The sequence below is a fragment of the Maniola hyperantus genome, chromosome 6 (assembly GCF_902806685.2).
Source record: "Maniola hyperantus chromosome 6, iAphHyp1.2, whole genome shotgun sequence".
Classification (NCBI taxonomy): Eukaryota; Metazoa; Arthropoda; class Insecta; order Lepidoptera; family Nymphalidae; genus Maniola; species Maniola hyperantus.
In genome coordinates, this window is record NC_048541.1 from 486,460 (window position 1) to 743,222 (window position 256,763).

A 256,763-nucleotide genomic window follows, 5' to 3' on the forward strand; every position below is an offset into this window, starting at 1 on the left:
AATAGATTGGGTACATTTAAGCGCTTAAACTATCCGCGGTGATTTCCATTATATATAATATCTCTCACCCGGCTATACTCACATGTTTAGTCGACGTTAGACTAGTTTCGAACACATCCAGGGTCCTTTTTCAAGGGGAATTAGTTCGAGACATATGGGTTCGAAACTAGTCGGGCTAATGTCGACTAAACACGTGAGTATAGCCGGGTGAGAGATATTATAGATTGGGTACAATATGTAAAACCATGATTTAGTAGGTAATAACTTCTTAAAATTTTATTTTGTGCCGTTTCATATTCGGAAGACATCTATTTTATTTTATTCACATAGAAGTTAGCCCTTGACTGCACCTCACCTGGTGGTAAGTGATTTATGCAGTCTAAGATAAAAGCGGGCTAACCTGGAAGGGGTATGGCAGTTTTTTATTAAACCTATGCCCTTTGATTTCTACACAGCACTGTACCGGAACGCTAATTCGCTTGGCATTGCCGGTAGGGTGGTAACTAGCCACGGCCGAAGCCTCCTACCAGACAAGACTTCTAGGTAAACGTGTCCTAACTTAGGTCTCATCATCACTTTCCATCAGATGTGATTGTGGTCAAGCGTTTGCCTATAATGAATTTTAAAAAAAAGACATTTTAAGCAAGGTAGCTAGTATTACAAAATATGAAAAGGCTTTTCAAGTGACTTTTCACAGGCAACTTACGGAATGGTCTATTTCTAGTTTCCAGTTTATGACACTCTGGCTCCAATGGCTGTCACCCTTATGACATCAATTTTTATATAATAACGACTTATTTCGAAGGACCTAAGCAAAATTGAACAAAGACTAATTGTTTAGGTCCTTAGATACAAAGGCTAACAACAAAGTCCAATTTCGCCATGAAATGTCGTGAAAAACAATATGTTGAAATATTTCTAACCGCCGTACTCAGAGTCGCTAATCGTTACTTAAGATTGAGTAAAAACGAGACAGATTCATGTGAGAGATGTAGCTCTGTCTCGTTTAACTCAATCTTAAGTAACGATTAAGCGACTCTGAGTACGGCGGTTAAATTATTATAATTATACAAAAATAATAATTTACGTTATGGTGATTTTATTCATTAGTATGAATATTATCACTGACATAATATTGAAATTCTAATTTGCATATCAGTGAGACTACTTAATGAGATTCTATTTGCAAACATGATTTTCCTTATGTATTAGTTTTTACTATAACAAGTTTATAATATTTTATGAATATGTAAAATGTTAAAGGTCTATGTAACAAATACAATACAAAGTAAATTTCAAGCACTTGTTCTATTAGATATATGTAGTTAATAGGCCACTTTTGACAGTTGCCATCTTATAACAATGACCTGTTCAAATAGCTGTTAATATGAAGAACCTAGTAAGCTGAACTATAAACGAGTAGTTGCTCTTACTAGGTTCAAAAGCTTACTTAGTAAAAGCTGCCTTATATAAATACCTTTTTATGTTCCTACCATATGATAGAGATCGCGACGGCGACACGAGACACTTGGCAGGTAACACTTGCCCAGGGTTTGTATAGAAATGTATGGAGAGTAAATGTATGGTTTGAGCGACCGCGACGCGTGACACTTGACGTACAATAAATAATAATAAATAATAAAATATCTTTATTTAACAAAAACAAGTTATTTTGGCGTCGGTTACTAGTGGTCTCCGCACTAGGTTAAACCTGTGACGTGGAGACCATATATGAGTTCCTAGTGGGTTTTACTGAGGACTAGTGAAAGTTTAGCGGTTAGAATATTTTATAAAACAAGTTATTTTGGCGTCGGTTACTAGTGGTCTCCACACCAGGTTAAACCTGTGACGTGGAGACCATATATGAGTTCCTAGTGGGTTTTACTGAGGACTAGTGAAAGTTTAGCGGTTAGAATATTTTATCAGTCTCAATCTCTGGACACTTAGGTTGACATAATATGGAGCACACTTAGGGTGAGATCTATAGAGCGCACTCTAACTTAGCTTAGGCTTAAGACAGATTTAAAACGAGACAGAGCTATATCTCTCACATAAATCTGTCTCATTTTAAGTCAATCGTAAATCTGAGCAAAGTTTAAAGTGCGCTCTATAGATCTCAGCCTAAGACTTTGCTCTCTCTTTAAAGTCTGAGCAAACTCAAAATGTACTTTATAGATGTCACCTTTTAGTGTCATATTGCCGCGCGTCGCGATCACTTATCGCAGTCTACATTTAGTTAAAAACATAGGTAGGTAACTGATTTGTAAAATAATTTATCCAAGGTTAGGTACTATTCAAGTCATGGTAGGTTGGTGGAAAAACCTTAAAGTATTTAATAGTAAATACCTAATAGAAAGCAAATAATTTTGTATTTTTTTTCCGATGATAATCCTTGACTGCGATCTCACCCAGTAGTAAGTGCAAAAAAATACGTTAAAATAACAAAATTACAATTTTGTAACCACAATTCAGTCTTTGGTGACATTGAGCGAACAAAGCAAAATCTAAATTTATCACCTACACTAAATATAAAATAGCAAAGAAAAATAAACATATTATTAGCAAAATATAATAATTAATATACCTACTTATTTAATATTAAAAATAGAAAAGAGAAATTTTTATGACCAATGTTTTTTAAATTTAAATTTATTCTCTATTAAACATTGGAATTATAATGGATTTATTTAATTTATATTCAACAAAACCTATGTATTTTTTTTAAATATAATTTCAGTTGCTTCAGTACTGAGAGAACATACGTATCACAAATTTCGTCACTGGCGGTAAGCGAAACCGTGGCCGAGTTGGTCAAGGCATCGGGCGGGAACCCAGAAGATGCAGGTTCGATTCCTGCTGGTTACGCAATTTTTGATATGTATTTTAAAAAAACCTATGTATTTTCAACTCCTTACTAATAAATATTGTTAAACAATGCTTTGTCTTCTTTCGAAAGTCAAATTATCGATGTCAAAAAGAGAAATCAGTATATAACTATTTTGTGACTGGCAAAGTGCATTGTGCTGATGTGGCACTGAAAAAAGCCATATTATAATAAGAAAAGAAGAACAAGAACTATTCATTTGCTATGCAATGTTTATTAGTAGGGTTGTTAATATACAAAGCATCATTGGTTCATTTAGCATTGTTTCAAAGTAGGTAATGAAAATTTCAGATTAAAAATATCGACCAATATAATTTCATTTAGCTACTTTTACACTGACTTGAACAATGGTTACTTACAAAATACAAACAAAACTAAAACAAAATCCAAGTTTTTAGATATACAATTTGCAGAATAGAATCATTGTATTGTTCATAACAACTGTTCAAAAGTCAAAACAGGTAATCTGTCTGAGTAAATAAGTGTACTTATCAATAGTTCAGTACAATTTAAGCATTACTAACAATCATAATTTACTATGTCAATATAATTATTACATTATTACAGTCTCGGTGGACAAAATCCATTATCAACACATAATTTAAGTATGAAGGGAAATATTTGCTGGCTATTTATTGGCTCCGATTTTGTCCTTGTTTAAATATCACCACAACATATTATTATGTCATATGTACAAGTCAAAATGAGCAACTTTACAAGAGCAGAAGAACTTGCTGTTTCCATAGAATTTAGCTTGTAATGGATACAGGTGTGCAGTTGCTTTTTATTTCTTCAAGAGTTTCTGTTATCTTGATGATGAGTCTCTCGATTCCCGAACAATTTTTTTTAAAAGAATATTTGCCGTGTTAATTATGACTAATACTCCCCTTCCAACTAAGCGAAAAGCTTGTGCTAGGAGTAGGTATGACAACAGTGCAGCGTGTGGGGTTTGAACCGGCAACCTTTCTGATTTAAGTCCACTCCTTAACCATTTGAGCTAGTGAGGCTCCAAATGGCTTCAAATTATTTAAATTGCCAAAAATGACTTATGTGGTGGTTGGTACTTAAGCAACAATTTGCAATTTTCTCTCAAGCAAATATCATTTCCATACAGACTGACACTTGTTTATTAGCATGTGAGTAAAATGGACTTTGCCCCACACCCAGATGACTACTACGGAACAAGAGGCGGATCGTCCTGTCCGATCATCACATCCTCGTACATGACGTCGTTATTTCGCCTCTGATTAATCTTGTGGCGAACATAATCGATCAAGTTGTATTTCCTTGTGACTAGCACTAGTCCTACTACCACGAGGGCTATAGTGAATATCGACACGACAGCGGCCGTGCCGTCGTTATCCGTATTATACGCTTCTGATTTCGCGATGCAACTGTTCCTATATTGGATATAGTCGTCCAAACAATAGCACTGGAGCGATGTTTCGTTGCAAACATGGTAGTTACCCGGGCAAGAACCCAGCTGGGTCACGTTGCAGGACAGGATATGCTCTGTTAAAAAGAATAAAGCTCTCGAATACCACGTCCTGGACGAATTGATTCAATTAAATAATTGTCTGTTTAGTACTTACCCGTGAACGCGCAATGAACGAAATTCACTATTATCGTTGCAATTATATCGATGATTCTGATTCCCATGGTTTATGCGTGAACCGCTCTCGGAGCCTCACATCACAAATTGTAACGGGTTAAAGGAGTTTTTGTTATTTTCGCTTTCGATTATTATTGCTTTCCTGCGGTCGGTGTCCGTCGCGCAAGCAAAACAAATGTCAACGTCAAAATTCAAATGTCAACTCAATACCATCATTGTCACTTTCAAAACGTTTTGTTTGGTTTTGTTGCTGCTACAAACCACAGATTAGATATAGCTACAAACTAAAGGGCGCTTGTGCACTATGGCATTATATTAGAATCACTTAGAATAATATTGTGCCAAATTAATAAAATTCAAAATCGTTAATTAATAATTTCTTATATAAAATATAATTTCTTAAAAACTACTTATCACAGACTATCAAAAAACTGATAACAAAATGATTGGTTGTATGGGCAGATGATGCGGTGGCTTCGCAGTGACCAATGGATCGATCCGGCTAGTGTGTAGGCCACTTTAATATTTTAAAAAACACTTCGTAACAAACGACGATCAAAAACATTTTGGTCTTCATTTGGTGGAGTTTACTTCTTGTACCTAGTTAGTCTAGCTACTTCATATTTGTTTCCTTTCGTCGTATATTCCCTTGTTGTAAGTGTAGACTCTTATTAGTCTACAGTTAGACCCTAGGGCCAAGGTGGTCTAGGTCAAATACGTAATAGTTTTAAAAATCGTATTCATCTTCTGCGCCGTAGGTGTATTTTTCTGGAAGGATGTAGTCGTTAGGGTCGTGGCCGTGGGCTTCCACTCCTCCGTTGCCGTCAGGAGCGCCCTCTCTGTTCGAACAAAGAGAAATACAATAATTAAAATGAGTAAAATCACCATCATCGTCATCAACCGATAGACGTCCACACTCCACAGATGGACATAGGTTTCTTGTAGAACTTCCACACGCCACGGTCTTGCGCCGTTTGAATCCAGTAGCTCCCTGCGACTCGTTTTATGTCATCTGTCCACCTAATCCTAAAGGGGCCTTCTAACGCTGTGCTTTACGGTGCGAGGTCGCCATTCTGGCGGACTCCAATGTCTAGCGGTTTTTCGAACTATGTGCTCTGCCTATTGCCATTTTGTCGGTTCCTCTGGTTCTCCTACGTAACGGATCTCCTTACTTATGATTTGATCTCGCAGAAAAACTCCAACCATAGCTCTCTGCAGTACCCGACACCCGTTGAGTAGGTACTCTTGAGTTTTTTTGACTTCGTTGAATTCTTTGGGTAACTAAACTAGGTCAAAAGTCATTTCTCATTTCATTGCTACATAAAAATTATGTAGATGTGGCGGTTACCACAATAGAAAACTAGATGGCGCTGTTCAATCGATGACGTAGTCCCGAACAAATATACCGCCGATGGTAATCGCACTAACGGAGTTTTCTGCAATCTGGACTATATATAGAAGTTTCAAGACATAACCGTCGGCCCAGCTGGCGCTACCGAGCACAACCAACCGCTCGGTGGGAGATCTCCCCTTTGGTACGGTCGAGCCTGCACACCGCTCCCGTACATAGGTATAACAATCAAGGGTTTAGGTACTCACTTTAATTCTTCGTGGTCAATCTCATGGCGCTCGTCTTTTAACCGCTCCACATCTTCATCTGCGACCTCATCTGGTTTCTTGTCAGGCTTTTCTGTTATAAGAACATTTCAAATTAACGGCCGAATAAAACGCACGTGAATGTACCTACAATTTTATTTATTCATGAACTTATACCTAACTGATATTAGCCATACCTATGAGCAATAATAAGATTTTCTATTTTTTGGAAGGTAGGTACATAGTTATAAATGCATAAGGAATTGGATAGTAATTTCTGCACTCTGAATTTTACTTTTAAATCTACTTAGATACGAATAATGTCTGTGGCACACTAAAAGATATCAGTCTTCAAATACTTTTTATCAATTTTTTATATAAATCTATCAATACTCTCTAGGAGCTCTCTAAAATATCCATCTAAAAAGCTTTCTGGCAAACTTAAGCGGTCTCCTAAGAAGCGGTCTCGCTCTCAATTCACCTTTTCTCTCATTCCGGTGACTGTGTGCCCCAGCCTGGCCTTTTTCATCTTTGCCATACGAATCCTCGGTTTCTAGCTCGTAGTGGTCGCCAGCCTTCTTGTGGTATGAGTCAAAGTGCTGGTAGCCTTTCTTGCCACCGCCGGACTTCTTACGGGAGTAACCGATTATACCATCACTTTCCTTTTCGTAAGTTTTTTTGAAGTCTTCAGCCTGAAATTTTAATTATAGTAAATCATGTTGTTCTATAAGGATTAAAAGTAATATTTTTTGCAACAATATTAACATCCGACGTATGGACGCTATTTTGGAAATCATCCATATTGGGCAGAGATCGAGATTTTAACTCTGGAATCAAATATCTGCAATTTGATTTCCAAACACAATATTAGGTTTTCGGTATTGGAATATCAACAGATTGAAATCTAGTTTATAAAGACGTTAAATTACAAAACTTTAGTCAAAGATAATAATTATATTCGTTAATTAGTAGATTAGATTATTCCAGGACGATTTTAACCATTTACCATCTCAGAATAACTAAGGATACCTACCCATACAAGCCCCCAAGAGCAAATAAAAGGCTGTTGCAATGCTTCATCAGCTTTTAAAGAAAGCAAAAAATCAATTAATTAAGAAGGCATAAGATTTAAAAATGATGTTACCGGAGCAGCTCTAACTGCTCTGATGTAAGTTCCCAGTGAAGCCGTGTCATCCGCCATTTGCATGTCCTGAAGTGTGTTTGTTGGGTTGGCCACGGCAAGGTGAAGAAGCCCAAGGGCTAGTAACTTTAATTCCATAATGATACTGAAAAAAATACCAAAAACAAAAGTTAAAACCCATAAAATATTAGTACAATAATGTTCCAATGATGTTTCAAATTATATGGTAGAGGATTCTCCAAATAGGAAGTAACTAGGTAGATATAATTTACTAGTTAGGTTTAACTACAATTTTTTCTGTTCCGTATAAAGGCTCAGTAGCTTAGGAGTCTTCTAAATATATAAAAGGAAAAGGTGACTGACTAACTGATCTATCAGGCGACAGCTCAAACTATTGGACTGATTGGGCTGAAATTTGGCATGCAGATAGCTATTATGACGTAGGCATCCGCTAAGAAAGGATTTTTGAAAATTCCAACCCTAAGGGGGTGAAATAGGGGTTTGAAATTTGTGTAGTTCACGCGGAGGAAGTCGCGAGCATACGCCGTTAATAGATAATTGCAGATATCTTACGCAGTACGCTTGATTCCACTATTAGTAGACCATTAAATTATTATTCAACCGCTGTGTATCACAATCAATCACCTCAATTCGTTTCTGGTTCAAGAACTCTGGGCCTAAAAACTAAGTCACGTACCTACCTACTCGTGGTCCGTTATGTTACACAATAATAAGTAACAATCGAGCAAAAACGGCATGCCAACTAACTGTTTGCGTAGAAGATAGTCAGGTTTTTCAGGGACTTTTTAACCTACCACTTATTGAAAAACTGTTCCGTCCGTCCGCGGTGCAGGCTTGACAAACTTCGCGAATGTTTCAAATCTTGTGTTTTATATAACTGTCGATTGCAGCGATTGTTCTTTCCCAACCTCGCGCGACGTCGAGCCAACAGTCCAGGTTCCCAGCGAAATTGCTTCTTAGTTCTTGCATACCATTGTCTACCGTTTTATTCAGATTTTTTTACCTACATTGCATTAGTCTGTCGAGTTTCTTATTAAACGCTAATGAATCGTTTCCGTTTTATTTTAAAGTGTGCTTCGATTGCACATTTGGATTTAGCCCGCGCCTTTTAAAATTCAATTTAACAGTTGAATGGGTCACATATTTGCCATTCAGCATTCGACAAGCTATTAGTTTATTATCAGCTTCAATTGAATTTAATGGCATCCATTTTTTTTGATAAACGGACCTCAATTATTATTATTAGTTGGGAAAGACTTCAGTATAATTATTATTTTACACGGATGTATTTTATTGATAAGATTTGAAAATATCATTATCAGGCATCAGCAGTACCCATTTGGAAACTATGTGCGTAACATAGGCGTAGGTAACTAAAAATATGTTTTCGAGGACACATTTCGATATTGCAGTATGAACTTAATAGACTTTTATAGGTAATCATAATAAGTCTTGCTTGACTACAAGAAAGCTTTGTTGAACATGTTGCAAAAATAATATTATCAATTATGTAGATTTGATATTTTGTGGTTTTCATCAAATAAAATTTATAGGTAGGTACCTATAATAATAACAACGTGCGTTTTCATGGTGTTACGCAGTGATCCATAAAATAATCGCTTTCCTCTCTTGTACGTGTTCTATTTGCTCAATGATTACGTAAATAGGTACGATTAGGTTGATAGGTACTTACAATTAATGGATCAGATCGATGAACTCAGCTTTTTGTCAATTATCAATCAACTAACAAATTTCAAACCCCTGTTTCACCCCCTTAGGGGTTGAATTTTCAAAAATCCTTTCTTAGCGGATGCCTACGTCATAATAGCTATCTGCATGCCAAACTTCAGCCCGATCCGTCCAGTAGTTTGAGCTGTGCGTTGATAGATCAGTCAGTCAGTCAGTCAGTCACCTTTTCCTTTTATATATATAGATTTAGATTTAGATTAGATTAGATAGATAATCAAATTCTAGATCTCTAATGTTCTAGATGCTTATAAATATATAAGCATCTTGAATTTGATTTAGCTAGATAATTTTTAATTTTTAATTATTATCAACATGTTTTTATATGGGTCCCAGACTTAAAATAATTTTTTTTTTTTTTAGCTGTAGGTACAACCTTTGGACACTAGACATAATGAAATACTGGACATTTTGGCACTGGACGTAACAGAACAGTGGGCTCTTTAACAAACCTAATATAATAGATAGACATTCTAAAAGGCTAGACAATTGTCAGGCGGAATGCAATAAAGTACATATTTGGTAGACCCAACGAAAAATAAAACACGGACCCAACTTTTGTAAAACTGATTTAATAACAGTCTTCACCAAGTCCACAAATTATATTGTTTCACCTGATTTTCCTTTTGTTTTGTTTAACTTACATTTTCCAATTTCATTTTTTCAGTTTCATTAATATTTCAGTAACAATCATTTATGGTATTATTGTCTTTTTTCTTCTATTAAGATCCCATTACATTAAGTTCCATGATTCCTTAAATGGTTAGTTTCTGCATCATCATATTAATTTCCATGGTTCTTTAAATAGTATTAGGTTTCTGCATCATATTAAGTTCCATGATTCTTAACATGGTTAGTTTCTGCATCGTATTAAGTTCCATGATTCTTAACATGGTTAGTTTCTGCATCATATTAAGTTCCATGATTCTTAACATGGTTAGTTTCTGCATTGTATTAAGTTCCATGATTCTTTAGATGTTAAGTTTCTTCGTCATATTAAGTTCCATGATTCTTAACATGGTTAGTTTCTTCATCATATTAAGTTCCTTGATCTTCTATTATGTTAAGTTTCTGCATCAGCCATAGGGAATGAGGTGTACACTGTGATCTGTGGTACCTTTCCGGTACTTGTGTCAGTCTCCTTGTTATTGATATCGGCGGTATACAGCTTTATAACGTTGGGTAGTATTTCATAGTTGAATTCGTATTCCTTTTTCAATTGAAGACCTTCCAGTGCTTTTGTTCTGTGGAGTAAATGATAAAGGTGAATCTTTCTGATCTTCTTTAGTGTCAAGATGTTAAGATTCTGTTGACTGACTAGAATGATTAAAATTGGTAAAATTCTGCGACAACTCACATCATCATCATCATCAACCGATAAAAGTCCACTACTGGATATAGGTCTCTTGTAGGGACTTCCACACGCCACGGTCTTGCGCCGCCTGAATCCAGCGGATCCCTGCGACTCATCTGATGTCGTCCGGCCACCTAGTGGGGGGTCATTCCATTCCAGGGAGTAGGCCATTCCAGAACCTTGGGACCCCAACATCTATCGGTTGTACGTACTATGTGCCCTGCCCATTGCCACTTCAGCTTCGTAACCCGTTGAGCTATGTCGGTTACTCTAGTTCTACGGATCTCCTCATTTATGATTTGATCACGTAGAGAAAATCCAAGCATAGCTCTCTCCATCGCCCCCTGAGTGACTTTGAGCTCAAAACAACTCACAACACATCGTAAGAATTTACATAAGAATCACACTGAGGTGCGACGTCGTTCTTGCGAATTGCGATGCGACATCGAACCACAAATATTGTGAAGGAGCTTTAGGTATTATAACACCAGTTATTACCTAAAGGTTTCAAGTAAAAGCAGTATAGAGTTTTACTAACACAGCATCATCTGTAACGTCAAAACGTAGTAAGGAAAACCCCAACTCCCGGCAGCGCTGGATCGAGTGTCGGGCGAGCATCTGAACTATTTCTTCGCACTTTGGATCAGGGGGTACCATTAAAACTACCTGTGACAAAACTTTCTTATGAGGGTCGTTGTCATGGCTGACATAATGAATATTGGTGGTAACAAAGTGGTTATAAGACGTCAGCCTCCTATTTGGTAATTCGGGAGTTGATCCCGGGCACGCACCTCTAACTTTTTGGAGTTACGTGTAATGACGGAAAGCATCGTGTGGAAACCTGCATGCTTGAGATTTCTCCATAATGTTCTCTGCAGTCTGCTACTGCCTCGCTCTAATGCACGTACGTACGTACGTAGCATCCATTTAAGGAAACACATCGTACCTACACCCTGAAGAAGCTACTCTAATTCCAGTCAGGAAAGGGCTGCTGTACCTGGCAACCATAAGTATGTGAAATTTAAGTAGTAGTGTAAGTAGGCGGTCACAATGGATCGGAGACAGTCGAAGTGATAGGTACAGGGAATCCAAGGTTGCACAGCTTCAAAGAAGAAACAAGAAGAAAGTGCAGCTGGCAGTACCTGTAGTATGTTGTGCACTCGGTATTTGTCGTGCAGGTCCGGCGCGCGCAGACAATGTGCCGCGAACAGCAACAGTTTGTGGGCGCGCGTGCATGGCACGCAGCGCGCCCAGGTTTCCAGCAGTGTCGCGTCCCATGGACATACGCATGCGCTCAGCGCCAGCCCGCGGACCTGACACCAGCCTCGCTTCTCCATCTGCTGCTCAGCCAGCATTGTGTGACCTGGATACGGTAGACTATCATTTTTTTATTCAATGACAAGTCAGTTGACTGACATCTGGTACCCACTACCAGACGTCTTTAAAGTTTAAAAGTTTAAGGGTATTTGGCAGGAGTTGCTACGATACTGTGTCTGTCAATGCATGACGGGATTTCTAATACTATTCCGAAGAAAATATAAAAACAATTAGACTTTATAATTTGACGTAAGATTTTTTACATCTTAATTAACTACCTGTTATCTCCCAAAGGGATGTGCTGGAGACGATACGCAGATAAACTTACAGCTTTTATAAAATAACGAAGGTCTGGCACGCGCTGGCTCTTAGTCCAAGAGGAATTATCATCATCATCAATGAATCTCCAGCTCGCTACTGAACACAATCAAAACGAGAAGAGGTTTTTCCACAGTCCGCCACGTTCGCCAAGTGCGGATTGGCAGACTTCACACACCTTTGAGAATATTATGGAGAACTCTCAGGCTCGCAGGCCACCTGCGGCTTGTTGGATGTCGTCTGTCCACCTAGTGGGGGATCTTCCGACGCTGTGCTTTCCGGTGGCAAGACCACCATTCTAAGCACATATTGTGATTCAACTGTTATCATGCCCTTCCCACCCAGTAAAAAATCAAGGAATGTACCTTGAGCTAAAGTTCTGGCAACATAATCAGACAGTATGACTTGGTTCGGCGCGTCGGGGGCGCTGACAAAGCCAGGCCACGCCAGGCGGGCGTTGTCCTTCACGAAGCGAATGACGCTAGGAGCATCAGCGGGGCGCGCTCTCCTCACCCGCACATGAGCCTCGCCCTCTGTTCCGTGAACCTGACCAATACAAAAAGCCTTCATCATCAACTCGGATTGAAGTGGCTCGAAGCACCTTTAGCAAAATGAAAGAAGTACTCTGCAACCACAGTCTTAAGATTTCCTTGCGCACTCGATTACTACGCTATTACATCTGGCCCATACTACTATTAAAGAAGACCATTAAAGAAGACCTCAGGAAACCTATAGAAGTTTTCAAAATGTGGGCATATAGACGTATGCTGGCCATTAGCTGGACTCAAAGTCACGAATGCGGGAATTCTGCGACGCGTCAAATAAAAAACGTGAACTTATGCAAACCATCAAGATGAGGAAAGTCGCATATTTGGGGCACGTGCCCGAGAGTCACTCACCATAACTTGTCTTGTAGGATCTTTTTTGGGAGTGTCAGCAAAATGACGGCGGAATTGATTGCAGGTAGCCGAGGAGAACAGGCCTGGCGGTTCCCTCACCACACACCTAGCTGGCAATAGTTTTAACAAACGGTACAATAACATACTATGTTTTGTTGATAAAATTGAAGTGGGGAATTTAGTGACTGGTCTTATTATTAAGTTTTCAGTCGGTACGGCATGATTATGAATTTCTGTTGGTTGTATTCATTTTAAATATTATCATATTATTTTAAAATATAATTTGTAGACTGGTGACGGCTATGACGGATTTTTGGGACTTTGATTCATGTCAAGAACAAGAAAGTAGTCTATGGATTGAAACCGTAGGTGCAGTTTCTATATCATTTGGACTAAGTAGTTTTGGTTTTACTCTCAGAATAAGGACTGTTAGAAGTAGCCCTATTGTGACACTTACTGTTAAAGCGAGATAGCTAAATGCATTTAAGCTCTTGTTAGAACGTGACATAATGATTATGCTTTATTCTTATCACCGTGGCCACTTTTTTTTGTTTGTCAAAATGTATTTGTACGTGAGTATTTGACAAACAACGTGAAGTGTAGAAGGAATGACATTTCATAAGTAAGAAAATCTGCTTGAGCGAGAGGGACTGAGGGGGGCACGCTAGTTTCAAATCTGGACATATCTGTGGTTTTACACAAGTGTTTATGATTTCTTTGTAAAGTATTTCTGTCAGATCATTAGTGAGTATTTCTGTCTGGATGAAAAACATCCAAGAGAAACAAACAAAATTCCAGTTTTTAGCATAAAATGAGCTAGCTATAACGTTTAACCGTACAATAATCCATAGCCACGATGAATTGCCTTCAAAATCTAAGGAATGGTATTCTACTAGCAGGCAGACCCTTTCAACCTCGCATTGATCACGTTAAAGGTTTCAGGAGGAAACAAACACCATGTGATGTTTGTTACTACCCGCCAGACAAGAAACCGGTATAGTTTTTTTATGCTTCTGCAATTAAAGCAGAAAGTGCCATTTAGCCTCAATAGCTCAACGGGTAAAGGAGTGGACTGAAAACCGAAAGGTCGACGGTTCAAACCCCGCCCGTTGCACTATTGTCGTACCTACTCCTAGCACAAGCTTTACGCTTAGTTGGAGAGGAAAGGGGAATATTAGTCCTTTAACATGGCTAATATTCTTTTTTAGAAAAAAAATACCACTTAATTTTCTACCAAGGTATCACCAGGAACCACTCCTAGATTATCATCATGATCAACTCATCGCCAGCCCACTACTGAGCACGGTCCTCCTCTCGGAATGTGGCGAGTTCTGGCCATAGTTTGTCACGAGGGAACGTCTTGTTGGCCACACAGACTCCAACTAACTTCTTCTCTTTCGTGCATTGGATAAACTCAAAGGCTAGGAGTCTATCACCTGAGAATAATAAATACCCATAGGAACTGGTTAAGCTACGGCCACACCTGCGCGTCATGAACGTGGGATGCGGGATGTGACGCGGGAGTGTCCACGACGCGAATTTAATACATGCTGGTGTAGTGGTCGCGTAGGTAGGTGTCATCATGTTCAAACCATTTCGGGATTCGTGTCAAAATAAGAATGGTCATTAGTCCCCCATGCTAGCTAAGTGCGGATTGGTAGTCATCACACACCTTTGAGAACATTATAGAAAATTCTCAGGCATGCGGCTTTCCTCACGATACGATGTTTTACTTCACCGTCCAAGCAAGTTATAATTTTAATTATTTCAAGCCTTTTAAAGCACACACGCCTAGCTTTAAAAAGATAGAGGTGCGTGCCCGGCATAGAACCCTGTACCCCCAATAGGAAGGAGGCTGACATCTTAACCACTAGGCTATTACCGGTTGACTGAAGCAGATCTTATTGTCTAATGGCATACGTGTAGGTAATATTTTGCTAAAGTTCCGAGACTATTATTTGCAGTGCTTCAACATAAACAACGTGAGCATTGAGCGTGGTAACCAGTGCCACGCGAAGCTGATCCGGTCCTTCCTCTTCACGCACTACTGGCCGCGGGAGCCCAGCGTGGTGGGGCTCTGGATGTGCCTCAACAGCCCCTACCTGGAGACTCTTACTGACAAGTACTCCAATACAGGTACCTATACTTTGATGCAGGCTCCATTTAATTGGATGACCTCCCTGGCACACACACTGGTGCTGAGGTCTCGAGGTCTTTTACAAGTGGCGTGTAATGCTTCAAAATTTATAATTAAGTAATATTGAGCTTGGAAACCAGTGACACGCGAAGATAACGAGCTCCCGAGCTTAGTGGTAAGTGAACATTGGGTCTTAAATGGGAGGTCCCACATTTGGTATTTGAGAGGTTCAATTTAAAAATTCACCATTTTTAAATTGACTTAGACCTGGTCTTTGGCCGTGGCTAGTTAGTTACAGAGCAGCCATTGGAAGCAAAACCAATCCCGGGCACGCATCTTTGACTTTTCGGAACTATGTGCTTTATAAGCGAATAATAAATATCACTAGCTTTAACAATGAAGGAAAACGTCGTGAGGAAACCTGCAAGCCTGAGAGTTCTCCATAATGTTCTCAAAGGTATGTAAGTCTGCCAGTACGCACTTATAGCACAATAGCTAGCATGGGGACTAATGGCCCTTTTCATTTCGACAGGAATCCCGAAATGGGTTGATCATGATGACGATGACACCTACCTACGCGACCACTACACCAGCATGTATAAATTCGCGTCGTAGACGCTCCCGCATTGCATCCCGCATCCCACGTTCATGACGCGCAGATGTGGTCGTAGCTTAAGCCGTTCTTATGGGCATTTATGATTCTCAGGTGATAGACTCCTAGCCTTTGAGTTTATCCAACGCACGAAAGAGAAGAAGTTAATTGGAGTCTGTGTGGCCAACAAGACGTTCCCATGGATGGTTGATGAGTACCAAGACTGGGCGCACTACACCATAAGCAACGCCGAGCGCAACCGCATGTACTTCATAGCGCATTGCTTGCAGAGTCCCAACTTGTTCAAGAAGTATAACGTCAACTATCTTTATGACGTAAGTTTTCTTAAATCTAAATATATAAAGGCAAATGTGACTGACTGACTGACTGATCTATCAACGCACAGCTCGAACTACTGGACGGATCGGGCTGAAATTTGCATGCAGATAGCTATTATGACAATGGAGGGGCAATGCACGCACAACAGGCGGAAACGTTTAAGTGCGGAAACCAGCCCAGTGTCATTACATACCTACTGTCATTTGAGGAAATACTTCAGTTCTCAATACTTCGGTCTCATCTTCCCTTGCTACGGACCGGGCCTCTGCCTGCCGGCTAGGGTTTAAGATAAAGACCTGGAGGAGAGAAACTCCGGCTCGAAATAACCCTTCACTGGGGTCCCGGTATAATCCAAGTATCCATGATTATTAACTCTGTATCTGTGTGAAGTGTGGACAATAAAAGGGGTGTCTATCAGACTTGGTGGTTGTTTCTATGAGCACTAGACACCCCCATCTAACATTGGACCTAACATTGGTCCACAGTGCCACAGTTTGCGTGTACCAGGTCGTGGTTGTTGTTGACAGATTGAGGTTCTGGGAACATGTTCGGAGGTGATGGGGCAGGGCGTCGCCGCACTGCTGCTGCGCACTGCGCTGGAGCACGCTGAGGAGCTGAGACATCCGCTCGCGCATGTCATCTCGGTCAGCCATTACGTGTAAGTGCTCTGTGAAGCCTTGCCATATCCTATATATTGAACCTGTGTAGTAGGTGGGATAGATCAATCTTATTTCATCATCATCATCATGATCAACCCATAGCCGGCTCACTAAAGAGCACGGGACTTCGGGGCTATGTGCGGATTGGTATACACACACCTTTGAGAACATTATGGAGAACTCTCAGGCATGCAGGTTTCCTAACGATGTTTTACTTCACCGTTAAAAAGCCGTTAAAGCAGGCACATTACTCCAAAAAGTTAGAGGTGCGTGCCTGGAATCGAACCCCCGACTTCCGATTAGAAGGCGGTCGTCCTAACCACTAGGCTGTCACAGCTTCTTCATCATATTTGGTGCTAAATAATTCACTAGCTGATGCCCGCGACTTCGTCCGCGTGGATTTAGGTTTTGAAAATACCATGGGAACTCTTTCATTTTCTGAGATAAAAAGTAGCCTATATAAAAAGCGAATCTTTGTCTAAGGAAAAGGTGACTGACTGACTGATCTATCAACGCACAGCTCAAACTATTGGACGGATCGGGCTGAAATTTGGCATGCAGATAAGCATCCGCTAAGAAAGGATTTTTGCAAATTCAACCCCTAAGGGGGTGAAATAAGGGTTTGCAATTAGTGTAGTCCACACGGGCGACGATCATTTTGAATAAGAAGCAAATATTTTTCTTTGTCCACAGTTCAAAAATCTGCGAGAAGTGTGGCATGAAACGTGAATGGTCGATGGCTTACAGCGACTTCACAGACGACTCCGGGCAGCAGGTGTTCTTCCCGCGCCGGCCTCATCTCACCGTTGATGTCTACACCAAGCACTTCGACCCCACGCGCGGCGGCCGCGAGCCTTGCAGACCACTACCTATATAATAATATACCGATAGACGTCCAGTGCTGGACAAAGGTCACTTGTAGGGACTTCCACACGCCACGGTCTTGGGCCCTCCACTGACTCGTTAGATGTCGTCACCTAGTGGGTGGTCTTCCAACACTGCGCTTTCCGATACGAGGTCGCCATTTCTTTGGACCCCATCGTCTATCAGTTTTTCGAACTGTGTGCCCTACCCATTGCCAATTCAGCTTCACAACCCATTGATCTATGTCGGTTACCTACTCTGATGTCCTCCTCTCTAATTTGATCACGTACATTCACGTAATTATAGAAATTATTTAGGATGTACAAAATAAGAGCAATTATGTTAACTTTGAGAATAATAAAGAAATATTTTTGAAACATAGATACGTTTAAATTATTCCTATGATTAATAATAATCTAAGGCATTAGATTGATTGCAATGTATTTAGGTAGGTAGGTACACAAAAAAAGAAATCACAAATATTTACATTATTTTATTAAATATTTTTTTATATAAAAATATAACAAAACCCGTGTTGTAATACCATCAAAGTCTTTTTAAATTTGTATGTTGACATTTTAGCATTTAAGAATGTAAGTAATAAAGGTAGGTACTTACTTAATTTTAGAAATACCTAGTTAACTAAGTTTTTCCAAGGGTACATGCACGTTTCAATCCAAGTTGACATACCTTTGCTACCAAAGCGACTATGAAGCGGGAACGTCAGCCACGCGCGGCGGTCGCCTCTCACGGTATTTGATCGTGCCATGTACACCTACGCGATAGTATAGATTCGCATCGTGAACGCACCCACATCGCGTCCCGCATCCCGCGGTCATGACGCGCAAGTGTGGCTGTAGCTTTAATATCTTGGATTTTACTTTTGTAACTTCTTACAATACAATTCTATTTTTTAGCTGATAAAATTTTTGTGCTTTATTTTAGAGGCACGTAATTACAGACAATATTATGAAAAAAAAACAGACACTGAAAAATTTCACAACAACCTAGATTCTACATAGTTCGAAAAGTAAAGTCTAAAATAATATGACCTTAGAACAGTTACAGCAATCGCCCGATTGGTTCCGTTAACTTGCGCGAATAGGTAACTGCCGTAAAACTTTTTCGTGTCTAAATAACTCACTGTGAAATTAAATTTCCAAACGTTCAACAATACCAAAAAAAAATCGTTATTGACATTATTAAGTATAGTATACATCCAGCATAACTCTATGTATACATCGGAAGATAAACAACATTATACTTAATCAGGCATTTTGATATTAAACTTCCATCCAAATAATGAACAAATACTTAGGTACTTATAAAACCACAAACTAAACACAAAATGGCAGAATTATTAACGAGTACAACATTTGAGTCTTGGTCACATACAACGCATGGTAGAAGCGATTCGAAGCGAAGCGAACCTGGAATACAACGCATTCATTGGCGCTGTTTTGTCACCGTGTGTATTGATGCTTCTCGCTCCGCAAATCGCGGTGCGAATTACGATGTACTTCATAACGTCAGGGGCCCTACCAAAAGCTTTTTTGTTCTTTTGTTAGTGTTATTGTCCAAATTTAATTTTAAGCTCTCTATTTTTTTAAGACTATGGACATTATTAATTTCTACTGTCTTCAATGGAACACAAATTTCAGCTTCTATAAAAGTATGATCTTACTCTCATTGAACTATGTTGGTTATTCTAGGTTGCCCTACCACGGTAATTACAGTGTGACGATCGCAATCACCTGTGATTGGTTGACGTTCGCTTACTATTGGCTACAGTACATTGTTGTACCCAGAATATCATAAATTCAGTCAATCACAAACTTTTACACAAATTTGAGATTGTAATAGTTTCGAAATTGACCAGCCTGATACACTTTTGGATGCATGTTATTTTTATTCTAAGCTTCTGAAGCGACGTTGCTTCGCAACATCCTACCGCACTGCTACGTCAAGCGTCGCTGCCATCACGCGATGTTTATGACCAGTGCTCACAAATTAATATCTAATTTATTATTATCTTTAATAAGCTAAACTGATAATTTTTTTTGCTAAATAGTAATACGATTAAGTAAGCAATTTTAAATAAGTATGTACCACATGGATTTTAAAATTTGTGAAAGGCAAATTTAATTAAAAATAAATAGGATTACACTTATCACGACGTAAAGCAGAACTTTAATGTTTACTTAAAGTTTCTCTGAATGCTATAATTATTTCACTTCGCTTAGACAACCGCGAAATAATATCACGATTTCATCACTCGCCTGACTCCTCTAATTATTATTTAATCTAATCTTAGTAATCCTAGGTAATTATTTTAAATAGATTATAATTAAAACAGCTAATGGTAGTTTCAAAAATGTTTCTAATTCGGTTGATCACGAAAGTTTTAATTAAAATTAAATGATATATTTTCTACCTAAAAGCATAATATTTTTCAAATGTTCAATAATCTCTGCGGAAAATATTTATTCTACGTTGTAACTGACTTACTTACTTTATTTTATTTTATTAACGTTTGCTTTATTTCCGTCCGTATTTACCACCACCACCATCATTTAATTCCCACCAAATATACCAGCTGTTTGGGGCTGTCAAAAATAATTTTAATTACTTAGTAGTGCCAAGGACTAAAACCTTTATTTGTTTACGTACTAATTAAATTATAATAATTAACTTTCTTGAAGAAACAGGCACTGACGCGTATTATGTAGGCACAACGCTAGATATTTTTGGCACAAAAATAACTTATTATGATACAAGAGAAAAATCAAGAAAAAGCAAACTGAAAGTCACGTGTTCAACCGAATTAGAAAGTCAGTCTACACGCTACATGCTTTATGAGTACAGACCCTATTTCTATCAGGTTACAAGCTAGTGTTTCTTGGCGTACCCCCACTGGGAGCCGTCGTTCTTCTTGCCCTTCTTCCCGTGCTCCGCATGGTGCTGGTGGTGCTCCTCGTGGCCGCGGTTGCCGTGGTAGCCCTTGTGGTCTGCGTCTATGTGGCCCTTGTTGCTGGAATTAACAAGATTTATTAAAGCAATGATCTTGAAATTGAAGTTCGTACGACATCGCAGTAAAGTGCAGCGCGTACGAACCCAGTACCTTAGTTTATAAGGTTTATAAGAACTCGCCATGTTGTGTGAGATACCAAAGAAAATGTAAGAAGAAGAACCTGTGACAGAGCCAGGGTCCTCTCACATCGTCCTGCTGGGCGATGGGGAAATTCGTTCTGGGCGGTTCAGTCCCTTGCGAATGATGTCTACTTCGCGTGCCGTAGAGACAGCACGGTCCTTGAGTTTGCCCTTTTTGTGGGTTCTTTTTTTTCCTCTTCGGAAGGTAGAGGGGGAGGGGTGACAGGAGCGGTCCTCACGTCATGTTTAGTCTGCCATGTGAGACTCGCTCGTGGGAGACCCAGCGGGGTCAAGGTGAACCTGTGAGAGAATAACTACCTGTATCCCTTCTTCCCGTGCTCCGTATAGTCGTGCCCGCCGTTGACGTGGTGCAGCTTCTTCTTTCCGCTCTCGTTGCTGGCGTGCTTGGCGTTGAACTTGCCGTAGCGGTGGTGCTCGCCGTCCTTCCAGAGGTCGTCGTAGAACTTGTGCTCCTTCTGGAACTCGTCCTTGTGGTACTTGTTGTGGAAGCCTGCAATACGGTGATAATCTCAGCAGATGCTTTACTAAGATGAACCAACGAATTCCTTGATATTGTTCGGAACTAGCGAGGTTCCGGAAATAAACGTCAAAGAATTTGCGAACCGTAGGTATACATGTACAACCCGTTTACTAAATATTGGACCAATAATAAAAAGATTGGACCTGGCATCGATTAAAAATTATAAAAAATTAAAAACTCAACAAGTGGAGACAAAATTCGTAGTACGTGTATGTTCGCATCTTTGTCACTGATACAACATCTTCGGTAGAACCTATTAGAAAATTGTTTAAGTAATCTAGTTTTTTATCGGTTGCATTCGATGTCTTAGCTGCATTCAGTGATGCAATGTTACTGCACTGCTTTGACCGACATTACGTTGAAAAGGATTTGTTTGCTTATTTTTTATTCGCTAATACTCAAGACTTGGATAAAGATAACGCGTGACGGCAGCGACGCGCGTCCAAATCAGCTGGTGTCGAAAAGTTGTAACACAAGGAATTTTGTTGGCTAATCCGTCATGACGTTGACTAGCCAACAAATCGTAACCCCTCATGTTTGTCCAAGCCTTTACGTCCGTTGTACGTATTGTTCAGAAAAAATGGAATTTTGCGGTCAAGTGATATTAATATACTCGGTAATATAAGTCCCGCAAATTGCCAATGGGCGTGGCCGCCATTTTAGTGACGTCAGCACTAGACTGAAGTTTCGAGCTGATGGTATATTTTTATTTCGGCTGACGTCAAAATGACGTCATTTCGATGATAATGAGACATGGTTCTAGCGCAATAGCAATTTACGGGACTTATAAATTAAATTATTTGACACGCATTTTGAATATTAATTGACTACAGTCAATCACATTCAGTAAAATTATCGATCTGAGGTGATGAGTGTGCCCTGCAGAGTGCAGACCTGCTGCTGCTGTCAGCTGTCACGTCTCTTGTTTGTCCAGACCTTTACGTCCGTCGTCCGCTATTGTTTAGAAAAAATGGAATTTTGCGGTTGAGTGAAAGCAGATCACTTGTTACGTAGTTAAATATTTGTTAGCCATTGATCAATTTGGACTAAGAGCCAGCGCGTGCCACACCTTCGTTATTTTATAACAGCTGAAAGTTTCTTTGCGTATTGTCCCCACCACAGGGAGGAACGATCAGCGACTATGAAGTTTGGATCATGGTGCCTTTGGGAGATAACAGGTAATAAAAGGCGTAAAAAATATTACGTCAAAGTTTAATCTCAAATTTTTATATTTTCTTCGGAATAGTATTAGAAATCACCGTATGCACTGCCAGACACTCCGTCAGAGTCGTGGCAACCCCCTGCCAGGCACCCTTAAACTTTAACTTTACTTCCTCCTCCCTGTTTCTCCGTGTTGGGAACAATACGCAGAGAAACTTTCAGCTTTTATAAAATAACGAAGGTCTGGCACGAGCTGGCTCTCTCTCTATTTGATTTCATCGTAATTTGAATAAATTGTCGTTGTTATGCTCTCTTTTAATCATTTTTGGCTTTCTTTTTTCTGAGTTAATTTAATAGTTACGACATTATCTAGTAATTTGGTGTAATAATTGTGATTATGTTCAGATAATGTAGCGTTACACACTTTTAGTACCTAGGTAAATAATAGGGACCATGAGTTCCGCAAATTGCTATTGCGCTGGAACCATGTCTCATTAACATCGAAATGACGTTATTTTGACGTCAGTTGACGTATATTTAAGTAAAAATATACCGTCAGCTCGAAACTTCAGTCTAGTGCTGACGTCACTAAAATGGCGGCCACGCACGTTAGCAATTTGCGGAATTTATACCACGATTGCGGCTTTGTCCATAGACAATTATTATTTTGTTGTGTTTCTTTAAAAAAAGCAAAATTCTATGTTTTCAAACATGTCACGTTACCTTTGGTCTTATGTCCTTTCTTATGTCCCTTCTTCTCTCCGAAGTGCGCCCCCCTGGAACCGAACGCCTCTTCCTCATGATGACCCTTGTGGCCGGCTTCATCGTGATGCTTCTTCCTCAGCCCTTCCTCGTCCTCGTACTCCTTGCGATGGAGATGGTTGGTCCGGAAGCCCTTTTGGCCTTTGTCTACGTAGTGCTTGGAGTTGCCGCCTTTTGTTGTCTGGAATAAAAAATATATATCATTATAAAATTGTGAATAAATTGTGAATAACTTAATATTTATCTTAATTTTTAGGGTTCCGTACCTCAAAAGGAAAAATGAACCCTTATATATATCAATTCCAAAAATTATATTAAGCGAGTTGCCATGCAATCTTGATATTCGTCGTCGAGTTGAACTTGCGAACGCAATTTTCGCCTTTTTTGTGTGTGTTGTTTCGGATTGACTATGCTGCGTAGGCCCTATTGGCCGCTACAGCGTCACCGGGGGGGTTGGCGAGCGCGAAGCTCCGCCTGGGGGTGAGCCCTAGGGCTCGAAGAAATAATTCGAGAGGTCGGGGGGCAACGTCCTCCTAAGGGCGCCTCCTGTGAGGCTCGGACCTCGGCTTAGGATGACGTTGGGATGGGTGGAGTTGTCGGTTTTGTTGGTTAGTCCGTACGCCCCCGAGGCCGTGGCGTGAGCCCACGTCCGGGTGACGTTAGAAATCGGGGACCTCGTCTTCGCCGGCGAAGACGCTGTGATGAGGTTGAATTGTGTAGCCCTACGAGATAGGGTGCATTGTCGGTCATGATTTGATCGTCGGGGTCATTAAGGACGTGCTTAGGGCGTCTTTTATCTGGGGGGTCGTTTCGGTCAGGGGTGTAAGTCGCTGCCTCAACTATTAGGGGGTTGGGGTGTCTAATGGCTTTCTCAAAATAATTTTTGGAAAGCTGTTTAAAGTAATGAGCTATTGTCGGGAGTTGGAGGTCTCTGTGGAGGTCCACGTTGCGCATGTACCACGGGGAGCCAGTGGCCGTACGCATAAACTTATTCTGTAGGACTTGGAGAGGTTTGAGAGAGGAGGGCGGCAGGTGTGCAAATGCAACACAGGCATAAGACATTATTGGGCGGATGCACGTTTTGTATAGCGTGACTTTGTGTCGAAGTGACATTTTGCTCTTTGCGCAAATCATGGGGTAAAGACGGGAGAGCACATACGCTGCGTTCTTGCGGACTCTACGAATGTGCGCGGCGAAGCTCATCTTGTCATCAAAGGTTACACCCAAGTACTTGGTATTAGTTTGCCAGGGAATGGGGCGGTCGTAAAGAGTTATTTCAGTCTGTCGAAGTTTGTATTGTGATTTCCTTTTGGACTTTTGAAAGAGCACTGCTGCGCTTTTCTCCGGGTTAACCTCTATCCTCCAAAGGCGGAACCAGTGGCCTAGGCTACTGACTGCCTTTTGGAGTCGAGCTTTAACGTTCCGGTAGTTTAAGTCAGAGCTATATAGAGCGGTGTCATCCGCGAACTGGGCTATATGAACATGAGGGGATCTGGGAATGTCGCTGGTGTACAGCGCGTACAAAAGTGGCGAGAGCAGGGAGCCCTGCGGGACTCCTGCTCGGAGAGGTCTTGGGGAGGATAGGGTCCCATCCAGACGGTAGCGAAAAGTTCGATTGGTGAGAAATTCTCGTAGTAAACGTACGAGTCTTTCGGGCACGCCTAGATGGTAAAGCTTGTAGATCAAGCCGGCGTGCCACACCTTGTCGAAGGCTTTGGCTACATCGAAGAAGAGGGCTCCCGTTGGGATACCTCTCGTTTTGAATCGGTTGAAGCCGAGAAGGATGTGCTCCGTGAGGCGGTGCACTTGATGAACACATGAGTGTCTGGTTCGAAAGCCAAATTGCTCGTCGTTGAGGAGGTTTTTCTCCTCTACGACGGACCTAAGTCGATTAAGGATAACTTTCTCATACACCTTGCCAAGGGTGTTGAGCAAACTAATGGGGCGGTAGCTAGTAGGGAGGTTCCTAGGTTTCCCTGGCTTGGGGATGCCTATAACGGTAGCTTCTTTCCACCTGTCGGGGAAGGAGCATCCTGCCATGAGGGTGTTAAAAATTACAACCAGGAGGTTGATTAATACGTCAGGGAGTAACTTTAGAGTTTTGTTATTAATAGAGTCGGGGCCTGGGGCTTTTTTGGCGTGAAATTCTTTGATAATTTGACGAACTTCGCCGCTATTTGTCGGGAGGATTGGATCGCCACCTGGGGCGGAAGAGAAGATAGATGCTAGTTTGTTTTCAACTAGTTCTATGTGGGACTTGTCTACAGAGATGGTGCTCGGGGAGCATTGGGCTTCTAAGCTATCGGCCAAGCATTCGGCCTTATCGACATCTTCAAAGGCGGGCGGTTGATTGGGACGTAAAAGCGGAGGAGTGGCCGAGACAGGGTCGGCTTTGAGAGCTCTCGCCAGGCTGTAGTAGGCTACATGCGATGGCTTGAGCTCACTCAGCTTCCTGTCCCATTGTTCGTCGCGGAGTTCGGCAAGGCGAGCCTTTACCTCCCTCTGGGCTCTCCAGAGTTCTCTCCGGTTGTCGGCGTTAGGACATGCGTCATGGGCTCTACGTTTAGCGTTTTTGATGGTGATGAGCTCTCTGGCGTCGTCCGGCAACTGTCGACGGGTGAAACCGTTCGGCATCTGTCGGGAGCAGGCGCTTAGAGCATCGCGGATATGATTAGTAAGGTGCAGTGAGGCTGCATGCGCTTCATCTAGACTACCTATAATGTCAGGAATTTGAGAGATGTGCACTGAGTCTATAGACTTAAGATGCTCTGAGAGCTTCTTGAAGTCAATGACTGTTTTGGTCGGGGGGGCCGCGGTGGGCGGGGGTCCTAGCCGCATTAGGACGGGACGGTGGTCTGAACCTAGCTCGGACAGCACCTCCAAAGGACTCACCTGAAGGGCGATGTTCTTTAGAAGAGCTATATCGAGTATGTCCGGTCTGTCTGCTGAATTGTCGGTCATTGGATAACGAGTCGGTGTGTCAGGGGCTATAACTATGAAGTTAAGATCGGGGCGGTGCGTCAGTCTTTCGAGTTGGCGTCCTCGTGAGTTCGGGGAGCGGCAATTCCAACTTTGATGTTTGGCGTTAAGGTCTCCGGCCACGATAACGGAGTCTCCTAATGAGAGAAGTGCGCGGATGTCACTTTCTAACAGATCTTTCGAGGGAGAGAGATAGACGGATGCTAGTATGACCGACGGATGGCCAGTCATACTCACCTGACATATGGACGCTTCCATATTGGTTAGTTGTGGAGGATCGAGAGGAGTGCAGTGAAGAGCCCTTCTGTAGTATATAGCAGTGCCACCCTTAGCAGTGGCCCTGTCGTTTCTGACTATATTAAAATTAGCAATTCTGGGATTACTTCTACTAGGTTTCAAGAAGGTCTCTTGCACTAGGAGAATGTCGGTTTGATGTGCACATACAAACTCGCGGACTTCGTCCATTTGGTCGATAAGGCCGTTCGCGTTGTAAAACGCGACCACTAAGGAGTGAGGTTTTAATCTACCTTTGGTTGTACTATCCATTATAGGTTTTTAAGGTTGTTTATGGAGATGAGTAGACCCAAGTGTTGGGTAATGGCTGTTTTGGGATCTTCCCTGAAGGTCCGGGCGAAAATTTCCATCTCCACTATGTCAATAGAGGCGAGGACGGTTTCTATTAATTTGAGATTATCCGCAGCGTTTGCCGCTGCGGATGTATGGAGCGGTTGCTCTGGCTGGGGCTGGGGCTTAGGCGTAGACGCGGAAGCCTTGGCCGGGGCTGGTTGGGCGGGCTTGGCCGGGGCTGGTTGGGCGGGCTTGGCCGGGGGTGCCTGGGTGGGCTTGGGCGCAGGAGAGTTAGTCCTGGGAAGGGGTTTGTCCCATGCGTTGGTGGCCGGAGCCGGCGCAGGGACGAATTTTTGGGTGGGTTGGGGAGCTGCAGTAGGTTTGCGGCCGGCCGGTTTGACCCTTCGGTTTTGCTCCTTGGGGGCTTTAGGGCATCCGCGATAGTTCGCGGTATGCCCTTGAGACCTGCAAAGAACACAGCTCGGGGGCTCCTCGGTTGGTTGCTTCCTGGGGCAGTCGGAGGTGCCGTGGTCCCCTAGGCACTTTACGCACCTAGGGTGGGCGAAACAATTCCTTGCGGAATGGCCGTACATCTGGCAGCGATGGCATTGGCCCATCCTGCCGCGGTTACGGGGGGGCTCTATTTTGAGGCCAGTAAGGCGACACACTGAGGTTATATTATTAACTTTTTTACCCGCGGGGGAAAGTTCTAAAGTTACGAGCACCATCTCGTAAGGGACTTTGGTTCTAGGATGATACATCCTGTGAACCTCCAGGACTGGCAGCTCCTGGGAAAGGAGGTCTGTCTTGATGAGCTCTGTATCGAGCTCCTTCGGAAGGCCGCGAATGACTACGCGTAGAACGCGTTCGTCGGGAAGAGCGTAGGTGTGGAACCCTACATTCTCTTGACGGAGAGTCTTGGTGAGGAGGCGATGGTCGCCTGAAGTCGGACATTGGACTTTGATTCCAATGGCGGTCGAGCGGGCACTCGTGAACGAGATGCCCCGCTGGTCTAACAGTGGCAAGATGCGCTGCCAGCTGAGTTTTTCCCTAATAAAAAGGGGAGGGACCTTTTCCCTTGGCGAATCCTCCATGGGGGAGTCTTCCGACTCCTCCTCGGGGGTTGCCTGGGAGGTTGTGGGTTGAGTACCGGGCCCTGAAGGGGCTGCAACGCCCACCTTTTTAGGTGGGTTTGCGTGGGACTTGGAGGCCTTCAGCTTTCGCTTCTGGGCCTTCGTCTGCACCGTCGTGAATTCCTCTGTTTCAGAGGAGGCTGGGGACGTTTCGGAGTGAGGCTCCTTGGTCGGGATCGGTTTTTGGGCTGAAGGCCCGGCTGGGGTTTTGGAGTGAGGCTCCTTAATGTCGGTCGGTGTCACGGTCGGGGTATCGTCCTCCATGGCCGTGGCCGAGGGAGGAGATGCCGGGGGACAGTCGTAGCGCGTAGGCGTCCGACTCGCATGTACCTTAAATTTCTTAAGGTAGTTGGGGTCTCGGGTCGCGAGGTCGGCGATGAGAGCACTCATGTCGACGTCTTTGTAAAAGGTCTGGGGGAACTCGGAGCCCTGATGGGGCCCAGGAGCGGGTTGATCGGGGTGGTTGGGGCCCATAGTGGACCCGGTGGCGCTAAAGGTCCTCCCTGCCAAGGCAGGGAGGTGGGTACCTACGGTGTGGCCCTAATGTGAGTCCCCGCCCTTGGGTGACGGGGGTGTGAACCTATGCTGCGCTTAGACTAGTGTACTCACGGAACCTGGACCCTAGAACTACACTACACTATACACAACGCAGGAACAATCCGATGACACTGGCGATCCAAGGGCACTTGCACTTGAAACACAGGGGCGAACACGCGCGGGGGGGCTCGAGTCGGAGAGCGCATGTACAGACGTCCGCACGGGGCGGATGCCACACAGATACAGATATCCGCCAATTTTCGCCTGGTCATCGCTGTATTTGTAGCGCAGACGTTACAATGATTGAGCGCAGTGTAAAGTAGTACAGCGCCATCTGTTAGTAGCTTTACTATTTATTATTTACTATTAGACTTTATTATTTATTATTTATTTCGCGACTTCATCCACATGGACTACACGAATTTTTCAAAAATCCTTGCGGGGGCACGTTATTGCATAGTTTTTACAAAAAAATTAATAAATTCTACGCAGAATCTACGACGGCAATTTTTTGAGACGGCGCGGCGCGGCGGCGCGGCGGCGCGGGTGGTTGTTATAAGTAAAACAAGACCGCTGCGATCACTTCGTCTCCATTTTGAGACTGTCTGTTTATTTTGTCGTCACCACAAATTCACGGTTTTCGGATTTTTTCCTTTGCTTGTGCTATAATACCTAGGTACCTATATCTGCCAAATTTATGATTCTAGGTCAACGGGAAGACAGACAGACAACAAAGAGATCCTATAAGGGTTCATTTTTCTTTTTGAGATAGGTACGGAACCCTAAAAACGTGCATGACATGCAGCGTGTGACGTGCCGCGCAAGTGGTACTTCTAAAGAGAGGATCATTTATAAATATTTTGTTGTCCTAATCTGCAGACGAGTAACTACCTATCTGGCTAAGAGCCAGTCTTTTGCCGTTTGAACTATGTATTTACATATATTTACTTATGTGTACATTTCAGTAAGTATTTATAGATTTACGGCCGGTTCACACATGTCTCCGTTTTACTGTTCCGTTTTATCGTGTACGTTTTTTTTTCATCGATGGCGTATGTAGTTGTATAAGCGACTTCACACATAGCACATTACAACTACATACGCCATCGACGCAAAAAAACGTACACGATAAAACGGAACAGTAAAACGGAGACATGTGTGAACCGGCCGTTAGTTGTAGCTTCCGACTTTTTGATGTATTGTCGTTTCAACCGACATACTGTAAGGGTGGTAAATTGGGCGGAATAGAAATATACCCGGATACGGAATAATCTACCACCTTACAAAGATTAGAGGAAAAAAAAAAATAATTTTAATTTACTTTACTTGATCTATCTACCTAGTAAAGAATAGAAGCTAGCCGTCGACTCCCTTGTAATGTATATGAGGTGTTATAAATGAAATTTGCTAGATGTTAGGCAAAATTGTTTTTAATGTAACTTTTACCGGGGTCGCTTAATACATAGGGATGGCTAATAATGCTTAGTTATTCTAGCTTAATGCCAAGACTTAATTTAGATACATTAGAATGCCTTAGGTAGATAGTACATAAAATCTATGTTTTAAATTTAAGATGCCATTGGCATGGAATAGACAATGACACAGTAAAATTCATAAAATTGTTTCAAAATAAAAGCTCAGTAGTAAAGACAGGGTTCTTACTGTACACATACACTAAGAAGGTTCACTAAACTGTTGCAGGATACAAACATTTGCTTACTTGTAGGTGCGAAGACTGCAAGGTAGCTGGACGGCATCGGCCAAGATCCAAAACTCAATTTATTTGATTCTTCACAACCGAAATGTTTCATTACAAAGATTTTCACCAAGTCTTATCCATAGCAATTAAGTTGTCAACGTGAATGTGCAAAAGAAATAAATACGAAAACCGAAAACGCAAACGGAAAACTAAAACGGAAAACTGAAGCTAAACGTAAAACGTAAACGTAAAATTAAAAACGTAAACGTAAACCCTATTGAACTCCTGGCCACCAATGGTTTTCAGAAGTCCACCCACAACCCATTATCCTCATTTATTTGGGAAGTTAAAATAACTGGAACATAACTGATGAAGCATTGAAAATACGTTAGGATGACTAAAATTTATGACTATTGTATTTTTCCAGGCGAAGCCATGGGCGAAAAGAAGTGAGATTTTCCTGGAACGAAAAAAATTCGTCTTCACATGTTGACTCCAGGAAAATTCTAAATCTCACCTATCGGTGTTGCCAGACGCAACCCGAGTGTGGCCGCTCGCAGTTAGTTTGATCATAAAGCCAATTCATTTTTGAATATTTGCGGAACCTAAGGATATATTATAAGAACCGTTTTGTTAATGACTTAACAATAAACAAATGATATTATGGTTTTATTTAATTATTTTTGTTTTATTTTTACGACAATTGACAACGAAGCAAACGCCATCTATTGTGGCTCGAATGAACTCTGAACATCGACCCACGCGTAGTTCTGCACCTTGATGCTAGGTGGCACCAACATACTTTGAACAAAATAGATTTTAATTAAAAGCGAAACGCTAATTAGTAGTTCAAAATTTACAACGTCACAATACTTCCCCTCCTACGAAAAGGTTCAACAGGTTGAACCACGCTGCCCTCAGCGTCATCCAACAACTACTAACAATTTGCCTGAAACAAACAAACAAAAAAAACACAGAAGTTACGCGTGAACGCACATCTACTACTAACAAGGAAAATTGTCTAACAAAATAAATATGCTGAAAACAGTGTAAGGTTTTATACATTATACTTAACTACACAACCCTAACTTCTAAAAAGAATATATACAAAAAAACTTCATGGTGTCTAAGACACTTGAGTGGAAACATCTTGGCATCATTCTTCAGCTGACTGATAGAATGCGTCTAGGCCTACGGTGGTTCACTCTTTTAAACTACCATCGTAATATTTGTTACTCAACAAATACGGAAAATCTGGTTGTGAACGGGTCCATCTGATATGGCAACCGTTCTCTATCCCATTCGGAAAAATAAAACCGAATCAAAATCGGAATATGAGAAAAAAAAAACGAAATAACTCTCCTAGAAAATAGATCTCGGAACAGAATCGGAAAAATAACAGAAATGATCCATTATCTAGAAGGAAAACGAAAACAAAACACAAAACCCCCCCTTTTCGTTATCCCCAAAGTACGATATTTGCATTTTTACTTTCTCAACCGGTTGGTCTACCACAAGCATTCCAATCATCACATATTCATCCCTACATACATCCACTACATTCATCCTCAACTGAACCATGGTAATGTAACTGTTAATTCAGAACATCACTACACTCATACAAATTCCTAATTGAATATTGATAACTTAAATATTCAAACAGTTTAGACCAAGCTAAGTAATGGCAAATATCTACTTCTTAATATCCTTAATATGCCAAGTGCCTATTGGGTGGTTGTCAGCTACTCTAACTAGTTCATAAACCAAAGGTGACAAAACCTTGACAACCCTGCACTTTTCATACTTAGGTGCCAGCTTAGCTGCGAAAAAATTTGTAGCGTCGCTTTGTGGATAGGTCTTTTTCCACACTATGTCCCCAACAGAATAGCTTGCAGACCTACGCCTTAAGTTGTAATGCGTTGCATACTCTGCATGAGCCTGAAACAAATTTCTCCTAACCTGACCAAATATGTCCTCCAAAGTTCCAAACTTTCCTGCGTATTCCTCCCTTGGAATTCCGGCCTCGTACTCCTTATCCGTGTCCTTATAGAAGGAACCATTTAAAACCGGTTCTCTAGCGTGGACAAGGAAGAACGGGGAGAATCCAGTGGATTCATTAACCGCACTGTTTATGGCGAACTGGACCTTGTACAGGTTTTCGTCCCAGGACCTGTGGTTATCTTTCACAAAAGCGGCTACAGCAGTCATAACAACCTTATTGTACCTCTCAACAAGGTTAACTTGCGGAGTGTACAGTGGTGTGTAGTGTAATTTCGGAATATTATAACGCTTAATGAGATTACGGAATTCAGATCCTGTAAATTGGGACCCATTGTCCACAATCACAGTCTCTGGAACACTATGGTTCAAAAATACAAAATTCTCTAGCGCTTTAACAACAGCGGCACCTGTGGCACGCCGTAACGGAAACAACATTGTATATTTCGAAAAACAACACGTCACCACAAAAAGAAATGTAAATCCTGATTTAGACCTAGGCAAAGGTCCGACTAAATCAGCCGAAATGACCTGAAAAGGTCTCTCGCAGACTTTAGGCTTCCCTAGCAGACCTGGAGTGGCTGATGTCGTGTGTTTATACGCAGAGCAAGTATCACAATTCTTAACGTACTCAACCACGTCCTTATACATACCACGCCAAAAATATCTGAGGGATAATCTGCGATGAGTTTTGAACACACCAAAATGACCTGCAGTTGCATCTGCATGGTTTTGTTGCATAATTCTAAGGATGTCGTTCTTGTGGACTACCTCTTTCCAGTCGAACTCACTGAGAAGCTGGTATTTACATTTACTGTAACGATATAGTTTATCGTTCAAAATACAAAAATTCGGAAAATTTGCTGGATTGATTTTACAGCCATTAAATGTTTTGTCATACCAGTCATCTACCAAAACTTGTTGACTAGAGTTATCATTACGATCACCAACTACATCTACGTGTATGAGTCTCGACAAGGTATCCGGAACTACATTATCACAACCCTTCCTATGTTCGATAACAAAATTATACTGTGATAATCTACAACCCCATCTGGCGAGTCGTCCTGAGGGATTTTCTAAATTTAAGAACCACTTTAGGGATGCATGGTCTGTGATAATTGTGACTGGCTTGGAACCAAAATAAGCCTGAAATTTCTCCACTGCAAAAATCACAGCTAGAGCCTCGCGTTCCGTCGCGCTGTAATTCCTTTCGTTTTTATTTAGGCTCCTACTGACATACGCAATGGGATGATCGCAACCATCGGTTTCTTGCGTTAGCATACCGCCAACACCATATGCAGAAGCATCACAATGTATTTTGAATGGTTTTTCAAAATTCGGTACCGCAAGAACAGGTGCGGTTACCAACGCATTCTTCAATGTATTAAATGCTACCTCTGCCTGTTCGCTCCACTCAAATTTAGGTGCGTTCTTTCCTTTACTCGTTAGTCTATTGAGTGGTGCAGCGATGGTTGAAAAATTCCTAATAAAGCGCCTGTACCAAGAACAAGTGCCTAGGAAAATCTTTACCTCCTGTGCAGTTTTTGGGGTCGGAAAGTTCAAAACTGCGGCAACTTTTCCAGGATCTGTGCGTAAACCAAATTCATCCACTATATACCCTAAATATTTCAAAGAGTTTCTAAAAAAATTACATTTATCAAAATTTATGGATAGTTGAGCCATTTTTAGTTTATCCAGAACTCTGTTTAATAAAATTAAATGGGTTTCAAAATCAGCAGAACAAATAACAATATCATCTATATAACAAAATACTATTCCATTTTCAATATCACTACAAAAATTTTGATTAAATAACTGGTCCATTAACCTCTGCTGTCGTGCTGGTGCACCACATAGGCCAAACGGCATGACTTTAAATTTGAATAACCCTCTACCAGGAACTGTAAAACTGGTTTTTTCCTGAGAGTCGTTAGCTAACGGAATTTGCCAGAAACTTGAACTTAAATCAATCGATGATAAAAACCTTGCCTCTTTCAAGCTATCTAGAATTTGTGGAATGTACGGTATTGAGTATGAATCCCCCTTTGTCACTGAATTTAATTTCCTGCAATCTAGGCAAAATCTCCAGTCTCCATTTGCCTTTTTCACTAAAATTGCTGGGTTATTCCAAGGGCTTTCACTCGGAGTAACTACGTCCATTTCCAGCATCCTATCTAACTCTTTACTTAAAGCTTCCTTCTTTTCGGGAGAAAGTGGATATTGTTTTATTTTTATTGGCAAGGCATCACCGGTGTCAATAACATGTTCAATTAATTTTGTTCTACCCAATCCAATTTTCGTTGAAGAAATATCTAAAAATTTATTTACTACAGACTGGGCTAATTCTTTCTGTTGAGATGATAAGTTTTCAAAAGAAGTGATGGTATGAATTTGTTCATTATCAATCGCACAAATATTGTAAAATTGAGAAGGTGCCTTAATTAATTCTAAATTATCAAAAATGCCAGGGGCTAACTGAAATGTTTTCCAAAAGTCACAGCCAAAAATAACATCCGCTATTATAGAGGGTACTACAAAAAATTTTATTATGTGAGTTACGGAATTATAAGTAATCGGAATAAACATATAACCCATGCAATCAAGTTTGTCTCCATTTGCCACTGAAAATGTGGTATCAATACTGCTATGCAATTTATAACCGAATCTCAAAAAAACCTTGTGCGCCTGGTTACCCAAAATTGACGCGCAAGCACCGGAATCTAGTAAACCTGTAATCTCAAAACCGTCAACAAAAACCTTTAAATGTGGCCTAAAGTCTCGTTTATCCACTGAATACAGAACTGTGTCAGGTAAAAGGGATGTTTTGTTGTTAATGACCAAGTTCTTTACTTGTGTCTCTGCACAGTTCTTACTAATTAGTTTTTTGAATTTTTGTCCGGAGCGGGTTTACTAATCGCCTTTTTACTACAACTTGGACATGTCTTTACTGTAAAGTTCTGACGTCCACACGAAAAACATCTAATAAATTTCGGAACTGTCCTGCAAAATTTAAAGGAATGGTTACCCTTGCCGCACTTGTAACATAGTTGTTTATTTGTTTTCGTAAAATCAGTGCCTTTACTTGTATCAACCTTAGGTGCAGGTGTGACTGAAAGTGTGTTTATCTGTTTTGTCACTTGTTTGTAAGCAAACTCTGAACTTAAAGTTGCCTTACTGTTAGTAGGCTCAGAAAATAAGGCGGAACGCTGCCTCGCAGCCTCTAGTTTGCGACACTTTTCCTTCAACATTGCGACAGACTTAATGTCAACAAGAGCTAATTGTTCTGAGTAAAAAGGGCGAATATTATGTAATAAAATTTGTAACTTTTGTTCTTCGGAAAGTGGTGTTGACAACCTTGAAAACATGCAAAACATTATAGCGAAATAGATAGACACAGGTTCTTCAGAGCCTTGTGTTCTTGCTCGAATTTCACCTAGCAACCTGTAGTCATAATCTACTGCATCAAATTCCTCTAAAAATAAAGTTTTCAATTCTGACCAAGACGAAACTTGACATTTGTTGCCTCTGTACCATAACAATGCTCGGCCTGTAAAAAGATGAAATGCAGAAACAAATAATTTTCCATCTGAAACGCCATAAGATCTTTTATATTCCTCAACGCGTTCGATGAAACTGCGCGGATCACCCTGTCCGTTGAAATGTAACTTCCACTTGGCAACATTTTTATCACCAGTGCAGTCAACGGCGGTACTCTCGGAATCCAGTGATTCGTCGTGAGACGACTCATTGTCAGCATCTAATCTGGAAATCAAACTCTGCAACTTTGTATGTAATTCACTCTTCCTACTTATTAAGCTGAGTTCGGAACACTGTATTCTCAAAATTCTAAAGTACAAATGTGAAGCTAAAGCTTTAGACCTACAGAGGGCATGTCTATCTTTAGTGTCAGAACACTTTTTTAATAAATCTTCTAAGTCTTGAAGTTTTTTAGTAATAACCCCTAACTCACTTTCAGAAGTGAAATCCGTCTCTAAAATTGATTCAGAAGGAATTTCCTGAATTAATTGTTTTAACTGTTTCTTTAAACCTAGCACTGTAGGTGCTGGAGTTTCGGAACGAATGGATACCTCATAACACAATTCGTCCTTCAAAAGTGAATGAAACTGGGCAAAAGTCTGTTCCATTGTGTTAAGTCAAAACACATTTAACAAAATATCGAGCTTGTGTAACTGTCTATGTTTAGCCTTATACAAATTGGTTAAACACAAACACAAAAGAAGTTATTTAAACTATTAAATATACACAAGCAAAATACACAACAAAAACAATATTCTTAAGTCTATCCTAACTATTTTATCAATTATGTTCCTATTCCAAAATATTGTTAATAATACAAGCACATATTATTACTAAAGTAAACAAAATATAACAAAATAAAACTTCCCAAAATTGAATAAATGATTGTAAGGTGCAGTATCACCTTTATGAGTACACAGTGTGTTACAACCTTTACAATTACAAAAGTAAACAGGCAACAAAGTTGCAATGAACTCTGACTAGCATATTATCTTTCAAAAAAAAACAAAGAGATTGTGCAATGGTTTGATGACTGTTACTTTACACTTTTAACACATAACCTAAAATACAACAAAATCTGTTTCTAAATGTCACTTTAAACTACCAGCATTCAATTAAACTTAACATGTTTTGTGTGTGAAGTAGCTTTTATCATAACCTTAACACAGCTCTAAACAAAATTTCAACAAAATAATGAAGTATCAAGTCACTGAAAAAAAATTGTTCATAACTTCCTACTTGAACTTAATGTAATCTCTGAATATAGTTTATATATTTAGTTTCACAAGTTGTAACTCTTAGTATTTATAAATGTATGTGTGTAACTAGTTAACGGCACATAGCGTTTCAAAACTTTAATTATACTAAGTTACCGGAATTTTCAAACATAAGATGTACTTACTATTGAAAGCAATACCCAACAACAACTCAGTTAAGCAATGTTTATTACTAAACTGAAGGCAAACATTCACTTATACACCTCCAAGGTAAGTCAAATAACATAATTGAACGGCATAAGCACCATTTATAAAGTGTTAATTAAGTAAGAGAAAACAAATGTTGGACTATACTCAGAAAATTACTTAAACTATCAAACAAAATTTCTAACTATTAGTTATTATTTAGTTAGTTAACCATAAAAACAGCTTAGTGCTCTTTGCAATGTGTCACTACTTAGAAAATTGTACAATCAGCGGAGTACATTTCATAAAATTCACAAAATTTCTCAAAATATACTGAAATAACTATATAAAAAAAACGTTCGGGCGCCATTTGTAAGGGTGGTAAATTGGGCGGAATAGAAATATACCCGGATACGGAATAATCTACCACCTTACAAAGATTAGAGGAAAAAAAAAAAATAATTTTAATTTACTTTACTTGATCTATCTACCTAGTAAAGAATAGAAGCTAGCCGTCGACTCCCTTGTAATGTATATGAGGTGTTATAAATGAAATTTGCTAGATGTTAGGCAAAATTGTTTTTAATGTAACTTTTACCGGGGTCGCTTAATACATAGGGATGGCTAATAATGCTTAGTTATTCTAGCTTAATGCCAAGACTTAATTTAGATACATTAGAATGCCTTAGGTAGATAGTACATAAAATCTATGTTTTAAATTTAAGATGCCATTGGCATGGAATAGACAATGACACAGTAAAATTCATAAAATTGTTTCAAAATAAAAGCTCAGTAGTAAAGACAGGGTTCTTACTGTACACATACACTAAGAAGGTTCACTAAACTGTTGCAGGATACAAACATTTGCTTACTTGTAGGTGCGAAGACTGCAAGGTAGCTGGACGGCATCGGCCAAGATCCAAAACTCAATTTATTTGATTCTTCACAACCGAAATGTTTCATTACAAAGATTTTCACCAAGTCTTATCCATAGCAATTAAGTTGTCAACGTGAATGTGCAAAAGAAATAAATACGAAAACCGAAAACGCAAACGGAAAACTAAAACGGAAAACTGAAGCTAAACGTAAAACGTAAACGTAAAATTAAAAACGTAAACGTAAACCCTATTGAACTCCTGGCCACCAATGGTTTTCAGAAGTCCACCCACAACCCATTATCCTCATTTATTTGGGAAGTTAAAATAACTGGAACATAACTGATGAAGCATTGAAAATACGTTAGGATGACTAAAATTTATGACTATTGTATTTTTCCAGGCGAAGCCATGGGCGAAAAGAAGTGAGATTTTCCTGGAACGAAAAAAATTCGTCTTCACATGTTGACTCCAGGAAAATTCTAAATCTCACCTATCGGTGTTGCCAGACGCAACCCGAGTGTGGCCGCTCGCAGTTAGTTTGATCATAAAGCCAATTCATTTTTGAATATTTGCGGAACCTAAGGATATATTATAAGAACCGTTTTGTTAATGACTTAACAATAAACAAATGATATTATGGTTTTATTTAATTATTTTTGTTTTATTTTTACGACAATTGACAACGAAGCAAACGCCATCTATTGTGGCTCGAATGAACTCTGAACATCGACCCACGCGTAGTTCTGCACCTTGATGCTAGGTGGCACCAACATACTTTGAACAAAATAGATTTTAATTAAAAGCGAAACGCTAATTAGTAGTTCAAAATTTACAACGTCACAATACGTGATACGTCCACTGTTGGGCATAGATCTCTTTCAATAATCGCCACAGAATAGATACAATCTCAGTCAACTTGTGTCCAGGGGCTTGTGCACTCATTCGTGTTCGTAAAAATTTAAGTGGCCGTCATACAGAATGTTGTTTTTGGCTCTTTTGATTCGTATTTTGACGGATTCGTATACTTAAACAATATACATGAATCAAATGAGTGAACAAGCGCACGTATATTTTGTATGACGGCCACTTAGAATCGTATTTTTACGAAAACGAATACGAATCCAATACGAATATTTTTATAATTTTTATGATAGTGTTTTACCTACACTTTAAGGAAATTTCTAAATAATTTTAAATAGGTAGGTACCTACATATCAAAAATTGCAGAACTGGCAGGATTCGAACCTGCGTCTTCTGCGAAACCCAGAAGACGTAGGTTTCGAATCCTGCCGGAAGGCTTAACCACTGGGCGGGCACGGTAGGGTGGTAGATAACTATAGCCACGGCTGAAGCCTCCCACCAGACCAGACCAGAAATTTAGAAATTATAAAATTCCAAACCCCTGCCAGGAATCGAACCCGGGACCTCCCACTAATAAGACCACAGTGCTTACCACTGGGCCAGGGAACTCGTTAATTAATCCACACCGGACGAAATCGCGGGCATCAGCTAGTCTACTTATCTATACCTAAAGATAGAAATCGTTTACTATTAAACCATAACTTTTTAAGAACCTGCCTATTAACTTTAAAATTGCTTCGAATTCTTCGAAATGAAATGATTGCACGGACGATGCTTGGAAGCGGTTTAAACTTTTTATATACCCATATTAAGGCCTCGGACCAATAAATTGGTGTAAGATTACTCAAAGCATCATAAAAACTAACGAGCTTAGCTAATAGTGGCGTAGAAACTTTGCATAATAACCAATCTTCTAAACTAAGATTGTCAGTTTTTTGTATTCCTATTAAAAATCTGATTTGAAAAGTAATTGCCTACCTACCTAGCTTTTTATTATTCATCCATGACTAAAATTTAGTTAGTGTGATTGACTAAAGTCCAGTTGCACGACAGACGATTTACGTTACGTTATGGCTAGCGTTAAACTTTGACCGCCGATAAAATGCAAAGTAATTTGCACGAGTAGTTTACTTTTATGGCATAATATTGTAAGTAGGTATACCAAATCTTTGACAAAAGCAACCGCCGAGTTTCTTACTGGTTCTTCTCGGTAGGAAAGGCATGCCGAACCAGTGGTAAATGCATTTTATGAGTCAAAAGTACTTGTAAAAGTTTAATTTCATAAGAAATATTTTTTATTTATCAACAGTTCCAGTGTTAAAGGTAAAATTTTAGTCCAAAGTTAACGAAGCTTGACTCGTGCAACTTATTTTGCTTTTATTGACGGTTAAAATTAATCCTAACCGCCTGTCATGTAACTGGATCTAAGCATACCTAAGTTATTAGAGAGCGTGGATCACTGTCAAAAGGCACGGGTTACAACTTGCAGTCCTAGTAACTTAGTTTTCTATACTTGTTATAAACTTTGTTTGATATTTTTGATGAAGGACATAAATACCTATAAGTAGGTACCTACTGAATATACCTTCTTAGAAAATCATTGTGTAGATTATCTCGTGTAACGTCTCAAAGAAGCTCTTAAATTCCAAGTTGAATCCTGTTGAATATTATACTTAACTAGCTTATGCTCCCGACTTCGTCCGCGTGGACTACACAAATTTCAAACCCCTATTTCACCCCCTTAGTGGTTGAATTTTCAAAAATCCTTTCTTAGTGGATGCCTACGTCATTACAGCTATATGCATGCTAAATTTCAGCCCGATCCGCCCAGTAGTTTGAGCTATGCTTTGATAGATCAGTCAGTCCTTTTATATATTTAAAGAAAAAGAAAAGAGATCAGCACTGCCTACTATATATCATATCTATCAGAACATTAACTTTTACGGTTACGAAAAAAGTGACCAGCGAAGTTTATTATGAGCTCAGATTAGGGCATGTTTGGGTACAACTCATAGCTTCAATTTTCAAGTTGATGTAGGTAGTTAGGTAAAAAGTTATAATCACCACCTTACAAATTACAATTTGAACTCTTCGAGTAGGCACTAATAACTTATTCGCGACTTCATCCGCGTGGACTACACAAATTTCAAACCCCAATTTCACCCCCTTAGAGGTGAAATTTTCAAAAATCCTTTCTTAGTAGATGCCTACGTCATAATAGCTATCTGCACCAGTAGTTTAAGCAGTGCGTTGATAAATCAGCCAGTCAGTCACATTTTCCTTTTACATATTTAAGAAGACTAAGAAATTCTGAATAAGTAGGTAATATTCTACCTAACATTGGATTCGAAACTACCATACCTACAGACAATTTAATTAAAAACTCACCTTTCCACCATGCTCTGCGTGATGATCGCCATGATGTTCGTCACCGCCACCTTGACTCCACTTGTGGGCATAGGGAGCATGCCCCTTTTCGTGATGATGTCCAGCAGCAGCTGCCAAATCAGCAGTTTGTGGAGCTAATTGAGCTGGCTGGTGAGGGTGGGATACAGAGAAGGACACTGGTGCAGCAACTTTGACAGGTTCAGATGCAGGATGGACTCCGAAAGTAAGCGGACCGGGTTGCACTTCAGGGTTCAAGTTTCGTCCTTTGGGCGGAGCAGCGTATATTTTGTGATAATGCTCAGCACTCGCTACTAACATTTCCTCATATGGCGGTGATGGTAAGGATCCTTCGTCATTATGTTCATGGACCTCATATTGATGTAACTTAGGATCCGCCGCGCGTCGCTCTCGATCCTTTAATTCGTTTGGCTCACGTTTAACTCTTACATGCTCTTCAAAAGGCCCTTCGACATACGCTTCCCGTTTTCTCCTATCATGATTATCTTCTTTATAATCATTGTATTGTTCGTCTAAATCTTCTTCTTCTACCCACGGGTCGCCTAACTCTGCAGCGGCGATAGCCACAAGGGTTAGCACCCAGATCGCTGTTCGCATCTTAAAATGATTGGAAATCTGTAACACAACGTTTTTTATTATATACTTTTGAGACTTAATAACAGCCTTTCACTGTTGGCAAATGTTAACAACGCCAGCAGACGGATGCGGCGCGGTTTTATATCGTAATATCGCGTAAAGCAAACTTGTCAGGTAGTTTATCACGAGTTGTTTAGGTAGGTTTGTTTCGATATTTGCTCAAACGTTCGCGCGGGATAGCAGCGCAAGAGGAACTAAGCATGCTCGCCGGTTATAGAAAGTGTTCATAGCTCGATGCAATTTTTTCCCCTGTTGGTCATTTTCGCGAATTTTCGTTCGAAGTAACAAAATATGGCCGTGAATTTATGACTTTTTGTACTCACTGGTTTTTCGGAAAGTGTGAGGTCACACAAAACTTTTACAAGTTACTAAGAACTGATTATGGTAACCTAGAACTCCTAGAAGTTACCTTTTTTTTGTAGGCTACCCTCGTTACAATAAAGATAAAATTATTGTTGTTGATCGTTGCACATTAATTTATCTACATGTACATATATAAAAGGAAAAGGTGACTGACTGACTGACTGATCTACCAACGCACAGCTCAAACTACTGGACGGATCGGACTGTTTGGCAAGCAGATAGTTATTAAGACGTAGACATCCGCTAAGAAAGGATTTTTGAAAATTTAACCCTTAAGAGGGTGAAATAGGAGGTTGAAATTTGTGTAGTCCACGCGGACGAAGTCACGAGCATAAGCTAGTCCCATTACTAATATTATAAAGATGTAAAGTTTGTAAGGGGTAATCTCTGGAACTACTGAACTGATTTTGAAAATTCTTCTTAGGCTTAGAAAGATGTGCCCAGAGATTCCCTGTAAGTTTAATGTAGACAAGGAATAAGGCCGGATTTCTCAAAATTCCCACGGGATAATGAAGCCGCGGGTGGTCCATCCTACTGTCTTATCATCTTTTTTTGTCGAGATGGTTTTTGTGTATAGGTATTCCAGAAAATATAATAATTATAATTTGATACGTAATGACGATTGTGCAATAATCCTTGACCAAACGAAATCATAATAGGTAAGTAGGTACTCGTAGTTAGTATTAAAATAAATTGTATTATTGTAGGGTCACGGCGATAGAAATCGAATCGGATTGGACACACGTCTGACTTTCCCACGGCTGGAAATAAATCGCTGGGAATTGAACAAATGACAATATATTGCACAACTTGCTTATGCTCGCGACTTCGTCCGCGTGGACTACACAAATTTCAAACGTCTATTTCAACCCTTTAGGGGTTGAATTTTCAAAAATCTCTTCGTTTTTGCTACCGATCTGGTTACACCCTGTACCTGTTGTGTGAAGGTACCTTTATTTATTTTTATGTGACCCAGTGAAATAATTACTAGAGCACAGTTTCGAAAATCTATTAGCGTTCGTTGTGCCGAGCTGATGCCGGATGTTAGGAGCATTAGAAAATAATTGATTTTCACAACTAGTTAAGGTACTTTACCTGGTGTATAATTTATGAAATGCTATCTCAGGTAGGTATTTACTTATTATGTCAATGGCCTAAGAGCCAGTGCGTGCCAGACCTTTCTTAGCTGAAAGCTGAAAGTTTCTCTGCGTATTGTCCCCAATACTGGGAGGACCGTTTGTGTTGATGTTTGTTTGAATTATGATGGCTTTGGGAGATAACAGGTAATATTAAAGAAGTAAAAAATGTTACGTCAAAGTATACAGTCTAATTTTTTTATATTTTCTTCGCAGTGTTATTAGGAACCACGTCATGCATTGCCAGACACTCAGTATAGCCAGACACCTTTAAACGGGGGTTCCCACGACAATAAGCATCTGGCAATGCATGACGTGATTTCTAATACAACTCCGAAGAAAATATTAAAAAAAATAGAGTTTATACTTTGGACGTAGGATTTTTACACCTCTATTACATGTTATCTTCCGAAGCCACCATAATCCAAACAAATGTTCCTCATACGCAGATAAACTTTCAGCTTTTATAAAATAAGGAAGGTCTGGCACGCACTGGCTCTCTTTATTATAAAAGTCAAAGCCATTTAATTAGAACAGGTGCCATTGTACACTCTTTGATTGTCAATTGTTGAATTTGTAAGATACCTACTGATATAAGTCCCGCAAATTGCTAATACGCGTGGTCGCCATTTTAGTGATGTCAGCACTAGACTGAAGTTTCGAGCTGATGGTAGGTATATTTTATTTCGGCTGACGTCAAAATGACGTTATTTCGATGTTAATGAGACACGGTTCCAGCGCAATAGCAATTTGCGGGACTTATAACGTGGTAATTAATTACGCAAACTTAAAACTACGAGGGTAATCCAAAGGCAGGAAAAAGAAAACACCGAGTTTATTTTTTGTACTGTACATTCGTTTATTTCCCGTAAAAGTAGACAAATAATACATTCCTCAGCAACAAGTGCTTACACAATGGACGAGAAGACATCTCGAAGCTTCTTCTTTATCATTTAAGTACATACTTATTAAAAATGTATCATGACATTACGAATGATGGTCGTCCATATCCGCAAAATAAACCAGCTAATTTGTGACTTTTATTTTTTGCGGTTCCAATTCGGATTTAATTTACTTACTATTAACAATTTACACTATGATAATAATTAACACATCATGAACAAATTTATTGGCCTTTTTAGTCAAATTAGTGGCAATGCCATCTCAAATAAGTAGATAATGTTCAAAATTCTACAAAACCTTAGAAATTAGTAAGTCTTGATCAAATGGTCTGTAACATAGGGCAATCCGTCTGGGTCCTTGATTTTCTTCTTTTTGTGGAGAGGACAACTTTTCTTGACCCCAGTTTCGGATTTATTATGAATAGGTTTATACTGAGCGGATATTGATACACTTTTCTTGTACATGTGTTTTTGGCAACTGTGTGTTAGTTTATCTGTATTATCTAAAGGAACACTGGGTGGGAACACTATCGTTCTCGTGTCTTTTTTCACTACATTATTTTTATACTGCGGTGACACTTCTAGCTGACTGTGATGGAGACAGGTGGAAGTCATCTGGAACAAAACGATTCTATAAGTTTTGAGCACACACCTTCGATAACATTATGGACAACACTCAGGTTTGCAGGTTTTCTCACAATGTCTTCCTTCACCGCTAAAGTAAGTGAAAAGTCATGATCATGATCAACCCATCGCCGGTTCACTGCAGAGCACGGGTCTCCTTTCAGAGTGAGAAGGGTTTGGCCATAGTCTACCACGCTGGCCATGTGCGGATTGGTAGACTTCACGCACCTTTGAGAACATTATGGAGAACTCTCAGGCATGCAGGTTTCCTCACTATGTTTTTCTTCACCGTTAAAGCGACTGATATTTAATGAATTAAAACGCACATAACTCTGAAAAGTTAGAGGTGCGTGCGTGGGATCGAACCCCCGACCTCCGATTAGAAGGCGGACGTCCTATCCACTAGACTACACGCACCGCCTCAAATTAATTGCTTAAGCGCACGTAAGTCCGAAAAGTTAGAGGTGCGTGCCCGGAATTGAAACCCGGATCTCCCGAGGGAAAGCTGACGTCTTAATCAATACGCTGCCACCGCTTTTTATGGCATCATACAATATTTATATTAGGTAAGTAGGTATGTCACAAAGTTCCCCCGTGAAAATTACACGGGGACATAATTATGGACACAGACAACGCTCTACGAAACCGCTGTCTCTTTCTAAAGGTCGATGTTCAATATTTCTTGAGTGCCGCCAAGCGATGCCGCGTAGAAACAAAAACCAAAACTGCCACTGCCTTCAAAGTTAGCCCGCATCGTCACTTACCACGAGGTGAGATTGCAGTCAAGGGTTAACTGGTATCTGAATTAAAAAAAAAAATTGCCGCGTAGTTACTGTACCTACGTCGATATTACGTCACAGTCTGTTTCTCCTTTCGAAGTCAGCCGCCATGAGAAATGAGATGAATGACGGATTTGATTAACATTAAGGTGAACGAATTTGATTAATGATTTAACAAAACTTTCTCTTTAGTTCATAATTGTACTAGCTGATGCCCGCGACTTCGTACGCGTGGATTTAAGTTTTTTAAATATCCCGAGGGAACTTTTTGATTTCACGGGATAAAAGTAGCCAGTGGCGTGCACAGGGTTTGAAGCCAGGGTAGGCATTAGTTAGGTAGGAACCTGTTTACTGGCAGGTCATAATGAAAAAATATGGTCATAATGATAAATAGCTTACAACTGGGGTAAGCAGTGCATTTATGCCTCTATGACCTTCACGCTGCTGAAAGTAGCCTATGTCACTCTCCAGGTCTTTGACTATACCCATGCAAAATCACGTCAATCCGTTGCTCCGTTGCGACGTGATTGAAGGACAAATCAACAAACCAATAAACCAACAAACAAACACACTTTCGCATTTATAATAAGGGTACTGATCAGCCAAGTAGTTTAGTAAACTCGTTTGAAAACATTTAATTTAAAATACCCAAAACTCATGAGGTTTTTTTTTTAATCTGACATATTTTGTTAGGGGCTTTCACAGGTGACCTATTTTGCCAGTGCCATCGTTACTAATTAAATTAAAATCAAACTGTAACACACTGAGGATGAAGTTCAACGTTCAACAGGAGGGACAAATTACGAAACGAACTCTTTCTCCAGTTTCCTTGTCGGGACGCCTTCGGAAACGGAGGGGGAGACTGTAACACAAGCGATAACCAGATGGCGCTAGCCAAGGTGTGGATCGCGCTAACTCCCTAGAACTTGCCATGTTGCTACAAGATGGCGTTGGCTGTAGGTTGGCCAAAAACACATTGCGCTAGTGAGATTGACCGGCCTTAGTATAGGATCCCGCCACAGCCAACGGTAGTCAATCCGACTCAATCCTAGAGTTCGCCAGTCTTCGGATTCACCAACGTACAACGTACGAGTACGCTGTGTCGTGCTTCCGACTGCGCTTCCACTGCGTGGGACGTTTGTTCGTGACATGGCTATCGGCTACTCGTACAGTGCAGTCGCGCTTCCGGCATTCGCTTCCACCGCGTGGGACGTGTGCACGGGACACGGCTGTCGCGTCGTACACTACTAGTCGCGCTTCCGACCTCTCGCTTCCACTGCGTGGGACGACGTTGGGACACGACTCTGACTTATAACGCGAAATAAACGTGTTAATGGGGCCGATTCTCTTGTACACAATCTCTAAACTAAACTAAATTAACAGGTCTAAATCTAGTGCTTTCCTTTTCAGCAAGCAACATTATGAAAGGGATATCAATAGATTTAGACGTGCCATTTTAGTTTAGTTTAGAGATTGTGTACAAAGGAATTAGCCCCGTTGTCACGCTACGGTGTTTCTCTTGTGCCATCCGGACCCCGTTAACCAACGTGGAGCAGTCTAGTTATCCAACGTGAGGCAAGATCCACCATCCCAGCTGGAATCCTTTACAGTGTTTATCCAGCGTGGGGCATATCCAGCGTATCCCACGTGGAATCTCTTACAGTAGCGATCCAACGTGGGGCATATCCAGCGTATCCCAGCTGGAATCTTTTACAAAACTAGGTAAGTAGTACATAGTGAAACCAATACTATGTCAATTTCTAAACCCGAATTTTGCGGTTTAAGTGAGCGAGTGAAGTGAGATGAGTGAAGAGAGATAATATTACCAGAGGCGCCCTCGCGTATTTAGCAGCACGGCCCTCGAGCTCACTCCGCAGCCTCCAAGCAGCAGCAGCAGCCCGCCTTCTCTCCGCAGCTGCAGCACCACCGCCCGCGCCTTGCCATCTAAACAAAATTATTATTGCTTTTGGAAAAAACCTGTTTTAGGGTTCCGTAGCTCAAAAGGAAAAACGGAACCCTTATGGGATCACTTTGTGGTCTGTCTGTGTGTCAAGAAACCTACAGGGTATTTCCCGTTGACCTAGAATCATGAAATTTGGCAGGTAGGTAAGTCTTATAGCAGAGATTTGGGGGAAAATCTGAAAACCGTGAATTTGTAGTTATAAAACACACAAAAAATTTAATTGTGGTTATGAAATAATAATTGGTATTTTCAATTTTCGAAGTAAGATTACTATATCAAGTGGGGTATCGTATGAAAGGGCTTTACGTGTACATTCTAAAACAGATTTTCATTCATTTCTATGCATCATAGTTTTTGAATTATCGTGCAAAATGTCGAAAAAATACGACTGTAGTACGGAACCCTCGTTGCGCGAGCCTGACTCGCACTTGGCCGATTTTTTTTCTTAACCCTAGAATGTTATAGATTTGTTATTCGGAATGAAGAATGGTGAAGGAAAAACAAGGTCGTGAAACTTTCAGTTGCCAGTCAATGCAGATTTTCTAGCAAAGCGGTAAATAGTGCAGGTTGTCATTGAGAGATGTGTTCCTACTTCCTACCTTATAAGAAGTTGAAGTAATCTGGAATGTTGTCCCGCACTCCTCAACACCAGGCACGCAGCGCGCAAAGAGGGTAACGCACCCCTTTCCCCCTTGTCGAAGGACAAACGCAAAGCTGTAGAGTAGTAGGCCAGGGACAGAGGCCACAGACCTACAAACCAACAATTAGATATTAGTGAAATCAAGTCATCTATCTAAAATATATAAAAGGAAATGATGACTGACTGACTGATCTATCAACGCACGGCTCAAACTACTGGACGGATCGGGCTGAAATTTGGCATGCAGATAGCTATTATGACGTAGGCATCCGCTAAGAAAGGATTTTTGGAAATTCAACTCCTAAGGGGGTGAAATAGGGGTTTTAAATTTGTGTAGTCCACGCTGATGAAGTCGCGAGCATAAGCTAGTCAATTTGTAAGCGAAAAAATTGCAGACCTCAAAACATTTTGTTTGCACAACAAAACCCGTCTTATCCACGGAGAAAATTTTGTATAATATGGCTTTCTCTGTTACGTCATCATTACCATGATCAACCCATAGCCGGCTCACTACAGAGCACGGGTCTCCACTCAGTATGAGAAGGGCTTGGCCATAGTCCATCACGCCACCCTTGAGAACATTATGGAGAACTTTCAGGCATGCAAGTTTTCTCACTATATTTTCCTTCACCGTTAAAGCGAGTGGTATTTAATTACATAAAACGCACATAGCTCTGAAAAGTTAAAGGTGCGTGCCCGGGATCGAATCCCTGACCTCCCGAATAGGAGGCGGACGTCGTAAATGCTATCGCGGCTCTGTATTACATAATCCCATAGATATGACAAAGACAAAAAACTCAATGGGCAAAATTCTAGGTTAACCCACTTCCATCTTAGACTTACCACCAGATGAGATTGTAGTCAAGGGTTAGCCCAAATTCATGTAAAGGGTTAGCCCTCGACTGCAATCTCAGCTACACAGATATAAGTTAAGTTATTCAGATACGAAATAGCTTGTATTTGAATTTAAAAGATAAAAAAAAGTAAACCATTTTGGGTCACCTACCATCACGTCTATATGTTTTATGTACTATACTATATTATTAGAGAACCTATGTCATTTAACACATTCGGAATTCAATCTGAAAACATAGTTTCATTTGTGATTAATTGGTGCTTCAAAATGGTTAAAAAGTTTTTGTCTTTCTCATTTGTATGGGACTACGTATCAGAGAGAGTCCTATACTAACTTCCCTCCGTGGATAGATAGGGGTTAGCTATATACCTCTTCCTTTCAGCCAGTTCCCATACAAGTGGTAATGTTCCCAGTTCTTCGGCTCCAGTTCCAGGAGCCTGTCCAGAGTGGACCTCTTCTCGAGCTCAGGAGTTACATGCAGCAGCTCCAGGTAGGCCTGGATGAATCTTGGCTCCAGCGACAGGCAACGTTCTAGCATTTTCAGCGATTCTGGTATTCGATTCTTTTTTCTGCAAAGTAGGATAATAATAGATTGGTAGTTCCGACAAGAGGGATATGGGTTTAGTCTATCTAAGTATGTAAAAGGAAAAAGTGACTGACTGACTGTCTGACTGACTGATCTATCAACGTACAGCTCAAACTACTTTAATGCCTTTCCTACCGAGAAGAACCAGCAAGAAACTCGGCGGTTGCTCTTTTCAAATATTTGATATAAGTACCTACAATATTATGCCATGTACAAAAAAGTATTTGCAGTCCTGTGCGTTGCTGGAACGAGCTGCAGGTCAAATCCACGCTCTTTTATCATTTAGATAATCTTCAATTGTGTACTTAATGCCTTTTTCGGGAGCATAGGTACCTACTTTTAATAGATTTTTTAAACTTGTGTAAAGGTAAGTCCAAAATAGTTTGCGGGATTTTATTATAAAAATTTATACAATTTTATTTCACCACTTTGTCGGCGTCATTAATATTTATACCCATGCCAAATTACAGATTTCTAGCACTAATAGTCTCTGAGATTAACCGAGGATGGACGGACGGACAGACGGACAGATGGATGGGCATGGCGAAACTATAAGGGTTCCTTGTTTACTACGGAACCCTAAAAAGCCCTTCCAAGGTAGCCCACTTCCAGGTGAGGTTACATCATCACTTATACGAAATTTCTCATAGTCAATTTGTAGACCCATTGTGTTTAGAACATAGACAATTTCATCACAAAGAGACTTACCACATAGCAAAAGGTGTAAATAGAAGTTAGTAAACCTTTGCTCATGGTCATCTTAAATATATAATAGCCAAAGGTGACTGACTGACTGACTGACTGATCTATCAACGGACAGCTCAAACTACTGGACGGATCGGGCTGAAATTTGGCATGCAGATAGCTATTATGACGTAGGCATCCGCTAAGAAAGGGTTTTTGAAAATTCAACCCCTAAGGGGGTGAAATAGAGGTTTGAAATTTGTGTAGGCCACTCGGACGAAGTCGCGAGCATACTTAAGCTAGTTTAATATTATGTGCTCTAGATCCCGAGATATGACAAACACACAGCTTTAACAAATAAGGCCCTTATCACCACCCTTTTATCGGTCAATTCCTGGCGCTAAAATAAATATTATATTTACTCACTCCGTATGACGTCAATATAAAGTATACGGGATTATTTGTTTTGTTTTGCTAATTCAAATATTATAAGTCCCGCAAATTGGTAATGCGCGTGGCCGCCATTTTAGTGACGTTAGCACTAGACTGAAATTTCGAGCTGATGGTACAGTGCGACAAGGCTCTCTTGGCACTTGAATGACATTGACAGGGGGGCGCTGTTGGAGAACAAAGGCTTAGAATATTCAAACAACAACAAAGGGGACACTTGAAGGCACCGTTAGTTCCGATTTTCGCCACGCGCCAACGTAGCCTTGTCGCACTGTATATTTTTATTTCGGCATAACATTTCGATGTTAATGAGACATGGTTCCAGCGCAATAGCAGTTTACGGGATTTATAAAGTCAAACAAAAACTTGTAATAATTACTAGGTGATGCCAACGACTTCGTTCGCGTGGATTTAGTTTTAAAGGGTTCCGTACCTCAAATGGAAAAAAGTAACCTTTATAGGATCACTTCGTTGTCTGTCTCTCCGCCTGTCGGTCTGTCAAGAAACCTACAGGGACTTCCCGTGACAATATTATGTCTGAAAAACTTTAGTATGCGACTCAGTACTAACGCCGAAAGACGTTGTTTGATGACGAGTTCTTGGAGTATACAGACGTTGGTACGAAATTCGGTCCATGAGACTTCTAGCATTCGCTTCCAGCACCACATCCCCAGAGCATTAATCTTCTTCTTCTCGAGTAGACGCAGTCTGGTATAGATAGTTCAATCCACGAAGACGCGCCCCACTATTTTTTGTGCTGGGAAACTACGGGTACGGGGAATGATCTCTATATAATTTATCTTGTGTGTGTGCCCACATCGTTGATCGGTGCGTTAGATGAACTTGACGACCTCCCTGGCGCAGTGCTGAGCGCTGTGGTCTTAAAAGTGGGAGATCCCGGGTTCGATTCCTGGCAGGGGTTTGAAATTTTATAATTTCTAAATTTCTGGTCTGGTCTGGTGGGAGGCTTCGGCCGTGGCTAGTTACCACCCTACCGGCCAAGCCGTGCCGCCAAGCGATTTAGCGTTCCGGTACGATGCCGTGTAGAAACCAAAGAGGTGTGTGTTTAATAAAAACTGCCATACCCCTTCCAGGTTAGCCCGCTATCATCTTAGACTGCATCATCACTTACCACCAGGTGAGATTGCAGTCAAGGGCCAACTTGTATCTGAATAAAAAAAATAAAAAAAAAGATACTTGCGATAGAGCTCACAGTCTCAGCACATAGCATATTTTGCATTGTTACCGATTGGGACAAAGAGTGGGGCGCGTCATCGTAGATTGAACTATCTATATCTACTGGCAATTTCTTGACAGAAGAATCCCTCTAACTTTTTTCGACAGGTCCCTTGATCTCAGAACAAAAACTGATTTTCCAACCCACCGATATAACTTGGCTAGGTTGTAGTGCGCGTTGACATGATCTCTGTTGTACTTCAGAGCTTGTAGGAAGTGGTGCTCGGCTCGACCTGACGCCAGGACCAGCGTGCCGAGGTTGTTGTGAGCGCTGGCGTAGCTCGGCCATAACCTGGAAAATAAAGACGAAGTCTTATAGGTAGGTCTTATAGCAGACATTCGGGGGAAAATCTAAAAAACGTGAATTTGTGATTACATCACACAAAAAATTTAATTGTGGTCATGAACTAATCATTAGTATTTTCAATTTTCAAAGCAACATAACTATATCAAGTGGGGTATCATATTATAAAAGGGCTTCTCTTGTGCATTCTAAAACAGATTTTTATTTATTTAAATGCATCATAGTTTTTGAATTATAGTGCAAAATGTCGAAAAAACACGACTGTAGTACGGAATCCTCGTTGCGCGAGCCTGACTCGCACTTGGCCGGTTTTTTTAGATTAGAGGAGGATAGAGTCAGGGGTGTACTTATAAAGAAATGACAAAGAAAACATACTTTAAGGCTTCTTTGTAGTGTTTGATAGCATTCTCCTGTTGTTCGATGTCTTTCAGAAAGTTTGCAAAATTGTAGTGAAGTTTTGCGTTGTGTGGTAGAACCGCCAGATCTGCCCTGCAACCGAAAAATATCACATTTTTGCATGTTATAGGATATAGATGATGCCCACGACTTCGTCCGCGTGGATTTAGGTTTTTAAAAATTCCGTGGGAACTCTTGATAAACAGTATGTCACAGATGTCCTTCCCCGGGGTGTAAGCTGACTCTGTACCAAAAGAGATTGCCCATTTTCTTAGGAGCTTTGGGCCCCCCCTAATATAATTGTTATGTCACCATGATTTTAATTTTATTTTGTAGACAAATAATTAACTCTTTATATTCTGCAAACGATTTCTATTTATTCACCCTGGTTATAAAGAAATCTTATTTTTTATATTGCTGATATTGAGGTTATATTTAATTAATACTTCTTCAAAATAGATGCATGTTTACGATTCTAACTGTAATTGTGGATATTTTCAATAATAGAGTGAAAAAAAGTCGTTATAAAAAATAATCGTAAAAAAATATTACATTAAAAAAAATTAATTTAAGTTTTGACACAACCGACGCCACAAAAGAGGGCCTGTTCACGGGCGATCTCCTTTCATCAAAATCGGTTAAACTGCTGGGCCGTGAAAAGCTAGCAGACAGACAGATAGACAGACAGACAGACACACTTTCGCATTTATAATATTAGTATGGATATAGAATTAATTGCAAATGCAACTTAGATAGGTATAGCTATTTTACATGTCAGAAGGTAAATCGATGTTAAATAATTTTAATTAAGAAAAAACATTTTTTACATAGCTAGGTACTTAATTGCCTGCTAAGTATGAATTTTTTTTTAACCCACGTTTTTAAAACGGACTAAAAAGTATAAAATATCCAACGAACGTTTTATATAGGGTGCGTGAATACCCTATCATATAAAACGTTCGTTAGGAAAGCCAGTAGTTTGTACCTTTACCTCAGTAAACTCTCCCTAGTTCTCCAGTCCCTGTTCCTCAAATAAGTCCTGGCGGCTCCGGAGGCGACAAGGATGGCAACACTCATAGCCAGCAGCCGTCTGGTGTTGCCGCCTCGCTTCCACATCAGCTGGACTCCGTATACTGTGATCACTACGGAACCAACGCTGAAAACCGAAAAAATGCCCGTCATTAAAGAAACAAGCAAAGATTTTTTATACCCAAGCTTGTTAGGTTTCGAGAGAAACAATTTTTAATCCTATAAGGGTTCCTTTTTTCCTTTGAGGTACGGAACCCTAAAAATTGGGGCTATAATAACAGAACAGCGTTCTGATCTTATATTTTTATTCCAGGGTTTATCTTAAAAGGATTTTAAAAGCTGGAACCTTGATTTAATTTCAGTCATCAATTTCAACCAAAGCTTCTAGGTTACCTACTTACGTCTACATTCAGCATGAACTATTTTATGTCCGTTTATTATGTCCGTAAGACCCATAATATTTCAATTAAGTAAATAATTAACTAGTAAAACTTTTTATTTTAGCTCCGTTCAATCGAACTCATCCTGTCAATCGCAGATGTTGGTGAAGACTGTTAAGCTCGTGCACGTCACTCTGTTTTGGTCCCGGCAGAATACCAGCGCTCAGGTTTTATTCTTAAAACCTGCAGCATTAATGCTGAGCTGGGGCCATTTCATCTTGTGCCAAGTGGGTGCAAGAACTAATTTTAGATTAAATTAATTATTAAATACTTCTTATTATCTACTAACTACTACCTACTAACCATTAATTTTAAGTTTGTTTGTACCTTAGGCATAAGATGAATAAACTAGTTTTCTTTCTTTCTTTCTTTCTAAAACGACAAAAATTACGATATGGATACTAATCGTACCTGGGAATGTACAAAACTCTCTCTGCCACCACGAAACCGACGGTCACCAGTAAGTTGGACGCAGGTACATAGGGAATGACCAGTAACATCAACCCAACCACGAGAGGTGTATACCGTTGTAACTGCAACCAAAATGAAATACGTAAATTAGGTACCTAGTGTGACGTTGTAAATTTTGAACTACTAACTAGCGTTTCGCTTTTAATAAAAATCAATTTTGTTCAAAGTATGTTGGTGCCACCTAGCATCAAGGTGCAGAACTACGCGTGGGTCGATGTTCAGAGTTCATTCGAGCCACAATAGATGGCGTTTGCTTCGTTGTCAATTGTCGTAAAAATAAAACAAAATAATTAAATAAAACCATAATATCATTTGTTTATTGTTAAGTCATTAACAAAACGGTTCTTATAATATATCCTTAGGTTCCGCAAATATTCAAAAATGAATTGGCTTCATGATCAAACTAAATGAGAGCGGCCACACTCGGGTTGCGTCTGGCAACACCGATTGGTGAGATTTAGAATTTTTCTGGAGTCAACATGTGAAGACGAATTTTTTCGTTCCAGGAAAATCTCACTCCTTTTCGCCCATGGCTTCGCCTGGGAAAATACAATAGTTATAAATTTAGTCATCCTAACGTATTTCAATGTTTCATCAATTATGGTGAGTGAAAAATCAAGTAATGTGGATTCGACAAAATGGCGGTTTGGTTAGAGAAAATCCTAATTTCATGATTTCCCTTTCAGTTCCAGTTATTTTACCTTCCCAAATAAATGAGGATAATGGGTTGTGGGTGGACTCCAGAAAACCATTGGTGGCCAGGAGTTCAATAGGTGAGTTGTGTTTGATCGGGAAAATTCCACGTGTCGAAATTTTCACACAGCACAAATTATAATCTTGTTTTCTTTGTTGCAGGGTTTCCGTTTGCGTTTCCGTTTGCGTTTCCGTTTTTAGTTTTCGGTTTTCCGTTTTTCGCTTTCGTTTTCCGTATTTATTTCTTTTGCACATTCACGTTGGCAACTTAATTCTATGGATAAGACTTGGTGAAAATCTTTGTAATGAAACATTTCGGTTGTGAAGAATCAAGTTAAATCGAGTTTTGGGAGCTTGGCCGATGCCGTCCAGCTACCTTGCAGTCTTCGCACCTACAAGTAAGCAAATGTTTGTATCCTGGAACAGTTTAGTGAACCTTCTTAGTGTATGTGTACAGTAAGAACCCTGTCTTTACTACTGAGCTTTTATTTTGAAACAATTTTATGAATTTTACTGTGTCATTGTCTATTCCATGCCAATGGCATCTTAAATTTAAAACATAGATTTTATGTACTATCTACCTAAGGCATTCTAATGTATCTAAATTAAGTCTTGGCATTAAGCTAGAATAACTAAGCATTATTAGCCATCACTATGTATTAAGCGACCCCGGTAAAAGTTACATCAAAAACAATTTTGCCTAACATCTAGCAAATTTCATTTATAACACCTCATATACATTACAAGGGAGTCGACGGCTAGCTTCTATTCTTTACTAGGTAGATAGATCAAGTAAAGTAAAATTATTTTTTTCCTCTAATCTTTGTAACCAACAAATGGCGCCCGAACGTTTTTTTTATATAGTTATTTCTGTATATTTTGAGAAATTTTGTGAATTTTATGAAATGTACTCCGCTGATTGTACAATTTTCTAAGTAGTGACACATTGCAAAGAGCACTAAGCTGTTTTTATGGTTAACTAACTAAATAATAACTAATAGTTAGAAATTTTGTTTGATAGTTTAAGTAATTTTCTGAGTATAGTCCAACATTGGTTTTTTTTTCTTATTTAATTAACACATTATAAATGGTGCTTATGCCGTTCAATTATGTTATTTGACTTACCTTGGAGGTGTATAAGTGAATGTTTGCCTTCAGTTTAGTAATAAACATTGCTTAACTGAGTTGTTGTTGGGTATTGCTTTCAATAGTAAGTACATCTTATGTTTGAAAATTCCGGTAACTTAGTATAATTAAAGTTTTGAAACGCTATGTGCTGTTAACTAGTTACACACATACATTTATAAATACTAAGAGTTACAACTTGTGAAACTAAATATATAAACTATATTCAGAGATTACATTAAGTTCAAGTATGAAGTTATGAACAATTTTTTTTTCAGTGACTTGATACTTCATTATTTTGTTGAAATTTTGTTTAGAGCTGTGTTAAGGTTATGATAAAAGCTACTTCACACACAAAACATGTTAAGTTTAATTGAATGCTGGTAGTTTAAAGTGACATTTAGAAACAGATTTTGTTGTATTTTAGGTTATGTGTTAAAAGTGTAAAGTAACAGTCATCAAACCATTGCACAATCTCTTTGTTTTTTTTTGAAAGATAATATGCTAGTCAGAGTTCATTGCAACTTTGCTGCCTGTTTACTTTTGTAATTGTAAAGGTTGTAACACACTGTGTACTCATAAAGGTGATACTGCACCTTACAATCATTTATTCAATTTTGGGAAGTTTATTTTGTTATATTTTGTTTACTATAGTAATAATATGTGCTTGTATTATTAACAATATTTTGGAATAGGAACATAATTGATAAAATAGGTTAGGATAGACTTAAGAATATTGTTTTTGTTGTGTATTTTGCTTGTGTATATTTAATAGTTTAAATAACTTCTTTTGTGTTTGTGTTTAACCAATTTGTATAAGGCTAAACATAGACAGTTACACAAGCTCGATATTTTGTTAAATGTGTTTTGACTTAACACAATGGAACAGACTTTTGCCCAGTTTCATTCACTTTTGAAGGACGAATTGTGTTATGAGGTATCCATTCGTTCCGAAACTCCAGCACCTACAGTGCTAGGTTTAAAGAAACAGTTAAAACAATTAATTCAGGAAATTCCTTCTGAATCAATTTTAGAGACGGATTTCACTTCTGAAAGTGAGTTAGGGGTTATTACTAAAAAACTTCAAGACTTAGAAGATTTATTAAAAAAGTGTTCTGACACTAAAGATAGACATGCCCTCTGTAGGTCTAAAGCTTTAGCTTCACATTTGTACTTTAGAATTTTGAGAATACAGTGTTCCGAACTCAGCTTAATAAGTAGGAAGAGTGAATTACATACAAAGTTGCAGAGTTTGATTTCCAGATTAGATGCTGACAATGAGTCGTCTCACGACGAATCACTGGATTCCGAGAGTACCGCCGTTGACTGCACTGGTGATAAAAATGTTGCCAAGTGGAAGTTACATTTCAACGGACAGGGTGATCCGCGCAGTTTCATCGAACGCGTTGAGGAATATAAAAGATCTTATGGCGTTTCAGATGGAAAATTATTTGTTTCTGCATTTCATCTTTTTACAGGCCGAGCATTGTTATGGTACAGAGGCAACAAATGTCAAGTTTCGTCTTGGTCAGAATTGAGAACTTTATTTTTAGAGGAATTTGATGCAGTAGATTATGACTACAGGTTGCTAGGTGAAATTCGAGCAAGAACACAAGGCTCTGAAGAACCTGTGTCTATCTATTTCGCTGTAATGTTTGGCATGTTTTCAAGGTTGTCAACACCACTTTCCGAAGAACAAAAGTTACAAATTTTATTACATAATATTCGCCCTTTTTACTCAGAACAATTAGCTCTTGTTGACATTAAGTCTGTCGCAATGTTGAAGGAAAAGTGTCGCAAACTAGAGGCTGCGAGGCAGCGTTCCGCCTTATTTTCTGAGCCTACTAACAGTAAGGCAACTTTAAGTTCAGAGTTTGCTTACAAACAAGTGACAAAACAGATAAACACACTTTCAGTCACACCTGCACCTAAGGTTGATACAAGTAAAGGCACTAATTTTACGAAAACAAATAAACAACTATGTTACAAGTGCGGCAAGGGTAACCATTCCTTTAAATTTTGCAGGACAGTTCCGAAATTTATTAGATGTTTTTCGTGTGGACGTCAGAACTTTACAGTAAAGACATGTCCAAGTTGTAGTAAAAAGGCGATTAGTAAACCCGCTCCGGACAAAAATTCAAAAAACTAATTAGTAAGAACTGTGCAGAGACACAAGTAAAGAACTTGGTCATTAACAACAAAACATCCCTTTTACCTGACACAGTTCTGTATTCAGTGGATAAACGAGACTTTAGGCCACATTTAAAGGTTTTTGTTGACGGTTTTGAGATTACAGGTTTACTAGATTCCGGTGCTTGCGCGTCAATTTTGGGTAACCAGGCGCACAAGGTTTTTTTGAGATTCGGTTATAAACTGCATAGCAGTATTGATACCACATTTTCAGTGGCAAATGGAGACAAACTTGATTGCATGGGTTATATGTTTATTCCGATTACTTATAATTCCGTAACTCACATAATAAAATTTTTTGTAGTACCCTCTATAATAGCGGATGTTATTTTTGGCTGTGACTTTTGGAAAACATTTCAGTTAGCCCCTGGCATTTTTGATAATTTAGAATTAATTAAGGCACCTTCTCAATTTTACAATATTTGTGCGATTGATAATGAACAAATTCATACCATCACTTCTTTTGAAAACTTATCATCTCAACAGAAAGAATTAGCCCAGTCTGTAGTAAATAAATTTTTAGATATTTCTTCAACGAAAATTGGATTGGGTAGAACAAAATTAATTGAACATGTTATTGACACCGGTGATGCCTTGCCAATAAAAATAAAACAATATCCACTTTCTCCCGAAAAGAAGGAAGCTTTAAGTAAAGAGTTAGATAGGATGCTGGAAATGGACGTAGTTACTCCGAGTGAAAGCCCTTGGAATAACCCAGCAATTTTAGTGAAAAAGGCAAATGGAGACTGGAGATTTTGCCTAGATTGCAGGAAATTAAATTCAGTGACAAAGGGGGATTCATACTCAATACCGTACATTCCACAAATTCTAGATAGCTTGAAAGAGGCAAGGTTTTTATCATCGATTGATTTAAGTTCAAGTTTCTGGCAAATTCCGTTAGCTAACGACTCTCAGGAAAAAACCAGTTTTACAGTTCCTGGTAGAGGGTTATTCAAATTTAAAGTCATGCCGTTTGGCCTATGCGGTGCACCAGCACGACAGCAGAGGTTAATGGACCAGTTATTTAATCAAAATTTTTGTAGTGATATTGAAAATGGAATAGTATTTTGTTATATAGATGATATTGTTATTTGTTCTGCTGATTTTGAAACCCATTTAATTTTATTAAACAGAGTTCTGGATAAACTAAAAATGGCTCAACTATCCATAAATTTTGATAAATGTAATTTTTTTCGAAACTCTTTGAAATATTTAGGGTATATAGTGGATGAATTTGGTTTACGCACAGATCCTGGAAAAGTTGCCGCAGTTTTGAACTTTCCGACCCCAAAAACTGCACAGGAGGTAAAGATTTTCCTAGGCACTTGTTCTTGGTACAGGCGCTTTATTAGGAATTTTTCAACCATCGCTGCACCACTCAATAGACTAACGAGTAAAGGAAAGAACGCACCTAAATTTGAGTGGAGCGAACAGGCAGAGGTAGCATTTAATACATTGAAGAATGCGTTGGTAACCGCACCTGTTCTTGCGGTACCGAATTTTGAAAAACCATTCAAAATACATTGTGATGCTTCTGCATATGGTGTTGGCGGTATGCTAACGCAAGAAACCGATGGTTGCGATCATCCCATTGCGTATGTCAGTAGGAGCCTAAATAAAAACGAAAGGAATTACAGCGCGACGGAACGCGAGGCTCTAGCTGTGATTTTTGCAGTGGAGAAATTTCAGGCTTATTTTGGTTCCAAGCCAGTCACAATTATCACAGACCATGCATCCCTAAAGTGGTTCTTAAATTTAGAAAATCCCTCAGGACGACTCGCCAGATGGGGTTGTAGATTATCACAGTATAATTTTGTTATCGAACATAGGAAGGGTTGTGATAATGTAGTTCCGGATACCTTGTCGAGACTCATACACGTAGATGTAGTTGGTGATCGTAATGATAACTCTAGTCAACAAGTTTTGGTAGATGACTGGTATGACAAAACATTTAATGGCTGTAAAATCAATCCAGCAAATTTTCCGAATTTTAGTATTTTGAACGATAAACTATATCGTTACAGTAAATGTAAATACCAGCTTCTCAGTGAGTTCGACTGGAAAGAGGTAGTCCACAAGAACGACATCCTTAGAATTATGCAACAAAACCATGCAGACGCAACTGCAGGTCATTTTGGTGTGTTCAAAACTCATCGCAGATTATCCCTCAGATATTTTTGGCGTGGTATGTATAAGGACGTGGTTGAGTACGTTAAGAATTGTGATACTTGCTCTGCGTATAAACACACGACATCAGCCACTCCAGGTCTGCTTGGGAAGCCTAAAGTCTGCGAGAGACCTTTTCAGGTCATTTCGGCTGATTTAGTCGGACCTTTGCCTAGGTCTAAATCAGGATTTACATTTCTTTTTGTGGTGACGTGTTGTTTTTCGAAATATACAATGTTGTTTCCGTTACGGCGTGCCACAGGTGCCGCTGTTGTTAAAGCGCTAGAGAATTTTGTATTTTTGAACCATAGTGTTCCAGAGACTGTGATTGTGGACAATGGGTCCCAATTTACAGGATCTGAATTCCGTAATCTCATTAAGCGTTATAATATTCCGAAATTACACTACACACCACTGTACACTCCGCAAGTTAACCTTGTTGAGAGGTACAATAAGGTTGTTATGACTGCTGTAGCCGCTTTTGTGAAAGATAACCACAGGTCCTGGGACGAAAACCTGTACAAGGTCCAGTTCGCCATAAACAGTGCGGTTAATGAATCCACTGGATTCTCCCCGTTCTTCCTTGTCCACGCTAGAGAACCGGTTTTAAATGGTTCCTTCTATAAGGACACGGATAAGGAGTACGAGGCCGGAATTCCAAGGGAGGAATACGCAGGAAAGTTTGGATCTTTGGAGGACATATTTGGTCAGGTTAGGAGAAATTTGTTTCAGGCTCATGCAGAGTATGCAACGCATTACAACTTAAGGCGTAGGTCTGCAAGCTATTCTGTTGGGGATATAGTGTGGAAAAAGACCTATCCACAAAGCGACGCTACAAATTTTTTCGCAGCTAAGCTGGCACCTAAGTATGAAAAGTGCAGGGTTGTCAAGGTTTTGTCACCTTTGGTTTATGAACTAGTTAGAGTAGCTGACAACCACCCAATAGGCACTTGGCATATTAAGGATATTAAGAAGTAGATATTTGCCATTACTTAGTTTGGTCTAAACTGTTTGAATATTTAAGTTATCAATATTCAATTAGGAATTTGTATGAGTGTAGTGATGTTCTGAATTAACAGTTACATTACCATGGTTCAGTTGAGGATGAATGTAGTGGATGTATGTAGGGATGAATATGTGATGATTGGAATGCTTGTGGTAGACCAACCGGTAGAGAAAGTAAAAATGCAAATATCGTACTTTGGGGATAACGAAAAGGGGGGGTTTTGTGTTTTGTTTTCGTTTTCCTTCTAGATAATGGATCATTTCTGTTATTTTTCCGATTCTGTTCCGAGATCTATTTTCTAGGAGAGTTATTTCGTTTTTTTTTTTCTCATATTCCGATTTTGATTCGGTTTTATTTTTCCGAATGGGATAGAGAACGGTTGCCATATCAGATGGACCCGTTCACAACCAGTTTTTCCGTATTTGTTGAGTAACAAATATTAAGATGGTAGTTTAAAAGAGTGAACCACCGTAGGCCTAGACGCATTCTATCAGTCAGCTGAAGAATGATGCCAAGATGTTTCCACTCAAGTGTCTTAGACACCATGAAGTTTTTTTGTATATATTCTTTTTAGAAGTTAGGGTTGTGTAGTTAAGTATAATGTATAAAACCTTACACTGTTTTCAGTATATTTATTTTGTTAGACAATTTTCCTTGTTAGTAGTAGATGTGCGTTCACGCGTAACTTCTGTGTTTTTTTTGTTTGTTTCAGGCAAATTGTTAGTAGTTGTTGGATGACGCTGAGGGCAGCGTGGTTCAACCTGTTGAACCTTTTCGTAGGAGGGGAAGTATTGTGACGTTGTAAATTTTGAACTACTAACTAGCGTTTCGCTTTTAATAAAAATCAATTTTGTTCAAAGTATGTTGGTGCCACCTAGCATCAAGGTGCAGAACTACGCGTGGGTCGATGTTCAGAGTTCATTCGAGCCACAATAGATGGCGTTTGCTTCGTTGTCAATTGTCGTAAAAATAAAACAAAATAATTAAATAAAACCATAATATCATTTGTTTATTGTTAAGTCATTAACAAAACGGTTCTTATAATATATCCTTAGGTTCCGCAAATATTCAAAAATGAATTGGCTTCATGATCAAACTAAATGAGAGCGGCCACACTCGGGTTGCGTCTGGCAACACCGATTGGTGAGATTTAGAATTTTTCTGGAGTCAACATGTGAAGACGAATTTTTTCGTTCCAGGAAAATCTCACTCCTTTTCGCCCATGGCTTCGCCTGGGAAAATACAATAGTTATAAATTTAGTCATCCTAACGTATTTCAATGTTTCATCAATTATGGTGAGTGAAAAATCAAGTAATGTGGATTCGACAAAATGGCGGTTTGGTTAGAGAAAATCCTAATTTCATGATTTCCCTTTCAGTTCCAGTTATTTTACCTTCCCAAATAAATGAGGATAATGGGTTGTGGGTGGACTCCAGAAAACCATTGGTGGCCAGGAGTTCAATAGGTGAGTTGTGTTTGATCGGGAAAATTCCACGTGTCGAAATTTTCACACAGCACAAATTATAATCTTGTTTTCTTTGTTGCAGGGTTTCCGTTTGCGTTTCCGTTTGCGTTTCCGTTTTTAGTTTTCGGTTTTCCGTTTTTCGCTTTCGTTTTCCGTATTTATTTCTTTTGCACATTCACGTTGGCAACTTAATTCTATGGATAAGACTTGGTGAAAATCTTTGTAATGAAACATTTCGGTTGTGAAGAATCAAGTTAAATCGAGTTTTGGGAGCTTGGCCGATGCCGTCCAGCTACCTTGCAGTCTTCGCACCTACAAGTAAGCAAATGTTTGTATCCTGGAACAGTTTAGTGAACCTTCTTAGTGTATGTGTACAGTAAGAACCCTGTCTTTACTACTGAGCTTTTATTTTGAAACAATTTTATGAATTTTACTGTGTCATTGTCTATTCCATGCCAATGGCATCTTAAATTTAAAACATAGATTTTATGTACTATCTACCTAAGGCATTCTAATGTATCTAAATTAAGTCTTGGCATTAAGCTAGAATAACTAAGCATTATTAGCCATCATTATGTATTAAGCGACCCCGGTAAAAGTTACATTAAAAACAATTTTGCCTAACATCTAGCAAATTTCATTTATAACACCTCATATACATTACAAGGGAGTCGACGGCTAGCTTCTATTCTTTACTAGGTAGATAGATCAAGTAAGTAAAATTATTTTTTTTTCCTCTAATCTTTGTAAGGTGGTAGATTATTCCGTATCCGGGTATATTTCTATTCCGCCCAATTTACCACCCTTACACTAGCTGGAGGGGGGGGGGGGGGGGCTTCTAATGGTTAGCTTCTGATGATTACCTACTAAAACAAGTGATAAGGTCGCCCTTTGTTTTTTAAGTGTATCCTGTATTCTTACTCTCTGTAATTTTAGTAACAATAAAGTTGTTTTAAATTAAATTAAATTAAATTAAAACCCTCTTGGTGGCCATTGGAGAGTGTGCCTAACAATTTTGACATGGTTCCTCCTTTTCCTTTCTAGTCTCGTACCGACAAACATTGCTAAGGTCTGCATCCGTACGTAGGCGAAATTCAATAGCTCAACCGGTATAGGAGTGGACTGAAAACCGAAAGGTCGACGGTTCAAACCCCGCCCGTTGCACTATTGTCGTACCTACTCCTAGCACAAGCCTGACGCTTAATTGGAGAGGAAAGGGGAATATTAGTCATTTAACAGGGCTAATATTCTTTATAAAAAAAAAAAAAATGGACACGTACGAAACGATAGGAAACGAAACGCCCTTCCAGCATCAGTTTTCCCTTCCAATTTTAATCGGTACCTTCAAGTCTAGAGTGAATAGGCATCTTCTAGGCAAGCGCGCTCCCTCTTAGGCTGCACTTGCCAGCAGGTCTGATTGCAGCCAGGCATCTAAATATATAAAAGGAAAAGGTGACTGACTTACTGACTGATCTATGAACGCACAGCTGAAACTACTGGACGGATTGGGCTGAAATTTGGAATGCAGATAGCTATGACGTAGGCATCTGCTAAAAAGGGATTTTTGAAAATTCAACCCCTAAGGAAGTGAAATAGGCGGTTGAAAATGTAGTTCACGCGGACGAAGTCGCGAGTATAAGCTAGTTAGTCTATAATTAACCGGGATAACCTAACCAGGTCTAAATGGTAATGTGTGATACAGCTTTAAAAAATAAACGTTTTTCTTTCTTTCTTTCTTTCTATAAATTATAAAAAAACCTCTAAATCCATCAAGCAGCGGTAGGAGAGCGCAAGGAGCGCGATCAACGCGGCGCAAGTGACCAGGTTCCTGGGGTCCCAGCCGCTGGTGATGAGGGGTACGGAGCCCATCTGCCAGTCGTGGCTCAGCGGCCACGGGCACAGCAGCAGCCACCAGTTGAACGCTGCCAGGTAGCAGAACGTCATTATCCTGGAATTCACAAAAATACCAAAAATAACTTCGATAATTTTAATTATCGAAGTTATTTTTGTAATTATTTATTATTTTAACTAGATATTACCCGCGATTTCGTCTGCGTGAATTTAGGTTTTTAAATCCCGTGGGAACTCTTTGATTTTCCGGGGCAAAAATTAGCCTATGTCCTTCCCCGGGATGTAAGCTAACTCTGCACCAAATTTCATCGAAATCAGTTAAACTGTTGGGCTGTGAAAAGCTGGCAGATAGACAAACAGACAGATAGATAGACAGATAGACACACTTTCGCATTTATGATATTAGTATGGATATGGACATGGAAGTATGGATTACCTGATAGCGAATGAAGGATGGAAGGCAGGTGGGTTGTCCTGCGGCGAGAAGGCAGGCAAAGACCCTTGCAACAAGGCCAGTCGGCCTACAGCCAGCAGCATGAGAACTAGCAGGCCTTTGGCGACCCTGCCCCATACACTGTCGCTTTTCCAGCGGCATTTCACTGGAGACCTGGAATTCATACAAAAATTACTGACATAGAATATGGTAACTGCCACATTTGGCACATCTGGTCATATTAGGACGCAACGATAAATCCAAAAAAATACGGTTACACATAACTGCGAAAAGTTACAGGTGCGTGCCCGGAATCAAACCCTGACCTCCTATCAGGAGGTGGACGTCCGTCCTAACAACTAGGCTATCACAGCTTGTGGTAGAATACGGAATCAAAATACCTGTTCATGGAGTTCCAGCTCCTGTAGACGTCAAAGGCCAGGTTGAACAGCAGCGCGGTGAGCCCAGTCTCCTTGGCCAGCATGCTCAGACCTGCCAGCACCACGCTCGACCATACTCGTCTCCTGCCGGATGACCTGGAACCATTACGATTAACACTTTATTACTACAAAACGTTTATTCAAAGTAGGTAAAAACACTACGGTTTTTGACAGTCAGTTTGCATTTGTAAGATGATGATTTATAGTGGTGATAGTTTTTACGCGAACTTAAAACTAAAGCTATAGAAAATAGTTTCATATTTGTGCCTTTTGGGGTGGAGACCATGGGTTCGTGGGGCGAGGATGCTAGATCCTTTTTTAAGGACCTTTCATCCCGTCTCGCGGAATCCACGGGGGACCGGAGGGCTGGCAGTTACCTCGGTCAGCATATCAGTCTGGCCATTCAACGAGGTAACGCTGCCAGCGTTCGCAGCACCCTGCCTCGTTGCGGTGGTTTAGATGATATTTTCGATTTGTAATTTTTATGTTCTAGAATAAGTTTGGTATTTTTATACAATTCAACTTACATTAAATTTAGAATTAAATTTTTTGACACATTTTAAACTAAAGCTACGAAATTTTTTGTGAACACATTTTAATTACAGCGCTATCTATATGTAATTTGATAAATTAATTTTTATTTATCTCAGTTTCAGTTCTTGAGAGAATCCTAGTTTATTTTCGAGGAATCATAAGATCATAATAAGGAGAACAGGGAAATGGATGACATGAGTCTAATGAAAAGACATGTAGAAACAAACACCATGAACGACTATTTCTTCCAATATTTTCTGGGAACAATTTCTTTCAATGCCTACATAACTTTCCCATACAAACTCGGTATATTGCTTGGAATTCGGAAACAAGATAGAAGGCTCGACTTTCTAACACAATTATAGGAAATTCGTAACCTTTCGGCGAGGCGTAATATGCTCCCACAACTTTGGGGCACATTCAACATCCTTAACATTCTTTGCAAAGTTCCGAGTTTGCGAGACAAGGGACGAAGTGTAACAATATTAAGGAAGGAACGGTACAAACTATTTGTACAATAGAAGCCTATGTAAGGCTTCTTCAAGATGTCAAGGGACTAGGTACTTAGCCCACATAGCCTAGTGTGCTGATTGGCAGGTTTATACGAAGGGTTATGTAAATTAGGTTACGACACTCTATTTTATTTAACGGCATTACGAACCAGTGGTAAATTAAACTAGTTGACGATTCAAAAGCACTTGTAAAAGTTTACTTGAATAAAAATCTATTCTATTCTATTTCTTTGAGTAAATATCTTCTTCTAAACATAAATAAGGAAAAGGTGACTGACTGACTGACTAATTGATCTATCAACGCACAGCTCCACTGGACGGATCGGGCGGAAATTTGGCACGCAGATAGCTATTATGACCAGCCCAGAATGAAGAAGAAGAATAGCTATTATGACGTAGACATCCGCTAAGACAGGATTTTTGGAAATTAAACCCCTAAGGGGGTGAAATAGGGGTCTGAAATTAGTGTAGTACACGAGGACGAAGTCGCGAGAATAAGCTAGTTATACCTATATAAAATTCAAAGTCCTGACTGACTGACTGACTGACATATACTTCAACGTACAACCTAAACCACTGGTCTAGAGATATGAAATTTGGAGAGGTGTGTTCGTTGTTAAGAGTAGGTAACAGTGGCGTGCAGCTCATAGAAGCATAAACGCACAGTTTACCCTCATTGTAATAAATTAATTTGCTTATTTTTTATTATAACCTGCCGTAAAATAAGTTCATACCTAAATGCATACCCTGACTTGAACTCTTGTGCACGCCTCTGGTAGGTAACTATCTACTTTTACGAGAACGATGAAAACGTTTTTCTTACACAATCGGGGGGCTGTTGCGTGTGACCGTGGCCATAGTGATAGATGTTACGTTTTAGCGATAGACTTATTTGTCTCAGCTTACCCATGATAAAGAAGCAGTGAAGACAGGAAGAACACGCACGCCAGCACGTCGGCGCGACCCACCACTCCCGCCACCTGCAACAACGGAAACCAACTTAAATTTCTTTTTGTTTCGCCGACTACAAAAACGAGATTTATAACATAAGCTAGCTTATGCTCGCGACTTCGTCCGCGTGGACTACACAAGATTCAAACCCCTATGGTTTGAATCTTATGTGAAAAATGAAAAAATATTTATTTACCATAGATCAATCAATTATAAGTTATAACATTGTGTTATGGTACTCACACTAGGTAGTCCTGTGTCGTGGGTACCTAATAGAATTAACAATAAACAATTTAACCGGTAAATTGACGCTCGGTTTACTAGTCTACGTTCACTTAATTAAGGTAGGTATTATCTAAGATTAAAAATAAGGTTACAGTGCAAGCTATGTTAAGATTAATTATATACATTATTGTGTTAAGTATAGATTATTATCTAAATAGTGTGATTATTACAATATAAATGTACTTAGTCCACGCGGACGAAGTCGCGAGCATAAGCTAGTTTAATAATATGTGGGGTTTAATAGGGGTAAAATAAGGGTTTGGTGTCGGATGAAGTCACGGGCATAAACTAGTTATAAAATAAAGCTGCAGGTAAACTCTTGTTATATAAAATACAAAGTCATAATCCGGCGCGCCGCAGGGCATTGTTATAAACTACATTAGAGCAGTAATTACGCACTAGATGGCGCACTAGTTCAGCCAGACCAACGCAGAATAGCTCGGGTATTGTGCTGAACATTATAATTCTAAAAAAAAAGTTATAAAATAGCTTATTAATAATAGATAATAAGAAAATAAATTTTGCATGCCCACTGTGTGGCGGATAGTAACGGATGGAGGAGGGAGTGGACAGAAACCTAAAACACAATAATCTTGCCCATAAAAAAACAACAATCTGAAAACATGGCGACGCAACAAAAAAGTCTAATTTAAAATTCATTAGCGCGATGTAATGCGCCCGGGCCTGCGGGAGGTTATTTAGAGATGAATTTGGGCAATAAAGGAAATAAGGCTTTATAGCATCGCAGGCAGTGTTTTGTGCAAATAGAAGCCTGCATTGCTAATGGGTTTGCGCAGAAGAACGGCGCTGTTTGAAGCGATTATCTCGATCCTAATGCAGTTAGGCTGTAACTACTCGGCCGGAGCCGACGATGCGGGCTTTTTAAATGTATTATTAGTAGATTGAAGAAAAGTATGGGATAGGAAGAATATAATGTAGGTTCCTCATGATGATTTCATCCATCGTTAAAGCAAGTGATATGAATTGCTTAAATTGCACATAACTCCGTAAAGTTAGAGTTGCTTGCCCGGGATCTAACTCCCGACCTTTTTGTTTACTTTCAGACACAATGTATATTAAAACTAGCTAATTATACATGTTGTATATTCATACACATTGTATATTAAAACTAGTTTATGCGCGCGAGTTGTCCGCGTGAACTACACAACGAACCCCTATTTTACCTCCTTAGGGGTTGAATTTTTAAAAATCGTTTCTTAGCGGATGTCTACGTTATAATAGCTGTCTGCATGCAAAATTTCAGCCTGATCCGTTCAGTAGTTTGAGCTGTGCGTTGATAGATCAGTCAGACAGCTTTTCCCTTTATATACCTACACTACATAATATTATATACCATAGATGAATTGAACTGACTTTAAATACGAAGTCCAAAATATATCTTACAATTATAAATTAGAGGGTAGGTAGGTACAAATTAGCTTTGGTTTATACTATGTTAGCTGAAAGACAGATAATAAATTCTTTCAATATAGTTGGTTGGGCGATGAGTGCCAAATAATGACCACCAAAGCGACAGTTGTCGCGGCGATAAGGTGCACTCGGTGCCATCAATTAGGACATTCGGGCGTTAATTGTCGGAGGCTCGTCACCCGGCCCTTTTGTCGGCGATCAATTATCGTGTTTTAACGAGGCCGGCGAGTGTCGCCTGGAGGCTGAGTGGAGCTGTAATTGCTACAATGACGATAATTACAATCTGTCCAAACCGCCAGGGTGAGTTAAACGTACAAACTTCTTGCCCTATTTATAGACTACAAAACTAGATGGACTTCATCCACATTGATTTAAGTTTTTAAAATTACTAAGGGAAGTCATCGATTTTCCGGGATAAAAAGTAACCTATAGATGCAAAGTTAAACGGATGGGCAGTGAAAAACTAACAGACAGACTGATACACTTTCACATTTATAATGTTATAGTATGGATTTTATATACCTACTCATCTACTTTAAAGTTGTGAATTTTTAGATGAAATAAATTAATCTAATTATATAAAAGGAAAAGGTGACTGACTGACTGACTGACTGAATGACTGACTGACTGACTGACTGATCTATCAACGCACAGCTCAAACTACTGGACGGATCGGGCTGAAATTTGGCATGCAGATAGCTATTATGACGTAGGCATCCGTAAGAAAGGATTTTTGAAAATTCAACTCCTAAGGGGGTGAAATAGGGTTTTGAAATTTTGTAGTCCACGCGGACGAAGTCGCGAGCATAAGCTAGTTATTCATAAGTCCAAATAAAGTTTACAATTTTTTATAACATAAATATCTTTATTTTAGAACTTAGCATTTTTAATTACAGAACACTAATGTATCTTTGGTTTATATTTAGGTGAAAAACTGATACAATAATTTTATTATGACTACGTAGTTGGTTGGGCGAACTGTACGGTGCCCAATAATGACCACCAAAGCGACAGTTGTCGCGGCGATAAGGTGCACTCGGTGCCATCTATTAGGACATTCGGGCGTTAATTTTCAAGACAAAAGTTATTATTACCCCGCGCCTTGCCCGGGTAAGGAGGCTACGCCTCGAGGCCCGTACCCCCGCTTGGCCTCCGGTCAACCGGAGAAGACCCTGTCGTCGTCGTTATTATTATGCTAAGCTCGTCCTTACTGTGTCAATTCATCAGTGTGCTTTTATCAGCCGCAAAACTGCAAAAACCTTTACTGCTCAAGTATTAGAGGCGCCGGGACAACCTAACCCGTAGGTTTATCTGGTAATGCTTTAACAATAAACGTAGGTATTATCTGTCTTTCTTTCTTACAACATTAAATACTCGTGTATGAGTTTCTCAAAATCAGTGACACGCTGTCCTGGGTAGGAAATCAATGCCATTTCTATTACAGTACTTACAACTGTGTGGTACAAGTCAAATGTTATTATTATGTGCCTCTAAGCTCGTATTTATAGTCGCAATTCATCAGTGTGCGAAGTTTATCCTGTGCGAACTGTAAACAAGATTAGGAAGTTCATCGTCGCCCGAACTGTACGTTAATTAACAACGTCTGAACGTTTATTGTTTTTAGCGCTTCGGGTCGCGAGATCAGAGCGCTGTTTTAGGCGCTATCTCCACGAGCGAGAGTATCGCGGCGATAATCTCGCCGTGCCACCAAATTGTCCATGGCTCACTAGAAATTGATGGTCAGAGTTTTCTCGTACGATGCCGTAAGCGATGAATTTTTTGCGTTGCGTCAACGCATCGCATTGCGATACGGCATTGTCATTGCGATGCGATGTCGCACCGCAGTGTTGTGGCCTCGCCCTATGGGCAAACGCGATAGTAGGTATCTCCACAGGGTAACACGACGAGTGGCTGGACGAGTATTATAACGTCACTGGCTCGTCGCGTCTCGCAGCGATACCATTGAGTCTCGCGACGATACTGCCGAGTCTCGCGGCGATACCGCTATGTCACACCACAGTTGAAAGGCTCAACGAGGCGTTGCAGTCACGTCACGCGGCGTACCGTTGCGAGTCGCGACGGCATGCTGGTGGAATTATCATTGTACAAGTCCCGCAAATTGCTATTGTGCTGGAACCATGTCTCATTAACATCGAAATGACATCATTTTGACGTCACCCAAAATAAAAATATAGGTACCATCAGCTCGAAACTTCAGTCTAGTGCTGACGTCACTAAAATGGCGGCCTCGCGCATTAGTAATTTGTGGGACTTATACCGCGGATATTATCCGACGAGTAGGTCGGAATCGTTGCGATTCTCTCATCCGTGGAAATAGCGCCTTAGGGCTCCTCTAGATTAAAATCAAACATGCGGTTTTGAGTTGCTATTTGTGTTGCTGAGTTGTCCCGTTTCGACTTCTGTTGTTTACGTACGGGTATATTCAAACGGCGACTTCGTGTTTAAATTATATTGTGCCAAACAGCAAACCAGAGAGAACCCTTAAAATTTACATATTCATTGAATTTTAATTAATACTGATTTTAAATGTTGTATAAAAGCAGGCGTTACTTTGCGGAAGTCCATGATATACAATGAACCAAAAGCTTAATTTGCTATAATCCGCTGAATCAGATCAAATCTGTATGGTGCAACACCATATAGAGCTTTTGGTACATTGTGTTAGAAATCGTGTTATTATCAGTGCCCTTATTTTAAATGCGAAAGTGTGTTTGTTTGTTGGTTTGATAGTTTGTTGGTTTGTCCTTCAATGACGTCGCAACGGTGCAACGGATTGACGTGAGTTTTTGCATGGGTATAGATAAAGTCCTGGAGAGTGATATAGGCTACTTTTTATCTCGGAAATCAAAGAGTTCCCACGGGATTTTTAAAAAACCTAATTCCACGCGGACGAAGTCGCGGGCATCAGCTAGTTTAGTATAATTTGTATGCGTTGAATACTATACCCATAATTAAAGTGGACGCAATTTAAAAAGTAAAAGATTCTAAATACCGAATTAAAATATGGAAAGGCCAGTTCAATTTTAAGATTATCTTTTCTTTTGAAACGGCAGTAGTTTTGAATTGCAAGACCAAGATAAATAGAGGGTACAAACAGTCAATGTGAACTATTGGAAGGCAATATTCTTAAAGTTTTCCTATTAGCCGTCTGATTGCAGGCTTGTCTGGCTCTCGGTTTAATTTGAAAAGTTGCCACCGTTATGCAATTTATATGGGAACTTGAACGAGTAGTCTTCATTTTTCACTTGATTGCTATCATGGTCTGATAACTATTTATGGTCGGGGTGCAGTAAAATGTTAAACTCCTATGATGCTGAGAAAACGAAAAAATAGAAAAAGAATATAACTTTATTCAAGTAAACTTTTACAAGTGCTTATGAATTGTCAAATAATTTAATAAACCACTGGTTCGGAATGCTGTTCCTACCGAGAAGAACCAGCAAAAAAACTCAGCGGTTGCTCTTTTCAAATGTTCAATTTACAATAATATTATGCCATACTGTACAAGAAATTACAGCCCCGCGCGTTGCTGGAGCGAGTCAAAATTAAGCTTCTCATAGATTTTTTAAACTTGTGTAAAGAAGGGCAAGTCTAAAAATATTATCTGTAAATATTATCTTATCTTGATACGAATAACTACACTTTGCTATTTATTTATGGCACTGTCAAATTGATAACTTTATTACATTTTGCTTTTGATAAATTAATCATAATAATGTGGCTAATTCCGTTGTACACAATCTCTAAACTAAACTAAAATGGCACGTCTAAATCTATTGCTATCCCTTTCATAGTGTTGCTTGCGGAAAAGGATAGCACTAGATTTAGCCCTGTCAATTTAGTTTTGTTTAGAGATTCTGTACAAGAGAATCAGCCCCATTATTATCTTTAATCTTTTACAGAACGATCAACTTTAAGTTTTGATTGATTTTTATTTTATGTCATGGCAATTATCTCACTTACTTCATTCATTAAATCATTTGAATTACAGATCAGAACCTAGAATTTCGATTCAAATAAATTAATTTTGACTACCAAGTACCATAATGCCGCTGCTTTTAAATTATCCACTTAATTGCGATCACGTGGCAGTTCCCTTAACGTTGGTAGGTACATTTAGTTTTACATTCGTAGTGGCTTATTTTATTGGAACCGGTCGTAGACCAACGCAAGCGTCCTGTAAAATGGCACCGGTCTTACCGCAACAATGGTCTTGTAATGGAATAAAAACAATCAATTCTTCTGAGCAAATTGGTCATTTTTAGGGTTCCGTACCTCAAAAGGAAAAAGGGAACCCTTATAGGATCACTTTGTTGTCTGTCTGTCTGTCAGTCAAGAAACCTACAATCCGATCTAGAATCATGAATTTTGGCAGGTAGGTAGGTCTTATAGCTGACATGAGGAGAAAAATCTGAAAACCGTGAATTTGTGGTTACATTACATAAAAAAAAATTAATTGTGGTCATAAACTAATAATTAGTATTTTCGAAGTAAGATAACTCTATTAAGTGGGGTATCATAATATGAACGGTCTTCACCTGTGCATTCTAAAACAGATTTTTATTTATTTTTATGCATCATAGTTTTTGAATTATTGTGCAAAATGTCGAAAAAATACGACTGTAGTACGGAACGGTTGCGCGAGCCTGACTCGCACTTGGCCGGTTTTTTAATCAAAACTTCCACACGCAATACCAGACCTCGCAAACTGATCCAGTGGCTGCCTGCAACTCGTATGACGTTCATCTGTTAACCTAGTGAAAGAGATCTACTCGTACCAAGTTACCAATACTGTTTTTTAAAGCCGTTTCAGTGTCTTGCAAGTTGGAACCTCAAACTCGTTGGATTCTTCGAGCTTCTTTGCGTCGTACCTACCGGTACAATATTTTCTAAAGCTCGCGGGACACTTGAGCGTTTTTCATTTTACGCGCAAAAAAGGCTAATCTGAAATTGCGGTATCACACATGCGTACAAGCGTAGACGCGCTTAGATATAAGCTCTTATGCATGAAATCTGCGAAAGATGCCACTCTATGTTGCTACTCAATGATTGACCTGATAGAAAGATTCGATTTATTGAAGCTAAGTATGAGCACGTATGCCAAAACGAGCGTAAAATGCGATAAAAAGTCAGTAGTGTAACTAAAATGAAAGTCAAAGTCATTTATTCAAAACTGGATGATGCCCGCAACTTCGTCCGCGTGGATTTAGGTTTTTTAATATCCCGTGGGAACTCCTTGATTTTTCGGTATAAAACAAAACAAAAGTAGTAGTCTATGTCCTTCCCCGGGATGCAAGCTTCTCTATACCAAATTTCGTTAAAATCGGTTGAACAGATGGGCCGTGAAAGGCTAGCAGACAGACAGAAAGACTAACAGACGGACACACTATCTCATCATCAATCATCAATCAATACTTATAATAAAACTGTAACAGGTCAAATTCTGTACATTGAAGATATTTTGAAATTTTTTTTTCGAGGGCACTCTATAATCGATACTGAACCCAAAACTGTAATTTTTTTCATTTGTCTGTCTGTCTGTCTGTCTGTCTGTATCACGGCCGCGCATCACGCTGAAACTACTGAATGGATTCCAATGAAACGGTACGATTTGAGGTCATACTATGAGGAAGAATATAGGATACTTTTTATCCCGAAATTCAGCATGGTTCCCGTAAGAGAGGGGACGAAAGTTAAAATGTATACTGTGTTGTAATTCATTAACGCGTCGTCCGATTTCATTCATTCTTTTTTTGTTAGAAAGGGGATATTTTAAAGATTGTTCCGTAAATATTTCAAGGTCATCGGTTTTTAACCGACTGTCAAAAAGGAGGTGGTTCTTTTTTCTACATCGATTTTTTCGAGGTTTCTGGACCGATTTGCAATTTTTTTTTAAATCAACAAAAAAAGTTTACGTCGTGGTCACATAAAAAATTCTGGATTCAACTTCTTAATCCTGATGCTGCAGGGTTACTGCCCGCCTGGGTTATCAAGATTCAGGAAGTGTTCATAGTGAATTCATATTGTAGGTACCAAGCAACGACAACAATCCCGAAAAAATCAAAGAGTTCCCGCGGAATTTTAAAAAACGTAAATCCACGCGGACGAAGTCGCAGGAATCAGCTAGTTTATAATATGAGTATGGATAGGTATCGTATCTAAACTAGCGGCACGCTATGATGGCCGGTTTGACGTTTGTCCGCTCATGAAGTTCCGTATTAATTGATAACGACTTTGAAGGAAATAATTGTATTACTTTATTGACGATAGTGATGTGCAGAGATTCATAAATTTTATCGAATGTAGTTTTAGGTTTAGGACTCAAAATTTATTTATTAAATTGATTTCTTAAATGTATACAAGTGTAGAAAAATCAGTTTGCACCATTTAAGGGGTGAATGTACTTGTGAATATGAACAATTTTCACTATGTGGACAAACCTCTGAAATCGCAAAAAAATATCAATAAATTTTTAAAAATGGAATCTAATACGATCGTCACATAGGATCGCTGGCTAGCACAACTACTACCTCCGGCAAACTCGCGTCAATGCTCAATGCAAAACAAAGCAGTTTCGAATTGACGTTGCTTCGAAAAGTATAAACTGTCAGTGCAATGCGATTGTGATATAGTTTTGACCTGGCTTTGGATTTCAAATATTGATACTGCATTACTGTTGACCCTTGCTCGTTAATTTGGACTCTGTTCAAGCCCTTTGTTGTGGATTTCGTCGATATGACCGAACGTACGCAGAGAACTGTTCTAAATAGTCAGACACGTGAGTTCCTAATACGCCTTCGTAACTATTTCGATCGTGAAGCTCAAAATGGAGGGCCAATTTTACCTATAACGTCAGTGGTTGAACGCGTAGCTGATGCGCTTAATATTGGACAACGAACTGTTAGACGGATAACTAAAAAAAAATATGGCGAGACTGGCACAGAAGAAAATAAACTTCACACACCAAAAAGAGAAAACGAGCAAAACCAGTCGTAGGCATCGATAGCTTTGATGCCGATGCTATCCGAAGACATGTTTACGGCTACTATTTACAGAAGGAGTATCCAACAAGAAAAAAGTTGGTGCATTCACTGAAGGAAGCTGGATTATTCTTCGGTGGGGAAAGTTCTTTAACGAAGATTTTGAAGACCATTGGATTTCGATACAAAAAATGTAACAAACGCAAAATATTGATGGAAAGATTTGATATAGCGATGGCAAGGTATACTTTTTTACGGCAAGTGAAAGAAATCAAAAATTGGCAAAATGTTGTGTTCTTGGATGAAACATGGCTTAATGCTAACCATACTGTAGGCCGTTCTTGGAACGATGACACAGCAGCATCTACTTCCAAAGTTCCTGTAGGAAAAGGATCGCGACTTATAATTTGTCACGCCGGAACCATCAACGGGTTTGTCGAAGGTTCTCTCATGGCTTTTGCGTCAAAAACCACTGGAGACTATCATGAAGACATGAATGGAGAAAAGTTTACTGAATGGTTTACCTCAATGTTGTGTAGCCTCCCTGAACCATCTATTATAATTATGGACAACGCCCCATACCACTCGATGCAAATTGACAAGCCACCTGCCCAATCCCAAAAGAAAGCTGATATCGTCGCATGGCTTCGTAAAAATGGCGTAGATGCAAACATGAATATGTTAAAAGCGGAATTAGTACGTCTTTTAAAAGAAAACAAACCAACCAAGATCCGATACGTCATTGACGAAATAGCATTAGAACATGGGCACAGAGTTATACGGTTACCGCCTTACCATTGTGAGTATAATGCGATTGAGTTGGTGTGGGCTCAAATTAAGGGATATGCTGCAAGACACAATACAGAACCCCCATTTACCACAAAAAAATGCTAAAATTATTAGAAGAAGCTTGTGAACATGTGACTAAAGGAGACTGGGAAAAGGTTGTGAATAGAACTGTTAAATTAATAAGGGAAGATTATGAAAGAGATGTGAAAATAGATAATATTATAGAAAACGAACATATAATTATTAATGTATGTGATGATAGCAGTGACGACAGTGAAAATAGTAGTATGGACGAATCTGATTAATTATGGCCTTTTGTGGCACCTTTTTCGGTATCTTTTGTATTCATATGTTTCTTGTGTGCATATAAAGTATGTATATTCATTTTCGTTCAAATATTCAGTTCGTTCAAATAAATTAAATAAACATATACATTTTTGTTTTATTAAACCTATTTAATCAGGTACAAAAACAAAACTTAATTGTTTTTTGTTCGAGAATAAATTGACATTCCACATCACTATTGTAATGTGTCAAACCGGCCATCATAGCGTGCCGCTAGAATAGTACACTTTTTGATTATCAATAATTTACGTAGAGTTGTTGGAAAATAAAGTTTATTATTTGTCACGAGGCGCGTGGGCTGCATGATGCCTGTAGGTAAGTTGAGCCTCCACTTTGGTACTTAAGGAGCGGCTCACAATGCCGCCCACGACGCATTATCTGGATTGCCTCTACGGTCATTGCGATATTTCATAATGTCCGCCATCAAAACTTTATGTCCTCGGAGGCAGAACGAGGCTCTGCTCTCCGGATAAAGCCCGATACAAATCGTAAACTATTTTATGGGCTTCCTTTATTTATTATTAAGGCAGGATTAGTTGCCTCAGGGGACAATCGGATGCGTGATTTCATCAGATAAAATATCTCCGCGTTTTATTTCTGTACGTGACTGAAATCTGCGGAACGTTTTTGAAGCGAAATTTCACGAAATTCGTTTCGTGAAATTTCGAATGTAGTGTTGAAAGTTGAAACAGGTCTCATTGTTTAGAGGCATGCATTGTTGTTTAGGTATACCATCAATACCTCAATATCTGAAGATGAAAGGCTTTCATCGTCCTATCCTGATGTGTTCCTCTACCGTACAAGCAAGTGATTTTTCTTGCTTACTAGCTTATGCTCGCGACTTTGTCCACGTGGACTACACAAATTTCAAACCCCTATTTTACCCTCTTAGGGGTTGAATTTTCAAAAATCCTCGCTTAGCGGATGCCTAATCTATACGTCATAATAGCTATCTGCATACCAAATTTCAGCCCGATCCGTCCTGTAGTTTGAGCTGTGCGTTGATAGATTAGTCAGTCAGTCAGTCAGTCACCTTTTCCTTTTATATATTTAGAAAACGCACATAGCTCTGAAAAGTTCGGGGTCCAGGATCGAATCTTCGACCTGAATAGGAAGCCGATGGCTTAGCTAATAAGCTATCACCGCTTAATAACTTTAAATACTTAAGTACCTACTTACTAAGTACTTCGCCGCCATTACATAGAAGGATCACATCGTTCTACAGTTGATAATATTATGTGTAATGGCAAAGACTCCATTTAATTTAAGAGCTGCCCTTTTGTCAGCGGAATTCTTTTAAAATGTTAATCCTTGGCCTCTTCTTAGATTCTAGGTATTGACCCTATCTGACCCACTTTTTCACTGTCTTGTAAAATCCAATCAGAGTTAAGTAAAATTTCTTTTGTAATTTGGATAAAATAAAATTTGGATTTGAACAATAAGTGGAACAAGTAAAATAAAATAAAAATATATGAAAAAACTTCAATAACCTCAAACACTAATAAAAAAGGAGTTTCAATCTCCTTCTCATTCTTCAAATCTTCACCAAATCCAAATTCCAAATGGGACTAACCTAATAATATTTCCTTTGAAAAAAAAAGAAAATCACTAAAATCGGTTTAGATTTGGCGGTGTTATTAAAAAAAAAATTCGGTGAGAAAGTCCACTAAGTAAGATCTTTTTTCGACCTTCCATGTAAATTACGCTATGCAAGGTTAAAAACCTACAAACCAACGACCTCCAGAATAGGAGTCCAACGTGTGGACCACTAGCCACTAGACCACAGAATATGTAATAGACGACCTATCACACAATTTCATTGCGCCTACTTACGCCCATCATAGTGGCCACAAAAACCTGTGTAGTATCGTATAATGGCTTAGTCTTAGTTAGACTTTGGTGTTCCCAGACGTATTGATTGGCCCATCAGTAAGCCTGTCAGTTATAAGAACTAAAAGCCCTTTTTTCGACGACCTCCCTGGCGCAGTGCTGAGCGCTGTGGTCTTAATAGTGGGAGGTCCCGGGTTCGATTCCTGGCAGGGGTTTGGAATTTTATAATTTCTAAATTTCTGGTCTGGTCTGGTGGGAGGCTTCGGCCGTGGCTAGTTACCACCCTACCGGCAAAGCCGTGCCGCCAAGCGATTTAGCGTTCCGGTACGATGCCGTGTAGAAACCAAAGGGGTATGGGTTTAATAAAAACTGCCATACCCCTTCCAGGTTAGCCCGCTATCATCTTAGACTGCATCATCACTTACCACCAGGTGAGAGTGCAGTCAAGGGCTAACTTGTATCTGTATTAAAAAAAAAAAACCACCATTCTTAATAGGCAGTAGTATTGTAACTTAAGTGTTACTAATCAATATTGGTCTTTCTAGACACAATTTCGTTCAGGCCGACTATGTCTAGTCTCCTAGAAGGCTCGATATGCTAAAGTGTCCCAGTGTCCTCCTACGTCCAGTCCCACAATGTCCATTATTACATTTTAACGTCCATCACAGTGGCCACAAAAACCTGTGTAGTATCGTATAATAGCTTAGTCAAGTCACTTTGGTGTTCGCAGACGTATTGATTGGGCCATCAGTCAGCCTGTCAGTTATCAGAACAAAAAGCCAGCCAAATGGCCGTTCGATTGTTCCACTGAAGGCGCTAAGCGGAGGAGCGTGCAACTCATCAGTGGGACTCATCACTCACGGGACATGATTGATGCTACTTTTTACAACCGCCATATTGTTATAGTTTCCAACTTAGCTTTACTATCTTTTGATTTACTAACATGTATTGGCAGCGCCGTCTTTAAACATAATTGCTCATTAAACATTACGTCATCGCCCCACCGTTGTTGTGAGAATATAAAATCGAACGAGCTGAGCGGAACAACTCCCCCCCCGATAAAAGACGCCCTAAGCACGTCCTTAACGACCCCGACGATCAAATCATGACCGACAATGCACCCTATCTCGTAGGGCTACACAACACAACCTCATCACAGCGTCTTCGCCGGCGAAGACAAGGTCCCCGATTTCTAACGTCACCCGGACGTGGGCTCACGCCACGGCCTCGGGGGCGTACGGACTAACCAACAAAACCGACAACTCCACCCATCCCAACGTCATCCTAAGCCGTGGTCCGAGCCTCACAGGAGGCGCCCTTAGGAGGACGTTGCCCCCGACCTCTCGAATTATTTCTTAGAGCCCTAGGGCTCACCCCCAGGCGGAGCTTCGCGCTCGCCAACCCCCCCGGTGACGCTGTAGCGGCCAGTAGGGCCTACGCAGCATAGTCAATCCGAAACAACACAAAAAGCGGAACAACTCATTATTGGTCTGGCTCTTGCCAGTGGCACTTCTCAGTTATAGACACGGTAAGTATGTCATACTGTAGGTGGAATAATTGTTGTTGTAACCTATTGGGGTTTCAGTTGGTTTTTTTTAAATAGATATAGCGAGCAAACGAGCAGGCGGGTTACCTGATGTTAAGTGATAACCGCCGCTCATGAACGTTTGTAGCTTCAGAAGAACCGCCGATGCGTTGCCGGCCTTTTCGGAATCTGTTGGTCCGCCCCTTGAATAACCCCATGTTGTAATCTAGTGGGAACACCGCCGATGGGAGTTGATGGGATGGTTGAGTTTATAGTACTAGATTGTGGTGTGCTAGGTTAGCTGATTGGTCTGGGATCGGTATGGGGATGGAGGAGCCGGTCTAGGTAGGGACTTAGGTAGGGTTCGTTAGGGGTTTCTAGTCATAGGAGACGTTGTTATCATGACTCATAAATGAGGGTTGCTATAGTTATAGTTGAGGGTAGTTTGTGTGGTCTCTCGTAGTGCGAGAATATTGTTAGTGCGCCCACGAAGGCTTGGTTGAATCTAAAAGGCTGTAATCCTGACTTATCTGATTAATCATCATCATATTATGAAGGCAGCGGCAGCCTTAGCCTTCATACGCTATACTCTATCCATGAAGAGAACCTAATATAGGGCTCTTTCTGTTACTCGGTTGGCACGACACATTATATACACTGTTGTGTTGTGTGTTGGATAATCAAATGAATTTATTCTATTCTATTCCATATAATTGAGAGGTTGGTGGGGCCATGGGAGGCGGAGGTTCCCCTGAAGACGCTAAGCGAAGGAAAAGCGGACTCATCAGCGAGACCACTCGTATATTTACGTCGACTACGTCGGCCATGATTGATGTTACTGGAACTTTTACAACAAGCGCCATCCATTTTGTTACGCCTCGAGTTTAATCTCTTTATTTACATATTTAAGAGCTATATTAAGATTCATGTTTGGGGAAGTGTCTTTGCAATATTTTAATACTGTTTGAGTTTTTATTTTTGTTATTTCGGTTGTTGGAACAATTTTAAACGGTTTATGGTTCGGACTTGTGAAAAAGTTTTGTTCACGACCGTTTATTATGATTTGTTTGTATATTGTTACATATTTTGTGCTTAATTTTTGATCTCCTTACATAAAAGAAGATGCAGTGTGATAGGCTTATACCTAAATAAACTTATCTATACTTAGCTTATGTGGCTTATGCTCGCGTCTTCGTCCGCGTGGGCTACATCAAACCACCATTTAACCCACTTAGGGGGCGAATTTCATGTAATCCTTTCTTAGTGGATACCTACTCTTTACAAAGAACACACCCTCCAAATCTCATGTCGTTAGGACCAGCGGTTTAGGCTGTGTGTTGATATATAAGTCAGTCAGTCAGGACTTTGAATTTTGTGTAGGTATATAGAGATACTAATATTATAAAGAGGTACAGTTTATAAGTTACAGTAGCCTGTAAAAATTTCTCTAGATGAAGTAAGAGAAGGGACAAAATGTTTACTATACTAAGGGGGCTGCGAACATAAAGGTCAAATACAAACAAATTTAAATGAATATCGCCGGTATCAGATGTAAAGTTTGATTGAACTCGTTAGGACACCCCACTCCGCTCACGAGCGCAGCTGATGGCACTTGGACGACTTCATACGAACTGATAATAACAACTAACTTTGAGGGCCACTTACCTCGACCTATTTGTTTCGTACTTCAGTAATTAATAAATTGATTATGAAATTAATTTTCTGCCATTTAATAACATGGATACACAATAATCAGTAGGAACCCTTATTATAAATGTGAAAGTGTGTTTGTTTGTTGGTTTGTTGGTTTTTCCTTCAATCACGACGCAACGGTGCAACGGAGTGACGTGATTTTTTGCATGGGTATAGATAAAGACCTGGAGAGTGACATAGGCTACTTTTTATCCCAGAAAATCAACGAGTTCCCACGGTATTTTGAAAAAGGTAAATCCACGCGGACGAAGTTGCGGGCATTAGCTAGTGAGTCCATAATGATGGTAAAATACCAAAGAACCTAACAAGACATAAAAAATAAAATAAAATGGAGAATATTTACAGAGGACCTACCTGATGTAGTACTTGGTGAGATTGCAGTCAAGCGCATGCCTATAATCACAAAAAAGATTCGCTATCGAATTTTAAGTAAGTACTTATAGATATTAGAATATTTAAAAGCCGCGCCTTCATCCGCGTGGACTACACAAATTTCGAAAATGTATTTTACCGCATTAATGCAGCCCGCATTAAAAAAAATCCTTGAAATTTTCTACAAAACAAGTGGATGATAGCAATGTTTTCAACGTCAATTCTTTAAAAAAACGGGATAATTTGAACAAATATGATATAAGTCATTATGATCTTCACAAATTGAAGTTTTTAATTACATGTATTTAATAGCTGTTAATGCTTCAGGAAAGAAAATCTTTTTCTTCAAAGTCAAAGCATTTTCGCGATTTGTCACTTGTTATCGCCTTAAGCGGATGTCTACGTCATACTTAATACCTATCTGCATGACAAATTTCAGCCCGATACGTTCAGTGGTTTGAGCTGTGCGTTGATATATCAGTCAGTCAGTCAGCTTTTCCTATTATACAGGGTGTAACCAGAACGCTAGCAAAAACTTAGCGTTATTGTTATACTACCTAAACACAATCCAATACCAATAACCATTTGCCTCATTTTGTAGTTTTAGTGATTTAGTATTTTTCAAACCAGCAATATAGAGCGTGCAAAACTGGGGTCAATGCCACATCCACGACGCGGCATTGACTCTGAGTGGCCTGATTACGTAACGTTATTTGACCTCTGGTGTCAGTCAGATGTTTTATTTGCAATATATTATCGTACCTACACTTTACAAAATTATAGATTTTTTTTAAAAATTTTCTTCGCTTTTTTTTGTGGTATCATATCAGTAATCATCAGTACTATCACCTGTATTCGTTTTTGCCAGCGTTCTGGTGACAGCCTGTATATTTAGATATGCATCATAGATGCATATTTTGATGATTCAAAAGTACTTTGTTAAATAAAATTTTATAAAAAAATTATTAAAAAATAATATTTTAAAATCTATAAAGCAACATCTAGGGGTAGATTATATATTTTCCCAGTAAAGGACATTTACTACACCTCCTATCTCCAGGTAAGCCTGTACCTACTAATTGGCCCGGGCGCAAAACCCCTAATCCTCACAAGTAAATTAATCTCCAAAGCTGCAGTGCTAAGTATCCCTGAAACTAATCTGACATTGCGCTTTTAGCTGAAATTACCTATTTACTTTCTTGCTTCTCGTTCTAAGACTCAAACTCAAAATTATCGTAGTCTATTAAGGTCTTTTAAAGTAGTCACTAATATTTTTGAAGCAAGAAGCTATGATAGCCTAGTGGTTAGGACGTCCGCCTTCTAATCGGAGGTCGGGAATTCCATCCCTGGCACGCACCTCTAACTTTTCGGAGTTATTTGAGTTTTACTTTTGACTGTTGCGTTTTGCGTTAACTGTTGAGCCTCAATAGCTCAACAGTTAAAGATGCGGACTGAAATCCGAAAGGTCGCCGGTTCAAACCCCACCCGTTGCACTATTGTCGTACCTACTCCTAGTACAATTAGAGAGGAAAAGGGGAATATTAGTCATCATGCATCATTCATTAAAAAAAGAGTCGGCTAAAGTCCTCAGACATGTCAGCGATTTTTTTTTTGTTTTTAATTTTGTCAATCTAGATTCTAGGTGCGATTTTAATTTTTTTTTAATATTTCCATTCTTGTTTAGAAGACTTTTTTAAATGTTCTTAGACGCATTATCGCTTACCATCAAGGGCTAAATTGTAACGGAATAAAAAAAGTTGTAAAACTAAGTGTGCATTCCAAAACTTGGACGAAAAACCTGGTATCATTTCATCACTCTACTTAAGTATTTGTTCTCAACTATCAAGGGTAGAGCATTCAGGTAAGCCCCAAAGCTCGGTTGGCGACGCTGCCAAGTGGCGTAATCTCCCGCAGTAAATTAATCTCCGAGCCGAAGTCGCCTCCAGTGTCACCCACACTTTGTAATCTGACGCCACGGGTTTGTCTAGATATTGCTGTAGATCTAGATATTATGTTTTGTAAAAGCTCTGGATTAGTAAATGCAAGTTGGAATTTATTCCATTCCATTTCTGACACGGATACGGCCGTTGTTTTACTGAACGTTGTTTTTAGAACATCATCATCATCATCATCATCATCATCATGATCAACCCATCACCGGCTCACTACAGAGCACGAGTCTCCTCTCATAGTGGGAAGGGTTTTGGCCATAGTCTACCACGCTGGCATGTGCGGATTGGTAGACTTCACACACCTTTGAGAACATAATGGAGAACTCTCAGGCATTCAGGTTTCCTCACGATGTTTGTTGTTTGTTTTAGAACATCTATACAATATATTAGTACTAGATGATGCCCGAGACTTCGTCCGCGGGGATTTATGGTTTTATAAAAACCCCTTGGGAACTCTTTAATTTTCCAAAATAAAAAGTAGCCTATGTCCTTCCCCGGGATGTAAGCTAACTCTGTGCCAATTTCATCAAAATCGGTTAAACTGTTGGGCCGTGGAAAGCTAGCAGACAGACAGATAGGCAGACTGACAGGAAAACAGACAGACAGACTGGCAGATAGACAGACACACTTCACATTTATACTTAATATTAGTATGGATAATGCGCAATGACAAACTAAGTTTATACTTAAGGATTTTTTAAATTTTCTTATAGAAAGTAAATAAGACTTTATTGACCATAAGAAATAAGTAGGAAACTAGCCGATACCCGCGGCTTCATGCGTACCTACAGATTTAGGTTTTTGACATCTTGTGGATCATTCCAAAATAAAATGTTCCGTCACCAGACTCCTTTCACCAAATTTGGTATGAATAGGCAGACAGCTGACAGACGTAAGTACCTTTGTATTTATATCCAGGGAGCCGCTGGATTCAGGCGGCGCAAGACCGTGGCGGTGTGGAAGTCCCTACAAGGGACCTATGTCCAGCAGTGGACGTCTATCGGTTACTGTTGATTATGGTGATGATGATTGACGTATGTGGATGGATGTGGATTTTTATTTTTCATCACGAAATCTAAGTCAGTAGGCATACTTAAAGAAACTTAAGTAAAGCGTATTCCAAGGCAAAAACTTGGTCACTTAATCTAGTATTCAACCCTTAAATGGAAGCCCCGGGGGGGAATGGGTATGAATATTCATTGCGCCGAGGCTGGGGAGTGGAGGGGAGGGGAGGGTTTTATTAGATCAGCATTTCAAGCTCACGGTTCGAGGGGGCCCTTATTGCTTCACGCCTACTTGAGTTGTTTTCATTTTTTTATGAATAACTTAATTTTTTCACTTACATCAACGTTATATTGAGAGCTCTTTAAATATTTACGCGGTAAATATGCAAATTTATTTTTATCGAAGCAACTTTTACTTTGTTTTTTTTTTTTTAATTATTTATTTTATTGAACTATCAACAGAATCATAAAAAATACATTATTCAAATCCTAGGTGCAAATATTTTATATACCTAGGTACCTACTTAATTCTAAGTGTAGGCGGCTACAACATGCAAATTTAGAGGCATGAGTCGTGCGAAAGATCTTAGAATTAACAGCGTACTATGTAAGAAACACAAGGTTAAAAAAAAAGATTAAGGTTAAGAACCAGAACTCCCCCTAAATTCCTTGTGATCCCCCGCAGTCAGTATACCAGGTCACGTCGAGTAGGTACAGTTAGCGTCTCGAGGGGGAGAGGAAGCCGCTAAATGACTCCCACTGTTTCATTGTTTAACGCCGAAAATGAGGAGTGTCGTAAGCTTTGTTGCTAAGGGTACTAACCAATTTTCATAATTTTTCTAGGGGTGTTTTGGGATAATAATGCGTTAGGCACCCAGACCCTTCCGCATAGAATTCGACTAATAGTAGATTGACTGTGTCGTAAAATGCGCTATAAATCTCATTTAAAAAGCAGAAGTTAACCTATTTGAAAGTAAAACTCCCCCTAAATTCCTTGCGATCCCCCGCAGTCAGTATATCCAGGTCACGTCGAGCACAATTAGCGTCTCGAGGGGGAGAGGAAGCCGCTAAATGACTCCCACTGTTTCATTGTTTCATTGTTTAACGTCTCGCCGCTGCTTCACCTTCTATATTCGGCTACAATTGTTTAAACGCCAAAAGGCGACTTGGCACAATGGCTTCAATTCATTTATTCATATGGAATAGTCGTAAAGATTACTTTCTCTGCGTGGTATTCCTTCCTCACTGCTCAACGTTCAAATCAAATCATTATCATCATGATCAACCCATCACCGGCTCATTACAGAGCGCGGGTCTCCTCTCAGAGTGAGAAGGGTTTTGGCCATAGTCTACCACGCTGGCCATGTGCGGATTGGTAGACAAATCAAGAGGTTGTCAAATCAAATGGTTTATTCAAAATAGGTAATAAATTATACTTTTAGATAGTCGGTTGTTGCATTTGTAAAATTATAATTTTACGCGAACTTAACTTAACTACGAGGGTTCCAAACGCGCCCAGGTCTGAGAAGAGCCCACAACAAACTCGGCCGTTTCTGATGCGAACCGCTAAAGTATGGAATGCTCTTCCGGCATTCGCGTTTCCTGCCACTTATGACCTAAATACCTTCAAGGCAAGAATGAATATAGGCATCTTCTAGGCAAGCGCGCTCCATCTTAGACATTATCGTTGCTTTCTTCTAAGCATGATTGTTGTCAAACGCAATCCTATCAAAACCGGCCAAGTGCACGTCAGACGTGCAGTTGTCGACATTATGCACGATAATTCAAAACTATGATGCAGAAAAATAAATAAGAATATGTTTTAGAATGCACAGGTGAAGACCTTTCATATGATACCCCACTTGATATAGTTATCTTACTTCGAAAATTGAAAAAACTATTTATTAGTTCATGACCACAATTTAATTTTTTTATTGTGTGAGAACCACAAATTCACGGTTTTCAGATTTTTCCCCGTAATTCTGCTATATAAGACCTACCTACGTGTCAAATTTCATGATTCTAGGTCAATGGGAAGTAGGTACCCTGTAGGTTTCTTGACAGACCGACAGACAGACAGACAGACAACAAAGTGATCCTATAAGGGTTCCGTTTTTCCTTTTGAGGTACGGAACCGTAAAAAAGGCGACTTGGCAAATAAAGGCATCATACCTATCATCCGAATATTCAAGTTATTCGAATCAAAATACAACACCAACTTTCGGTTCCATTCACGTTGGTAACCAATGTTTCGTAAAAAAAAAATAGCTATCTGCATGCTAAATTTCAGCCCGATCCGTCCAGTAGTTTAAGCTGTGCGTTGATAGATCAGTCAGTTAGTCAGTCTGTTTGTAACTGGTATTTGGTTCCTACTTACGAAACGACGTAATTTTAGTTTTATTCCGTTACGAACCCGGATAAAATATTATAACCAGTTACGAAAAGATGAAGTATAAATCTTATTTCGTAGCTGGTTACGAGACATCGGTTACCGACGTGGACGGAACCCAATTGGGGCCTCGCTCGTAATTACTCAGGATCAAAGTTGAGGGGTTTGATTGTGTTCCGCTGCCTGATTTTGTGCAGATAAATATAATTACCGGTGTTGTGAGGTCGTGCATGTTTGAGCTATTAATTAGCGCTGAAGTCAGCTCGAGCGTGGGCTGGGTTTAATTATAATTGGATTATAATTACAAGACTTGCTGTGTAAACGGTAATTCTGAGCATTCTGTACCGTCAACAGCGAAATTGTTTTCGGGCGCACAGCTCATTAATATAATGACGGTGTTGAAATTCTACAACCATTTTTTCTAATTGGGTATTTGCCTGTGTCAAAAAAAATATTTCTCAGTGATAGAGGGTCTTCTAAAATATGTAAAATCCACGCCCTTCGTTACTTTTAGTTTTAAGTGTATCGATTAAACTAAAAAAGCACGTCAAATGATTGTGACGTCACATTTCAGTATTTCATAGTAGCTTTCATACTAAGCACGCGTTTTGACGTTTAATAAAAAGTTACTGATTTGACTAGTTGTCAATTACTGAACTATGTTTATTATTCTGTTGTCCTATATTAGTTAAGTGGAGAGCAAAGAATAATGTCGATGGAAGTCGCTACAAGAGACCTGTGTCCGGCAGTAGACGTCTATCGGTTGATAGTGATGATAATGATTATTATCAGTGATCAGATATGTGTGGTTAGTGGGATACCTAACGGAAATCCTGAGCTACACATGATTAAAACGTAGGGATTTATACCTAAGGTTAAAGATTTATTTCCAACTAGACTAGATGATGCGTCCGCGTGGATTTATGTTTTGTTTAATCCTGTGGGAACACTGCTTTTCCGGGATAAAATGTCCTTCCCCAGGATGTAATCTAACTCTGTGCCAAATTTCATCAAAATCGGTTAAGCTGTTGAGCCGTGAAAAGCTAGCAGACAGACAAACAATTTCGCATTTATGGTATTAGTATGAATATGGGTAGAACAATTTGTAAGAACAATAAAGGTATTTTATTTCGCGGGTATTCACAGAGAAATCTGTCTCTTAACCGTAAAGCGATAAAATATATGGTAATTGATTGATGTATTTAAGTCGGTCCTGATTCCAGCAAGATTGAACACCGCACCGATATTGGAGATATTGGATCCTGCAGATGTTTAATTCAGTTATTCATGCGCCAACGAAGCGCTGACGTCTCTGTCATGTACTGGCAGATAAGATTCACTACCAAATCTGATAATTTATAATAAATTCGAGGAATTCAAATAGTTTATTTTTTATTTTTTATTCTTTACTAGCTGATACCCGCGACTTCGTACGCGTGGATTTAGGTGTTCAAAAATTCCGTGGGAAGTATTTGATTTTTCCGATAAAAAGTAGCCTATATCCCTTTCCAGGTCTTAAACTATACCCATGCAAAAGATCACGTCGATCCGTTGCTCCGTTGCGACGTGATTGAAGGACAAACCAACAAACAGACACAGCTCTATCGACAAACATACAAGGATCTTCACGATACGATTTCAGTCCTAATCTGGGAGAGCCGTACTTTTATATGAATGATGTAAATGATGAAATTTCCAAATTGACTTATTCGCTACATAATGTCACAAACCAATACGAGCTGTCACAAAAACAGATTGATGAGCAAATACTGGCAGCAGATGAATTGTTAGCATTAAGTAACTATAACATGGCTCGCTTTGAGTCATTAACCAATAAGCATGAATGTTCTCCAAATGTACCTATTGTTCACCAAGATAGTCCTGCACCGCTCCCTGTGAAAACAGATACTTGTCCAGAGCAGTGTAGTATTGATGTTACAGAGGTTCCGTGTAGTATTGATGTTACAGAGGTTCCGTGTAGTATTGATGTTACAGAGGTTCCTTCATCTGTCAATATTAATCCCTCAGCTAAGCCAATAAAACAAACTATAATTATTTCTGACAGCTTAGGTAGAGGTCTGGGCTCCATAATGAGCTGTTGTTTAAAGCATTCAGTGATTAATAGATGTTCTCCTGGAGCTAGCTTTAACTATTTAATTAATAACTTAAATGAAAAATCATTGGATAGTAATACAAATGTTATATTATTGTTTGGGGACAGTTTACAAGTCAAAAAACAACAGATTGTAAAATGCATTCAAAAATTATTGCTCCTACATGAGAAAACAAAATGTAAATTTGTTTTGTGTGCTTTTCCTTATTCTGGTACATTAAACAAACAACAAAATGATAAAATACATACTTTAAATTTGAAAATGTATAATCTCACTAAACATTATAGTGAAGCTATTTTTTATTTTGACATTAATAGTATTAAATTGACTAATAAGTTTAAATTGACCGGAGACAGTATGTATCTGCCGAAGAGATGTAAGATGCATATTGCCTCACTATTAGCACATAATTTAAATGATTCAGTTACAAGTGTTGTAACAAACTCTTTTGACTCTTATACAAATTGTACTTCTAGTACAAATATTTATAATATTGACTCAAGTACTTCTAGTACAAATATTTATAATATTGACTCGAGTACTTCTAGTACTAATTTTTCTATTATTGACTCGAGCAATAGTGTAAGTACTATTAGGAACCCTATTGCTTGTTTAAACTAGACAGTAAGACAACGGAGGAGCCCTGTCACATGAAAAATGTACATCAAAGTATACAGAGCTTCACCGGCAAAGAATTAGAAATTGCAAGTTGTTGCAAAAAATCTAATGTTATCAATCTGGTGCACCAAAATATTCAATGTATCAGAGGGAAAGATCTGGAAATAGAACTTTTTTTGAATAATTTCAATATTGATATTTTATGTATAACTGAGCATTGGTTAAAAAATCATGAGTATACATTCAATTTTGGTAATCACCAGGTTGGTAGTTCGTTCACCAGAACCAATGCGATTCATGGCGGCTCGTTAATTTTGCTTAGCAAACAATTAAAATTCAAGAATCGAAATGACATAGAGAGCCTGTCTGTTGAGCGAACAATAGAACTATCCTCAGTTGAACTTGAGCAATTCATTGTTGTGTCTGTATATAGACCACCCTTGTCTAACTTTGATCTTTTTGAAAAGGTAATGGATGAAGTCTTATTCAAAATCTCAAAATCAAATAAAAAGCTGATTGTGTGCGGAGACTTTAATGTAAATATTTTGGAAAGTAGCCCTTTAAATGGCAAATTATTAAATCTTTTCAAATCCTACAACCTATCCAACATGTTTATGGAGCCTACAAGAATAACTGTAACTAGCGCCACATGTATAGACAATATTTTTACAAATATAAATCCAATTACTAAAACCATAATTAGCAAATTGGATTCGGATCATTGTGGACAGTTGATCCAGTTTGAAAATTTGAAGAAAAAAAATTCTAAACGTAGAATAACCTTTGTACCAGTAACGTCTGACCGAATTGAGAATATGAGACTAAGCCTTATAAAACACCTTCCATTTTTGTCAAATGGGTTTAGTCCTGATGAAATGTATAATACATTTTTTAATATATTCAATACTATATTTAACTCAATATTCACCAGTAAATCGGTCTTGACTACTGATGCAAAAGTTTTTAGTGAATGGGCAACAGTAGAACTACATAAAAGTAGACAAAAACTATATGAATTGTATGCGGAGCGACAATATGATACTGGTGACGAATTCAAGCAGTACGTTCAACTGTTTTCCAAAAAGTTTAAGAGAGATTGCATTGCAGCCAAGTCAAAATATATCCAGGCAAAAATTAAAAACAGCTCCAATGTAGTAAAAACTACCTGGAAAATAGTTAACGAAGAAACAGGAAGAGTGACACATAAAACTTGTAATTTTGAACTAAAATATCATGACAAGTTGATTACGTCAGACCCCGAGGTTGCAACCGTTTTCGAGACCTTCTTTACAGATATTCCTGTTTCTACTACAAAATCATTGAACTCTTCAGCAGCCGCCGCTCTCTCACTATTGGAGGATAACGTGCCTGAATGTAATAAAATGTTTGAATTCAGTCACGTTAGTTGCTCTGACGTTATCAAAGCTTTTAAATTAATTAATAATAAGAAAACAAATGATCTGTGGGGCATTTCCGTTAACGTTGTGAAATCATTAATTGATATTGTTGCACCCGAGTTAGCATTAATATTCAATAATTGTGTTGACTGTGGTGAGTTTCCAGACTTAATGAAACATAGTAAAATAATTCCATTATTTAAATCAGGTAGTACTAGTGACCCCACTAACTTCAGACCGATATCTGTACTACCCACTTTTAGTAAAATCTTTGAAAAAATAATTTTAACTCAACTGCTTAATTTTTTCAACATTAATGATTTATTTCACACCAAACAGTTTGGTTTTACACGGGGTCGCTCAACAACCGATGCTGGTGTTGAGTTAATACTAAATATATTTGAAGCCTGGGAGGAATCACGTGATGCGCTTGGCGTTTTATGTGATTTATCCAAGGCTTTCGACTGCGTTGATCATGAAACATTGGTCGCGAAATTGCACCATTATGGAATTAGGGGTGCAGCATTGGAATTGATGAGTTCTTACCTAAATGATAGAATACAAAGGGTAGACGTGAATGGAAAGCGATCTCCCGGATCCGTTGTAAAAATGGGGGTGCCACAAGGTTCCATCTTAGGACCTTTTCTGTTCCTTATTTACATCAATGACCTTCCTTACCTCGCTAAGGACAATTACGGGATAGTCTTGTTTGCTGATGATACATCACTTTTATTTAAAATCAATCGATACTTAACAACTTTTGATGAAGTAAACAATTCTCTCACCAAGTTAGTACAGTGGTTCGAAGCTAATAACCTGCTTCTCAACGGGAAAAAGACAAAGTGTATTAAATTCACTTTACCAAATGTTAAGCAGGTCAAAACCACTGTGCAACTTAATAATGAGGAATTAGATTTAGTGGATACCGCTATTTTTCTTGGAATAACGTTAGATGCAAAACTTCAATGGGGCTCTCATATAAATAACTTATCGAACAGACTTAGTTCTGCCGCATATGCGGTAAAAAAGATTCGCCAGTTGACAGACATAGAAACTGCGAGACTAGTATATTTTAGTTACTTTCACAGCATTATGTCATATGGTATATTATTATGGGGTAATGCTGCTGATATTAATTCTATTTTTGTGCTGCAGAAAAGGGCTGTTCGAGCCATATACAGTATGGGGCCACGAGAGTCGCTGAGAACTAAATTTAGGGAAGTTAAAATTATGACAGTGCATAATCAATATATTTTTGAAAATTTACTGTACGTACATAAAAACATAAATAAATTTAAAAAAAAAAGTGACTGTCATAATATAAATACTAGAAATAAAAATAAACTTGTAATTCCCGCCTCTAGGCTCAGTAAAGTTAGCAATTCATTTGCTCGTAATTCCATACGTTTCTATAATAAGCTTCCAGAAGACATATTGGAGATGTCTCTCAACAAGTTCAAAGTTTTCATAAAACGTAAACTAATTGAAAAATCCTATTACAATGTAAAGGATTATTTAAATGATAAGCAAGCTTGGGAATGAGTTGCTTAACGACTTTGTGATAGTTCTAATAAGTTTCAATAAATTTGTAAAGTGGTGATAATAAAAAGAATACCCGGCTGAGTTTGTTGTGGGCTCTTCTCAGACCTGGGCGCGTTTGGAACCCTCGTAGCTTTAGTTTTAAGTTTGCGTTATAATTATCACCACTATATTATCTTACAAATCTAACACTATACCAGACAATCAATAAGAGTAATTTATTACCTATTTTGAATAAATCATTTGACTTTGACTTTGACTTTGACTTTGACTTTACACGATAGTCGACACATAAGTAGAGCAAATACGTATTACGTAGTGTCTTTTCTCATAATGTATGCATTAAACTGGCAGATAAGCTTCACTACTATCAGATATTCTATCAGATTGATAGAATTTCAAACACCTAGAAAATTATTTAAGAACCCTGAAAACAGTAGGTACACTCCTCTTTCGGGCAGTCTTGAAACTTGTACTGATCGACTAACTGCTCTACTAGCTCTCTCTCTCTGGGCTGGTTTTCAGCACTTAGACTGACTGTTGACCGACTGATCTATTAACGCGCAGGTTATAGAACTGGACGGATCTATGGCTATGGCTATAGCTATTATGACGTAGACATCCGCTAAGAAAGGATTTTTTGAAAATTCAATGGCAAAGCGGGTAAAATAGGGATTTCGAATTTGTGTTATCCACGCGGACGAAGTCGCGGGCATAAGCTAGTCATCTATACACATCATGTCACGTCGACGTGAGTGACGTCACTCCCACACGCCTCGATTCGACGTCAACGTCGCGAATGAATAAATGTAACTGAATTAAAGGAAACACAATCCAATAACGGATTGTGCTGTTCAATCTTTCTGAAATGGAAAAATTCCGCGCCACGTATTGCTTTATACATAAATCCAATACATTTGCTCGATACCACTTGAGATGTAAAAAAGCACGAAGGATTTGTTTTGTAAGCTTTTGCCCGTTATTCAACCCGTTTACTTTTTAAGCCGTTATGACATTTAAAATTTTAAAAATATTTTTATTAATAACTAGCAGTTGCCCGCGATTTCGTCCGCGTAAAATTTCTGGTTTCTCATGAGATCTGGAATTTTCCCGCTGCAAAAAGCCTCACTTACCTACTCACTCAGTCTCACCTTAAGGCACGGAACCCAGAATACCTAAATGCCAAATTTCATATCTCTAACTTCAAAAACATAGGATTTTCATATAACTTTTCAACCCCCATTTCACCCCCTTATGGGGGAATTTAGTTAGATCTCTTATCTGACACCTACCCCCTAGAAAGAACCGACGTTTCAAATTTCAAGTAAAAATAACAATAGCTAAAAGTTTTCTATAATTCAATTTTATTCAATAAATTAATTCAATTAAATTTTTGAAAATTCAACTCCTAAGGGGTAAAATAGGGTTTTGAAATTTGTGTAGGCCACGCGGACGAAGTCGCGGGAATAAGGTAGTAATACCTATAATAAGAGCGTCGCTCTTGTAATAAAGTCTATTGATAATATCCAGTACCCGTAGTACAAGATTTTACGTCTCACCAAACCAAACCAAATTCGAGAGTCGAAATACTTCCGCGTTACAGTAAACTGGATCTTAACTGCCTTGTTTTAAAACTCAAGTTTGTCTACACTTCTACAGCCAGCGCTCCAAGCGGAAACATTGCGAAATTAAAATCAGTGGCATTGAATATTTGACTTCAATTCAAGGCTGTTTAGGTCCATTTTACTGTAACGCGGAAATATTTCGACTCTCGAATTTGGTTTGGTGTGGTGAGACGTAAAATCTTGTACTACGGGTACAGTATACAACGAGGGAGCCTATTTTCAACGTTGCTTGCGTTTCTACTTATACTGGAGTGCTTGTTTAGTTGAAATACATTTTTATCAGCCCACGCTAGGAGCTTTCTAACACAAACATCTTATTTGAGAAGGAATATTATATCAAAACAGCACTCAATCTTGTTTATCAATTAATAAAATATTTGATGGATGGCAGACAAACAAAGAAAAATAACATTTCGAGTTTGCTAAAAGCATTGAACAAAAATTTTTTCGCGATCTACGACTAAAATATAATATAAAGAAAGTACCTACCTATGTCCAAAGCTGAGTTATCTCGTAACTTAGATCAAATTAAGACGGAGTACCTAGTTTTCAATGCTAATTGCGTAGACAACTCTTTTTTTTTATAAAAGCCGGCCAAGTACGAGTTAGATTCGTGCACCGAGGGTTCCGTACTTCAGAAGAAGTAAAACGGTAAGAATCACTTTTATTAACGAACCGCATATTTTTAATATCAAAAGCAAAGCCGAGTTTTTCGCTGGTTTTTCACAGTAGGAAAGGCATTCCGAACCAGTGGTATTGGTGTAGAGTGGTAGATTTGACGATTCAAAAGTAAGTAGGTACCTAATTGTAATTTTTTTTTTTAAAGAATATGATTTTAAATTAAATGACTAATATTCCCCTTTCCTCTCCAATTAAGCGTCAAGCTTGTGCTAGGAGTAGGTACGACAATAGTGCAACGGGCGGGGTTTGAACCGTCGACCTTTCGGTTTTCAGTCCTCTCCTATACCAGTTGAGCTATTAAGGCTCTTTTAAATTAGTCGAATAATTTGTTCATGAACACATTTTAATTTTTTTTGTGAGATGTGAACAGAAATTCTCGGTTTTCGGATTTTTGCCCTTACCTGTGCTATAAAACCTACCTGCTTGCCAAATATCATGATTCTAGGTCAACGGAAAGTACCCTACAGATTTCTTGACAGACAGACAGATAACGAAGTGATCCTATAAGAGTTCCTTTTTCGTTTTGAGGTACGGAACCCTGAAAATAGCGAGCAAACGAGCAAGCGGGTCACCTGAGAACATTTACAGTACCAGAGGAATTACACGCCAATGCGTTGCTGGCATTTCAGAAATTTGTTGATCCGCCCCTTGAACAATCCCATGTTGAAATGTTGCGAATGTCGGAGATATTAGAAGCAGGTCTTGAGCCCGAGACGTGCGGTTTGCCGAATGCCGACATTTCACCTGGCCACAGATCTGAATATGACTCGGTTTCGAAGGTTTGCAAAATATAATTAAGGCTACTTAGGATCACACCATACGTCTTGCTTCTAATTACAATTGGGTATTTTCCTGCTTTTGAATTTGATAAATATTATTACTTTATTATAAATAGCTTATCCTCGCAGCTTCGCCCGCGTGTATCTATATATATAAAAGGAAAAGGTGACTGACTGACTGACTGACTGAATGACTGACTGACTGACTGACTGATCTATCAACGCACAGCTCAAACTACTGGACGGATCGGGCTGAAATTTGGCATGCAGATAGCTATTATGACGTAGGCATCCGCTAAGAAAGGATTTTTGAAAATTCAACTCCTAAGGGGGTGAAATAGGGTTTTGAAATTTTGTAGTCCACGCGGACGAAGTCGCGAGCATAAGCTAGTATAATATATAGCCTATGTCACTCAGGACTAATGTAGCTTTCTATTGGTGAAAGAATTTTCAAAATCGGTTCAGTAGTTCCAGAGATTACCCCCTACAAACAAACTTAACGACATTACCTCTTTATAATATTAGTATAGACTAGGATAAAAATAATGACGTACGCTGATAAAAATATTAAAATCCAACAAATATTTACAAAGTTACAGGCATTTTAAGTTTGGAGTGGGAGGGTCTACTTCTACCCCTTTCTCGCAAAACGAAAAGTATGAAACCGCACGAAGCTACTATGGCATTAGTAAGGTGTGACGTCAAAATGCTATATCGCTATCTCTGTCTAATCAGAAATGTTTAAATGCTTATAACTTTTTTGTTATTTGATAGATTTAATTAGATTTTCCAGTTTACGTCATTATTTTTATCCTAGTTTATAATAAAGTAATAAAAAAGTTGGAGTCAAATACACAAGTTGACATTCTTTCAGTGATAGAAATTCTGTACCTCCGCATTACATGTGCATACCGTGCCAGCCAGCCAGTGGCCAGCCAGTGCCAGCTCAGCTCTAATCTAACAAATTACAATTGACAGAACCCCAATTGAACGAATGAAATATGATTTCATTCACAAGTCACAATTACTAACAAAAACAAAATACAAAAAGTAATCTCTATGCGAAAAATAATATCAACATCAGATTAGCGATAGCCCGAAAAAGGTAACAGACGGACATAATATTGTATAGGACAGATAATTATATACTTTGTAGTATATGTATACACAACAAAGCTCTATGTTAGGTTAGCCTTATACCTAGATATTGTTACGTAGTTAACAGTACGAACTTAACTTTAGAAAAAATCAATAAATTCAATGACTGCAAAGTGTATACTAGGCTGAATTTGTAAATAGTGCTGAATGCACTACACGCACATCGCATGGTAGAACACTAAAGTGCGGGCAATGGGGCGTCATGTGTAATTTCCGACGATTGACTCGCGCCTCCCGGGGCAGGCCGATCAGGCCCGGTGCGGCGGATGGGGCAAATTGACGTTTCATGCTTTGGTGTCGATACAAGTACGAGGTTTCTGATTGAATGAAATAAATGAATACGAAAATGGAAAATTACTACATCTATTCACTACCTAATATTATGAATATGTTTATGTTTGTTGGTTTATTGGGATTCCGTACCTCAAAAGGAGAAAAGGAATCCTTATAGGATCACTTTGTTGGTTGTTTGATAAAAAGTTACTGATTTGACTAGTTGTCAAATACCGTACTTTGATAGTGATTGCATTTCTAATAGGTACCTAAACTTGAATCCGGTATTTGACAACTAGTCAAATCAGTTACTTTTTATCAAACGTCAAAACGCGCGCTTAGTATGCGAAATTCTATGAAATGCCGGTATGTGACGTCCCAATCATTTGACGTGCTTGTTTAGTTAAATCAATAATTTAAAATGGTTGTCACACATAAAACTAACAAAGGATGTGGAATTTACGTATTTTGGAAGCTGCTCTATTTAATAATCACTGTGAAATAATTATTTTTGACATAGTCAAATACCGTATTGGCCCCAACGGTTTTCAGTTTTCGATGGAGAGCCCGCACCCAACCTCTCCTTCTTTTTGTATAGCTCCTAATTATTTAAAACAAAGTGTTTGAGATTAGCAGGCGGTATTTAGCCGCATATCTACGATCAGAAGGTTAATTTACGAGCGCCAAAGTGGCGGGTAAACTGTTCGGATAGCGCTCAACACCTGCTAATGCGCCATTAGCGCGCCGCTGTCATTTTTGCCGCCGGAAATTACTATATTTTATCCCTTTTGATTACAGATTACGCTAAATGCGGACACAATTTTCGCTGTTGTTTTCAGTAACAAAGCGCAATGCCCACAGGCAGAGCGGAGTGGCGTCTTTCAGAAACTCTCATTTATTCTTCTCTTATTTTCATCAAGTTTACGTTTGCCTAGAAGATGCCTATTCACTCTTGTTTTAAAGGTAGGTACTTACTCATATTGTAATAATAACACATTCATACCCATGTTTTGTCCGTATCACTACCCATATTACAAATGCGAAAGTTCGTTTGTTGGTTTATCCTTCAATTGCATCGCAACGGCGCAACGGATCAATGTGATTTTTTGCATGGGTATAGTTAAAGGAGTGACATATTATGCTACCTACTTTTTATCCCGAAAAATTAAAAAAAAACCCACAGGATTTTAAAAACTTAAATCCACGCAGACGAAGTCACGGGCATCAGCTAGTATTGTAATAATTGGTAGGAAACACAGATCGCGGAAGAGTATTCTAAACCTTAGCCATGCGTATGAGGAATGATGACGCAAAGCGTTTCGGTGTGTACTTGTAGATGCAAGCATAGCGCTTTGAGCATTGCGCTTTAAGCACAATGCTCACAGAAGGAGTAGAGTGGCGTTGAGGTGCGACTCCTTTATTTCCATCAACTTAAACTCAGCATTTTGACTATGAAATGCAATTGAACGCTTGTTTTAGCACTGAAAGAAAACATCGTCAGAAAACCATGCTGATTTCCTTACGATGAAATTTCTCTGTAAATATAAATAAATAAATAATAAAATAAATAAAAGTTTATTCAGCTCACAAAACAAGAAAATACAAAAAAAAAAGCAAAACATACAAACCAAATGTTACAAATTAAAAAAATTAAAACTATGTTCTTAAAAGGTGAAGTCTGCCAATCTGCCCATGGCCAGCGTGGTGGACTATGGCATAAACTTTTTTCATTCTGAGAGAAGACCCGGGCTCAGTAGTAGGCCGGTGGCGATGGGTTGATCATGATGACATCACAGCGGCGCGCCGCACCCGTGCAAATCGTTTTAGTGATTGTTAAAAAAATAGATATAAACAGACATACTCTCACATTTGAAATATGGATATGGGTGTCAAGAGGGTAATTTATTACTATTAGCTGTCGCCCGCGACTCCGTCTGCGTGGATTTAGGTTTTTAAAAATCCCACGGGAACTCTTTGGTTTTCCGGGACAAAAAGTAGCCTATGTCACTCTCCAGGTCTTATAACCATGCAAAAAATCACGTCAATCCGTTGCGAAGTGATTGAAGGACAAACCAACAAACCAATAAACCCACGAACAAACACTTTCGCATTTATAATAAGGGTACCTACTGATAATAAGGGTACTGATTAAAGTGTGTGAAATCAACACGAGCAAAAACAAAATTAAACCTACCTAAGTAGGTACACGTATATAAATTCTTTGCTACATTACCAAAATAAATAGACTACCTCAGTAATTTCCAGTCTCATATTTTCCAAAGAGATGACTGACACAGCCTCCCTGCTCGTGACAGATTACTGCGGGGCGCTCATCTATCAAAGGGAACGAAAGTATCAGGAATAAATACGAATAAACATTTCTAAGTACTCCCGAGGTGGCAGTTTACCTTATTTGGCTTATTTGCGCTTACTTGAAGTACAGACTAGGTACAATACGCTACCACCGCCTTAATAATTTTTTGCATGCCAATTTTTTTTTTTTTTTTAAAGAATATTAGCCATGTTAAATGACTAATATTCCCCATTCCTCTCCAACTAAGCGTCAAGCTTGTGCTAGGTGTAGGTACGACAATAGTGCAACGGGCGGGGTTTGAACCTTCGACCTTTCAGTGCCAAATAGCATGATCAGTCCAGTAGTTTGAGCTGTGCGTTGATAGATCAGTCAGCCAGTCACCAATAAATAATAATTAATAACTAACCATTATATTTATACTTATTAATATAACTGGGTTATATACCAGTTGTTCACAGTTAATTTTTCCCCAATTTATGAAAAAGTAAAATATAAGATTATAAGTAGGTAGTAAAGAGATCTGAGATACAACACAAAAGCACATTATGTCTAGTTCCTTATTATACTTTTAATAACCATTATAGAGGAAACATGGCTCATTTTTTCCGTAGCAAGCATTGTTCCGAAAACCTATTATAAAGAAAAGAATATCGCAAGGGGACGGAGTACTAAATAATGATTTTCCTCAATTTTATTCCCATTAAATTATTATTGAAAAGAGAAAATAACAGCCCATTAACCTCACTCTGCATTACAAAGGATCACCTTCTTATAAGAGGATTGGTCAAACAGGAAAATTATTTATTGTAAAATGAATCTGCCTTTCTCGCTACTGCAATATTCTTTTATAATGATTTTTTGGAGTAGTTCTTTTGGTGGGACTAAATAGATTACTTGAGAGTCAAGGTCTATTGTTTAACTATTGTTTGTCTAATTTTAAATTTTCTTCACTTGTTTGCCTTTGGCTGACTTGAAAATAGTTTAAAATAAATTACCTACTTGCCTGTTATAATAATAACGGTCTTCGCACACCAGACTCTGATTCGACTCACACGAATAATATTAATAATAATTATACAATTTTCTAGATCCAATTGCTAAATCCTGATGCTGTATGCTATCCGTCCGCCAATATTATTAGGATTCAGGATGGTAATGAATTGATGTTTTAAGTACCAGGCAACAAATTTATGATCAAATTCCAAGCCCATAATATCGGAAGATTAAAGCCTCGATAGCTCAACGGTTAAAGGAGCGGATTGAAAACCGAAAGGTCGCTGGTTCAAACCCCACCCGTTGCACTACTGTCGTACCTACTCCTAGCACAAGCTTTAGGCATAATTGGAGGGGAAAGGGGACTCAGCAGCATAAGTCAGCATGATAAACTTGGCTAATAAAATGGCGATGTTTTTCTTCACCGTTATTGCATGTGATATCTAATTGCTTAAAACGCGCTTAACTTCTAAAAGTTAAAAGTGCATAACCGGGATCGAACCTCCGACTATTCGAATAGGGGGCCGACACTAGGCTAACACTGCTTAACAGCATTAATTTGTTCCCCATTCATCACCTGGTAAACACCCTTCCTTGTAATAAACACCTAATGGCAGCGCAAACAAGCCATTGTTAGCAAATAACAACTAATTGTACCTGAGTCTAATTCAAGAGTCACAGGCGAAGTCCATTACCGCATTTGTATAGTTGAGAAGCCATTAAGTAATTTGCTGAAGACAAAGCGGTTTCAGCAAACAATGCAGCGTTGTAAAGCAAACGGATTTCTTTCCACGGTTTGGTAATTTGCCGCCTTTGTGGCTTTCTTTGCACGAATGCGGAGCGGAAGTGAATTAGTATAGTGCATTCAATATTGACTGGCGTATTTCCACTTGAGACCGTCATTAGCAATGACAATAGGATTAAGTCGTGGCGGGTGAATTCAAAAGTATCAACACTAGTTGGTTTGCAACAAAAAATATAGGTTGAACCGGCTCCTTTAAAAATGAATGGGCTCTATGAGTGTTTGGTTTATTACCCCTAGTATTTATTACCCCTATGTCGAATGTAATCCTATTGTTATTGATAATGACAGTCTCAGTGGAAATACGCCAGTTAATATTGAATGCACTATACACTAATCAGATTATCAAGCGGGGCGATAGCCTGGTTAAGACTCAGAATCTGGGGTCTCAAGAGCTGTGAGAGCCTAGTGTTTAGGACGTCTAAATCCTAATCGGAGGTCGGGGGTTTGATTCCGGGCACGCACCTCTAACTTCTCCGAGTTACGTGCGTTTTAAGTAATTAAAATATCCCTTGGTTTAACGGTGAAGGAAACCTGCATGCCTGAGAGTTCTCCATAATGTTCTCAAAGGTGTGTAAAGTCTGGCAATCCGCACTTGACCAGCGTGAGACTATGGCCAAAACCCCTCACTCTGAGAGGAGACCCGTGCTCTGTAGTGAGCCGGCGATGGGTTGATCAAAATGATGATGATGAGGTCTCAGACGCACATCTCTTAACTATTCGGAGTTATTTGAGTTATGTGCTTTCTACTGACTAACATATTGTGAAACTGACTGACAAACGTAACCGCACTTAGAGCTCACGCGGCAGCTGGGTCTAGAAATTGAAAAGGCATTTAGATTTTCTCTAAAACATAGATCGTCATTAAAAATTGAGTCAATGGGGTCTTTAAAACCCTAAAACGTGGACGAAGTCGCGGAAAAGAGCTTAGTGCAGCTATAAAACTTGGCGTTATAGGTACGAGACCAAACTTTACAATTTTAGATCTATCTCCGGAATTGGGAAACTGTTGCAATTCTGGAATATTCCCGAATATTCTGGAATATTTGGAGTGGAAAGGGGAGCGGACGTGCGAGCTGGATAGTGGGTACGATTCGCGCAATTCCCGCAACATTATTACTGTTCGAATCGAGATACCAAAGATATTGCGCCTCTAATTGGTATCCGCGTACCATATTTACCTATTTTTAGGGTTCCGTAGGTGGTCCGACCAGCTAAAGGAGTCCAGCAGGTGTGGATTTTATCACATTGTGAAAATGGCCACCGACAGAAGCCGGTGGAAACAGATAATCCATTCGAGGGCAGTTTGCCAGGACCACGACCTTCAGCAATGGAGGAATGACCGGAGAGAGAGAGGGTTCCGTAACTCAAAAGGAAAAACGGAACCGTTACAGGATCACTTCGTTGTCTGTCTGTCGTGTCTGTCAAGAAACCTACATGGTACTTCCCGTTGACCTAGAATCATGAAAGGTAACTAGGTAGGTCTTATAGCAGACGTGAAGGGAAAAATCTGAAAACCGTGAATTTATGGTTACATTTTCAACTTTTAAAGTAAGATTTACCTGTAGGTACACTCTAAAAAAGATTTTTTGAGGTCATCATCATCATCATGATCAACCCATCGCCGGCTCACTACAGAGCACGGGTCTCCTCTCAGAGTGAGAAGGGTTTTGGCCATAGTCTACCACGCTGGCCAAGTGCGGATTGGTAGACTTCACACACCTTTGAGAACATTATGGAGAACTCTCAGGCATGAGGTACGGAACTCTAAAAATTATATAAAATCCAACTATATATTATATTTTTATATCTAGTATTTTACCTACACTGCAAGGAAATTTCTAAATAATCTATAATATAAAAATGAATCACTAAATGTGTTGCTCATCGCAAATCTCGAGAACAGCTGAACCGATTTCGCTAATTCTTTTTTTATAATATTCGTTGAAGTTCGAGGATGGTTCTTACGGAGAGAAAAATTAAAAAAAATTTAATCGACTGTTAGGCGGAACGAAGTTCGCCAGGGCAGCTAGTTTAGATACATATCAAAAATTATTTAGAAAATCCAACTACTTCGACCTTACAAATTAAATCAATTACCTCATAAAAGTTACTACAGCAGCGTTGAAGTGAAACTTAGCCCTGAAACTGTAAACTTAGCACAATCGCCGGGAACTGGGGAACTTTCCCATTTTAGTTCCGCCGACCGAATTCGTGTCGAGTTGAATTTAGCGAATATTTCGAGTGGCGACCGAAGCGGGCGCGAACTACAACATTTTACATAATATAAGAACTCGAATAGCTGGTTATACTCGCAAGGGTTTCGCCGCTTAAATCCATGTTATCGAGAAATTAAAAGATAATTGTTATACATCCATACTAATGTTATAAATACGACAGTGTCTGTCTGTCTCTATTTTGGCCAATAACTTTTAAAATATCGGATTAATCAATAAAAACCGGTTCATTACATCGGCCATAAATCGTAAACGGAAAGTTTTACAAAAAAAGTTTACAGAAAACAAAAGACGTGATGGAGATCGCCCGTGAACGGGCCCTCTTTTGTGGCATCGTGTCAAAACTTAAATTGAATTTTTTAAAAATGTGTTATTTTTTTACGATTATGTTTAATAACGACTTTTTTTCACTCTATTATTGAAAATATCCACAATTACAATTAGAATCGTAAACATGCATTTATTTTGAAGAAGTATTAATTAAATATAACCTCAATATCAGCAATATAAAAAATAAGATTTCTTTATAACCAGGGTGAATAAATAGAAATCGTTTGCAGAGAGAGAATATAAAGAGTTAATTATTTGTCTACAAAATAAAATTAAAACCATGGTGACGTCATAACAATTATATTAGGGGGGGCCCAAAGCTCCTAAGAAAATGGGCAATCTCTATAAATAACTTTTGCCCTAAAGCGGATCGTTTTCAAGATATCAGCCGAAAACTTTCCTTCAAGATTGCGAACGAAGCTCCACCTGGATCTGTCAGCATTTTGTAATTTTATGGTCAGTAAGTGACCCTTAACCTAAAAAAAAAATTGGATCGGAAATTTAGTGCCAGGTTAAAATGCTCTATTTACTGGCCTATCTGGGTAAACACTGGTGATGTAACAAACTCCGTAGGTACTCCTCCACAGAATACTACGGAGTAGCATGTAGATTGTAGAATCATGCGAGAAAAATTCGCAGTGCAAGCTTATCCTAATACAACTCCGTTCCACTTTAGTGTACAGACGCCCTAATTACTAGTCTAAATATGTAAAAGGAAAAGGTGACTGACTGACTGACTGACTGACTGACTGACTGACTGACTGACTGATCTATCAACGCACAGCTCAAACTACTGGACGGATCGGGCTGAAATTTGGCATGCAGATAGCTATTATGACGTAGGCATCCGCTAAGAAAGGATTTTTGAAAATTCAACCCCTAAGGGGGTGAAATAGGGGTTTGAAATTTGTGTAGTCCACGCGGACGAAGTCGCGAGCATAAGCTAGTTTCACATATAATAGGTACATCCTCGCTACGCATCCTCGCAGAATCCCCGTGGAAAGGAAATCTAAAGAAAACTTCTAAAGTTGTACGTACCTACTACGGTACGAAGGAAATAGAATTAGAACAAATCCCAAATCAAATAAGGCACTGAAATACAAAATATAAAATGTCTCTCCGTCCGTAAGGGTGCGTTCCCACTGTGTCGTGACGACATGATAGTCGTGCTGTAAGCGTCATGGCTTGTATATTTGAACTAGCTGATGCCCGCAGCTTCGCCCGCGTGGATTTAGGTTTCAAAATCCCGTGGGAACTTTTGATTTTCCAGGGTAAAAAGTAGCCTATCCGTAGAATCTGTACCAAACGTAAAAACATTCAAACGCATGATTCACCTAATTACAGACAGACACTTTTATTTTATTTATTAGTATAGAATAGATGGAGGTGTTCACATTATATAGAACGGCACAATTATCTGTCGACTTTTTTGCAGTGACGACAGATCATCGAGACAATGGGAACTCTGGGACGACAGTCGTAAGACGATAAAAAACGCCACGACTGATCGTGACGTAGGCGTCAATATCCAATGGGACGGCATCCAATGGGAATAACTAGATACGATAGTTATTCAACAGCTAGCATCGTGATAGCCTAGTGGTTAAGACGTCCGCCTTCTATGCGAGAGGTTAGTGGTTCAACCCCGGTCACGCATTTCTAACTTTTCGAAGTTATGTGCGTTTTAAGAAATTAAATATCACTTGCTTGAACGGCGAAAGAAAACATCATGAGGGACCTGCATACTTAAGAGTTCTACCCAATGTTCTCAAAGGTGTGTGAGGTCTGCCCATAGAGCAGAAACAAAGAGGAGATGTTGTATTAAGATTTCCCTATGAAATATCGAGTGACATTTTGCGGGGTGAGGGGTTGTGGAACGCCGCCCACTTCTCAATTTTCCATCTGCGGGTTAGTAGCAAAACTACTCGCTTAGCGACCTAACATCGATATTTTGATGTCACTACATAGTTCAGCTATCTCACACTAGATGTCATTTTCTAGAACTATTTTAATAATTACGTATAAAATTACTTACAAATGAAATGTGATACCATTCATAGCATCAGAACGTCTGTCTGAATAACTTTGACACGATAAAACACAACACTTCATCCTTTTGTTCTTAAAAACGCGAAAACACACCGATAATACGAGTCTCAATATATGTGAACCTGACGAACGCAGACAGCATACTAACTAAGGCCCCGCCCACAGTGATGACGTCAGGACCTAGTTAAAAATCACAGTGCACAGTTGCTTAGGCCAACTCCTCTTTGTTTCTGCTCTGTGGGTCTGCCAATCCGCACATGGCCAGAGACACGTGCTCAGTAATGACACGTGATAATGACGATGAGAGACGATAGTCGTCCAACGATAAATTATTAACCGTTGCAACATAGTCGGAACGCGCCCTTAGTCGCATTTCCGGCGGGGCCAGGCCGGGGGTGACGGGGAGGGGGGGACGTGCCCACTAAAAGCACTATAAATAAATATTTCAAGTTACGAGTCTCCGACTCGACTCGAGAGCTTTCTCATGTACTTATTAATGTACCTTTTTTGGATGTACCTACCGATACTTTCTATGGCAGGAACATGTTTATCTAAAATAGGAATAGGACCTCCTTGGCCCCTGACGCAGTGGTAAGCGCTGTAGTCTTATTTGTGGGAGATATCGGGTTCGATTCCTGGCAGGGATTTGGAATTTTATAATTTCTAAATTTCTGGTCTGGTCGGGTGGGAGGCTCCGGCCGTGGCTAGTTACCACCCTACCGGCAAAGCCGTGCCGCCAAGCGATTTAGCAGTCCGGTACGATGCCGTGTAGAAACCAAAGGGGCATGGGTTTATTAAAAAAAAACTGCCGTACCCCTTTAAGGTTAGCCCGCTTCCATCTTAGACTGCATCGTCACTTACCACCAGGTGAAATTGCAGTCAAGGGCTAACTTGTATCTGAATAAATAAATAAATTAAAAAAAGTAGCATCAATTTTTTCGAGTTATATAGGTACCCTATGCATTGCCACTTCAGCTTCGCAACCCACCGAGCTATGTCGGTTCCTCTGGCTCTTCTACGGATCTCCTTATTTCATCATGTAGAGAAACTTCAAGCATAGCTCTCTCCATCACCCGCAGAGTAACCTACTCTTTCTTATGAGGCCAAAGTTACTTTATTGAAATTTCACCAGCTCTCGTATTAATTCAACAGCTAACTACTGGCACTAAGAGCTGCAAAACAAACGTCTTCCGAGCTGTAATATCCGCTCCAGCTTCCGAATCTGAGCTGCTCTGTTAAAAGCTCACCGTAAGCTCATGGGCACACTGGCGACCTGTCGCACGCGAAACTCCACCATCTTCTTTCGATCAGTCTTTTTATAGTATGTATGGACTAGACGACTCGCCCCGGCTTCGCTCGGGTGGAGTTTAGAAAATCAAGGTGCGGGTCGAATTTCCAAAAATCCTGGAACATTTGTGACCGAAAACTCAAATACCAATTTTCATGCAAAAACTTGAAAAATGACGGACTTTCATACAACCTTTCATCCCCTATTTTAACCCACTTTGGGGCCATGGGGAATTTCGAAAAATCTTAATGGAACCTACTCTTTACATAGAACACACCCTCAAAGTTTCATGTCTCTAGGACCAGCGGTTTAGGCTGTGCGTTGATATATAAGTCAGTCAGTCAATCAGGACTTTGAAATTTATCAAAAATACTTTCTTAGCGGATGCCTACTCTTTACAAAGAATATACCCTCCAAATTTCATGTCTCTAGGACCAGCGGTTTAGGCTGTGCCTTGATATATATATGTCAGTCAGTCAGTCAGGACTTTGAATTTTATATATTATATAGATATTAATTACGATAGTATAATAATCTAAATTGAGTAATAGACTTCATTAGTAGAGTCTAAACATAGTTTTATGAACCTTACATGCGGCGTGAGACCAAAGGGTCGTGAATAATAAAGTATTAAAGCAAGGGGTCTTAACTCCCATTAGATTAGTTGGCCGCCAATTAACTCCGACCTTTCCTTTGAAGAGTTTATTGTTTGATGTTTGACCCTACTGCTTTACAGGAAACTTCAAATGGGTAGTTAAATATATGTATGATGGTATAACATTCTTTGAGTAACTTTAAATAGTTCAGGTTCAAACTTGCATATAACACAATATTTTATTACTACACTCCAAGACCCTATTACCTACCGACCTAACGTGACAAAAACCGACCAAGTGCGAGTCAGGCTCGCGCACCGAAGGTTCCGTAGTACAGTCGTATTTTTTTGTCATTTTTCACGTATAAATCAAAAAGTATGATTCATAAAAATATATAAAAATCTTTTTTTGAATCCACAAGTGAAGACCTTTCATATGATACCTCACTTGATATAGTTATCTTACTTTGATAATTGAAAATACTAATTATTAGTTCATGACAACAATTTAATTTTTTTTGTGTGATGTAACCACAAATTTACTGTTTTCATATTTTTCCCCTTATGTCTGCTATAACTACCTGCCAAATTTCATGATTCTAGGTCAACGAGAAGTAGGTACCCTGTAAGTTTCTTGTCAGACAGACAGACGCACAGATAGACAGACAGACAGACAACAAAGTGATCCTACAAGGGCTCCGTTTATCCTTTTGAGGTACGGAACCCTAAAAAATGAATAAAGGGGTAGCTAGTACAAGTGCAAAATACGATAAACAAGGAAGCAAAATGTCAGTTACGATGGCAATTGGAACTGTTTAAATCTTAATTAATTAAAAATTAATTAATCGCCATTAAACTTCACACCTGTCACACCGCGTTTAAATAATTCACCCGCACATCAAAGTACACTCATCATCAGTTTGTTTGCCCTGATTAACTCGGCTCGTTCCGAATTCAAATACCTACTACGTAATTAAAATGCCGTTATCGGATTGGTTGAACGGCCGGCTCGTACAATCAGTGACGAAATATAAATGTGCTTCTGAAATCTGAATCACCCAAATCTATACTAATATTATAAATGCGAAAGTGTGTCTGTCTATCTGTCTGTCTGCTAGCTTTTCACGGCCCTACGGTTCATTTGATTTTGATGAAATTTGGTACAGAGTTAGTTTACATCCCAGGGAAGGACATAGGCTACTTTTTATCCCGGAAAATTAAAGAGTTCCCACGGGATTTTTAAAAAACCTAAATCCACGCGGACGAAGTCACGGGCATCATCTTGTTATTTATTATTTAGTAGGTACTAGCTTATGCTCGCGACTTCGTTCGCGTGGACTACACAAACTTCTAACCCCTATTTCACCCCCCTTAGGGGTTGAATTTTCAAAAATCCTTTCTTAGCGGATGCCTACGTCATAATAGCTATTTGCGTGCCAATTTTCAGCCCGATCCGTCCAGTAGTTTGAGCTGTGTGTTGATAGATCAGTCAGTCAGTCAGTCAGTCAGTAAGTCAGTCAGTCAGTCAGTCACCTTTTCCTTTTATATATGTATAAGATCTAAAATGTATGTATAAGATCTTTTAAAAAAAAAAGATTGTATGTTTATAACGCGAGTATGCATACGCGCATAGTGCATAAACTTCGTTCATATAATCCATACGAAATGACTTCTCAAGCGCCATTTTAATCGATAGAGGAACTTTGCGACATTGTCCCATAAAAAATTTGCATTCCAACTCATCAATCCTGATGCTGTACGGGACCTTACCACCAAAACTGATGACATTTAGAAACTGTCGGTTATTAATTGATATTGGAGGTACCTACCAAGTAAATACTTTTTGAACTCGAGAACCCAATTCCTTAGCCCTGATGCTGTAAGGAATTGCATTCCTAAATCGTGTTGGTCCCACGGGATTTTTAAAGAAAAAAAAATATAGCATCCCGGGGACGGGCTACTATGGATAGGCAACTTTTTGCCCTGGAAAGTCAAAGGTTCCCACGGGATTTTATAAACCTAAAACCAATGGGCGAAGCCGCGGGCATCAGCTAGTATAATACTTAAACATTATGTGCGAATAATCATCATTAAGTAGGTACTGCAATAAGTGTTTTTGATGTAGGAATTTAATTAGGAATTTATATAACACGATTCAAATTGAAATATTATTTTCTCAGGAGTTAATAAGTAGGTCAGGTGAATCTGTTGCCATCTGTACTAGATCATACAACCAATCAAAATTAGTAGAGCTGTTCAAAAAGTTTTTGTGTTGCCATTAATTAGCGTTCGTTACCCGCCTTTGAAGTGATAAACTGATAACTCGATTTCGATACTAAAATAATGAAATTAATATTTCACGCTGTACAGTAATCCATTTTCCATGGAGCGCTATGTTCTGGCTTAGCGTTTATGTAATTAAAAATAACAAATTGCGTTTTGTTGACTTTAATTGCGTGTTACGTATGTATGTTGTTGAAATTTTTTATGAGTTTTTATTTAGTAGGATTTAATGGGGCAATAATTCATGAGACCAGTTTGTGATTTATTTGTAAGGTTTACGCCCAACCATAGGTACTCTTGAATGTAAAAGACGGATTTATGTTCTGTTAATTACTAAAGAACATAACAATAATACGCACTTGCGTAGCTCTCACTAGCTCTGTCTTGTTTTAACTCTGTCTTAAGTCTAAGCAAAGTCAGAGTGCACTCTATAGATCTCACCCTCTGAAGAAACCCGTGCTGGTCAGTACGCATCTCTAGGGCATTTGTGCACTCATCCGTATTCGGCATACTCATCGGTATTTCGTTCTTCGAAGTGGCTGCCATGCAAATACGTACATTCGATTCGTATTCTTTGGACGAATCCGAGAAATCACGGATGAGTGCACAAACGCCCTTATGGTCCAAATATTAAATTGTGAACCTTGCTTTTCACAGTCGGTTAAAGACAATATTCCTCTAATTAAACTGAACCGCTTTTGTAAACCAAAAGCCGTCTGAAAATGTAAAATCAATTGTCGCTTTGATAGGATGGAGGCGCACTTATGCGTCAAAGGGTTTCGTCGCGCGTCGGGTTAAATTACCAACAAATTAATTCTGTCCTTCTTTTAGGACGCGCTATGTCGAACAATTTAGGCTGTGCGCACAATCTTCTTCTGAATATATAAAAGGAAAAGGTGACTGACTGACTGATCAATCAACGCATAGCTCAAACTACTAGACGAATCAGGCTGAAATTTGACATGCAGATAGCTATTGTGATGTAGAGATCCGCTAAGAAAGGATTTTTGAAAGTTCAACCTCTAAGGTTGTAAAATAGGAGTTTGAAATTTGTGTAGTTTACGCGGACGAAGTCACGAGCATGAGCTAGTAAAAACAAAAACCAAAATAAGTCGCTTGAAAATGAAAGGACGAAGTCAATTTGTCGGGGCATTAAGCCGAGGGAATCCCTCAAACCTCTTGATTTATAATTACGTTCCAGATGTATACAGGACCCCTTTGTTTTGGACAGATGATGCTCGCAAACTCCTCTGATTTTAAAAATTAATTTTTCAGAAATCCCGTGAGAACTATTTGTTTTTCTGTGATAAACAGAAGACTATATCACTCTCCATACCTATCTATTCAAAAATCACGCCGATCCATTGCTCCGTTGCTTCTTGATTGAAAGACAAACCAATACAAAGAAACACACTTTTGCATTTATACTGGCAAATACGAATACAGGTGAGAGTACTGATGATTACTGATATGGTACCACAAAAAAACGCGAAAAAATATGTAAAAAAATCCTATATTCTGTAAAAGTTCACGATATATTGCAAATAAAACATCTGACTGACGCTAGAGGTCGACCAGCGTTCCGTAAGTAGGCCACTCGGAGTCAATGCCGCATCGCAGGTGGGGCGATGACCCGAGTTTTGCACGCTATACATTGCGGTTTTGAAAAATACTAAATCACTAAAACTACAAAAGGTTATTGTTATTGGATTGATGGACCTTCAAAAGCTAGCAGAGAGACAAACAGACAGACACACTTTCGCACACACTTTATAAATTATATTATTAGTATGGATTTTTATGACGACTTTCCACCGGCAGGGAATTTATTGGGCAATATTATTTTTACGTGACCCTCTTACCAATTAGGTACTTTAGCTTTCGATAGCTACGATTTTACTGCTTTAAGTTGAAACTTAAGCTTTTATAGCACGGTAGCCACTTTAACTTTAAGTATCTTGCTAGTTTTCCTCTTATAAGACTTTCTGAAGCAAGTGGTAAATTTATTACCAACAGACATAAGGTTAGAAGCCTTTATAAGAAGCTGTGATAGCCTAGTTAAGTAGTTTAAGTAGTTAGGTAGGTTAAGACGTTCGCCTCCAAATCGGAGGTCGGGGTTCGATCCCGGGCACGCACCTCTAACTTTTCAGAGTTATGTACCTAATTCACTTGCTTTAGCGGTCAAAGTCAGTCACAGTTCATATATTGTCGAAGTCAGTCACAGTTCATATATTGTCAAAGTCAGTCACAGTTCATATATTGTCAAAGTCAGTCACAGTTCATATATTGTCAAAGTCAGTCACAGTATGTATTTTATGTATTTAGATTCACACTTGACTATAATCATAGCGATAATGTAGGTAACGTCTCGGCCAAATACTGAAACGAAACTGAGAACTATAAAGTGTACGCGACAGGTTGAGATGGCACTCGGGGCATGAGGCGGGGGGACGCCCCGCACACCCGCGCATCACCCGCGCTATCCCGCACCGGGTTAGCGCGGGGGGTGTGCGGGTGTGCGGGGCGTCTCCACCCCGAAAATTGTGATCTCGACCTGTCGTGTACTCTAGGTACTTGACTTTAATAGTTAAAATGAGTTCAAAGTTGTATAGATGGAAAAATCCTATTGTAACATAAAGGACTAGCTTATCCCTGCGACTTCATCCGCGTGGACTACACCAATTTCAAACCCTGTTTTACACCATTTGAGGTTGAATTGTCGAAACATTTTCTTAGCGGATGCCTACGCCATAATAGCTATCTGCATGCCAAATTTCAGCCCGATCCTTCCAGTAGTTTGAGTTGTGCATGATGTATGTAAGGAAATAATCTGTGGCAAAGATCACTACCCTCAACAGTGAGGTTAATGATTCATGGAGGAGGATTGGTTAGAACCAAACTACGTTTGTATAGCGTCAGTAGCGGAGGGACCACCGTTAATAGTGTCAAAGAGAATTAACATTAACTTGCCCTAATTATGCTAAATTGACTAACAAAGTCAAATAGGTGTCTGACGTAATCACAAGGTCTGTAATACAGAAAGAAGTTCCGTAATTACAGAGGGTATCCACAAACGGATGCAATCATCGCGATCAAAGGGAGCCGAGACAATCGAATGATGGTTCTTTTATTGAGTGCACCTTTGCACTTCAGGAGGCGAGGGGAAATTACGCCGGCATTCAGTTGCCGGCGTTGAGATGCCGGTGTTGAACTGCCGGCAATGGGATGAGATGCCGGTATCTGATCCCTTTTAATTCAGCTTTTAAACAAGCTATGCAAAAAATCTTGAGTCACCCAACCAATCATGTTTTTTGAAAACATGTGATTGTCTTAACTAGAAGCCATGCAAAAAAACTGTCTCTATTAAAAATAATATGTTCTTGTTCATAAAATCTTCAATAAAGACAGACAGACACACTTTTGCATTATAAAAATATAAGCGTGAATATCTGCTGTTAAATTCTTCTCGAAAATGTTTCGCCATAGTTACCCAACAGCTGCTGTTAATATGTAAAGCTTACTTAAATACTAAAATAACGAATCTAACAATTTCCAACTTGCGCAGTTGAAAATTATTTTCAACTGCGCAAGTTGGAAATGACGAAATTCGCCCTTTAGTACCTACAACAAAAAATCGAGAACGTACTAAGACGAACAAGTAAATGACTTAGGTAAATATAACACACGAATAAACTTATGCTTATTAACAGAGAAGCACTTTAAAAGCCACTTCACGTAACATCAAAGACATAATATGCGATTATATTTCCTCTAACTAAACTCGTATTGCGTATACTTTGCCTCGCTAAATTGCTGGTAAACTCGTATCTGCTCGCTTCGTAGATTGCTGCAGGTTTACGTGACAAAGGAACCCACTTTCATTATATCTCTACCTAGTTGAACCCACAGAAAATGATGTATGCGAAACTGCCGTATAATATTATAATTATTATATTTTTTTGCCGTTATATTTCCTCTAACTAAACTCGTGTTGCGTACTTTGCCTCGCTATATTGCTGGTAAACTCGTGTCTGCTCGCTGCGACCGTTGCTGCAGGTTTACGTGACAAAGGAACCCACTTTCATTACATCTCTATCTAAGTAGTGGGCCGAATGGGTTGATGACAATAAGCAAGCAGTAAAGCCTGACAGCTAACTCGCTCAGACATCATAAAATTCGAAAGTAAGTTAATTTATGCCAGTCAAAAAGCAACAATTTCAAAAGAGCTTTAAAATAGGCTCCAAGAAATTATGATACTTGAAGTTTTAACGTTCACGTCCTCTCCGTCAATCGCTCCATACAAACTTACTTTCAATCTAATTTGAATATTGAATAACCAAAGTCAATGAAATTTTGTAACTATAATATTCGTTTTAGAAACTAATACTATCTGAGTCTGCGTTTGCCACATTTCCGTCAAAATTTCTAGTTTTAAAGTTATACGGGTTTAAAGATTTGTATTGACCGAAGAGCCAGCGCTTGCCAGATCTTCCTTATTTTAGAAAAGCTGAAAGTTTCTATGCATATTGTCCACAACACTTGCACTGGGAGGAACGTTTGTTTGCGCGCCGTTTACTCGCGCCATAACATACCGGAAATTGACATAGACAACTTTTTATCCCGGAAAATTAAAGAATTCTCACGGGATTTAAAAAACCTAAATCCACGTGGACGAAGTCGCAGGCATCCTCTAATCTAAGTATATAAAAGGAAAAGTTGACTGACTGACAGACTGACTGACTGACTGATCTATCAACGCACAGCTCAAACTACTGGACGGATAAGGCTGAAATTTGGCATGCAGATAGCTATTGTGACGTAGGCATCCGCTAAGAAAGGATTTTTGAAAATTGTATCCCTACGGGGGTGAAATAGGGGTTCGAAGTTTGTGTAATTTTTTTTTTTTTTTTTTTTAATTTATTTATTCATAATAATTTTACAAAGTTTCCTACATATCTATCTCGCCAAACTGGTGGGCCAGTTTGTTGGCGAGGTGGCGCTCTTAATACTAAGTACATAACTTACTACTATATTTCCTTAACGCTATTCATACACCTATATCTATTCTTATAATAAAAACTGTACTACATACTAATTTAAACCTACCTACTTCACTAAAAGATAAACTAACACAATTGAGTATACTAACAACTTACTAATAAATAACCAAAGAAAACACAAAACATAATCCACGCGGACGAAGTCGCGAGCATAAGCTAGTATTCAAATAAAAGCCAAACGTACGTTTGTTTGGAGCGCACTACGAATAAGCCCCTCTTAATATCACAAAGAGAATATCGTGAAGTATTCGTAATTACTGTATGTCGGAGTTGGGCCACCGTGGGGAACTCTTAAATTATTCCGGCCGTGATCTGGGGAACTTTTCGCGGAATATTTAAAATATTAAACGTAAGATCACGTCCCGCGCTAAATCTGGAATTTAGAGAATGCTTCAAGCTTAACTTGTTCAATTTTATTTTATTTTATTTTATTTTATTATTATAGATGCTTGATATGCTTACAGCTAGTGCCAAAGCGCATTACAAGTTAGACTTATGACTAATAACTTATACTATTCGAACAAAATATACACAAAGGTTCTTATAAGTCTTAGTGATCTATACATGAAATAAATTTATTTATATTTGTATTGAACACGTCTAGGCTCTGGTGCTGAGCAATCAACTCATTTAGCATGGAAAGTGCGCGGAAGGTAGGCGCACTTTCAGCATACCGCGTGCTAAATAAAAAATAAAACTAACTTACTTGGAATTAAGAAAGTGTGCCATAAGACTGTGCAACTTTGTCTGCGTGGGATAAGATTTTTTTGCTTGGGAAACCTTTGATTATTCAAAGTCTATGTCACCTTTCAGGTATTTAACTATATTCCGCTACAGTCGAGATAGCAATCGGGGTATGAGGCGGGGGGACATCTGCACACCCGCACGTCACGCGCGCTCACCCGCACTGGGCTAGCGCGGGGGCTGTGCGGTGCGGGTGTGTTCTCTCCCCGATTGCCATGTAAAAAATCACGTCGTCGTTCCGATGCTCTGTTGCGGCGTGATTGAAGGACAAACCAACAAACACATTTTGCCACTTGGCACTATGGTAGAATTTAAAATAAAACAAAAAAATTCAGTAAATAATAACGTTCGCGATAAGAAGTTATTTTCTAGCAGAGGCAACCTTGTGCGTGTTCTGAGTTCTGATACGTACCTACTTGACAAATATTAATTTAATAAATTATTATTTTCACATTAAAAATTGAAATTATTAGGTTGTTGTTCTGATTTCCAAAAATTCTTCTCTAACTTTTTGTTTGGTGATTAAAATGCCATTATCGTGCATGCCTTCGAAATGAAGTAAAGACGAACAAACAATTAGGTACGTTTTGTTGGTTTTTCTTATGAGATTTTCGTATTTCAAAGCCGGTAACTCTGATAGCTGCCAATTGCACAGAAACTCGGGGGAAATCTTTTTTTCTTGTTTTCACATCCGGGTAGGCAAAGGTATAAAATGATTCTCGTTCAATTATTGGCGAATTTGGTTTTGCGTTCAATGTAGGTATAAAGTAGACAGATGCTAGATAACTTTTGTTTATCGAATTAAAGTAAGGTGCCCAAGCTTTATGAGCTGGAAAATTCTGATGACGTTACCAGAGTGAACTAGAGTGAGGAAACTCTCAATTTGATTCTGATTGTGTGTTTGTTTGTCGGTTTGTCCTTCAATCACGTCGCAAGGGTGCAACGGATTGACGTGATTTTTTTCATGGTTATAGATAAAGACCTGGAGAGTGACAATTGGCTACTTTTTATCTCGGAAAATCAAAGAGTTCTAACCTAACCTCTCAAAGGTGTACCTATGAAGTCAGCCCGATCCGCACTTGAGATCCGTGCTCAGTGAGTCGGTGATTGATCATAATGACGATGAAATATGCAAAGGCGGCTTTGCTTACAAAGCTATCCAGGCAACTTTTGGCTGAGTTTTCCCTAAGAAAAATCTCTCAAGATGGATTGCCCCATGGGGGGTTTTGAGGCATTAATTCGCGAGCTAACAGTTAGTAGTAACTGGTAGGTAGTTAGGTGGTGAGTTATGTGGCCAGGTGGTCGTGTTAACGAGTCCGCAAGGCAGATAAATAACCGCTGATACCGTAATGTCCTTTTGTTACCGCTGGGTAGTACGTGGGTAGGTGAGGGGTAGGTAGGTAGGTAAGGGGTAGGTAGGTAGGTAGGTACAAGTCTGTTACCTGGTAGGTAATGTGCTCCGGGAAACCATATTATCGTTTTATTGTATTATCTCTCTCTCATTTATTTATAAGTATACCTATACGCAATTATAATATTACACTAGCTTATGCTCGCGATTTCGTCCGTGTGGACTACAAAAATTTCAAACCCCTTTTTCACCCCCTTAGGGGTTGAATTTTCAAAAATCCAATCTTAGCGGATGCCTACGTCATAATAGCTATCTGCATACCAAATTTCAGCCTGATCCGTCCAGTAGTTTGAGCTGTGCGTTGATAGATCAGTCAGCCAGTCAGTCACCTTTCCTTTTATAATATAATGTGGCTAATTCCGTTGTACACAATCTCTAAACTAAACTAAAATGATACGTCTAAAGCTATTGCTATCCCTTACATAATGTTGCTTGCAGAAAAGGATAGCACTAGATTTAAACTTGTTAATTTAGTTTAGGTTTAGAAATTGTGTACAAGAGAATTGGCCCCAATTATTTAGATTAGATTAGAATTTCAATAAGTAGTAGGTAGCCTTAGTTGAATTAATATTTGTTTGGAAAATAGTTTCTTAAAGCAACGTTAAATCCAAAAAAAATCAAGTCAAGTGTGAGTCAAAGTCGCTCTTGACTCGTACCATCGTACAGTGCGACAAGGCTCTCTTGGCACTTGAATGACATTGACAGGAGGGCGCTGTTGGAGAACAAAGGCTTAGAATATTCAAACAAGAACAAAGGGGACACTTGAGGGCAACGTTATTTCCGATTTTCGCCATGCGCCAAGATAGCCTTGTCGCACTGTACAAGCAATAATATTTTTAATTTTTTTTTAATTTAATGGCGGCCATTTTGATTTTTTTATTATTTGTTATTACAGCGGCAATAAAACCCGCAGTTTCTGTAACAGCTCTCTACCTATTACGATTCACGAGATAAGTACAGCCCGCTGACAGACAGACAGGTAGACGGACGAACGGACAGACGGACGTACAGTAGCAGAAAACATTGCACATCGACCTTTGGAAAGGGAGTTCGGATGAGAGAGCGTTGTCTCTGTCACTCATACCTATGTGACGTTTTGTCGGTCTCAACGACAGAGACAACGCTTTACGAATCCGCTATCCCTTTCCAAAGGTCGATGTACATTACGAAAGGTTGATATTTTCAGCCGGCGACTAAGATTTCCTGAAAAATATTGATTTGTTATCGAAAGCCAGAGACAGAACTTTATTTAACTAAATAAACACCCTAAACCATGCAATCCAATGTAAACATACAGATTGATAGGCGAACGTCGGACTGGAAGAATATAAATACCTTCAGCGAATAAATCGAGCATTTGAGGCTCGTTCGAAAACAAACACCGCCATTTCGCGTCCTGGATACACTTGAATAGTTTGCAAAAGAAAGATAAAGATGAACAGCCAAGTATAGATATCAGTAGATCTAGATTTCACGCGCTTGCAAACTGGTCATCGTATCAGTTACATTAGACTTTTAAATGATGCTGTCATCATATCATTTTGTTCCTTTGTTCTGTTCCCTCCTCGGATTTTTTTTATTTTTTTTTATTTTTTTATTTTTACCAAAAACATTTACAGTAAAGAAAAAAGAGAGCGTGGATAGGGAAGCACTTATCTCTATGCGAGATCTCTACCAGTAACCGTTGGCAGTGCGAGATTAGTCGAAGTTAGAAAATAAATTCCATATCTAGCTTTTGATTTTGATGACGATGCGTCTAGATGTAAACGCAGTCTTTAACTCACTTTCAAAGGAATCTTTTTTTATTCAAATACAATATTGCACGCTATACGTTGCGAGTTTGAAAAATACTAAATCACTAAAACTACAAAATGAGACAAATAGTTATTGGTATTGGATTGTGTTTAGGTAGTACAACAAAAACGCTAAGTTTTGCTAGCGTTCTAGTTACAGCCTGTATCTATCTCTCTTTTCATTTCCGTGAGCCGTTCAGCTTGATCCTTTTAGAGCGCATCCCTAGTCTCTTACCTGGAACTCTGTTTGCAAAGCTCTTACAGAGTAATGCTTGCAAATTAAACACGCTGTATACTGAATTTATTAAGGACCATCTAAAAGCTTCCCTGTTTTGATTGTGTATTGTTACACATTTAGCTTTGAGTGGTTTATTATTATGTATTTTATGCCAATTCGATTGTTTGTTGCTGGAACTCTTGCATATCAGTACAAAGTGAACGATATTTAACAATAAGCAAGTATACTTTATAATAAAACTTAATATTAAGTAAGTAAAATAAAACGGAGGAATCTTAGTGGGTACCTGTCTAGGTATGAAAATGAAAGCTGTTTTGGAAAGCATCCTAAATTCAAGTTTAGTGTCTGAATGACATAAACTATACCTATGTAACGCGTAAAATTTAACTCCTCACGCGCCATTTTACTTTTGCAATATAGATGGACTAACGTAGGAGTCTTTGAAGCTACTTACTAATAAAAGATTCACTTAAATCCCATCCCATTATAAGTTTCTACGCGGCATCAAACAAGCATATCTATCTAAAACAATAATTCCGTTCTTTAATAACCTCTAAATTGGAAACGCTAATCTTGTTCAGAGAAACAGCATAAATGATGAACTTTGAAACGTGAAAATGAGCACTAATAAGCCTTGTAGTTGTCAAAGGAAGATAGTTATCAATTAGATATATTATTAATATCCTAGGTTTGAACTGAGCTGGATCGGAAACTAATTCAAGTCTAGCGTCAGATTCTTGCCTTCAGCTATGAATCAATCTATGTAGAACAACCTTGTTTGTCAATTTGAGCTCAGATATTAAGCTTCGAGTAGACACTAGATAGTACAAACTTTGGACTAGTGTTTGATTCAAATTATTGTTATTAGGTACTAGCTGACCCGCCCCGGCTTCGCTCGGGTGGAATTTAGAAAATCGAGGTGGGGGTTGAATTTCCAAAAATCCTGAAATAGGTACCTACATATTTCTTCATTTGTTGCCGAAAACCCAAATACCAATTTTCATGCAAATAACTTGAAAAATGACGGACTTTCATACAAACTTTCATCCCCTATTTAACCCCCTTGGTAGTAGAATTTCCAAAAATCGTGAAATACGTATTTTTTTATTTTTAACCGAAAACTTAAATACCAATTTTCATCGATGTAACCTCAAAAATGACGGACTGTCATACAAACTTCCATCCCCCATTTAACCCACTTAGGGGTGGAATTAAATAAAATCCTTTCTTAGTAGATACTTACTCTTTACACACCCTCCAAATGTTAGTCAGTCAGTCATTCAGGACTTTGAATTTTATATATATAGATTATTTAGTAGGTAGGACGCCCCGCACATCCGCACAGCCCCCGCGCTAACCCGGTGCGGCATAGCGTGGGTGACGTGTGAGTGTGCGCCCCCCCCCCCCCCCCCCCCGTCTCATACTCCGAGTGCCATCTCAACCAGTCGCTTACTATAGGTGCATGTCTACCGCGAAACACTAACGCGAGACTAACAGATCGCTATTGTGTTGACTTCTTCTTCTTCTCAATCGTTCACTCTTGACAGAGTGGTCGTGGCTATGATTCTCACTGCTGCTCGTGCGATCTCCGTCCAGCGACTTCTGTTAGTGACATTATGTGCACACACGGAGACAGGCGTGTTTGTTGCGGATCGGATAGTCCGTTCGCCTAGGTAGGGAACGCCCACGTGGACGTGTGCCCACCACTCGACCTTGTACCACGAGGTGTTCGATGGTACCATCTCTTCCTTGTAATGTTCCCAAAGAACTTGAGGATTCGCAATTATTGTACTAGTGACGAAAGCCTTTGATTTATTTTCAGTTCTTTGAGAATGGAGACGTTTGTACGATGTGCGGTCCATTTTATACTTAAAAGGCGTCTCCAGCACCACATTTCTAGAGCGTCGATCTTTCGCCGGTCGGTTTGTCTTCGGGTCCACGTCTCAGCCACGTATAGATAGATCGGAAAGACAAAACATTTCTTTTTGTAATTCTTCTTCTTTTGCAATTGTGTGGACATAATATAGGCTTAAATCGCTATCGAGGCGCTGTGGATCAAACTCGCTGCGTGTGTCGGCCATCACGCCATCCGTCGCTCGCCGACGGATGGCGCGACGTAACGGGATTTCAAGAAGTTTTAACCCTTTTCTCTGAGCCCCCCGCTTCTCATTTCCAACTCAACTGTATTAAAATACAAGACTGCCTTTAGTGGTATTGTTTTACATTTTTATTCTTTTTATATTCCTCTTCTTGGCATAAATAAATTGAACTTTTTGCGTCACAATGGGGCCGATTCTCTAGTACACAATCTCTAAACTAAACTAAATTAACAGGTCTAAATCTAGTGCTATCCTTTTCTGCAAGCAATATTATGAAAGGGATAGCAATAGATTTAGACGTGTCATTTTAGTTTAGTTTAGAGATTGTGTACAATGGAATTAGCCACAGTGACACATTATAATCATCATCATCATCATCAACCATTAGACATAGGTCTCTTGTAGGGACTTCCACACGCCGCGGTCTTGCGCCGCCTGGATCCAGCGGCTCCCTGCGACTCGTCTGATTGTAATACATTATAATATTATCAAAACTACCTACTATAGTGTAGTACTATAGTATAGTAAGACTTTACCTACCTGTGCTATAATTTATTGCTTTCGGACACTACTCCGAAAAGTAGAGGTAGGTACGTGTCCGGAATCGAACCCCCGACTCTCAAGTATTTTTCTTATTTTTATTCAGATACAAATTAGCCCGTGACTGCAATCTCACCTGGTGGTAAGTGATGTTGCAGTCTAAACTGGAAGTAGGAAGCGAGTAGGAGGAAAGAATAAAGAAAACTCTTAAAATAATAGAAAACATGCATGTTATTGTATAACGTATGAATAACTTTACCACAAGAGCCTAGTTATTCCGCAGCAGTAATGCAGTTGCGAGAATAAACACAGATTAGCTATCTTACAGTGGGGAAAATATTATGACCTTTGTGGGCAACACCACGTTTCAAGTCCGGTGTTGGTTGCTACGTCGGCGTTCACCGCCCCTCCGCCGATACGAAAAAATGGCGGGAGAGCGCGCGACGAGGACGCGACCGGCGACGTGGGGCGACACTTTTAATTTAGAGTTTAGACTCGGACTGAGTAACAGTGTGGCTAATTCCGTTGTACACAATCTCTAAACTAAACTTTGACGACCTCCCTGGCGCAGTGGTGAGCGCTGTGGTCTTATTAGTGGGAGGTCCCGGGTTCGATTCCTGGCAGGGGTTTGGAATTTTATAATTTCTAAATTTCTGGTCTGGTCTGGTGGGAGGCTTCGGCCGTGGCTAGTTACCACCCTACCGGCAAAGCCGTGCCGCCAAGCGATATAGCGTTCCGGTACGATGCCGTGTAGAAACCAAAGGGGTATGGGTTTAATAAAAACTGCCATACCCCTTCCAGGTTAGCCCGCTATCATCTTAGACTGCATCATCACTTACCATCGGGTGAGATTGCAGTCAAGGGCTAACTTGTATCTAAATAAATAAAAATAAACTAAAATGGCACGTCCAAATCTATTGTTATCCCTTCCACAATGTTGCTTGCGAAAAAGGATAGCACTAGATTTAGACCTGTTAATTTAGTTTAGGCCCCATTATAGCATTATACGTGTTGTTTAAGTAATTGGGAGTTTGATTTTTATAACACCTTGTAGAACCACATACCTGATCTCTCAGTACATTAAAGTTTCAAGTTAATTTTCAATTTTTTTCAATTTGTTTAATTGTTTACAAAGACAATTTTACTCCTTAAAAATAATTCCCAATATTATGCTAGTTAACAATATGTGATCCTGCCAAAGGAGTGCTTAGACACTCGTACTAAGATACCTAACTTGTGTTACGTATTTTAACATGCCGTACGGGCGTACCAACTTGCTCAGGCAGGCGCCGCTGACGCGCGCACTCCGCACCCGCACACTTAATAGATGAAAGAATAGATATTTTTTGTTGCTCTCTGACTGAGCTCACAAGGATAGCAATGTGGATTATTAGTTATTCATAAGATAGCCGTTAAGTAGTAGATTAATAATTTTATTATCGTTGTAATTTTTTTTTATTTTTTTTTTATTTTAAGTATAATTGTTAATAGGTATAAGATAGATTAGAGTGCACTGTCGCATTAGGACTACCCTGTAAGGACAGTGCACATTATGGTATAATAATAAATAATAATAAATAATAATAAAATGCTTGTAGTTAAATTGAAGACACCAAAAGTTAGTGTAGTTATTAATCCATGGTAAACAGTTAACCAACTGTGTCGTTATTTTATAAACTGTGGTACAGGAACGCTTCGCGTATTTTTGCCGCGTCTTGCAATTGCTTTGGATATGACATTCCGCTCGTACGTGCATTTGAAATCGCTCGCATGTTTACCATATTATTATGCGAAGCTCGTGAGAAGTAGGTAAAAAAAATTATTTAGTGGCATTAGTACCTATTTCTAAAATACTAGCTTATGCTCGCGACTTAGTCAGCGTGGAGTACACAAATTTCAAACCCCTATTTCACCCCCTTAGGGGTTGAATTTTCAAAAATCCTTTCTTAGCGGATGCCTACGTCATAATGTATATCTGAGTACCAAATTTCAGTCCGATCCGTCCAGTAGTTTGAGCTGTGCGTTGATAGATCAGTCAGTCAGTCACCTTTTCTTTTTATACCTTTAGACTAGCAATCCGCCCCGGATTCGCATGGGTGCTTGTGGATAGGTACTTATGTAGTATTAGTGTGGTTATTTTGTTATATTTCAAAAGAATAAGATAGCATTTTGGTTTTTTTTTTTTTTTTAAAAGAACATTAGCCCCATGTTAAATGACTAATATTTCCCTTTCCTCTCCAACTAAGCGTCAGGCTTAGTTAAATATCACTTGCTTCAACGGTGAAGGACAACATCGTGAGGTCACCTACTTGCCTTGCCTGAGAGTTCTCTATTATTCTCAATGGTATGAGAAGTCTGCTAATGCGCAGAATTCTGCTTCTCATTCTGTGAAGAGACCCGTGCTCCGTAAGTACCTAGTAAGTCGGTGATCGGTTGGTGATTATGATCTTATTAATATCTCCAAAACAGTCTTCTTACATATCTATCTATTAATGATTAATCAGTAACACTAATCGTTTGTTTTGCATGCAACATTGTGGCTAATTCTGTTGTACACAATCTCTAAACTAAACTAAAATGGCACGTCTAAACCTATTGCTATCCCTATCATAATGTTGCTTGCGGAAAAGGATAGCACTAGATTTAGACCTTCTAATTTAGTGTAGTTTAGAGATTGTGTACAAGAGAATCGGCTCCATTGTAGGTACATTATCTATTTTTTAGTCGCCATTAAACTAGTTACGAAGACACCCTTGTTTGTTTGAAAGAAGATCTCGTCAAATGATAGTGAATAGTTAGAACCCTATTGTAGTGAATAGTTCTAGTAAAATCTAAATGGAACAGTTTGTCCGTGTATATTTGTAGGCAACACTAAATAAACTCGGCTGCAGCTCGTTAGTCGCCGGCGACGTGTCTGCTCTGTGCGGCGACGAGCGCCGCTCGTTATCGCCGTCCACTCCACAGAAACTAATGCCTGTATCTACAAGTAGGAAAGACAAACACAATATAAACACCACTTTATATTCTGAGATACTACCTACTAACAAAACGACTTGGAGCAATATTAATAGAAGGAAGCGATTTCTGCAAAGTAACGGCTGCTTCTATACAACGAGTGAAGCGAGTTCGCTGAGTCTACTTTCTGTCTGTCAGGGCCTTATTACTTCTGAATAAGAGTTCAACCCGCGACTTCGTCCGCGTGGATTTAGGTTTTTAAAAATCCTGTGAGAACTCTTAAATTTTCCGGGATGAAAAGTAACCTATGTCCTTTCCCGCGATGTAAGCTATCTCTATACTAAATTTCGTCAAAATCGGTTGAACGGTTGAGCCGTGAAAAGCTAGCAGACAGACAGACAGATAAACAGACAGACAGACATTCACACTTTCGCATTTATAATATTAGTATGGATTATTTCAGGGTGGTTCTCATACGAAATAAGGGGAATTAAAGTGGGGATTAATTTGACGCTCTGCGAGCGTTTCACAAGTAATGCACCTAATTGAATTTTGAACCGTCAAAATTCTACCACGCATTGGTTCAAAAGGCCTTATGGTAAGGTAATGGTAAACTTACCGCTTCAGTGTGTACAGGGTGCACGGCGAAAAGCAACGCAGCGAGCGCGGCGAAGGGGCGCTGCAGACGCGCGACTACCGCGCCGGCACGCGCGACCAACGCGCAGCACGCCGCGTGCAGCGCCACGTTGCACGCGTGCCACCACCAGGCCGACAGCCCGCAGAGCGCGTAGTTTAGTCTGAAAGATAAAGTATGTATTTACTATGCATATATTTTGTTAATTACGAATCTTTTATGTCTAGAATTCGTGATAGCTTAGTGGTTAAGAGGTTTGAGCGTGCGACGTGGCTGAGTTTGTTGTAGGCTCTTCTCAGACTTGGGCGCGTTTGGATCCCTCGTAGCTTTAGTTTTAAGTACGTAATTAATTTTCCCCACTATATCATCTTACAAATTAACAATTTTGACTACAAGTAAGCGTAACATGTTGCCTATTCTGAATAAATAAAATAAAAAATAAAACAAAATAAATAACTTGACTCTGGCTTTGCCTCCTATTCGGGAGGCTGAGGAATCTCTAACTTTTCGGAGTCATTTAAATGCCTATCACGGGACTTTGGTGAAGGAAAACATCGCGAGGAAACCTGCCTGAAAGTTCTCCATAATGTTCTTAAAAGTGTATGAATTCTGACAATCCGCACTACACCCTTCTCATTCTGAGAGGAGACCCATGGTCAATAGTGGCCGGCAATGAGTTGATCAAGATGAAGCTAAGTGGACAACTTGTAAATGGGTAGAAAGGGCCTGTCATGAATAGTACAAAGGCATTTCATACCCAGTTGAAGCGTGTATTTAACCTTCAAAACGGTGCCTATATTTTGCCTTTGGTTACCAAAAAACGTCACTCGGCTAGCGTGTTGTTGACGTCAAAGTGATAAACGTGGAGAACAAAGCAGCATCACGCCGCGACAGCTGTGACGTCACGACGACGGTTCGGAATGCCCCGCTTTACATAGTTTTGCGGCTTGCGGCTCCTTCATTTCGCGACATTTCCACTTGACTGATCTGTGTCTTGTCGTTGTGTGCGAATGCCTTTATTTTTTTACTAAAAGCTTTGCAATAATAAGGTACATAAAGCATACAAAGAAATAGAAGCTTTTAATTGTGCTAGCAAAGCTACCCCTACCCTACCCTAAGTCGTCGATAGATGTCTGAATTTGGCATTACTTTTGGTCCTAATTTGGCATTGCTTTTTCCATGTATCGTATACATCGACGATCGTGCCATATTGAAAATCGTGTACCTATCCAAAACACTTAATTTTTGTTAGTGTGCATTTAAATTTTAAGAGCCTCAATAGCTCAACGGGTAAAGGAGTGGACTGAAAACCGAATGGTCGACGGTTCGAACCACGCCCGTTGCACTATTGTCGTAGCTACTCCTAGCACAAGCTTGACGCATAGTTGGAGAGGAAAGGGGAATATTAGTCATTTAATATGGCTAATATTCTTTTTAAAAAAAAACCTCGTTACCAATATGAAACTGTCGTTTTGGAAACTGCTGGATGACCCGTCCAGAATAACCCCAATATTGACGTTTTTTTAGGGTTCCGTACCTCAAAAGGAAAAACGAAACCCTTATAGGATCACTTTGTTGTCTGTCTATCTGTCTGTTTGTCTGTCTGTCAAGAAACTTACAGGGTACTTCCCGTTGACCTAGAATCATGAAATTTGGCAGGTAGGTAGATATTATAGCTGACATTTGGGGAAAAATCTGAAAACCGTAAATTTAGGGTTAGATTAGATCACACAAAAAAAAATTAAATTGTGGTCATGAACTGATAATTAGTATTTTCAACTTTCGAAGTGAGTGACTATATCAAGTGGGGTATCATAATGAAAGGTCTTCACCTGTAAATTCTAAAACAGATTTTTATTTATTTTTATGCATCATAGTTTTTGAATTATCGTGCAAAATGTCGAAAAAATACGACTGTAGTACGGAACCCTCATTGCGCGAGCCTGACTCGCACTTGGTCGGTTTTTTTTAAATGAAGCAATTTCCGAGGAAGTGGAAGAAAACATAATATTTTTCTTAAAAACATCCCCATAATTCGTAGTTCTTGCAAATTATTTGTAAAGCAGTGGAAAGGACGCTGGTTCTTACCGTCGCGTCGCCAATGGGTAGTAACTTCATATTACGGTAAGTACATTTTATCTCGCACCACCCCATTCCTTACTATTACCCCGAGATACAGAGAACTTAGCGTTTACTAGAACGTATGTATTTTTAATGGTGGAAAATGTGGCTTTAATTTTACGTTTCACGTGCTGATAAGAACACAAGAACAAACTGTTTTCCAATAAAAACATTTTACTATATAAACTAAGATAAGTCAATGGACCGATGCTTAGCTTCTGCCCGCGGCTTCGCCCGCGTGGCCTACAGGAAACAAATGGCATTTTTTTTCAGAAACAAACATTAGGTATAACATCACGACACGCACTCTGAACAGCGCCGAATAACACATATAACCTTCCAACCCCCATTTCACTCCTTTAGGGGGGGGGGATTTTCTCATAGTCGTTTCTTAGCTGACACCTAACCTCAAGAAAAAACCTACTTTCCAAATTTCAAGTCAATTATAATATCAATAATTAAAACTTTCCCATACAAATTTACATCCCCTATTTTACCACCCTTATGGTCAAATTTTAGAAAAATCTTGAAACACGTATTTCTTCATTTGTGACCGAAAACCCAAATACCAATTTTCATGCAAATAACTTGAAAAATGACCGACTTTCATACAAACTTCCATCCCCCATTTAACCCACTTAGGGATGGAATTTCGAAAAATCCTTTCTTATTGGATACCTACTCTTCACAATTAATAGACCCTCCAAATTTCATGTCTTTAGGACCAGCGGTTTGGGCCGTGCGTTGATATCTATGTCAGTCAGTCAGTCAGTCAGTCAGTCAGGAGTTTGAATTTTATATATATAGATTAATATAAGTCCCGCAAACTGCTATTACGCTAGAACTATATAATCATCATAACATTTTAATAACAATGTAATAAGTGATCACAAAACATCCTCATCCAATAAACCTAAACAATAATTAACGGTAAACGCATAAATAAAAATAACGCTAAATGATACGACATAGGGGAGAGCCGTAATTAATTTCGTGGACCCGAGCTTCCCACGGTTATTGCGCCAAACGACTATTTGCTGGAGGCATTCAATTTAATGGGTTCAGGGTCGCGGCCCTATACGCTGTACCTACGGGGAGATATGATTCATTGCTGCCTCGGATTTGGGGAATAGCTGAGTTTGTAGAAACCTAGAGGTATATCGTTAGTTTTAGTATACGCAAAAACCGGCCAAGTGCGAGTCAGGCTCGCGCGACGAGGGTTCCGTAAATCCGTACCTACTACAGTCGTATTTTTCCGACATTTTGCACGATAATTCAAAAAATTATGATGCATAAAAATAAATAAAATTCTGTGTTAGAATGATCTTTCATTCGATACCCCACTTGAAATCTCGACTACTCGAACTATTTTGAAAATTTAAAATACTAATTAGTAGTTCATGACCACAAATTAAATTTTTTGTGTAATTCACGGTTTTCACAAATTCACGGTTTTCAGATTTTTCCCCTAATGTCTGCTATAAGACCTACCTACCTGCCAAATTTCATGATTCTAGGCCAACGGGAAGTACCCTGTAGGTTTCTTGACAGACAGACAGACAGACAACAAAGTGATCCTATAAGGGTTCCGTTTTTCCTTTTGAGGAACAAAACCCTAAAAAGTAGGTAATAAAGCATTTAATAGACAAATACTTTTAAAATAATTTTAAAATAGTGAATCACGTAAGAATGCGATCTAACTTTGTAGCTTTGTGTCTTTTGTCACCATAACTCGCGGCGCAAAGTTGTACACGAAATTGTAGAAAGCACTTAGAGCTAAAGTCTTGCACGGCGGCGCCCTAAATTCCCAACAACGTTAAAGGATGTATGGGCGACGTCTTAAATGGGCCTTGCATTGTCTGTCGAGGCGCCCTAATGGTTTTGTGGCTAAAACAGAGATTTTCCTAATGCTGGGATTGCTTTGTGTTAAATGTCCTTTTAAACGTGAGACGTTGAGGATAATGGCGACTACGACTTGTCCGGCTTTGTTCTGATAGTCTATGATAGTCTAAATATATAAAAGGAAAAGGTGACTTGAATAGAATAGAATATGTTTTATTCAAGTAAACTTTTTTTTACAACTGCTTTTGAATAGTCGGGTAGTTTTAATTTACCACTGGTTCGGAATGCCACTCCTACCGAGAAGAACCAGCAAGAAACTCGGCGGTTGCTCTTTTTAATTTTTTAATTTTTCAATTGACATGACTGACTGACTGATCTATCTACGCACAGCTCAAACTACTGGACGGATCGGGCTGTTGGCATGCAGATAGCTATTACGACGTAGGCATCTGCTAAGTAAGGTTTTTGACAATTCAACCCCTAAGGGGGTGAAATAGGGGTTTGAAATTTGTGTAGTCCACGCGGACGAAGTCGCGAGCATAAGCTAGTGTGGTGTAATAATTCTCGAATTTGATTTTGACTAAGAGTCCTAAAACTAACTATACCCTAATAATAAATATTATCATGGAAATCATTCTTCCGTATATTGAAATAATACTCACAATAATAATATGAAATTGGGTATTTTACGAAGCAAACATTTCTAGAATGTTCTTGTAAAAACATGGCGATAGTTCGAATTATATTATACAGTTCATATTATATTATACAGTCGGTATACGAGTAGATATACTCGTACAAACAAGAAAATAAGAGCTTTACCGACTCGACTTTACATTATTACAGTTTTAGCTGTTCCTAAAGTTAAAATTTGTTCTTTAGTAAAAGAACAGTATAGAAGTATGTAAACAGTAGACTTTGTGTTTATTTTACAGTTTAAAGCTATAAGTATTTAAACTTGTAGAACTTTGTCAATATATAATTTCTCCTTATTTTATTACAAGAAAACCGACTTCTAAAACCACAACAAAGTAAAAAATATCTATTTTCCAGAAACCTCGAAAAATCGGTGTACATAGGAACATATAAAAACGAGCAGAGTTGAGAGCAACCTCGTTTTTGGAAGTCGGTTAAAAAGGAGTAGGTAAATCAGATTTTTGAATAACTTGTAGGTAGGTACTTTTATTTTGACCTTTTTATTAGGGTTCCGTACCTCAAAAGGAAAAACGAACCCTTATAGGATCACTTTGTTGTCTGTCTGTCTGTCTAGAAACCTACAGGGTACTTCCCGTTGATCTAGAATCATGAAATTTGGCAGGTAGGTAGATTTTATAGCTGACATTTGGGGAAAAACCTGAAATCTGACAGACATGATGAATCTATAGGGGTTCCGTTTTTTGCCATTCAGCTACGGAACCCTAATTATGCATAAGAATATATTTTTCTAAGTTGGTCGAAAATACTTGTAAAGCCTTATTTTTTGTTTTTAATTTCATGCCAACAAAATAAGTAGTCCATTGTTAATTCCTGGGAGGTTGAAAACAAAATAAAACAAATTCACTCGCTCGCGACAAATCAACCTAACTCTCCCTTTGTTCTTGTACTTACAAATTAAAAAACAACACAAACACAAAACAAGCCCAACCGCGCCCTCTACTTGTGTCCATTTCGTTTGCGAGGTTTCAAGGGAACAAACAAATAAGTAAATATAAATAAGCTCATTTTTAGGGTTCCGTACCTCAAAAGGAAAATGGAATCCTTACAGGATCACTTTGTTGTCTGTCTGTCTGTCAAGAAACGTACAGGGTAGGTCTTATAGGAGACATTTGAGGGGAAAATTATTCTAGTTTTAAATAGGTTTCTTGAGAGACCGACAGACAGACAGACAACAAATTGATCCTATAAGGGTTCCGTTTTTCCTTTTGAGGTAGGGTACCCTAAAAATTATTCAAAATACAGCTTTTGTCATACAGGTTTCTAGGTAGAGTTGGGAAACAGGAAAGCAAATTTTATTCATTTAGAAAATTCTCTGGTCTTGCGATGTCGTTTATTGTCAAGTTCGGGATAAAAGTTTGAATTTTATATTCGAGTTTTCGCTTTAGGACGGGAAATTGGAACCTTCAAGTAACCTACTTATTGATTTAGGTGTATCATCATCATCATCAACCGATATACGTTCACTGATGGCCATAGGTCTCTTGTAGAAACTTCCACACGCTACGGTCTTGCGCCGCCTGCATCCAGCGGCTCCCTGCGACTCGTCTGGTCGTCCGTCCAGCTAGTGGGGGGGTCTCTCAACGCTGCGTCTTCCGGTGCGAGGTCACCATTGCAGCACCTTGGGACCCCAACGTCTATCAGTTTTCCGAACTATGTGCCCTGCCCATTAATTACCATTTCAGCTTCGCAACCCGTTGAGCTATGTCGGTTACTCTGGTATTCATACGGATCTCCTCATTTCTGATTTGATCACATAGAGAAACTCCATCACCCGCTGAGTGTGTAAAAGGTGTGTTATACTGTTTTAAAAAACGGCTAAATATTAAGCAAAAATTGTGATTAAATTTGTAAAATGTGGTGCTTACATTATTAACAATTCATAGAAAACGCTTACTGATGTATTAACATAGAAAACTTGAAACTTGAAATTTTGAACGGTTCTCTTTAAAGGTAATGCAAAATTTTGAGAAACTAGGTAGGACCAATGGATTTTCAAAAAACCGAAATCCACGCGGACGAATTCACGAGCATCAACTAGTCAAAATATAAAAATCTTAATATAAAAATGTTGAGCATGGCTTTGGCCTAGTTGAACTTAATTCAAGGTCCCAAAGACGAAAAGGTCTTGTTAAACGAAAATTCACACCCTAATACTATTACAACTTCCTAAGTCAAAGTCAATGTCAAAATCAAATAATTTATTCAAAATAGGTAATAAATTACACTTTTTGATGGTCGGTTGTTGGATTTGTAAGATTATAATAGTGGTGATAATTTTCCAAGCTACGAGGGTTCCAAACGCGCCCGCAGGTCTAACAAACCCAGCCGGGTATTTTTTTATCATAACTACTTTACAAAATCACTCTACAATCATATCTAGCAACTACAAGAAGTAACTTACAGTTTTTAGTCGGGAAACGAATACCTTTAATACCTTAGTATTTTTACCTGAGAAATTAATTAAACTTCGCGAAAGGGGAATTCGAAACTAGTTTAAACTTGAATCTGTAGTTAGATGAGCTTTTCATTCCCTCGTTTCTCTGAAAATGAGACGGAGAAATGTAGGAATGAGTTTTTATAAGAATCATCTGAGTTCTGACACTTTTATTAGGTACAGAGTGCCAAGAAAAAAGGGGATAGGTAGGTATTAGGTAAGTAAGTAAACTTTATAATATGGAAAAATATTTGTACAATCGTAATTACTATTACTTATTTAGTTTCAGAACGTCGATGTTAATGATGAAAAAAACCTGTGCAAAAGTGTGTGTGTGCCCTGTGAAAAGGGACTCCGGACGGGTTCGAAACACAATTTAATTTTTTTTGTGTGATGTAACCACAAATTCACGATTTTCAGATTTTTCCCCGAATGTATGCTATAAGACCTACCTACTTGCCAAATTTCATGATTCTAGGTCAACGGGAAGTACCCTGTAGGTTTCTTCACAGACAGACAGACAACAAAGTGATCCTATAAGGGTTTTGTTTTTCCTTTTGAGGTGCGGAACCCTAAAAATACTTTTTCTTATCCATGTAATAATCTTAGATTAAGACGAAATCGCCGTATTAATGTGTTACATATTTACACCGTAATCGCCGTATCATTAGGGCTGTGCTATTTAATCTAGTGTGAGAATGAATGCGTCCGCAAATAGTCGTTCAGCGCAATAACTGAGGAAGTTTGCCGACAATTAGCTAGGGTCAGCCCTACACGTCCTTACTTTTTATTATTATTGGAACCTTGCGTTAACGACTAGCTAGTGCCCTTGACTTTATCCGCGTAGATTTAGGTTTTAGAAATCCCGTGGGTTCTCTTCGAATTTTCCCTATTAAAAGTAGCTTTTCTTAACTATATCCATGCAAAAATGACGTTGATCCATTGTTTTATAGTGGCATGATTGAAGGACCACCAAAACTTTGCTTTGCATAAGGGGATAAGTTGAGTTGCGCCTGAATGAGAAAAAAAGTAAAATAAATAAAGAGTATTCTTGAAGAAAAAATATTTTGTATTTTGTGTATTATACATGAATTAATCTTAGAATCACCGTATTAATGTGTTACATATTTACACCATAATCGCCGTAGGTACCATTAGGGCTGTGCTATTTAATATAGCGTGAGAATGAATGCGTCCGCAAACAGTCGTTCAGCGCAATAACTGAGGAAGTTTGCCGACAACTAGCTAGGGTCAGCCCTACACGTGTTTACCTTTTATTATTATTGGAACCTTAATTTAATTAATGACTCCCACGAGCATTATGAATAGTTAGAGTAAGTTTTTAATTTAGTAGGATTCTTCTTCCTGCGTCGCTCCCTCAATTTTGGGGATCGTGGCTGGCTCCCCTTAGGTATTCTTACAGTAGCTTCCCAATATATTTACAATAATATAATTTTTGTACGACAAAACATTCACAGTTACAAAAAAATCAGCGATCTCCATGATAGGCAAACTAGAAACAGAAATAAGCTAGCTACTCCTGCGCTCCGCCTCTGGAAGGTGCGAAAGTCATTTGTGGGAATGAGTGTAATATTTTATAATAAAATTCCACAAGCAATTTTAGACTTGCCTTTACACAAGTTTAAAAAATGTGTTAAAAATATGCTCCTAAAAAAAGCATATTATACAGTCGCAGACTATGTAAACGATAAAAAAGCTTGGATTTGACTCGCTCCAGCAATGCACGGGGCTGCAATGGCTTGTATAGTACGTTATAATAACATTGTAAATTGAAAAATTAAGATTTAAAAAGAGCAACTGCCGAGTTTCTTGCTGGTTCTTCTCGGTAGGAACGGCATTCCGAACCAGTGGTAAATTAAAACTACCTGACTATTCACAAGCACTTTTAAAAGTTTACATGAATAAAAAAACATTCTATTCTATTCTATTCTATACAATATTTGCTACGTTTTTCCATTTCCCTCTTTTTGTTGCCGCGTGGATTGCATCGCAGATAGGTGTGTCTTTTATTTGGTCTGGCCAACGTCTCGTGCTGCGTCCGCGGATTTTAGTAGGATAAGTATTGGTAATAAGTACTAACATAGGTTAATTAATTGTTTTTTGTATTAACACACAATTATGGGTTATTAGAGCATGCCCGCGACTTCGTCCGCGTGGATTTCGGTTTTTTAAAATCCCGTGGGAACTCTTTGATTTTCCGGGATAAAAAGTAGCCTATGTCCTTCCCCGGGATGCAAGCTATCTCTGTACCAAATTACGTCAAAATCGGTTAAACGGCTGGGCCTTGAAAGGCTAGCAGATAGACAAACAGACAGACAGACACACTTTCGCATATAATATTAGTATGGATAGTATGGACGTTACGCCTAAAATAAAAGTTTGTGTAATAAAGCGATGTCATCACGATTGAAGCTTGAAATGATCATGAAGCCGAAAATCCGATTAACTGCCCAAAATATGGGCGGAAATTTGCAACGGGCAGGATTAATTACTGTCCCTAATCATTATAACGTATTCTGTGCCACGGACATCCTTATTTTAATGAGGGTATTAAAAATTCGATGAGGTCCATAGGCTTGTTAAATGTGTATTTTATTTTATGAAGTTCGCAGAAGGTGTGGATATGAGACCCGCTCATGTATACTCTGGTAAAATTAAAATCCGTAAATTTAAATTTAAACGTATCAAAATTAGGTGCGGAATAAATGACATATTGATGTCTCCACCACTCGCCATTTCTGTATAAACTATGCCTAAAGTACAGAGATACATGGAAAGTACATACTTGTATACTTCCATCTTTTATTTTTTATAAGTATGATTATTTATTTACTTACTGTGGGTCTAAGTGCTAAAAAAAATTTACGAGACATTTCACCGCGATTAATAGCCTCATCTGGTGACAGAAGGGCTGGCTCATTTTTGCGCAACGAATCAGCCTGGCTGTCCAGCGCGGAAATCTCCAGTATTCTTGGCACCAGTCCACGCGGGCATGATTTGTATAGCAGTTAAATAAGGCTAGCTTTAAGTTTTATTGTAATATTTTCAATCAAAAATAAAAAAAATATTTGCGTCATGTAGTAGCAAGGTAAAATAATACAAGGGCACATATGAATCGACGTGAACAAGTGTACAGACAGACATCCTCGCTCTCAGATAAGCTGCGAGGCAGAATATGCATAACAAATTTCATAGGCAAGGAAACTGCGATCTGAGTTTTAACCATTGATACCAAACAAAGATATTGTAGTTGTCTAAAAATTTACCAATTGTAGTGTCCAACCGAACATTTGGCTAAAAAAACCGCCTTTCGCCACTCCTCCGGCTTCGACTAAATTACCAAAGTGGGTCTGTACCCGTAATACAAGATTTTACGTCTCACCAAACGAAACCAAATTCGACAACCAGAGTCGAAATACTTCCGCGTTACAGTAAAATGGACCTAAACAGCCTTGAATTGATGTCAAATATTCAATGCCACTGATTTTAATTTCGCAATGTTTCCGCTTGGAGCGCTGGCTGTAGAAGTGTAGACAAATTTGAGCTTTAAAACAAGGAATTTAAGATCCAGTTTACTGTAACGCGGAAGTATTTCGACTCTCGAATTTGGTTTGGTTTGGTGAGACGTAAAATCTTGTACTACGGGGACTGGTTTTGGTCGAAATACGAACGTGAGAGCGGAATCGAATAGACGACGCGTGAGAGGCGGGGTTTACCCTGCGTTGCATTTTCCGGCAGCCATCCGGCTTAAGTAGTAAAAAACTTAAAATACCGGCCAAGTGCAAGTACTCGGGTATTTCTTTCGACATTTGCTCTAAAAATCAAAAACTGTTAGGCATAAAAATAATTAAAAATCTGTTTTAGAATGTACAGATAAAGCTTTTCATATAATACCCCACTTGGTATAGCTATCTTAGGTTGAAAATTGAAAATACTAAATTACTTGTTCATGTCATGAACCATCTATTATGTGGTGTCCCTTTTTTGGAATAGTTTTTTTTTTTTTGCAAATTTTGAACTACTTACTGATCCTCAACCAATAAAAAGATTGTTTGAACATTGATTAATCAAATCGCTCAGCAAGTGAATGATGTGCAAGTAAAGTGATTTTTCAACACCTTTTTAACGGTATTGTGTATATATTGTATTTTCATATCAGTGGTGTAGGTATTTCGGTGGCACATACATTTGCAATAAAATTTTACGACGGCATACGTGTTGCCGGAATGTTTTAACAAAAAAGTTACTAAATTGGATACGTGCCCTTCTGTTTACGTACCCGTATCAGCCGTATCACATAATTATTATATCCCTTTTCTTAATATTATAAAACAAAGTAGGTCCCCTAAGCTTTTTAGTGAGTTTTAATGTGGTTTTCACCATCATTTAGATTGACGTGTATTTTTGCAATAAAAAAGTATGAATTACTAGATGATGCCCGCGACTTCGTCCGCGTGGATCTAGGTTTTCAAAAATCCCGTGGGAACTCTTTGATTTTCCGGGATAAAAAGTAGCCTATGTCCTTCCCCGGGATGCAAGCTATCTCTGTACCAAATTTCGTCAAAATCGGTTGAACGGATGGCCCGTGAAAAGCTAGCAGACATACAAACAGACGGATAGTCAGACAGACAGACAGACAGACAGACAGGCAGACATACAGACAGACAGACACACTTTCGCATTTATAATATTAGTATGGATGAATTATGGCGACCTCCCTGGCGTAATGGTAAGCACTGTGGTCTTGCTAAGTGGGAGGTCCCGGGTTTGATTCCTTGCAGGGGTTTGGAATTTTATAATTTATAAATTTCTGGTCTGGTCTGGTGGGAGACTTCTGCCGTGGTTACTTACTACTCTATCGGCAAAGCCGTGCCGCCAAGCGATTAAGCGTTCCGGTACGATGCCGTGTAGAAACCAAAGGGGCATGGGTTTAGTAAAAACTGCCATACCCTTTCTAGGATAGCCCGCTTCCATCTTAGATTGCATCATCATTTACCACCAGGTGAGATTGCAGTTAAATGCTAGCTTATATCTGAATAAAAAAAAGGGATAGCAATACATTTAGCCCTGTCAGTATAGTTTTGTTTAGAAAGAGAGTTTTGAGTGTACCTACAACAGAACTCACTCACTTACTGTAAAATTCATTGTTTTGTACTTTTTCAGTTATTTTAGAATTCACTGTAAATACATAGGCAAGTTAAAATAGTTCCCCTGCGCTCGACTGTTCGTACATAAAACATTCACCTCAAATATGCTCCCGAATATTCCCACAAGCTCCTACCTTTACGTATATCATACCTATTTGTTTGTATACAGTACGCTTAGTGTAAGATTTCACGTCTCACCAAACGTTGCTAGAATTCGAGAGTCAAAACACAATACCGTCAAAGTAAAATGGATCTAAACAACCTTGAATTCAAGTCAAAAATTCAATGCCACTGATTTTAATTTCGCAACGTTTCCGCTTGGAGCACATTGGAGCTAACTACAGCCAGCGCTGTATAGCTACGATACGCTAGCAGCTAGCCTTATCTAATTACTGTACAAGTCATGCCCGCGTGGAATGGTAAAAAGAATACTGGCTGCATTTCCGCGCTGGACTGGACAGACAGGCTGATCCTTTGCGCAAAAAATGAGTCAACCCTTCTGTCACCAGATGAGGCTATTAACTCCGGTAAAATGTGATATCTACGTGATCAAGACAGAAATGAGGAGATTCTTATGAGAACCAGAGTAACCGACATAGCACAGTAGATGTGTAGACACACTTGAGCTTTAAAACAAGGCAGTTAAGATACATTTTACTATAATGCGGAAGGTTTTTGACACTCGAATACTCTCAACGTTAGTGAGACCTAAAATCTCGTACTAAGCGTACAGGATGAGTTATGTGAGAGGTATGTTTAAAGTTTGACAACCTTTCTAACGCAGCAGTGGTGAAGCGCTGTGGTCAAGCGGGACGTTTGGGGTTTGATTCCCGGACATTTACAACTTTCTAATTACCAAGCTTATGCCCGTGACTTCGTCCACGTGGACGGAACTCTTTGAATTTCCAAATCAAAACATAGGTTGGTAAACGGTAATCACGTAACAAATTGTCAGGTGAATTGTAGACATCTCGCGTCTCGTCCCTCGCTTCGTGCGAATAAGTATGTTATAAAATACTGGACCGTTACAGCATCGCTGTGCAGCGCAGCACAAAGCATACAATTATTACTTCAATCATTTCTTATCGTGCATGTCACACTGAAGCGGCGCTGCACAGCGCGTCGCGGCATTGAGAATATTGTGCCGCAAAGCGACCGCGGCTATCTTTTCCCCGTTGAAAACAAAAGCGTAATTTAAATTTTATTGGAACGCCGCGTCTACACTGTTGATAGCGCACTTGAGCGGGGTACCTATCGTGAGCGAATGTAAGCAGACGAGTGTGCTCACGGAATTACAGAGAACTTTTAATTACACCCGGAGATGCGACCTGATGCGACTCACGAGTTTCAAGTTTTTAATATCATGGTAAAAAAAAATCCAAACGAAGGGCTATTACACGAAATACAGGGTGTAACCAGAACGCTAGCAAAAACTTAGCGTTAATTGGGGCCGATTCTCTTGTACACAATCTCTAAACTAAACTAAATTAACAGATCTAAATCTAGTGCTATCCTTTTCCGCAAGCAACATTATGAAAGGGATAGCAATAGATTTAGACGTGCCATTTTAGTTTAGTTTAGAGATTGTGTACAAAGGAATTAGCCACATTATTATACTACCTAAACACAATCCAATACTAATAACCATTTGCGTCATTTTGTAGTTTTAGTGATTTAATATTTTTCAAACCCGCAATGTATAGCGTGCAAAACTCGGGTCAACGCCCCGCCTACAACGCGGCATTGACTCCGAGTGGTCTATTACGCAACGTTCGTTGACCTCTAGCGTCGGTCAGATATTTTATTTGCAATATATCGTAAGCTGTTACAAAATTATAGGATTTTTTAATATATTCCTTTCGCGTTTTTTTTTGTGGTATCTTATCAGTAATCATCAGTACCCGTAGTATAAGATTGTACGTCTCACCAAACGTAGCTAGAATTCGAGAGTCGAAACACAATAACATCAAAGTAAAATGGACCTAAAGAGCCTTGAATTGAAGTCAAAAATTCAATGCCACTGATTTTAATTTCGCAATGTTTCCGCTTGGAGCGCTGGCTGTAGATGTGTAGACAAACTTGAGCTTTAAAACAAGGCATTTAAATCCAGTTTCAGAAGTGTTTCGACTCTCGAATTCTAGCAACGTTTGGTGAGACGTAAAATCTTATACCTACTACGGGTACAGTACTATCACCTGTCTTCGTTTTTGCCAGCGTTCTGGTTACACTTTGTATTATAGCAAAGCGTTCTGGTTACACTTTGTATTATAGCACAGCGTTCTGGTTACACTTTGTATTATAGCACAGCGATTTCGTCTTAATCTGAGGCGACAAAATCAATAAAGCAGACTAGTATTTATAATATTTTAGCCAGAGTTATGTTATGCGCACAGTTGGTCGGCGTAGGGACGGAACAAGGGACGGTATGTGATCTTATTACATTATTCAGGCCAATCCGACCTCTTGTATGACAAGGTCGACAGTTCGAGAACATTCCTTTCAGCTGCTTACAATATACCAAGCATTTTTGTTCTCGAATAACGGCCAAAATGGTTTCGGCCAGCCGTAATATCATCGCATATTGTATTGTGCGAACGTTATAATACAATGAAAGGAATTGAGAAATATATATTATTTATTGTAGGTAGGTCAAATTGTGGTGCTTTTGACAGTTTATCGTGTAATTAGGTGATGGCTGCGACTTCTCTCGCGTAGTTTTTATGGTTCCGTACCTCAAAAAGAAAAAGAAAAAAAGTAAGTAGTAGTAAAAGTAAAGATTGTAATATTATGGCGGTTTGTTGGTTCTATTACACAACTCCGAATTTTAAGAAAACATATTATAACATAAAAAAATTGAGCAGGTAGGTAGGTACTTACCTATCTACTCAATTTGTACGTACTCACTCAAGTACAATTTAATAGTGAAACAACATTTTTAAAATGATTTTTTATAAAAAAAGAAAAAAAATATTATCACCTATGTCAAACCCATCAATTTATTAATTCAAGCGCAATGGTCAAGACTCAATAGGTCAGTACTTCAAGAGTGTCAAAAGATTTCAAAAAAATCACGCGCAATAAATCGAAAACTGATTAATTGCTCCTCGTATTCCCGAATTTCATCGAAAAAATCCGTGTAAAACTCCGATAAAGTACCCGGCCACCCTCGGCCGTACAATAGGTCATTAATTAGATTGACAGCCGGTGGTTGCGGGCAAAAAATATTAATTCCCGATATAAGCACACGTTTCGATGCCCTCCGCTTTAATTAAACGAATTAATCAACCTCCCCCCCTCCATCCTACTCCCCTCCCCTCTCACGCCAATCACATGACGGCGCACTTTGCCTCTCGTATACCGTGCGCTTAGTATGAGATTTTATACCACACTATAGTGGAGCCAAGTGCCCTGCACGTATTGTCTCGGCGTCCAATAAAATAGTGAACTGTATTACACGTTATATTTTTATTATTTAAGAGAATAACTAATAAATTAACTAAGACACAGATTCGTCTGACGTGGTCACTTTTTAGTCGTGTATATGAAAGTGTGTGGCCCGCTAGTCGTACGCGGTCGCGTAACACGCGAGCCGTTGCCGACGCGTGACCTTCTCATCGCGGCCGGATAACCGCGGCTATCCTGAACACACACCAACGTTGATAGAATGCGAGCGTCGACATACAATAACGTCAATATAAAATGAATCTAAAGATCTTGGATTTAAAATCGTAAATTTAGTACCATCTATTTTGATTTCTGAAGATTTATGGTGACCAATCAACATTGAGCTGTCCTGTGCTCAGCTAAGGTAACTTTCTGGTGCTATGTTTTTTCTGTAGAAAACAACATTGAGCTGCACGGTCTGCTGTGCGACTTGGACAGGGACTGCGACAGCGCGACATGCATGTGATCAAGTGTAAACGAGATAGAAAAAAGACTGCGCGAGCCAGCACGTATCACGTAATCCTTGCTGTGTTTTACTTTTAAACCAAGCACAGTCGTACAAAGCGCAGCACAGCAGTGTTTGTTTGTTTCTTCATTATAATCTTGAGGTGCGACAGAGCATAGCACAGCACAGTGCAGCATAGCTTAATGTTGATTGGTCACCAATTTCAACCAATTGGGTCCAATTTACTTTAACGCTGAAGTTTACGCTCGAATTCTATCAACGTTGGTGAGATGTGAAATCTCATACGTACTAAGCATGCTGAATTTTAATTATTACACGAAAACGTACTTCGGGTAAATGTATTTTTTTAAGTTTCTTTGAGCACTCTTAGAATATTAATATACTTGAAGGTATATTTTGCGAAGGCTTTTTGTTTAGGGAATTATGTCAAGCGGTATTTAATTAATAATTTTGTAGGAAAATTTTGGAATCGTTTAACGTATTTCTACGTACAAGGTAATGGAAATTATAATATCTAATTAGTTTTCGGGACAACGAATTTATGTTCGACGTTTCACCCTAAAATGTGTTATTTCAAGAAACCGAATAACAATATTAACCTTCAACCATTTGTTAACTTAATGTTTAATCACTACCCATAATAATCCATACTAATATTATAAATGCGAAAGTGTGTTTGTCTGTCTGTCTGCAAGCCTTTCACGGCCCATCCGTTCAACCGATTTTGACGAAATTTGGTACAGTGTTAGCTTGGATCCCGGGATAGGACATAGGCTACTTTTTATCCCGGAAAATCAAAGAGTTCCCATGGGATTCTAAAAAAAATATATACGATGCCCGCGACTTCGTCCGCGTGGATTTAGGTTTTTAAGAAGGCTCTGTAGGGCATCAATAGTTAGATATAATTATGCGAAAGTGTGTTTGTTTGCCCTTCAATCACGCCGCGCAACAGATCGGCGTGATTTTTTGCATGGATTTTGGATTTACTTAAAGACCTGGAGTTCCCACGGGATTTTATACCCAAATCAGCTAGTTATGAATACTTCCTTAAAAAAAGCTTTTAAATGTCGAAGCTTTTTAGAGAACGTAAGTACAGTGTTTTTAAATTATTGCAAGACTTGATGACAATCATACTTAAAAAACCGGCCAAGTGCGAGTCAGGCTCGCGCAACGAGGGTTCCGTACTACGGTCGTATATTTTCGACATTTTGCACGATAATTCAAAAACTATGATACATAAAAATAAACAAAAATCTGTTTTAGCATGCAGAGGTGAAGACCTTTCATATATTACCCCACTTGATATAGTTATCTTACTTGGAAAATTGAAAATACTAATTATTAGTTCATGACCACAAGTTAAATTGTTTGTGTGATGTAACCACAAATTCACGGTTTTTAGATTTTTCCCCGAATGTCAGCTATAAGACCTACCTACCAAATTTTATGATTCTAGGTCAACGGGAAGTACCTGTAGGTTTTTTGACAGACCGAAAGACAGACAGACAACAAAGTGATCCTATAAGGGTTCCGTTTTTCCTTTTGAGGTACGGAACCCTAAAAACCGGTAAAAGAAATATTTCAGAGTGAAAAAGAATACAATGCACAATTGAATTTCCCTTGAATATAATATATCATTTGAATTGCAATGAGATTCGCTTGCAGTTTTTGATGAATGTTTGTTTGAACCATCCGTCACTGCCAGCGTGCCAGCTCTGCGCGAACTGTTCGTCGACATGATGATTTATTTTAACTTTTCGCTCTAAATAATAATATTATTATCCTATCAGACAGATCTGTGCGCTAAATAGATGTAGGTGGTTTATCCAATTTATTCTCGATTCAATCAATGTCAGTTCAAAGCGGGGCCGAGTTAGTCAAATGGAATGAATAAGATTCTGCCGTGTCAGTCAGTCAGTACCTATTTCAAATAATACATTAATGCTTAAATTTTTAATACTAGCTCGCTCTGTGAAATTCAGGTCAAGCTTTGAGTATTATAAAATGAGATGAAAAATATTTATTTGATGTAGGGCAACATAATACAGCTCCTATGACACGAGTCTACTATTGGTTCGGAAAGTAGATTCTACTGAGATGAGTTCCCACCACTGACCTCTATTAATACACGCTGGACCTGCAATTGCCAACCTGTTTTTGAAGCAACTTGATTTTCGCCATTTTGGCGCTGGTAGCAGTGAGCGTCAGGTGAGCGTACTCGGAACGTTTATGTTTTTTTTTTTTTTTTTTGTTCTTCTTCTGGCTTTACACAGATTAGCCAATGTCAGGTAACGTTTAGTTTGTGATGAGGCATTTGTTAATGTCAACAATTAGTGTCAACACGAAGAACATCCATACTTCCATACTTAATATTATAAATGCGAAAGTGTGTCTGTCTGTCTGCTAGCTTTTCACAGATATACAATGAACCAAAAGCTTAATTTGCTATAATCCGCCGAAACAGGTCGAATCTGCATTGTGCAACATGCAGCATGCGAAATGCACCGCCTGCCCTCCCACTGCTAAACATGCAGGAAGAAGCAGCCACCAAGCAAGCAATACGCACCACCACCTTACAATTGTAAGGTCTACATCTCCTGAGGATGCTCCGGTGTGGGGGCGAAACGTGCGTCGAGTGTGTTTGGGATTTGAGTGGTGCTACGTGGCTATGTTTCGGCGGATTATAGCAAATTAAGCTTTTGGTTCATTGTATATCATGGACTTCCGCAAAGTAACGCATGCTTCTATATACAGCTTTTCACAGCTCATCTCTTCACTTTGTACGAGGACTTCCGATGCAAGATGCTGGATGGGATGGTGCATGCGGAGGTGGGCCCAGTATACTACCGGGACCTGGTCTCCTCGGAGGAGAACTTCCCAGGACTGCGGGAGTTCGCGCACGCGTGGCACAGGAGAAGGAGCTGCTCCGAAGTGCGGCAGCGACGACGGAGAAGAGGACGCGGAGAGCAGGAAGAGGAAGAGGAAGGAAGCGAGGAGGATGACGACGACGCGACGAGCTCAGAGGAGGGAAGCGAGAGTTAGATATCCAGATACGCAATAACAGGAGAGGATGTGGGAAACAGGAGACACCACGAACGGCGACGGGAATCTCCCGTATCTGTGACGTCTGCCCCAGAATGGGGAGAGTGACATAGTGGGGACAAGGAAGCAGATAGGAAAGAACTTGTAGGGAGTCAAGAAGGCGCCCCGGGAAAGAGCCACCGAGCAAGTACCGAACGGGCGCCCTCCCGCGTTTCGGCCCATATAACCGCAAGGTTGGTGGGGCCATGGGTGGTGGTGGGTTGTAGCTCATCTCTTCAACCGATTTTGACGAAATTTGGTATAGAGACAGCTTACCTACATCCCGGGGAAGGACATTGTCCTTTTATGCCGGAAAATAAAAGAGTTACCACGGGATTTCAAAAACCTTAATCAACGCGGGTGAAGCCGCGGGCCTCACCTAGTTTGACATAAAGTGTCTATTAAATTTTCCGGTACGCATGGTAGGACGCTTTGAATCGGCACAAAAAATAATCGTCATTTTGTGTGGCACACGTCTTTCTAGTTCCAGCGTACTATAATATGGCCATTTCAGTGCCCGCACCGGGCTAGCGCGGGGGCTGTGCGGGTGTGCGGGGGCTGTGCGGGTGTGCGGGGCGTCCCCACTCCGATTGTCATCTCGACCTGTCTAGTGCTTAGGTATATCCCATGCATACGACTTCACAGTTTTAATACCGTTATTTTATAAGTAATAAATAACGTATGAGTCGTATAAGGTACACATACGTTTTCATGGCTCACGTAAGCACACTTTGGAAATGCGAGATCTCTCATCAATTCTGCTAAGTGACTAATCAAAAGGCTCGGGCTGGGAGTTTCGCCGTCAAAAGGCACAGACGTGTAGAAAGCGGCTTCTTTGCCGGCGGTTCATAATAAGAGTGTACCTAAAAGATGTGGGAGGAAAACTGGGCCATGAAATTAGCGTCACGACTCGCAATAATATTAAACACTTTTAATTTAAAATTCTAAACTTAATCTGCGTATAAAATGGTATTAAGCATTATTACTAAGTCTACCAATCCGCACATGGTCAGCGTGGTAGACTATGGCCAGAACCCTTCTTACTCTTAGAAGGGACTCGTGCTCTGTAGTGAGCTGGCAATGGGTTGATCATGATGATAATGAAGTATTATTAGTACCATTAAGAAGACCCCCTCGCGACTTCGTCCGCGTGAACTACACCAATCCCCTATTTCACCCCCTTAGGGGTTAAATTTTCAAAAATCCTTTCTTAGCGGATGCCTATGTCATAATCTGCATGCCAAATTTCAGCCCGATCCGTTCAGTAGTTTGAGCTGTGCGTTGATAGATCAGTCAGTCTTCCTCCTCACCTTTTCCTTTTATATAATATTTAGATAACTATTTTGGCCTCATTTTCAGCCTGATATTATGTAAAATTATATTGTCTGTGTCTGTATCGCTGTTGATTACTAATAAACGAATAAAATAAAATAAAATATATTAGTAGGCCAAGAGTCCGCCATTTTAGTGGCTACCAAAGAAGGTCTCCGCCACACCGCAGAATGCAGAAATCCGCTTTTCACGTTACACCGAAATAAGCTGCCAACTCGATGCTGAACTCACGACCTCCCCCCCTCCTCTACCACCACCCCTCGCTGGGAAGTTCCTCCTTCACTGATTTTATTATTACCTAGTTTCGAAGCTTCGCTAACAAATTCCAAATCCAGCTTATCCAGGTAATGCTGGAACATAGAGTTCATTACACGGTTAAAGTTTTGAGCAGAATTATGTTTATTTTACTACGGAAAAATTATTATACCTAATTGGCCAAAAGAGCGCGGTCTCCGAATTTACTCATCGTGATCAACCCATCGCCGGCTCACTACAGAGCACGGGTCTCCTCTCAGAGTGAGAAGGGTTTGGCCATAGTCTACCACGCTGGCCATGTGCGGATTGGTAGACTTCACACACCTTTGAGAACATCATAGAGAGACCTCTCAGGCAAGCAGGATTCCTCACGATGTTTTCCTTTACCGTTAAAGCAAGTGATATTTAATTACTTAAAACGCACATAACTCCGAAAAGTTACAAGTACGTGCCGGGAATCGAACCCACGACCTCCGATTGGAAGGTGGACGTCCTAGCCACTAGGCTATCACAGTTTTTTTCTAATTAGCCGAATTTACTAATAAGTATAAATGAAAAAGGTGACTGACTGACTGATCTATCAACACACAGCTTAAACTACTGGACGGATCGGGCTGAAATTTGGCATGCAGATAGCTATCATGAACGTAGGCATCCGCTAAGAAAGGATTTTAAAAATAAATGCAGATAGCTATTACGACGTAGGCATCTGCTAAGTAGGATTTTTAACAATTCAACCCCTAAGGGGGTAAAACAGAGGTTTGAAATTTTGCATAGTCGACGCGGACGAAGTCGCGAGCATAAGCTAGTTTAGTTTAGTTTACAAAGTGAATCTCATTGATATTATCCGTGTTCAAATAAAGTCAAATACAAGTTTTTATTTTTTAAAGAATATTAGCCATGTTAAATGACTAATATTCCCCTTTCCTCTCCAATTAAGCGTCAGGCTTGTGCTAGAAGTAGGTACGACAATAGTGCAACGGGCGGGATTTGAACCGTTGACCTTTCGGTTTTCAGTCCACTCCTATACCGGTTGAGCTATTGAGGCTCAGTTGTTGAATATTTGACGATGTTGCGTCTATGGTTAGGACCCAAGGGAATAAAGCTTTCTATTTTCCTGATACAATTTGAATACCTATTACTTTTTCCCGATAGGTACTTTATCCGTGTGAGTTTGGTTTTTTTATTTTGTTAAAGAGCAAACATACAGTGTACGATTTGCACTACGCACCCTTCTACTGCCAAACATGCAGGAAAAGCAAGCCACCACGCAACACAACACAGATCCTGCGAAACACACTCGACGCACGTTTCACTTCAACACCAAATCATTCCCAAGAAAATGTAGACAACGCGTGTGCTGTTGCGTATTGCTTGCTTGGTGGCTTGCTTTTCTTACATGTTTAGTAGTTGGAGGCGGGTGGTGAATATCGCATGCTGCATGTTGCACCATACAGATTAGTCGGTGTCAGCGGATTATAGCCAAGCTGCTTTGTTTAGGACCCTATCGAATGCAGATCCAGAGATTCCTAGCTGGAGTAATTTAGGACTTCAAAAGAATGCGGTTAAGATTTCGTAGCAAAGACTGACTCGTAACTCGTAGCACCCACAAATAACACGCTAGGACTGCTACGAGAGCTTCGAATAGTTACGACCGCTACGAAACATCCGCTCCGCTATCACAAACGGCAAAACGCGCTTGTTCCCAAAGTTGTTGGACGCGCACTATCTTAATGACCATCGTAAATTATAGACTTTAATCTCGACCCTTCTATGTGTGTACTTGTACACATACTGTACAAAACACACGATAAAATACATACCTACTATAATACATAATCCGTGTACTTTCAGTCAAATGGGTACGAGTGTTTCTTTGGATGTCCTGTTTCGGGATCCTAATGCGTGAACTCTGAAGGTGCATCTAAACATGCTGCCGGGTCTGGCTGTTGTTGGCTGAACCCGGTGGCATATGATGCACTATGAGGCCACCTAGAAATCTAATCAACTCTCGTTGATCTATCTGTATATATAAAATTCAAAGTCCTGACTGACTGACATACATATATATCAACGCACAGCCTAAACTGCTGGTCTTAGAGACATGAAATTTTGAGGGTGCAGTGTTCTTTGTAAAGAGTAGATATCCATTAAGAATTTTTCGAAATTCTACCCCTAAGTGGGTTAAATAGGGGATGAAAGTTTGTACGCAAGTACGTCATTTTTCAAATTATTTGCATGAAAATTGGTATTTGGGTTTTCGGTCACAAATGAAGAAATACGTGTTCCAGGATTTTTGGAAATTCAATCCCCACCTCCATTTTCTAAATACCACCCGAGCGAAGCCGGGGCGGGTCAGCTAGTACTATAATATAAAAGGAAAATCTGACTAGTTGGCTGACTGACTGATCTATCAACGCACAGCTCAAACTACTAGACGGATTGGGCTGAAATTTGGTATGCAGATAGATATTATAACGTAGATATCCGCTAAGAAGGATTTTTGAAAATTGAACCCCTCAGAGGGGGAAATAGGAGTTTGAGATCCAAACTGAGATTTTTCATCGCCATTACGACGAGCAATTCACGTGTAGAGCCTTTCGCACGGTCGATAGTGTTGCCCGGCAACTCAGTCGACGGGCAACTCTAGGATCTGTCATTTACATGGAAGTCGCCGTGTGTAAAGACAAGGCAACTTCCAAAAAAAATCACATATTCTAACGGTCGCGTCGACCGAGTTGCCGGGTAACTAGTCGATCGTATATTAATTGCGATACATATTATGACCCATCACAGGTAGCATGTGAAAAATCACATTTTATTTATGTAGCATCTGCTATCTTACTTAACTATATTAGCCTGTGAAAAAGCACGAAGAAAAATCTCAGTTTGGAGATTGTTTAAACTAGCTTATGCTCGCGATTTCGCCCGCGTAGACTACATACATTTCAAACCCCTATGTCACCCCCTTAGGTGTTGAATTTTCAAAAATCCTTTCTTAGCGGATGCCTACGTCATAATAACTACCTGCATGCCAAATTTCAGCCCAAACTTTCCAGTAGTTTGAGCTGTGCGTTGATAGATCAGTCAGTCAGTCACCTTTTCCTTTTATATATATAGAATTTCAGGCATGCCTGATCATGAAGCTAAGATTTTTTAAAATAGAAAGATTTTAAATTAATCTCACTGTTGGGGCAAGTTCGAGTTCTTCCCCAACTTGACGAATGAGTTTAGGGGTTTTAATCACTGGGTTTTGGGGAATCTTATTAGTGGACTGTATAGGTTTTGACAAGGTTTCGAGAGCTCCCTGCTTCCCTTTGCTAGACAATCTCTCCCCATGAACCTGCAGACACCTCTAAATAGATAATACCACCTACCTTTGAAAGTCTGCAGCTTTCCGTGTGTGAACTCACTAGGTCCGCCTTTCGTAGCACTGTCCGTCCCACGACGAGCAGTTAGACACCAAACTTGCACAATGTTAACGATGAGTGGTCGAATTTATAGTAGACGCGGCGATGCGGCCATGTTTGTGGTTTTGGCATACGAGTGGCGTGCGTGCTTCGCGCCGATTTGAGACACACTAGCGCCTGGCGGTCGTTGCGTGCGCTGGCGCCACGATCGTTTGATCCGCAAAGATGCGCGGAATGGTTAGGCGGTAAAAATCTACTTTGAAGATACCTACATTTTCATGAGGGAACATTTCCGAACACCGCCCACCGTTAAAATGTAATTTTAACCGGACTCAAAATTAAAGAGAGAATTGTGAAACTGAATTTAAGAATTTGGTAATAACGAAAGAAAAGTTAACTAAACTTAAAACGAATCTTAAACTAAGAGAATAATTAGTAAACGAAATCCAAATTAAATAGAGAGAGGTAATGGAGACGACCTACGAACAGGTCGTTTCAGAAAACCTTGTTGAGTTTGGAGAATGACGGAGCGAATGACACCATCCTTAGAAGAGTTTACTTCGGAAACTCGACCCAGTTTCCATTGTAGTAGAGGTAAGTTTGGGTCGTTGACGAGAACTAACGTCCCGACTTGAAGGTTTTCAATCGACTCCGTCCATTTGTTTCGCTGTTGAAGCGGGTACGAATATTGAATGCGTGAAACTTGCATAGAACGATTCGAAAATCCACGCATATATGAAATTATAGTTTTAAGTTTCCGAATAGCATTAGACTTTGTCAGGACCGGTCCTGCGTAGTCTACTGCAACTTTAGAAAAGAGTCTGATTTGCACGCGAGCCGAAAGCAAATCAGTAATTTTAGATTCGGAAAAGATTACACGACGACGATAATATTTGAAACAGTGGAAAATTATTCTTTTGCCAATATTTTGTTTAGTGCAGATAATCCAAGAATTGACTGTAAACGAAATTAATGTGGCTCGTAAGCCCGAATGCAAATTAATTTTATATGCGAAAGAAACGAAAAGATGATTAAAATGATTTTCAGAACATAATACGAAATAGTTTTTCCGATAGTCGAAATCCGAGTTAGATTTTCGACCGCCCACCCTGAGGAGAACCGGCTGGTCGACGAATGGGTTTCTAATGTCACTTGGAACCTCTGCACCCCAGTGACCGTGAGCTAACCAAAGTTCTCGAATAAGAACTTCAGCAGCAACGATATTCGGGATCAAAGAGCCGAGGGGGTCGGAAATGCGTATAATTTCTGACGAAAGTATACGATCTGTCACCCTGTCGGACAGAGGTTCAACGTGAGACGAAAACACGTCCTCTAGAGGCTGCGTGGCTAGACTCAGGACATTAACCGAACTGTCTTCAACTGAGGAAACTGTTGAAGGCTCAACGTCTTTAGTTACATCTGAAAGACGCTGCAAACGTGTAAAACTGTTCGAGTACTGCTTGTGAAGTTTGAATTCATATCTCATAAGCAGAGCGAAACGTTGATTTTGGAGACAAAAAGTGAGTTCAATCGAATCTGAACCACTTAGAATGTTATCCATATAGGACAATCGACGCATAAATTCAGCAGCCTCGGAATCTTCCGATTGAGGATCCGAAACTAATTGCGAAAGTAAACGAATAGCTAAGAATGGCGACGACGAAAAACCGTTCGTAGCTTTCCCCAATCGAAAGACTTGAGGATTTCGAATGGCACCTGAAACAGGTGCTGTAAGGCCAGAATCTGCCGTACAATCCGAACACGAATTACAAAGATGCTCATCAGGAACAAAACGACGCTCCATCGAAATGGAGCCTTTAAGCGCTAATGAACACAGCTTATCGAATTGTGGCTCAGTTTCCCGAATTGGAAGTGAGACCACAAATTTGCTGAACGTCAACCGTTCGTGTGTTCGACCGAATGTCTCTTCACACAGTTGATCGTCAGCTGAAGACAAAACGAATTTATCTGGGGTCGATTCTGATTCCCAGACTTTACGAATAATATTATCAAGACTGTTCTCTTGATGTGAAACGACGAAAGACGAAACATTTGTTTTCGAGTTTTTATTACGGACGAATCTTTGGTCAACTTTTCCGATGACAAGCCAACCAAGTGAACTAGAAATGGCCATTGGAGTTCCAATTGGTCCCCGAAGTGGTTGTCCGACGAAAATATCATCATAGATATCTCCTCCTAGAAGAATATCTACTGACGACGGCGAATTAAAATTAGGATCAGCAAGACGCAAATGTTGTATATGAGACCACGATTCTGTCTCGATAAAGTTCGAAGGTTTAGCTGACGTGATGTTTTTCAAAATCAATGCACGAAGAGCTAACTCTAAGCCAGGACCGGTGTGTGATTTAATCACCGAAGTTACGAATCCTGTCGAACAAGTAGTTAAATCGCCGATGCCTTGAATAGGCGTGCCTAACTTGCTGCGAGTTAAACCAAGACGCGTTACCAAATCGTCGGTGACAAAGGAAGCTTCAGAACCTGGATCAACTAGAGCTCGAGCACGAATAAATTTACCTGAAGAATTGCGAATTAAAACGATAGCTGTCGAAATCAGGACTGTATGTTGATTAGAAATCGCATCAGTTGAGTGTAACGAGACAACATTAACTGATTCACTCGAAGACTGATCCGGTTTTTCTTGGGCTTCTGAAGGCTGATCAGATTCTGATCGAACTTCTGATGGTTCTCTAGAAGTACTCGCATAATGCAACATCGAACAGTGATGAGAAGCATCACAGACTGAGCAACGAATTTTAGCGCATGCTCTATTAGGATCGTGCACGGGCTTTAGGCATCTGAGACATATCCCTTTTTCTTTCGCGAACATGAATCTATCGTAGGGTTTCTTTTTCTTGAAAGCAGCACATGAAAATAATGAATGCGACCCTCGATTACATAACACGCAAGCTTTAGATTTGAACGAATTAGAATTTGATTCCGTCGAATTATTTGAATCTGAAGAAGTAACGAATGACGAAGTAGTGCGAGATCTATCTTTCAGTATCGAGGAACGAGACGAATCAAAATGGGAGGTTGGGCGCGAACTTTCCCAAGCAACAATTTCACGATTTAAAAATTCTTGAAGCTCACAAAATCTCGGAAGTGAGTTCGTAGGAATAGATTTATCAAATTCACGACGTGTGTCGGGATCTAATTTTCTGTATAACATATGGTACAATACGAAGTCCCACTCGTCTATCGGAAAACCCATTGAATCTAGGGCACCGATATTCTCTAAAAAACCACTGAGGATAGTCCGCAGTCCTGAAGCACTAGGCGAATTTAGGTTTGGGAGCTTATACAACGCATCCATATGTTGCATGGCGATTAAGCGTTCGTTTTTATAATTATATTCCAAAATGCTCCATGCTTTTTTATAGTTACTACTGATGATTGACATCCCTTTTAATAATTTGCTTGCATCACCACGAAGGTACGATAGCAAATATTGAAATTTAGCTACGTCCGAAAGATCCTTATTTTGATCAATCAACGATATAAACATATCACTAAACGAATTCCACTGTTTATAATCACCCGAAAATGAAGGAATTGATAATGGTGGCAATTTTACTTGCTTTTTGTCTGGCTGTAAATTTTGGGGACTTTCCGATTTAGAAATCGGTTCCTCTAAACCGAATTTTATACTCATGATTTCTCGAATTAAATCATTAAAAGCTGCACGAGTTTTGCTATGTTCTGGACTCAAAGCTTTTGTACTTTCAAGTTCTAAATTCTCGAGAGATGATTGAATTTGTTCGAATTGGTCTTGTATACTAGTGAGTCCCGTACAAGACACCATAAATTTGCGATAAGAAATAGCATTAGAATCTGCTTCCATTCCTAGCTGAATTATCGTATTCAGTTCTTGTTCTATGCATCCTCTCCTATGCATCAAACGTGTGTACTCAGTTGATTCAGCCATGATGTAAACGAATAAAAACAATTAGAACCGAAAATAAAATCAAATGATAAAATTAAATTCAATTTGTAAAATTTATTTTATGAACTCGGACAAACCACTGCCGTGCGCCTCACAGCACAATCAGAACCACGAAAACAAATAAAAACGAAACATTACAAAAATAATTTTGTTGAACTTGGCTGATGCACTGCCGTGCGCCTACAAGTACTTACTAATCGGAAGCACGGTCGAAAACGAACAAAAACGAAACAAAAAAAAACTTTTGTTGAACTTGGCGGAGCCTCTGCCGTGCGCCTACAAGTACGAATAACCCGACTAGAACACAAAAACGAACGAAAACGAAACTCTGAAAAAAAAACTTTTTTGGTTGATCTTGGCTGATCCACTGCCGTGCGCCTAAAGGTTCGAATTACTAAGCTAAGACACGGCAATAAACGAAAACGAAAAGAAAAAAAATATATATATATTTTTCTTTGGACTAAAATTGTAAGTCGTATCGTAGTCGTACGGTATAAATGCAGAATAATCCGCTCGATGTTCAAGTATTCGAAACTTACCCACTTTTTATTTCATATTTTATTTTATGTCGAAAAATATTTGATTTAACAATTTAGCTATAGGTATCTTAATGACCGCTTGCGAAACGAAATACGAATATAACACGAATAGTGTTCAAACCACGATAGGTTTATGCATGAACACTAACGAAACGAATAGGTATACAAATGCGAGGCAATCGATTTCGATTTACGATTGACCCGCAATTGCAATGAATATTAGGTAGTTACTCAAACGAAAAACGAAGCGAAAACAATTAATAACTACCTATTCACAGCTCAAACTGGTCATTTAGATGCCTACTTAGTAGCTTTTCACAAGAAAAATGAACGAAGTCGGTTGACCTATTTTAATTCCAAATTACGATGAACTACGAATCGAATTTTGAGCAAGATGGCGTCATTCGAATATCACTTTTGAATATTACAAAATGAAAATTACAAAATTCGGTATCTAGTGAGATGTTAAAATATAGATATAGGGAACTTAAATATTCGGAGAGAAGGTCCAAAATGGTAGTAGGGAACCTAATATCCAGCGAGAAGGACCAAAATGTTGGGGCAAGTTCGAGTTCTTCCCCAACTTGACGAATGAGTTTAGGGGTTTTAATCACTGGGTTTTGGGGAATCTTATTAGTGGACTGTATAGGTTTTGACAAGGTTTCGAGAGCTCCCTGCTTCCCTTTGCTAGACAATCTCTCCCCATGAACCTGCAGACACCTCTAAATAGATAATACCACCTACCTTTGAAAGTCTGCAGCTTTCCGTGTGTGATCTCACTAGGTCCGCCTTTCGTAGCACTGTCCGTCCCACGACGAGCAGTTAGACACCAAACTTGCACAATGTTAACGATGAGTGGTCGAATTTATAGTAGACGCGGCGATGCGGCCATGTTTGTGGTTTTGGCATACGAGTGGCGTGCGTGCTTCGCGCCGATTTGAGACACACTAGCGCCTGGCGGTCGTTGCGTGCGCTGGCGCCACGATCGTTTGATCCGCAAAGATGCGCGGAATGGTTAGGCGGTAAAAATCTACTTTGAAGATACCTACATTTTCATGAGGGAACATTTCCGAACACTCACTTTAACTAAACAAAATTTTATACACATCAGTTGAGAGAGAACCAACAATCATGAATCACCGAAATGGAATATTTTGGAGTTTTTATTAAAGTATACTTTTGTACCGTTTTCCATTAGGTTCTCTCATTCAACCCTTTTCAAGCGTATTTTTGCGGGTTATCCCGTTGTGAGGGAGATTCGCTTTAACCCCTTTTGAATTGGCGGCCTCTTTCAACCTTATCTTTAATCCTTCCTGACTTTGAGCGTGATGCCTACATGCGCCATTTCGAATTTAACTTGCAAAGAGCACTTCAGAAAATCAAGTACACAATTTAAAACCATTTCGTGGAGATGTGGAAGATTATATAGACTACAGTATTGTTGAATAAGTATTTGACAGATTCTATTAGCAGGGGACTAGGGGAGCCCAACTAGCTAAATAACATCGATATAAATGACAAGAATATGGTCAAGCGAACAAAACTTTTCACGGTTTGGAAACCAAATAAATCAATTTTTACAACTTTGTGACTCTACTATTTCCTTATGTCGACGGACGACGACGGACGGAAATAATAAGTTCTTCGCATCTCACGGTACACCAGTGAATGTGTGTTATGTTTGATAACTGCCTTAATAACTCAAACACTCAACTTGAACTTTTCATTTAATAGTGTTAAGTTTTACCAGGCACTTAGGAAGCTCGCGCGAGTAAAGTCGGGCAAACTAGTTTGTGTAACTTTAAGTACAAACAGACATACAGAAGTTGTTGAACATTAAGGTGCTGTATTTTATATATTTACTTACTACTTTGGTTATCAAAACTTTTTTTGTTATCAAATTAAAGGAAACCGACCAGTTATGGGCACAGTCCTGTTACAGAAAAAAAAAATTGGAAAAAATCCTTTATTTTATGATAAACCAAAATCACAAAAAATAATTTGAATTATTAACAAAAAAAAAAAAAAAAACTGAAAAAGAATCGACTATTAGGCGGAACGAAGTTCGCCAGGGCAGCTAGTTTATAAATAGATATTTGGAATTTGTAACCGTTCATCAATTTTTGGACCCAACGATGTAGGATTTGGTCGGTCTCCTTTAACGGTAATTTTACTTGAACTGCATGATATGAAACTAACTCTATGGCATAGAATAAAAAGCTATAAAGATAATAAAATATTAAGGAACATTTAATGGCGTAGCTTATCGCGTGTTGACTTTTATTGTACCGCATTGCGATTTTCCCACAGCGGTTGGGAAATTACTTTTTATATAGCAATCTTGTGCACTACGGGTTGCGGACTCATAGTAGACTGACAATTTATTGATATCCCACAGTTGGACAAAGGTTAACTCTTTTGACAGTGATTTTAAGTAGATTCCTCCGACATAACTTACCTACTTACTTGACTTAGAGCGGTAACGCACTCATCCGATCCAAGTGAAAATACTCGTGTAAATAGGGATTTGTGTGGTTCCTTTTTTCCTTTTGAGGTACGGAACTCTAAAAACCTTCTGGGAGCAGGTCAATGGAGTCATTAGTATACTAATCTAGAATATTAAAGTAAGTTGGTAATTATAGCGCAAAAAATGAAATTAGACCCAGTTACTAGTAGCGTGCGCTTTCTTATTACTACAATAAAAAATTTCAACATAACTCCCTGTTTCTAGTAAATTGCTTGAATTTGTCAAACCTAACAATTTTTTAAACAATGAATTTACCAATCATTTACCACAGAATAAATTATTAGAAATGATCTATGCTGATACTAGAACAGCGTAAATTGATTATTTTGTCCCAAAAAACTACGGATTTTTACGAAGGTAAGTTTTTTTTTCGGGTTCCGTACCTCAAAAGGAAAAACGGAACCCTTATAGAATCACTTTGTTGTCTGTCTGTCTGTCTGTCTGTCCGTCTGTCTGTCAAGAAACCTACAGCGTACTTCCCGTTGCAGACCTAGAATCATGAAATTTGGCAGGTAGGTAGATCTTATAGCTGACATTTAGAGAAAAATCTGAAAACCGTGAATTTAGGGTTAGATCACACAAAAAAATTAAATTAGTTAGTATTTTCAATTTTCTAAGAAGAGCTATATCAATTGGGGTATCATATGAAAGGTGTGCATTCTAAAACAGATTTTTATTTATTTTTATGTATCATAGTTTTTGAATTATCCTGCAAAATGTCGAAAAAATACGACTGTAGTACGGAACCCTCATTGCGTGAGCCTGACTCGCACTTGGCCGGTTTTTTTAATATAAGTAATCTTTTCCGGAACATGTCACTCCGTAACGGCGATTACGCACTGCACTTCTGTCATCCGAGTTGTATCCGTCATCCGTGAGAATACCAGCGATTATCTACGATATAATAATACTATGTCATAATACAAAACAATATGGAACGTATTTTCACGGACTCGGATCGGATGAGTGCGTAACCGCCGTAATGCATCTACACTCTAACTTCTACTACTAGGTACTACTTTTTTATCTAAAAGTTAATAATGATGTAAGGCTTTCTTGTAGGTACAGCTGCAACAGAGCGATCCTATGTCATCTGATAGAGGTTGGATAGGGCGCCCGTTACATGGGGTGCCAGCAGTGGCGTGCACAGGATTTGAAGTCAGGGTAGACATTCAATAGGTAGGAACTTACTGAGTAGCAAGTCATAATTAAAATGAACTTTGAACTATTACAAATACGGTAAGTCGTGCTTTTATGCCTCTATGATCTGCACGCCACAGGGTGCCAGCCAGGTAACCTCCCAGTGTGCCTGGGTGCTGCTGGTCCCTTTTGGATGCTAATAAAATCTCTCTTCGGGGATTTTGTGACTTAATTTATTACTACTTTGTAATTACACTTTTGGTACATGAAAAATAAAAATAAAAATAAAAATAAATAAATAAATATTGTTGGCTATGGCTTTGGTTTTCATGCAAAACCTTGTATATGCGTACTCCTGAGGTTGAATTCGGAATCGGGGATATTAGGCGATAAGACTTTTTCATTGAGAAACCTTTGAGTGGAAAAGTTTTATTCAATTTCAATTTCAATTTTCATTTATTGCATTTCCATAAACTACTTACATCATATTATGTACAAAGTATTATGGATATACACAGTTTGGGTGTCGCAATTTGGTCCTAAGACCTTAGTAGGGAGACCCATATTACTAAAATAGCGAATAAGTTCTATCACAAATCGCGGTTATTTCGTACTTATATCGTACTACTGCTACAAGTACTTATATCGTACTACTGCTACGAGTACTTATATCGTACTACTGCTACGAGTACTTATATCGTACTACTGCTACGAGTACTTATATCGTACTACTGCTACGAGTACTTATATCGTACTACTGCTACGAGTACTTATATCGTACTACTGCTACGAGTACTTATATCGTACTACTGCTACGAGTACTTATATCGTACTACTGCTACGAGTACTTATATCGTACTACTGCTACGAGTACTTATATCGTACTACTGCTACGAGTACTTATATCGTACTACTGCTACGAGTACTTATATGGTACTACTGCTACGAGTACTTATATCATACTACTGCTACGAGTACTTATATCGTACTACTGCTACGAGTACTTATATCGTACTACTGCTACGAGTACTTATATCGTACTACTGCTACGAGTACTTATATCGTACTACTGCTACGAGTACTTATATCATACTACTGCTACGAGTACTTATATCGTACTACTGCTACGAGTACTTATATCGTACTACTGCTACGAGTACGTATATCGTACTACTGCTACGAGTACTTATATCGTACTACTGCTACGAGTACTTATATCGTACTACTGGTACGAGTACTTATATCGTACTACTGCTACGAGTACTTATATCGTAGCGGGAGTCGCGTGCGGCTTATTACCGCAATGCGATTTGCCGCCATAACTCACCGCCTGGCAAATAGCTTGCATTCGTCACAACTCACGAAACATCCACTAATAAAGGGGATTTTATTGCCTGCCGCTCAGACTAGAGTAAATATAAAAATATTTATTTACTAGCCGACCCGCCTTGGCTCTGTTCGGGTTTTAAGCACATTACTGCAGCGGCTAGCAAAAGAGGCATTGATGGACGAACTACAACTACATAATTGCCAAGGCATGTTTTTTTTCATGTATTTACCGCAATTGTAGTTACATATTAGTAATAAATTAAGTTACAGTATTATACTTAATTTATTACATAGTAGTAATAAATTAAGTATAGTACTTTTCTCAAACAATACCCCGCCTTGCCTTAGTCGGGTAAAACAAGTTCTAATTAAAAGAATTAAAAAGACTGCCAGGAAAAAAAACGAACTAAGAATTATTATAAGTTTGCACATATTTTGAAAATAGCGTCATATACGGTTTTTTTTTTTCAAAAATGTACAGTCGTTGTCACAGGGAATGATGTAAGGATTCTATAGGTACCCCAACCATCCAAATCTGTTCAGGCATTTAGACGTTATCCATTCTTCCATACAAATATTATAAATGCGAAAGTCTGTCTGTCTGTCTGCTAACCTTTTATGGTCCATTCATTCAACCGATTTTGAGGTAATTTAGTACAGAGATAGCCTTGCATCCCGGGGAAGGACATAGGCTACTTTTTATCCCGGAAAATCAAAAAGTTCCCACGGGATTTTTTAAAATCTAAATTCACGTGGACGAAATCGCGGGTAGTGGTAGAACAAAGAAACTCACTTACAAAAATACATTAATCCAGAAAAATTACACTCCGTCTTTCGACAGTTGTGTGATAAATCCATAAGTACCCAAAAAATATAACAATAAATCTTCCAAACGATTCCCTCCATTAAAAACTGCAGTAAATTGAATAAGGAAAATAATAAAATTACTTTCTTTTAGCGTTCCGCTCCGAGCTCGTTTGTCATAGCAGCCCGTTTAATTTCCCAGGGTTTCCCAGGGTTTTCCACCTACTCATCACTGTGTCGTTTATCAAAGCGTTTTGTGCCTCCCATTGTCTTGAGAATCTCTGTGACCTACTTCCTTACACTTGTGCACAGAGAGCTGGTGCGTCATTTCTAGGAGTCACTTAATTCTTTGCCGTTACGCTCGTCACAGAGCGGTCTTGGTAATCACTGCGGCTCGATTGCGAATCGCCTGCATTAATCATTTAATTACTGCATCAATGTCAAAATATGATTTTCGTAACATGGTTCATTGAGACAGTCAATAAAGGATCGGACAAAAATATGTTTTGACAGTTCGTGTGCTGCGGTACGTTTAAAAATGTTTAAAATTCTCTCTGAAGGATGGATGAGGAGTCACGTTGCCCATAATATTATCATAAATCCGAAACTTCGAAAGTGTGTGCGTTTGTTCGTTTCTTCTTTACCCACGTCGCAACATAGAAAAGTTCATTAAAGACCTGGAGAGTGACAATTACGTAGTGTAATTATTATTATCTCCGAAACTTTTATCTCCGAAAATCAAGGAGTTTAAAAGATTTTTAAAACTTTAGTCTACGCGTAAGAAGAGGGATTCCCAATCCCGACCCCCGACTAGAAGACCAACGTCTTAACAACTAGGCTATCACCGCTATTTATTTCATGTAGGTATTTATTAAGTACCTCTTTAATATTTTCCACCGACTCTTAGACCATTGTGTCTTAGTTTTTTGTGAAGTGGTTTTAATGACAGCGTAAAAAGGACCTTGCTAAGTGGCAATAGAGCTGTAGTTTGTACAATGGTGGTTTAAGTTGGCACTGAATGCGTGAACATTAAAGACAAGCCTCGAAAGATTTCGAGGCATCCACTGGTCCCACTTTTTATCTCCATTGTAATAGTACAACCAGTATTTTTTAATGTTCATAAAAGAAATCTTTATTCATAACTAGATTATGCCCAAGAATGCCCTAAATTTCGAACCGCTATTTTACCCCCTTGGGGTAGAATTTTCAAAAATCTATTCTTAGTGGATGTCTACGACATAATACCTATCTGCATGCCTTTCAGCCCGATCCGTCCAGCAGTTTGAGCTGTGCGTTGATAGATCAGTCAGTCAGTCAATCAGTATGTCAGTCATCTTTTATGACAGTTTGTTCCGGCGCTTCTTTTGCTTGTTCTCAGGTGGAAGAAGGGCCGGAATAACCAGCTCTAACTTTAAGTTGTAATGTGTGGCACAATTGCATAAATAAACGTCTTTTCTTTCTTCTTTCTTTCTTTCTTTCTTTTCGTCTTATATATTTAGACTAGCTTATGCTTGCGACTTCGTCAACGTGGATTACACAAATTTCAAACACCTATTTCAACTCCTTAGGGGTGGAATTATCGAAAATACTTTCTGAAAATTCTTCGTCTCACACTTTGACAGACAGGAACTGGCGTTATTTTCTCCCCTATAGGGGCTTTCCCTTTTCCTCGAATATTAGACATCATATTATAGAAGCGAATCTGATAGTTGTGATCCGCAAAAAGTCTGACATATTGAAACCCGTATCCTGAAAGTGATTGCTTTATGTGATGTTCGCCGTCCATACATAGTCGGGATAAATCGCGACTGTTATTTATTCCACGGAAAAATATTTACGTGAATGGAATTCTGGGGGTGATATAGCCTAGTGGTTAAGACCACCGCCTCCTATTCAAAGAGTCGGGGATTCGATCCCGGGCATGCTCCTTTAGCTCCTCAGAGTTACGAGTGAGTGCGTTTTAAACAATTAAATAATACTTACTACTAACACACGCGTGCCTGAAAGTTTGAAATGGGAAATGCTCTGAAGAGTTGTTTGATCTCATTCCACCCTCCCATTACATTACAACATGGGCTTATTCAAGGCGCGGACTAACGCGGTGTCCTGCGTGAGCGACGAATACTACGCGACGCGATGCTGCGAACGCGACGAACGCGATCAACTCAACGGCATTCCGTGCTTGCGGCCTTTATGGCAATCTGCGTCGAGACACAGACTGCCATAATTATAACTCCGGTCGCGTCGTGTCGCGTCGCGTCGCGTCGCGCAGTAATCGTCGCTCATGCAGGATACCGCGTAACAAATTTCTAAAAGGCCGGTAACGCATTGGTTGTTCCTCTGGTACTGCAAATGTTCACGGGCGGTGGTAATCAATTAACATCAGGTGACCCGTCTCGTTTGCTCGCCATTTTATAAAAACATAGTCATCATCCAAAGTATTTAAATACAGATGAAGAACTTGGCAGCAAACAACCGCGCGCCCAGATAAAGGCGTCTATAAAATCCGCAATGAAACATCTTCCGGGAATATAAATCAGTTTCCTCCACGCTGAGAGATCAAGTTATTTTTCATTAACCCTTTTATTAATTTCTGCCGTCATAAGCTCCGCGATCTTCAATAAACGCTCGCACTTTTGTGCACTTTTTTTTTCGTTTCATCACTTCACTTGTTTTTATCTTTTACCAGCTGTTGCCGCTCTAGAGCACACACATAATACCTACCTATTATGCGAAACGACTCCTCGCGCTTCATTCTAACTCTATCAGCCGCACTCAGAGTCGCTTAATCGTTACTTAAGGCATTCCTAGCCATACTAATTCATACCTTAAGCAACGATTAAGCGACTCTGAGTGCGGCCGTATGATTCAACTGTCGTGTCAAAAGTATACGGTTCACCTTTAAAATGTGGACCAATCTAAATATATAAAAGGAAAAGGTGACTGACTGATTGACTGACTGACTGACTGACTGATCTATCAACGCACAGCTCAAACTACTGGACGGATCGGGCTGAAATTTGGCATGCAGATAGCTATTATGACGTAGGCATCCGCTAAGAAAGGATTTTTGAAAATTCAATCCCTAAGGGGGTGAAATATGGGTTTGAAATTTGTGTAGTCCACGCGGACGAAGTCGCGAGCATAAGCTAGTTCCAATATAAGTGCGGTAGGTTCGTCTCTGCTATCAAGAAATGAAATAAAACAAGGCTTGATAGCAGAGATAGGATCCAACTCGTCGTGGTAGGCACGCCGGATTGTATTTGTTGCTAGAAATGGACTCCCACCTTAGAAAATGTTGTGAAAACTTTGCTGGCTTGTAATAAATAGCCTCTTGCATTAGCTTTAGTGACATGAATATGCTGTATGTTTCCTTTTGTAATAATAAAAAAAGTAAGGACTAAAATAGTTATTTACTTTTGACAGTAGCGTTTTTTGGTAGGGACGCCCCGCACACCCGCACAGCCCCCGCGCTATCTCGGTGCAGGCGAGTACGGGCCCTGTGCGGGTGTGCGGGATGGCCCCCCGCCTCACACCCCGATTACCATCTCGACCTGTCGCGTGCAACCTAGTTGCTTTTGGGGTTAACGTAAACATTTAACAGCGTGACCGTAACAAATCATGCGATCTTGTTGTCTAGTGTTAAGCAAGCGTAGTCCCTCGCGCGATATAAGCCGGAGGGAGAGGGACGCCTCTGAGACGCGCGGCACTGGATAAAAGAATTATGTCACCCTTTATTTTGTAGGCCCAGAATATGTGACGATAATATTCGCGCTTCGCTGTACGCTATAATATCATGTGGCTAGCTGATGCCTGTGACTTTGTCTGCGTGGATTATAAGGTTTTAACATCAATATAGTTAATGAATAAGAGCGGTTATGCACTGCATCCGATCCGAGTTCGTGGAAATACGTTTCTTTTTGTTTTGTAATGGTAGCTTATGACATAATATTATGTCGTAGATAATCGCTGGTATTCTCACGACGGATAGAAATCGGATGACGGAAACGCAGTGCGTAATTGCCGTAACATATAGCCTACTTTTTATCCTGGAAAATCTAACGGGTCTCGCCAGATTTTTAAGAACTCTAGGCAAGCGCGCTCAATTTTAGGCTGCATCATCTCTTGCCAGTAGGTCAGCAAGGTTGCAGCCAAGCACTAGTTTATAAATTTAAAAAAAAACATGATCTACGCGAACGAAGTCGCGGGCCCCAGCTAGACCCTTATCAGTACTCTAGGGTATTATAAATGCGAAAGTGTGATTGTTTGTTGGTTTGTTGGTTTGTCATTCAATTTTTTGCATAGCTAAAGACTTTTTTCCCGGAAAATCAAAGAGTTCCCACGGGATTTTCAAAAATCTAATTCCACGCGGACGAAGTCGCGGGCATCAGCTAGTAATGTATACAATAGACCATGTCGGTGACCGTAACAAATCATGCGAGGTTGTAGTCTCGGTGTTGAGCAAGCGTGGTGTGATCGCGCGATAATGGCGGAGGGACGCGCGTGACACATGGCGACACTGGATAAAAGGGTTTGGGATGTCGCTAATACTATTTATTGTGCCCCTTGTGTCGCGTTACCTATTTTACGGCCGCAAAATACTAATAAAATACAATCCCTATTGTTAGCGTTTTATAAAGAAAGAGTGTACAAGTACCTATTTTTTACAAGTTAAAAGTATAAAACTTTTACTGGAAAGATTATGTTTTTAATGTACTCAAGACGTTTATTTATTTATGAAAACAAAATACATACAACACGTCGGAAATATCTGCACACCTCGCTGGATGCGCTTCCCCGCATCTTGGCCGTGTTCGTCTGTCCAGTACCAGTGCCAACGCGAGCGCGTTGCATGACATCACTAAGCCAGGTTCTCAGATATTTCCGACAGGTTGTAAGTCCAAACTCCAAACACGACTAGGTATATCCTGGCATAATTATTATGCCTATCGCAAGTTCCAGTGTCTGCCTATGCCATTATTATGCCATGTCCATTATCAGGCTCTTTTCATTGTGTTTTTAGGGTTTCGTACCTCCAAAGCAGCTTAAAAGGGAACAACGAACTCTTATATGACCACTTTGTTGTCTGTCTGTCTGTTCGTCTGTCGTGTCTGTCAAGGAAACCTAAGTATAGGGTACTTGCCGTTGACCTAGAATCATGAAATTTGGCAAGTAGGTAGGTATTAAAGCACAATTAAAGGAATAAATCCAAAAACCATTTTTGGTTACATCACAAAAAAGTGTTTCAATTTTCAAAACAAGATAACTAAGTATAACAAAAAACTTTGTCTCTGTCACTCATACATACCTATATGACGTTTTGTCGGTCTCAACGACAAATACAGTGCTCTACAAATCTGCTATCTCCTTCTAAAAGTCGATGTACATTACTTTCCACCGCGTACTGTACATTGTTTACATTGATTTCAACTCAATCAAAAATCACCAACCAATTTAGACGGAAATGCCAACATACGAGTTAGCAAAGCTAATAAAAAGCTTTTAAAATACGCTCTTTCAACAGTAATTTCGAAATTAAGGCCTTTTTCATCCGGATTATAGGATATACCTACGTATTACTAGTACAATACAGGGTAGTTACTTTGTCCCCGCCTATACAAGAAGGACCCGAACAAACATTTGCTTCTCGTTTTGGCGTCGTTTTATTCGGGGACCGTACCCTGTTAGATTATTTCGATGGTATTTGCCCAATTTTCTTATTAAAATATCAGACAATGTTGATTATAATAAAAAAATGTTTTGTTCCAAGACTTTATTAAGTTGGTAAAAAATATCTTTCGGCTTTCCAGAAGTTTTATAAATGTGATAAACGTAGATTTACGAAATTGTAAAATAAGTATTTAATCAAGTTCTATGATCAACCAATTTTATATCTACGTTTGATTTTGGTTCAACACATTTCAAGGGAAACTTACCTATATTCCGCGACGGGTGGAGGGCTATCGTGGTATGTGGCGGGGGGACGCGGACACCCCGCACACCCGCACGTCTCCCGTGCGGGTGTGCGGGGTGGTCGTACCCGTCCAATAATTATTATCAAAATTATTTCAACTTGACAACTAATCTTTTACGTAAAAGTTTGGCTGAATCTAACTTTTCTTAATCCTCCTGAAAAGTTGATCAAATCTTTTGAAACAAAGTTTCTCAGTGAAGATTTCATTCAAGTTTTATTGTTGATCGTTTATAATCTAACAAAATATATAAATCAGTAGATGTGTCTTAGGTAACTTAAAAAAACATTGCAAGCGTATTGAACCGAACTTTCGGCGCCGTACAAGTACGGCGCCGAAAGTTCGGTTCAAGTCCGGTTCAAGTCCGGTTCGGTCGCAAGCGACAAGTGTGTCGCTACACTTACCCCATAAAGCTATGGGATAAGAATGAAAGGATAAAGGCTATACTAAATAGGTAAGTAGGGATAAAATCACTCAGAGGTAAATTTTCATCCGGGATATTTCCTTAAACTGCGAGAGTAGGAATCATAAATGGGGTATTTTCAGATTTACCTTTTTAGTCCGTTTATTATGGGTGAGGGCAACCCAAACATAGCCGCTTACAAACTTCCAACAAAAGCCTTTTTAAAATAGAACGATTCTTTTGTATACCAAACTATAACTAAATAACTTTTAAGTTAAGGCATTTATTATTAAGTACAAAGATAATATTTTGTATTTTTGTTTGGTCTTATAATGTAACTAGCTTATGTCCGCGATTTCTTTTAGTCCTTATATTAAAGGTGAACCATACTTTTGACATGACAGTGGAGTGGATCCATAGAGTTAAAATGGCTAAACAATTAAGATATAATATTATATAATATGTAGAACTTCCTAAAATCAATCATTCAAGTAACACATTTGGTACATATTTTATCACACGTAGGTGTATCAAATTTCCTGCGAGAATATTCGATTTGAACGACACGTGTCTTGGCTGCTGATGAGCCTCTTGGAATCAAATGAAGCGAATTTATCGCACGGGGGACCGAACGCCGAGCTGCCGTGTCACCAATACTGATGTGCGAAAATATACGAACAACCGGCCAAGTGCGACTCAGACTCACACACCGAGGGTTCCGTACTCGGGTATTTTTTTCGATATTTTGCACGATAAATCAAAAACTATTTTGCACAAAAATAAATAAAAATCTATTTTAGAATATACAGCTAAAACTCTTTCATATGATACCCCACTTGGTATAGTTATCTTACTTCGAAAATTGAAAATACTAATTATTTGATCATTAAGACATTTTTTTTGTGTGTGTGATGTAACCACAAATCCATCATGGTTTTCGGATTTATTCCTTTACTTCTGCTGTAAGATCTACCTACCTGCCGAATTTTATGATTCTAGGTCAACGGGAAGTACCCTATAGGTTTTTTTGACAGACACTACAGACAGACGGACAACAAAATGATCCTATGAAGGTTATTTTAGCGTTTAAACTACCGCGAGTGATTTTCATTATAAATACTATCTGTCCCGGCTTACTCACGTGTGTAGTCGACGTTAGCCCGACTAGTTTCCTATGAAGGTTCCTTTTTCCTTTTGAGGTACGGAACCCAAAAAATCACCCTAATAACAGGCTTATGTAAATAAACTGACGATTTTTATGACACGGCTCAGTAACATTTTAGGCAAGAAATATCGAGTTTGATTGGGATCGATCAGTCAGTTTGCGAAATGTCATTTTCTGGTTTTTCCTTAAAGCAGTTGTCCAATCGCTGACGATAAGAGAGTAACGAGTGGAGCTAAAAACTAGAAACGAGTTGGCGAGAAACGAAAAACGAGTTTGTAGTTGGGATAGATTTGTAGATGAGTTATGTACGAGCGTGCTCTCTGTGCAAAATGCAGGTTTTTAGGGTTCCGTACCTCAAAAGGAAAAAGGAGCCCTTATAGGATCACTCTGTTGTCTGTCTGTCTGTCTTTCTGTCAATCCGTCGTGTCTGTCAAGAAAACCTATAGGGTACTTCCTGTTGAACTAGAATCATGAAATTTGTTAGGTAGGTAGGTCTATAACACAAGTAAAGGAATAAATTTGAAAACCGTGAATTTGTGGTAACATCACAAAAAAAATTAAACTGTGACCTTGAACAAATAATTAGTATTTTCAATTTTCAAAGTGAGATAACTATACCAAGTGGAGTATCATATGAAAGGGTTTTACCTGTACAGTCTAAAAAAGATTTTATTTATTTTTATGTATAATAGTTTTAGATTTATCGTGCAAAAAGTCGAAAAAATACGACAGTAGTACAGAACCACTTTGGCACTTGGCTGATTTTTTAGATATTTTAAAATAAGTAAAACCAAAATCTTAAAGAACTTACCTGAACGTAAGCGTAGTGAGCGGCCGATACGACTTGTGGCTCCCCGTATCCGACATAGGCGTTCCCCAGAAGTCATTTTTGAATATATTCACCACAGAGTTCACACCCGTCACGTCACCGTTCGACACTATCGCCGGTATGTCGTCATGTACGAACTCACCGTTCAAACTGTTCGAATACGTTAACGCACCCACTGACGCTACTAAAGCGTAAATCGCCCATTCGTTATCGCAAAGACTGTGCCAGGATTTCGAGTTCGAGTCTTCACGGACCGATGGTAGGGGACGACGACGCATTTTTATTTATTTATTGCTTCTGAAGCAAACACTTCACAATCATTTTTAATTTATTTTATTACAAATTTAACTTCACTTAATATTGTTTTATCTACATTATATAAGTTTACTTAAGGATTGTTATTAAGTTGTTATTATATGTTTAAAAGTAATGTTCAAACCTTGTTGGTAAAACATTTTTCTTTACTTACTATTGCCTCTTTACCTATTATTCCATGTTCAAGAAATTTATCGTTAGTAATATTATATTAATATCGTTTCAGTTTTTTTGTAATCTCAGAGATATTACAGATAAAATGCGACGTACAATCTATCTTATCCAATTAATTTGTCCAACTTATTGATTTCTTACAACTCCGCCAATATCATTAATACATTTGTTAGAGCAAATACGAATTGGTTTGGAAAGTCTTTTCATCTTTTGCTACTCTTATTTCAACAATATAAGGTTTTCTTTATTAAGGTTCCGTACCCGAATGATGTCAACTGTTACTAAGCTGCCAAAAGATGCTAACGGACTCTGTTACTAAGCCTGCGCTGTCTGTCTGTCCGTCCGTCCGTCTGTCTGTCAGTGGGCTGTATCTCGTTAACCGTAATAGGTAGAGAGTTGGAATTTTCACAGAATGTGTATTATTTATTCAAAATAACTATTATGGTACCGTGAAAAGCTAGCAGACAAACAGATACACTTTCGCATTTATAACATTAGTATGGATTTCAAAATGGCCCCTATGAAAATTAAAAAGTTTCATTTCTTGTACGATAGTACGGAACCATTCGGATTTTTTATAGAAACATTACAGCAGCGTAACTTCAGTGAAATAGTAGATCACAAAACTCCATGCATACACAATCGTTTCCGTACGGTTTGGGAGTTACGTGTATCAAGCATGATGGATCACCGCCACATCCATCAGCATGGCCGCCGATGTCATATTCATGAGTGGGCGAGGTTAAACGATGGGCCCAAGGATGGCCGACCCTTTTCTTTTATTTCGCTTTTTTATGATTACTTCATTTCAGCATCAACGGTCCCTCTGTTTTAATTTCCGCTTGATTTATGTTCCGTGCCGTATGTTGTTTTTCCTGTAACAAAAAAGAAACGAATATTAAGAAAGTATTTTCTATTGCCTGTGGAACACTCTTATTGACAATTCCCGCGACTTGGCCCGGCGTGGACTACACAAATTTCAAACCCGTTTTACCCCTTTAGAGATTGAATTTTCAAAAATATGTTCTCAGCGGATGCCTACGTCATAATAGCTAACTGCATATTATAAAATAATATGACCAGAATTCTCTCCACTCTGAGTTTTAAGATGTGATGTGTGGCTCAGTTTGGTAAATAAAGGTCTTTTCTTTCTTTCTTTAAAACTCAAAGTCCTGACTGACTGGTTGACTTATTATATTATTATATCAACGCCTAAACCGCTGATCCTAGAGACATGTTTGGAGGGTGAGTTCTTTATAAAGACTAGGTATCCATTAAGAAAGGATTTTTCGAAATTCCACCCCTAAGTGGGTTAAATGATGTGGGATGAAGTCGCGAGCTGGAGTCAGTTACTAATAATATTATGAATGCGAAAACGTGTCTCTGTCTATCTATCTGTCTGTCTATCACGGCTCAGCCGCTGAACTGGTCTTGACAAAGTTTGGCACAGAGATATCTTACACCCTGTAAATGGACAAACCATAGGTAGGTACTTTTTTCCCGGAAAATTACAAAGTTTCCACGGTATTTTAAAAAACCCAAATCCACGGGGACGAAGTCGCGGGCATCAATATTACTTAAACTAGAAATAAAACACGAATTTCCATGTTCCGTAAATTGTTTTTAAAAATCGCTTATCAAGATAAAAGTTTGTGAAAATTTCCCGGCTGATGGGAAAACTTGATCCTCGAGGGATTACTACGATGTATTTCGATTTTATTGCCTGTCTACTGCCGTAAATATTCAGTTAAATTATGTATACTTTTGAGTACCAGCAGACTCATGGGCGACCAAGCGCTGGTCAAATCTAAGTTCTAAAGTTTTGAGCATGAGTATCGGTGCAAGGTTGCCCGTCGGTCAGTATTCTACACAATTAACTATGTACATATACATAGAAGTAATTGCCTTTCCGGCTTTCCTTTTCGCCACTAATTTTAATATTGGCACATTCAAAAGAAGAGTGAATCGATACATCTATGCGGGCGTGCTCTACCTTAGGCTGCATTATCAGCTACTATAATATGGTGTGTCAGCCGTGCTTGACTTGAGCAAGCAAATGCCTAGCGTTCTGTGTTCTGTGATCGTGCTTGGCCTGCTGTCTGGCAAAGTGGGCGTCGCCTTTCAAGCGGGGTATGAACAATTTGGTTCGAATCCTGCCGGTTACAATCTTTGATATGTATTTAAAAATGATTTAAAAAGTATAAAAATATTTCAACAAAAATAATATATTCAAATTTTATTATAGAATCATGTCTCTTACAAAATACTGAACCCACGAGGCATTCATTTCGTGAAATTGAATTTACAAACGCTACAAAGAACCGCATTTGTTCATTATACCGACCGTACAGAGCAGGCCCAGCAATGTACGCTATAAACATTTATATCATCACACATTATGGACTAAGAGCCAGCGCATGCCTGGCCTTCGTTATTTTAAAAAAGTTGAAAGTTTCTCTGCGTATTATCCCCAACATAGGGAGAAATGGTCTGCGACTATGAAGTTTGGATCGTGGTGGCTTTGGGAGATAATAACTAATAAATAAATAAATTCGACGACCTCCCTGGCGCAGTGGTAAGCGCTGTGGTCTTATTAGTGGGAGGTCCCGGGTTCGATTCCGGGCAGGGATTTGGAATTTTATAATTTCTAAATTTCTGATCTGGTCTGGTGGAAGGCCTCGGCCGTGGCTAGTTACCACCCTACCGGCAAAGCCGTGCCGCCAAGCAATTTGGCGTTCCGGTACGATGCCGTGTAGAAACCAAAGGTGTATGGGTTTAATAAAAACTGCCATACTCCTTCCAGGTTAGCCCGTTCCCACCTTAGACTGCATCGTCACTTACCATCAGGTGAGATTGCAGTCAAGGGCTAACTTGTATCTGAATAATAATAAAAAAAAACAGGTAAGCTTACGCCAAAGTACCAAGTCTATTTTTTTTATTATTTTCTTTGAAAGAGTAGTAGAAATCACGTCATGCATTGCCAGACACTTAGTGTCGTGGCAACCCCCTGCCAAACTCCCTTCAAGATGGTCACCTTTATCTCCCAAAGCCACCATGACTCAAACTTCATACTCGCTGATCGTTCAGTTGTTGTTGGGGGACAATACGCAGAGAAACTTTCAGCTTTTATAAAATAACGAAGGTCTGGCACACGCTGGCTCTCTCTATTAATTATGTAGGCCCATTTCTTTGATCACCGAAAATGAATAATGTTTTAAATAAGCTTTGCAATCACGTACCATGGTCTTTGTTACGAAAAAACGGTCATGTGCGAGGCGGATTCGCGCATCGAGGGTTCCGTACCTTGGAAGAATACCTGTAATTATTTTGTTGCTTAAATGATTATTTCCAACAGAAATTTTATATGATACCTGCTGGCTGATGTCCACGACTTCGCGTTAGGTTTTCCAGAAATCCCGTGGGAACTCATTAATTTTCCGGTATAAAAAGTAGCCGATTTCACTCTCCAGGTCTTTGACTATAATCCCTGCAAAAATCGCGTCAATCCGTTGCGACGTAATGAATTATTGCTTTTTTTTTTTTTTTTTTTTTTTTAATTTATTTATCACCGACAACTTCCATACATAAAAGATCGCACATTTAAATACATACAATAAACAGTATGGTCGTCAATTACAGGTGAAACTTTGCTTATAAACTAACATGCACTAACTTACAGACTAACAGATTAAAGTATAGATTAACTTAATAACAGACAGACTTAATAACGTACAGAGTAACTTGACAGATTAACAGTAGGTAAAAATAAAATATTGCTTTAACGGCATCGTGAAGAAACCTGCATGTCTCAGAGTTTTCTATAATGTACTGCAAGGTGTATGAAGTCTGCCAATCTGCACTCGGCCAGCCTGACAGAACATAACCTAATCCCTTCTCATTCTAAAAGGAGGATCTCTGTAGTGGGTTGGTGATGTGTTGATCATGATGAGGCCCATTTCTTTGATCACAGAAAATGAATAATGTTTTAAATAAGCTCCGCGATCACGTATGTTCTTTGTTACGGAAAATCTCGCATAATATCGCGTTTCGGGATTAAATTTCAAATAAATCCGAGCTCGGCCCGCGCCCGAAAAATGTACGCTCGAATTTATTTTACCATACAAATTCGCGCTCCAAAGAAAATATGTTAATTTCTCACAACATGTGTTGTACCGCGTACAAATAAACCGTTTCAATGCCTCTATTTTATTTAACAATACGATATAAAATGGCCAAGTGTGAGTCGGACGTGCGCCCCGAGAGTTCCGTACCTATTTTTTTATACACAGGAAATGCCTGACGCATACCCCTCCGTCAGGGAAACTGAGGGGTTATGTGGGGCTTGCACCCTCTAAAACCTGTGTTCCTCCCTCGACAAACTAGCGGTTGCACGGGTATCAGTTAGTAGTATTGCTATCTTGCTCCCACCAGGTTTGACCCACCACTAACTGGCAGGCGGGTCCCATCGCTAGCCTGGCTTCTACCAAATCCATCACGGAGACGCAATTTCCGGAACACGATAGCGCGCTTCTTCCTGACCTAGAGTTCCGTACCTTGGAAAGATACGTGTAATTATTTTGGTGTATAATAATTATCTCCAACTACAAAACTGTACTTCATCTGTACTGAGTTTTCAAAGTATTTTTTAATTTTATTAATGCAACACAATACATCATAATAATTTTCGAATTATTTTTTACTTCTGAAGTAAAACTTCGCTTCTTGCTTTTTATGATTTTTTGACAAGTTGACGGGAAGTACCTAAAGAAGTACAAATCTGCTATCTCCTTCTAAAGGTCGATGTACATTACTTTTTGCCGCGTAGGTACTGTAATGAGTTTTGAAACTCGAAAACCGACCAAGTGCGAGTCAGACTCGCGCACCGGGGTTCCGTACTACAGTCGTATTTTTTCTAAAACTTTAAAATTTATGCATAAAAATAAATTAAAATCTGCTTTAGAATGTACAAGTAAAGCCCTTTCATAATAATACCCCACTTAGTATAGTAATCTTACTTTGAAAGATGGAAATAAATTTTATATAATTAATTAATAATATTAATAAATTTTAAATTTTTTTTGTGATATAACCACAAATTCCCTATTTTCGGATTTTTCCCTTTACGTGTGCTATTAGACTCACCTACCTACCAAATCTCATAAATATAGGTCAACGGGAAGCATGTACCCTATAGGTTTCTTGACAGACAGACAGACAACGAAGTGATCCTATAAGGGTTCCTTTTTCCTTTGGGGTACGGAACCATAGAACCTAAAATTTATAAGCTCTGGCTGTGCAAAAATAAAAATCCCAAGTTTTCTACAAACGATATTTATCTAATCTCTTCCACTCTACATTTCTGTACGTTCATAAACATAAATTATACAGAAACCTAGTTAGCGCGTCTATTAACCGCGAGGGGTAGCCGCACTTAATAAAATGCTGCTAGAATTTGTTATTATACATTTTCTACCTAGCTTAGCGATTTTCTCGTAATATTCCAACTTGATTTCATTTCATTTCATGAAATAATATTATTATGAAGGGGAGAATCTCTCTTGGTAGAGCTAGTACCTCTAACTAAAATATCAGAGCCTCAATAGCTCAATGGATAGAGGAGCGGACTGAAATCCGAAGGTTGCCGGTTCAAACCCCACCCGTTGCACTATTGTCGTACCTACTCCTAGCACAAGCTTGACGCTTAGTTGGAGGGGAAAGGGGAATATTAGTCATCAATGGTTAATATTCTTTAAAAAAATTATAATGTATGTAAACCTTATGTTGTTAATATAAGTTAAAGTATAAAAACGAAACAAGTAGGTATTAAATCCTACTAATATTATAAATGTGAAAGTGTGGATGTTTGGATGTTTGTTACTCAATCACGCAAAAACGTCTGAACGGATTTGGATGAAATTGGGAATGGAGATAGATTATACCTTAGATCAACATATAGGCTACTTTTATCCCGGGAAATCAAAGAGCTCCCGCAGGATTTTAAAAATGTGAATCCACGCAGACGAAGTCGCGGGCATCAGCTAGTTATATCCCAAATCGATTATGATCCAAACTTCATAGTCGCTAATATCGTTCCTCCCTGAGTTGGGGACAAGATGCAGAGAAACTTTCTGCTTTTAAAAAATAACGAAGGTCTGGCACACGCTGGCTCTCTCTCTATGTAAAACCTTAGTACAAAATCAAAATCAAATGGTTTATTCAAAATAGGCAATGACACACCTTTTGAAAGTCAGTTGTTGCATTTGTAAGATGACATAGTGGTGATATTTTTTACGTAAACTTAAAAACTAAAGCTACGAAGGTTCCAAACTCGCCCAGTACCCGTAGTACAAGATTTTACGTCTCACCAAACCAAACCAAATTTGAGAGTCGAAATACTTCCGCGTTACAGTAAAATGGACCTAAACAGCCTTGAATTGAAATCAAATATTCAATGCCACTGATTTTAATTTCGCAATGTTTCCGCTTGGAGCGCTGGCTGTAGAAGTGTAGACAAACTTGAGTTTTAAAACAAGGCAATTAAGATCCAGTTTACTGTAACGCGGAAGTATTTCGACTCTCGAATTTGGTTTGGTTTGGTGAGACGTAAAATCTTGTACTACGGGTACAGGTCTGAGAAGAGCCCACAAAAAACTCGGTACACTATCATCCGTTACTTGATATGAGTCGTGGAATACGATCCATTCTCGCTAATCAAGTTAGTGGTTCGACGGCGGGACAAATGACCTCAACTTTGTGATTGATCGAGGTCTCTGCGCTGCGGACGCTGCTGATCCCTGCGGTGTATACCTACCTCTATGTACTGATTACATACCACATCTAAAAATCCGCCCAAGTGCGAGTCAGACCCGCGTACCGAGGGTTCCGTAGTACAGTCGTATTTTTCGACATTTTATACGAGAAATGTCGAAAAAACTCACGCATACTCTCTCTCCCACACACAAACACACACCCACACACACAGACACACATACACTCACACATACACACACACATACATATGTTGTGAATCACCTACTAGGTATTTTTACTAGTTAATTGACTTTTATATTTTCATATTATTATATTATTGTAAACCTTGTTTAAATTATCAAACGTACTGTTATAAATTTATATTTAATATCTATTTAAGTAATCTGTAAAAAATTGTAATCCTATTTGGCCTTATTTTCAGTCTGTTATTATGTAAAATTATATTGTATATATCGCTGTTGATTGCAAAAAACAAATAAAATAAAATAAAATAAAATAAAATAAAATAAAATGACTGAAGTACGCATAAAATCCGGCCAAGTGCGAGTCAGACCCGCGTAACGAGGGTTCCGTAGCACAGTCGTATTTTTCGACATTTTATACGAGAAATGTCGAAAAAATATGACTGAAGTACGCATAAAATCCGGCCAAGTGCGAGTCAGACCCGCGTAACGAGGGTTCCGTAGCACAGTCGTATTTTTCGACATTTTATACGAGAAATGTCGAAAAAATATGACTGAAGTACGCATAAAATCCGGCCAAGTGCGAGTCAGACCCGCGTAACGAGGGTTCCGTAGCACAGTCGTATTTTTCGACATTTTGTACGAGAAATGTCGAAAAAATATGACTGAAGTACGCAGCCCTCGGTACGCGAGTCTGACTTGCACTTGGGCGGATTTTTTATGATAGTAAAATTAGTTATTGAGTATTTCCAGTGAAATCTGTGTATTTAATATTCATGTTGGGATACTTTTAAACCAGATGAAATTTTAATGACTAATCCATCTTGCCTCATCTGCGAGATTGGTCGGATTTTAAATGTTAATTTCACCCTTGCTTCCCCGCTGCTCATTTCGCTCCTAAGCGATTAATCTTGTCTTCATCTGAGCGAAAAATTCTTCATTTTACGCTTTTATTAAGTTCGTAGAAATTTGTATTATCGTGTTAAAATTTTGTTTTTACAACTGGAGGGCTAACACGGAATATGTGATTTTTACTTTGTAATAAAGATCACTTTGAGAACATTATGGAGAACTCTCAGGCATGCAGGTTTTCTCACGTTCCCGTTAAAGCAAGTGATATTTAATTATTAAAAACGCACATAGCTCCAAAAAGTTCGAGGTGCGAACCCCCGACCTCCGATTAGAAGGCGGACGTCCTAACCACTAGGTTATCACAGCCTATCATATCGCAGAATGACTTGCGAAGTGACGTTGGCGTGAACAAATCGTTGTTTACTTAGAGCCTTTTCGCACGATCCGCTTCTAAACATTGCGACTCATTGTTAAACAGATCGCATAAACTCAAACTCAAACTCAAATTATTTATTCAGAATTGTTAAAATTTTACGCTTCCTGATTGTCATAAATTTTTATTTGTAAGATGATATTATGATATAGTGGTGATAATTAATAGTTACTTAAAACTAAAGCTACGAGGGTTCCAAACGCGCCCAGGTCTGAGAAGAGTCCACAACAAACTCAGCCGGATATTGTTTTTATTATCACCACTTTACAAAATCACTCACACTCACACATACTGATGCAGCTCAGCGGGCGATGGAGAGAGCTACGCTTGGAGTTTCTCTGCGTGATCAAATCAGAAATGAGGAGATCCGTACGAGAACTAGAGTAACCGACATAACTTAACGGGTTGCGAAGCTGAAGTGGCAATGGGCAGGGCACATAGTTCGTACAACCGATAGACATTGGGTCCCAATGTGCTGGAATGGCGACCTGACACCGGAAGGCGAAACGTTGAAAATGCTCCCACTAGGTGGATGGACGACATCAGACGAGTCCCTACAAGAGACCTATGTCCAGCAGTGGACGTCTATCGGTTGATAATGATATGGATGCAAGACGGTCGCTAGTTTGTGTCGTGTAGTCATAATATTGAAAGTTCTCTCGTTTCGCATAATACCTACATTTGAATAAATAATCTAAATATATATAAATATATCTAAATATATATAAAAGGAAAAGGAGACTGACTGACTGACTGATCTATCAACGCACAGCTCAAACTACTGGACGGATCAGGCAAAAATTAGGCACGCAGCGCTATTATGACGTAGGCACCCGCTAAGAAAGGATTTTTGGAATTCAACCCCTGAGGAGATTTAGAAATTTGTGTAGTCCACGTGAATAAAGTCGCGAGCATAAAGTCTAAATATATTAAAGGAAAAGGTGACAGACTAACAGACTGACTAACCGACGAATCTAAACGCACAGCTAAAACTACTAGACGGATCAGGCAAAAATTTGGCAACTAAACATTCGGTAAGCAAGGATTTTGAAAATTTAACCTCTAAGGGGGTAAAATAGGGGTTTGAAATTTGTATAGTCCTCGTGGACGAAGTCGCGAGCATAAGCTAGTTATAGTATAATCTTAAGTGTAAACAACGTCGTCAGATGTCGCCATCGTTTAAATCGAATCGACGGCTTTAAAAGGCCGATGCGGAAAGGTTAATTGCGAGCGCTGTAATCTTGAGTAGGAAATTTTTATTGACATTTTGTTTACGACGAAAAACTGATAGATAAATGCCAAACTATGAACAAGCTATGTATAAGTCCCACAAATTGCTATTGCGCTGTAACCATGTCTCAGTAACATCGATTTGACGTCATTTTGACGACAGCCGAAATAAAAATATACCTACCATCAGCTCGAAACTACAGTCTAGTGCTGAAGTCTCTAAAATGGTGACCACGCACATTAGCAATTTGCGGGAAAATGCGTGTGCTGCTACGCTAAAAAAATTGTCTAATGCTCTGAAAAGATCTTCGCTTTATTGCCTTTCTATTGAAATTGGTTTGGGGCACATCTGTAGCTTGGTTTTAAAGTCTATAACAGACATATGTAGAAACTTTTTTTGTGTTTTATATATAGTTAACAGGATTATGCATCGATATAAATGACAATATATGCCCATGCGAACACAATTTTTCACGGTTTAGGAACCAAATAAATCAGCGCCACCTCTTAGATAGTAACGACCCGTTTGAAATCCAGACGTCACTGAGGTTGCATTGGTGCTAAAGCATCACTGAATCGGTGCCATTTTGTTTGTTCAACATCTCTGTCCATACGAAGTAAGTCAATGGGATTATGTCATAAACATCGCAATCCGAAACTTGATATAACTTTAGATAACAATAAAACACCGTAGCCGTTAACGAAGGTAATAAATAACGCAAAACGAGTTTATCAATTTAAGCAGCGCTTTTATCAATTTCAAGCAAAACAACCGCCCCTGCCCTAATTAAGACCTAGATTTGAATGTTGTTCTAATCTATTTTAAACTCTATTGCGTTGAGGTACAAGTGAATTTCCCGTAGCGACCAATGAGCTAAATTTTAAAGATAATTAATACAAATGGGTCGTTCCATCTCAGTCTTTTCGCCGTCTAATACGATAGTAAATGTTGACAAAACAATAATTACTTAATTTTTGATTTATAATAGTAGTAAATTAATTATCTTGGGTATTTATAGAGCAGCCTTTGTCGGCAAACATAGTAAAAGCTCAATCAATCCATACTATAATATTATAAATGTGAAAATGTGTCTGTCTGACTGTCGGTCTGTCTGTGTGCTAGATTTTCACGGCCCATCCGTTCAACCGATTCTGACGAAATTTGGTACAGACATAGATTGGATCCCGAGGAAGGACATAGGTTACTTTTTATCCCAAAAAATCAAAGAGTTCCCACGGGATTAAAAAAAACTAAATTCTCGCAGACGAAATCGCAGGTATCAGCTAGTTTAATATAATTAAAACATAAAGACAGTAGGTATACTTAGTACGAAATATTTTCTCCGAATTACTCCCAACTGAAGTGAAATCGGAATGCAGATAAATATTTTAAAGTTTTATTCACAACAATGTCTTTACAAACAAAAGCTGTTAGAAACTTCTACTTTACCTCAAATCGAATAAAAATGTTTTGTGATCCCACATCAAAGAGAAAGCAGGTCGTTCAGTTGTATCTACAAAAGAACTCGCATGTAGAAATTGCCAGAGGCATTCGCGCGAGCTGCAGAACCGGCGCAGTTTTGCAATTCTAACTTTGTCTCATATCGGTTATTCGAGCCAGTGGTTTGGCGATTGTGACGTTCAGTGCAAGCAATGTGATCTTATGTTTGTATTTCGCTTATTTTTCCAACTACTTTAAAAAAACTGGCCAAATGCGGATCAGACTCGCGCACCGAGAGTTGCGTACTGCAGTCGTAATTTTTCGACATTTTGTACGATAAATCAAAAACTGTTATGCATAACTTTTGGAAACGTATGACATGATTTCTAATACGATTCTAAAGAAAATATCAAAAAAATAAAAACCGGCCAAGTGCGAATCAGACTCGCGCACTGAGGGTTTCGTAGTACAATCGTATTTTATCGACATTTTGCACGATAAATCAAAAACTTGGTACTAGATCTCGTTCAAACCAATTTTCGGTGGAAGTTTGCATGGTATTTTACAATGGTACAACATATATTTTTTTAGTTTTATTATTCTCTTATTTTAAAAGGTAAAGGGGGGTGGGGGGGGGGGGGGGGGCATTTTACCACTTTGGAAGTGTCTCTCCTCTCGCGCAAACTATTCAGTTTAGAAAAAATTATATATTAGAAACCTCAATATCATTTTTGAAGAGCTATCCATAGATACCCCACACGTATTGATAAAAAAAAAAATTGAGTTTCAGTTCTAAGTATGGGCAACCCCAAAATTTATTGTTTTTTTTTCTATTATCATGTAAAAATCTTAAAATACGGTGCACAGAATACATCTACTTACCAAGTTTCAACAGTACAGCTCTTATAGTTTCGGAAAAAAGTGGCTGTGACATACATACAGACAGACAGACATGACAAATCTATAAGGGTTCCGTTTTTTGCCATTCGGCTACGGAGCCCTAGTTAGACTTTTTGAATTTGGAATTTTGACACCTCAATTACCTGTTATTTCCCAAAGTACAGTTTTAGGAATCACGTCATGCATTGCCAGACACTTAGTGTCGTGGCAACCCCGTGCCAGACGCCCTAGGGCGCCAATCTCCCAAAGCCACCATGATTCAAACTTCACAGTCACAGATCGTTCCTCCCAGTGTTGGGGACAATACGCAGAGGAACTTTCAACTTTTATAAAATAAGGAAGGTCTGGCACGCGCTGGCTCTTAGTCCATAAGGACCAATATAAACAATGATAATCTTGTTACACTGAAACTAAAGTGGGGTAATTCAGAACGGGGCAGATTCGACGCGTTATTGGCCCATTTGTTGGGCACATTGGGGTACCATTTGACAAATTGATTCACATATTGCTCAGTTATTAGGCCGATAGCCTTGTAATGGTAACTAGGGGGACATTATCTTGATGATGTAATATTATTACCCATATCCATACTAATATTATAAATGCGAAAGTGTGTCTGTCTGTCTGTCTGCTAGCTTTTCACGGCCCAACCGTTCAACCGATTTTGATGAAGTTTGGTACAGAGTTAGCTTATATCCCGGGGAAGGACATAGGCTACTTTTTATCCCGGAAAATTGAAGATTTCCCACGAGATTTCAAAAAACCTAAATCCACGCGGACGAAGTCGCGGGCATCATCTAGTACGGTATATTTGGCGAGGAATTACTTTTGCTGTCAAAACATTTACTGTTAAATCATTATTTAGAATTTGGGGCAATTGTATAAAGACTTTAAACTTTTGCGTGTTCTATGTTCACGGGCAGCGGTAATCACTTAACATCTGGTGACCCGCTTGCTCGGTTGCTCACTATTCTTATTTAAAAAAAACTTCTGCCGTTTGTCTTAATTAAATATTTCTATTACATTACATACATAATTACATTTTGATATCATGAAAGAGAACCATTAAGTACCTACTTACCTACCTTTAATCTTTATCAAAGTTCAGCAATAACTATAGTAAATTAATCGGAGGTTTAAACCGTCGAATTTATTAACGTTACAGTAAACTCTAATGTTTTCTATCATTGAAATAAATAATAGATACCTATAAACGCGTAAAATTTAACTCCTCACACGCCATTTTAACTTATTGTGCCAAGTTTTACGTCAAAAGCACGGTTTAGTTCTTATTCGTACTTTTGAAACGACAAATAATTATTGACCCATAGATTTAAAATGGCACACGAGGAGTCATTTTTTACGAACTATAATTATGAAACTTTTACAAATTTGATCCACAATTAATTTTTTCTTCACCGGGTTTCTTTTATCAAAGTTATCTTTGTCAAAACAAAAATAAGTTTCCGGTAAATATAAATAAACATTTGGTGGAACACACCAGCCCATACTTTAATAACAAGGCAAGAAGTTTATTACTCGTGTCAACGTTATGTAAAATTAGGGTTGTTCTCCCTTCTAATAAAAAGGGCATGAATTTATTTTTATGTTCCATACCTGCGTCGAGGCGGCGTTCTTATATATTTTTTATTACTCCAGAGCTACAGAAACAAATGCTCTGCTCTTTTTCTGGATAGGTATGTTTTACATATTCTTTACAAAGAAAATTTGTATTTTTTCGTCCCAACCCACTCATTTCTTGGATTAACTACGTAAAGAATTGTAAATTGATTTTAGAAATAAGTGTGTTAGAACTAAGGCCGGCCATACACGGACTGCTCGAGCGGTTAGCCAGTGATCAACATACACGGATCGCTCTTGCAGTCAGAGTCAACAGCTTGAAGCTGCTATCGGGCAGTTAGCTTAACTGCTCGATGGCAGCTTAAACGAAACGTGCGGGCGGGAAGCGTGCGCGACGTTGAATGAAGAGCGTGGGCGGAGTTAACTGCGTGAGAGCGGTCGACAGCTCGAGCAGTCAGTGTATGCCTGGCGACTGCTTGACCGCCCAACCGCCCGAAGCAGTTGCAACTGCTTGAGCGGTTAGTGTATGTACGTACGTAGAAGTCTGTAGTTCAATATGCAGTCGCAGCTTGAAGAAAGAAAAAGAAAGAAAGAAAAGACGTTTATTTACACAACTGTGCAATCCATCCTGACTGCTTCAAGCTGTCCGTGTATGGCTGGTCTAAGAATGTGTAGAACATAAGAAAATAATAAATTAATGAAGTACTACTTACTACCCATACAGCCATCCCATGTTAGTCAAACTTTGGTAAATATACCTACAACTAAAAGCATGGAAAAACTGCTGATACATTTTCCCCACTTCCCCCCAAACAAGTCCTCAAAATATAAACGGGATGAACAAACCCTAAACAATAAACAGGGGTACTGCCATACACCTTTCAGGTTAGCCCGCTTCCATCTTAGACAGCATCATCACTTACCACCAAGTGAGATTGCAGTCAAAGGCTAACTTGTATCTGAATAAAAAACTGGTATAACTGGTGTTGTGTGTGACACAATTTTCAAAAATAAACGTTTTATTTCTTCTTTCTTTCTATTCATTGCAATTTGATATTTATATTACTTTTTCATTTTTGCAATTCATATTGCCATCAATATTGCTTTTTCATTTTTGTTGCGCCACATTTTTCAAAACTTACTATTTTGTGACTCTTTCAATTTATTACGCTACAGTTGTACGCACTTTCAATGTATGTTAATTAAACTTTGGAAAATATATAACTAGGGTAAAAAAACTGCGGATACATTTACCCCACCTCCCCATAAACAAGTCCTCAAAATGTCAAACATACAAAGTGCCTGGCACGGATGGCCGCCGTGGCCGTAATCGCCCGCCGAATGCAACAAATAGCTTTTATTGTGCCGTGTCTATCGATTTTTGCCGTTCAAAAGGCTATGTAGCCTCATTGAGGGCCTTTGCTACAATGGAACGACTGCCTATCTATGTTGCGGAACTATTCATATTGCTTTTTCGTTTTTATAAGTATTAAAAACGGTAGGTATGGATTTGTTTTGTTGTCGATCAACTTTTCGTTGTTGTTGAAAAACTACAACGAAAAGTTAAGGACTTAGGCTATATAAAGTACTCAAATTTTTCTTAAAGGTAGTTACGATATGAATAATGGTAAGGAATAAGGACTCTCAGCAATGCCGAGATGCAGAGACAGCGAGATACCACTAACTATATTGGTCATAGATCTGTACCCGTAGTACAAGATTTTACGTCTCACCAAACGAAACCAAATTCGAGAGTCGAAATACTTCCGCGTTACAGTAAAATGGACCTAAACAGCCTTGAATTGAAGTCAAATATTCAATGCCACTGATTTTAATTTCGCAATGTTTCCGCTTGGAGCGCTGGCTTATAAGTGTAGACAAACTTGAGCTTTAAAACACGGCGTTTAAGATCCAGTTTACAGTAACGCGGAAGTATTTCGACTCTCGAATTTGGTTTGGTTTGGTGAGACGTAAAATCTTGTACTACGGGTACTGCTACGGATTCGTAGGGCGGCTAAATTGTAGAGCTTCGTAGAAGTACTACGAAGCTTTACTAGTAACAATAGACCAAACCTTAAAAAAATGAAAAAATCTGTATTTCTGTTCCTCCGAATAATGAACCAAGAACTTCTTCGTTACAAAGCCATAGGATAATAATTGGAGGTCGGGGGTTTGATTCCGGGCACGCACCTCTAACTTTTCAGACCTTTAACGGTGAAGGAAAACATCGTGAGGAAACCTGCATGCCTCAGAGTTCTCCATAATATGCTCATAGGTACGTGAAGTCTATCAATCCGCAAAGTCAAAGTCAAAGTCAAATATTTTATTCAAAATATGTAATAAATAACACTTTTTGATGGTCGGTTGTTGAATTTGTAAGATATATACCTACCTAGTGGTGATAATTATTACGTGAACTTAAAACTGAAGCTACGAGGGTTCCAAACGCGCCCAAGTCTGAGAAGAGCCCACAACAAACTCAGCCGGGTATTCTTTTTATCATCACCACTTCACAAACTCTTCTCACTCTGAGAGGAGAGCCGTGCTCTGTAGTGAGCTGGCGATAGGTTGTAACGTTGTACAAGAACGTTGCATGTATTTAATAAAAATTCGGCGCCTAACCGAATATTAGCAGAAATATCGCGCACGTACGACTGCAATCGTGTTACGTCGTGTTTCAACGAATGAGTTCCGCGTGCAGCCGCTAGAAGCGAGAGGGCGACACTGCCGCGCTGCGCCCGCGCATATATTTTACTAAGATCAGTCTAGAATCTTTTCGAAAAGTGACAGGAAGCGAATTGTTCCTCGGAAGTGTTCCTTATGATAGTTTCCGTATTCCTGGAACTATTATTAACAGTTTTAGTGACCTACGTGGATTTGTAAACCGTGTATAAACGGGTTCTGGATCCTGCTTGGATTTTCACGGCACTTCTTCGTGCTTCTTCGTGCTTCTTCGTGCACCTTGGATCCCGCTGCCGCTGCCTACGCCAGGCGCATCACGTGGCACCCTCTTCCGGCGCTACGGAACTCCCTGCACCTGGCCAGCGGTCTGCCTCCGTACACCTCGTCGAGCGCGCATTCCCCTTCCCTGAAGACCATCTCGCCGGACTCCCGCTACCTCTGGGACGTTACCGCACGGCGAAACAGGGAAGTACAGCCTACTGCAAGTTTAGTGATTGTAGTGACGCCAGCACGCTAACTCACGACCCTACTTATCTAAATAAATTCTCGTGTTGACTTGTGGGTTTTATTCCTCGCCACTAAAAAACCCCCTCGTCACACTGGCGCCTCAACTGGTAAGTAGGGTCATTATAATCCTAAGCTTGTAGTAGTGTTAATTTGCTGTGTGTGCTTGTTTTAATTTAATTGTAAAACGTTTTAATTTTTATTTTTGGTTGACTGCAACTAAGGTGTTCGACGTACATAGATACCTATTGTAAACCTTGTTAAAGGGCATCACTCACTAAAGAGCAATCTTACATAAGCTATTTTTATAAATTTTATTGTTTTCAATTTTTATTAATTGTTGTTGTTCACATTAACTGTATATTATTATTATTATTGACCGTAGCGAGTACCGTTAGAGAAAAAAAAATCTTATAAACGTCTCACACATTAGTTGCAATTTTCGTTTTATTTTTGTTGCTGCTTTGACATGTTGCACTGGTTGATTTAGTCTCATCAATCAATCAATCATTCACCAATCACTCAATCATTTCATGGTATTACTTCACGCTTTAAAGAATAAACAACCAAAACGTTATTTTAGTTAATTTTAATTGTAACAGACGGAGATTTCAGTTATTTTTTGGTGCGATTATTCAGTACTTACCCAGCGTTTATTTTTTTAATTGTTGAATTATTTTAAATTTAACCAACAATGGCTTACGAGGTCAAATTTATGTCACTTCAAAAAGTGGAACTTGAGTATGAAGTCGCTATTCGAGGTGAAACTCCAGCTTCCATTGTTCAAGAGCTGAGGAAACAGATAGCTAAATGCGGTCCACTATACCCTTCTGAGGATATTTTAACTAGTCCCTTTGAACCTTCTGTAGATATAGATGGCGTATTTGATGCTCTCGAGAAGGTCGAACAAACAATTTCGTCTGCTTCGGACAGAAGTGCACTATTGCGAACTCAAAACTTACTAAACCATGTATATCATCGACTTCACCGTATTCCGTGCTCTGATAAAATAAAACAGGACTACGATGAATGTGTCACCTTGTATAAAACACATGCAATGAAACTTAGCACGCTCTTAGACAATGCTACAGATCCCCTAGCCATTGCGAGTAGTAGTTCTGCGAATCCTACAACATCTACAACGCCACTCAATGTCAACCTTACTTGCGAAGGAAACAACTTTAATTTGTTTTCTAAATTAAAATTTGATGGCAAATCTTGCGTAAGGACTTTTATCCAACGTGCTAACGAATTTTGCCAAGCAAAAAATATAGATTCTGGCAAAATTTTAAAAAATGCTACCGAAATATTTACCGGCAATGCTATTCAATGGTACCGAGGTATTAAGGAATCTGTACATACTTGGGAGGAACTTGTTGTCTTACTAAAGAAGGATTTTAGTGAACCGGATTACGATTACAAATTGAAAGAGGAAATTAAATCACGTACGCAAGGTGAAAAGGAAAACATAGTCATCTACCTTTCAATTATGTCTGGGCTTTTCTCACGACTTAATAAAGAACCTTCAGAAGAGGACAAATTGGAAATACTTCTTCATAACATTCGACCTTTTTACGCGAATGCATTGTCCTCTGCTTCGTCCGTTAAATCCATTGATGAGTTGAGAACGCTCTGTCGGAATCACGAAGCTATACATTCCCGATTTTCTCAATTCAAAGAACCTCCAAAACTCACATCTGATACACTAGCACCAGATTTTGCTTATTCTAGTGGTAAAGTTAACCCTAACCCTACGCCAAAATTCAGTAACAATAATTTTAAATTTAACAGAAATAATAATGAAAATAACAAATCTTTTCACAATAAACAGAATTCCCCAAATTTTAGTAATTATGTACACGATGTTGCAACTAACTCTCAAAAGCGAACTCAGTACTGCGTACGCTGTCGCACTGACTCGCATAGTACTAGACTGTGTACTGCAGATAGATCTAAGATATTTTGCTTTATCTGCGGCCTCAAAGACTTTAAATCAAATAATTGTCCAAATTGCTCTAAAAACAAACAACCTGATCCAAAAAACTAGAATCTGAGAATTGTGCGGATAGTAAATTTAATGAAAAGGATTGGAAAAATTGGCTTAGTATTATAAATTTATATTTTAAAACTTACAAAATCCACACAATTCTCGACAAAAATTACAATCATGATGATAGGCCTCATGCATCGATTCAGGTTAATGGTCTTAATCTTTTAGGTCTCTTAGACTCTGGCTCTAGCGTTACTATACTAGGTAACGTTATTCATCATAAACTAGGCAGTCTAGGCCTGCCTCTAATTAATGACGACTGCATTTCGGTCACTTCAGCCGGTGGTCAATGTTTAAAAAGTATCGGTTACATTAACTTGCCTGTTGAATTTGAAGGTCAATTTCACATCTTGAAAGCATTTGTTATACCAGAAATCAGAACCAATCTTATTCTAGGTGTTGATTTTTGGCGGAAATTCCAACTTTGCCCTAAATATGTCAGCAGTGTTATTACTACCAATAACAATGTTGATAATAACCCTAAGGCTGATGCTTCACATCAACCTTTCATTCAAAGCTATAGTAACTTGTCTGATTCGGAAAAACTGTTAGCTGATAACATTATGAAGCAGTACGAGGATATTTCATCAGAAACCAAAGGTCTGGGTGTTACTAATATCATCACTCATCATATCGATACTGGAGACTCCCCGCCTATCAGACAACGTTACTATAGAATGTCACCAGCTAAGCAGCGTATTCTGTGTGAAGAACTGGGCGAAATGCTAAAGTTAGGAGTTGTCGAATCTTGCGAGAGTCCATGGTCTTCACCAGTCCTTCTGACCCCTAAAAAAGACGGTAAGCTTAGGTTTTGTCTCGATAGTCGTAAACTAAATTCTGTTACTAGAAAAGATGCTTATAAATTACCCTATGTATCGGAAATATTAGATAATCTCAAAAACGCTAAATATTTGTCCAGCATCGATTTATCAAAAGCATTTTGGCAAATACCTATAGCAACTGAAGATCGAGACAAAACTGCATTTTATGTCCCGGGTCGGGGTACTTTTCGTTTTGTTACCATGCCTTTTGGGTTAACAAACGCTCCTGCGACTCAGCAACGCTTAGTTGATATTTTATTTTACGGTCCCGAGTTTGAAAACTCGGTATTTGTGTTTGTGGATGACATAATAATCGTCTCACCTGATTTTAACACTCATATTTCACTACTAATGAAGGTTTATAAAAAATTACAAATGGCTAACTTAACCATAAATTTATCAAAATCGGTTTTCTTTAGAAGCGAACTTAAATATTTAGGCTATATCGTGAACGCTGAAGGATTACACGTGGACCCTGGGAAAGTTGACGCGATCCTTAATTTTAAAACTCCCACTAATAAAAAGGAAGTTAAAAGATTCCTAGGTACAGCTTCCTGGTACCGAAGATTCGTACCTAACTTCAGTACAATCGCTGGACCACTGACCCAATTGACGTCTACAGGTAAAAAAGGAATGCTTAATTTCTGCTCCTATTTTGGCTTGTCCTGACTACAGCCTGCCATTTGAAATCCATACTGATGCTAGCGACTGCGGAATAGGTGCGTTGTTAACTCAAACTATTGACGGCATTGAACATCCTATTGCATATATGAGCAGATCACTGACGGTTCCAGAGCGAAACTATAGTATCACGGAAAGGGAGGCACTTGCAGTCTTAGTGGCTTTGGAACATTGGCGATGCTATATCGACAATGGTCTCAAGTTCACGGTGTACACTGATCACTCCGCACTCAAGTGGTTCCTTAACCTTAACAATCCTACTGGACGTCTAGCTCGCTGGGGCATCCGCTTGTCTTGCTTTAATTTTGAAATTAAACACCGTCGTGGCGCAGACAACATTATTCCCGACGCCCTCTCTCGCGCATGTCCCGTAGCTGCTTTAGACGCGACTTTAGATACGTCATCTAGTAGCTGTAGTAGTTCAGACCAATGGTACTTAAACATTTACCATGGCTGCCAAAATTCACCAACCTCCTTTCCAAATTACATCGTTAAAAATAACAAATTGTACCGCCTTATGCGAAATAAATGCGCCTTATTACAGGAATTTGAATGGAAGGAAGTGATACCTAAAGAAAAACGCGAACTGATTCTTACAGAATGTCATTCAGAGCCTACGGCTGGTCATTTTGGCGTTTTCAAAACTTACAAGCGCTTAACGCTACGCTATTATTGGCCCAATATGCACGCTGATGTAGTGAACTTTATTTCCAACTGTGATACCTGCCTATCCTATAAAACTCCTACTCACGGTACTATGGGACAGATGGGTAGACCGAAGGAAGTCTCGCGACCTTTCCAAATGATCTCTATAGATTTTGTAGGTCCCTTGCCCACTAGTCGAAAGCAGCATAGCTATCTTTTAGTAGTAGTCTGTTGTTTCTCGAAATATACTATGCTGTTTCCACTACGACGCGCTAACACAGAATCTGTTATTCGAGTGCTAGAGGACAACGTGTTTCTAGTCCACGGAATTCCTCAATCTATCGTCCTGGATAACGGAACTTATTTTTGCAGTAAAGACCTGGATACATTCTTTAAAAAGTATAAAATACCGAACGTATATTTCACACCGAAGTACACGCCGCAAGTCAACACAGTGGAGCGCTATAATAAAACGGTCATTACGAGTATAGCCTCATTTATAGAGAACGATCACAGATCTTGGGACACTAAACTGCCGAAAATACGGTTCGCTATGAACAGTTCTGTGAACGAGTCTACTGGGTATACTCCAAATTTCCTGGTTCATGGGAGAGAACTCGTTTCTTGTGGTTCTCATTACCTAAACTCCGATATAGGTGATGAATTTATTTTTCTACCTAGGGATATCTACTGCGAAAATCTGGGCCACCTCGCTATTATATTTAACGAAGTTCAAAAATCATTATATCACGCTCATGCAAAAAATATGTCGAACTATAATTTACGTAGGAAGCCTTTCGAATTTGAAGTAGGAGACGTTGTCTTTAAGAAAACTTATGTTTTATCTGATAAAGATAAGTTTTTTAGCAAAAAGTTTTAACCTAAATATATAAAGTGTCGCGTTATAGAAAAACGTTCGCCACTCGTTTATATTTTAGAGGATATGTCAGGAAATAATTTAGGTACATGGCATATAAAAGACCTTAAACCTGTATCTTCTCACTATAAATTTTAAATTAACTTTACCCTAGAATAACTATTACATTAGATCAATTTAACTTAAATTCATATCATAATATATATAATTACCGTTAATATAATTTTCAACGTACGCTACGAATAATTATACTTATTTAACTCGATCCCTCGTGTTGATTTACCATCTTGTGGCTAAGTTCGTACGAGAGTTATTGGTTTCTGTACAACCATAAACTCATTTTATTAGGATGCGTCAGTAATTTTGAAGAATAATTACTGTTGCTTTTATTGAATGCGTGATGTATGTAAGAGTATGGATGGGATTATGATAGTGTGTAAGTACGAGCGTTTTCAGGCCTTAGCGAATTTTATCTGATAGGGATAAAATTCTTCGCCAGGCGAGGGGGATATGTAACGTTGTACAAGAACGTTGCATGTATTTAATAAAAATTCGGCGCCTAACCGAATATTAGCAGAAATATCGCGCACGTACGACTGCAATCGTGTTACGTCGTGTTTCAACGAATGAGTTCCGCGTGCAGCCGCTAGAAGCGAGAGGGCGACACTGCCGCGCTGCGCCCGCGCATATATTTTACTAAGATCAGTCTAGAATCTTTTCGAAAAGTGACAGGAAGCGAATTGTTCCTCGGAAGTGTTCCTTATGATAGTTTCCGTATTCCTGGAACTATTATTAAGAGTTTTAGTGACCTACGTGGATTTGTAAACCGTGTATAAACGGGTTCTGGATCCTGCTTGGATTTTCACGGCACTTCTTCGTGCTTCTTCGTGCTTCTTCGTGCACCTTGGATCCCGCTGCCGCTGCCTACGCCAGGCGCATCACGTGGCACCCTCTTCCGGCGCTACGGAACTCACTGCACCTGGCCAGCGGTCTGCCTCCGTACACCTCGTCGAGCGCGCATTCCCCTTCCCTGAAGACCATCTCGCCGGACTCCCGCTACCTCTGGGACGTTACCGCACGGCGAAACAGGGAAGTACAGCCTACTGCAAGTTTAGTGATTGTAGTGACGCCAGCACGCTAACTCACGACCCTACTTATCTAAATAAATTCTCGTGTTGACTTGTGGGTTTTATTCCTCGCCACTAAAAAACCCCCTCGTCACAAGGTTTGATGACTCACCATGATAAACTTGAACACAATAACGTTTCGAATGTAATTACGCAAATACCAATTAACGGTAACGATCCCAATTAGCCTCATCTCATCAAGCGCTTCCGTTACATAATATTTTGATACGAAATGTAGATTAGATTTCAACGTCAGTGAGGCCGATTCTCTAGTACACAATCTCTAAACTAAACTAAATTAACAGGTCTAAATCTAGTGCTTTCCTTTTCCGCAAGCAACATTATGAAAGGGATAGCAATAGATTTAGACGTGATATTTTAGTTTAGTTTAGAGGTTGTGTACAAAGGAATTAGCCACAATGTTTATTTTGTTAGGTACTAGATAATGCTCACGACTTCGTCTGCATGGTGCGTTTTTTAAATCACTTAGGGCCGGTTGTTTCAACAAATTTTGACGGACACGTAACCTTTAAATATGGCGCTATGGCTTGGTTTGGTGAGACGTAAAATCTTGTACTACGGGTACACAGATTTTACGTCTCAAGAAACGAAACCAAATTTGAGAGTCGAAATACTTCCGCGTTACAGTAAAATGGACCTAAACAGCCTTGAATTGAAGTCAAACAATCAATGCCACTGATTTTAATTTCGCAATGTTTCCGCTTGGAGCGCTGGCTGTAGAAGTGTAGACAAACTTGAGCTTTAAAACAAGGCAGTTAAGATCCAGTTTACTGTAACGCGAAAGTATTTCGACTCTCGAATTTGGTTTGGTTTGGTGAGACGTACAATCTTGTACTACGGGTACAGGTATAAACCCCAAATGTGTGTTCCGTGAGGCATCAAACCGGAGCGGGCTTACCGCTTACCGATAAGCGCCGTGTTTCATGCTCCCTGCATACGAACAATACGTACCCCACACTCTGCACTTCTACACGATTCTATTTGGCTTTCAATAGGGTAGGACTGTAGTAATAAAATGACGTGATTTTTTGTATAGCGGTAATTTTCAAAAATCCCTTCTCAGTGGATGTCTACGTCATAATAGCTATCTCCATGCCAAATTTCAGCCTCATCATTAAGTACTTAGGTATAGTTTTAACAATAGAGGAGATTATCGTGAAATAGGGTCTTGGACTGTAGTAATAAAATGACGTGATTTTTCATTTTTTTATATTTATTTTTTTGTAAAATAAGCAAATTTAAAATAATATTACAATTACATAAAATAATTCTAATATAATATTGAATGCCTTAGTTTATAAGGTATTTGGCTGTACCATCACAATTTATGACTAAGAACCATCTAATAAATAATTTGATTGATTGATAAAATGGGTAAAATGGGTAAATAATTTGATTGATTGATAAAATGGGATTTTTGAAAGTTCAACCCCTAAGGGAGTAAAATCCTTTTTCTACAACCGCACCGCACGCCACCGCAATCAATTCCACCCTCACCACCTGGGTTTCTGGAGCACTTCGACCACCCGTTGTGCCAAATCCTTTTTTTCCACGCACATGCAAACTGTGGAACCAACTCCCATCGGCGGTGTTCCCACTAGATTACAAAGGCCCGGCAACGCATCGGCGGTTCCTCTGGTGTTGCAAATTTTCATGATCGGCGGTAATCACTTAACATCAGGTGACCCGCCTGCTCGTTTGCTCGCTATCTCTATTTAAAAAAAAAGATAGGAGGCTGAAATTTATGCGCGTGAATGAAGTCGCGAGCATAAGCTAGTCGTATCTCATCGTGTTTCTATTTATTCTTAGTTATTAATAGTGAACTAGGAGAGTAATTAATATAAAGTAATTAACGTAGTAGTAGGTATCAGCGGTAGTAATTAAGAGCCGCCGCAATAAATTGATTTAGAACGCTGCTTCAGGGGATGTGATATTATTAAATCTCCGATATTATTGACATTCCATCAACTATTGAGTGGAATTCCCCAATTTCATTAGTAAATAAAATTAATTAATGTAGAGCTTACATTCCACAATCTAATGTACTAGCTACTACCTATATTACTATACATATATTATGCTTATAATAAAACTGTAAGTGAGCGATTGTACATTATATAGTATTATTATATAGCTGGTGCTCGCGACTTGTCTTGTGAACAAATAAAAAAATCTCACTTATAATTTGAACATTCATCATCATGATCAACCTATCGCTAGTCCACTCTTGAGAAAAGGTCTTCTCTCGGAATGAGAAGCCATAGTCTGCCACTGAATCCAGCGGCTTACTTAGCCTTAGTCCCTCGTCTTGCGTTATTCGATGCAGTTTGAGTGATCTATTTGACGGACAAGAAAATATCCCAAGCAATGTCCCTCGTCTGTTCGGATCTTAAAGGTATAGTGCATTCAATATTAACTTGCGTGTTTCCAATTGAGACCGTCATTAGCAATAACATTCGACATGCCACGTAAACAATAAGGGTAATAAACCAAACACTCATAGAGCCCATTCATTTTTAAAGGAGCCGGTTCAACCTTAATATTTTGTTGCAAATCAACCAGTATGGATACTTTTGAATTCACCCGCCACGGCTTAATCCTATTGTATACCTAAAGTTGAAGTTACAGTTACACATGTAGGTAACTAATATAGATATGTATCAAGTGAACTATGTACTTAGTTAGAGGTATGTAGCTGGGTGTAGTGCCACTAACAGATGTGGGGCTCGTAATTGCGACGCGGTAATGAATCGCGTCGCGGTAACTAATTGATCGAATCTACTCGCAGATCGAACGTCTGCGGCAACAACTATTTCCTTAATTATTGAATTTAGGATAGCAACACTGCTATTCACTTAAACATAATATGGTAGTTTGTATGCTTAAGTCCATAATCAATTTAAGACTTGCCTTTGCTGCCAAATCTGTTGAGAGTATGCTCCTAAAAAACGACATTACACAGTCGAAGACTATGTACTTCAGTGCCTTCTTGATACAAACGTAGGAGGGAAAATACAACAATATTCGATATTGTACGCACAAAACTAAGAATTATATCGATTTATCTCGTCTTTATCTAGGTTCGTTGATATATAAAACATTGAAAAAAATATTGATTTAAAAGTTACGAGCCTCAAAAGATTCCTATTTTAACACTAAATTTATGACAACTTTGGGCGTAAATAAATAAGATTAGGGATATAAAAACTCTAAAAAAAAATATCATTAGACATAGTTTAATTATTCATTAGTTGAAATAACTTTACTTTGCAAACATAAATTCAGTAGTATTTTCTCAAAAATACTTTTCCTAAACCCTTTTCGCGCGCTTGATTTCGGTGAAAATCATTGTGCCTCTCACCTTTCGCATACAATGTCAAGTGAAAAGCAAACATGTTACCCACGTGCGCTGCCAATTTCGGTCGAGCGTCCTGCGTCACCTTAATGATAAAAAGCTTGGATTTGACTCGCTCCAGCAATGTACGTAGCTACAATTGCTTGTAAAGCATGGTATAATAATATCGTAAATTGATCACTTGAAAAGAGCAACCGCTGAGTTTCTTGCGGGTTCTCCTCCCGATGTGGATGAGGGGGGTGAGGGTGGATAACGATCTCATTATTAAACAGCACTACACCCATATAGTAACCACGACAATGCTAGGCTCCACGAATTATCAACCACGAAATAACAATTGCTATCTGATCCTAATTACTTTACTATGTAGCGCAGTAACCAGGGAATTACTTAGTTTAGTTGTGCCCCAATGTTGCCGATGAATAGGCTTGTAATTCGACTAACAACCTGCCAAGCTAAATTAGCTGTTGTTATAAATTAGCTTAGTTTACTTTATATGTACCTTTTTTTGTTGACGGTGGGGAAATCTTCTCAACATACCCGATCTTTTTGAGGAGAGATCGGGTTGTGTGGGATTTCTACCTACTAAAACCCCCTTGGTGGCCATCCTCAGCGCATATTAACAGTGAGATCTATAGAGTGCACTCTGACTTAGCTTAGACTTAAGACGGAGTTAAAACGAGACAGAGCTATATATCTTACATAAATGTCTTGTTCTAACTCAATCTTAAGTATGAGCAAAGTCAAAGTGCGCTCTATAGATCAGCCTAAGTGGCTCTGGGAATTCTACGTGCGCCGCCCGGAGCCTCTCTTGCGCAACGCCCAGTGGGCTCATCCTTGAGGGTGCACTCCCCTAGTCTCATGCACTTTACACCTACTAAACTAGCTGAAAGCGTTGCGGCGCCGCACCGCTGTTCGTTTGAGTATTGGGTGTCAGGCAATGAGTTGCCGCTACGGCAAAAAGTATGGCGTTGTAACGCAGCGTCACTCCCCGCCTCGTCTCTCTGTACCCGTAGTACAAGATTTTACGTCTCACCAAACCAAACCAAATTCGAGAGTCGAAATACTTCCGCGTTACAGTAAAATGGACCTAAACAGCCTTGAATTGAAGTCAAATATTCAATGCCACTGATTTTAATTTCGCAATGTTTCCGCTTGGAGCGCTGGCTGTAGAAGTGTAGACAAACTTGAGCTTTAAAACAAGGCAATTAAGATCCAGTTTACTGTAACGCGGAAGTATTTCGACTCACGAATTTGGTTTGGTTTGGTGAGACGTAAAATCTTGTACTACGGGTACAGGTCCCAAATCTGTTGTACATACGTGCGGTGCGGCGCCGCACGAACGTCGTAACGCACCGTGTGGCATGGTACAGCGATTTCTATGTAGGATGACGCAGCGGCACCGCTCAGGCGCCGCACCGCCAACGCAACGCATTGTGTGGCTTCACTATGACTATAGAGCCGTGGTAGTCTAGTGGTTAAGACGTACGCCTCCTTTTAAGTCGAGGGTTTGACCTATAACATTTTAGAGTTATGTGCGTTTTAAGAAAGTAAATATCACTTGCTTTAACGGTGAAGGAAAACATCGGGAGAAAAGCTGCGTGCCTGAGAATTTTCCATAACGTTCTCTAAGGTGTTAAGTCTGCCAATCCACAGTGGACCAGTGTGGCAGACTATGGCCTGCGCCCTTCACATTGTGAGAGGAGACCCACGCTTAGTAGAGAACTAAGATTTTTAGCCATCTCAACGTATTATTTCGAAGTATCTAGATATTTCCATAGAGAAGTCTGCACCAATTTTATTGTACTTAAGAAGACCCCCCTGGACGGATGACATCTGGCGAGTCGCAAGGTGCCGCTGGATTCAGGCGGCGCAATACCGTGGCGTGTGTAAGTCCCTACAAGAGACCTATGTCCAGCAGTGGACGTCTATCGGTAGATGTAAGACTTATTTAACGTTAGTAGAGCTATAGATGCTTTAATTTGTAATAATTTCGTCCACATAAACCTGTATTTTGTGGTCGGAAGCTACAATAATACATGTTCGGATCTGAAATTATACTGGGATTGAACTGCAATTTGGTTAGTTGCGGTACGAAGTTCGACCGCCTGGCGCACGGAATATACATATTTACGCTTGTATAATGTACGATATGTATATTGTATAATATGGTCGGGAACGTGAATCTGAAACATAACATTCGGCTTCCGTAGTCTAATAGAGAGAGCCAGCGCGTGTCAAACCTTCGTTATCTTATAAAAGCTGAAAGTTTGTCTGCGTATTGTCCCCAACACGGGGAGGAACGATCTGCAACTGCGATGTTTAGATCATGGTAGCTTTGAGAGATAACAGGCAATAAAGGTGTGAAAAACCTTAGGTGAGTCAAAGTATAGTCTAATTTTTTTTTTTTTCGTCGGAGTAGTATTAGAAACGTCAATAAATCATGCATTGCCAGATACTTAGTGTCTGCCAGACGCCCTTAAAGTTTATAAGTTTAATCTTACACCTTATTACTTGTTATCTCTCAAAGCCACCATGATCTAAACTTCATAGTCACTAATCGTTCCTTCCTGTGTTGGGGACGATAAGCGGAAAAACTTTCAGTTTTTATAAAATAACGAAGGTCTGGCACGCGCTGGCTCTTAGTCCATAATGCGGTATATCAAATTATTGTTGTGCATGCGAACTTGCAGACTGTGGCAGTTCGTGCCGAAATTAATTAACAAACAATTACCTAGGTATTTCAAAATAGAATTTTTAGGTTTTTCGGGTGTTGGATTGGAAGGTGATTATTAAAAACCGGTCAAGTGCGAGTCAGGCTCGCGCACTGAGGGTTCCGTACTACAATCATATTTTATCGACATTTTGCATGATAAATCAAAAACTATTATGCCTAAAATTAAATAAAAATCTGTTTTAGAATGTACAAGTCCTTTCATATAATACCCCCACTTGATATAGTTATCTTACTTTGATAATTGAAAATACTAATTATTAGTTTATGACCACAATTTAATTTTTTTTTGTGTGATGTAACCACAAATTCACGGTTCTAAGGTTTTTCCCCTAATACCAGCTATAAGACCCACCTACCTGCCAAATTTCATGATTCTAGCAACGGGAAGTACCCTGTAGGTTTCTTGACAGACCGACAGACAGACAGACAACAAAGTGATCCTATAAGGGTTCCGTTTTTCCTTCCGTTTTTAAAAACATTAAAAAAACCGACTTCCAAAACCACTACAAAGTAAAAAATAACCTTTTGTTTCTAGTTTCTAAAAGATATAACATCATCATCATCATCAACCGATAAACAACCACGGCTGGGCATAGGTCTCTTGCAGGGATTTCCACTAATATTATAAACTTTAAAAAAGTGCATGGCGGCCATTTTGAAATTAAATATCTGGATTTTTCAATTATTTGTTGTTAAATATAGCGGCAATTAGAAAAACACTCTGTAAAAAAATCATTACGTTTTTTAAAAATCCTGTGGGAACTCTTTGATTTTCCGGGATAAAAATTGCCTATGCCACTCTCCAGGTATTTATCTGTACCCATGCAAAAAATCACGTCAATCGGTTGCACCGTTGCGACTTTTTTGAAGGACAAACCAACAAACCAACAAAACCAACAAACTAACAAACAAACACACTTTCGCATTTATAGTAAGGGTATCTGATTATGGTAATACAGCCCGTTGACAGAGACGGCAAAACAAGATTTTTTTTGTTATGGAAACATAATGATATTATAGGCCCAATTTTTTCAAACATCGTATCGATGATTGCTCATTAGTATTTTTAGGGGCGTTACATCGATTTTTAGTACTGCTTTTATATGAAACGATTTACATTATTCGTTTCACTCTCGTCCATTCCAATTAGGGTTACCATCTGTAACACGACAAACTAGGACGTCGAGCGTAAAACCCGGACAAATCAGTCATTTTTTTACCTCACACATTAAATTAAATAAGTAAGTAGGTCTAAAGATATTATTTATTTTAATACTTAAGTACTGACATATTATTTTTAAAGCAAAACAGAACTTTCAAAGTAACAAAGGTATCATCTCCCATCATTCAAGAAATAAAACTGTATCAGATATTTATAAGTAATAAAAATCTCTTTATTTGGGATAAGAGTGACACAGTACAAACTAAGAAGTATAAGCTAAATAAGTTTTAATATTTAACTATCAGTACCTATTTCCCAGGATAATAAATAATTATAATAGTTATAGTAGTTATAGTATAGTTATTATGGTTGTGCCGAATAAATAGCGTGTAAAAATTTGAAACCTGGTCAGTACCTATGCGTTAGTGTGGAAAACCCCACCCTAACGCTCGCCGGATGCCCTCCAAACTATACCCTATTCACATAAAGAAGTTAGTATAACGCTCTCTCTGTTACGTAATCCCATACAAATGATAAAGACAAAAATCTCAGCGGGCGCTTACCATTTTGACACACCAACCAATCACAAACATGTTTTCAAACAATATTCGAAATTCAATTAGAAAATGTTTTAAAAGACATTCAAAATTCAATTTTATACCACGATATCATGTAATAAATCTAGTCAGTGTATTATTTTAGATAACATAGTTTTGTTTGTGCTTAGTTGGTAGCTCAAAATGGTCAGCGTACAATGAGATTTTTGTTTCTATCACTAATTATATGAGATTACGAAACAGAGAGAGCACTATACTAACTTCTTTCCGCGTATAGAGTAAAGGACAAGTCCGGGGAAAACGAGACAGATGGTGACCCTAGTTCCAATAATGCTTTCATTGCGTCCGTAATAGCCGCGTTCGTGAGACGATAGACGATAATAGAATTTTGAAATGCTCGTAAAATAAATGTTCTTAAATAAACTCGTTCTCGTAAAAATAAACTTTAATGTCATATAAATGCCTTTTATTTACATGTACATTTGTATAAACAGAAATTATTTGCACTAAAACAACGAAATGTACACATTTTATCCAGCTAGTACGTTAAAAACAGTAACTTTTAGTGTACTGAAGTTATTTGAACAGTATGAAATATTTCCCAGTAATTAAATTCTCGAATACTACGAAAGATTCGACTAATTGCAAAGCTGAAGTGGTAATGTGTGGCGTTCTATAGTTCAAAGTAGCTTGAGGTCCCAAGTGCTGGAACAAGGTAAATGCAGCTATCAGCGACCTATCGAAAATCTATAGGTTTTATCGACCCATTAAATTAATTTGCATTTAATGCATTTCTACAACTTGTAATATACAAATGTTGAAATTTGTATAGTCCACACGGACAAAGTCGCGGGCATAAGCTAGTGTATGCAATGATATTAGAAGATCTAATATCATTGAGTGTATGTATATGAGTGAAGATGCATATAAAGATTTGAAGAGGTATCTACAAATAGTATAATGTAAAGTTGTAAGCCTCTCAGTTAGAGGCCAAAACAAAGATGTTCTGGCTATGTAACTAATATATTGTGTAAAGCAACCCTGCTCTTAATCACGCGCCCACAAACAATGTTAATTTAGGCTTGCAAACGTACAAGGACGAATGGGATAGTCGTACCTACAACATATTATTTGTAAGACCAGGCGGGGTGATTCGCTAACTCAGTGTCTAACACCGAATGATAGCCACCGACGACATAATTTCAGCATTAGCATAATATGACGCAAACAGAATTTAAAAAGACTTCCCAAGCAATTTTTAGGGTTCCGTACCTCAAAAGGAAAAACGGAACCCTTATAGCATCACTTTGTTGTCTGTCTGAAAACCGTGAATTTTTGGTTACATCACACAAAAAAAAATGAATTGTGGTCATAAACTAATAATTAGGATTTTCAATTTTCGAAGTAAGATAACTATATCAAGTGGGGTATCATATGAAAGGTCTTCACTAGTTTAGGGTACAATAGGGTTCAATAATACTAATTGGAAAAATAAATAAAAGCAATAATTTCAAGTAGGGGCGATTTTTCGAAGCCTGATGTATGAGTTTGTCTCCTTTCATTTTCTAAATTAATTACATTTATTGTATCACATTATCTGAAAAGCTTTCAGTGTAATATTTACCTCGTAACCGGGTCGACAAATTGCTCAGCAAAATAAACCACTGTATTCTTTAGAAATTACCCGTTTCCAGCAGCTATATTGTAACGCACACGCTTCGCTGATTTTTCTAATGTAAATAGCATTCTTTTCTATGGAACTTTGAGTTGCGCAAGGTTTTAGTAACAGAGCTAGTAGCTAGCTGATTTTTAACCGACTTCAAAAAGGAGGTTCTCAATTTTATTTTTTAAAGAATATTAGCCATGTTAAATGACTAATATTCCCCTTTCCTCTCCAACTAAGCGTCAGGCTTGTGCTAGGAGTAGGTACGACAATAGTGCAACGGGCGGGGTTTGAACCGTCCACCTTTCGGTTTTCAGTCCACTCCTTTACCCGTTGAGCTATTGAGACTATTAATTCATCGGATTTTTTTATTTTTGGACCGATTTTGAAAAATATTAAGTACCTATACCCTATACTTTCAAGGTGGTCCCATGTAATATATTTGGTGAAAATATAATTCCTAGCGTCATCCAGACCGAAGCTAAGACTGCTCGAAAATGCTTCGAGAAAAGGTACGTAGTGCCCCGTCCTTTAGTTTGGCTCGTCTTGGCGGGGGCACTCCTGTGCCCCCTGATATTCGAAGATAGATAAAGGAACTACTCAACGGATAAGAGTAAATTGCTCGCGATCAGTGTGATAGCTTAGTAAACAGTACATTATATTTTGAAGTCTGGCCGTGCTTTTTAGTGAGTCGGCTATGGGTTGATATTTTGAAAATTTTAGTACACGCTACAAATCTAAATATATAAAAGGAAAAGGTGACTGACTGACTGAGTGACTGACTGACTCAGTGACTGACTGACTCACTGACTGACTGACTGACTGATCTATCAACGCATAACTCAAACTACTGGACGGATCGGGCTCAAATTTGTAATACAGATAGCTATTATGACGTAGGCATCCGCTAAGAAAAGGATTTTTTAAAATTCAGCCCCTAAGGGGTGAAATAGTGGTTTGAAATTTGTGTAGTCCACGCGGACGAAGTCGCGAGCATAAGCTAGTTTAAATAATAGGCTTACGACTGGCAGCTGAATTCACAGCTCTAAATTAAATTTGAAACTGTCAAACTGTGTTTGTCCTTTTCATATTACATTAATAAGAAGAAGATGCGAATACTCTGAAATGTATGTGTGTTTAGAATCAGTACCAGTATTTTAAATTCCCTCAGCGTCGTCACAACGGACGCGTTACATCGCTGATATTGTCGTCGAACAATGTCGCTCGCGGACGGTCTTTAATTTTCTAAGCCGTATTTATGAGCTTCCTTGACTGCAATCTCACCTGGTGGTAAGTGATGATGCAGTCTAAGATGGAAGCGCGCTAACCTGGAAGGGGATAGTTATTATGGTAGTTTTTATCAAACCCATAATCCTCTGGTTTCTACACGGCATCGCACCGAAGCGTTAATTCCACTCCTTACACCAGACCAGAGAAAATTTAGAAATTCCAAATTTCCTCAGCCGGGAATGGAACGCGAGACTTCCGGGAGGTGGTTAAAAAGCGTAGAAGCGGGAATTTCAAGTGTAGTTATTATGGTACTTTTTATTAAACCCATACTCCTTTGGTTTCTATACGGCGTGGCATTGTACCGGAGCGCTGTGGGTAGGGTGGTTACTAGCCACGGCCGAAGCCTTCCACCTGACCAGACCAGAGAAAACTTATAAATTATAAAATTCCAAATTTCTCAAGACGAAAATCGAACGCTATACTTCCGGGAGGTCGTTAAAAAGCGTCGAAGCTTTAGTTTGCGTAAAAATTATAACCACTACATTATCATCTTACAAATGCAACAACCGACCATGAAAAATTGTAATTTATTACCTATTTTGAATAAAACATTTGATTTTGAATTTAAAAACTACCTATCTCTTGGACTATAATATCAAGGGGAGGGTATTTTAAATTCCCTCAGCGTCGTCACAACGGGCGCATTACATCGCTGATATTGTCGTCGAACAATGTCGCTCGCGGACGGTCTTTAATTTTCTAAGCCGTATTTATGAGCTTCCTTGACTGCAATCTCACCTGGTGGTAAGTGATGATGCAGTCTAAGATGGAAGCGCGCTAACCTGGAAGGGGATAGTTATTATGGTAGTTTTTATCAAACCCATAATCCTCTGGTTTCTACACGGCATCGCACCGAAGCGTTAATTCCACTCCTTACACCAGACCAGAGAAAATTTAGAAATTCCAAATTTCCTCAGCCGGGAATGGAACGCGAGACTTCCGGGAGGTGGTTAAAAAGCGTAGAAGCGGGAATTTCAAGTGTAGTTATTATGGTACTTTTTATTAAACCCATACTCCTTTGGTTTCTATACGGCGTGGCATTGTACCGGAGCGCTGTGGGTAGGGTGGTTACTAGCCACGGCCGAAGCCTTCCACCTGACCAGACCAGAGAAAACTTATAAATTATAAAATTCCAAATTTCTCAAGACGAAAATCGAACGCTATACTTCCGGGAGGTCGTTAAAAAGCGTCGAAGCTTTAGTTTGCGTAAAAATTATAACCACTACATTATCATCTTACAAATGCAACAACCGACCATGAAAAATTGTAATTTATTACCTATTTTGAATAAAACATTTGATTTTGAATTTAAAAACTACCTATCTCTTGGACTATAATATCAAGGGAGGGTATTTTAAATTCCCTCAGCGTCGTCACAACGGACGCATTACATCGCTGATATTGTCGTCGAACAATGTCGCTCGCGGACGGTCTTTAATTTTCTAAGCCGTATTTATGAGCTTCCTTACTCTTAATAATTCACGCTGATGGCTACAAAGAGATGAGGGATCGCCTTCGTTATTTGTACTGCATAAAAAATTGCAGATTTATCATCATAGGATCCATAGTAAGCGACAGCATTTTCCTCATTGCTTAGGCTCGTGTCCCTTATCATTAATCACATAATCATCATCATCATCATGATCAATCCATCGCCGGCTCACTGCAGAGCACGGGTCTCCTTTCAGAGTGAGAAGGGTTTTGGCCATAGTCTACCACGCTGGCCATCCTCCGCATCCATCCAGGCCTCCGATTAGAAGGCCGACGTCCTAACCACTAGGCTATCACAGCTTACTCACATAATAGTACGGGTTTATTTACCTACTTAAAATTATAAAGTAACTAAATTATGCCAACGACTTCGCCGCGTGGATTTAGGTTTTTAAAAATCCCATGGGAAGTCTTTGATTTTCCGGGATAAAAGTTGCCTTTGTCAATTTACGGAACACAAGCTACCTCTATACCAAATTTCATATAAATCAGTTAAACGAATGGGTGGAAACTCTTCAATTTTCCGTGATTAAAAGTCCTATCTCCTTCCCCGGTACGTGATCTAACTCTGTACCAAATTTCATCAAAATCTGTGGAATTATTGGGCCTGAAAAGCTAGCAGACAGACAGACACAATTCCGCATTTATAATATTAGTATCTATGGATTAAATATGACTTGCTTTAACGGTGAAGGAAAACATCGTGAAGAAACCTGCATACCTAAGACTTTTCCATAATATTCTTATAGGTGTGTGAAGTCTGCGAGAAGATCCGTGCTCTGTAATGAGCCGGCGAAGAGTTGATCATGATGATGATTATGGCTCCTTCCAAGCTAACCTGTCATCGAAAAATCACCGACGCTCGTCACTGAAATCAAGCTCTATGTCAGATCAAATCCTTAATCCGGCTGAAGAGTGAGGAGCCATTAGGAAGGTTCTTTATCAGGCCCTTTGATAGCATTAGACGCTCGCTAATATCGCATCGATACCCGGTAGCTTACGACAGGATCTGTTCAGTAATAAAATAAATAACGTGCAATTAGGTATAAGCTTTACTTTTCAACCTGCCTTTTACGATCTCCCTGGCGCAGTGGTGAGTGCTGTGATCTTATTAGTTGGAGGTCCCGAGTTCGATTCCCGGCAGGAAAAAATTTTAAGCAAGTATAATAGGATAATTCAATACAAAAATCACAATAACTATATTTTCCATTTATTTCACTTTTCCTTCCATAAATGTCTCATTTCCGTGTGGGAAAGTCTCCCCTGTTACATAGTGAGTGTACAGAGGCAAGAAACTCCATACGTCATCGTTCAGTGGGCGATCACGCTTCACGCATCATTTGCCCGACCGAAGAGATTTAGATATACCTAGAGCAGAGCGAATATTAGCAACATTTCCACTCATCACCACCCATAATACCTATAAATACAAAAATGTGTTTTTTGTCCTTCTATCACACAGCAACAGAGCAACGGAACGATGAAAGTTTTCTCATGGATATAGTTACAGACCTAAGCGACATACGCTACTTTTATCTGTAAAAATCAAAGAGTTCCCACGGGATTTTTGAAGTCAAAGTCAAATCATTTATTCAGAATATTACTGATGGTCAAAATTTTTTATTTGTTAGATAATTATAGGTGATGATAATTAATTACGTACTTAAAACTAAAGCTACGAGGGTTCCAAAGGCACCCAAGTCTGAGAAGAGCTCGCAACAATCTCAGTCGGGTATTTTTTTATTATTAGCACTTTACAAAATCACTTAAACCTATTAGAACTAATACAAAGCTGCTCATACCACATTTTAAATTACAGGAAAAAAGTAAACATTTTTCTTGGATGCCATCGTGCTGTAGCACAACATTTGACATTATTTATTTGTACCAAAAACATTTACAGTAAAGAGAAAAAGAAAAGTGGACAGGGAAGCATTTAAGAGATCTCTACCAGTGACCCTTGGCAGTGCGAGAGGTTGAAACAGGAGTAGAATAGGTACAAGAAGAAGATAGAAATACTCATGAAAAGAACATTAGAAGAGGAAGTAGACAAATAGCTCCTTTTTCTTGGATGCTCACATAAGTTTTGTCCTATCTGTCACCAATTTATCGTTGTATGTCTCTGTTCCAGGGGTCGGAGCCACATTGTGCCTGCTGGCTGAGCAGCTATGCTGGCAGATTATAATGAATTGCGCACTTTGGGGTCGGAAGGTTACAGATTACGCGCTGATTCAATACGTGTCGCCTTTACATCGATTTACGTCTTTAACGAGATAAAAGGCGACTATGAAGATATGGAAATGATTTCACGATTACCTACTGATTGTGAAAAAGTAAATCATTTTTTAAAAAAGTTTTTTTTGTTTTACCTACTTGTTCTTATGTTGTCATTTTATCAAAATTGGGAGGAACCGGTTTTTTTTAATTTAAAAACACCAGTAGGGACCCTTATAGTAAATGCGAAAGTGTGTTTGTTTGTTGGTTAGGTCCTTCAATAACGTCGCAAAGTTGCAAAGGATTTATCTGATTTTGTTGCATGGGTATAGATAAAGACTTGAAGAGTGACATTGGCTACTTTTTATCCCGGAAAATCAAAAATTTCCACGGGATTTTTAAAAACCTAATTCCACGCGGACGAAGTCGCGGGCATCAGCTAGTTATGAGTAAATTTAAAAACGTCATATTAGCTATCTGCATGCCAAATTTCAGCCCGATCTATCCAGTAGCTGTACGTTGATAGATCAGTCAGTCGGTCAGTCAATCAGGCAGTCAGTCAGCTTTTCTTTTGTATATATTTTAGAAGATCATGAGATGGAAAGCTTTCATAGCGCAAATGTTACGTAGATTATTATCTATACTTCAATCCCACTATTTATAGCTCTAAGAAGATCTGATATAAATCCATTTACTGAATAACACAAAACTTTTCTTAGAAAACACATTTTAGTGGAAAACCAACAAATTCATGTTTCTTGGAAAAGTAAATTAATACGCTCTCACGTTGCCAGACACAAATTGAGATCATATTACGCTTCGAAACCAGAGAGTTTTCCAGATACTATAATATTATATCGAGTTACGGAAAGTTTTGCAAGAAACGGCACGATTCTTTGGAAAAAACCGGCCAAGTGCGAATCAGGCTCGCGCAACGTGGGTTCCGTACAACAGTCATGTTTTTTGGACATTTTGCACGATAATGCAAAAACTATGATGCATAAAAGTAAATAAAAATCTGTTTTAGAATGCACAGGTGAAGCCGTTTCATAATATAATACCTACCCTACTTGATATAAGTAGCTATCTTAATTCGAAAATTGAAAATACTAATTTTTAGTTCATGTCCGTAATTTTTTTTGTGTGATGTAACCACAAATTCACAGTTTTCAGATTTTTCGCCTAATGTCTGCTTTAAAACCTACCTACCTGCCAAATTTCATGATTCTAGGTCAACGGGAAGTACCCTGTAGGTTTCTTGACAGACTGACAGACAGACAGACAGTCAGACAACAAAGTGATATAAGGGGTCCGTATTTCCTTTTGAAGTACGGAACCCTAAAAAAGTGAAGGTAAGTATTTTTTCATATATTTTGTGAGGCTTCATGGCTACCTACTACTTTCAGTCGATTTGGCGAAATCGAGGGGTTGAATTATTTAACTTGTGACTGACCGCGACCTTATCTGGCTATTTAAGGTTCTAGGACACGAAGAATGACCTTTAGGGATGATTTTATGCTCCGAATGCTCCGTGCTTTCTTTATTACTTTAGTATAAACTAGGATAAATATAATGACGTAAACTGAAAAAACTAATTAAATCGATCAAATAACAAAAAAGTTATAAGCATTTAAATATTTCTGATTAGACAGAGATAGCGATATAGCATTTTGACGTCACGCCTTACTAATGCCATAGTAGCTTCGTGCGGTTTCATACAAATTGTTGTTTTGCGAGAAAGGGATAGAAGACCCTTCCACTCCAAAATTAAAATGGCTATAACTATGTAAATCTTTGTTGGATTTTAATATTTTTTTTCAGCGTACGTCATTATTTTTATCCTAGCTTATAATAAAGTGATAATATTTATCAAATTCAAAAGTACGCGTAACACGGACGAAGCTCGGATGACTCGGACACGGCACGGTCTGATGTGACCTCGTACAAATTCCCAATCTGGTGCCTCGGACGCGGCACGGCTCGGGCCCGGCACGGTCTAGCCTAAATCATCCTTTAACGGATCGCACAGCTTGCAGCTCTAACTTTTCAGAGTTATGTGCGTTTTAAGTAATTAAATATCACTTGCTTTAACGATGAAGGAAAATATCGTGAGGAAATCTGCATGCCTGAGAGTTCTCCATAATGTTGTAAAAGTGTGAAGTCTGCCGATCCGCACTTGGCCAGCGCGAGTGTGCTCTGTAGTGAGCCGGCAATGGGTAGATCATGATAATTATGATAATGATAATTATTATATCAGCAACACCGTATCTTACCTTCGTTTAATGCTATAGCAAATTATAATATCAGCTAATTAATCGGCCAACAGACCAAATTGATTCTCTGAATTTCACGGAGAGTTGACATAAAAGTAATTAAATTATGTTCCACCTAAAAATACTTCAGGGAATTTCACAGGATAGCTTTGGTGATAACCACTGTCAACTCTATTTGAACATTAATATTATTATTTTGCGTTTGATCGCCAAATCAAAGAACAATCATAAATAAATATTTTATTTAAATAAACATTTTGTTCAAATCAGCGACATAAAAATGTTTTACTAGATGCAGCGCTTCATAGTAACATGTTCCAACGAACATCAATGTCCACGCTTCTGTCAATCGTAATACGCTTGACGTTTTTGACGCTTTTGACAATCTCCCTGGCGTAGTGGTGAGAGTGGTCTTATTAGTAGGAGGTTCCGATGGGGGCAATTTGGGAATTTCTAATTTCTAATTGTCTATGGTTTGATGGGTCTTGAGAGGTTTCAGCCGTTTTCGTTACCACCCTACTGGCAAAAACGTGCGACCTAGCGATTTAGCGTTCCGTGTAGACACTAGTGATGGGTACGGGTTTAATGAAAATATCATACCTCTTCTAAGCTAGCCTGTTTTCATCTTAGACTGCATCATCACTTATCACCAGGCGAGATCACAGTCAAAGGCAAACTTGTATCGGACGAAAAAAAGACGCAGTTCGTTTCTACGAACATACATAAGTAAGTTACAAATATAGATACTAAAGTTACTAACGTGAATAATTAATTATTTGGAGTTATCGCGCAAGTTTAAGTTTTACAAACGGACTGCGTGTAAAGCGGATTACGATTGAAAGGAGTCCGTACCGATGTCCGTTGGAACTGTTGTAATTATCTAGTGAAACATTGGTATCGCTGGTTCAAATAAACATCTGGTTCGCAATCACCACGGGAGTGATATCAAAATTGGGAATTATTTTCCAATAGATAAAGCAAACAGAATCCGCAAAGTTTCATTTAATTCTGGATTAGTCGCCGCGAGATTGCAAAGCAGTGTTTTTTTTGCGTTGACTAAATTCAATTCACGAGCGGTGGTAGCCTAGTGGTTAGGAAGTCGACCTTCTTTTTGAGAAGTCGGGGGTTCGATCCCGGGCATGCAATTCTAACTTTTCGGAGTTATATGCGTTTTAAGCATTAAATATCACATTGGTATAGGGAAACATCGTGAGGAAACCTGCATGCCTGAAAGTTCTCCATTATGCTCTTGAAGGTGTGGGAAGTCTGCCAATCTGCCCTGGGCCAGCGTGGCAGACTATGGCCTTAACTCGTTTGATTCTGAGAGTAGACCCATACTCAGTAGTGGACCGGCGATGGAATAAAATGAAAAGCTGACTGACTGATCTATCAACGCACACCTCAGACTACTGGACGGATCGGGCTTAAATTTGGCATGCATATTATCAGTGGCGTGCAGGTCATATAGGCATAAATGCACTGCTTACCGCAGTTGTATATTTTTCATTATGACCTGCCAGTAAACAGGTTCCTACCTAACTAATGCCTACCCTGGCTTCAAATCCTGTGCACGCCACTGCATATTATGACGTAGCTTCCGCTACGAAAGGATTTAAAAAAATTCAACCCCTAAGGGAGTAGAAAAGGTGTTTGAAAAGAGATTGCCCATTTTCTTAGGAGCTTTGCCCCCCCCCCCCCCCCTAATATAATTGTTATGTCACCATGGTTTTAATTTTATTTTGTAGACAAATAATTAACTCTTTATATTCTGCAAACGATTTCTATTTATTCACCCTGGTTATAAAGAAATCTTATTTTTTATATTGCTGATATTGAGGTTAAATTTAATTAATACTTCTTCAAAATAAATGCATGTTTACGATTCTAACTGTAATTGTGGATATTTTCAATAATAGAGTGAAAAAAGTCGTTATAAAACATAATCGTAAAAAAATAACACATAAAAAAAAAAAAAAAAAAAAAAAAAAGTTTTGACACGACGCGCGACGCCACAAAAGAGGGCCCGTTCACGGGCAATCTTCTTTGTGAAGTCCACGCGGACGAAGTTGCGAGCATAAGCTAGTTATAATATAAAAGGACAGGATAGTTTTGTTGAATGGATTATCCGTACCGGTATATCAACATCCGCTCCCACAGCGATGGTACTTAGCAAGAGAATGCATAATCAATGAGAGTTTTAGACTAAACGCTGCGGTTGGCTGTATAAATTACTCGCAAGTTTCTAGTACCTGCAGCGCATTGTGCACTATCATCCAATACTAAATCTATTTCGTCAGAGTACAGTACGTGGCCGAAAGTAATGTACATCGGCCTTTAGAATGACATTATTTATTTATTATTATTTATTTATTTATTCAACTCCTTAAATCTAGCATTACAGGAAATAGTCCTAATGCACTAGATTAAGCCTAAAGATTCGTACGCACCTGAGCGGCGCGGCGCGGCGCTTCAGCGAGCTGCACGTCGCGGCACAGAGCGTCAAAATATCATTTCTATCATTTTGTATGGCGCATATTGCACTAGAGCGGCGCTGCACAGCGCTTCACCGCGCGTTGCCGCGCGGCACGGCTGGAGAGAATATTTGAAGCGCAGCGAAGCGACGCGCAGTGCAGTGACGCTAGTGCGACATACCCAGCGGCGCGGCACGGCGCTTCGCGCTCGTACGCGAACGGGTATAAAAGTGACGCGCAAGTGACGCGAGGTGCCGCGTACTGAAGTTGTAGTGCGGTAGGCACCGTCGAGCGGCCTGAGGTGACGCGTTCTGCAGTCGGACTGAAGCGCCGCGCCGCGCCGCTCAGGTGCGTACGAACCTTTAAGTATTATCTAAATCTAATTAATATATTAAACTAAAAATTTAATAAAAAAAATATATATATATTAAACCCCCACTATCGTAGCAGATAGTCCCCAATGTAACTCTTGTGAATTCACTCAGAGCACAACAAAACAGGTCAGTTTTCCCCGCTATGACGTTAAGGGTGCGAAGCGCGCGCGTCAGCGGCGCCTTGCTGAGCAGGCTGGTGCGCCCCACCGGCACCCACAGCAGCGGCGGCCTGCGTCTCCGACACACGTATCCACCCGGGACTAGAAACCTGACTTGCCCTAAAACATCCGGGCTATGCAGCGCCCCTCTTATTACTTTGAAAATATATGTAACAAGTGCTAGTTCCCTCCTAACTCTCAACTCATTGTACCCGACCATTTCCCGACATTTCGGCTTTGTAGAGCGTTCTCTGTCACTCATACCTATATGACGTTTTGTCGGTCTCAACGACAGAGACAACGCTCTGCAAATCCGCTATCTCCTTCTAAAGATCGATGTAAGTACAGTATTTTCTGCTTCTTACTGTAAGTACTTGTAAAAGTTTATTTTAACAAAAAATATTTCTATTCTATTCTAATCACTGGGCCATTACCGCTCTCTTTCATTTAAGTAAAACTTGTCTCACACCCGGCTTTACTCACATGTTTAGTCGACAGTCTTTTTTTACAGGGACTCAGTTTGAGACTGCGTGAGACGCGTACGCAAACTGCCCTGTGAAAAAAGATCCCGAATGGGTTTAAAACTAGTCGGCTAACACATGAGTAAAGCCGGGTGTGAGACATGTATAATGAAAATCACTCACGATAGAAAATAAGTAAACGTCCTAAAAGGCCGGCAACGCATCGGCGGTTCCTCTGGTGCTGCAAATGTTCATGGGCGGCGGTAATCACTCAACATCAGGTGACTCGCCTGCTCGTTTGCTCGCTATATTTTTTTTTTTAAAAACTTTGTTCCATCCATGTAAAATCACAAATTTACAAAGTTTCCAGTGCCAATAAAACCTCTGATTGAACACAAAGAGTCAGCATTACCTTCAGTAAACGGAGGTCTCACCTCTTTGCCTCACGATGCGGCCTCGGAGGTCGGGCGGGAGGCAATCCTCGCCCGCATGCCGGTAATTGTGTTTGAAATACAGCGATTTGCATTGAGGGGAGCAGATTCCGTTGTATGACTAGCAGAAGGTGGAGGTGGAACAATTTACGTGTACGAATAATAATTACAAGAGGGGTAGGACCTTCTCTTTGCTGAGAAAATAAATTAGACAATCCACCCCGTTGTAAAACCAATGTTTTTATTAGTACACTAGCTCATGCCCGCGACTTCGTTCGCGTGGAATTAGGTTTTTAAAAATCCCGTGGGAACTCTTTGTTGTTGTTTTTTTTTTTTTTAATCACTTGGTACACAATCAATTAATTTACAAAACCACTATAATAATTAATAATCAGTTAATATGTGTAAACAAAAACAACACAATCGATAGAACTGCATTAGTGAAACACTGCGTCGCAATTCTATCGCCCATCCCTGGAGTAATTTTCCGGGATTAATATTAGCCTATCTTACTCTCCAGGTCTTTATCTATACACATGTAAAAAATCACGTCACTCCGTTGCACTATTACGACGTGATTGAAGGACAAACCAACAAACCAGCAAACCAACAAACAAACACACTTTCGCATTTAAAATAAGGGTACTGATTCTGATAGGTACAAATTGTCTACCAATCCGCACATGACCAGCGTGGTAGACTATGGCCAAAACCCTTCTCACTCTGAGAGGAGACCCGTGCTCTGTAGTGAGCCGGTGATGGGTTGATCATGATGTACAAGACGTTAACCCTTGACGTTAACCGATCGATAAACCGATGCGCGGCCTCCGCGCGGCATTTTTGTAGCTTTGTAGGTGCCCTTAACCACTAAATCTTATCTTCTCTTCTCTTATCACCACTATATCTTACAAATCCAACAACTGACCATCAAAAAGAGTAATTTATTACCTATTTTGAATAAACCTATTTTGAATTGAAATTGGGGGGGTAAGGGGGTGCGCTAACATCTTAGCACCCCAAATGTCAACCTCACTTGCACGTGGTGCCCCCTGCCGCCTGCGAATCAGCGGACGAGGATATGACGACCGAAGAATGGCGGGATAACCATTCCATATGGCTTGGCTTTAAATAACACAGACCAGAGACGGGCAGCAGCGTCACTGGTGCGAAATAGCCTACAGCCCTGCGCTGACCACCCCGCCTGCCCAGCGTGGTCTGTATGGGCACTACTTCTAATGAGCAGCGCCAATTTGGCGCGCTCTTGGAAAGGCCTATGTCCAGCAGTGGACGCAAACAGGCTGATGGATTGGATTGGATTGATTTGAATAAATCATTTGACTTTGACTTTGGCTTAAGGCTGTCACCGCTTTTTCACCTAGGTATATAACTAGAGTTGAACACAAAATAAGCTTTTATTTTTGTTTTTATTGTGATTTGTGATTATGTTCCCGCAAGCAAGGGAAAATGGCGTCCCATTTCCCCGACACGAGGAAATGGGAAAATGTCTCGAAATACCGTTAAACAAGATTCTGTAAATGTTATTCAGTTTCACCATTTGTTCTCGACTCTTTTTATTATTAACACACGCCAATACGTAAGGAGTTAGATCCAATGTTAAGAGTTTCCTTGAGGGATAACATTCGAAATGAGGAGACCCGCAGAAGAACCAAGGTCACTAACATAGCCCAAACCTTTAGAGGCTCGATACCGACTCCTAGCATAAGCTTTACGCTTAACTGGAGGGGAAAGGGGAATAATAGTCATTATGAGAACTTGGCTAATATTCATTAAAAAAAGCCATTTGCAAGTTGAAGCATGGTAATGGACACCTGTCGTTGAGTTTCAGGCTGTTTTTTTAATTTATTAATTTAAATTTGGCATTCAGATAGCTATTATGACGCAGGCATCCACTAGGATAGGATTCTTGAAAATTCGACCCCTAAGGGGGTGAAATAGGGGTTTGAAATTTGTGTAGTCCACGCGGACGAAGTCGCGAGCATAAGCTAGTTTAGAATAATATCTTAGGAGAACTGATATCACAAAATTAAAATAATACAAAAATACATTTATAATATTTGTATGGAAATATGGATTATTAATCACTCCTCACTGACACCACATTGGTATCTACATTGCTTCATGCGAAGCCGGGGCGGGTCGCTAGTAACTTATAATCTTTTCGTATAGTAATTTGCGTCTGTCCGTTACGCTAAATTACATCAAGTCGACAGCGACACAAAGTAATCCGGTCACCGACTTCGTGTTTGCTTTAACAAGATCAGGCCGGGTATTACGGGCACAGAGCAGGCTCCACGATGGACCATTTTCACTTTTTCATATTTCGCTAACAAGATTTACATTTTCACTTTCGGAAATGAAAAATTTTTAGGACACACCCAAACTCATCTTCACATCAAAGGGCAAATTGAAAAAGAGCTGTTAAGCCTCATTTATGCCAGAGCAACTTAGTGTGTATGGCATGCCATACACACTAAGTTGCTCGGTAGGGTTGCCAACCGTACTATAATATACAGTATTGTACTATATTTCGGCTCTGCGTACTATCCACTGTTGACCAAATTCAAAGTAGTACGCAAAAATACTATATTTCAGTTGCATTGATCGAGCATTCTTTTTAACAAACAAATCCCTAACTTTATAAAAGAAAGGCTTTATTTTGTAAATTAAATCATACCTACTTTTGACATGACACTTCGCACATAGAACAAAAATCGCGAGATGTTCAAAATAGACTACAAAATAATAGAGTAAATGAGAAATAAATTATAATTTTGTCTTTATTTACTTTTTCTATTCAATAGGTACTATTGAAGCGTAGCGTTTTACCTTTTGAGGTATGGAACCCTAAAAAAGATTTTATGGAACAAAAAACCCTAAAAATCAAAAGCGTTCTAATAAATTGCGCAAAGTCTTTACTTCATAAAGACTTCTATCGCACGTCGTTTACCAGAGAGGGCAAAATCTGAGCGAACGAAATTCTCATAAAGTGCCTTAACTTAAAACTGTTCGTCAAGGTTGTCATTTTAAACTCGGCGGCGTTGCGTTGCTTAGCAACGAAACTCGCTAAATTCTAAACGAAACTGCCGTTTTCGTCCCCGTTCCCACTTAAGGTGACGCAGGACGCTCGACCAAACCTATTTGCTTTTCACTTGACATTGTATGAGAAAGGTGAGAGGCACGATGATTTTCACCGAAATCAAGGGTTTAGGAAAAGTATTTTTGAGAAAAAACTACTGAGTTTATGTTTGCAAAGTATAGTTATTTCAACTAATGAATAAATAAACTATGTCTAATGTTAAATTTCTTTAGAATTTTCATACTCCTAATCTTACTTATTTACGCCCAAAGTTGTCATAAATTTAGTGTTAAAATATGAATCTCTTGAGGCTCGTAACTTTAAAATCAATATTATTTTCAATGTTTCATATATCAATAAACCTAGATAATGACGAGATAAATCGATATAATACTTAGTTTTGAGCGTACAATATCAAATAATGTAGTAATTACCCTCCTACGTTTGTATGAAGAAAGCTCCGTCCTGAGCCCTCTTAATTCGCAAAATCTAAATTTGTCATCTCGCCCCGAGAATTGAATTAGCGCATTTAAATCATTTAATTTGTAATTTTGATAGTGGTTTGCATTATAATTTAAGTGACTCCATTGCAAATTTAAAGTTTAAAAACCGGCCAAGTGCGAGTCAGGCTCGCACAACGAGGGTTCCGTACAAAACTATGATGCATAAAAATAAATAAAAGTCTGTTCTAGAATGTACAAGTGAAGACATTTTATTATGATACCCCACTTGACATAGTTATCTTACTTCGAAAATTGAAAATACTAATTATTAGTTTATGACCACAATTAAATTTTTTTTTGGGTAATGCAACCACAAATTCAAGGTTTTCAGATATTTCTGCTAAAGACCTACCTACTTGTAAAATTGTAACTCTCAATCTGAGAGGCATATACTTGCGCCGCTTGCCGTTTTCACCTGTATCTGCTGCGGCTCCCAGTCTTGATGCTGTCTCCCTGATATGACACGGGGCCAATGTGTCAACGCAAGTTGCGTCCCATATTATTACTATTATACTGATCATTAAAACAAAATCCCCAGTTTTCTTTAAATAAGTCCACGTAATACACACGTACTCGTAGTTCCTAGTTTTCTATCATCCCTCGGACATGACCATCGAGGCGTAACACGACTAAGCTTTGAGCGCAGGCTAAGCGAGCAACTGTGAGCTCGCGTCAACAGTGCGTGAATGTTCCTCTGACGTTTTACTTTGATATCTTTCTAAACGTTACTTGCTTGGAAATCGTGGGAAATAAACCTGTAAATTCTACGTACACATTAATTTTAATTAATTTGTAAAAAATGTATTCGAGAAATAAGGTTTCAGTCGGAGGGTTGATCATGATAATGATGAATTTAAGTTTCAGAGATAGCGTTTATGTTTCTAGCTGTTAAAGTATGGAAAATTTTGGATTTTAGTATTTTGGTAGATACCAGTTTTTAGTGCCATAAAATAGAACAAAAAATTTGTTTCGACCAAAAGCACGTTACTTTATTGCGATGGAAATAGGAATAACATAACATAACATAACATAACATAACATAACATATATCTTTATTTGCAAAAAAGGTTTGACACATAAGACTTCGACCACTGGCTCCCAAAGAAGTATAAACTGTGTCATGGGAGCCAGTCAGAATGTATAGGTACAATATGCATGTCCGTTAGAATACTTTAGTGGGTGGTACTTCCGAAACAAGCCTGTATAGAGGCCAACAGCCATTATTTTGCGGCTAACAGAAGAGTCTATTCCGGTATTTTATGGTTTTGAAGTATTTTTAGAGTTCCGTACGTCCGAATAAAAAAGGAAACGCTTATAAGATCATTGGATAAAATTTGGTACACAAGTATGACGTGTGACGTAAACATGTAAATGAACTTTGAATATGAAGTCACTTTTGGGGGGCAAATTAGGAAATTTAAAAAAAATTGCAAACAAAAAGGTACGTCACATAACTACACATATTAAAAACGCGAAAGTCTTTGCATGGTTATAGTTCAAGACCTGGAGAGTGTCATAACCTGACATAGGCTGCTTTTTATCCCGGAAAATCCAAGAGCTCCCACGGGATTTTTAAAAATGTGAATTATCAGTGTCAGCTAGTATTAATATAAATGTCTTATTGGGATATCAAGCCCCCTCTAATCTCCAAAAAGTATTGACCTAAAATTTGGAAAACGTGTTCTTTATTACAGGAAAAGGCTATTGTCTTAAAATTTAATTTTAATAATAATTTGAACACATTTAAAAAACATATTTATCAACATTTTGCATCTTCTCCACTTTAAGTATATTTTTCATAGTTAATTTTCTTGTATTTCTTTTTTCTGTGTTTTTATAAATTGTATCATATCAGTTAGTTAGTGCATATATTTATTCAAACATTGCTGTGTACACATATTAGGGGATTCCGCTTAGATTTTATCTATTGTTTTTTATTTTTATTTGGTCCATTTATAGCTGAAACCTGTTTTGTGTGCCTTTATAATAAAATAAAATAAAATAAAATAAAATAAAATTTGCATACAAGCTAGTAATAGGTATATTAATCCTGCGGAACCCTCTGCACACAAGTTTAACTCGCACTTGTCCGGTTTTTTATGGTTCGTACAGCACAGTTGATTGCCTATCAGTCGGTCAATCGTTTCCACAAGCGTTTACACTGCGCGCTGCGGTCTAACACTAAACCCATTATTTATTCGTATTGGTTCAATGGAAAATGTTACACGGAAAAAATGCAAGCAAATAGGCTTTACGTCAAAGGTTTGAAAAAATAACATCTAGCAAGAATAAAAAATACCCGTTTCGTAATTCGCACTCACATTTCTGTAAATAGCATTTTTATTTAAAAATTGTTGGACAGAAACTAGGCAGCTAAGTAGTGTTTTGGTTTGTACACAATAGTTAAGAAACCGGCCAAGTGCGAGTCAGACGACTACAGTCGATTTTTTCGACATTTTGCACGATAAATCAAAAACTATTATGCAAAAAAAAACAGTTTTAGAATGTACAGGTAAAGTCATTTCATATGATACCCCACTTGAAAGAAAAAAAGGTACAAACAAACTTGGTATAGTAATCTAACTTTTAAAGTTGAAAATACTAATTATTAGTTCATAAACAAATTTTAATTGTTTTTTTGTGATGTAACCAACAGAGTTTTAGGATGTCAAGCGTAATAATAATAAAGTTTTTTATTAAAGGCAAAGAACCCAGTATACATATTATTCATAAAATAAAATATACCATTATATAAATTAAAATAAAATAAAGTAAAATGAACTACATGTACATACAAACTTATAAACTAACTGTGAATGTTAAAAAACTCTTCGCAGGCGTCCTTGTCAACAAATCTATTTCTATTTCTTATGTCTGCTATATACACCTGCCAAATTTCATGATTCTAGGTCAACGGGAAGTACCCTGTAGGTTTCTTGACAGACAGACAAGGAAGTGATCCTATAAGGGTTCCTTTTTTCTTTTGGACGTACGGAACCCTGATAACCAAGTTACTTCATTAACCTATACTTAATGTATACTAACTTGAAATATATTCCAGACTTGCGCGTTGAATCAAACTCGAGCTAATCTAATAACTTGAAACTGGCAAAAACTTGGCCAAGAACGTGCTGCCACTGCGGCGCCTTAGTCCGTAGCTTTACTATTTGGCTGATGTTTTATTCAGAGCGGGCAGAGCCTCTGTAAGGATTCTATGATCAAAGATTTAAACTACTTTGCGCGGGTTTTTGAGTGACCCCGGTACTTAGGTAGGGACACGTTTTCATGTCAAGCTTTTACGTTACGTAAGCGGCAACCAGAAGGATTTTTGAAGAAACGAAGATATGCTTTTACTAAATTTATTCTTTGATCCTTACATTTTAACCTTACCTAACGTCTGCAGTCTGCACCAAGGTTAGATGCAGAGTTTTGCATTATGACGATCTAAATCTAAATATATAAAAGGAAAAGGTGACTGACTGACTGACTGACTGACTGACTGATCTATCAACGCACAGCTCAAACTACTGGACGGATCGGGCTGAAATTTGGCATGCAGATAGCTATTATGACGTAGGCATCCGCTAACAAAGAATTTTTGAAAATTAAACCCCTAAGGGGGTGAAATAGAGGGTTGAAATTTGTGTAGTCCACGCGGACGAAGTCGCGAGCATAAGCTAGTCTAAATATATAAAAGGAAAAGGTGACTGACTGACTGACTGACTGACTGACTGATCTATCAGCGCCCAGCTCAAACTACTGGATGGATCGGGCTGAAATTTGGCATGCAGATAGCTATTATGACGTAGGCATCCGCTAAGAAAGGATTTTTGAAAATTCAACCCCTAAGGGGGTGAAATAGGGGTTTGAAATTTTTGTAGTCCACGCGGATGAAGTCGCGAGCATAAGCTAGTCTAATCTAATCTAACTAAGAGACTGCGTCGCGCTCTTCACATCTCGTACTTGGTTTAAATAGGTACCCAAATACTCGGAGTCACGTATGGCAATGAGGTAATTTCTTGCTGACGGAGCGCTGGACTCATGTCCCAGTGACTTCGCCTTCAAAGACGGTTTGCTGCGTAACTGATTTAAACTAGGTTATCGTTAGGATATGTAATAGGCTGAGACCACAACACTGCAATGCGACGTCGGGTCGTAAAAATCTACGACGTCGCACAATCAATCAATCAATCAGCCTGTTTGCGTCCACAGCTGGACATAGGCCTTCCCAAGAGCGCACCACCACACACGATCCTCTGCCTTCCTCATCTACCCACTTCCCGCTACCACCTTTTCCTTTTATAAATTTAGATTTTATACATACTTATATTTTAAACGCTTTTAAACTTTGTGATGTTTATTCCGTTATGAAAAACGTAATATCTCTGTAATTTTCGCGAAATGTGTAAAGGGGAGCGCTCCAGGCTTTATATTGCGGTGTAATTAGCTATTTTGAAGAGGTCGTTCAAAATTTACAACCACCCTTGTAATACAAATTCGCCCTTTTTACGGCAACATCATTTTGGTATTAAAATATTTGGGTATAAACAACACTACAGTTTGGACCTTATACATAATGCAGAAATTATTATTGACTAGCGAGCCGCCCCGGCTTCGCACGGGTGCATTGTCGATACTAATGTGTTGTCACTCTCATGCATGCAGGTTTCCTTTACCGTTATATAAACATACCAGAAGTGAAGTTAAATATTAATCACGACGCGAATAGGCTTATCGAGAGTTTTACCTTTTATAATAACCTAACTGCAATATTGAGTTGATTAGGGCACAATTGCTATTGCAACCACTGAATTAAAATGGCGACCTACACAAAAACCAAGCAAAAAGCATTTAATAGTCGGACGAGTCTCGCGTCGGAACGAGACTAGCCTAAAACCCATCAACCACCCGTATTTATACAATCGACTCAAGATGGCTGCCTCGTAGTCGTAAGTAATAGCGCACGCGACTTGCATTTCAAAAGGCGCCAAATACAAATGCTAACATTTAAAGCAAGTGATGTTTAGTTACTTAAACCGCTCATGTAACTCCAAAAACTTAGAGGTAGACTTGCGAACCCCCGACCTCCGATTAGGAGGCGGACGCCCTCACCACTAGGCTATTACAGCTTCTCAACTTCGTAACGTACTGTATCACTACCTCACTCACCCCTATTATAAATGTGAAAGTTGACGTGATTTTTTGCATGGGTATAGTTTAAGACCTGGAGAGGGACATAGGCTACTTTTTATCCCGTAAAATCAAAGAGTTCCCACGGGATTTTTAAAAACCTAAATCCACGCGTACGATGTCGCAGGCATTAAAAAACTGGCATATATGTCCTTAGTAGAAAGACTCGCCAAAGCCCGTAGGCGATTTCCTACGAAATAGTGAAAATACTTTAACGGCTCTGTTACGGCGGCGGGGTCATGCTCGCTAACCACATTTGACCTTTGTTTGCACTACATACAACATTAACCGAAAGTAATGTCCATTTTTTTTAAATAGAGATAAGAATAAGAATAATTTATTTAGAATTTAGAATTTAGACACAAGAAACAAGTTTCCTACCCTCTGCACTAGGAAAACCCTGTATTGCAGAAGGCAGTTACAAGTTTTTTTTTTTTTATAGCAAGCAAACGAGCAGGCTGGTCACCTGATGTTAAGTGATTACCGTCGCCCATAAACATTTGCAGCACCAGAGGAACCGCCGATGCGTTGCCGGCCTTTTAGGAATTTGTTGGTCCGCCCCTTGAATAACCCCATGTTGTACATCGGCCTTTAGAGTTTCGAGTGACATTTCGGCTTTGTAGAGCTTTGTCTCTATCACTCATACCTATATGACGTTTTGTCGGTCTCAACGACAGGGTCAACGCTCTACAAATCTGCTACCTCCTTCTAAAGGCCCTGTAGTAGAGACCGACCAATTGCCATATAGGTATGATTGACAAAGACAACGCTCTACAAACCCGAAATGTCATTCTAAAGGCCGATGAACATTACTTTCGGCTGCGTACTGTATGCGTATGTTCATCGTCCGTTTAACATTCATGTACCTGCCCCCTGCCCCAGATCTAGTTTTCTTGGAGTACCGTCGTAAACGAAGCCCGAAACAATATCGTTCCCGACGGAACCCCGCGCTAATCACATTCACCCCTCAGCTGCCGGGGGTCGACCCCGCGACCCCGCTTCCACCTTGACCAGAATAAAGGTCAACATATAAAAACGTTACATTATGATTGACATTTGCGTCAAAAAAATGGCGTCTATTTTTACACGACTGCTGCCCAAAAAGGAGGGTAATGTTTTCAGGGTTCATGCGGGTATAACAGAACAACATTTTTTGAAAAAAAAACCGGCCAAGTGCGAGTCAGACTCGCGCACCGATTGTTCCGTATTACAGCCATATTTTGCACGATAAATCAAAAACTATTATGCATAAAAATAAATAAAAATCTGTTTTAGAATTTAAAAGTAAAGATTTTTATGTGACCCCTTTCATATTATGATACCCCACTTGGTATAGTTGTCTAACTTTTAAAATTGAAAATACTAAGATTTCTTCATGAACACATTTTTTTTCTGTGATGTAACTCCATATTCACGGTTTCTGGATTTTTTCCTTTACTTGTGCTATGAGACCTACCTACCTATCTCCCCTATATGTTTTTTGACAGACAGACCAACAGACAAGAAAGTGATCCTATAACGGTTCCTTTTCCTTTTGAAGTACGGAACCCTTATAAAGACAAAGTTGCAGACCAATTATTAAGTGATCCTTTTGAGGTACGGAACCCTAAAAATTATAAAAAGTTGCAGATATCAGCTAGTTTCTTTATTTAGTAGCTACCTAAAAAGGAACAGATTTATCCGTCATCATCATCATCATCATCAACCAATAGACGTCCACTGCTGGACATAGGTCGCTTGTAGGGAAAGAGTGAGAATGGTTTTGGCCATAGTCTACCACGCTGGCCATGCGCGGATTGGTAGACTTCACACATCTTTGAGAGCATTATGGAGAACTCTCAGGCATGCAGGTGTCCTTACGATGTTTTCCTTCACCGTTAAAGTAAGTGATATTTAATTTATTAAAACGCACATAACTCCGAAAAGTTAGAGGTGCTTGCCTGGGATCGAACCCCCGACCTCCGATTAGGTAGGCGGACGTCCTAACCACTAGGTTATCACAGCTTTTATCACAGATTTATCCGTAGGTACACTTATTTCAAGTGTGAACGCTTCACAGTTCGCAATTTGGGCAACATCCCCACGTATTGCATCGCGCTGCATTTCTAAGCGTGAGGAAGCCTGCATTGTTGCAAAATGCAGTGCAGTTTAAATTTTATACTGCACTTGGATTAAAACTGGCGCAGTTCACAGTTTGTGCGGAGTTTCTCAAGTATTTGCTGTTGGGTGACAGTAAGACAGTAACGTAATTAGTAGTTTGATACTTCTTTCTGCTTGTGTTTGTCTCATAACGTTTGTATCTTAAAACTTATTTCGTCTAATATATAATAAAACTTAAAGCTAGCCTTATCTAATTACTATATAAATCATGACCGCGTGGAATGGTGCCAAGAATACTGGCTGCATTTCCGCGCTGGACAGCCAGGCTGATCCGTTGCGCAAAAAATGAGCCAGCCCTTCTGTCACCAGATGAGGCTATTAATCGCGGTGAAATGTCTCGTAAATATTTTTTTATATTGTCTACAATTTAGGTATATTTCGATGTGTCATAAATATTGATGATTACGAAAGTATGTTTTGTTCATCATGATGAATGAAATATTTCATACTTAGATCAATTTCCGAGCAAGTAAGAGGAAATATACAATAATAAAATATATCTAGACATAAAAAACATTTCTTACAAAGATTATGTGGGATTTGAAATCCATACTTCCATACTAATATTATAAATGCGAAAGTGTGTCTGTCTGTCTGCTAGCTTTTCACGGCACATCCCTGCAACGGATTTTGACGAAATTTGGTATAGAGATAGCTTACATCCCGGGGAAGGGCATTAACTACTTTTCATTTCGGAAAATGAAAGAGTTCCCACGGGATTTTAAAAACTTAATCCCCGGTTGCATTACCTAGTAATCTATTACTTATAATAAAACTGTAAGAGGACAATTTCTGTACATTAAATAGATTTTGAAAAATTTTAATCATGGGAAACATTATTATCGATATAGACCCCAAAACATTTTTTTTTGGAATTTTTCTGTCTGTCTGTGTGCCAGCTTTCTTCGGTCCATTTAATTAATTGATTTAACAGTTCATCATCATCATGATCAACCCATCGCCGGATCACTACAGAGCACGCTCGCATAGCTCCGAAAAGTTAGAGATGCGTGCCCGGGATCGAACCCCCGACCTCCGATTGGAAGGCGGATGTCCTAGCCACAGCTTTTTATTTGGAAGTGTATTCTTTAGTGTGATGCCACTACTGTTTAGATCACTAGCGATTTAACAGTTACTTGTTACAAAATTTGTAATTCTGTTTCAACTCAACTCACAAAATAACACAATAATTGTAATGCTTTGTGGAAACCGATTGCAACGAATCACTATACAGATTCAGAGCAAAACTTATGACCTGTGAAATCTAGGTTAGAGTAATAAGCTGCCGGGGGTTAGTTAACCGGTTTATGCTTAACGAGAATAACATAAACTTAGCTCTATAAATTTTAATTAAAAATATTCTTCCCGCAATAATTAGAACTATTTTCTGGATTGTCGGTGACTAGTTGCACCACACAGCACCACACATGAACGACACGCTCGAGGTGTCGGGGCGAAACGTGCGTCGAATCTGTTTTGGGATTTGTGTGGTGCTGCGTGGTGGTGGTGCGTATTGCTTGCCTGCAGCATGTTTAGCAGTGGGAGGGCGGGCGGGTTACAGATTCGAACTGTTTCAGCGGATTATAGCAAATTAAGCTTTTGGTTCATTGTATATTATAGAAACAAGTATTTGGCAAATCTCGAGATAAACAAAATCGGAAAGGTTTCCGAGCTGTATTTTGTTTTACGTCGACGAAATCAAATATTTACTCTGATTGGCGGCCTTTCATAGTTTCCGCGATCTTTTCAGTTTTTTTTTCTTCATTCGTGACCCAATTTGATTTATTGTGAAGCTTGTGAGCTGAACATGATATCATAACTGGCAATGGGACAGTAAAATTGATGCTATGACAAATAGACGTAATTTGCTGAGTTTTGATACAACGGTGTTTTTAACTAAGTGGGTATGCATTTTTTTGTACCAAAAACATCCATACTAATATTGTAAATGCGAAAATGTGTCTGTCTGTCTGTCTGTCTGTCTGCTAGCCTTTCACGGCTCATCCGTTCAACCGAGTTTGCCGAAGTTAGTTAAGTTTTTTCAATAAATATTGTTACATAATCATGTATTTTTTTTTTAAATAGTATTGTTACATATTCATGTCGCATTGTTGTTATCGCCAGTAAAGTTCATCGTCAAAAGTTAATTAGGCCTAGAACACATTGACTAGAAAAATTGCGTAAAGCTATCAAAATTGTATGAAGATATCAAATTACGACCTTATCTCAATTTACTGAAAAAAATTAAAAAATCGTTTTGTTTTTACTACAAATACTTAAAGATAATTTTGTTCTGTGCTGTCTATATAATATACTAATCTTATACACAGTATTATGTTATCCAACATTATAGTTTTAGGTTATACCTACCTACTAGTCTTTATGTTGTACTACCCGTGCGCAATAAGTTGAGACTGGGGGGCGGTGACGCCACAGACGCGTGGTTGTACTGTAGACAAAAATCGGAGCGCGCCGTCGTTGCGTGACGTAAGCAAGTACGAGACTAAGATGTTAAAAAAATGGCGTTGTCTACACTACAATTCGGGAGCTTGAGGGGAAGTTACAGGGGAAGCGGGCGCAGGGTTGAATTCCAGGCGAGTCTCAACTTATCGCGCACGGGTAGTATATGTGTATTAGGAAGTGACTTAAATTAGATAGCAGCCTGTTAATTAAATCACAATAATCTCTTTATGTTAATATGAAATCCGCCTGTTACGCAAATTTAATTATCTACATGGAAATTCTATTATAGATTGACTTACTAATTAGTGCGAGGCATCGGTTCCGCCGCATATCTGGTACCTACAAACTGACACGCCTGTCATAAAACGAGCGTTCTGTAATATATCAAATCATCATCATCATCATGATCAAACCATCGCCAGCTCCCTACAGAGCACGGGTCTCCTCTTAGAATGCCATAGTCTACCTACCACGCTGTCCAAGTGCGGATTGGCAGACTTCACACACCTTTGGGAACATTATGGAGAACTCTCTGGCATGCAGGTTTCCTCACGATGTTTTCCTTCACCGTTTAAGCTAGTGATATTTAATTAGGTAGGTACTTAAAATACACAATCCTGGGAACGCAACTCTATTTTTTCGGGGCTATGTTGCGTTTTAGGTAATTAATTATCACTTGTTTTAGTGGGGGTGAAAAACATTGTGATAAAATCTGCATGCCCGAGAGTTTTCCATAATGTGCTCAAAGGTATGTAAAGTCCGCCAATCCGCTACTGGCCAGCGCGTGGCGAACTAAGTATAGCGTATGTCTCTTAAAAAGAAAGGGCTCTTTTTTTGAGAAAAGACCTGTGTTCAGTAGTCGACCAGCGATGGGTTGATCACGGTGATGAGCATCAGTACGTCAGCACGCATATTATAAATGTGAAAGTGTGTTTGTTTATTGGTTTGTTGGTTTGTCCTTCGATCGACGTGATTTTTGCATGGGCATAGTTTAAGACCTGGAGAGTGACATAGGCTACTTTTTATCCTGGGAAATCAAAGAGTTCCCACGGGATTTTCAAAAACCTAAATCCACGCGTACGTACGAAGTCGCCGGCATCAGCTAGTAAACATTATAAAATTCACAAAGACACCTAATACCTACTCCATAAACACGAATCGAGTCCGTATTTCATAAAACCGGAGCTTATAATTTTCCGAATTGGCGAATAAATTATAAACTTCGACGTTCATGATTAATTAACGAGAATGCTGTCTAAGCTTTATTAATATCCCCTCCTCGGCCAAATATCCCCAACATTTTCCCGGGGCCAGTTCATAAATTCTACTTAAATTTTGGCAGGTTACCAAAATGTACATTTACATACACTTTACACGGATGAAAAAGGCGAAAAACTGTTCATGCCAATACCTATTTACAATCCCTATCCATATTATCCATACTAATATAATAACCTCAATAGCTCAACGGGTAAAGGACTGGACTGAAAACCGAAACGTCGACGGTTCAAACCCCGCCCGTTGCACTATTTAATTGTCGTACCTATTCCTAGTACAAGCTTGACGCTTAGTTGGAGAGGAAAGGGGAATATTAGTCATTTAACATGGCTAATATTTTTTTTTTATATTTTAATGCAAAAGTGTGTTTGTCTGTCTGTCTGCTAGCTTTTCACGGCCCATTCGTTTAATCGATTTCGATGAAATTTAGCATAGAAATAGCTTGCATCCCGGGGAAGGATATAGGCTAGTTATGATCCCGGAAAATCAAAGAGTTCCCACAGGATTTTTAAAATCTTAAATCCACGCGGACGAAGTCGCGGGTATCATCTAGTAAATAATAAATCCGAAAGTGTCTGTCTGTCTGCTAGCTTTTCACGGCCCAACAGTTTGACCGATTTAGATGAAATTTGGTACAGAGTTAACTTACACCAAGGGGGCTTACATTTACAGCAGGTACATTTTTTTAAGATAAATATAATTATCTTGATTTTTGTTCATGTAGGTAAATTTTATGTAGGACTAGATGAGTACCGCTACTTCGTCCGCTTGGAATAAAAATTCCGTGGGAGCTCTTTGATTTTCTGGGATAAAAAATTAGCCTATGTCACTCTCCAGGTTTTACCACTATACCCATGCAAAAACCACGTCGACCTGTTGCGCCGTTGCGACGTGATTGAAGGGCAAACCAACAAACAAACACACTTTCGCATTTATAATAATGGTACCTACTTACTGATTTATCTCAAAAAAGTTCTAAGTATAGTGAATTGTGAAATTGTACCTAATCTATACTAATATTATAAATGCGAAAGTGTGTCTGTCTGTCTGTCTGCTAGCCTTACACAGCCCCTCCGTTCAACTGATTTTGACGAAACTTGGTACAGCGATAGCTTGCATCCCGGGGAAGGACAGAGGCTACTATTTATCTCGGAAAATCAAAGAGTTCCCACGGGATTTTTAAAATCTTAAATCCACGCGGACGAAGTCGCGGGCATCCTCTAGTTAACTTTAAATCATAATCGTTCAAATCTGGATCCACTTAAAAATATAATACGCACCTAAGTAGGTTCCAATAATAAAAAATACCTAAGCTTTCATCAATCTTCATTATTAAATTAACCGTCGTTATAAATATAAGCAGTCAAAATATACTTGAATATAACTATGAAAACATTATTTCATAAATCCGTATCCACACATAAAATTTCAACCGAAAACAGAAGTATAAAAGTCGTCATAAGTAATAGAAAACCTGTTGAAACTCACCGCTTTATCACTCAACAGCGGCCGAAACTTCGTCCACATCTCTACATTCAATGGTCCACACTCACATTATCACGAACTCTCGACGAGTGTCCGAAGTACAAAAGCGCCCACCCCCGGAGGTGTCTGAAACCGTACTGCAGAAGTAAGGGTCCTGTCCTACATCCCGCATCAGTTGGCTGGCGGTGCGCATGCGTGGAGAATTAACACCCAAATGGGATACAGTCAGCTGACGGAAGCACTCTTAAGGTCAGTGTGTCAGTGAACAGCGTAATTTGAATTAAGGCAAAAGGTGCTGATAGTGGTGAAGAAAGATAAGCGAAGAGCTTTGCGTGAATAAAAGCTAGAAAACTTTCTTGAATCTAAATATGTAGGTACTTATATAAAAGGAAAAACTGGCATACTGACTAACTGATTTATCAACGCATAGTTCAAACCACTGGACGGATCGTGTTTTAATTTGGCATACAGATTATGACGTAGACGTCTACCAAGAAAGGATTTTTGAAAATTCAATCCCTAAGAGGGTAAAAAATGATTGATTTGGTCGAGATGTAGCGTTTTTATTGGCCCACAGACTGCTGATTGACAATTTATTATTGATGTCAATTTGGAAATAGCAATTTAGGAATATACAGCCTTTTTTTTCCTCTCGTGAGGAAAATCCATCATGGATACCACCAGCCACGGGGGTGCACAGTGCTTATGTCGGACTCCTACCGACTAAAAACCTCACGAAGTTCCATCCCACCGCTAACGACGGAGCACAAGGGACAAACAACGCCTCGTTACTCCGCCAGCGGATGTCCGCCACAGCAGACCCACCACTGGGGCACTAACACTGTTAGAGGCATACCGGAACCACAGCACGCCAACTAACCCGAGGACCACACTATGAGCGACGGACCGTCCCGTGTTTATCATCCACAGATCCTCACGAGGGCTAGGGCTCGCGGGGAGGGCAATTCCCTCTCCACGTTCCCCATCCTCAACATCTCCCTCGCCCGTCACCAAACTGGACTGGCGAGAGACCGGTGGGGCAGCCATTGTTTGGATGGGTGATGAAACACTCATCACCAACCACCAGTGGCGTGCACAGTGTTTGAAGCCAGGGTAGGCATTAGTTAGGTAGAAACCTGTTTACTGGCAGGTCATCATGAAAAATATGCATTGAGCTATTACAACTGGGGTAAGCAGTGCATTTATGCCTCTATGACCTGCACGCCACTGCCAACCACCCACCACAGCCACACCCTCCGTTTCTGGGGCTATGCCACATGGGTGCGTCTACTGCACCGTCTGCTCACTCTGTGGGACGCGCGGACAACACCCCCTCCCTGCCATGTCAATTAGCCATGCCTAGCAATATCCCATGAAGAGAAATTGTTAACCATGTTACCAGGGTACACCGGCTCAAGCGCTGCTCTTCCCCCGGAAGGGACTCGCAACACTCAGGCACACGGGGAGGTTACCTGGCTGGTACCCCAGCAATATACAGCCTAGGCTAAGGTTGTAACAGTACGTTGTATCTGACCAGGCCTTTATACCATTTTTGAATGTCACAGTGAATATCGGAACAGGATTTGGCCGTCAGTGGCGAGCGGCGAGGAAATGACGGCGTGTGGTGCATTTGGCACGAGCGGCGTTAGTGCATGTCTCCCGCGGGGTGCGCGCCAAATGTGCCCATAACATTCCCATTTCCGACTTATTTTGACAACGCAATTTCGCAGGGACAAGCAATCAGTGTGCGTTTTTTATTTTACGTTTATGTATAAAACGCTCCGCCTCGGAAAGGTTCAAAAGTCATTTGTGGGAACGGGTAGTATCTACTTAACCTTTTATAACAAAATCCCCAATCAATTTTGGACTAGCCTTTACTAAGTTTAAAAAATCTATTAAAATTATGCTCCTGAAAATATACTTACAATCGAATATTAGGTGTGTAAATGATAAAAGAACGTGGATTTGACCTGCAGCTTGCTCCAGTAATTTAAAAAAATCGCTTGAATGCCAATACAGTGGAAAATAACCCTGGGTAAAGCCACGTTTTAGCATTAATAAATTTCCAAATTGGCTCAGCGAGGATGGAACCCGGGACCCCAAACACAACTATAGTTCCCGACAGGTGGAGATGGTAATCGGGGTGGGGACGCTCCGCACACCCGCACAGCCCCCGCGCAAACCCGGTGTGGGATCTGTCCCACACCGGGTTTGCGTGTCCATGTCGGCAGTCGGCACACTCGGACATCATAGTAAGCATACTAAGTATACTCTGACGTCCGAGTGTGCGGGGCATCCCCTCGCCTCATACCCCGATTGCCATCTCTACCTGTCGCGTACTATACTACGCTAAAGGCAGGCTAAATGCGAACCTTTTAAGACCTAATAGCATAAATTTCGCAGCCCCAATGGTGATGACATGACGTTTATTAGGAACACCCATTAGGCGAAGGAGCAGCTGTCGTGCCTCGCTAATAAAATAATTTGGATGGACGGACACACGCAACCCCTAATCTGACAGGTTACTGAAATTGACTAAGAGCCAGCGCGTGCCAGACCTTCGCAGGGGGTTGCCACGATACTAAGGGCCGGTTGTTTCAACAAACTTTGACGGACACGTAACCTTTAAATATGGCGCTAACGAACGTAAGTAAAGAAAAAGCGTTGATTCAGCATCTATTAGCGCTAACGTTCGTTAAAAAGTTACGTTTACGTTAACCAGTGCTGGCGCCATTGGTGATCGTCAAATCAGTTCGTAACTTCATACTTCTTACAAACGGAATATTTTATTTACAAATTATAATGGAATCAATTGAATTCAATGCTTTTAATGGTAGTTTTTTTGAAGATGAAAGAGAATTAAAAAAAAGAAAAAGTGTTTAAAATGTGAAGTAGCACTATCAATAAGTATAATTTAATATAAAATGAAATAAAAAAGGATACGGAAAAGTAAGTTAATTTTTAGGGTTAGTTTCGTAACCAGAATAACAATGACGAACAGTTTTTTGTACAATGAAGCAACACTCTTAAATTAACAGATGTTAAAATTCGTCTACGTCTGTTAAATTTTAACGAACGTATCTTACGAAGACCAATGGTTTGAAACAACCGGCCCTAAGTGTGATACTGGCAATTCATGACGTGATTTCTAATACTATTCCAAAGAAAATGTAAAAAAGTTAGACTTTATAATTTGACGTAAGATTTTTTACATCTTTATTACCTGTTATCTGCCAAAGCCACCATGATCCAAACTTTATGGTCCGATTGTTCCTCCGACTAGGAGGCCGATATCTTAACCACTGGGCTGGGAAACATCGTGAGGAAACCTGCATGAGAGTTTTCCATAATGTTCTGAAAGGTGTGGGAAGTTTATCAATCCGCACTTGGGCAACTTGGTAGACTATGGCTGAACCCTTCTCATTCTGAAAGAAGACCCGTGCTCAGTAGTGAACCAGCGATGGTTTGATCATGATGATGATAATCCAAGTAAGTATTTGGGCTAGCTCGTTTTGAGGAAATTTCGAAAAGGGTTATGGAGTCAACCGGGAACCCGAGAGCTGGCAGCTACCTTGGTCAAAGAATTAGTTTGGCCATCCAAAGGGGTAATGCTGCCAGCATCTTGGGTACAATGCCTCGCTGCGGTGGTCTCGATGAGGTTTTAGATTTAATTTAGTTTATTTTTTGTTTTAATTTAATGTTGTTTTTTAAAACTTTTAATCAGTACCCTTATTATTTGTGCGAAAGTGTGTTTATTTTTTGGTTTGTTGGTTTGTTGGTTTGTCCTTCAATCACGTCTCAACAGAGCAACGGATCGACGTGATGTTTTGCATGGGTATAAATCTTAAAGACCTGGAGAGTGACATAGGTTATTTTTTATTCCGGAAAATCGAAGAGTTCCCACGGGATTTTTAAAAATCTAAATCCACGCGTTGGCTGTTTGCTTCCTATCCTATTAAATAAAAGTTAGTAAGTATTGTTAAAATAAAAAGAAAACTAAGTACACGGAGGTATCCGCTTTTGTCTGCGCGTCTCGACTCTCGAGGGTACATCAAGATATATTTCATTTTCATACCACTTCAGGGACACAATTTGGATAGAATTTTGAAAAAGGTCACGAAGTAACTTACTCCCGTGCGAGATAATAAACAAACAAGGACAAATTATTATTATCCATATTAAAATTCTAAATTCACTCATACTTATTTTATACTAGCTTCTTAGAATTAGGTTTCTAAAAATCCCGTGGGAACTTTTTGATTTTCCGGGTTAAAAAGTAGCCTATGTCACTCTCTAGGTCTATAATTCTTTATCTATACCCAAGCAAAAATCACGTCAATTCCGTTGCACCGTTGCGACGTGATTGAAGAACAAACACACTTTCGCATATTTTTTAATAAGGGTACTGATTATACTAGCGACACGTCGGCTTCGCGCGAGTAGCTTATTACATTACAAATCATTTTTTTTTAAATAAAATATGCCTAGCCTATGTCACTCAGGAATAATGTACAGTCTGCGACAAGTCGAGATGGCAATCGGGGTTAAAAATATTTTAGATCGGTTAAACTTTTTCATAGACTCTGCCACCAGAGTAAGAATTTTTCAACAGGCTTACCCTAAAGCATAGATTAATTATTGGTGTAACCTTTATATTTACAGAAAGGCAAGTTATCGTCACTAAATCGACCTCTGGTTTGGAATGCCTTTCCTACCGAGAAGAACCAGTAAGAATTACTAATTATAGATTTACTTCAACACTGCGCTTACCGGTACGCGGTCTTCACTCCAGAACACGTCTGCCCCATCGGCCGTCGGTTCTGCGACAGACAGACCTGCCCATTGCCACTTCAGCTTGCTAATCCTTTGAGCTATGTCGGTCGCTTTTGTTCTTCTGCGAATGTCCTCGTTCCAGATTTTATCCATGAAAGTGATACCGGTCATAGCTAAGCGCTAAGCGACTTTTAGTTTGTGGACGACCACGGGCCAACTGTCAGTGTCTACGTTTCCGCTTATTCAAGGTAATGGAAGTTACTTTTATTACCTTGAAAATTAATACAGAAGAGCCTAAGACCTTTTACGTAAGCACTTTCATTTCTTGAATAAAATTAGTACGGATAGCTATCAATAAAGTCAATGCGACTTTCCCTCGACTGAATATGAACGGCCGCGCCGGCAGAAAAAACTGGAATTTTCAATGGAGGAGACCGAATGGAATGGGAACGCGGATGAAATGGAAAATTTTAGCGCTCGTCCATTGTACCGGCCGCTCTGCCCGCTGGCTCTTTCACTGAATGTTCTTGCTCGTTTTGCTTTTACCGTTATTCCGAAATTCGTTACTTTGCTGCGTTGCTCAATTATTATATCTCGATGAAAGAACCAATTGCAATTTATTAGTGCTTGGAATGTGATTTTTGGAGTTAAACATTAAGACGGCAAGCGTCCAGATGGCTTGACGCTCGTTCCATGGCAAAATGGAAAATGCCTGCTGTGGGACGCGACGTCCACTAGCACTTTTGCGCCAAGCTATCTCGTGCGGCCGGCGCGGCGCCGCTGCAGAGGTCGCTGCCGCGAGATAAAAGGTTAAATATGCCCCTCTTCTGGGGAAATACATCTTTGTCCCACTGGTAGTGGAGACGATGGGCTGCTGTGGCGAGGAAGCGAAGGGTTTCGTACGCGACATCGGCCGTCGTCTAAGGGAAAGAGGTTGTGATCCGCGCTCTGGGGCCTACCCAAAGGTTGTCCATCGCCATTCAGCGTGGCAATGGTGCCAGCTTGATGGGTACCTTTGGCCCAGGGCCAACCAGGGGCGAACTTTTTGACAACGTGGTTAGTTAGTAAGGTTATTTAAGTTTGTATGTTATTGAGTTGAATCTAAACTTTTAATAAAATTAGTCATTTCCTAATCTATATATTATACAGGGTTAAATAAAAAATATCAGACAGCTCTTGACACGTACATAATTTTTATCATTAAAACTAACAACTTTTGTTCTACGACTTTCTACGGTTACTGGACAGATCGGGCTGAAATTTGGCATGCAGATAGCTATGAGGTATGACATAGGCATCCGCTAAGAAAAGACTTTTGAAAATTCAACCCCTAAGGGCGTAAAATAGAGGTGTGAAATTTGTGTAGTCGCAGGCATAAGCTAGTGTCATTATAATAACTTTAACTTTAATAGCTCGTGCTTTCACGCACCATGTGAAACCACCATTACATTTAAAGAGCTCGTAAACAGTGTCTACGTCACAAGGGCGTTAATAGTTGTACTCTAACGTGTCATTAAGCATTGCGAGAAACGTTGCAACCTCTTGGGGGAGTTAATTGGACGTTTGACCCTCCACGATAGTTCTGAGTGCGTCTGGAAAGACCTAGTGTTTTTCCGTTCTCTGCGAGGTAATGCTTAAGTCAAGTTGTCTAAGTGACGACTTCTGGCAGGGGTTTGGAATTTTATGATTTCTAAATTTCTGGTTTGGTCTGGTGGGAGGCTTCGGCCGTGGGTAGTTACCACCCTACCGGCAAAGCCGTACCGCTAAGCGATTTAGCGTTCCGGTACGCTGCCGTGTAGAAACCAAAGTGGTACGTGGATTAAATAAAAAACTGCCATAGTCCTTCCAGGTTAGCCCGCTTCCATCTTAGACTACATCATCACTTACCACCAGGTGAAATTGCAGTTAAGGGCTAACTTGTATCTGAATAAATAAATAAAATAAGTTTAATAGCTCGTGCTTTCACGCACCATGTGAAACCACCATTACGTTTAAAGAGCTCGTAAACAGTGTCTACGTCACAAGGCCGTTAATAGTTGTACTCTAACGTGTCAGTAAGCATTGCGAGAAACGTTGCAACCTCCTGGGGGAGTTAATTGGACGTTTGACCCTCCACGATAGTTCTGAGTGCGTCTGGAAAGACCTAGTGTTTTTCCGTTCTCTGCGAGGTAATGCGAAGTAAAGTTGTCTAAGTAGTTAGACAGGTTCAAACGGCGCAGTTTTTATGAAATGAGATTTCGTAAATACTTACTGCTTAGGCTATATCCAAATATATAAAAGGAAAATGTGACTGACTGACTGCCTGACTGACTGATCTATCAACGCACAGCTCAAACTACTGGACGGATCGGGCTGAAATTTGGCATGCAGATAGCTATTATGACGTAGATTTCCACAAAGTAACGCCTGCTTCTATACAACAAACTAGCTTAGGTATGCTCGCGACTTCGTCTGCGTGGACTATACATTTTCAAACCCCTATTTCACCCCCTTAGGGAATGAATATTAAAAAATGAGGTCGTCGAAAGCGGTACCGCTAACCGTTTGGTAAAAATTTTGAAGTTATTTTAAGTTTTTGGACACAAAAAGAAAACAAAGAGCTCAAAGGTAATTATATCCAGATTCCAGAGTCCGTGAAAGAAAAACACGAGGCTCGCAATTAGCAGCGCATAATTGCGTAACGCTGGGTTTCACTCGCTCCTGTAGTCCAAGCACAGCCAATGCGACAAACGCTTACTAGAATAGAATAGAGTAGAATAGAATAGAATAGAGTAGAATAGTGTAGAGTAGAGTAGAATAGAGTAGTATTATGACGTAGACTTCCTTCCGCTAACAAAGGATTTTTAAAAATTCAATCCCTAAGGAGGTAAAATAGGGGTTTGAAATTTGTGTAGTCCACGCGGACGAAGTCGCGAGCATAAGCTAGTTAAGTCTATAAAAAAATCCAAAAAAAAAAAACCGCTCACACTGATTGTGCTGGGAGTGAGGACACCCTGTATTTGAATTTTTCAGCCATTTCATTAAAGCGAGTCGCTGAATTAAGCTGAGCCACACTCAGTAGCACAGTCTAGTGTTCAAGAGAAAAAAGATAAACAAACTGACAGATTCTACTTTTAAAACCTCAAAAGGAAAATCCTCCGGAAGTTTTACAAACGGCTTTTTAAAGTCCGGACTCACTTATCTAGGTAAATCCGTACTTTATTATATTATCATAACTGTGTCTGTTACGTATAGTACGCGACAGGTCGAGATGGCAATCGGGGTATGAGGCGAAGGGACGCCCCGCACACCCGCATGTCACCTGCGCTCGCTTAAAAAGTTTCCACGGGATTAAAAACCTAAATCCACGCGAACGAAGTCGCATCAGCTAGCACCCACATAAAGCTACTTTCCGGATCATTTGTCGTTAAAGATGACGATTCCACATAAACGCCTCTTCACACTGCAAGTAGAACATGAGTGGCTTGTTAGCCGACTGAGTAGCGGAGTAGTCTGTGGAACAAAAAGACGCCAAAGTCGCTACTGACAGTAGCACTTCGAACACTCATTAGCAAGCGCTTTGCGACTACGTCTGACGAAGGAAACACGCGTTTCAGCTATACGAATCTGTCTAGACCTTAGAGTAAAGCAGAGATAATATATTTTATCTCTGAGTAAAGTGAAAAAAGTGTTCTAAGAATTGCATATGTGTTAGAAGTATCACAAGTATTTCCATTTTCAAAGTTATTTTAGAATAAAATATGTTTTTAAACAAGCCATTTCTAATAAAGATTATAAGTATACTAATTATTCTACTCCTAGCACAAGCTTTACGCTTAGTTGGAAAGGAAAGGGGAATATTAGTCATTTAACATAAGCTAATATTCTTTATAGCTGATATATATTAATATTTTTGTTTGTTTGAAATCGATTAACACTAAAACTTCTGAACCAATTTTAATAATTTTATTATTTCAGCATTAGGAAGCTACTTTATCCAGAAATAACAAAGGCTATAAATATATTATTATGTATACTATTATATCAAATTTCGTAGCCGGAAAGTAAACCCGGGACTTCTCACTTATCCTAGAGCGCTCACCATTGCGCAAGCGGGCTGTTAAAAGCTATTAACTTTTTTGGCTATAAGCCACAGGAATGTATAATAGTACTAACGTATATAAGCCACTATAGACGTGTAGGTATTATACGCTAAAATATTTTGCACGATACGTATAAAATATCGCTCGAGGTGTGTTTATTTTTGTTGGGAGGTGCTACGAGTTACATGTTCCATATTATATTCTGCTTCCAAAAACGCCCTGTACGAGTATATACACATAATTTTGAAAATTTTAAGGCGCGTGCCAGGAGTCGAACCCTCTACCCTCCGAATAGGAGGCGGACGTCTTAACCACTAGGCTATCACCATTTAATAACTTTCGTAGCGTTCATGCATGTAGGTATTATACGCTAAAATATTTTGCACGATACGTATAAAAATATTGCTCGAGGTGTGTTTATTTTTGTTGGGAAGGTGCTACGAGTTACATGTTCCATATATTCTGCTGCCAAAAAATATTACGCTGCAGCCTGCAGTTACATTTCAGCGGCTAATGTAACCGTTTTTAAATTTACTTTGAAATACAGGTGAATATTTTTCTGTAGAAAGGTTTTTAAATTTTTAGTTTAGCTATTCTTGTTGCATTTTTAGATTAAATGCCTTTATAGGGTACCCCAAAAGGAAAAAGGAACCCTTATAGGATCACTTTGTTGTCTGTCTGTCTGTCAAGAAACCTACAGGGTACTTCCCGTTGACCTAGAATCATGAAATTTTGTAGGTAGGTAGGTCTTATAGCACGATAAGGGGAATAATCTGAAAACCGACAAAAAAATAAAAATTGGTGAATTATGTCGGTGTACTGTCCTATTTGATAATAAAACACACTTACAATCTCACAAGTGAATGTAGGGTACACGAATCACTCGACACGTCCGCACCCGGCCGGAGCTTACGGCAGACAGACGCTTGTTCGCGTACACTACATCCCTTCTTTATTTTTATTTATTTGAAATAATAGTAATAAACATGTTTCATTTAAGTAAACTTTTTTACAAGCGCTTTTGAGTCGTCGGGTAGTTTTAATTTACCACTGGTTCGGAATGCCGTTCCTACCGAGAAGAACCAGCAAGAAACTCGGCGGTTGCTCTTTTTAATTTTTCAATTTACAATGTTATTATACCATACTATAATACAAGCCATTGCAGCCCCGTGCATTGCTGGAGCGAGTCAAATGATTCAAAATTACAATAGCTTTTAACGTTTCAGCTTAAACACCTATAACATGGCAGATAACTAATTAAGTTTTAAATATAAGTATTTGTTATACATTTCTAGCAAAATTTAATACAACAACTTTGGTTTTAATTCTTTTTACCAACATTCGAAACCAATTTACTTTAGTATAAAATATAATCTATCAATCAACAAAGAATCTACGCTAGTTCACCATTTGCTCCTAAATCATTATTACTGCTATTTTGATTTCCAACAGTCCATGAATCATTTACTTTCTTTATATGAACTACGTTTTGGTGACATTGTGTCCCGGATTCATCATCTTGAATATCAACATCTCAACCACTCACGTCCGTTACTGTATACGTAGTGGGATTGAAATAGTAAGTAATAGTACCATCAGAAAATGTTTAAAATTGACAACTGTTTTGTTAAATAAATATTTCTCATTTTTCCATTTTCATTTTCATTTTCAACTGCTGTCTGTCGCCTTCCTTTGAGATCTCTATACTCCTTCCCTTTTCCCCTTTATTTGTAGATCCCTGTCTCTTATTTCTTCGTCTATTGTTTTGTATCCCATGTCTGGTGCTGCTGGAATCTTGTCTCAAAACTGTCTTTTATAAAATACGTCCAAGGGAGATTTGCTTACAACAGAGTGAGGAGTACTATTATACATCATTAAGTAACTGAAAATGTCCTCTTTCTAATCCCTGTTTTCAGCCTGACAACTTTTTAGATGTTTTAAAACGTCTCGATTTTTTGCCTCACAAATTCATCCTTCATTTGAGGCTAATACGGGACTATATTATAGAATGATTCCACCTTCCTTACAATCGGTTTGATGTCTGCACAAATAGCGATTTTAAACAAGCGAAAATTTAGTAGCAGCATTATCGATAAACAAATCCGACCATTTAGGACCTTTATGTAATAGTGAGTTTAGCTTGAGTCATTTACAACGGACGATGCATCTAGAACGAGTCTGACTGCAAGTAGAGACTTTATCGTCGCGTTGAACACCCTGGTGTGGAATAACGTGTTGTACGTCAGAGCAATCTTGCGTTACAGGACTTAAGTAATCTTTCACTAAATATTCCTCAATTATATTATTGTAATTATTATATTTTCTAATTTGCGTTCTGTCGTATTTTTATAAGTATCTTGCAACCTTGTTCTTCCTTGCCAAGGAAGTTACTCTTAGAGGGAGGTACCTCTTCCAATTCAAAATTGCGTAAATAATTATTTTATTTTATTTTATATGGAAAACCAACAGCTTAAATTAACATATTATAATCTTATAATTAAATAACTAGAAGCTAGTAATAGGTTCTCACAGGTAGATACAAAATTAAAATTCAAAGAACACAGTGAAAAGCAAACTATAACTAAATATAATTACGTTATGCTAGCAAACAAATTTATTAATTGTCTAAGTGTTCATTTGTAATAACACCCAGCGTTTGCGTTTGTGAAGGAGAAGTGGATTGCGTTAGCGGAGCTTGACCAATAATAATGTACCCAAATGTAGTTTGCAATGCGTGAAGCATACCTACCAGGTGGAGCCGCTACGCGGTCTGATAGCAGGATTTGCCTAAACATTTGCGCGCCAAATCATATCAACCTTACTTGGAAGATGGTAGGTATTATCTGCGAATGGTACCCTCTCTAAGTAGTTAAGCAGCCGATAATAATGTGGGTAAGTGAACTGTGATTTTGTCAACAATCAACGCCGTGAGCGAATATGATCTATCGATAAATCGACTTATACTCTTTATTCTACTGGAAGTACCTCTGAACCCGTTCACAATCGCGGGATTTGACTGCGTCTTGACTGTTACTTGACTGCGTCTAACACAATCTTTTGTTATGGTTATGTTGCGATGCGTTATCTATAAGGTATTTGAGGATATATTCTGCTAGAGTCTAAAGTGCGAATGGACCTCGACTTATTTAAAAATATGAATAACAGGAGACACCCATTAAGATTGCGTGCACAATATTCGAAGACAGCGAAAATGCAAAAAGCATAGTTTGTCTCGCAATTAATATTTATAACAAAGTATCAAATGAGATAAAGAAACTGCCTATGACTAGTTTTAAAACATCACTAAAGACATTTTTGATAAGCAAAGCTTATTATTCTATTAATGAGTATCTTAATGAATCGAGCATAATTTAATGATTACTTAATGCACGATTTACTTTTATTTAATATACATGGGAACCCCATTACATTAACTTAAAATTTTGAATAATAACCTCATTTTAACTCAACATTGTTCTTATCCGACTATTTGACATTTTATTCTTATTTGACATATTTCACTACCAGACACATTTTTACCTTATTTTTAAAATATGTACGAGTAATATTATCAGAACTCGATGCTAGGTATAACATAACATATTGCATGCTAATAGGCAGAATTTGGCTGTACCTTTTTGTTCTTGTAACATCTCAACTGTTTACCCATATTCGCAATAAAGAAATTTGTATTGTACCTATTTGTATTGTATTATTGTGTTGGAAGCGGTTGCGAGCAAAACGGTCGTGCGCATATTATTATTAAGCTAGTAAAGCGAGACTGCGATTTGACTCTGTTACTTTGTCAGAAAGGTCTGCAAGTGTGCGATCACCTTTATGCCCAGAAATCTCGTTTTGGTTATCTCTATGGAGTAGCTTGTGGTGTTTTGCTCCGCAAGTATAAGATTTATCCGATTGGCGTAGCCGATTTTCTCGAAAAGAAAAGGATAAACAAGATGTGCATCCTTGATTAGACTTAGGACAGCAGTAGTGTTTGTGCGTAACGTTTTTACAAGGCAGGCATAACTGATTTTTATCACCAACCGAAATATCAAAAGATTTTGATGTAAGTATATGAAGAGGGTATATTTTTGGCGAAGGTAGTTTGCGTTGGCGCAGATTTTTATTTTCAATTGACGTGTGATGAGAATTCTCAGGAATTCTATCATTTACTTTAGCTGATTATTTTATAACTTATTAAAATTCTCCCAAGTAGATACTTTTTAGAGCGCATATACTTTTTATACAAGTGAGTAAATAAATTAAGTCTTTATTTTCTATATTCAACTTTTCAACCGCTACGATTAATGTTCCCCAAACATCTAAGAACGAGTTTAAAATTAAAGTTAAAGTTAAGAACTTGATCTAGGTAGTTTTAACTTAAGGTGCGAACATCTTGGTATTTCTCTACCAATGTTGAGTAAATAAGCTCATAACCATCCCCAGAGGGCTCAATCCCTGCTATGGAGGTCACGGCAGCGTCTAGAAGCTGGCCTAATAATTATTTTTTTTCTACTAAGTTCTTTATTTTTGTGAATTTTAGTACTGAAGCATTCATAAAAGATAGTTGTTTTATATCTCCACCAAATGTATGTAAATTTATAGATGGCAATTTTACCTTAGACTTACAAGACGTCGCAGCTTGACAAAATCTTGAGTCTTTAAAGCCAATGTTGATGGCAAACGCTTTTAATTTGAGTTGAACGGTCAACTCAAATTGAACCCACGAAAACCGATCTTCAATGCAATTAAAGATGGAAAATTCGCGAGATAATCTGGATTATTTTAGTATAGAGTAATATTCAACTTCTTAATAAGGTCTATGTATTCTGTGCATGATTTTATTTTTTATTAGCGGCTTTCAACAGGAAATTTCATCTTCACTTGTCATATTTTGAGACGCGTTATATTTGCAAAATAAGCTCCTACCTGAGTCTCCAATACTAACACTTCTGTACTGACCTTTGGGGTCGAACCTTCTCCTTTCGTCATTTTCGACTTCCGAAATCGGAAATCTCCTTTTCCACGAAAGAAAATAGGTATTCAATAAATAAAGTGAATTATAAAATTATACAGGTAGGTAGATAAGCGAATTGCGTAACTGGCTTGCGAGAAAACTAAGTATGTACTTACCTATTCAATTAATATAGTACGTATGCAGAATTTAAATTCTATAAGCAAGTAGGTAAGCGAGTTTAGTAGTCACGGACCTATAACCAGTAGGTATATATCCCGAATTAAGTAACTAGTCAATTAATTTAAAGTATTCAATTCATATACTATGACGCGGTAGGAATAAAAGTTTTTAACTGTAGGTAGGTAGACAATTTTGCCTACTGAATCTTTCGATACGATTTCGATACGAATAGGTACCTAACTTATGTGATTCACTGAATTCACTTATGCGATTCAATTTAGATACACTGCACTGTACCTAAATATTGCACTGTATGAAAATCTTTCCTGTGTTTTGGATACGATAAGTATGTCAATTATATAGTTACTTTTAATTAATATTAAAATAACTACTTGATTAAATGAGTGAATATCATGGATTTTATCATAAAGATCAGGTTCCATCCAAGTTCGAAGTGACCAGTGTGGATGATGCATGAGTCATTTTGACTCTTATTTTTGCGTGGCTTTTACTGAAAATCAGTAACAGTATTACAACTGCGTAGCCCTATCATACTGTTGCAAGTATTAATTGCGTGGCTTTTACTGAAAATCAGTAACAGTATTACAACTGCGTAGCCCTTCACACTGTAATTTAATCTGCGTGGCCGTTTTTTTAAATCTGCGTGGCCGTTTCATTTAATATGCGTGGCCGTTTTATTTAATATGCGTGGCCGTTTAATTTAATCTGCGTGGCCGTTTTATTTAATATGCGTGGCCGTTTAATTTATTCTGCGTGGCCGTTTGATTGAATCTGCGTGGCCGTTTTATTTAATCTGCGTGGCCGTTTAATTTAATTAGCGTGGCCCTTTGTTATTTACTCATTGCGTGGCCGTGCAACTTTTTATATAACTGGATCATCTCACTATAAATTGTGCAAGTATACAAATAGATAAGTAGACAAAATGAGATAAGTGCCTAATTTTAAATATTGTGATGTAATTATTGTTACTAATATATAATGAGATAATCAAAGTAACCAATACACATATTTTCTACCTCGACTTAATCCAATTAAATTGTTATTTAAACTCTCATATTTCGAATTATTAGTTAAAACATTTAATAGTCAAACAATATTTAACAAATATTGCACCAATAAAATGTCTTCATCATTATGTCGATCATAATTTAAGTAAATATATCTATTTAACTATTTAACTGATCGTAGGTAGGCAGCGTTCAGTTCAATTCAATTCAATTTTATTTATAGTATACGTGCACAAAATATTTTTGTGAATATCCATATTATAACCATAGTTTCGCATAATTACGTGGCCTTATTTTCGTTCTATTTGATACGATGCATGACCCTTAACAATGAAGGATATAGGTATGAGTCCGTTTGCCACTAACAATTGTTTACGTATCTACCGTACGTACTCGTGTTCATAAGACGCGATTCTGATTCACTAATTTAATGTATGTATTCTATTAGGTTACCTATACCTAATATACATTAGACAACAATTTGTTATAGGCTATTCGAACCGACGTTAGGCAGGTACACGTAAACAACAGATGGCCAACAAATAATAATTACCTACTATACCTTCCTTTATTTCACTTTTTTTTCCTTTTTAGGGTTACATTTTTTAAATCCTAGTCTCGTCGCCACTTGTACTGTCCTATTTGATAATAAAACACACTTACAATCTCACAAGTGAATGTAGGGTACACGAATCACTCGACACGTCCGCACCCGGCCGGAGCTTACGGCAGACAGACGCTTGTTCGCGTACACTACAGTCGGTTACTCTGGTTGGTCGGGTAATGTCAAATAACATCTTGTAAATAAATAAATAAAAATCTAAAATAATTTGTAATAGTGGTGATCCGCCTTCTTTCGGGAGGTCGGGGGTTCGATCCCGCGCACGAATCACTAATTTTTCGGAGTTATGTGCTTTTTTTAAAACAATTAAATATCACTTGCTTTAACGGTGGAGGAAAACATTGTGAGGAAACCTGCATGCCTGAGAGTTCTCCATAATGTTCTTAAAGGTGTGTGAAGTCTGCCAATCCACATTGAGTCAGCGTGGCAGACTATGGCCTAAGTCCTTCTCACTCTGAGAGGAGACCTGGCTCAGTAGTGGGCCGGTAATGGGTTGATCATGATGATGATGAAATAAATAAAACTGTACAAGCTCTACAATGTTCAGTACAAACTACAATCATTACGTATGCAGAGTACTCGCGGCAAGTTGCCGCAAATCAAAGAAAAACTGCAAACTCCCGCGAGCGCGGCTGCAAGTAATTCTTAAGTTTGCTAACAAATTTTTCCGACTCGCTGAAGTAGATGAACAACTCTATTTAGTTTTCCTTTAGTCGGATAAGAAAAACATCGGGTGAAAAAAGTTTGAGCAGCGACGAGAAATTTAATGTTTTACACTGTCAAAATTAATAATGAGATGTTTTTCAAGGTGCCAACGGGACCTTATAAGTAAGCCTGCGCTGTCCGTCCGTCTGTCTGTCAGCGGACTGTATATCGCGAAATGTAATTAATAGCTAGTTGAAATTGCCACAACAAATAATAAAAATTCACAATGACCGCCATGAAAATTTAAAAAAAAACAATAAGTGTTATTTCTTGTACGATGGTACGGAACCCTTTGTGTATGAGTCCGACTCGCACTTGTCTGACTTTTTACATTATTCATTGCTTTGTAGGTATATAACAATGTAAGTAATAAAAATAACATCTTATATGCTACATATCTCTCAAGGTCAAGCTAAGTTAGGTAAGGTTTGTTGGTTGTTCCTTCAATCATGCCGGAAAGGAGCAACTATAGACATATACTAACATGATTTTTGCATGGATATAGTTAAAAACCTGGAGACTTGGATGAATTTCGTCCAAACCTGGAGAGAGTAACTTTTTGTCTTGGAAAATCAAAGAGTTGCCACCGGATTTCTAAAAACCTAAAACCAACGCTGACGAAGTCGCAGGCATCAGTCAGTATGTAGCAACTGATATAAGGCAAATTGCTAATGCGCGCGGCCGCCATTTTAGTGACGTCAGCACTAGACTGAAGTTTCGAGCTGATAGTAGGTTTATTTTTATTTCGACTGACGTGAAAATGACGTCATTTAGATGTTAATGAGACATGGTTCCAGCGCAATAGCAATTTGCGGGACTTATACAGGTGTCGTTTTTGTAATTCCTTCATCCCGTATCCCGTATCCCGTAGTATAAAATGTATCAGCAGGTAATTGCAGAGTAAGCCCGTGATCAGAACACGGGATTACAGTATCAGATACAGGCAAAGTGGAGCGTGATGATGTCGTGATAGGCAAGATTTGATGCGATCCAAACAAAAAACGTGATTGATTTTATTTCAGAGACAAACAATGTGATGAAAATCATACATTTTTACTTTTTACCTATACACGCTGAAATTTTAGTGGTTGTCTTCCCGCGGCAGAACGATTTGCTCCCAGTAGTACTAAACATCGACTTAAACTTAAAAATATAAAATGTTTTTATTTTCGAATGATTGAAAAAAAAAATCATCAACCCGAAAGTGTGAGAAACAATAGTGACATAACACTAAACAGCGGGGCGATTGTTTAAAACCTGCATCAATCATTATTACAATCTCAATTGTTCTGATTGGCTGAATTTGTGCGATTCTTGTTGCAACAATGAGCAACAATGCATTGTGGCCAATAGTGAGCGAGCATTAACCAATCAGAGATGATTGCGATCGTGACATTGTAGCTGTCAAACAACCGCGGTAGGGCCACTGATAAACATCACTAGACATAACGTGAATAGTACGCCACGCTTTGAATAAAGTGAAAAAGTTTAGAACAAAATAAGCTCTCGCACGTAGTGATACGGCATAAACTAGCCTGCACGCGCGCGGTACTACTAGTGGTTCGAGGTCTCATTCGAGTTCTGTTTTTCACGATTGTAATTTTGACATTTTTGACTCTAATAATTTTTTATATTCCTAAATCGATTGTAATACCATGACAAAATCATTTAACAATAATGATAATCTTTTATTTGGGACCATAGCGCACAGTTTACAATTATTATGCAAAACACAACAACACCAAACAAACGTACAGAAAAAAAAAAAACCAAAAAACACAACAAAGAACAAAACATGAAGACAAAATGATCACAACTAACTAATAAGTACGAGTTTCCATGCATTCGCTTCGGGAAACAACCATTGCAATTTCAGCGTGTATACAGAATGAAGTCCGAAAAGTTAAAGGGTTCTAGGACCTCTCGACTTGAAGGCTTTCATTCAGGCTAGGTTATCATTCAGTAGGTAGGTATTTGGGTATACCTACAGATAAAAATAAAGAAACACATATTTCAAATTTTTTGAAAATTCCACCTTCAAGGGATTGTCATACACTGTCGTAATCTAGGTCACAAGTCCCAATAGAATAATAGCCTTATATACTATAGTTAGGTAATATTCCCTCATCCCAGCTATATGCGGGCGTAATAAATAATTAATACAGCGAGTAATCCCATGTGATTGAAGAAGATTTGTGACCTGACACACTTGCAGATGGATTAGCCTACAAATACAGATGATATGTTAGACACATACTACAACACCTAGTATGATAATCTAGATAGTTCTAGGACTTATTTACTGCGATGGACATAGGATTAGCCAGGGAAATCAAAATACGTATAGTATGCGACAGGTCGAGATGGCAATCGGGGAGGGAACGCCCCGCACACCCGCGCAGCCCATGCGCCAACCAGTAGGTCGATTTCGTAAAACCTGCATCAATCATTATTACAATCTCAATTCTTATGATTGGCTGAATTTGTGCGATTCTTTGTACTTAGCCAATATAATCTAAAAATTGCTGAAAAGCTAGTCCCCATACAACCTTAACGTACCAGCAGGTACAGTACCCGGCAGGAAATATTGCAATTTGACGGTGTTTGGGACACGTAGTGCCCCAGTGGTGGGCCTGTTGTGGCGGACATCCGCTGGTGGAGTAACGAGGCGTTGTTGGTCCCTTGTGCTCCATCGTTTTCGGTGGGGTGGAACTTCTTGAGGTTTTTAGTCAGTAGGAGTCCGACATAACCAGTGTGCACCCCCATGGCCGGAGGTATCCATGATGGATTTTCCTCATGAAAAAAAAAAAAGAGTAGGTACGACAATAGTGCAACGGGTGAGGTTAGAACCGGTGACCTTTCGGTTTTCAGTCCGCTCCTTTAACCGTTGAGCTATCGAGGATTAAAGGAATGGATCCGCTAGAATGAGGAATACGATGCAAAAAAGAGAGAGAGACAGTTCCATGACGTAGTAGAGCTCAAGTTAATGAGAGAATCTACACAAGTGTAAAAAAATCAATTAAACACATCACATGTGCGCTTCGGGGGAGCGAGCTCCGAACGTCTTAAATCTTGATTGGCGTGCTTTGCCAATTAGTCGATTGAGATCCAAGGATTTATCCAAAGGGGAAAAATCGAATTTTATGAACAAATTATATTAAAAACTAGCTGATGCCCACGACTTTGTACGCGAGAATATGGGTTTTTTAAATCCCATGGGAACTATTTGATTTTCCGGAATAAAAGTAGCCTATATCTCTCTCCAGGTCTTCAACGATACCCATGGAAAAAATCACCCACAAACAAACACACTTTCGCATTTTACTCAACCTTTTGAAAAATTAACAAAGTTATTATATTATACTATCGTGATCTGTAAAAAATTGTAATCCTATTTGGCCTTATTTTCAGTCTGTTATTATGTAAAATTATATTGTATATATCGCTGTTGATTGCAAAAATCGAATAAAATAAAATAAAATACTAGATGATGCCCGCGACCGCGTGGAATTAGGTTTTTCAAAAATCCCATGGGAACTCTTTGATTTTCCGGGATAAAAAGTTGCAAAAAATCACGTCAATCCGTTGCACCGTTACGATGCGATTAAAGGACAAAACTAACAAATCAATAAACCAACCAACAAACACACTTTCGCATTTATAATAAGGGTACCATGATGAGACCACGACCCGTGCAACTGAGTTGAAATATCGACAAATAAAAACAAAAATTAATCGTAGTATGTACCTACCCGTTATATACACATGTCTTTTGTTTTAAATGACTTTAAATTTTCTAACATGAATTTGAAAGTGAACTTTTATGGAGATTTTTATTTTGTCAATTTTTCGCTTCCAGCAATTGAAATAAATCATTTAACTTTGTTCAAACATTGGAGTTTATCGGCCCCAACGGTAGAAATCATTATCCAGAGTAGACAGCAGTAGGCAGTGGTCCGACCGCCGACGATGTAACGTTGCCACCCGGGACCTGGATTTGGACTGTAACGTTACAACTATGTATGAAATAGTATGTTGCCGAAGAGGCCCTCGAGGTGTTCCAAGAAATCTGCCGATCCTCGTTGTAACGTTACAACGATGAACGAGAAACGAGAAGAACTACAAACTTAAACGAGTTGGCGATCAGCGGAAAGCGAGTTTGTAATTTCGATAGTTTTGTCGCCGGGCTATAAGCGAGTGTGCAAGTGCGACGAACGATTACTCACGCCATTCGCCCGCAGTCGCTCAGTCCTGTGCAAACCTGCGCGCACGTTACACGTATTCAAGCGAGCGAGCATCGCTGAACGAACGTCGCTGAGCGAGTTTATTTTTGAAAGCTCGTCGCTCATCGACAATACTAGTAAAGCGAGTCGTTGCCGGCAGTGTGAACAGTCAGAGAGCAACGTTTGATATGTGCATTTCTTTCGTTTACAAGGAATGTACATTTATTGTCCGCTTCTTGAGAGAGAAAATAGCCGATAGTTAGTCGTTTTCTCGCCGGCAGTCGGACCACTGCCTTAATGTAACATTATGGATCTGGGGAGAGCACTAAACTTAATCTTCAGATCCGTTGCTTGTTAAACGCCATTGTGTCTGGAAATTGAATTGAATTCATTAAATTTAGTGGAGAATATCCCCCCTAAGGGCCCTTAGAGGCTGTTGTGGCCGTTTAGTTAAGAGCGATAATGAATATGCGCGGGCGTTACGGTAATCTCTGGACCCCAGTCGATTTACTTAAAGCCCTGTTCAGATTAGTATAGGTATATTACGCGACTGGTCGAGAAAGCAATCGGGATGGAGACTAGCCTGGTGCGGGATAACGCGGGTGACGTGCGGGTGTGCGGGGCGGCCCTCCGCCTCATACCCGGATTCCACCTGTTCCACCTGTTCTCGACCTGTCGCGTACAGTACTTATGTACCCGAGGCATCGCCAAGATCTTCATCCCTAAATAGATCTATACACACTCGTATGAAACGATTTCCTTCCTATATTTTTTTATTATTTATATTATAGTGTTACCCATTGATGTTGGAATCCCCCTTTATTATTCTAGGGTGTTACCTACACTTCAAGAAAATTTCTAAATAATTTTAATTAAATATCAAAAATTGCGGACCGGCAGGAATCGAACCCGCGTCTCCTGGGGTCGCGCGGCGCGCCCGACGCCCTGACCACTAAGCTACGACATGCTTGCTGCCAGTGACGTTTGTGATATGTATGTTCACTCAGTACTGAAGCGACTGTTAATTTTGGACCGTTTTGCCTTTTGAGATACGGAACCTTTTTTTTTTCGCTGTGCCTATATCCGATCCTGGGATGCACGCTGTCTCTGTGGTAAATTTTGTCAAAATTGGTTAAAAGGATGGGACGTAAAAGGCTAGCAGACAGAAGATAGACAGACACACTTTTGTATTTATAATATTAAGTCTGGATTTATGTAGATCCATATCCATCATCATATATATCATTTGGTATATTTTGATAACAAAGATATCAAAATATACCAAATAAATAAATTCAATTTGACCAAAGCAATTAAAAACTGGCTGGCATCCAAAGGCTATGAAGAAACAGAAAATATTTTAAAAATAAGAATATAGTTTGCGCGCGCGCCCACTCACACACACACACGCTCACACACATATATATATACACACGCATACAGAAAACACACACGTACACACACTCACGCTTATCTATAATTTTAGTATATTAGGTATAGTATTAGGTGAGGTATAATAATTAGGTTAGTTTTTAGGAAACTTGTAACTGCCTTTCTGCAACACAGGTTTTTTCCTAGTGCAGAGGGTAGGAAACTCGTTCTCTTACCTATAATTTTAGTATAATATTAGATATAATATATAATATATTAAGTCCTTAGTTTTTAAAAAAACTTGTAACTGCCTTCTGCAATACAGGGTTTTCCTAGTGCAGAGGGCAGAAAACTTGTTTCTCGTGTCTAAATTCTAAATTCAAAATTCAAAATAAATTATTCTTATTCTTATTCTTATTCTTATACTATACTAATAATATAAATTCGAAAGTCTGTCTGGCTGTGTGTTTGTGAAGTACGGATTGATGCTGTGATTCGCTTAGACTGTGTCAGTTTGAATTGACCGTAACTGCCGCACTCAGAGTCACTTAATTGTTACTTAAAGCATGAATTCGTATAGATAAGGAAGCCTTAAGTAACGATTAAGCTACTCTGAATGCGGCTGTATGACCCTCTTCAAACATTCAAATACACCGTCCTGTTTGCATGAATATTGAGGCTGGATCTACTAAATGGACGTAAATACGAGAATGTGTGATTTCGCTTGTGTACTTAGGACTTGTTAGTACACGCTGGACACTGAACTTGAATTCGCGAAAGGAACCTTTTGGAGTACTTACTTAGGCCCCTGTCCCATCGCTGTCGAGGAAGCGACTAGCTCCCAACTATGTTCTCGCTCGAGAAGCGTAATTATTTATGTATAATTCTATAGCAATTAAAGAGGTAAAAATATACAACGTTCGCTTTAGTATACGAAAAACCTGAAAGTACCTAAGTAGTTTCTTCAGAATCAGTAACAGAGGCGATTGCAATCACAGGATATAATGTTTTGACCAAAATATAATGAAAGTATATCCTCCTGAGTTATGGAAAGTTGCTGAAGTTATTATGATCGCTAAACCGGGGAAACCACCCCATGAAACAACATCATACAGACCAATCTCTTTATTACCAGTTATTTCAAAATTATTTGAAAAACTGTTACTCAAAAGAATAAAACCTATACTAGAGGAGAGAAAATTAATACCAGATCACCAATTTGGATTCCGTGAAAAACACTCAACGATAGATCAAGTCCACAGAATTACTGACATAATAGAGAAATCATTAGAAAATAAGAAAGTGTGTTCTACAGTCATTTTAGACGTAGCGCAAGCTTTCGATAAAGTGTGGCACGAAGGGCTTATCTATAAACTCAGAAATATGCTACCAAAGTCATTTGCAGATATTCTTGAATCATACATCTCAAATAGATGGTTTAGAGTTCGTCAAGAAGATGCGTATTCTGAACTCAAGGAAATTAAAGCTGGGGTACCACAAGGAAGTGTCTTAGGTCCGGTCCTGTACTTATTATACACCTGTGATATTCCAGCACTAGAAAATAACACTATTGCAACATTCGCTGATGATACTGCCATAATAGCAACTGGAGAAAGTCACGAAGAAGCAGTAGAAAAAGTTCAAGCTGCCATAAATAAAGTCAACGATTGGACTATAAAGTGGCGAATTAAGCTAAACGAGTCGAAATCTATGCATATAGATTTTACCAATAAGTTACCAAAATATCACCCAATTTATCTAAATCGGCAACTTATTCCCTACGTAAATACAGCGAAGTACTTGGGTATGACGCTTGACGCAAAGCTTCGATGGAAAGCTCATGTTAAAAAGAAACGTGAGGAGTTAGAATTACGCTACAAAAAAATGTATTGGCTGCTTGGAAGGCATTCCACGCTCTCATTACATAATAAACTTATGCTATACAAGCAAGTTCTGATGCCTGTATGGACGTATGGTATACAACTCTGGGGGTGTACTAAACCGACCAATGTTCAAGTAATACAGAGATTCCAGAACAAAGTACTCAGGGAAATAACAAATGCACCCTGGTATGTAAGAAATCACGATCTCCACAGGGACCTTAAGATAGAGTTCGTAAACAAAATCATCCAAAAGTACGCAGAAGCTCACCAACATCGACTTCGCCATCATGTTAATTTGGAGGCTGTGAAGCTTCAAGATAACATGGATATCAAAAGGAGGCTCAAAAGAACCAAGCCGTTCGAATTAGTGTTAAAAAGTACATAAGTGCAGCGTTTGTGTAATAGTGCTTGTGCTACTTTATTTTTCTAGGTCACAAGAACATAGTGAACTGTAAGTACGTGTTAGAATAAACTAAGGACAGTTATTGGACTGTAAATTAGATTTAAAAATTAATCATAAGTAGAAGTTTAAGCTAGAATAATATTACTTATTAGCCCATAGGCTAGATGGTAGTAGTAATAAAGCTGCCATTTTATAATGGTGCTTTATGGTAGGAAAAAAAAAAAAAAAAATATATAATGTACTTTAAAGTTTGAACACCTAGTTGAATAACCGCATGCACGAGCTGATTCGAGCCGTGCGAGCGGGAGTGTGCACGATCGACGCCATCCGTCCCGTTCGCTCACAGCCGCTTGTTTAGGGTGACCATGTTTTTGCGGGACAACGACTCAATACAAAAAGCTTCTAGCTTTGTAAGTTTTCATTAAATATTTTTGAAATTTTGTATATTTATTCTTTATGTAAAACTATTCCACAAATGTTTCGATTTTTGCTAAGACTAACATTGTATAAATTGTTCATTGCTGACTGACTATGGCCAAACTCTTCTCATACAGAGGAGACACGTGCTCTGTAGTGAGCCAGCTATGGTTGATCATGATGATGATGGTGTCACATTATGACATTGAATTGTAGCAATCACAATTTTCGTGAGGTCTCCAGCCCAAAACATGTTATCGCACTTATAATAATTAATTAATCTCTGACAGAAGTCACGTGATCTGTTGCATCACCATCTTGAGTCGAAAGTATAAATACGGGTGGTTTATGGTTTTTAAAGCCAGTCTGCGTTCAAACGCAGACTCATTCGACTACTAAATGCAATTGTGTTTAAGGTCGAAATTTTAATTGATTGGTTGTAAGAATAACCATTTCATGGCTATCGCAATCGTCAAGAATTCTGCCCTTTGATTGGCTGTGAAAAAATGTAAACAGCGAATCAACCAATCAAATGGCAGAATTTCTTGACGATTGCGATAGCCATGAAATGGTTATTCTTACACAATTGGGGGGCAGGTTTAATGTTGTAGTTAGGTTAGTATAAAGAGTAAAACCTCTCGGTAAGCTCTACGCGTGTTACCAATGTCTGCCGGCCAGAACATTCCAATAACCAATCCAAAAATAGCTTATAATGCCCTGCCTTTCTGTCTGACTTTTAAACTCACTTGTGGTGCCCTTTTAAACAGTATGATTGTCCTTATATAAGTACAAGTCGAAATGGCAATCGGTGTATGAGGCGAGGCACAGCTCCCGCGCTAGCCCAGTGCGGGCGAACGTGGGTGACGTGCGGGTGTGCGGGGTGTCCCCCCGCCTCATACCCTGATTGCCATCTCAACCTGTCTATACTTGCTCGCCCCTAGAGACTAGCGACTGGTCCTCATATTTTTCTTTCTCGGCTCCGGAAACTAAATGTAGTTGAGTGGAATTTGTCTGGAACTTTTAAATTACTTCCCGACGTCGCTCGCGGGACTTTTTCTTTGAGTTTCCTTCCAGTTACTAACTAATCTGCATACAATTCATAATGCTTGTAAATTACATCTGATTAGGTGCATCCAATGTGGTTGGTACCTACACGATATCAGTTGATACAGCGTGTTTGATAATAGTAATTTATGAAACGGTTGGATAGTGGGTGGTATTAAAACACGAGTTGTGAGTTTAGAAAACGAGCCGCAGGCGAGTATTATTACCTACAAGACGTTACAATATAACATCTCGGTGGTATAATACAAGATGATACTCGCGACTTCATCCGCGGAAACTAAGCTTTTTAAAAATAAATTGGTTACGAAACCTTCAATGGATTAAAAATAAATGTCAAACGAGCTCGGTGGCTATCATTCTGTGTTAGACACTGAGTTAGCGAATCAAAAAGCAGGTAGCCGAGTTAACTTTCTACTATACTCTACCCATGGAGGGAAATTAGTATAGGGTTCCCTCTGTTACGTAATCCCATAAAAATGACAAAGACAAAAACCGGCCAAGTGCGAGTGACACTCGCGCATCGAGAGTTACTATGCATAAAAACTTCTATGCTAGGCATAAAATCAAAAACTATTATGCATAAAAACTTCTATGCTAGGCATAAAATCAAAAACTATTATGCATAAAAACTTCTATGCTAGGCATAAAATCAAAAACTATTATGCATAAAAACTTCTATGCTAGGCATAAAATCAAAAACTATTATGCATAAAAACTTCTATGCTAGGCATAAAATCAAAAACTATTATGTATAAAAATAAATAAAAATCTGTTTTAAAATGTACAAGTAAACTAAAGCCCTTTCATGTTATGATACCCCACTTGGTATAGCAATCTTGCTTCGAAAATTGAAAATACAAATGTTTAGTTC

At 39.1% G+C, this 256,763-nt stretch overlaps 5 protein-coding genes across 16 annotated transcripts; 1 reads left to right on the top strand and 4 right to left on the bottom strand.

The window, feature by feature from the left end:
- Positions 1-3,735: 3,735 nt before the first annotated feature.
- Positions 3,736-4,686, bottom strand: LOC117982762 (uncharacterized). Its single transcript, XM_034969161.2, has 2 exons — positions 4,477-4,686; positions 3,736-4,396 (listed from the first exon to the last, which is right to left on the bottom strand). The coding sequence occupies exons 1-2, from the start codon at positions 4,541-4,543 to the stop codon at positions 4,059-4,061; spliced, it is 405 nt and encodes a 134-aa protein (XP_034825052.1). The 5' UTR covers positions 4,544-4,686; the 3' UTR covers positions 3,736-4,058.
- A 456-nt stretch (positions 4,687-5,142) lies between these two features.
- Positions 5,143-13,214, bottom strand: LOC117982757 (uncharacterized). 3 transcript variants are annotated; one of them, XM_069499319.1, is made up of 5 exons: positions 11,497-11,541; positions 7,237-7,378; positions 6,574-6,784; positions 6,096-6,186; positions 5,143-5,335 (listed from the first exon to the last, which is right to left on the bottom strand). In XM_069499319.1, exons 2-5 carry the CDS (start codon positions 7,369-7,371, stop codon positions 5,224-5,226), a joined length of 549 nt encoding a protein of 182 aa, XP_069355420.1. In that variant the 5' UTR covers positions 7,372-7,378; positions 11,497-11,541; the 3' UTR covers positions 5,143-5,223. The 3 variants fall into 3 exon arrangements, with proteins under 3 accessions (XP_069355420.1, XP_034825050.1, XP_034825048.1); XM_034969159.2 differs by lacking the exon at positions 11,497-11,541 and adding an exon at positions 8,049-8,406; XM_034969157.2 differs by lacking the exons at positions 5,143-5,335; positions 6,096-6,186; positions 6,574-6,784; positions 7,237-7,378 and adding exons at positions 10,000-10,244; positions 10,893-11,020; positions 12,355-12,535; positions 12,889-13,214 and having other exon boundaries at positions 11,497-11,717.
- Positions 13,215-13,621: 407 nt separating this feature from the next.
- LOC117983152 (uncharacterized) lies at positions 13,622-17,787 on the top strand. The gene is made up of 5 exons (XM_034969631.2): positions 13,622-13,882; positions 14,853-15,024; positions 15,732-15,952; positions 16,484-16,614; positions 17,309-17,787. The coding sequence occupies exons 1-5, from the start codon at positions 13,745-13,747 to the stop codon at positions 17,490-17,492; spliced, it is 846 nt and encodes a 281-aa protein (XP_034825522.1). The 5' UTR covers positions 13,622-13,744; the 3' UTR covers positions 17,493-17,787.
- A 172-nt stretch (positions 17,788-17,959) lies between these two features.
- LOC117982756 (histidine-rich glycoprotein-like) lies at positions 17,960-42,168 on the bottom strand. Of its 2 annotated transcripts, XM_069499008.1 has the most exons (5): positions 42,054-42,168; positions 41,077-41,709; positions 23,055-23,274; positions 20,948-21,140; positions 17,960-20,510 (listed from the first exon to the last, which is right to left on the bottom strand). In XM_069499008.1, the coding sequence occupies exons 2-5, from the start codon at positions 41,689-41,691 to the stop codon at positions 20,369-20,371; spliced, it is 1,170 nt and encodes a 389-aa protein (XP_069355109.1). In that variant the 5' UTR covers positions 41,692-41,709; positions 42,054-42,168; the 3' UTR covers positions 17,960-20,368. The 2 variants fall into 2 exon arrangements, with proteins under 2 accessions (XP_069355109.1, XP_069355108.1); XM_069499007.1 differs by lacking the exon at positions 42,054-42,168 and having other exon boundaries at positions 41,077-41,931.
- A 1,905-nt stretch (positions 42,169-44,073) lies between these two features.
- Positions 44,074-230,314, bottom strand: LOC117982754 (protein O-mannosyl-transferase TMTC1-like). 9 transcript variants are annotated; one of them, XM_069499273.1, is made up of 16 exons: positions 230,187-230,314; positions 171,375-171,447; positions 170,066-170,392; positions 127,127-127,304; positions 67,912-67,985; positions 65,921-66,055; positions 65,523-65,693; positions 64,994-65,183; positions 54,530-54,651; positions 53,641-53,805; positions 52,629-52,742; positions 52,098-52,241; positions 49,363-49,562; positions 48,097-48,247; positions 47,361-47,478; positions 44,074-44,746 (listed from the first exon to the last, which is right to left on the bottom strand). In XM_069499273.1, exons 3-16 carry the CDS (start codon positions 170,359-170,361, stop codon positions 44,438-44,440), a joined length of 2,367 nt encoding a protein of 788 aa, XP_069355374.1. In that variant the 5' UTR covers positions 170,362-170,392; positions 171,375-171,447; positions 230,187-230,314; the 3' UTR covers positions 44,074-44,437. The 9 variants fall into 9 exon arrangements, with proteins under 9 accessions (XP_069355374.1, XP_069355373.1, XP_069355372.1 ...); XM_069499272.1 differs by having other exon boundaries at positions 170,066-170,452; XM_069499271.1 differs by having other exon boundaries at positions 170,066-170,566.
- Positions 230,315-256,763: the final 26,449 nt, after the last annotated feature.

What these genes read in the sequence shown, in the direction of transcription:
- LOC117982762 (XM_034969161.2), bottom strand. Translation starts at nt 4,543, where the DNA reads ATGGGAATCAGAATCATCGATATAATTGCAACGATAATAGTGAATTTC. An exon ending in CGTTCATTGCGCGTTCACGG is followed by an intron (nt 4,397 to 4,476) that starts GTAAGTACTAAA and finishes TCTTTTTAACAG; the next exon opens with AGCATATCCTGTCCTGCAAC.
- LOC117982757 (XM_034969157.2), bottom strand. Translation starts at nt 13,032, where the DNA reads ATGTTATTGTACCGTTTGTTAAAACTATTGCCAGCTAGGTGTGTGGTG. An exon ending in ATCCTACAAGACAAGTTATG is followed by an intron (nt 12,536 to 12,888) that starts GTGAGTGACTCT and finishes TGTATTGGTCAG; the next exon opens with GTTCACGGAACAGAGGGCGA. An exon ending in TGCCAGAACTTTAGCTCAAG is followed by an intron (nt 11,718 to 12,354) that starts GTACATTCCTTG and finishes TACCGTATCCAG; the next exon opens with GTCACACAATGCTGGCTGAG.
- LOC117983152 (XM_034969631.2), top strand. Translation starts at nt 13,745, where the DNA reads ATGAATTGCCTTCAAAATCTAAGGAATGGTATTCTACTAGCAGGCAGA. An exon ending in ACGTCAACTATCTTTATGAC is followed by an intron (nt 15,953 to 16,483) that starts GTAAGTTTTCTT and finishes TGTTGTTGACAG; the next exon opens with ATTGAGGTTCTGGGAACATG. An exon ending in ATCTCGGTCAGCCATTACGT is followed by an intron (nt 16,615 to 17,308) that starts GTAAGTGCTCTG and finishes CTTTGTCCACAG; the next exon opens with TTCAAAAATCTGCGAGAAGT.
- LOC117982756 (XM_069499008.1), bottom strand. Translation starts at nt 41,691, where the DNA reads ATGCGAACAGCGATCTGGGTGCTAACCCTTGTGGCTATCGCCGCTGCA. An exon ending in ACGCAGAGCATGGTGGAAAG is followed by an intron (nt 23,275 to 41,076) that starts GTGAGTTTTTAA and finishes TTTTTATTCCAG; the next exon opens with ACAACAAAAGGCGGCAACTC. An exon ending in CACGGGAAGAAGGGATACAG is followed by an intron (nt 20,511 to 20,947) that starts GTAGTTATTCTC and finishes TGTTAATTCCAG; the next exon opens with CAACAAGGGCCACATAGACG.
- LOC117982754 (XM_069499273.1), bottom strand. Translation starts at nt 170,361, where the DNA reads ATGCGTCGTCGTCCCCTACCATCGGTCCGTGAAGACTCGAACTCGAAA. An exon ending in GCTGCTTGATGGATTTAGAG is followed by an intron (nt 54,652 to 64,993) that starts GTTTTTTTATAA and finishes TTTTGGTTGCAG; the next exon opens with TTACAACGGTATACACCTCT. An exon ending in AACCTAGCCAAGTTATATCG is followed by an intron (nt 49,563 to 52,097) that starts GTGGGTTGGAAA and finishes CCTACTTTGCAG; the next exon opens with AAAAAAGAATCGAATACCAG.